The sequence below is a fragment of the Rattus rattus genome, chromosome 14 (genome assembly GCF_011064425.1).
Source record: "Rattus rattus isolate New Zealand chromosome 14, Rrattus_CSIRO_v1, whole genome shotgun sequence".
In the NCBI taxonomy this organism is placed as follows: Eukaryota; Metazoa; Chordata; class Mammalia; order Rodentia; family Muridae; genus Rattus; species Rattus rattus.
In genome coordinates, this window is record NC_046167.1 from 31478003 (window position 1) to 31766360 (window position 288358).

Sequence of the window (288358 nt, forward strand, 5' to 3'; positions counted from 1 at the left end):
GTTTACCTGCCAGTTCTAAACTATCCTTAGGAGGAAGAGATCACATATCTTTAGAATAGAGGAGCAGGTTAGTCTGGATACAGTCAGAGAGAGACAAGAGAAATGCAATGTGACATTGCAGAGCAATGCTGGTCGACTAGGCCTGTGACAAGGTCACTCTGAGGACATCCTTACATCATACTTACTCCTTTGGACACGAAGCTCCAAGATAAGTCCACTGGAGCTGGAATCTCCACTGATTCTAAGCTACTTCTGGAGCTTGTCCCAGGAGCCCATTGAACCAAACAGAAGGGAAAGCACAAGATTATTGGCTTTCTTCTATCAATATGCAACCCTTCTTACCATGCATGTTCTTACTCAAGGGCCACAGTGGATCTACCACACTGTTTGCTTCCCACCAGGAGCAACTACTACAGTCACAACAGAAGGCCTTTGCTCTCTTTTTCTAGCTGCTCGGTCTGTCTGCTTCTCTTTAGTTTTCTTCAGGAATCTGCCTCTAGAGTCTGCTGGTGGTGGTGGTGGTGGTGGTGGTGGTGGTGGTGGTGGTGGTGGTGGTGGTGGTGGTGGTGGTGGTGGTGTGTGTGTGTGTGTGTGATTATAACTTCCCTCATTACCATTGCACTATTGGTAAAGAGAATTAAACCCTCCATTCAAGAGACAGGAAAGAAAATACCAGCCATCTGATCCTGAATGCTGAAGCACAAAGCCAGCTTTTCCTTTTGTTTTGTGTCTATTCAAACTGATACAATTATTTTAAAAATACTATGGGTTACACACAAGCCACCCATAATCACTCCATTATATAGAAATCCATTTCTCTTGATTTATGCTACATTTATCCTTCTAGTTCAAACTGGTATGATTCTTTTGTTTAGTCCTATTTTGATTTGTTTGTTTTTGTATCATCATCATCATCGTTTTGTTTGTTTGATTGCTCACTTGTGGTCTAATGAGAGAAAGTAAGCCTGTGGGTTAGGATGGATAAAGAGATGCAGAGGGTCTGGGAGGAACTGGGAAAACCAATACACACACACACACACACACACACACACACACACACACACATATATATATATATACATATACATATATATATATATATATATATATATATATATATATATATATATATATAACCCTAAACCTAAAGACAGATAAATCAAAATTAAAAACCTTGTGGGTTATATGTGAAACCATGGATGGATGGTCAATTCCATTAGATTAGAATCTTATTTCTTTCTTGGTCAGACAACTGATGAGGGTTGTATTCAGTGTTCTAATATTCTTTTGTTTTTCTTCAACTGGGTCTTATGTTGGCCCCCAATCTGGACTGGGACTCACTAATAGCCCAGGCTAACCTCAAATACACAGCAACCTTTCCGCCTCAGCTTCCAGAATCCCAGTATGAGAATCCATACTCAGCTAAACTTTCTTTTTAATTACATTTGATTTATTATGTGTTTACATATGTGTGTGTTTACAGATGTGGAGGGAGGGAATGGTATCCTCACACACTTGTCCATTGGCTCCTCATGTGTGCACAGCTGCTTTGCAGGTTGGGACTGTTTTCCTAGAAGTTTCACCTGCATATTTCAGTAGCTACTCAACTTCAAAACGAGGTCCCTGCAGCTGCCTCGGTGGGGGTGGAAGCATGAGAGGCAAGATTTGCTTGTCCTTGGTCACCTGGGCTGAGGCAATGGGGGTTGCATGAGATCAACTTGGCCTACTGTGGCGGTGAACTTAAAGTGCCCTCCAGCATAGGGCTTGATGGAGGTAAAACGTTTATTATGGCCTTTGGGAAGAAAGCTTCCGCAGGAGCCGAGGACAGACTCGGGATAGCACATGCCCAGTTCTCAGACTGAGACAAACAAACTGGGACCTGTGTCTCCTTGTGTCCTGGAGAATAGGCTCGAGGAAGACTACCATGGTGACTTGAGCCCATCCCTGACCTTGACTCATATGACCTCTGTGTGGGTGGTCCTTTGATGGCCCCAACAGTCAGGGCAGCACATCATAGCCAGACACACAAATGGCCTTAGCTTATCTGGGTGCACACTAGAATAACCCGGGGAAGGCCCGGAACCTCAGCCTTTAGGGCAGGCTGTCCCTCCTAGGGACACATCACCATGGAGCTCGCCTATGTCACATCTTCTCTCGAGGCTTCAGGGATAATATACTACTTGCTACTGATTCACTCTTAATGGCAGCTATTGGACAGACTAGGAAGGACACGTTAGCACCAGGAGTGTGGGGCCTGTTTTAGCTATTACCTGGCCAAGTGACATGGCACAGTATGTCACTATTGAGGCCCTTGCTTCTAAATCAGCAAAATGAGGTTTGGATGGCCATCTAGTCCCACCGAGAACTGACACAATAGCCCTGGCTTCAGCGCCCCCTGCTGGTGGGCACATGAACTGCCCGATCATCTTCCAAACAATGGCTGGTTACTGAAGCAGTTATTACCTAGCAGAAATGAGAGCAGAAGAACACTAACTGGATGTCGCAGAGAGGTGGACCTACTGCTCCTAAAACGGACTGCAGCCAGCCCACAGCACTAGTGAACAAGCTCATCCACACACAGAGCTCCATCTCTTCAGATCTCTGAGGGACACGACAAAGGGTTCAGGCAGGGCTTAGGAACCACAAACTGGAAGGTGGGATTTAGCACACACCTCTGAACATCCATCTCTAATAGCAAACTGGCCGTAGATCTGAACCTGGGACGTGCTAACACTCAGCACCTCGGTCACAGCGGGCTGTGAGGCAGGCAGTGCCCGCTGTGGGGGAGGGTCCGCTCAGGCTCTGGGCTTATTCGTCTTCCCTGAGAAGGGTCTTCATGGCAGTTGTTGTCACCACTTCCAGCTCGGCTCTCACACGGGATGGTGTTTATTGGTACAAACAATGCTCCAGCTGCTGTGCAGAACATCTGGGTAACAGCTGCTCGGCCCCAGCTGAGACTTTGTAATCGTTTGGAGATGATTCGTGAGCACAGCACATACAGTACATGTTCCACTGCTCAAGAGAGTTCGGGATAACGACATTTCAGGCTGTTTGAGGCAGTTGTGGGTGTGGGTCCAGGAGGGAAGTATGTCTTGCTCACGGGATATGTACAGATCAATTGGAAGCATTTGAAAATGTCACGGTGATTCCTGCAGAGGTCCCCCCTCCCACTGCTTCCACAAAACCGCCTAAGCATCAGTCGTTCTAGAAGAGTGTCTCCCTGTGGCACCTAATGTCAGGCATTGGGAGAGCCTCTTCCTTATCTCCACCACCCACTCTGAAATGCTACTCTCTTGAGGCTGGAAGCGGTGGCAGAGTGGCAGGGACAGCAAGGAGAAGGAGAGATTACTACATGATACTATGTTCTCCTCAGGGAACAGATACTCTGTATATCTTCCTGCTTTCCCCAGTAGACACAGAACAAACAATATGGAGGAACTCCAAAAGACAAAGGACTTGCTCAAGGCCACAGAAAAAACCAGTTGTTTAAATCCAGTTGTGTTGCTATCACCAAATACCGCAGATGAAGCAATTTATAAACAACAGAGAAGTTCACTGCTCTTGGTTCTAGAGGGAAGGAGGCCTGAAATTAAGGACCAGTGGCTGGCAAGGGCTCATTTTGTATCTCAACAACTGCCTGTTTCCTGTTCTTTTTCCTAAGTTGGTTCTTTCTCCCCCTCCTTTATCCCCCCACCCCATGCCTATTGTCTTCACAGCTCACCTTTTTCTTCTGTTTTGTGACCCATTTAATTTAACCAGAGCCATCTCTGCGTCCACTGGATTGGGACCACTCACAGGAAGCTGGTAGAGTGGCCAGCTGGTTGGCAACTGAAGGCAATCACTCCAGGTTCCCCTGAATCTACCAGTAGCAAACAGTAGCAGTTCATCAGTGAAGGGTGAGTCCTGTGAACCCCTCTTCCAGCCATGCCTGGCTGTTGGGGGCATTCCTTGCAGTCCCAGTGAAGACCTTTGCAGCTACCGTGAGCTCGTGTTTGCAATGGAGGAGATAGCATTTTGCAGCTGGGATTACAGTTGTGCATCATCATATCCATATGGGACCTCCAATTGCTACTTGGGAAAGAAATTCTAATCCATTAGCAGGCTAGCACATCACACTAGTTGTTATGGTTAAAGCTCTGAATGGCTTAGAGAAGCAACCTCTGGGCTTGACCCCTTCACTCTCCACAGTAGTTTTACTGTTGGTCTTGCTTTAGGCACCGGAGAGCAGACTTGAGTCGTGTAAACAGTCTTCACTTAGTGCTTTATGATTTATGTGCTGATAAGTGGCCAGCGCATGCCCAGAACACCCAGTTCCTGGTGCTGGAGCTGTTGCAGGTCCTGTGCTCATGGCTGCAGCTCATGTGCACTGGGCCTACTGTGGCAGGCCTGATGGACAGCGTCTCTTAGGTCCCCACCACTTGAAGATATGAATTCAGCCAAGGAACACAGAGTTTAGGCAGGTTTAGTCAGCAAAGCAGAAGCTTAGTTCGTAAAGCTAAGCGGAGTGCTCCAACAAGAGATGGGCACAGTTCTACATTGTGGATTTTAAAGAAGATTCTACAAATGTTCATGAGGTGGGTAGCATATTCATGGAGTAAAATTACCTATTTTCTGTCCCAAATCATGGTGGACCAGATCTTCCCTCTGGGGCATTTTCCTTTCAGGAGCTCCACAAAAGGGTAGGGGTTTCAAAACTAATGATCGGGCCGAGTCTTGGAGGACACAGAGTCTACTTACCGTGCGTGCGGGCGAATGTGTCTAGCTGCAACGAGGCATCCACACAACCATCTGGAGACAGAACTGTGAAGGTGCACCTGCAGTTACCTTGGTTACTCATCCCGGTAGACCCCTCCCTGGAACAGGCGCGGCTTCACTGAAAGCCAGTTCCCCTCACACTTTACTCTCGGATTAGCTGCATCGGGTGCAAGACTGTGTGAGAGGGCAAGACGCCTGACGAGGCTCCTCAGAGGGGTCTCATGAGCCTCAGGCAGAACCTGTCAAGACCAGGCCTGCCCTTGCCCTCAAACCCTGTCCTTTGTCTTCCTGGTCAGCTTGCTTCTCGTACCTAATATAAGTGTGCCTCTTCTATCCCTTCCTTGGTGTCTCCACCTCGCCATTTTGATATTAACATTCCTTTTTAACTCACTCTTTTTTTTTTTTTTTATCGTAACAGTACTACGTGCCAAGTTTTGTGTTAGGGACAAGGTGGCAACCAAGATAGAAACTGTCCAGAATCTTTAAAAAGTGTCATAGAGTTCATATTTATGTAACCAGAAGAGGAGCCCGGGGAGGGCCATGTGAGTGCAAACTGAAGTGAGACGCCCCGAAAGAGAGGGGCGAGGGGCAGGAACTGGAAGGCCTAGCTTTGTGGACGTCTGAACGGAGACTTGAATTACAAGAAGCAGGAGACTTCGGAAGTTGAAGAGACATGTTCTAGAGAGACATTGGGAGAAGCTTAGCTTAGGGTCCAGGGGTTGGCGCACCGTGGCTGGGTGAGCCAGGGTGTGCCACCTAGAGTAAGGACAGGCTCCTGGTGAGGGTGGCGGCCATAGGTGTATTGCTCAACTCTCCTTCCTGAAGAGAACATAACAAGAACCAGGAGTCTCCAGCCCCCGTGCCAACAAGAACCACTCATAATGTGCGACTCTCCGCTACACTGTGCCTCCACTGGCCTGTGCAGGGTTGATAGAGCTGGGGCTCCAACATGGGACTCCCTCTAGCCTGGCCATCCTTGGCTACACTGTTGAGCAAGGCTCTCCGTTACCATCTAGCCTCTGCCTTCCCTTCAGAAGGGTCGTCTGCTTCTTCCGGTCTGCATGCTTTCTCCCTGTCACCGTCTGCCTCCGCTCTCCCTCACTGACCCCAGCACCCTACCCTCACCAGTCTCTCATTTCCTAAGACCCTGGCTCCTAAGAGCAGGCTTGAAGCTGACGGACAGCAATTCTAACATTGAGCTGTAGGGAGGAGAGTTGTGGAGAAGGTGGTGGTGGCTGGAACCTACACCACGAAGAGCAGCATGTGAACTTGGTGCGGTTCCTGGGCTCAGCATTGATAAAGCGTTTTAGAAGGATTTAGTGTGAGGATGATAATGGAGACCAAAACTGACATCCAACTTTAGCTAAACCTCTAACGTGCGTGGGAAGAAGGAAGATACAGGGAGGAACACATCTTGGGACAGATCCTGCTTGTCCAAGTTCTGCTCTAAAGACCCTTGGGATGCGCAGATGGAAATAAATGGACCTTCTGACCCATTGAGTTCCCTTGCATGCTGCTGTCACAGTAATAAGGCTGTCACGCCATGACCCAGCAGGGGAAAGCTCACCTTTCTCTGGGGTCCCAGACTCTGGCTAACTCCAGTGTTAGTAATCTGTGGGCTGCTGCTGCTGCCCCAGGACAGGCTGTCCTTTAACTGGGTATTTTCTATTCTACTCTAACCTCTTTCCACCCCAAACAGCTTCTTGCACATCTTCAGACTCTCCAGTACCCATCACCCAGACGTTGACACAGAAGTGTCCAGGCAGTAGCAGAGTGCCCAGTAGCTGAGACCAGTTCTCCCTTGATCGCAGCCCTGAGCCCTCAGCCCCTCCAGCTGAGTACAGTGAGCATTTCTGTGCAGCTCCCTACTGCCTCATTCTGCTTGGCTTTCCTCTCTGTTTTCAGGAAAGAATGCAGCATTATGGGAGACTGCTAATGAGCCTCTGCCTGGTGCAAATTCAGGGCATGAGTGGACTTGCAATGGCAGTGACCCTCAGGTCCTTCCACTTCCAATCCAAAGAGGAAAAGGAACCCTCCAAGCACCACGACCCTCCCGGGGTGGGGGGAACAACAATAACAGCAGCAACAACAACAGCAGCAGCAACAACTTTTCTCTTCCATGAACAAGGCACACTGGCCCCAGAAGCCTCTGGATGCTGGAACATTTTGGCGCCATCCTCCCCGGAAGAAAGCTCCCTTGTTCCCGGTGCACAAAGGATGACTCAGGGCAGGCGACGGGACTTGAATGCTAATGGCCCAAGGAGGTTTGCAGGCTCTGACTCTGCGCTGCGGGGAGGCGAACCTGCTGCCTGGGCTCCTCTCCTGGGGCTGGCCTTATCATGCACACCAAAGTGCCTGGGACCCGGCTGCACCTCTTTCTAGGCACCGGATCCCTCAGAAGAGACTGCCTGTTGAGAGGGGCCCCACCAGTTAGTGCTGGAACCTGGAACCAGGGAGAGCATCTGCTGCAAGCAGCCCAAACCGCTAAACATCCGTGCAAACTTGGACCAACAGGTCCTACAGGAATGTACTAACCATCTGCTTTTCCTTAGCTGTTTTTTTTTGAGCAAATTATGTTTATTATGCTAATTTATTTTACTGTCAACAACACGGAAAGAAACTGTTGCCTCTAAACAACATCATTATATATCTCATTCTGGCTTGTTTCCAATGAGGCTTTTCCCCTGCTGTGAATGCAACAGGAGTGAATACATATCAAAAGGTAGATTTATGCACAGTTGTGCCCAGGATATAATACCCTAGGTTCAGGAACTCCGGATTGACTACTCTCCCAGAAAGCACAAGGAGAGGCCACAATGGGTGAGGTCCCAGGCAGCTGCCAGCTCAGGCCCTTAAGGGATATCCTGGTTAGGGACATTTACTGATGTCTGTACATTCCAAGGGAGAGGCTCCCAGGCATTTGCTTTTCTTCATCAATCTTTTCCTCCCCCAGAAAACTTCCCATTCTCCAGATGGTTCCCGAAGAGGACTGAGGCTCCTCTACCCATGATTCATTGGGAACTGCTTTACTCAAAACCAAGGCACTATATAGGAAGAACACAACGTGATTAGGTTCATGATGTCCTTATCTCACTCCATAGGGACAATAAAGTTCATATTTCCAGAAGGGTGGGCAGACGAGGAGAGTTCCTGGCTGAGGCTATGACAGCAAGACCACATCCTTCAAAACACTCCGCCTCATTGCAGAGGGCACAAAGGGAGCCAGCACTCCACACAAACTCTCATCCCCTGGCTGCAAGCTGAGGAAGTGCCAAGTAGCCCTTAGGTAGCAGACCCAAATAGTTCATCAGTTAGATAATAAGGGACATGCGGCTTCCTGGGAGGAACACCGGGTCATGAGAGGCCAGGAACAGTGAATGCAGGCCACCTGCAGGAAGGAATAGGATTCTTCACTCGGCTTCCTGTGACGACAGGAGCAGCTGTAGACATGTGTGTATTGGAGGGGACCGTTGCCTGCCTACCCTCAGGAAGCCCAGGAAAGCCTCAGGTGGCTGGTCCACGGCACAGATGACTGACCTGCCAGAAGGAGAGATTCAGTAGGCAAGAGCGTGTTGGGCGCCCTTGCTAATATTTGGTTTCAAAGAACAGGTCAAGTTACAATATTTAAATTTGGAGGCTGAGAGGGCTGTAGGCAGAAGACTTTGTCCTCCATGGTCAGCAGACCTGCTAGAGAGCCCATCAACGACTAAGCTTATGTTCACACAGATGATTGTTGGCGGTTATGGACTGGGAAAGAGGGAAAAAAAAAATGGAGTCACCTGTCTGAGCTACAGGGAAATGGGTCTCAGATGCCAGGGACACGTGACCATCAAGAGCCATGCAGGTCCCGGAGAAGCAATTAAAACTTGGTATTTTCTCCAACCCTGAAATGTTCACAGGGCTCCGTCCTCGCAGGTCCTCCCCCTGACCCCACCCCCCACCACGCAGGGCCGTCTTTCTTAGTCCCAGGGAGGGAGTGAGCAGCACACTGTCCTTCAAAGACTAAAACTATCTGTCTTGTGCCCCTCCATCTCTGTTCTTTCCCCTCTCTGGAATCCTGCTCATGCCAGGAAAAGATGATTACCCAGTTCGCCATGAACTAGGTGCCTGAACTATTTAATTGGGAGTCAAGCCTTAACTAAAAGGAATGGGTATGTAATTGTGGAGAGTTTTAGGGGAGGAAATGAAGAGCCACAGTTCCCTGTGTTTTCAGATCATTCCAGGAAGAAAGAAGATGAGCGCATTCCAGCTCTCGGCAGGAACTCCAGTGCTATGGTGAATTCAGACATGGACACCCTTAAAGTTTGAAGCCATCTTCTCCAGGACCCCAGAAAAAGGCAATGAGGAGGTGGGATACTGGCCACAAGGTGGCGCTGTTACACAGGGAGCACTGGTTATCCTCAGACCTGTGGGTGGAGGGTGAGAGGCTAGAACAGACCCCCCCCCGGGGGGGGCGTGCAGGCGTGGGGGCGGGCGGGGCGTGGGAGCAGGGTAGGGGCGTTCCAGTCCGTGGCAGCCCGAAGGCAGATCGAAAACCATATCCTAATTCCTTCCATGTCGTTCTCAATCTTTGTTAGAGCCTGGTGGTTCTCTGAGGATGGCTGGGGTGATGTCTCGGGGCTAGGCTGAGAACACATTTGTGAAGTGTAGCTGGATGAAGACTTTTTGCTATTGTCAGGGTGTGGAAGACGATTTTAGGGTTCGATGCTGGCAGTGTCCGAGGTGTAAACTAAACTCCAAGGCTGCCTGGTTCAGTCTGCCTCTTTCCCATGCAAGCCTCGGAAACGGTTCCCACCCTCAAAGGGATTCAGCAGGCGCAGCTGTGCTCCTGGGCCGCCCCCGCCCTTCTAGGTTGGCTTCTTTGCCGGAGAAAAACTAAAGTATCTATTGGCACTGGGCTTGCTTCACATGGAGAGATTACCACGTGTCAGAAATAAACTACGTTCCCCTTGTAATCACAGCCCACTTTGGAGGACTCGGGATCAAAAAAGAAAGCTATTTCAAAGCAAATGTCACAAGCTGGTCTTTTCCTTTTGTCTCTTGGTGGGGGGGGGAGAGGGGGACGGAGGAGGGAAGAATTTTTAAAAACAAACAAACAAAAAAGTGAGTCAGTATCTTCTCACAACTGCAGCTGATTTCCTGTGTAAACGAAGACCATGTGATGTTCCATAAACGCTTCCAGCTCCAAATTACAGGAAATGAAAACCATCGTGGAAGAGGGAAGGGTCCAGGACCCATTTCCAGTTCAATAGCATCGTAGCAACATTTAGGTGGGAGGCACGGCCGCCTGCCCCGCACGTACCTGTAGGTAATTAGGCCCTGCTCCTGGACAGCCCGGTGGCCGCGAGTAGTGGCCCCAGCCACTGTTCCCTGGGCGTGCAGAGCCTGGGCGGTGGCGCGATCACACCCACCGCGCACAGTCTACAACAGCCTTTCAATTAGGGGGAGAACTGAGAAAAGTCCTCTTTTCTTTCTGCACGCCTCGCCGAGGTCAGGTTATGACCTCTCAACCGTATTAAATTGGCAGAGGCATCCATATTCATGAGGGCTAATTAACTCTGAAAGGCGCGGCTGGAGAGGACCCCAGCTCCGGCCCGCTGTGCCTTCCCGGGCGGCCTCCGCCTCTGCAGCTGCTTCTGGGGCGCGGTCCCGCGACTGTCCCTGTGCGCAGGGACCAGCAGGGCGAGAAGAATTAGCCGCGTTATTTGTCGCCAGCCTAGCAACACGTGCTTATTTAGCCTGATCGCCGCGCCTGGCTCCTGCGCTTGGCTGACTGAGCGAAAGAGCCTTGGGGTTTTGCTCAGCTTTGCAGCTGGGAGATGGCGATCAGGGTTCTAGACCCCAGCCCCTCAGGCTGTAGGATGCTGGGGAAGTTGCCCCACCTCTCTGCCTTCAGAGCCTTAGCTCTGATGCAATGGGAGCTGTTGTCCCTTGCAGACACTGCAGGGACACCTCCAGACCCCATCTTCTCCCAAGCTTGGAATGTTTTTTAGGTTTCTAATTCCCAACAGCCCACAGCTGCGGAAGTTCCCAGGATTGCTGAAGTATAAATTCATGTTTCCTACTTCTTGTAGCCAGTTAAGGCCCTTATGCCCTAGACTTTACCAAGCGAACTGGACAAAATATGTTTTACGGATGTAGGGTCTGCTCAGTACAAAAAACCGGGCTGCTGCCTTTCTCCCTTCTTGTAACCTGCACAGCTGTTGCATTCTTTTGTCACAGGCTGGCTTCTCCCTAGGCCTGCTTCCCAACAGGCGTGAGATACACTATGACCATGTGCTACAAGACCCGCCTAAACAGAAACCAGAGGTCTGGTCACATGGTGCACAATGGCTGTCCTGAGCCTGCTCCTGTGTGCCCGGGAGCACCTACCTGCCAATCAAACAGCCGCTTCCAATCCATGACTCTGAGCTGCCTTCACCGTGGCAAGAAGCTCCTGACACAGGGTTCAGGGTTCTGAGGGTCCGGGTAGGGAGATAGGCCTGACCTCTGTCAGGTTACAGCAGGGAACTCAGAGGGAAAACAGAGGTGGGGTGACCAGAGGACCAAGCAGCAGCAGCAGAGAGCTAACCATCCCTCAGAGAGCTAACTGTCCCTCAGAGAGCTAACCGTCCCGTCTGGCTGGCCTATATGGGCCTCTGTCGTGCTCTTATCCCGCCATTTGGAAGGAACAAAATGTTAAGGCCTGTGCCTCCAACCTTGAGGGAACCATGGCCTGTGTCGTACCAGTGAATGACAAATCGTGCAGAATAGAACACCGGTTTTAGAGTCCTCAAAAGTACAGTCACTGACTATAGATCAGAAGGGACAATCATCATGCACTAGTCAGCATGTACCAAGGCAGTCACAAGGGCCGACCGTGCCTCCTGTCCCGGGGCTACCTCCTGTCAGGAATCTGGTTGTCTTCCACTGTGTCCCCATACCCTGCTGGAACACAGAACACGGAAGACTATTCCAGAGTTAAAGGAGCAGACATGAAAGTCTGTCTGTCACCTCTAGATACCCTCTTAGAACTCAGTCACATGGCCACACCTTTTACACCAGTAAAAGGCCTTGCTGTGGTGTGCCCAGGCAGAAAAGAAAACACAGGTGTAGCTGTATGATTTGTCAAGACAAAGCCGGGGGAGTCACAGGAAGGGGGGCTGACGTTGGGGCTCAGTTTCCAGGAGTGTTCCTTAAACCCTACCTGAAAACCTGATGTACACGCTGGAGCAGGCTCTGCCACCGGTAGGCACTAGGTGCTCCAACCCCATCCCATGGTCAAATGCCAACAGAGCTGGACTTAATGAAACCTCCCAATCTTAACCTTGCAGTGTCTGTGGAGCAGAAGCTCATTGATTCTGAATGTCAGTGACCCTGGAGTCACTACAAACAGGAATATTAACATACAAGAAGGACTTCCTACACACACACACACACACACACACACACACACACACACACACACACACAAACATAAAATCTGGCTGTCTCCTGCTACCAACCCAAGTTTTGAGTTCTGCCCTGGGACAAATCTGTCCTTCAAGAAAATGACAATGTTTATATTCAACCAACCTGCTCTCAATCTTGTCTTCTCCAGTTCTTTCTAACTATGTATGACCATCAGAAAGAAGGGTGTATACTACATTAGTCAGCTTTCTGTTCCTAGAACAAAATGACCCAAGATAATCACCTGGAAAATGGAACCAAGATTTGATTAGTTCACTTTCTGAGGCTCTAGTCCACGATCAGTTGGCCTTGTTCTTATTGGCACGCAGCTTGTCACAGAAGACAGTGCGGTGGGTCGTGGTGGCTAGAAAGCAAAAATAATACAGGAAGGGAATAAGGGTCTTTTTAAAATAATTTTATTTTTCTTGGATAGTTTATATACTTACAGTTCAAATGTTATCCCCTTTCCCCCGGTCTTATCCCCCCCCCCCAAGAATAAGGTCTTAATACTGCTTAATGTGTCACAGGCACATCCCGAGTGGCCTCCTCCCTTCTACTACGTCCCAACTCTCAATGCTTCCTTCTACACCTCCTCGGAGCCTCAAGGAGGGCGCCAAGGCTTAAGATTCATAGAACAGCATATCCCGAATACCGCAGGACGGTACGTTTCACTTCCCCTTACAAATACCTGGATGGGCCTAGCAGCGTTATAGCAGGACAGATGGTGAAACTGAGGTACTGAGGAAATGGAGAATAGAAGAAACCCAGAGTCCAGATTGGCTCCAGCATCTTCTGATGTGTGGGTGTGGCTTCCATGAGGGTCCCCTCGCCAGGCCCATCTGAGGCCTGTCCTTGTGTGCAAGTTCACAGATCTCAAGTACAGTAAGGCCCAGCAAAGTCTCATTGGCAAAGTGGGATGCCCAGAGGGGACAAAGAAGCCAGTCTCCCATAATGAGCTTCCAAGATGTTACCCAGGACCTGGGAGTGCAGGTGGGTGTGGGAAGGACTCATTTATTCTCAGATTTTCTGTTAAGTAAAACATGGATTCCCCCCCCCCCTGAAACTACCACCTGTCACCTCAGCTGCACTCACTCTAACGGGTCCTTAGAGGAAGGAAGGAAGGAGCCATTTCGAGATTGCTCCTGATTGTGGAGCGATGGTCTGGAAGCCGTGGCTATAACAGACAGGCGTCATGGCCAAGTTCAAATGCAGGTATTTCTCAGGATGCTTCAAGCAGCCAGACCTTTGATTCCCATTACAGTTCGTTCCAGAAGGATCCCTTGCTGTTGCCATCGATCTTACTCACTTTCCACAATTATAAAAGAAATGGGTAGTTATTTTTAAATATCTGGAAAATATATTCATACACGGAGAAAAACGTAAAAGCGGCCATGAGTAAGCCTGCTAGCAATTTAGTGCCTCTCATCTGGGCTTTTCCACATGTGCTAGAAGACTACAGCCATCGTGCCGGGCCTGTGGTTCTGCAGACTTCTGGAAGAGTGTGTCATGAGTGTTTCACCATATGGGTTCTTGGGCAGTCCAGTCGAAGACTGGACCCTGGGGCTGGAGAGGTGCTCAAAGGTTAAGGGCGCTTACAGTTCAGAGACATGGGTTTTGTTCCCAGCACCCACACTGGGTAGCTCGTAATCACCTGTAACTCCAATTCCTGAGGCTCTGACGCCCTCTTGTGACTCCATCGTCACCTGCATGCATGTGGTACACAGAAACACATCCATAGACAGACTCCTTTCCTGTGCTTGTTCCTCAGCCAGGAAACCTAGTGTATGCCAGGCACGGTCATGGTTTTGAGGACATGACAGCAGACAAGGAAGCCAGCCTTCGCGGAGAAAGTGGTCTGGTTCTGACAGAGGTGGAACCACAGGACTGGCCTGTTAGCTGGGTGGTTAGAGACGAGCCAAGGAAAGCTTCAAGGCTGGGTGGCCAGGCAGACAGCCTGCAGCCAAGGTCCTGGGTGGAATGTGAAGCCTTCCCCCCTGTTTCCTCCTCTTGTGCTAATCACAACGCTGCTGTGACTGTCATGGGCACAGACCCAGGAGTGCCTTCCCCACAGGGGAAGGAATTGTTGGGTTATGGGAAGATCAAAGGGTATTTAACACAAATGCTTCAGGGTTCCCTTCCAAAAAGTGCCCACCTGCAGTGTATGAGCTGGCTCCTTCTGTGACACTTCAGGGACAGGAGTGAAGTAATGACCACCAGAAGAGCACTCACTGAACTCTCACAGCCGCCTCTCTGTGACAGGCACTGTCCTCCCCTCTCAGGACACAGCCCCGTCAGTCTCTTGCCCACACCAGCACATGCGCTCTGAACCCCTCTGCTCTGTTGCTCACTTGTATTTAGGCGACCATTTTAGTTCCACTAAACTCCAGTGTATACTGAATGTACTTTTATGTACATGCATTCATGTGTCCATGTGAACATGAATGGGGATGATGGAACATATCCCAGATGCCATCATGAATGCCATCTACCTTTCTTCAGACAAGGGCTTTTATTGGCCTGGAGCTCACCAATTTGCCAGTGAGCCCCAGGGATGCTCCTGTCTCTGCCTCCCCACCACTGGGATTGCCAGCATGCGCCCAGGCCCAACAGTTTTCTATGACACAGGGATTAAATGCAGGTTCTCGTGCTTGTAAGGCAAGCACTTTACTGTAGGATGATGTCATGATGCAGCAAGTTGGGTCCAGGATAAGGCGAAGCCTATCATTGGATGAGAAGGAAGGGTAGGCGGGGAAACATCTAGGAAGGAGAGAGGAGCAAGATGATCCGGATCCAGGTGGCCTAGGTCAATTTTTTCTTGTCTAGGTGGGCGGTTTATATCTTTATTAATTGGTAGTGAATTTATTGTGTGGATGTATTGTGGATTAAGAATTTAACTATAAATCTGATCATTGAGTTACAGTTTGTTGAGTCTTGATTTTACTGGGTAGTTGGGAGTTTATACTTTAACTAAGGGGTGGTTGCTGGGAGTGGGCAGAGTTGGTGGCAGAGAGCCGTGATAGGCCAGACACTGCTGGACTTCTAGAACCGTGATTTTGCTGGGTACCTGGAACCAGAGAGTTCGAGGCTAGCAGAGAGTGGCCAGGAGAGAGTCTCGTCTGAGATAAGTTTGTGCTAGTTCTGGCCCGTTGGAGTCAGAGCTAGTGACCGCCAGGGTAAGCTGGAACTCATTCCGCCACTTTTTTATTTGTATTGCAACTCTTTACCAACTGAGCTGTCCCTCCAGGCCGAATGTGAACACATTTTTAAAAGTCATTTTTCTCTTGTGTTTTGGGGAATGTATACTGTGTGCATGTGATGATCTGTGTGTGGTGCTTGGTAAGATGTGTATATGAAGGTGTGTGCTGGGATTTTGTGTATATATTCCAGTTGCTCCAGTACTCCCATGGGCAGTAGCAATTCTACTCCCCCCTGGGGTCTGTTTCCTTGGAGCAAGTTCCTCTGGTTCACGGGAAGCTCTTTAGGGCACAAGGGAACAACTGTGCTCCCACATGGCTAGGGGACTTGCCAGAGACAGGTTTCCTTTATCCCTGACCACTGAGTTATACTCCTAATGGCCCTGGAGGGTTCTTGTCTCTTGCAATTCTCTGTCCACTGATGTCTCCAAGGAATATTTGCAGCTACATTTTCCCATGAACACTCTGTGTGAGCACCAGCAAGGGTAAAGAAGGCCAAAGAACACTGAGCAGGAGTTACACAGCTCAAAGCACGTGTCTCCAGGAAGACTGTCCAGCCCCAGAGATGCGGCCTGCCCTCCTCCTAAGGCTGAAGGAAGAGTCCACAAGCAACTTGGGCACCTAAATTGTCCTCTCTTGGACAGAGACCCCTGGGAGGTTTGTTGGCCCAGGCTCCAGGAAGTGACCTTAGATGACCTTCTGTACGCAATGAGGCACTGCCTGTCCTGTGTAGAGGAGACTTCAAGAAGGGTTTTTTTACCTGTAGCTCAGCTGCACAGGGCAGGCTGGAGGAGGAGTTCAGGGCTGGACAAGAAGTACTGTTATAAACTCAGTGTATCTTTTACTTTATTTACATAACCAGATGTATAAAAGTACTAGGGAAGACAGAAGCCAAAGGTTACAGAAACAGATCACCACCACTGGGAACAAGGAGATTTTATTGTCTTGCTTGTCAATACACGAGTTAAAAAGTCTGGAGACGCAGTGCAGGACAAGTGGAGTGTCTCCTGCTAGGGACAGCAGAAAGGGTTGACAGACTCCGTGTGTGAGCCTAACACTGGGGGCAGAGAGAGCGTTCTCGATTCTTCCACAAGGGCAATCTATGCAGTTTGGAAGCTCACCTGCACCATGGGATCTCCCATGGTCAGTCCCGTCTCCCTGGGACCAAAATTGCCTCACCATCTATCTGAATCCCTGTCTTCTAAGTGTAGTTGCTGTATTCACTGAACCCAGTAGCATTCACCCTGATGTGGAAGTGTGTACACAGCTCAGACACAACCTAGCATCACCTTCATCGCTGTTCAAAACCAGTGGCCAGGGGCTGGGGATTTGGCTCAGTGGTAGAGCGCTTGCCTAGGAAGCGCAAGGCCCTGGGTTCGGTCCCCAGCTCTGGAAAAAAACAAAAAAACAAAAAAAAAACCAGTGGCCTCCTACCTCCCCACTCCTAGCAAAGACAACCCTATGCCTCTTGGTTGTTCCATAGTGTGGCCCTTTTCAGTCCTTGGTCCATCCTCTTCCAGACAAGATGGCGCCGCCCTTGGGCAGGTAGTCCTGAGTTGTATAAGACAGGCTGAGAAAGTCATGAAAAGCAAGCTCATAGGCAGTGTTTCTCAATGGTTTTTGCTTTAGTTCCTGCCTCTATGTTCCTGCTTTGAGTGCATGCTTTGGTCTTCTTCAGTGATAACCTATAAGCTGAAATAAACCCTTTTCTCCCCAAGGTACAATATAAGGAAAGTAAGACATTGCTGTAATCTTGGTGTAGACCAGCTCTTAACTGTTTGATGGATGGGTTATGCATGAATTTTCCATGCTTGACATTTAAAAGAGGCATAGGTCTGGAGAGGTAGTTCAGTCAGAAAAGTGTTTACTATGTATCTTAATTTGGGTTTCTATTGTTGTGAAGAGAGATCATGACAACTCTTATGAGGGAAAACATTTCATTGGTGCTGGCTTACAGTTTCAGAAGCTTAATCCATTATCATCATGGTGGAACGTATGACTGCACACAGGCAGGCATGGTGCTGGAGAGGGAGCCGAGGGGCTACATCTCGACGCGAAGGCAGTAGGAAGATGGAGCCACACACCAGACTTGAGCTTCTGAGACCTAAAAGCCCACCCACAGTCACACTTCCTCCAACACAGCCATGCTTACTCCAGCAGAGCCACATCTCCCAGCTGCACCACTCCCTATGGGCCTGCAGGGACCATTTTCTTCAAACCACCATACTTTGCAGGCATGAGGGGCTGAGTTCTGTCCCCAGCACCTGTGTAAAAACTGGGTGGCTATGTTTTTAATCCCAGCACTGGGGAGGTAGAGGCAGACAGCCAAACCTATCTAATCAGCGAGCCCAAGATTACAATACAAGACCTTGTTTCAAAAAGACAGGTCTTTGGTTGCTAAGAAATATTACATAACATTGACCTCTACCCCCTAACACACACACACACACACACACATACACACATGCATGCACACACACAAGCACCACATACATACTCATATATAATACATACTCATACGCACTCACACACACACCACATACCATACACATATACCACACATACCATATACACACATACACTCACACACTCCAAACACACACATACACTATACACACACCACAAACATACACACACACATATGAACACACACATCACATACCACACACACACACAAACACTATACACACACCACAAGCATATACACAAATATACACACACACAAATATGCACACACATACCACATATCACACACACACATATGCTATACACATACACCACACACATACACTCACTCACACACACACAGCATATACATACTCTCTCACACACCACACATAACACACACACACACACCACATACACACAAGTTCAGCTTTTTTACATGCCAGTTTGTTTGGCTGATGGTTTTTAGAGAATGAATTTCACTTAATGTAGCTATTTTTTAAGTTTTCTTTTTATTGTTAGGAGGATGTGTGTGGAGTTCTTTGCACAATGTTCATACAGGTGCCTACAGAGGCCAGCGGGGAACATCAGGTCCCTTGGAACCAAATCCAGGTCCTCTGCAAAAGCAGTAAGTGCTCTCATCTGCTGAGCCATCTTCCTCTCCAGCCTCCATTTAATGTTAGTCTGAACCAAAAGTAATTTTAAAAAGCAGAAGTTATAAAAGAGAAATACCAAAGTAGCCCCAAGTCAAACACAATCTTTTTTTTTTTTTTTTTTGTGATGGTTGGCTTTCCTAGCCATTTGTGTGTATGTCACTTCTCATGCCCTTGGCTACACATATCCCCAACTGTCTCAGCTCTGGTGCAGTGGCTAGTTCTTTTACAACTTGTAACTTTGTACAGCTTATAACTGTGAAAGTTTATTTTCTGTGGGTCTATTTGCAATAAGTGTGGACAGAAATGAATGAATAAGGACCTTTTTCCTCTCTCTCTTGGCAGATAGCTCGAGACCCATGCCAAAAATTCTCCCAGAAGGGAGTGCCAGTTGCTTTTAGTGTCAAATAGTGATTGGTGACCCTGTAGGGATCAGGATGAGGTACTCGTAGAAGGCGAAACAGTGGGTCATGTGGCAGTTGTAGTTCATGGTGTGTTATTACCAGGTAGTCTTAGGACAGCCAGTTATGAACTCAAGACATACTGTAGAAGTCTAAAGGTCTCTGTGGAACATCTGAGGAGACCTTCCAACCTGCAGTTCAAAGAGCAGAATGTGTTGAGAGTTGGACCCATGATCTAATTGTGAGATTGACCAAACCGCATAAGTCACTGAATGTACAGCTTGAACACAGGCATCCCTCACCAAATTCAGAGTACTGATAATGAAATCCTAGGATCTTACAGTCTGGAATTAGGACTGTGCCTCAAAGACTTAAACCTCAATTGCCCACCCTGACTTTTTTTAAGCTTCCATTTACTAGAGTGGAACATCCTCTTGATGCCTTGAGACCTTGCAAAGATCTTTCCCCATGGCAAGTGAGTGGCAAAAGGACACTTTCATCTCCTTTTTAAAAATTACCTCAACCCCTCTTTTTTCTATCTGGATGCTACTTATGGATAGATCTGAGCCTCACACAAACAGGAAAGCAGTCTGGGAATAATGAGAAAATTATTTATAGCAAAGAAATTTTGAAAATTCTTACAGGAGCTAGAAAAATGGGACTAAGGGAGCTTGTAATGAAGCTGGATTGAGTGGGTAGAGCAATGCCTTAGCAGAGGCAAATTTATTCAATTAAAGGCATCGTTTATGTCTGACACTCAGTTCCTGGTAATGTGTGGAGCCAGTCCTCACAGGGCTTGGACAGGGTCTGAAGCTGCAGTAGCAGACTTCCGTAATTGAGGCAGAGAGGCTAAAATAGACTTTTAATGGAACAGAGAAAGAAGCTGGAAGGGTCAGAAGTGTGAGACTATTAGAATGGGTGTGTTAGGCAGTCTTAGTGAACTGCTCACTTGACTGTGTGCTCTGGGAAGGCCAAGTATGCACTCAATACATGTAAGCAATGAGGAGCACGTTGGTGGCAGGCGAAAGTGGCTGGGCCCAAGCATTTGCAAGTTCTGATAGCTCTTTTGAGGGCTCTGAATCCACGTGGGCCCGGGATTCCTGTCGCTTATAGGCCTGCTAGGATTCTAAGTGAGGAGCAGTGTGAACGTAGACCAGTGGTGCTCAATGAGGCCACAGTGGCAAGCAGGTAAATCTTGTTCTGAGAGTCAACTATGAGGAAAGCTGAGCAGGGAAGACATGGGATGTGTGATCAGAAACTACGGTGGAATTTTACAGTCCTTCACAAAGTCTCTGCTCTGAGTTGGTTCACAAACCAGGATGGCTATTCTTAGGTGTCAACTTGACTGACCTGAAATGAACTAAAACCCCAGCTGCTGAGTACACCTGTGAGGGGTTTTTCTTGATTGGATCTTCTGAGGTGGGAAGACCCACTTCAAATCTGGGACATACCTTCTGGTGTCAGCCTGAGACAGGGAAGAAGAAAGCTTGTTCTTTGCCTGCATGCCTGCATGCCCTCATTCTCACTAGCAAAGCTTGTTCTCTGCCTGCATGCCTGCATGCCCTCATTCTCACTAGCAAGTCCATTTCTTCATTGGCATCAGAGCTTACTTCTCCAGGACTCTGACATACACTGACGACCAGCTGAGTCATCCAGCCTCATGGCTGGATTCCTTGACTTTCTGTCAGGAGACTACAGTTGTTAGAATAGTTGGACCACAGCCTATAAGCCACTCTAATAAATCACATATATTCATTATATATTATTATCTGGTCATATAATTAATTATAAATCCAGTATACACACATATATTCATTCTATAAATTAAGCTTCTCTAGAGTACCTTGGCTAATAAAAGACTCAAGTATCAATCATTGAAGACAGAACAAATATTGTTGCTCTAAGTTATTGTGCCATTACCACAGTGTGTTCTATTGGTGATACCCTACTCATGCCACAGAGTGTAACATGCACTGGGTGGAGGGACTGAGTCCTTTCCATGACCACTGGGTATAAGAACTAGGTTGATACTGTACAAAGCCATTCTGTTCTTCAGCTGAGAGGCTGAGTTAGTTCCCAGATCATACTGACTTGTCATGTGTACCATATACTTGATCCTCTTTCCTAGGTCTGCAGGTGTAATTGGGATAGCTACTCTTGGCAGGTATCTCATATTAAGGGGAAGACAGTGTGGACCACTCTCATCCTAAAATCAAAAGATCTCAGGAGGAATTTCAATGGCTGCAATCAGTAGTGAAGACTTACAGACAACCAAGATGTAGAAAGCATGGGGATATGTTAATGTCATTATATTAATATGCAGTGTATTATTTACAATACATGATATATTATTGTGATATATGATATATGGTATATGATCTATAGTATATGATATATAACATATGCTTAAATGCATTAGTAAATGTAGTGAAATAAACACACACACACAATTTTTAAATGCACAGATAATGGTTCCCATCATTTTCTATTGCAGTTCATCTCTTTGAACCGAGTGAAAAATGGATGGACCATTTTGGATGTCAGGTAGCTGTTAAAAGTGCTGTCCAAGGAGCCAGAGTATTACAGTGAGCAAGTATGTGGTAGAGAGAGGGGAGAAGCAGAGGGGTTTATGCACAGAGAGGCAGAACTGGAGATGCAATGATAGTGAGGAACAGCCTGGCATGGGTAACCTCTGCTGCCACCTGAGGTCATGGAGATGTCCAGGTGGGCCTTGTCCTTCACCCGGACAGCTTGGGAGAGCCAGCTCTGAGGGCATGAGAGCAGGAAAGCTGGCCTCATCCCTCTCCTGGGCACTGCTCTGGTAGCTTAGGCACAGAAGAGTTGGCAGGCTGACCAACTCAGCTACCACCATGCCCAGATCCAGTGCTTTTAGTTAGTCCACCCCAACATCCACCCCATCTGTGAGGTGCTAGAGCATGCGGTCCTATAGAACCAAAGCTACAGAATCTCCATGAAACAGGGCAACAACAGGATATCAGAGAAGAGTCCTGGTGAGGACACAGTACTGAGTGTAGAAGAAGCCAAAGGTCTAGAACCACACCAATAACTCTTGCAATGAACATTGCAAGTAAAGATGTATGGACAAAAGGATACATACTGTGTGACACATTGTGACATATTACAGCTTCCATAGTGAGATTTCTTTTTAAAATGTAATTGATTAATTAATTAAGTTTATTTTTGGAAGGGTGGAAGGAGGATATGGAGTGACTAGGCGATGATTAGGATTTTGGTGCATCAATAAAAAAGGTTTTAAGAAGTGCTGTCTAAGTTGAAGTTACATGTTCACTGTGGTTGTGACCTCGAACCCTTGGTGTGTATCTCTCTCATCAGAGAAGTTCTGACCCTTTTCATCTTTGCCAGTTAGGAAGATGAAAACCAAAGAAAGAGAGACAGACAGAAAGAAAGAAAGAAAGAAAGAAAGAAAGAAAGAAAGAAAGAAAGAAAGAAAGAAAGAAAGGAGAAAAAAAGAGAGAGAGAAACAAACAAACAATGAAACAAAGCAAGCTATATGGTTATGTGACAGATAGATTAAAACCAGAATTGTGTTAACTCCAGCGGCTGATACATATAATGTCTTGACAGTCCATGAGACAGATCCTGCTGATCCACAATGGGGCCATCTTGTTATTAGTAACTGGACTCAGTGACCAGCATGTGACAGTTCTAAGTTTTTGCTGGGATGTTTCCTATGAGGGACATGTTGCAATACATTGACATCAGGAAGGAACACTGTTCTGACAACCAGTGGTAAGTTGCTTTAAATGTTGGCAGAGGTAGCCTCTGCTCTTGGGTGTCCCAGTCCTCCAGTCACTGAGTGTATTGGAAGGCTGCTGTGTCTCGGCAACAGGTCAACATTGTATTTCAAGTGTCCTTTGACACTTGAGTACTTGGACCTAGCTGAGTGGATGATACTGAAGATTCTGGGGTAAAAAGGGGGCTGTTTACAGCATCAGGAAACTTCTAGTAGGAAAGGGCAAGTTATCTCTCATTCCCATCTGTCTCTGTTCCCTTCATTCCAGAACCCACATCTCACCTACACATCCTCGCCAGAGCTAATAACCCCACCTTCCTGCCCTTACCAGACCCCACCATCTCAGCTCTACCTCCAATTATGGATATTGAGCTTGCTTTCTCCTGTTCTCTCTCCCTCTCCCTCCCTCACTCCCTCTCCCCCCTTCTCCTGTCTAACTATATGGTCTGGCATAGATACCACTGTGTAGCCTACAGTGGTCTTATACTCATGATTCTCCTGCCTCAGTTTCTCAGGGGCTGGGATTACTGCTTGATACTCAGCATTTGTCTGTCTTCTAAGTAGAGCCATCAATGGACTATAAACTTAGTCCTTGTTCACAGGACAAGCCCCAAATCTCTGTAGAAGCCAGTTGACTTGGTGTCCCTTATGTAGTTCTGGAGACTGTTAGGTCTCCAAATGGCGGTGACAGCATTCTAAATGACAAGCTGGGCTCAGGTGAACTACTAAGCAAGGATTGCTACTGAGTCGACATCCCTCAGATACCGGGTAAAGTGGGTTCTACTCATCCCATGAGAGCCACAGTGAGCTAGGCATTTTCATTCCCAGCATTATAACAGCATGCAGATGATTCAGGAAACTCCCCCTTCTAGCCAGAAGAGAAGAAATGTAGACCCTAGAATCTCACTGAAGTCACTCTGTGTTGATGGGAGCAGGAGTGGGGGTGCAATTCAGAATGCTCTGCATAGTTGATCATATTGAGCAGTCATCCCCATCCTGGGACAGAAAAGGAAACATCTATGGCTTGTCTGTTGGTTCTCTGTATAGCCTCAGGGTCTCAGGGTTTTTTGGGGTTGGAAGCAGAAAGTCAAAACAGGGCTGAGTATTCTAAATGACAAACTGGGCTCAGGTGAACTACTGAGTAAGGATTGCTACTGAGTCAACATTCCTCAGATACTGGGTAAAGTGGGTTCTATTCATCCCATGAGAGCCACAGTGAGCTAGGGACCATAGATAACAACAGTACAAGTGTCATGTCCCTAGAAATTGGGACCACAAAGTGGCTAATTATCTGTTCTTCAGAAATAAACAGAAGCAGGTTACCTGCTGACTTCTCCACAGGTTGAACATGCTTTAATAAGAACTACTCCTCCTCTTCCTCCTCCTCCTCCTCCTCCTCCTCCTCCTCCTCCTTCTCCTCCCCCTCCCCCTTCACCTTCTTCTTTCTCATTTTGCCCCTTATGGATTTGGAAGCCCAGCAAGAGGCAGGCAGTGGTTTGGATGTCATGGCTGGAGAACCACTGTCCCAAATGCAGTCCTTGGCTCCTTCCTGTTCCTCATCCCATGCTGCTGCTGCCACTACCACTGTTGCTGCAGACATGGGGGAGGAGATGAATAGTTTTAACGTAGAGACTAAGCTTGTAAAAGCTGTAGGGAGAAAGATAGGCTCTTGGCAGCAAGGGACCTAAGATACCACAGTGAAGGAAGTGAAGGAATTCCTTCTAGCAAGGCATAAAGACCCCATGAACATGCCAGCACCAGGGTGACCACTTATCAAAGTCACTCAGATGACACCCTGACTATATTTCTCAGTCCCTTTGGAGACGGGGAAGGGAGCCAGGCATAAGGGCCACTTTGGGGCAAGTACCACTGGGGAAAGTTGACTAAAGAACTTGAAATAATTCCATGAAAGTACATTTCCCGCCCCTGGATCTGAGGATAATTTAGAGGCCACGGTCAATGTGCCCTTGTTTTAAATGTCTAATCTGCTCTCTTGTTCTCTTGCTCTCTCCTCTTGCTCCTGCTCCCCTTCTCTCCCCATGGCTGGCCTCTACTCCTCCCCTTTCCCTCCTCCCCCCTCACTGCCTTTCTTTCATCCCCCCTTCCCATGCCCTGAATAAACTTTATTCTATACTAAAAAAATAAAATAAATAGGATGTCTAATTCACAACTCACTCATTGTAACTACTCGTCCAAAAAGAGGGTTTTATTTGAAGCCTAAATATAGAAGATTCTTCATTGAATGTTTGATTATGCCCAGAAGTGGCGTGTCTCAGAGTTCTGAGCCCTCAGGAGCAGTATACTTCCTTCCCACTCCATGGTGTGCCCAGCCATTGTGCAGGCACATGAAACTGCATCGCCCATTCTACAGTGGGTCTTATGGCAGGCTGCAACCATTTCGATTTAAATAACTATCTTTTTCTCTGGAATGTGAAAAAATCAGACAGGGAAACCTTCAACAAGGCTCATTCTGATTTCTCAATTGTAGACTTAAACTATCTCAGGGGAAATTTTTTCTTGACACTGAACGTTTACGTATCACATTTTAATTTTGTTGCGTATGTTCGGGGGTGTAAGCATGAGGATAACATGGGGGAGCACGTTCTCTCCATACATGTGGGTTCTAGGGATGCCCTTGAGTCATCAGGCACCTTTACCTGCTGAGTCATCTCACTGGCTCTATATTATTTTTCTAAGTAAGCGAAGAGAGCGTGGCATTTGAGACAGGCTGGGCTGTGGAGGTGAGAGCACAGTAGGCTTTCTGGCTTCTCCCTGAGGTGTGCAGCAGCTGCTAGAGCAGGCTTTGAATGCAGAGGCCAGGACTGCTCTATCACAATGAACTCCTGCTGTCAGAGGCTCCCTTAGATCAAGTGAGCAATAGCCCTCCTCCTCCTTCACGCACCTGCCTGTGCCAAGCCAGGGTGCCCTCTGCCTACTCCCCTTGGTCTGTTGGGAGCCCTACAACCTCTTGGGAACCACATAGCCTTTAAGCATGCTGCGGCAATGACTGTCCCCTTTCCAGGCATTTCTAAGCCAAGTGATCTGCTGATTCTCTAGTTTGGGCCTAGAAAACTTCTGGTTAAAAGAAAATCACACCTGAGATCCAAGCGAAATGAACCCCACACGAGGCTGACTTCCATGACCCTGTGTTGTGGGGCACGTGATTACACTCTCCTCGCTCACCCACCATTTATCTGGCACCTGTGTGGTGTCTGGCCCTCCCCTCTGTCCTTTTTCTTTTCCTCTGTAGTATAACACTATTCCTGAGGAGATGTAAAGAAACACCTATTCACCCTAGACAGGAAAGGCTCAATAAACCAAGTAGTGTTACCACTGAGGCCCACCCAGTGAGATTATTTGGTGTCACTTACAGGCGTGTGATGTGAGTGGAAGGTTACTTGCAAAACCAGAGATGGCTCCACGACATTTGAAGCCAGCTCAGCATGAGCTCAGGGACGCTGCAGCTCTGTAGTCCTTCATAAGACAGCGAGTCTCCAGCAGCCTCAGCTGTTCCTATTTCTTTGGGACCATTCGCCTTTATTTCTTGAATTCTCCAACAATGATTGCTTGCTTGTGTGTGATTTATTTATTTACTTATTTACATATTTACTTATTTACCTATTTATTTATGAAATGTTGGACATGCAAAGCAAGTGCTGTGTGGTTGAGCCACTGCCTCAGGCCTGATAAGTTTTAAATTTTTAAATGACTTTGAAGGGTTAATACAGAGATCTCACTGTGGCTCTTTCACATATATGTAGCACTGTGCTTTGCTCCACCTTATTCTCCTACACATTCCCTTTAAATCCTGACAAAGCAAGCTTCTGTGGGAAGCTCGGGGGTAAAGCACACGCTTTGAGTTCAGTGTGGGCGAGGTCCTGGGTTTGATCTCCAGCACTAACTAAGTAAATAAATCTAGGGAAATCTTTCTTTAAAAGAAAATATGCTAAGGCAAACACAGAAAGGACCAGGGTGGAGAATGAGCTGGAGCCTACGTGTTCCAATGTCCTCCAGTGTGGACTGCAGACGTATTCTCTAAGTCAGAGTCTGGATGCACTGACCAGGAAGCACACAGGGAACTACGGTCAGCAGCAGCAGAGAATGGCCTGCTCTTAGAACCCAGATGGAGTGTTTCTAAAGTGACATCATCTGAATATTGACTATTCATTGAGCTGCTTAGAGTCTGTCTATGAAGGAAAGGAAATAGACCAGCATACTCCAAAGACGTCAAATCACATGCTCAAGATCAGAGGTCAAGTTGAGGTCATTAAGATGGGCCTAATCCAAATGACTGGCTGGATGTGACAGGTACACTTTAAGAAGGGGCTTTTGTGACTCAGGTGAGCATGCCTTGTGAACAAGAAGGCAGAGAGAGAGGGTGTTAACTATGAGTTCAAAATGGCCACAGCCACTGGAAGCTGGGAAAAAATAGAGCATAGCCAGTGCTCTATCGAGACCCCAAATAGGCCCTGGCCCTCAGGAATTCAGTGCTATGAAACAGTGAATGGCTGCTGGCTGAGCCTGGGTTTGTGTGCACCAGCCAGGGCACAGAGCTGGAAGCAGGCAAGCCAGCTCTAGGCCAAGCATCCCCGGTTAGAGCATCCAGCGACATCCAGGAAGAGCCTAGGGAGAATGAATGTATAGGCTTCCGGAGGAAATCTTCATTAGCTTCATGTTCGGAGAACTGTGTTCCCTGTTGAGCTGTGATAGGTGTGTAGGCTTCAGAAAGGGGCTTGTATTTCCAGGTCACACAGGGGGTAGAGGTGGGTTCTGAGAGTCTTCTGAATGAGCATGTACCTGGTGAAGGCTGAACCTAGGCTGTGAGCTATGGGATTAAAGAACCTATGTTGGTCAGGAGTGGTGGTACAGCCTGTAATTCCAGCATCCAGGAGACCAAGACAGGAAGACTGACTTTAAGCCCAGCCCTTATAACATCATGAGATTTTACCTAAAAAAGTCAAATGACCCATTGCCCCTGAGTGCCCTACATGGACGGTTTTTATTGGAGAATAGGTGGCAAGTTTGGGGCCAGCACCTTTACCCCAAGCACTTGGCCTGTTTCCTGCATTCCTCCTGCAGGCCCAGAGGTCTGAGGCTGGAACGTTGGGTCCTGAACTTTTAACTCACTCCAGATGGTGTACTGAGTCCTCTTAGAATTTAGGACAAAACAAAGAGAAAGAAGATGGTGTGGGACTTGGTAAAGCTCCCGTCTCTGTGTGAGACAAGACATAGTCCCCAGAGACTATGCAGCAGGCAAAAGCAATAAAGGGGACTTTGGCTTCCCACAGAGAGAAAGAAAAGTCCAAGGGGATGAAGGGGTGCGCACCATCAATAGAAAACTCTCCCACTCAAGGCCAAGCTGTGGCAGGCTGTTCAGTGTTCATGACTGCCTTCTAAGCAACTGCGGACTTAGGAAGTCAGACTTGTTTATTTGATTCAGTGAGGACTTAAGGCCACTGGGATGCTAATGCTTTAAGGAAAAACCCAGGCAAGAAACAAGGACTCTGAACTAACTTCCTTCCTTCCTTCCTTCCTTCCTTCCTTCCTTCCTTCCTTCCTTCCTTCCTTCCTTCCTCTTTTTCCTAGTATAAAGATTTATTGAGGGGGAAGGGAGTGGGTACCTGGAAAGGGGTAGAGGCAGAGAAAGGAGGGAGAAGGATGAGAGGAAGAAAGGAAGAGAGACTGGCCTCGTGGGAACAGAGGAGGGTAAAAGAAGAAAGAAAGCCATTTCTTTCTTTAAAAAACTGTATTTATATTTTATATAAATACTCTATCTGCATGTATGCCTGCAGGCCAGAAAAGGGCCTCAGATTTTGTTACAGATCGTTGTAAATTACCTTGTGGAATTGAACTCAGGACCTCTGGGAGAGCAGCCAGCGTTCTTAACCACTAAGCTACCTCTCCAGCACTTAGAGTCCATTTCTTTAAGGTAAAGTTCAGGAGATGGGGTATGTGTAGGGCTAGAGCTCTGCTGGCTGTCCCAGTGTGATCTGGTTCCTACCCGCTGGTCATCTCTCATGGGGAGGATGCCTCCAACAGATGGGACCCCCTCCCTCCACCCAAACTTGGGGTCACTGGAGAACTGCCCTGGCGAGATTCTCAGCTGCTTCAGAAGTCAGTCCCTGATCTTTTGAGAGGGAGGATTTCTACCACTGAGCAGCTTGAAAAGCAAACAAAAGAATGTCCCAGAAGTCCCTGCCTGCAGCTGTTTGGAAAAAAAAAGTCCTTAAAGCCCTAAATACATTTTGTACACACGTTGTAGTTTTATAGTCACTTTAATCTTTCTCTGTCCACCAAAGATTCAGGCATTAGCTGGGCCAACACCCTGTTGTACTTCTAAGCAAGACACTTGTAAACCTGGCTCTGGACCTCGTCCATCGCAACTCTGTGACACCTCCAAGGCCACAGGGTAACATGATAGATTGAAATGGATCCAAGGAAGCTGTGCTTTGTGTCAAAGGGTTGCTTTGTTGGCGTTCTGTGACTCGAAGTCAGGCCAGCTGGAGCTGGGCATTCCCCAAGTCTCCACACTCCAGTTTATACAATTGGTTCCAAAAGTCCTGGAGACTACATCCTGCCTGCTCTCTACCTGCAGGGCCTGCCTAGTCCCAGACTTGGGCAGGTTGCTGAGAACAGAGTGACTAGAAGCTGGGAGAGAACCAAGAGGAGCCTCTTGCAGTGCCTCGAAGCTCGGCAGGATTCTCCAGTCAATCAGACAATTCTGGGATTCACTGTCCTCCTGACTAAGAACTCTGCATGCGGTCATCCCCTAAGTGTCCTCTGTTCCTAATGAACTGTTTCTAGTTCTGTCGTGAGCAGTTTATTCCTGGTCCAATTTTTTGTTTTAGTGAAAAAAAAAAAACAACCCAGAAATCTCTGTAGGTGCCCTCCAGACTCTGACCATCAGGGCTAGAAACCAATGTTCAGGGGTGGAGAGCCATTACAGCTGCAAGGGGGTAGAGCTGCAAACCAGGATGTGCTAGAATGTGAGCGTGGAAACCGTACTACTGTGACTTCGGAAAAGAGGCGGAGCCAAGATTCCAGGACAGACTGGGTCTCTAGCTTTGTAAATCCCTTGGGGATCCTGAGTCCCTGGTGAGAAGGTATCTTATCCCCAGTTCGCTTCCAGTCCATGGGTGACATCAGGGCTCCACGTCATGCTCGTGTGTCCCTAACATTCCTTCCTCATTGGCTTACCATCTTGTGACCAGCAGAGTGGAGGCTGCACAAGTAAATTGTGTCAGATGAGACGGTATTGTGACAGAGCGAGGCCGTGAGGGGCCACAGGAGTTGCAACAGCTCACTTTTGTCAGGCTTGCATTTATCTTTTCAGTGCTAATGATGGACCTGAGGCCCTCCTGCATGCAAAGCTCATACTGGTGTTGCAGCTCCATCACTGCTTTTGAAATGTAAAGCTTTATTGAAACACACACACACACACACACACACACACACACACAAAAGTACATAATGTTGTGTGTGCCTTTGACAAACTGGGACCTATGTACGTACACCTGGAAACATCCCCGTAGTCAAGGCAATAAACACCCACCATGTCCCATAGACTCCTGTGCCTTTCTTTGTCTCCCTTAAATTCTCTGGTGTATTCTTCAAGTGCACACGATATTTAACTACATATACGGTCAATGAAATCATTTCTACTACCATGCCTGTGGCCTGAGCAGTCACTTCACATGGCTCCAGTATGTGCACATGTGTTAAGTTTCTAATAACAACTCAGTATAATTAACTCTAGCCCTATGACCTGTGTGCTTTCCTGAGTTTTTGTATATTGTTCAGGATTTTAAAGGACTTTGCAAGAACACTTAGCATGAGATTTAACATGACAAGTCATATCTACGACCCATGGAGTACAGGAACTGAGCTGTATCACAGAGCACTAGAACTTACTCCTCGGCAGCTTTGTGGTACATGCACATGTGTGTATGTATGTATGCGTATGCATGTGGGTGCATGTGTGCATATGAACGTGGAGGCCAGCAGTTGACATCAGGTGTCTTCTTTGATTGTACCAAGGCAGGGGCTCTCACTTGAACCCATAGGTCACTAAGTCAGATAATCTAGCTATCCAGTTTGCCTCACGATCTCCTGTCTGCCTCCCAGTGTGTTGGGATTTCTGCAAGCTAACACACATATTGAGCATTTACATGGGTGCTGGGATCCAAACTTGGGTTCTCAGGCTCATGCAGCCCCAATCTTGCCCTTTCTATGATCTGATAAATGGGTGATTTTTTTCCCCACTTAGCTCACATTTCCTTAGCTCCCAGTTCATCTAAGTAAAATTCAAGTCAATTTAAAGATAGAAGATTACACATCTAACACAATGCTGGCAATCATGTCTCTGAACAAGCATTAAGACTATGTGTTGTCAGGAGGAATGGTGCAAGGACAATGGCAGTGAGTGAAGTCTGGCCAGTGCCCCAAGGAGGAGGACGATGGGGCTGGAGTTACAGGACTGTGGACTCCCTGACTGGCCCCCAGAGCTTGTCATGAGAACTACAAAAATCACCAGGTAGAGTGGCCAGCTGTCTTTAACCCTCATTCAAAGTCAATAATGTGATTCATACCAGTTCTTGGCTTGTGGGCATCTGGTATCGATCACGAGACAATGTCAGCAACAGAAGATAACATAATGCTCACCCTGATCCCTTGATGTTAGAGTGGCAACTTGGTAGTTGAGCCACTCCCAACCGTAGCCGCTGGGCTGTATGTGGATGTCCTGACAAATGAGAAATTAGAATCAATCGCTGCTGTCAGTATATAGACACAAGCCACGGTCCAGACTCAGGTGCCTTGCATGTGCACAGCAGCAGAAGAGTTGAGAAGAGACAATGAGATGACAAAAGCATGTAGGCTTGAGGTGAGAGAGGTAGGGCAGTCTTCTGGGGGCAGTCTTCTCCTCTGGAGAAAATGGGACATGCCCAGGAGGCTTGCAGTGATGTGCAGTCAGACTGAGGATAAACGCAGCCTAAGGGCCAGGACAAGCTGGGAGCCCTTCAAGATTTCCACTTCCTCAGCCAGGACAATCAGAGCAGCATGCCTGTGGCAAAGTTGATCTGCTCCATTGGACAGGAAGCCTGCAGGAAGCATCAGGTGGCTTGTGGGACTCACTCAGATTAGGTCCTCTGTGTGGCAAGAGTTACCTCCAGTCAGCACAGCTGTGCCCTGGCTCGACTGTGTCCTACTAGTCTCATTTCACATCTGCAGGGGTTCTGCTCTCTTCTCTTCTTCTTCTTAGCCTGGGCTTTGAGAACAAGTTTCTCAGGAAATTGAGGAATGTGAACCGTGGCCAGCATTCAGTGCCTGTGCGGTGTTTTCCAAGCTTGCTGCCAGGGAATGCTGACCAGTCCCCAGGCCCCTGCTATCCCTCAGTAGTATTACTACCAAGTGAGAGAGACAGAACCCAGCAAGAGGACTCTGACTAAGTCAGATGAGCTACACGGTCAGAACTTACTTCTGAGAGCTCTCCTTGCATGGAGATAATTGTGTATGAACTATGCTGTGTGGAATAAAGCTGAAATGTGGGACAGGAACCCTGGCAGGATATGGAGTGCCTCCTGACTTAGTCTGACTTGGTCCCCACAACACTTGTTAAGTGAACAGATTACAGTGCCCCAAGGAGCTGATATCACAGAAAAGCTTTGGCTTCTTGAATAGGCCTGCGTTTGACTTCTAACTACTTACACATCAGGGGAAGCAATGCCCATCACATGATGCCCCTCCCTCGGGAGGTTCTCAACAAATCCAATGTTGCCTGCCTTTCACTGCACACATCTCTGTAACATCAGTAGCCTGCTGCCATCAAAACACCAAGTGTGGGACAAACAGCTGACTTTGAAAGATGCCGTGTGGACACAGGGAAAGCAAAAGGGTTATGTTCTGTCTAATGGTTTCACAACAGGAACATCCTAGAGTTATTTCATCAACCTGGATGTCCCAGGTCCCCCATTTCACTTGACCTCTCCATGCAAGGAAGAGATGAGGCAAATGCCTGCTGTGTGATGTTTCCTGGGGAAGTGTGAACAAACACAGCTATGGTTTTTGTCTGTTCACCCCAGACAGGTCAGTAATGAAACCAACCACATAGTAGCACCTGAGACCAGCTTGCTGTACTGGGGGAAAGCTTTCCTAACAGAAGCATGGGTGTCTCAGAGACTACTACCTCATTGAAAAGCTCACCCTATGAGCGACAAATCACAAAAGGCATTCCTAGTATTCCCCCTTCGTGTTGCAGAAAGTTCCACTAAAAAAAAATCTCTTCCATCCTAGTGACTGTCTAGACAACTTTGGGGAGGGTCCTGGTGAGTCCTGCAATTTTCTGTAAGTTTCATGAGCTTCCTAAGCCTTGAAAGTTTCCTTAACTTTTGAAACTGTCTCCTTCTTCCAGAAAGGAGTACATTGACTTGGAAACAGTTCCAAAACACTAGGTACATGAGACCTCTACCAGTGCAGCCTGACGTACCAGCAATTGTGTTAGAACTGAGCACTCTCAGATGATGGGAAACCAGGCACAGTGGAGCATACCCATCATGCTAGCACCTGCAGGACTGAGTTCATGGCCAGTGTGGGCTACATAGCAAAACCCTGTTCCAAACCATCACCACCAAGATGATAAAAGATGTATCATATACACACATTTACTACTATTAAAGACTAGATAGAAAAAAAGAAAAAAATGGCTAGATAGACTTTATACATTTATTATACTAGCATAATAGGATAGGCAAGGGTCTGCTGCATCAGCATTTGTAGGCTACATTTCTGGGCTTATGGCACATGGCATATGGAAGGCCACTTACCATTACATGGTAGTACTGATGCGGATAGATCAAAAGCATGCTCACTTTATTGTCATACGGTTAGTAGATAAATGTCATTATACCCATTTTACAGATAAGGAAACAGGCTAAAAGGCTGACCTCAAGCTAATCTCAGAACAATGCTCATTTCATGGCCTCAGGCCTTTCCTTCCCTTTGCTTACCTATCAACTACATCTAATCTTGCCCTGAAGGCAGTGCACTCCATGGAGCCTGGAAGCTTCTGTTGCTTCTGGGTTCCTTCCTTCATCTGCTAGCCTCTGGACTCATGGCCCACAGGACAAACAGCCATAGTCTTTTGCTCTCATTCTTTTCCTGACTCTCGCTCATGCTGTGAAGTGTGTCTACTGTGTCAAGGTGCAGATGTCTTGTCCTGAGTGCAAAGTTGCTCACAGAGATGCACTGGGAAGACAACACTCTACAAAGTATCTAGGAGGCTGGGGTACAGTGGCGGTTCAGCTCCCTAGAGGGTTCTTGGGTTTTGTTGTTTTGTTTTTACATTTCTTACTACATTTTATTTACTTATTGTGTGTTTTTGTGTGTCTGCGTGCAGGACTCAATTCTTCCACCAGGTGGGTCCCATGGAGCAAATTCAGGTTGTCACACTTAGTGGCAAGCACCTTTACCCTCTGAACCATCTCACTGGTCCCATTTCCTCATTTAGCAAGGCAAATCTTAATGATTGATATCCTCCTTTTTACATATGCTGGCATCAAGATCAAAGAACCAGAAGCCCAGTGATGTTCACAGAGGTGAGGAGGTATGCTGCCCTGCAAACACCTAGTATTCTGTAGAGAACTGTGATGAGACCAGTCAGTTTCAACAAGAACTTCTCTGATCCAAAAGGACATTCAGCTCACACCCCAGTGGAGCTGTGGTGAAAGGACTGTGAGGAACACTAAGCATGTGAACCCTGAGGAGGTGTATGTGAGGCCTTTCAGCTGCCTATGAGATAGCTAAGCCAGGCACCACAGGCTTTGGCTTGGTCCAGCAACCCCCACCCCAAACACCCCCAAACTGTGCTGAGGTACAAGCAAGGAATCCATACCCTTTCATGTATCCTTACATCTATTGCAACAGAGTTAACCTTGAGTAAAGACAGTTCTAAAAGGGCTTCACATGTTTCCAGAATGGGGCCACCACAGATGGCCCCATAGTCAAGGAGCTAGATCTGGGGTAATTGAGAAAACAGCAGCTACGGCTTGGAGGCAGGCTTGGGTGTCAGCTACTTGGCAGCAGTAAGGAGGAGGGTCTGTGGTGAACCACAAGCTAGCCCTGGGAAGGTGAAAACAAATACAGTTGAATTGATGGCTAACATAGTCAACCAAGGTTGGGTCCCTGTATCCCTGCCAACGTCAAGTGCTAACTGGCCAAGGTCAAGAGTTGATAATCCAAGACAAAGCCATAAAGGAGTGAATAGGGGTAGCTATAACAGGTGACCTCTTTCCTAACTGAGGGAGCATGCACTGGGTATGAGGCTTGTCATTAGCTTGGTCTATACTACATGCAGAGACAGCCAATTTTAATAAAAATTATCTCAGTCTTTGAGTAATTTCTGCCATAAGTTGTTTAAAACAAAACCAAAACCCAACAGCACCCCGATATGATGGCACCCATTCAGATTCCCTCCAGCACAGGAGTCTCAGTCATGCCTGCTCTTTTCTTTTTTAAAAATTTATTTATTTTATGTATATGAGTACATTGTTGCTGTCTTCAGACACACCAGAAGAAGGAATCGGATCCCATTACAGATGGTTCTGAGACACCATGTGGTTGCGGGGAATTGAACTCAGGTCCTCTGGAAGAACATCTCTCCAGTCCCTGCCTGCTCTTTGCTTAATGCCTGCTTTTGCTTTGCCTACTCTGGTATCCACATCCTTCACTATCACTGATGTAAGACAATGAACTTGAGAGCCAATGTCTCAGGTTGACTTTTGGTGACCACTGATTATCCAATACCTTTGGGTCAAGCCACGTGGGCTAAGAGAGACCTTGTCACTTTCAAGGATGTACCACCTTGACATCTGTGTGCCAGGCACTCACCCATCACCGACCTACTTCCCTAAGCTCACCTTCCTCCTCCTCACCTGCTCCATTCAGTTTTGATTTGCACTCTGCCTCCAACTCAAGTCCTGGCTGTGGTCAGGAGTCAGTGAGTTAGTCTCGAGCTGTGAGCTTCCCTGAGGGACTAGAGTCTCTGCTGACCTAGTTCCCACGATCTGCTTTTCAACCTTTCCTATCGTCCTCTCTGCTTTATAAGAGTAAATGGATGGTCTGAGATCAAACAGTTCATGCTGCCAAAAATCCAGGAAGGCTGCAGAAGGTCAGAGCACCATTGAGAAAAAGCTTCCCACTCTATGCCATGCCCTTGTTGAACTGAAGGATGCTATGCTGTGCTGTGCACTGTCACCAGGGCAGGAGGATTCCTGTGTGTTCTCACTGTCTGGTTCTAGTGCCAGAGTTAGGCGTTGACACACATGTCACTCTGATGTAAGTCCAGACTAGGCCTTGGGCAGACGTCTACTCCCACCATGAGTAACCCCGGGGTTTTCTGTGAACATCCCACTTTGCACAACAGAAATGGGGTAAATGCCATGTGGACCTTGGCTGTGGTCTACAAGCTGAGTAGAAGAGCTCAGCAGAAACAGTTTGTTGACCCTGGGTCTAGATAATGCCCCAGTTAATGAAGATGCTGTATTAGTTCTTTATTTCCCAAAAGGGTTGGATGGGGTTATTGGATTCCCCTGCTGCTGGGACTGGAACTTGGGGCCTTCCATTTCATGCCCCCCTAAACTGAACTGAATCACTTATGCTGGGACAGTAAGGAAGCCTACAGCCTCTCCATGATGTATGCCTGACAAGCACAGGTTTTCTTGTGTCCCATCCACAGGATGGAGCCCCTGAGGAGACAGGACTACTTCTGACTGAAATGTACCACCTACCAGAGACCCACAAGATCCTCAGCACTTTTCCTAACTTGGCGTTGAGTGGGTTTCTACTCATTGTCACCCATCGCCATTACCTTGGGACACAGGGGGAAACAGGTTTAGCTGGCCCATTTGAGGTAACTCAGTGGGGAGCAAGAAGTATTGAGGAACAAGCCCTGCGTTGCAATGTGTCTGCTTCAACCACATGGCACCCCTGCTACCTTCCTCCTTCCTAGCACCCCTTGTTCCTGCTGCTATTGGTTCTGTTAGAGCCAGGCAGGAACTGGATATTACAGGAGAGCCCACGCCCAGGGTATCACTGGCCACCTGGCTCTGCTCACACTCGTGGGTGAGCCAAGAGAGGAAAGCAGACTCAGGAGCAAGCTCAGGCTCCCAGACCTGCCTCTTTGATGCTGACCAGCTTACAGATCCTTGGGGGTGGGCCGCAAGTGCAAGCTGGACTCAGAGGGCCAGCCCCTCCACAGCCCAGGGCTGCAGCACACTGAGGAGTTGGCCCTGGGCCACAGTGCTCAGAAAGACTGCCTGGCTTGCCCAAAGATGCCCTGGGCAGGCCTTGGAGCTATGAGAAAGGGTTTGACAGGATTTCCCTTGAAGAAAGGATAGTTTTTCCTTCTGTTCTGAGAAAACCGCAGCCCTAAATAAAATGTAGAGATTTACTTGTGGCAAGAAATTTCTGTCCCCCAAAGAGAAATTCCTTCATGTACTCTGCTGACTCAAGAGAACTAACAACCATATTTGGACAGCTGCCCTCGGGTTGACCTCTCTGCTACATCATGGAAAGTCGTCAAAGGAACTCTACTCAGAATAATTATATTTACATAGCCCCTGCTCCATCCTGTTCCTCCTCCTCTCCCCTCTCCCTCTCCCCCTTTCAACCTCTCCCCCTCCCTTCTCCCTTTTCCTTCTTCCCCTTTCCCCCCTTTGCCTTTCCAACCTCCTTCCCTCCCTCCTCCCCCTCGCTTCATCCCCTCCTCCTCCCTCTGAGGAGAAAAGGGCACTTGCTTCTGGAATTCATCAACATTAGCTGTTTACTTCCATTTGAAGCCAGAAACACATTTTTCTTCTTCTGTGTTTTAGTTTGGGTGGTGAGGGGCTTACAAGATGACAATCACAACATTGTCACCACCATTTGCCTCAGATGTTGAATGAGAGATCATCACACACCAGGGCAGAAAGAGTAGCGAGGCATTGGATGGGAAGGACCTGAGTCCAGTGTTTTTGAAGAAGGAATTCTGTGACCAAACATATTAGGGGATTGCTGTGCTCAAAAGGTCTGCTTATTCTGCAAGATCTTTTTCTCCTCCTCCTACTTTTCCTCATCTTCCTCTCCCTCCTCTTTGTCTTCCTCCTCTTCCTCCTCCTCATCTTCCTCCTCTTCCTCCTCCTCTTCCTCTTCTTTACTGTTACTATTATTATCTTCGGTGCTGAGGAGGGGATTGGGGTCTTGTATGTGTCAGAGAAGCGCTTTACCCCTGAACTATATTCCCAGACCCCTAGAATATTTTGAGTTTGCTATTTAGGGGCTCTACCTCCCCACAAGACAATGAGAGTTGACAATGTTTCCCAGACTTCCCAAGGTCACACAGAACTTGTAGGACTTTTCAAAGAATGCTTTAACTTCATGGTACCCAATTTCTGGAACCTTGACGAGCTGACCATGCCATAGTCTGGGAGAAACCAGTTGAGCCAATTAAACTTGGGAAAATAGCATTCCTTAGATATGGGCTGGTTCTCTAAAATGCCATCTCCCAGATCTCTAGAACGAAAATTCCAGAAAGCTGTTGGCTTAGACTCTGTATCAGGTCTGGTCTGTAAAGCCACCCTTACGGCCAGGTACTGAGGAATCTTCCTCACTGCCCTGTGCACATGGGGCTGGGGTTCTGTCCCTGGGGCTCATGGAGAGCTGTTTATGAGTGTGAGGGGCTGAGCAGGAGGATGCGCTCCCTTGGAGGAAGTGATGAGCTCTCAGACCAGGGAGGGGCAGTGCCAGTCTTGTGTTTCTGGGAGAAGGAGGTTTGCAGGAAAGGCCCCAGTAGAAGCTGTCTCCGGGCCAAGGCCTAGCCGGCCTTTCCAGTCAAGCTTCTCGAGCATCAGTCTACTGAGTTCCCAAACGAGGTGCTCTCAGAACCGTTGGCGTTGGGCAGGCAAAGCCACCGGCATGGGGTAAATATTACTTTGTGGGGAGCTGCTCCTTGAGGTGGCTTGCTTTTTTGTTTTTATTTTGTTTATTTTTAAAGAAGACTGTGACCTGAAATCTCCCATCCGGCTTCCAGGATGTCTTGGGTCTGGTGGAGGCCAATGTGGGGAGAGGAAGTTGTTACCTGACAGATCTAGCTTCCTACCATCCTCAGGTTAGGGCCAAGTTGGTGGGTAAGTCTGTCTGTAGATGCAGGAGGGTGGAGGCAGACTCCAAAACTGCTGACTTCCTGATCTGCTGCCTCTGGGCACAGGAGGGAGCAAGGCATGTGTGCTTGGCTGTCCTCATGCAGTGACAGACCCAAGGACAAGTAAGAAGGTCTGGGTGTGAGGGCAAAAGACTAGAGTGTGTGCGGACACCTGCTTTCCCATCTTCTTCCTGTCCCTTTGCATTTCAAGAATTGGACTTAATTCAATAGATGGGATTATCTGAATTCTCACAGCTCTCAATGACAGTTTTAAACCAAATGCAGGTGACAGCTTCTTTAGCTCAAAATAGGACCCTGTTTTACCCTGCAGGTGAATGCAACATGGAAATCTGCATAGGAAAGTAGCCAGGCTTAAATAATACATCACTTTCTATTTCCTGGCAGTGGCTCCCAGCCTGGTGCAAGCAAGAGGTCTCTCCATTTATCACTCTTCTCTAAGGAATAATAATGGCCCCTGGAAGTTAGTGAGGTCTTGTGATATGTCAGGCACTGTTATAAGGACTCAGGGCTTATTAACTCACTGAGCCCTGGGACTAAAATCTGCTTTTTATGCTCATTTTATAGATAAAGAGAGTGAGGCACAGATACGTTAGATGATGCTCAAAGTCAGAGTCATTAAGTTTCAGAGATGGGATTTAGCTATTGGTCTCCCTTCCCAGGGTTAAGGTACAGGGCCTCTAGCTACTCTGATCCTATGTTCAGAATCAAAACATTAGGCGTGTGGATTCCCATACGCCTCCTCTAGAATGAGGTGAGAATCTAAGGGCTCCTCCTAGGTGGGGAGGAACTGGAAGGGAGTGGGCGTGGGGGATAAGACGTCCATCCTCCAGATCTTTGTTCCTGGGATTAGAGCCGAGAAAGAGGATCAGATGGGGGTGCTCCGGGAAGGCGCTGTGGGCCGGTGGGAAGCTGCTGAGACTCAGCGGTATCCGGTCACCCTCAGGGCTGCTGCTGGGCCCTTCTCACACTCATCTGCTCTGCCTGTTACCATAAGGCTCAGTCCCAAAGGTCTCCATCTGCCCTGCTACTGATGCTTATGCTGATTCCACACAGACTGGGGCCGGGCAGGCAGGCCCATTGCAGGGTGCCTGTACCTTTGCTGGGATGGGGCCTCCTGAGGAGTTCTGCAGGTGGGGGGTTGCTTCCTCACCTCCAAATTTCACCAGATTTCACTCTAATTACTGTCTTAGTTTGGGTTTTACTGCTGTGAACAGACACCATGAGCAATGCAGGTCTTAAAAAGGACAATGTTTAATTGGGGCTGGCTTACAGGTTCAGAGGTTCAGTCCATTATCATCAAGGAAGGAAATGCAGCATCCAGGCTGGCATTATTGGAGGAGGCCAAGAGGAGGTGAGAATTCTATGTCTTCATCCAAAGAAAGCCAGGAGCAGACTGTTTCCCACATGGCCATGAGGAGGGTTTCAAAGGCCCACCCTCACAATGACACACTTCCTCCACAAGGCCACACCTACTCTAACAAGGCCACAAGTCTTAACAGCGCCACTCCCTGGGTCAAGCATATTCAAACCACCACACTCCATCCCCTCCCTGGCCTCCATAGGCTTGTTCAAACATATGAGTCTATGGGAGCCATGCCAGGCCAGAGCACAATGCAAACTACATTTAGTTCAACTTCAAAAGTCCCCATAGTCTATAAACAGTCTCAAAAGTCCAAAGTTCAGTCTTTTCTAAGATTCATGCAATCACTTAACTTAATCCCCTATAAAACGAAATTAAAGAAAAGAGCAGATCACATACCTCCGACATAACAGGAAATACTTTACCATTCTAGAACTTCACGATGAGGAAATAGTGGACCAAAGTAAGACCAAAACCCAGCTGGGTAGAGTCCAAACTCAGCATCTCCATGTCTGACGTCAAAGTCCGACTCCTTTAACTCTCTTTGGCTGCTGTCACTCATGTAAGCAGCTTTCCTCGGCAGGTATCCCAAAGCCCAAGGCAGCTTCTACTTCACAGCTTCTTGTTCCAATGTCTGGGCTCCACATGTGATCTTCTGGGGTCCTCCAAAGCTTGGGTCACTTCTCTGGCTCTGCCCTCTGTGGCACTCTAGGCTCTGGCTGCCTCCACTCCAGTGCCCTTACTGTTCTTTGTGATCATCCTAAGGTACTGACATCTTCAGTCGCTGGAGTCTTTCACTACAGCTAGGCTTCACTAATAGCTCTCACAGGCTCCCTTGGTGCCAAGCCTCAACTCCTTTGCATGACCCCCTCAGTCCTGGGCCATCAACTCCAACCGAGGCTGCACCTTCACCAATGGCTAAGCACATTCAAACCACCATCTTCTATTCTGAGGCCTTCAATGTCCGCCGTGTAGATGACACCTCTACCCATGGCACTGTCTCTCCTTCCCACTAATACTTCTTTCTAAAACTCTCCCACTAAGGACCTTCATGGATCTCCACCCCACAGTCCCCCTGGGGTCCTACCCTCTTTAGGTAGGTGCCCCTGTATGGAGTCATCACTGAGTACTGCTGCATGAAGCAGGAAACGATGTCAGCTGTGGAAGTCTGAGCTGAGACACGTGGACTTTTGTCACCTCTCATTGGGGTCTTTGCAAACCCTGGGAAGCCAGGAGCACCTAGGAACGGGGAGCTTTCCCGTAGGAGTTCAGGGAAGGGAGAAACTGGGTATTCGCCATCCTCAGATGGGTAGATGAGAAAATAGGGCACACATGCTTCATCATCTTTGGGGCCTCCCAGCTGCACTGTACACCCCCAGGGCAGAGCCTGGCCCGGCCATCATTCTCTGTCAATACCCAACTCACAAGGTGGCTTGTGACAAGCACTTATTCTGTGCCTGATTGGCTGATGGTGGCAATAGCCCTGGGCAGACTTCTGATATTAGAACTCAGATGCAGGGTACTTGGGTGAAAGCTTAGGTCTCCTGAATCTCGGCTTCCTTGCCATCTGCCAACTCCATTGGAGGGAAGGAAGCTGCCACAGGGCTATTCTGCCTCATTGTTCTGCTGCTTTGAGTACTGTCTGTTCCTGGAAGAAACTTCTCTCCAGGACTGGGTGGGGAGGTGGCTTAGCAGATAAAGGTGGTCTCTGTGGGACTCGCATGGTATAAGGATTGAATGGACTCAATCCTAGGAAACTCCAGAAAGCCAGCTCTCCTGAGCCTGCTGCAGGGGTGAATCCCCAATGCTCCCCTTCTCTGTGCTCACCCACAGGGAACCTGAGTCCTGTCTCTTACAGGACTCTTAGTCTGGCTCTGGTCTCCTTTTCCCTGCTAGCCTGCAGCTGGTTGGCTCTCTCTCTCTCTCTCTCTCTCTCTCTCTCTCTCTCTCTCTGTCTCTCTCGCTCTCTCTCTCTTTCTCTCCCTCTCTCTCTCTCTCTCTCTCTCTTTCCCTCTCTCTCCCCCCTCTCTCTCTCTTTCCCTCTCTCTCTCTCTTCCCCCCACCCCCCCGTGTGTGTGTGTGTGTGTGTGTGTGTGTGTGTGTGTGTGTGTGTGTGTGTGTGTTGGGGACTTCAGTGATGAGCCCTTAAGCTTGGCTTGGATAAAATCATATCTGCCACCCAGGGCTCTGCTCAGCACTGGACCCCTTCCTGGCTCATTGGATTCCCTCTCCTCCAGCTCCCAGCCCTGGCACAAGATGGTGTCCATCTTGGAATCCCAGAGACTCCCAGTGGATCCCAGCTCTGCCCGGCCTGACAGCCAACTAGCTTGTGGATCTCTAGAAAATGGCCTTGCTGTCAAGAGGCTGGAAGGAACTGATCTTCGTTGGTATTTAAAACGACAGGTTCTGGCTCTGTGAACTCAGGAAAAATTAATTCCTCATTCTTGAGGAAAGAAAACAAAACAAAACAAAAAACTAGCTCTAAAATAGCTGGTTAGTGGGCAACTGATGCTTTCACAGCAGAACCTGATCCAGTTTCCACATTCCCTCTTCCAGGGCTGCATATATCCTGTATTTGATAATATGCTTGTTATGAACACAGCACACTGCCATTTCAGAGCATGTAATCGTGTAGTCAGGAGGCTGCTAAATCTGCTGGCCAGTTGTGGCCTGGTTGGATCATTCACACAGCTTCTAATTTTCCTCCTTAAATTGAACAGGAAGAGTTCTGTGGAGCAGTGGGATTCATACTTCCCAGCAACTGAGGGTCCTGAGGAGCACCGAGTCTTCTATAACCCACTCCTAACCAACTGGCTCTATTTTTACATACCATGGCCTCCCCACACTGTGTCCACAGACGCGATGGATCAAGGCCACTAGACAGCAGTTTTTCTCCATGTTGGGCACCCCCACAAACGTCATGCTCATGTGATGTGGACATGTGCTCACCTCTTTCTGAGATTAGTCTGGTGGCCCCCCACCTTCTCGTCTATAAAAACAAATTGAAAGCTAGCAGGAGAAACTCAACCCCTGAGTCATGTAGAGAGAATTCTGCTTTAAAGCCTGCTTGGGCTCTCTCCACATTCTGCTGTGCCTAAAATGAGATGGGTTTAGTAATGGTCTGTTCTTGCCAATTTAGCCCATGTTTCTCGGGCCTCAGCCAGGCCTTCGCCTCCTGGTCAGGAGAGAACCACACCCAACTGCAAGCAGTTTGGGGTCAGCCTTTTGATTCAGGGATCTGCCTCTCTAAATATATTGCAGGGTAATATTTTCAAAACCAGCTCCAACAGGCTATAAATGCCCAACTGAATAGCACATGTGACTAACAATGCATACCCCCCTACCCACCTCCCACACGCAGCTGTTAAAGCATTAGTCAAGTCCTGGGACCTTTCAGAGGGAATGCTCATACTGGTTAGTCTTGTCTTTGAAACTTCCGTGGTTTAGAAGCAAAAAGCCTGGATCTAATTTACTGTGGCCCCTGTAGGAAGTTCTGCTCGTATTTTGTTGGCACCTGTCTCTCTGAAGGGATCTCTCACCCAGTTTCTCCCGGAGAACAGGGACAGTGATGCCCATGGTAAGCAGCAAGAGTGAACCAAGAGTCTCCTTCAGTCCGTGGTAGAAGATCAAGCAGGCAGAGACCCCTCTGAGTGTTTCTAGTTCGGGTTCACTCAGGAGCAGGACGACAATGTAGTATTTTTTGGGAGAAGCCATTCCTCAGTGTGTCTACCCCAAGGTAAGGTAAGGTAGGTGAACTGGACTCCAGCTGATGTGAGGATCTTACACTGCAGAACTCAACTTCCTGGTACTGTAACAATGTAGGAGAGAAAAATCAACTTATAAAGGTTTATTTAGACTCACAGCTGTGGAGCTATCGAAAGTCCATGCTTGAGAAGATTCATGGTCTTTGGGGCCAGTGGTGAGCAGCATATCATGGTGGCAAGTGGGGACCACAGCAAGCCATCCCTTCATGGCTAAAATGAAGCTAACAAGATGAAGCTGAAATCCCACAATGCCCTTTGAGAGCACACTAGTGCACCAGTGACCTAGGACTTTCCCACTACCAAGAGCCTCACATGCTAGGCAGGTCCAGCAGCCCAGAATTTCCTTCCCTCCCTCCTTCCTTTTTCCCCTTCTCCTTCTTTCCTTCCTCTTTTCCTTCTTCCTCTCTTCTTTTTTGACAAGGTCTCACTATGTATCCCTGAAGTCTCTCTGTAGAGTAGCAGGACTTCAAGCTTACAGATGTCTACCTGCCTAGTCCTTTTGAGTGCTGATACTAAATGCCCTTCTATCATCCATCACTGTCCGAGTTTGACCCTGCTGTGCTTGGCTTGCTCTGATCTTTTAGCACTTCCCAGAGGAGTAACGGAATCTACCTGAGGTAGGTCAGGTGCTGGGTAGGAGGCCCCTACCACTTACTGGCATTCTCAGAAGCAGCATTGGGTGGAAAGTGGGAACAGGGAGCAGCTCTGAGCCCAGGGAGCCATTCAATGCTTCAAGTCAGGCAGTATCTGCAGCTGCTGTGATACTCTGTGTCTCTGCCAAGACTACCCTCTTGCACTCTGACAGTGAACTATCCACCAAGAGTAGAGAGGATGCCTGCTGGCTGTGAAGGTCACTGGCCAGAGTTGGTGATTCCCTTCACAGCCACAGAAAAGCACTGACAGGCCACTTTCAACCACCTAGCCAAACCCAGATTGTTGCTGGGGGTTTTGGTGGAGAAATGATCCATTCCAAGTGCCTCAGCTTCAGATTAATATGACTTGCTTAGGTGAGAACTGCCCTTCAGGCCCAGTGAGGAAGAACGGGCTGAGACTAGCAACAGCAGGGATACATTACGAAGGCCTTGGTGCTGTTCTGCAAGTTTCTCAGCCAATCTGTCATGGAGGCAGGGCGAGCCTGCCTAAATTCCCACATGTCACTTGGATGCTGTCATAGAGCTGCCATGATCCTCACTGATGACATCACTTGTTGGAGTTTGAAAACAACCAAGTGCTTTATATGTGCTGTGAGAGGTCTCCGTGGGTGAAACGCTTGCTATGTAAGCATGAGGACCTGAATTTGGATCCCAGTACACACTTGACTGCTGGGCATGATGGCATGTGACTATAACCCTGGTATTTGAGGCATTGGACACAAGGCAAATCATGTGGGTTTGCTATCCAGTTAACCTATCCTCAATAGCAAGATACAGATTGAGAGGCCCTGCCTCAAAAAATACTGTGGACAACCATGGAGAACGACATCTTCGTGTCGACTTCTGGCTTCCACCGGCATGTACACAGATGGACACACACAGACCACTTCCACATACACACATAAATAAACGTGCTCTTGACAGTCGGTGTCCTCCAAGTAGAGCCATGGAGGACACTAGCTGACTGTCCTCCTTCGCAGGACCCAAGCTCAGTTCTCCATAGCTGGAGACAGGAATGTACATCCATTCTTTCCAAGAAGCTTCAGGTACCCATGGGAGAACACAGGGTTAAGGTGAAGAACATCCTGTACAAGGGGCCATGAACCCTGCTCCCTTGGAAGGCAGATGGCACCCAGGAACATAAGCAGTGGCTCTGTCAGAGCCCTTCATGAGGGTGAGGGTGGGTGAGTGCTGACACATACTGACACAAGCCTTGGGTAATGGCTGCATCTCTCTCCAATGGCAACAGAGAAAGCAGTACTAACAATAATAAAATAAATCAAGCCACTGAACATCTTTCAGTGCAGAGTGCTGCTAGCTAGGAGTCATCCTTTGAATGTAAGCAATTAAAAAAACTCTGGAGCTTGTCTCATTTAAGAACTCTAGAGAAATCCAGAAAGCCAAAGAGATAGATATCTGGTCAAGATAGTCCGTGCTGAATGGTCCAGAAGGAAGAGAGAAGTTTATGCTGGAATCAAAACTTAAAACTTCATGAAGGCGAGCCCTCGCTGTGGTGTATCTGTGAAATGACCCAGTGTTGCATTTCCATCAACTTTTGCCTTCAGTATTAGTAACAGTACCATTCCTATCCGAAATGTCTTTTATAATTGTGTAATTACACACCTCATTTATCCAATTGTTAAGGCAAGAGACTGATTAAATATTAACCAGTGCTTGGTTCTTTCAGTGTCATTAGTTGGAACACAACCCTGTAATCTCAGGTAACACATGATGGTAATTATCTTTTGCATTCGCTCTCAGCTGTAAAAATGGAGCAGTCAATCTAGATAAGGGCCGGCTGGAAAATGCATTGCCTCTAAATCCCATTTTATCTCCTAGTCTGGAGCAAGGTATATTTCAGGCAAGCTCAGGGGTTTTAAGAGTAAACCTGCCATTGGTTGCTGGGTGATGGGTGGGGGGAGGCAGGGCTGGCATACCAAACAGCTTATTTCCCAAATACACAGTCCTCTCTGGCCATAAATCCCACTGGGCTTCGCAAGTTGTAATGGGAAAATTCCTCGGAGCATCAAGATGGAGAACTGGGCTGGGTCAAGCATCACTCACTGTGGAAGCTGGCGCTGCGGCACCACAGCTGGCACAGTTGTTTCTGTGATTCTTCCTGGACAAAGGAGGGGCAGGACCCAGGCTCTGGGGCCCATCTGTACCGGTTCCTCAGGGGGTACATGGACCCTCTCCTGACTTATGCTTCTTTTTAAATACTTGTTCCCCTTCCTTTCATGCATGCAGCCCTCTTTACCCTTCCACCATTGTTGGAGACACATTACCACTGTGTGGCTTAAAGAGAGATTTAGGTGTTAGGTCGGGCTGGGCTCTCCAGCAGTAGGTGAGTAGAGATGTTTAAGATGCTGCAGTCTGGAGATGCTAAGCCAGAGCAAGGCTAAGAGGGACCCAGGGTCCTGTATGACCTGGTAGTGTCTCTAAAGGCCTTCCTGCCCAGAACTCCTGTCTTCTTGCTAGAATGTGTGACTAGTCATCAGATCTCCGATTATGTGGGGGCCACATGGTCAATAGATACTCTAGTAAGTTATTGTATCCAAGCTGAGGCAGGATGGGATAGCATGTCCCATCAAACCTCCAAGCTGGCTAGTATCTGGCAGAACTCTGGGCCCCACAGAAGTGCTCTCCTTCTGGTGCAAACACACTACTGGCAAACATCTGGAAGACGGTCACCCTGAGATGGAATCACCCCTTTGTAGGTACAAGGATGCAGAACTGCCCTCTTCCTGGCTAAATGATGAGATGGATTCCTGAGGAAAACACCTAGCTAGTACTCAGAGAATGTAACAATACTATTTGTTGAACTTCAAGGGAACATCTACAAAGATTTGGGCTCAAAGATTGACTCATTTGTGGCTGAACCATAGGAGGTAGAAAGAGGAGTAGAGGTCATGGAATAAACTCCTAGCCTGGATGGGGCCTGGGTATCTGAGAACAGTGAGGGCGGACAGCAGGCCCCTTAAGACCAGGGCTTCAGACACCACAAGCCTGGTGTTTGATTGCTGTGTAGATTGGAGTTGATGAAAGACCCTGGCTTCTGTATTACATGGCAAAGATCTATTTCAGGGTGAGGAAGAAAACGAAACCAAAAGTCTCTGCAGTAAAGACCACATCTGCGTAGCAAATCTGGGGTTTGATTCATTGTTCAGCAGGGGAGAACCATTTAAATTCTCACAAACAAACAGACTGGCACCAAGCCTCCCGGGACACACAGGCAGTGTCTTTTGACAACTCATTTGCTAGGTCCTAATTATACTGTAGGCTTGGACTGTCATGCTGGGTGTTTGTTTATTTAATTGCAAAGTCAGGGGGGAAAGTGGAGCGCAGGATTACCCATCATCCCCCTCTGGAGGCTAGAGATGCAGGTCCTCCAGTGGTTTGTGTGCAGCATCTGGGGAACTGTTAAACCGCCTTTCAGAATAAGGAGCTCCACGGCTGCCTGCTATTTGCTCATTTCTGGCTTGGTAACTTGCTAAGGACTTGTTTCTGTATTTATTTAGCTCAAAGGCAAATTCTCTCGGGCGGTTTCTCCCCTTCTGCTATTTAAGAGGTTTTATTTCCTAGTACTTGTGCTTAGCCAATTACCTTTTCTTCATCATCACATTGAGAAACCTGTGCCAGGAAATAGGGTTTTTCTAAGCACTGCACCCCTACCGGGTGCACCTTGGTGTGTGCCTAGGTTGATCTATCAATCCTGTTCCTCTCATGTTGCAGTGTCTATAGAATGCCCTCTACATCCGACAGTAGGCCCTACATGCTCAGGAGTGCTGAGCCCCAGAATCTTGACAAGCTTGCTCGAGCCTCCCCTGTAAGTGGGCCTGGTCTCACTGCAGTGGGGTAGTAGTTTAATTGGCTCTGACTTCAGCATTCCACCCTTCATTTTCCCCGGAGGTGTGCGGCCCAGGAAACAAATAGCAGAAATTAATCAAGTTCCCTGATCATTTGTAACGGGGAAGGGAAGGGAGCATTCAGACATTTAATTACAATATTTTGTAATTGTTAAGCCACCAGTGACATACCGAATGCTCTTGGTGAGCAGACACAGATGTGTTTTGTGAAGAGGATGACGTGCCCAGCAAAAAAAGGCAGTGACTGCAGCCACCTCCTCTTTTTCTTCCTGGAAAGGTACCAATTCAAACAGATAATGTAACTAGATTGCTTTAATTACATTGTTCACATTGCATCAAAAAAAATATTCTGAGATAAACGTGAACCCAAGTCAGCTGGTAATAACAGGGACATTTCAAGTTCTTAGATGACAGATGAAATGCGTTCAACATATTCTTGCTTTGTGGACAGCAAGGATGTTTAAGATGACAACTGAATTCAATTAGTAGGCCTTGTTCGAATTGGCTCAGCGAAGAGCAAGACAAGGAAAGCCAGGTCACTTACCTACTGCAGAGCTCAGGAAAGCAGGCGCTATAGTGCCATGGGGGAGCGCTGTGCGGTCATCCTGATGCTGGTGCTTTTGCATTGGCTACGTCTGGCAAGCAGATCCTCGGAGAAAAGTCAGCTGCTAATGTTTTCAGGCCTTCTCCTTCCATAAGCACTTAATTCATCAGGAAGGTATGAGAGTGGAGAAAATAGTCAAGTGTTGAAAGATGGCCCGCTAACTGCACTGCTTTCAAGTGCAAGGAAACTCCAAGTTCAGTTCCAAGTGTTGGGGGTTGGGGGGTGCGAGTTTTGTAAGTGGCTCCCAGTCTGGAGAATGAATGCCTGTAAGACATGACGCTTGTGGGGGCTAACCTGTGGAGCAGGGATGGCTACATTGGAGAGGAATATTCATTTGTTTTGCCTCTTGAGGGCTTTTGTTGATGTGTTCAGGGTAAGCTCCTCCACTCTCAGCTGTGACTTTCACAGCTCCGGAAGTGTGTCCATAGTGAGGTTCACACAGTTAATTGCTTTGACATTTGGGGACAGCTGACCTGAGCAGCCGTCTCCTGAACCGAGCTCATACCAGCTCTCCCTTTGTTCAGTTAGCTGTTGCTTCTGTTTTCTGAAGTGAGTCCGAGGGTAAGATGCCCGCATGCTTCAATGTTAGGACTGTGGTGGGGTCCCTCCACCCTGGAGGGCACATTCTGAGATACCTGAGCATACTTCAGGTATTGTTACAGCAGAAATAAGGTGTTTCTATATGTGTGGATCTGAGACCCAGCCACTACTTAAGTTTCTAGTCTCTTGGGTTCCTGGGCAAAGAATTCACTACTAAGTGAGTGTGCATAGAAAGGGTAAAGAGGCAGTAACGGTGTAAGAACTTGAGGGATCCAGGCCTGGGGCTACTTGAAAGCTATGTCATGTTTGGAGAAGGCTTATGATAGGTGGGTCTGGCTCTCCGAGGAACACTTCATCTTTCATGAGGCTAGGAGAGTGGGGTCTCTAGAGGAGGCAGCAGAGAGGGATAGACTGGGGGCAGAAAGGAAAGAATCACTGAAATGCACCCTCCGTCTGAGCAATAGCTATTTTCACTCACGTTTCCTAATGCTCTGCGATGTGGATAGGGTGGTGTGGCCTGGGAGAGCTGTCATACAAGAATGGTTGGTCTGCAGGAGAAATAAGATGGGCTGTGTGGCACAGGGGCAAACAGAGCGTGAGCTCCAGACTCAGGGCGCTGTTCGATTACTGTCTATCTTTTTGTTGGCTTATTTTGTCTTCTGTCTACTTAAGACATCCCCCCAAGATGCCGATGAACTTGGGCAGACATGGCAATGGCTTAAGGGATTGCTGTGGGCTGTGCTGGCACCAACTGGAGATGGTCCTTAGGAAATGGGCAAGTGCAGACAATGATGGGATGTCATCCAGACTGCAGAGTTCTGAGTTGTAAAAGGCCCAAATGAAACCTCACAGTATGCTGCCAGAGTGCTGAGAGCACTGGGTGGGGAGGAAGGCTTGCAACTCACCCCTCACCACCCACCCCTCTGCATACAGCAAGCAGCCACCTTTCCAGGAGACTGGGTAAACATCCTCACCTCTGCAATGGTTCTTTTATTGCTTCTCTGTGAGCTCTGCCACCAGCTATGGTCCCATGGGTTTTTGAGGTTAGTAAATAAAAGGCATTAATGTGGGAGTGCATGGAGGGTCTTGCTAGACACATTGGAAGCTCCTCGCAACCCTAGAAGACCTCTGTTCTTTCTGTGAGTTTCCTGCGATTGCAATGGCCACAGCATAACATAGCCTCCTTCTCTCACAGGATAGATGAAGGAATGACTCTTGGGATGCAGTGCCACAGTTTCCTACCTTCTGCCTCAACTCTCACAAATGGCCCCATCCAGTTCTAGGATTCCTTTTCTGCAACTGTCAACAGAAAGCTACCAGTGTCTCTTGTAGCAATGGACTTTATGGTGTGGAAATTTCCACAATTGTCACTGAATAAAGTCCCCAGTAAATCTACAGAGCCCAGAAAAGCATCTGAGCTTTGCTGATACTTATGTACCTGTCCCCTACAAGGCTCCTGCAGTTATTCTTTTTGTTTGTGGGCGCAGACATGCAGGGCCAGAGGTTGTTATCCAATTTCTCCTCAATCATGCTCCACTTTCTTTCTTTTTGGCAGGGCATCTCACTGAGCCTGGGGCTGGCTAACATACCCCAAGTTGTCCCTGTCCCTGCTCCCACAGATTTCCAGATGCAGTCGCTGTGGGTGCTGGGGATTGAACTCATTACCACCACCACCACAGTCACTTCTCATTTAAGAGGATATGTTTGAGGCACACAGAGAGAAAGCAAGGTAAAAACACCCAACACTTCCTTCTCCCTCATGTCATCTTCTCATTGCAAGAGCCAAACTCTTCTCCTCCATCTGTGAACAAATGGAAGAGCAGTCTGGCAGCTGCCACCTTTAGGTGACCACACTGAGCTTAAGTGCAGGCCTCTTCTGGCCATGCTAATTGCTGTGTCAGCATGGCTCGCTCATCCAGTGCCCAGACAGGGGCATACTGTGGGAGGGGTTCTCCACACGAGCCAGAGTCCCTAGGAGCTGTGTGCTCATGGTAGGGGAAGGTCTTAGGAGACCTCTGGGGTTGGGCACTGTACAGTTTTTGGGACCTGAGGATAGCCTTAAGCACCTATAAAAGGGAAATCATAGCTATTCTCTTTAGGCTGACCTGCTAACCCTGAGAGGTGCAGAAAAGTGCCCGCAGGAGCATGTGAATTAAGCAGGTGGTACACTGGCATGACTAGGCCAAGCAACAGCTAAGTAAAAAGAAAGCTTCCTGCCCCAGGGGCTCCAAAGACACAGTATTATTTTGTCACCACAGAGACTGGTCTAAGTCTGGAATCTTCTCTTGGTGAGAAAACATGAAGATAGAGAGCACTTTGAAGTACAAGAGACCTCTTCTTCAAACACATTCTGTTCTGCCTTCGAGGCACTGCAGGCCTGGTGGCAGAACACTCAGCCCAAGGCAAAACTGGAGGAGGGAGGCAGGCCTACCTATAATAGTCAGATGCTGGAAAGAAGCCAGATAACCCTCAACAGAGGAATGAATACAGGAAATGTGGTACATCTACACAATGGAGTACTACTCAGCTATCAAAAACAATGACTTCATGAAATTCATAGGCAAATGGATTGAACTAGAAAATATCATCCTGAGTGAGGTAACCCAATCACAAAACACACACACACACACACACACACACACACACACACACACACACACACGGTATGCACTCACTGAGAAGTGGATATTAGCCCAAAAGCTTGGATTACCCAAGATACAATCCACAGACCACATGAAGCTCAAGAAGAAGGATGTGGATTCTTCAGTCCTTCTTAGAAGTGGGAACAAAAATATTTATAGGAGGAGATATGGAGACAAAGTTTGGAGCAGAGACGGAAGGAATGGCCATCCAGAGACTGCCTCACCTGGGGATCCAGCCCATATACACACAGCCACCAAACCCAGACACTATTGTTGCTGTCAAGAAGTGTATGCAGACAGGAGCCTGATACAGCTGTCTCCTGGGAGGCTCTACCAGAGCCTGACAAATACAGAGGCAGATGCTCACAGTCAACCACTGAACTGAGAACGGGGTCCTCAATGGAGGAGTTAGAGAAAAGACTGAAGGAGATGAGGGGTTTGCAACCCTATAAGAACAATACCAACCAACCAGAGCTCCCAGGGACTTAACCACCATTCACAGACTATACATGGCCAGACCCATGGATCCAGCTGCATATGTAGCAGAGGATGGCCTTGTTGGGCACCAATGGAAGGAGAAGCCTTTGATCCTGCCAAGGCTTGATGCCCCCGTGTAAGTGAATGCCAGGGCGGGGAGGCAGGAAGAGGTGGGTGAGTGAGGACCCTCATAGAAGCAGGGGGAGGAAGGATGGAGAGGGGGCTATGGATAGGAAACCAGGAAATTGGGATAACATTTGAAATGTAAATGAGAATATTCAATTAAAAATAAAAGACTTGAGGAGTGGGGGTGGCTTCTTTTGTAAAGGAGAGAAGAGAGACTGTGGACCCAACTGCCCGAGTCCTTATATTCTTTGGACTTGGTTTCTGCTATTCGACTTAGGATGAGAGATGATTTCAAGCCCTAACAGAGTTAGCAACTGTTATCAGTTGGGACAGTCTTCAGGTGATGGCTTCATAGATGCACAACACAGCAGAGTAGAGCTGCCCAGGCATTGTGAACCAGGGGTGCTAAAGGCTTGCTAGTCACAGGCACCTCCAATTCTGTTGAGCCGAAGATGCAAGTCTGTGGGGAGACAAAAGTTACTCATGTGGCCCCAGCAGCAGGAACCTGAGGATCAAAGAGCCTAGAAAGGCCATGCTGCCTAGGAAAAGGGCAGAAGGCAAAGTGCCTATGGCAGCTACTAAGACTGTAGTTGCTCACAGGGAATCCTAACATTCATCTGGAGCACCCTAGCCATCTAGACAAGTGAAGCACAAGTGTCAGCAGCGTGCACTACTTTTATGAAGCAAAAATTGTGTGGGCTAGGTTAACAAATCTGGCTTTCTGTGGTTGTTCTCTATGGGGCAGTTACACAGTGACCTCAGGTGGGAAGATGCAGCTGACTGGCAAGTGGATTCCTCCCTTCTTAACACTGCTGAGGTCTGCCTCAGTGGTGACTGTACCGTTAGCCCCCAGTCAAGGGAAGTGATTGTGTCTTTATTTCCCAGCAGGCTTTAGTTTGTGTATGGGCAGTGTCTGTGCATGTACATGCAGTGGCTGGAGACTAACACTGGGTGTCCTGCTCAGTCTCATCCACCTTACTGAGAAAGGGCTTCTCGATGATCTTGGAACTCACCAATGAAGCTGGTCTAGATAGCCAGTGAGGTCCAAGGATCTGTTCTACTGCTTCAGTGCTGGGGTTAAAGACATATGTCACTGTGCCTCATTTTTTTTTTAAATGTTGAAGGTCCAAACTCAGGTCACCATGTTTCCATAGGAAGCACTTTGCTCACTAAGCCATCTTCCCAGCACTTAAAGCTAGTTTTTTCAATTAAAAAAAAAGTAGCAAAAACATTTCCACAAAGTAAGAGAACATGAATCCATCCCCCCTTCCTCTCCAGGAACCCCTTTTCTGAATCACCCTCCTCTGTGCAAATTAGGCACATATGTATTTCTTCCTTCATTTAAGAATGCAAATCTGGACATGGAGAAATCCAGCCGGTACTGACACGGAAGCTTCCCTCTAGCACGCTTCCACAATACTGGAAGGTGCCAACTGCCAGCGGCAGCTGCCGAAGAAAAGCCCATAGCCCTACCCAGCAGTGAACATTTTGCGTGACAATAATGACTTGTGTGGAGAGGTAGGCCCATGGGTACAAGAGAACAAAATGCTTTCTGATTGGACTTAAGACCCATTTGACACCTGGAAACACATGCCTGGTGCTGTAAATCTGGCCAAGAACCCATGTTTGGAGAGCTCATGGGCCCAAAAAGGAAACCTACTGCTACTGTTTATTAAATGAGCTTAGTGTCAAACTGCCCTCTAAGTTCTTATCTCTCTGCTCACAGATAAGCACGGCTCTCAGATGTCATCAGAGCTTCTTTGTGCAGTTGACCCAGAACTTCACAAGTGGTCAAAGTGCAGACATTAAGCGAGCATGGGGTGCTCAGCTACATACGGGACATCTAATGGCATTTCCCTCTCCACCAAGCTCAGGAATCATCTTGGAAGAGGGGCAGGCAGATGGGAAAGGCCAGAAGCTGGGGAAGAATAGACCAAACACTAGGGCATGACCGGACCACTGCACTCACGAGCTCAGCAGCTGTGGCTGCCTGCACACAATCAAGCCAGGCAACATTCCAACATGGAGCCGGTAAAGGCTCACCAGTGGCTGCCCCTAGATGAGGGGCTATGGGCAGTTGATGGCTCATATGGGAAAGAAATGATTTCTTTAAGGGTGTGGTGGCCCCTAGAAGACTGACCATACTCCAGTGGAGGACCACACAGCCATGTACATATGTGCAGCACAAATGGGGCTTTGTAGGCTATGAGAAACAAAGAGGGGGCATGAGGTTGGAGGGGATAGGGCATAATTCAAGAGAAGTTTACAGGAGGGAGCTGACTGGTTAAAACATGTGTTATGCATGTATGATATTTTCAGATATTAAAATATTACATTAAAAAACAAATGAGAACACCACACACACTGATTCTTTTCCATATTACATATTTTAACATATGACGTGCTACTCAATCCTTTACTCCAAAGGATAGTGTGATAGCTATTCTTGCTTTCAGTTTCACTTAATCTGGAATTAGCTAATACCCAAGTATTAGTATGGGCACACCTGCGAGGGATCTTTTTCTTAAGACATTTAAGTGGAAGGATCCATTTCTAACCTGGGTCTTTGAGGCAGGAAGATCCACCTTTAATGTAGGCTGTCTGCTGCAGCCTATATAAAGGGAAGGAAGAAGGAAGCTTGCTCTCTTTGCCTGCTTACTCTTGCTCTCATTGGCAAGAGCAACCCTAGCATTAGAGCCTCCCTCATGATTCCACTGTATACCTAAGACAAGCTGAGACGTCCAGACTCATGAACCAAACTACTATTGGATTCTTGGACCTTCTTATTGGTAGACAGCCAATGTTGAACTAGTTCAACCACAGCCTATACGCCAGTGGTACTCAACCTTCTTAATGCTGCAACCCTTTAATACAGTTCCTCATGTTGTGATGACTACCAACCATACAATTATTTCATTGTTATTTCATAACTGTAACTTTGCTGTTATGAACCATACTGTAAATATCTGATGTGGTCACAACCCACAGATTAAGAACAACTGCTTTAAGCCATTCTAATAAATCCATTTTGTGTATGTGTGTGTGTGTGTATACATACACACATGTATAATATATGTATATAACTTGTAGAAAGTATTTATATATATACACATATATGAACATATGTAATCATAAGTGCATATTTATACAAATGTATATATACACTCATGCTATAAAATCTGTCCCTCTAGAGACCCCTGACTAATCTACATAGTATTCCATTATAAGTAATACTGTAACACTTTTTAGCCCATTCTGATGAGTTGCACCTAGTCTTTCACTTACAAACAAAAGTCCAGGGACATGCTGTTTGCTTGTGTCCTCATGAAATGACTCTTAGAAGTGGGATCCTTGGATCAAAAGGCCTGTGCCTTTTAAGTTTTATGCTGTCCAATTTCTATTTATGGCAGATCAACATATCAATGCCATTTTCCTGTCTAGACACTGGGTCTGGCCTCCTAGTGCCAGACTGGACCCACTGTTGTCAACAAGCTCCTTGGTCACATAGTGATATTACATTGTTGCCCTGCTCTTTCTTCAAACACTGTTTGGACTGGAGTGTGTGTGTGTGTGTGTGTGTGTGTGTGTGTGTGTGTGTGTGTGTGTGTGTGTGTGTGTGTGTTATTATACTTGCCTTGCATGTGCTGGGGCTTCGGCTTGATGCCTAGTACTGTGACTAAAGACCAAACACCTGTGAAAGACAAATTTTACAGCATTAGAGGTAACTTTTTGGGTACAGCATTGTCAAAGCTTGGCTCCATGCATATCATGACAGATGTCACGAAGGTGCTTCATTGCAGACAGGATGGTAGCGAGGCACACTTCATTACATTTACTACACAGGCAGAGCCTAGTGTGGCTGGCAGCACCTGTATTTGGGTCATATCTGTGTATTGGGTCATCTCTGTGCAAACCCGACACTGACACTTGGGTGGCAATGGATTAGATTGCCCTCAATGCAGTGTCTCTGTTGAGGCTTGCAGACCCCTGAGTTCTTTTCCTTGCCAGCCTTTTGGTGTGGAGTCAATTCATGCTTAATGAAAAAAGTATTTAACAAATTTTTAATACTGAATAGGTATTTGGTGTCTCAAAAATAATATGACCTATTTATTATGTTAACAGCTAACAGAAATTGGGGGGCATTTGGAACTGGATCCTGCTTAACTTCACATGAAACCTAGAACAAGGGGTTGTGATACCACTTTTAGCTGCTACCTTTGTTTTTTTCCACAGTGTTTTCTAAGGTTAAACAGTATGCTGAGGCATTTCCACAAGTCAGAGTCTGGTCACTGTGATGTGCTCCCCAAACAGTGCCTGCACTCTGACCCCGAGTTCATAATACACCTGAGAAAGAGGGTTCATGGTTTCACCACAGACTCACCATGGTCCAGGGTAAGCATGGCACGTCTCCCCCTGAAGTCACACTCCTGGAGATAGTTCAGGCACATAAGACAGCACTGCAGCCTGGATCAGCTGCTGCCTGTCCAGCAGGACTTGAAGCTGAAACCCTAAGCTGCTAAATCCAGCGAATCTTGATCAGGGTTTGTTCTCAGGAGCCCAGTAAAAAAAGAAGACTCTATAAAACACGCACAGAACAAAGCATGTCGGCAGCTCGAATGGAGCAGCCCCATCCAGACTGGAGACTCCTAGTAAATAAACCAAGTGTAACATTTATTGCCGACAATCATGTCCCTGGCTCACAGAAAAAGAGCCACACAGCTGGGAGAGGAGCAGTTTGCAGCCAGGGAAGGCCATGGCACATGCCTGGGCCCAATTATTTACTGTTTGCAGATGAAGAGACATCTTTGCCTGTGAGGAACAGTTCAGCAGAGGAGGGGAACCAGGAAGAGGTCCAGAGAGCCAGCGAGTGCAACAAAAGGGACGTGAATAAACAGGACACATAATAAAACGGATCAAATCAAAAGATGCTCTAACTCTCAGAAATAATTTACCGCCAAAAGAAAAGGGGGAAATCTGGCTTTGGGACAGTTTTCTGAGAAGCAAAGGCATTAACAAAATTAAAGTGCTGGAATGAAGACCCAATTTGCCTCAATGCTGTCCTAGCTACAGGCTTGGCACTTTATTTAAAAAAAAAAAAAAAAAAAAAAGCAGAGCGACAAATTTGCATTTAGCTGATGCAGACATCTCCTCCCCTAGCAATAATCTGTGTGCTACCTCCTGCATAGCAGGAGCTCTGGTGGGACTCCAGGCTGACACAGAATCATCCCAGTCCTCGAAAGGACACTGGTCTTGAACCAGCGTCTGGGTGGTATGTGCATATGACAGCAGCTTCAGTGGAGGAAGGCCGAGGGGCAGTTACAGGGGAAAGGGGCAGATCTGAAGAGTGCCTGGGTCCACAGATGCACTTCCTAGACAGACTGGATTCCTCTGCTTCTCTGCACTTCCTCATCTTCCACCTGTTTCTCAGGGCTTTCTGGGATGTCTGCGTGACGTTCATATGCTATACCGTAATCTTCAGGTGTCATGTGACCAGGGACTCTTGCTAGCCGCTTCTTGAGGGAGATCACCACTGTTACTCTACAGAGTGGCTAGAGCCCAAAAAAAGACTTCTTCCCAGGTCACAGGGACTAAGTGGCAAAATACTCTATTCCACCCCATATGGACAGGGGAGGACAGGCTGGAACTGTGCCAATATCCAAGGGCATCTCTTCCAAATAAACCATGTCGGTTTCTCTCTCTCCAGTGTGGGGCTTCTTCTCCTTGTTCTAGACAAAGCACTGGTTAAAGAGCCCTTTCACATGGCTCCTTCAAGTTTTCCCTCTTCAAAGGCTTAAACCCAGGAGCCTGCACTCTACCAGTAAAGCTATGTCCCCAGGCCAGAGTCTTCTTTGAGAAACTCTGTGGGTGACCCCAGTCCCTCTATGCCATGAATCAGTGCCTAAAGATTTGCTTCTAAATTTAGTCAACAGCTTCAGCTGCCGCCCCGAAACACAAACAGAAGGAAATGTGGAGCTAAGCCTACCTTCTCTCTGTTCTCCTCTCTTCACCTCTGTTCCCTCCCCCCCCCCTTGCCACCTGTCCCCATACGCTGTCCTATCTCTACACCACAGGCTTGTGGCTGAGTAGGAGCTGTACGGACAGAGTGCCAGCAACCTGAGCTCTGCCTGAATGCAGAATGGCCATTTTGCCCTTGGCCACCAGGCTAGCTTTTCTGAAATCCTGCTTTGTACCTCAGAACTGGATAGTTTATGAATCATTTCAGGGTTTGAGTTCAAACAGTATTCTAGATAGATTACAAGTTCTATAATCTTTAAAATAAATATTCTTAAAAACTAGCAAATTCACTGTGTGCTTGAGGCACACACACTGTGTCATCTAGCGGAGGGTCTGAACGCATCAAACACTTCTGTGACCTCTCTGAAGCTGAGCTGAGGGCAATCAATGGATAAACCATGGCAGGATGCTTGTGGGAATGCAAGCCAAACCTCTCACAGTTTTGCAAACACTGTTAGCACAGAGAGTCTCTTGCCTACACTGCTGCAGCATGAGGCACCTAGGAACAGCTGGAGGTTTAAAGGGGATGCAAGACCCAGTAGTTTATCCATCCCACTCCTTCTCCATCCCTGAGAACTTTCTCGAGCCTGTGCCTAGCAAACAGCATAGGACTGGACATGTGCATGGAACACTCATCTGAAGGTTTAAGGTGCTGAGATTCTACTGCTCAGAAAATGACTCGACAGATAGAACAGCCAGCCACTTCCAGTGTCAACTTTGGTGAGTCAAGGCGATTCCCTAGGACTTTCAGTAAGAGGGTCTTACTTTACTATTCTTGACTTTCAAAGAGACTCTGGGCTTTAAAGACACAGTGTATCTAAAACAGCTAAGGAGTCCTCTGAAGCTCCGGGAGGGAGAGCAGGTGGCACCACCGCATCTGAACTCTGAACCCCACTCTCAGTTCGCTCTCTGAGTTGTAAATTTTCCAGTCACAAAGACTTCCTGAAAATAACTTTCTACCAAGCAGGTAGACTTTTTATTAGCTGAACTATCTATTTTTCTATTATTTTGAGAAGGAACGCTAGAAAACTTGATGGCTACCCTTCAAAGCACTGCACATTTAAGAAAACAACAAAAAGTAAAAAAACAAAAGTTTCCTGAAAACAGATTTTATGGTAGAGAGTACATTTTTAAAAGACTGTTCTAGAGCATATGCAAATAAACCAGAGACTAACAAATATCAACAACGATCTTGTAACTTTATACTACAGTTGGGACTACATCCCACAGCTGTAGAATTAACTGCTAATAAATATAATTAAACAGCATCAAAATAAGAGGACACGTGGACATATATCTACCCCGCCCCCACCACACACTCATACTCAAAAGCTTGCAACTGAGAACAACAATCTTCTCTACATTTCAATTTCCTAATTTTGATCTTTTTATTTATTATGAAATAAAGTTTACGATATTAGAGAATGCATAGAATTTTAAAGTGAGACTACATAGGTAAGAAAAATGCATCCAGGGCACATATTTTATTTCTTAAGAAAATCAAACTACATACAACTCTGTACACTGGCACTGGCCCTGAAGTACTGGATCCTGACAATAAATACTAACATCACAGACAGTGAGATGGGGGTGCAGCATCTCTCCGGCTGGACGGCCTCAGTCACAGCCTTGCTCCGCTGGGGAGCTCAGGAGCTCCCTGGTTGGAGAACGTACCCAGGAGAGCCCAGAGTCTGGTGGGGTCCTCACAGTTGTGCTGGCGTACCCAGTGAAGAAGCAGGTCCTCCTTCCTCCCCAGCATCTGAGCACACAGCAGGCAGCTGAAGCCAGCGTGGGACCAGAGAAGCCTGGCTGGATGCTGCGGGCCAGTCGTTCCCCACTGGCCACCTTCAGTTCCGACCAGGGCTTCCTCTCTGTTCTGATGAGGGACTGTCTGTCTTTTTCCTCTAGGGAATGCTGGGGAGTCCTCCGCAGAGGCACAGGGCTTCACCTGCTTCGTTCTCTCTGTGTACTGCTTCTGGTGGGGAGCATCAGTTCTGCTGCCTGGTTGGCCCACCTCTTGCAGCCGTCCTTGAATTTCCTCCCCATGAACATGAAGCAAATGAAACTTTATTTCAGCAAAAGACTGAGCAGTGATCTGACAACGGCCACATCTGATTTGCAATTTGACTTCATCTGCCTGGTTTAGAAGGAAATCTTCTTCCAAACTTGACTTGGTTTCCCTGGAAAGGGGGGAAACAGTCTAGGTAAGATATCCTAGGGAAACGCAACTGGATCTCCTGCTGCCAGATCTTGGCATCCAGGGATATGAAACGGCCTGCTAGGAAAGCAGGGACTGGACGGGGCTCTTCAGAGAGCACGGCACACATGGCCACTTGCAGAGCCATGCATCTTTGAGAACACCAGGGACCATTTCAGAGAAGTCTTGCATCTTGCCCTAGTGAACCAGCTCCCTGGATACCACAGATATACACAACAGGAAGGTTTAGGTGACATGATGAGAGTTGCCAAGGTCCCTGCGGCACTGCTGGAGATGACTATCCCACTCATCCACTCCACCCCCACCATTAGGGAAGAAGTCCTGCCTTCAAGATGGTCTAAGTACATGAAAGCAAGTGTGAGGGAGGCTGCATGGCGGGCACATTAGGGAAAGCATGTTAGTGGGGTATGGGAACGAACTACCAGGGAAGAGGACAACTGAAAGACAAGGAAAAGCTGGGCAGGCATCTTGTTTTTATCCATCATGATACAGAACAGAAAATATTTAGAGCAACTGGAACAATAAAAACAAGGGGCAAAGAACCTAAGGGCCTGGGCAGGGTTTCCCTCTCACTCCTCAGTCACAGCAGCTGTGCGTGCATGGACCACACCGTGGGCACTTCCCTGCTCATTACTGCTCAAGTGCCTGACTTGTCAGCTTCCAGATTACAGAGCTTGTTTTTAAATAATGTCAAGGAGCAGTGTTTACAAAATAGAAATACATAGGAAAAAGTTAATTTGGCCTGTCAGGCAACAAAAGGCACATGTGGAGGGTGAGTGGGAGCACCTCAGGGTCTGGTGAAGAGGGCAGCTTCACATGGCATTATGAGGTAGATAATGCTGTTTAGATACAAATGATAATTTGGAGGAACTATTTTTATAGAGACTACTAAAAGCCATATATAATAATCTATTTAATTTTTAGACACAAAAATAATTTGTCACCTAACGGTCCCCAACATAATTCAAACTGGCATTCATGCCTTGACTTATACAAGTCTGAGTAGTTAAACAATGTGACTGAGCAGAAATCAACAAGAAACGGGGTCACTCTTCACAGAACAGAGGGGTGGGAGAGGTGACTTATTTTACCTATAACATCTTTTGTTGTTGCTGTTATTTTGAAACAGGGTCTCACGCAGCCTTGGTTGACTTTCTCTTTCTGCCAAGTTCTAGGACTCTATAGTTGTGTACCACTACTCCTGATGAGTTTTCTGAATCTTAATCTTCTCAAATTACAACACACCTTCCTGTCGGCTTCCCTTCCGTGAGCTTACCTCTCCAGTGAGCTGTCAGGTCCTTGCACGCTGGGATCCCTGTCCTTGCTTTTTGGTGTGTCTTCTGACTGCAGTTCACTGGGGGTGGGCTCTGTGCTGATCACAATCCTGTGTACCTCCTTCAGATGGCCAAAATAGACTCGGACATGACCAAATACTTTTGCACAGAATTCACAGCACACCAGTTTCTTGGGGCGATTGTCACCATGGTGGAGTTTCATATGTGCACTCAGGCTGCCGGGACGCACATAGGTCTTGCGACAGATCCCACAACTATAAGGCCGTCTGTTGGTGTGTGTATTCATGTGGTCTAGAAGGTGGTGTTTGAATTGGAAGTGGTAGTTGCAGACAGGACACATGTGCCAGGGCTTCTTAATGCCAGAGAATCCATTTCTGAGTGCAGAGCTGGGCTTAGGGGCAAGGTTGTCACTCTGCTTGGAGCTAAGACATTTTGGTGGCAGGGCATTATTCAGAACATCTTGGCCTAGACCACTGGGAGCCTGGGACAGCATAGCTGCAGGGGATGCCAGGGGCGCCAAAGCAGACAGGACGATGACAGGCTTGGGCATGATGCTGCGATACTTTCTTGAAGCAGCCCTGGGCTTCTGGTCTCTGGGTTCTGGGGGATTGTTTCTTGCCCTTTCTATGCTATCTCCACACATACCAATAATGCATCTCCTTCTTTTGCCCTGCAATGCTAAAATGTCATCTGGCACTTTCCATTTTCTCCCTCTTCTCTTTACTCCACTGCTGGGTTTTGCCTTGCGGTTGAGATCTAATTTGGTGACAGGGCAGAAGGCACTTTCGCAAGCACTCTGCTTAGACCCGTGCAGAGCAGGTGTCTTGTTGGCTATCTCAGTGGCTGCATCAAACCCTTCCGTGATGGACAGTCTCTCCTCACAGTTTGCTCTGCATCCAGATGAAGACGATTCTGCACTATCAGCATCTGGTTCCACTTTGACCACCTCTGTGGTTTTCACTCTTGAGGAGGGCAGGATAGGCAGTTTATCCTTGGTTACTACAGAGACTGACTGAACTGTACTGCTGAAGACAGAGTGTGCAGGAGCTACCTGTTCTTGGAGCTCTTCACTAGCAACAGCAGGTTTAGTGGGCGTTTCCTTCCTGGCACAACCTGCCTTCTGCATACTTGCTCGGAGGCTCTGTGGGGAAGAGTCTTCTGTACTATATGCTGGGATGGCAGGAGGCTCCAGATCTCCACAGCTGTCGGTCTCTAGAGGACTCAAATCTCCTTGGTCAATAGCACTGGTCACTGTAGCTGTGTTGATGTTGGTGGGGGAAGGGTTTAAAGTGGGCATTCGCTTCCATGGGCTGGGTTTGTGAAGCAGCTCAGGATGGGCTTGTGGGGAAGGGCTCAAATGACATAGCTGGGTTGGGCCAGGAGGGTCCCTGGAGCCACCCTTGGGAGAGCTCAGGTCATGTTTCTTTCTTAATCCTTTGCTACTCAGTGGTTGGTATCGAGGAATAGGCAGTTTAAGGTTTTCATGTATGGACATTCTGGGCTTCTGAACCGGCTGGGCTGAGGCAACATTTGGCAAAGCAACAAGAGAAAACGTCCCGTCCTGGCCGGCCACCTGCATCAGAGCATAGTTCTGGGTGTGCATGCCCAGAGGTTTGGACATTAGAGCCAGACTCCCTTGGTCAGAAAGCGAGGGAGGGCAGGGTAGCACTCTGGATGTTAGGACTTTAGGCACAATTTTTGGTGCAATGGTCCTAAACTGACTCTTACTCTGAGAGGTTTTCCCACTCTGTGTTGTTCCAGAAGGGATGTTTGATTCACCTGTAATGATAAGACACAGATTACTACAATGTATTTGTTCTGGACTGATACTCCAAATCACATCTGATCTGGGCTAGAGACCTAGCCCCACAGTTAAGAGGATACACTGCTCTTGCAAAGGGCCTGGGTTCATTTCCTTGTACTCATGTTGGGTGACTCACAGGTGCCTAACTTCAGCTGCAGGAGAGCCAATGTTCTCTTCTGTTCTGTGCAGGTACCTGCACTCATGGACATACACCCACACCAGTGAGCTTGTGAGCATGCAAACACAACACAACACACACACACACACACACACACACACACATAGAATTTTTTTTAAAAAAATCTAATTTATCTGTTCACAACAGATTCCTTGGCCTCCAGCCATCTTTCTAAGCAACCACCTATGATTATGTTCTCCAAGGCTTGAAAGTTACCTCCCTGCCTTGCTTTCCCATGGAGTTATTCTCTACTGTTGCAACACAATTCTTGTGTTAGAATGTCAGCCATTAAACAGAGCTTCTAGAGAGCTGGCACTGTCCTTCTGGTCCTTGTGCTCTGTAAGCCCTTTATCTAGCCTCTGTCTTCAACTGTGACCCATTGTGACAACCCCAGAGCAACCCCACTCCTTCCTACTCTCCGGAGCTGCAATGCACTTCCTCTGGTACACCCCACTGTGTCTTTGATTTGTCCGATGACTTGCCGGCATGCCTGAGCCTGATGAAGTGGAGGCATACTAAGTTCACCTATCACTCTCTACACCTGTGCTCTAACACGGATACTTCTGCACCCACCTGCTTTTCACTTGGGTTTAGTTTACGCTGCACCATTTGATGCTGGCAGTGAAGTTTGCTTTGCAAAGTGATGGGTTCCAGACTGAAGGTGGCTTTGGTGCTGTGCTGTTCTTGTGTGACTTGTGAATTTTCTTTTCACACCTTTCAAAGTGTTTATGTATGCTTTTGCAATTAAATCATAAGTATTAAAAAAAGCTGACGTGACACTTAAAAAAAAGTTAAACATAACCAAAGAGACACAGGATGATAAAAGTACAGAGCTGAAGGGGTGGGAGTTGGGAACCATGAATCACACAGAAAGCACCGTCTAGGATAGTAATCAGGACAATTTTAACTGACAGGATAATGTTCCATTCACCCCAGATTTACTGGCCTGACCACAGAGCAATTATTACAACCTTAAGAGAACAATTAAGGGAACATTTTGGCTCCCCTGTCTACGAACTGAATCATCCATTTTATTCCCCATGGCCTCAAGGTCATGAGGCCTGGCTGTGGAGAAGTTTCTTATTTTTAAGTGCTTCATATTAATCAAACTTTGTTTAAGCTCAAATGTACCAGTGCACACAGCACAGTACAGTTTAGGAACTGGATACTGCAAGCCCATAATCCCCTTTCTGAAAATTGTTGGGATGCATGAGTGTTAGAATTTGCACTTTCAGATTTTAGAAAAGTGGTAAGATAGAAACATGCATACACACACAGACACATGCACACATGCTACAGAACTCTGCAAGGCATCCATAATTAAACCCACTGCTATGCCTGCAGCAAAGTACATTAGTATCATACTACAGCAGGCAAATCAAAGATCTGAATGGTTTTATTTCAGTTCAGGCTTTTGTCTCTGAATGATTTAGGTACCCTATTTTTGATTTTAGATTTTTGGAGCACTGTGTAAAGGATTTCTAGAAACATTTGTTTGAGGAATACTACCAGGGAGAGGAATGTGGGGAGCTAAAAAATCCACTGAATTAGAGAGTAACAGTTTTAAAATCAACCCCTATTGACTGCCCAGTTAGTGAGCCAACAATATAAAAGAAAGCTGCTTGTTAACATTATGATAATAAGTGACATTGTAGGAATAATTTGAAAATTATGAAAACTACTTTAGAAAGTTCTTTAATATTTGTTTAAGAAAAAAGATGTTAGGACACACCTACATGCTACCTGCATGACAGTAAGCTGCACACAATAGCTGCAAGGAGTGAGGAGGACAGGGGTAGGTAGAGGATGTGGGGAAACATTTCCCATCCTTTGAAACATCCTTTGAAATTATAAGGAGAATAGTAAGTTATGCTGCTGGGTTTAAACTGCAGTAGTCAGGGCAGCAAAGAGGACAGTGTAAGAAACAAATACACACAGAGGGAAAGATATGAGGGGAGAAAGGGATGAGAAGACACAGACGCACAAAAACTGACTCCCAGAGGCAGGACACAAAGATGTCAACCTGAAGAATAGCACGCAACAGCCAGTGTCAAGGTTTCCTGATGGCCTCCAGAGACTACACTTGAGAAAAAAATTCTTCCTTTTATGACTAGATATTAGAAAGCAAGCTTCTGAGAGGCTGGGTTTTCAGAAGAGAACCTTGATACACGTTACATTGCCATACCACACAGGAGGGAACTGAGCGTGATACACATAACCTGATCCACTGCTCTCTGTGTATCTCTCCAACATGGCAGAGAGGAATTATACAGGAAAAGCAATGATGTCAGAGAGAAAGGAGGCTGTGATGGCTGTGGTGCTGTCTAGGGATGAGCTCCTGGGAAGAGGTTTAACTAAGGAGGCAGATGCACGGGGATGGGCTGGGGTGCTAGTTGAATGGAAAGGGTGGAGTAGTAAGCAGGTTGGCCATCAGCACTGCTTGTGAGCTCCATCCTAAATGGCTGCAGTGTGAGCAGCCTCTCATACCCCACCACACTTGCCACAAACCCCCTTCTTCCCTGCCCTGCCTCAGGTGGCTTTTGCCAGGTATTCTGTCACAGCAGGAAAAAGAGCAACCAACCAGAGGCCGAGTGTAGTCGTGAGCGAAGGGCATTTCTGGAGGCACCCAGCTCTGGCAAGGCCAGATGCTGACCACCCAAGGGAACAGTGTGGGCAGTCTGCAAGGACAGGCCGAGGTGACAGGTAAGTGGTAGCCAGTGGAGGCAGATGCTGGGGATGGAAAGCCCATCAGCTGGCTCATGATCCTTGGTAACAACTACTCACATCTGTGGGGTGAGGAACAAGCTTTGCCAGGAACACTGAAGGTCAGATGCTGCGTGCATCTATCAGGAGGTGCACGAAAAGGTGAGGTTTCCTATAAGGTTTGGTATGGTGCTCCACTGCCCAGAACCACTAAAGGTAGGAAATAAACTGGTAATAAATTGGAAAAGTGAGGCAAAGAGTATACAACCCCAAAAATGGGAGGAAGAGGAGACATCAAACCCAGGAACTACTTTGATTCCCAACAAACCCAGCACTTTGTAGTTGTAAAAGGAAATGGCAAACTGATACTCTCAAGACATGAGTTTTTAGGGGACAAGCTGTCCGACTTGGTGATAGCTGCCTTTACCCACTGAACCGCACTGGCCCCACATTGGTATACAAATTGGTTTATAAAAGTGGGATCTTTTGGGCTACTTGTGATGGTGTGATTTTGCATAAATGACACATAGAATGGCTCATGGCATTTATTTATTTATTTATTTGTTTGTTTGTTTGTTTATATAAGAACTGGTGACCAGAGAGGTAATCTAGTAACCTGGCAGGCAATACATCACTCACTGTCTCCTGAAGATATATATGGGGAAGTACAGCTCATCTTCCCTCAAGGGCAAGCAGGAGCCCAAGTTTTGCTCCACACATTTGCAGTAAAAGCCAGTTATTCTAGAATAACTACAATTTAAAAAATTGTGTTTCGAATAGTAGTCGTCCTTAGTGGAGATGAAGCACCATTACTTGTCTTTAAACTCTGAGTGCAGGGAAAGCATGGCTGTGGTGAGTCTTTCTTGGCAACACAACAGCAGTTCCCCGCACTACCCTAACGGGCTCTTCACAGATGGCAAGGGCTAGCCCTTCACCTGCACCTAAGCTCCAGATCTTAGAGAGCTATGCACTGAAGAACAAGCAGGGACTTCCACTGGCATTTATAATCTGGAAACACTGCAAAATTAGCCATAACAAAGTTACAAGAGACTCATAGGACCCTCAGGTACTAAACATGGACTTTTATTAATTAAGAGCATAAAAGGCTCACTCAGTAAAATTAATTCCGTATCATTATTCAATGAAGAATACTTAATATTAAAATTTTAAGTGTGGGCTGTTTTAGTATTTTAAGGATATTAAAGTAGCCATATTGAAAAGTGATAACTATAGTTGGTGAGAATTGATCAAACTGTGGAATAAAGGGAAACAGGGAGGTGCTGAGTACTTCCTGTGGCCTGAAATCTACAGCAGGTATTTTAATTGAACGTGCATTTAACTCCAAGAAAGTATCATTGTTCTCCTTTTACAGAGTAGGAAAATTGAGGACAAGGAGACAGCAAACAGAGTCAATATAGCCAATGGATTATGTATATGGCAGAGACTGAAACTTCGGCTTGTTCAAATTGTTTTTCAAAATGGTCTTTGCTTAAAACAAATATGTTAAAACTAGGAAGAAATCTAGGATTAAAGAAATAATTCAAGAACTCAAGAAGTTAGACCCCCAGAGAATCAAATAACCCTATTAAAAGTGGGGTACAGAGTTAAACAAAGAAGTCTCAGCTGAGGAATATCAAATGGTCAAGAAGCACCTAAAGGAATGTTCAACATCCTTCGTCATCAGGGAAATGCAAATCAAAACAACCCTGAGATTCCACCTCACACCAGTCAGAATGGCTAAGATCGAAAGCTCAGGTGACCACAGATGCTGGAGAGGATGAGGAGAAACAGGAACACTCCTCCATGGTTGGTGGGATTGCAAGTTGGTATAATCACTCTGGAAATCAGTCTGGAGGTTCCTCAGAAAGTTGGACATAAATAATATCTGAGGATCCAGCTATACCTCTCCTGGGCATATACACAAAAGATGCCCCAACATATAACAAAGACACGTGCTCCACTATGTTCATAGCAGCCTTATTTATAATAGCCAGGAGCTGGAAAGAACCCAGATGCCCTTCAACAGAGGAATGGATACAGAAAATGTGGTACATCTACACAATGGAGTACTACTCAGCTATCAAAAACAATGACTTCATGAAATTCATAGGCAAATGAATGGAACTAGAAAATATCATACTGAGTGAAGTAACCCAGTCACAAAACAACATAAATGGTAGATACTCACTGATAAGTGGATATAAGCCCCAAAGCTCAGAATATCTAAGATACAATTCACAGACCACATGAAGCTCAAGAAGAAGGAAGACTAAAGTGTGGATGCTTCAGGCCTTCTTAGAAGGGGAAACAAAACTATTCACAGCAAGAAATATAGAGGTAAAGTGTGGAGCAGAGACTGAAAGGCCATCCAGAGACTGCCCCACCTGGGGGATCCATTCCATATACAGCCACCAAACCCAGACAATATTGCTGATGCCAAGAAGTGCAAGCTGACAGGAGTCTGATATAGCTGTCTCCTGAGAGGCTCTGCCAGAGCCTGACAAATATAGAGGCAGATGCTCACAGCCAACCTTTGGACTGAGCTCAGTGACCCCGATGGAGGAGTTAGAGAAAGGACTGAAGAAGCTGAAGGGGTTTGCAACCCTATAGGAAGAACAACAATATCAACCAACCAGAACCCCCAGAGTTCCCAGGGACTAAACCACCAACCAAAGAGTACACAGGGATGGATCTATGGCCCCAGTTGCATATGTAGCAGAGGATGGCCTTGTTCAGCATCAATGGGAGGAGAGCCCTTGGTCCCGTCAAGGCTCAATGCCCCAGTGTAGGGGAATGTCAGGGTGGGGAGATGGAAGGGAGTGGGTGGGTGAGTGGGTAGAGGAGTATCCTTATAGAATCAGGGGAAGGGAGATGGGATAGTGGGTTTCTGGAGGGGAGATCTGGAAAGGGAATAACATTTGAAATGTAATTAAGAAATATCTAATAAAAGAAAAAAAATTAAAAAAGAAATAATTTAAAAGCCAAATGACCACAACTCATTTTGTTGAAAAACTGTAACAGACAAACCAGCAATGCTCAACAGCAACAGCTTTGAAGGACACAGGAGGACACTGAGTCCCTACACTGTCACACTGTGCTGACCAACATCATTACCTGAACCCACTCTTCAGGAAATGTACGTAAACAAGAAAGCACACTTGCAGCTGAAATCTGAGTCCCAGCACACCTGCCCTGCCCTACTGAACTGAGCTTTTAGCTAACAGCCCTCCTCTCTCATGTCAACACCCACAACCAGCAGGCTTTTCCACTTGGCAAGGGCGGAACAGGCAGACATAACTGCCTCCCTCAGTGAGAAAGAGAAGTCTCAGTGTTTTGAGCAGCCATGCTTCTTTATCACTGCTGCTTTTGAAACACCATCTCAACTTGACTAAGTAGTATTTTACGTGCCAGGTACTTGGCAAAACACATGCTTTGTCTCATTTGATCCTCAAAGTGAGGTGACTGAGAAAGTACTGTCATAAGTTTTTATAGATGAAGAGTTCCAAGCTCTAAATAATGACAGTGACAGTAGCATTCAAATTCTGGCTTCTGGGTGCTTTTCCATTTTCCAGGGGTAGCTATGGCCAGCTTCACAATCTCTGGTAGAACAATGGAGGGGCTCAGGTGAGGGGTCAGGTTTTGTTAGATTTGATGTCACCTACCTCTGTGATGCTCTTGAGTTTTGGCAAGTCACTCTGTGTGTAAATGTTGTCATCTATACAATGGGCACAGCAATATATACTACAAAGGTGGTGTCATGGGAAAATAAGAGAACTCTATCCTGGAGGGTGGTTCTCACCACTTGCCTGTTCAGCAGATCCTCTTTCTCCTGACAGTAAATAATCATGAAGCTTCTGATATTTATTTTCAGTAGGAAGAAAACAAAAGACACAGAACTAAAAATTTCATGGTATGGATGGAATAAGTCTAAAATTTTCTTAAGTGTTTCTTTTATGAGAGGCAATTGAGGAAAGGGAGGAGAAATGAGTCGTGTTAGAATCGCTTGAACCCTGCCTCTCCTTGTGTCCTTGCCCAGTATCTGATCCATCCTGTCAGACTTTATCCCCATCTCAGTTGTCAGCTGACTGAGTGTTAATTGGATTAACAATTCAGTGTAAATGGGGTTAACATGTGCTTTGTAAGGAGCTGTGCTGTTGGGAGACCTCTCCTTACTTTCATTTATACACAGCAAGGAAGAAAGCTATTGCCTTGCAAGGTGGGCCCATTCTTCCAGGGAGGAAGGCTGCTGGTGGGGTTTAGGATGCTCACTGGCCACATCCCTACAGGACAGTAAAGGTGAAAACTGTGGCCAGGGTAGGGGTAAGAGCTTTTAGAGTGCTTGTTTGTAGATTTAGTAGTTTACTAATTAGATCATTAAGAAATGAGTTCAATGGGACAGGAAAGATGGTCCAGTGGGGTAGGTAGAGGTACTTGTGGAATAAGCCTGACCTGAGTTCAATCTATGGAATCAATATTCTTTGTGAAAGAATTGAAAAGCTAATTACCTTAAATATCAGTGGTAATAAAAGAAAATATTTACACAATGTGGCTCCTGAGACTTAAGTAACTATTCTTTGTGGGAGCTAAAGCTTGTGCTCCAAATAAAAAGTAAGTTTAGAAGGCTTTTTAAGTTAAAGTACCTCTTAGAAAATATCAATTTCACAAGTTTTAAGTTTCTCCAAGTCAAAACTCTTTTATAGTTCTTATTTTTGGAAGATCTTTTTATTTAAGAGCTTCAGGTAAGAAACACTGACAACCATAGAAAGAACACATTTTGTTTTTTAACTTATCCTTGGCAGAAATAATATGTAGCAACACAAAAGCTTACTACTGCTATGCAACAGTCAAGCCAAGTGTTTCTCCACACCTACAAAGGAATGGAGAATGCAGGGATTTATCAAAGTGCTAATAACTTGCCACACACACTATACAAACAGAGACTCAGTGTTTCCAGAACTGCTAACATTGTGTCACATATGAAATTCAAACCCTGACAACTGTAGCCTCAACACTGTAGGGGCAGCAGACCTCCTCCTGGCATCTTTGCACTGTGACAAGTTCCTGTGTATACTGTCTTCCTAGGGCATTCTGACGCTAAAACAATGAGAACGATCTCCTGAAAAAGTTTAGTGCCAGCACAAATATCTGGGCATCAAGTCTCCCATCAGCCAATGAAAGTGCCATTTTTGTTAAAGTCCATGTTCTGTTTGTTTTCTTGCATTTAAGATAGGGTTCTGTGTAGCTTGAGCTGACCCCAGAAGCTCTTCCAGGAAACCACCCCAACTGGGTTCCACCTGTACTCTCCCAACAAGGGTTAGGATTACATCTGTTCTATCCTGCATTTCAATAGTAGTTATTATAGGTGAGTGTCTGTGATGAGGCAGAAGATGATATGTGATGAGGAAGATGTAAGGCTAAAGTTCAGCATCAGGCAGTATATTTAGCAGGATCCATGAAGAAGGCTGGGTGTTTCTTACTGTTCATCAAAACATCATCATATAATTTAAATGGTTAAGATAACAACCTTTTAACAATGATACTGTTAAAAATCCCGAACAGCTCCTAAATAGAGGGCATGAATGAGATGGAGTTCACCGAGGCTGAGAGCAACATGAATGACTTGGTGTCTGAGTACCAGCCATATCAAGATGCTACAGCTGAGGAGGAGGCTGAGGAGGAGGTGGCTTAGAGCTGTCTTAGTCACTAAAGCATAAGAGCAGTGTGAACATTTACAGTCTACATGTCCGCTGTGCATTTCCTGTCCTGTGTCCTGACAGATACCACCATTAAAGCAATTCACAGTGGAAAAAGATAAAAACAAAATCCTAGTACCACAAAAATGCTATTTTTGTTTGATAATTTCAAAATTGAGTTTATATAGAAGGGGCATTTTGGAGGACTTACACAAACTGCATATCCAAAGTAAGGACTAGAAGTGTGCAGCTTAGCAATAGAAGCCCCCTAACATGCCGCAGAGCCTGGACTCAATCCCCAGTGTGGATCAAGGAGAGAGGGAGTGAAGAGCAAAGGAGAGGGCTGTGCCTCTAGTGTGGCCTCACAGACACTGTCTTAGCCTGACTTATCTTTGACTCACAGTGATTTATGACATTTTTTGTTGCATTTTCCCCACACCTCAGCTTTTATGCCAACAGCCTATGATTTATAAGTACAAATGCACGGGGCTGGGCAGCTGTGGATCTGTTGCAGGAAAAGCAATCCTTGTGACTACCTCACTGTTTCCTAACACTGGTTGTCAAGTCTTGCCTGCAGCCCTTTCGTCAAGGCACATGCTTTTTTAGCATGGGTGCCTATAATCTAAAACTGTGAGGGCAATGAAGAAGACAATGAAATGCTGGCACTAACCAGCACAGACAGAACAGGATGTGCAGTATCCTTCAGTGGGAGTGACTAGGATGGCTTTGTTAACAAACATGTATAGGCCCTGAGCTACAACTAATCACATTCTACTTGCATCCATGGCCACACAATCCTGAGCATGCCTGAGATCAGATTCTGCAAGAGCTATTATAGGAACAAATTCACCCAGATTTGAAAACTCTGGGCACTTTCCTTGGAAAACTCCCTTTCCTTTGAATTTTATCATTTTTTCCTTCATCAGTGTCTTTATTCTCCTTTGGTGACAACTACTAAGTTTGGCGGAAGTGAGCATGTCTTATCAACTGGCTGGGAACAGGTGAGACCTTGTTTCTACAGGAGATAAATGATTATGAGGTTTATCTGTATTTTTCTTGCCTTGTGGGCTTGTCTGTGTATGCATATATGTGCATAGGTAGACACTCTGGTTCCCTATTTGGCTTCATGGCTTGGCATCCATGGATACTATCAGATTATCATAGGTTAGCCTCATCTCTATCTTCTTTTGTTACCTGCTCCAAGTAACCCACCTTATATTCTCCTCTCATACTGCCGAATTGGACCTGGAGAAATCTACCTATCATGAACAGTGGCCAATGTCAAAAGCTCACCACAGTCTAATCCATGGTTTGTTGTCTCTGGGCTTTGCTTTGTCACAGGGGCTCATTCAAGATTCTCCAAGTAGCATTTCCCATGCCTCCTTTACACTAGGTGGGTGGGGCTGGGGGTGGGGATGGGTGGTGTCTCTTGCCAATGGTTGACAACCACCTCATGAGAAGGGCTGCTCTGTGGGAGACCACTGGCCATCCTTTTTGTTGCTATGTTTCCTTTCTGCTATTAATAATGCTCCACAAGCAGCACTCCTCCCAGGATGGGGAGGAAGATGATGCACCAACAACTTCCCTGTCTCCTTAGAGCGAGAAGACTGCTAACCTCTCTCTGTACTCCTCCCTCGCTCTGCAGTTAGTACCATAGAGATCTCCCAGCCCGCAGGAGACCTGCCTGGACCCTTCTAGGTCACTGCTGGCTGTCCTCCCTTTCTGCTTTAATTGACCATCATGGCCTTTACTCTATATTAGTACACTATCTGTCTCTTCCCACAAAAAGGAGGTTCCATAAGGCAGGAGTTGTTTCTTCCACTGCCAGGATTCAGCACCCAGATTACTCTCTGGTTGTTACATAATACAGTATTTACTGACTAAAGAAAGAACTAGGAATTCAAAACCATATTGTCTTGCTTTCTTTCTCTTATTTTTTTCCTGACCATAACATATAAAAAGCACAAGAGTAGTGAGTACCCAGACTCTGCCTTTTGCTGCAGCTAAAGCCCTGCCTCCTTCCTTCATGAGAATGTGTTTGTGCATGTGCATTTCTGGTATCCAGTTAAGGAAGGAACATCCTTCCTACTCTTCCTTCTACTTCCTTGGCCCTTAAATTTCACTAAGTCAGGGATAAGATGGAAAGCTTAACTTAACTTCACTTTCCACTCTATTTTTAAATTAACAGTCAATCTATGGCTGTGGAGATTGAACATTTCTTACAAGGCCACAAAGCTGAAAAGAGCTGGATTTGAATCCAGATCCATGAGGCACCAAAGCATTTCCCTTGCTCTAAACACAATGAACTCACTAAGTTGTTTTGAAGTTCATTCTTTTACATATGTTGGTCTCTTCTAGTGGATCCATCAGGTTTCCAGGAGGAGAGTAACTGTTAGTGATTGCTGGTCTTCTAGTTCCAACAGCAGCTCATAGCTTAGGCTATAAAAGCAGGTAGCGAAGCTTGCGTACAGCAATCTGCAATGTAATAGCATTTAAAGGGCAGGCTTGGTACCAAGGAGAATGCTTTACTGTGCTTTTACTTCTGGTGTACATACCAGGCTTGCAGCAAACTACTTCTTGTTCTAACTGTAATTGTGTGTGTGTGTGTGTGTGTGTGTGTGTGTGTGTGTGTGTGTGTGTGTGCATTCCTTGGCTTGTGTTAGGAGCCAGGGATTGATTCATTGAAGCAGGGTCTCTCTCTCAGTTTCTGACACCGTGCTGAGTGCTCCAGGTTAGCTGGCTTGAAAGCTTCTGGCTGGTTCTCCTGTTTTCACTTCCTGTCTTGAGATAGGAATGCTGGGATTAGAGGTGCATGTCACTGCATCCAGCTTTTTACCTGCTGCTGGAGACTGAATTCAGGCTGTTGGGCCTTCAGGTTTCTAATCATTAACATGGGAAGTACAAATAGATACAGCTCCATAAGTAACCGCTCTGAGAGCTCTTCAGGGACTGTTAAGAGTGCCCAGGGCCCCTGAAGCTTGAGAAACGCTGCAGCAGGTGAGATGCAGACTCTTCCGAGGTTCTAGTCACCTGCGTAGGGGGGTGGGCAGCGAGGCATGGAAGTCTTCTGCTGTTTCAGTTAAGTTTTCAATCCTATCACCCTTGTTTCCTTAGGAATAAGGCAGAGTAATAGGAAACGTTCTGACACTAACATAAATTCATCTGGATAAAATATTAAAAATCCATAATTGGCAATTGCTTAAACAAAATGCAAGGCAAAAATCTTAAGTAAAATGTGATTCTTCAGAAACTTAGGTTACCTAATATGAATGGACTATCTCGTAACTTATTTTCAATTTTATGTATCTATATTTTTCCTAAGTTAAAAAAAATCACAAGATTTTGTTGATATATATACTCTTTCAAAAATAAACATTGTTTTTAAAACATCAAAACCAGAAATGTGTTAAAATTATTTTATCAAAACCCTAACAATCATAAATTGCTCGACTGCTTTCTGTCTTTGTAGCATCCAGGATCAAGCTCAGAACTTTAAGCACACTAGTAAAGAATTCTGCCACCAAGCTAGACCTCAAGCTGAGTATGTTTTCTAACATAAGCTGGATGCTGGAATTCTGTAAATATCTTTAGGATTTTGATGTCAATTAATCTGAAGACAAGAACAGTATGTCAACACTATTAAAAGCATTGCCAGATTTTTGAGTCTCTAGTCCTATCAGCATTACTCGTTTATAACAAAAATGTCTATCTTATATCCTTGGCTTGCATAACAACCTAAAAACCCCTGTCATACTATTTGGCTTTTATCCCTGATCAACTCATCACACCAACCATCTGCATAAATAAAGATGCAAGCATCTGCTAGATGGCAAGTGGTCTCAAGGGCAGATGTGTGTTCATCCTTGTGTTCATGTCACCAAGGCTGGATACATTATTAGAACAGATGTACACAATCTCAAAGTGCTGTGTCCCACAGTGAAATGTCTCCAACTGCTTTCTATCAGAATACATAACTGCTATTTACACCTGCATTTATGGTAATGATAGAACGCAGCAGGGTTCTGACAAGTGAGATGTGATGCTATGAAATATATTTACATGGTTAATTGGAATTCCTGGAGACTATGCTGCCAAGCAGCCACACTGACAGTAACACATGCCCAACTACACTGTCTGCTTACCATCCTGATTTTTTTATATTAGGTGTGTCAAAGTACTCATAATCTGAATTTACTCATAGGAATATTTTAACATAAATACAAAGAAGCTTCCAGCTATGGTCTACTCCATTGTTTTAGGCCACCCAGGTAATTTCCACTTGGCTGTATAAGGATATAAAACTAAGTGTGTGTGTTTCTCATTTGTCCTTCTGTCAACAGAATAATGTACTGATAATGTACAGCAATGTTTTTCAGAAGTTACGGCACTGGAAAGCCTTGATTTCCAACATTAAACAGTTAACTAAAACCAGCTTGAGAATGTCATTTGTATTTGGTCGGCAGCATAAAGTGGCACAAGGTCCAGGAGAAACACTTAGGCCATTCATTAGGATCAAATGCTTCCATATGAAGTTCACATCTTTAGAGCAATATTGGAAATGCATGAGAATGATTCCCTCCCCCACCACCCAAGGAGGTCAGGCCAAAAAGCAGTGTTAACTGCCACATTGGAGGCGTAGAATACAGTTGTTCTCCTTGCTCCTATTAGTGATGCAAGGGCTGTAGAGCCTGAGCATTTACAATAGCTTTTTTTTTTTTTTAAAGCTTTCACTAAGCTACAGTGTTTCATATGCACTATCTACTTTACCAACTTGAAGTTTAAAATGTCCCAACCTTCAGTCACTCTAACTTGTATTTGTACACAGCAGATATGTGTGTGCATGTGTGCAGACAGAGGAACCTTTCTTTTTTTTTTTTTTTGGGGGGGGGGTTCTTTTTTTTCGGAGCTGGGGAATCGAACCCAGGGCCTTGCGCTTCCTAGGCAAGCGCTCTACCACTGAGCTAAATCCCCAACCCCCAGAGGAACCTTTCTAAATATCATTTTTCCTATCCATCCTTTTTGATAGAGTCTCTCACTGGTTGGGAGCTGGATAACTAGGATACACTGGCTGCAGGTGAGTGTGAGATCCATGGATCTGCCCATCTCCAGTGCTGGGATCACCCCCACTTCTTGTCTTCACTTTATATGGATCCCAAAGGTACAACTCAGGTCCTCAAGCATTTTACCCACTGAGCCATCTCTTCTTGACTAAATAAGTTTTATTTTGTAAATTATCTTAAGATTTCTATTGTGTTCTTAAGGAACATTTATAAAGAGTTAATTTTTATTAAAGATTCTGTAGTCACCAATTTGTCCATATGGTAAAATTTATTTGGAACCCCCAACCCAATGCTCATTTCATTCTCCTCACTCACACCCATGTGAGGAGCAAAGAGAAATCTGAGCCACATGATTTGTGCTGTTCACAGCTGAGGTCAGGCAAGGAGATGCTCAGCCTCCCTGTTTCAACCTTCACACGATAAGTAAGAGGTCTTTCCATGGTCTACTTAGCACTGGGCCTTTTGTATTTTGTGTTTTCTCTTGGTAAGTCACTATGTAGAATGGCTCTCGGCATAGTGTTGAAGCATTGGCTCCAGGCTCTTTGACACAAGAAAGCTGTAATGTGTCGTTTGAAGAAAGTGTGAATGACTGATAAACCTTTGCTCAGAATACAGGATGCTGCTGGGTCTGTGAGTTTGGTGTTAATGAATCAACTGTATTACACGGAGTATCTATAAACTGAAATATGTGAAGCAAGTTTATTGATTGGTTGCTGTGACCAAGGCCCACAGACCGATAATTGTGTATCTCCGGAGTGTTGGCTGGTGCAGTGTTCTGGAGACGTCAGGAAGTACTAGACTGTAAATCCCAGCCAGTTGCCCAGTATCTGCCCTCACGTCCCAGGCCACAGCCCTGCTCATCCTGCCCCTACACAGGACTGCTTTGAGCAAGGCCCCAGAGCACACAGGAGCTGGCCAAGTGCAACGCTTCCTTCTTTCACTGGAATGAAGATACATCTCTTTATTTACCCAGAAAGAGATGGGGCGGTGGGAGAAAAGAGGGAGGAGGAAAGAACTCCTCAAGGGAAGGCTAAGTAAACATTTTTGTAGCATGTTAAAAATGTACAGCAGATAGTGAGGCACTCGCTGACTTAGTAAGCAGAGCTCAGGAAGCAGAACTCATGCTGGCCAGTAGCTGGGGCTCCTGACAAGGGCAGGTGCTGGCTGAGCCCACGCTCTTGCTCTTTACTCATGGCTTAGCTCACTGTCTCTTTGAAGGCAGTAAATATTTGTTAAGAGTATTTGCTTCTATTGACCTTGGAACTTTATCCAGTTTGGTGTTTCCTTAAAAGCAAAGATTGAAACATTTTCACAAAATCTGCTATGATTTAGAAGCATGTTTGGGGGCCTGAGCATCCACAATATAATTCAGTAGACATCTGAGAGCTTACTTCATGCCAGTGAATTTTTAACTCTGCTGAGGGGGAGACTTTTATAAACAGTCCAAGATAAGTAAGATCTTTTATCTTCAAATTTAAAAAAAGGCAAATATTAACTAATTGTTTCAAGTACTTTTTGAAATCTAAAATGTCATATTCACTAACACAGATAGTTTATGTCTATAAGAGGTACACAAAACACTCATGAGGACATCTGTCTGACACTACCAAAGCCTTCTATTACTTTACTTATCTGTTTAACAATGCACTACTCTCTATTTTGTACTTACTTTGTAGCCCAGGCTGCCCTGTAATCCACTAGCCAGCTAACTGACCCTAAAGTCATGGCAGTTCTCCTGTTTCATCTTCCCGAGGGCTGACTTGCCTATTATTATTATTTTTTTCTTTTTTGTTTTTTTCGGAGCTGGGGACCGAACCCAGGGCCTTGTGCTTGCTAGGCAAGCGCTCTACCACTGAGCTAAATCTCCAACCCGCCTATTATTTTTTTTAAAATGTTATTACCGTGTATGTGTGTTGTGATGTTGGGTCTCTTTCTTAATCATGTTCCAACTTACTTTCTTTTAAATCTTATTGATTTTTATGTGTATGGATGTGCCTGTGTACCGCATGCATGGCTGCCCTTGGGAGGATGGAAGAGTGCTGGGGTTCCTGGAATTGGGGCTATACATAGTAGTGAGCCATCGTGTGGGTGCAAAAAACTCAACTATGTGCTCTGAAAGAGCAGCAAGTGCTCATAACCTCTGAGCCACCTCTCCGGCCCTTAGCCAGTTTCTTTGACATGGGTCCTGGAGATTGAACTCAGGTCAAAATGCATGTGCAGTAAGTACTTTGCTACAGTTTCTTATGCTTTTAAAAGTATATTACTGAACCAGAAAGGCCTTTAAAAGTACATTACTGAATCAGCCTCTAAAACAGAATTCACATTGGAGTCACAAGGAAGACAGTAATAGTAGTGGCTCTGAGTCAGACAGTCTACAAATGGTAACTGGATAACATGTGTTTAGCTAAATGCAGTGGTCCTGAAGGAGACCATTCAGATGCACACTATCTGCCTCAGGGTGTCTGCTCTTTTTATTTCCACTTCCTAGTCTCATTAAGTAGAAACAGCACTCATAAGGTGAAAACTCTGTTTAGGTTAATCAACTGTTAAGGCTGAGTTCAGAAAGGCAGCATGAGAATGTATAGCAAACTCTTTCTATCTGCAGCTGACCTGCCTAGAAATCAGCAAAGCAAAATCATGAGCTTGACAAACAACTGACTTCTTAGAGATTCCCATAAAACAGAGCCTCCAATGGGTTTAAAGGAGGACAGAACTTCAAATTCCCCCTTGCCTTATCCAAAGTGTACATTTTAATGCCCAGCAGACATGAACAGAGTGAACTCTTCTCAGCACACAGAGACTACCAGTCAGAAAACTACTTTACAATGTGCATGTGCATCTTGGTTAAACAAAACTAAATAAATGCACTTGTGTTTTCTCTTTTAGTTTCTCTCCTCATTTCCCTCCTGTCCCCTCTCCCTATACTGCCCAAGCACCTTCTGTCTGTCTCTGTAACAATCAGAGCATGGGTTACAGTTCCTGATGAGAACCACCTAGGCCATCATTGAACCAATTTCAAACACACAACCCCCTTAGGTGATAGTATGCTAACAGAACACTTTCCTTCAGTGCCAAAATTCTGCTAATGGTATCCTATGTGAATTATGTATTGAAATGTAGGTGGAATTTTAAAAAATTCCATATTTATAATCAGCCATCATTAGTTGGCTAACTCTATCAATCAGTATTTACTTAATAATGGAGTATGTCCAGAAAACTCATGTCATACGCTCTGTTTTCAGAGACAGGAATATAAGCAGAATCATAACAAATGAATCTAGTATTTTTCTTTGCTAATATAGTAGTATTAATCAGGAGACATTTGAATGAATAAATTAAGTTAATAGAAAACTGGTTACTCATATAAAATTGATTTTTCTTTACTTGAGTAATTTCCCATAGTAAAATTTCTGTTTATGTTGATTTAAAATGACCTTAGGAATTCAAATATGTAATTTAGTATTGATCAGAAAAGAAAAAGGGGCTGATCAAACAATTATTAGCAAACTACTTTGTAAGTTTATATGGTAACGATGGAGATCAATAGTGTGACCTTGAGGTTGTGACAGATCTGGGTTTAAACCAATGGCTTATTGATTGGCAAAAAATTTCATTTTCTTGAGCCTTTAAAATAAAAATTACATTCAACTTACTGTGAGATAAATAAACAAAGGACAGAAAGCTGTAGTATAGTAGAGTGACCATCACACCACACTGGACTAATTGTCTCTGTAACTCCTAGTTCTCCATCAATTCCAGGATTGGGTCTTCAGCAAAGACCAAGGAGGAAGTTCCTAGGGATGCTAAGTTTCTAGGAGTCTCAAGGGACTTCATCTAGAGGCCAAGTCAAAGCTGGAAACTAAACTTTCCTAGGAGCATAGCATAGAAACAAAACTCCGAGGCAAGGCAAAGCAGGTAAGAAATGAGAGGACGGTATATTTCTCTATAAGCTACAAGGCACACAATTCATTGATTAGAGACACATCACAATGACTTGTAACATCTTAAAGCTAAAAAAGAATGTTTGATAATCCCGGACTTCCGAATTAGAAACTGAGGTTTAGGGGAAAAAGTAACTTATCTAAGGTTTCACAGCTTCAGTGTGGAGGTAATTAGGATAGGAGTGCACTTTCGTGACAGCTAATACATTTGTTTTTGTTTGTTTTTCGTCTGTACTTCTGCCTCTTGTTTGTACAGATAAAGAAGTGGTCCTAGTAAGGACACTGAATAGCTACTGCTACTGGCCACTTCAAAGGATATCCACCAGAGAACTCAGAAAATTCATGGTCTTCATTGCTCCCCTCTCTCATTCCTAACTTAAGTGTTCAGAGCTTAAATTCTGTGTCTCAAGGGAAGAGATTTCCTGGTGGGCCAATGTGCGGATGACGTCTACGACATGTAATCTGTTGAATCTTCTTGACAATGGGCCCCCAGGACCATGCTTGGCTTTCCAGGGGGCCTAGACATCCCAAGCAGGAAGCAACTTCTTGTATATCTAACTGATAGGGCAGGCCCTGTTTTAATAACAACCATGAAGAGTGATGGTTGTAAGTGCCTACTCTGTTCAGTAACATGCTAGATGAAGTATGTAAACTATCTCTAGTAACCTCCATATATCCTATACAGTGGGATTACTATCTTTATTATACAGAGTTCCAGAGAAGGGTATATATCACACAATGTACCTATGACTATAAAATTAAGAGACAGAACTGAGTTACAAACCCAGCTTCCATGCTTTGTAAGACTTAAGACACTATCTTTTTAGGGGTAGAGATTGGTGTCTGTCACATTTATTTTAAGGATCTTTATAGAAAATTCTCTTATTAAAATTATGATCTATACTAAGATTATCTAGTTTTACAATATGAAAGATAACATCTTTTCTTATACTCATGTCAGAATTTATTTTCTGTATAGACTAAGCAAGGGAAAAGGAAGATATGTATTCCTCCTACATGTCAGTTTATTCTTTATAAACGGACAATGTAATAATTACTCTTTATTATGGAGTTTATTTTTACCTATACTCTGTTTCTCTAAACACTCTAGAAACTTTTCCTAAAAAATTAAATCTAGATATGGTATCAACATTTGATCTACTAAGGAAACTGAGGTGGGTCAAACATGAGTTAAGTCCAGAAGAGACAACATGCTCTCCAAAAAAAATTTATAGACCTTTCCTACATGTCATCATCTACAGGACCTTCTTTCACAATATCTAACCTCTCTCTACCCAGTCAGGTCTTCTACATCCTTCTCCAGGGTAGATCCTGGTGAGCCTCCTTGACCCTGCCAAGCCAATACAGCCATCCCAACCTGCCATATCTAGCCTGTGTCCCACTTTGTCTGGGTACCACCACCTGCATTGCAACCAACCTTCAAGTTTTCTCCCTAACCAGTAACAACCCACAGGTTCCTCCCGTATCATGTCTATCTTCCTTACTCAGCGGACTGAGTACAGGGTATAGACTGGCGGGTCTATTTGACCTTTCCCTCCACAGCCTATCAGATACAGTCTGGATCACACATCTAGTGCTTAGGCCTAGTCTGCCCACCCCACCCTACAACAATCTCTAGGCTTTTGTCAGGACCTACTCTGCCTACCATTCAACTCACAGGCACCTTGCATGCCACAGCCAACATTTTCACCCTGCAAGATCGACCCCTACACTATACACTTGAACCAGTGTATACTATCCCAGAAGTCCCCTCTGTCCATTTGACTTCATTTGCCCCAAGTGATTTCCAACCTCTGGGCCGAACTTACCTGCACATCTCCTCTTCAGCTCCAATCTGCTTTGTCCATAGCAGACTTAGACCAAAAGAAATCAACATGGCCAGATCTCATGGCAAAAATATAAACAATATGAAATATCAAGCCAATATCTTCTCTCTAAAACCTACCAGCCCTGTAGAAATGTTTACCAAGGAGAAATACCTAGATGAGCACCAGGAAGTCAAATTTAAAATAATGACCATAAACTTGATGAAGGAATTTAAGATATTTAAGACACAAAAGAAAACCTCAATGAAATTATAGATGAAGAACTTAGGGTGAAATAATGCCTGAGTAATGGCCAAAACCCCACAAATGTAAGACTATCAAAATTACAAAGGCAATGAAAGACTTGAAAACAGAATTTGATAAGAAGATAGAACCACTGAAGGAGAACTCAAACTGAAATAAAGATCGAATTGAAAAACCCAATTAGCAACTATAAAACTTAAAGGAAAGTCTTACAAATAGAATAAATCAAGCAGAAGATTGATAGGGTTCAATAATAAAGTAGAGGGTCTAGACCACTTAAGACAGGACTATGAAAAATACTTCCCCCTCAAAGATGAACAGACAGATAATGTGGGAAAGGAGGATGAAAAAGTCTTTAAATTATAGGCATAGATGCTGGAGGAGACTCCCGAGTCAATGGTATAGACCAGATTTTCAACAGGATCACAGAAAAAAACTTACCTAAAATAAGGAAAGACATATCCATATGAAGCACAGAAAACCAAATGGACAAGAAAAGAAAGTCCTCATGGCATCCTAGCTAAATCACCAAGTATACATTAAAAAAAAAGTATATTGAAAGTTATAAGGAAAAACAAAAGCAAAAACCCATGTCACACATAAACAAAAACCCATAATGATTTATTAATGGAATCTTTGACAGCCAGAAGGGCCTGGAGCAATGTATTCTACGTCCTAAAAGACCAGGACTACCAGTCGAGACTAATATACCCAGCAAAACTATCTGCCATAATTGAAGAAGAAAGAAAAACATTATATAATATAAAAAGTCTAAAATTTCTATTCAATAAACTAAAACTAAATACAGAAAAGAATATTTTGAACTAAAGAGAATATCAAGAGACTATGGAAAGAAATAAGAATTCATAATTAGTAGAACACAAAATACCACTGAATAGAAACAACACTACCAAAAATCAACAACATGATTAACAGACATATTTCAACAACTTTAAATATCAATGACATGAATTCTCCAATCAAAAGACACAGGCTGATTGAAGGGGTAGAGAAACAAAATCCATCTATCTGTTGTCTAAAAGAAACACATCTTAGCTTTAAAAACAGGCATAGCTTTAGAGTAATAAATGGACTCAAAGAAATATAATTTGCATCATTATCCAAATTTCTTACAAAACAGTCTTCAAATTAAAACTTATCCAAACAGATAAGGAGGGATAATCAAAAGAACAATTAACCAACAAGAATTATCCTAAACATGTATACACCAAACTTTGGTGCACCCGATTTCATAAAAAGTGTTACTGTTGGATGTAAAGTCAAAGATTAACATTAGTTCAATAATACTGGGTGATTTCAATACCTCACTTTTTCCAATAGATAGGTCACTTGGAGAAAATATAGAGAAATATCAGAATTACTTGACATCATAAATCAAATGGATCTAACAGATATCTACAGATGATTTTACTAAACTCCAAAAAATCCACAATTTACTCAGCAGCATAAAATCTCTATAATAGATCACATCCTGGGGCACCACCACCACCACCACCACCACCACCACCACCACCACCACCACCACCAAAACAAAAAAACCCAACCAACCAAACAAAAACCCAAAAATTTACATAATCAAAAAGACTGAAATAACTTACTCTATCTGAATAAAATGTAATAAAATTTAAACTTGGGGGGGAGGAGGAGTTAGGGTGGAGGTATCCTGGCAGTCCTAAGCTAAGCAATACCACAACGTTACACTGCACAAGAAGTCTCACACAAGAGATTTATTGGGACGGATATAAGAAAGTGTGTCTCTCTTAAGGGGCTGCCTCTGCTTGGTAGAAAAACAGCAAAGAACTGAGCTGGAGGTAGGCTTTATATAGGGTTTCTTGGGTCAAAGCATTCCTGGGTGGCTTGGAGTTGGTGGGACTGTGTAGTATGATCTTGGGGTAAGCTCAGGGATTGGTGGAATTTTGTGACCCTATCTTGGGCTTTTTATTCTGTGGGATAGAGCTTGGCCACCTGCATCTTGAGGGGCTGGAGCTGGATGTTAAGGCCATTGGCCTGTTCTGTGGGCATAGCCTCGTGGCTTGAGGTTCTCAGAGGTGGGGCCTAGTCACTCAGTGCCTCGAGGGGCTTACAAATTTGATACTAAACACATCTCTAATAAATACACAAACTCATAGAGATTAAACAGTCCATTACTAAATTGATGAATGGGTCAAAATATCAATAATGATATAAAAACATTTCCTGGAACTAAAAGAAAATAAAAATACAGCACAACAAAATCATTGAAAGCAGTCTCAGGAGAAAATTTGTAGCTCTAAATGCCTACATTAAAAAAAATCAAAAAGGATATAAGTAAATGGCTTGATGATGCAACTCAAAAAATTGTTAAAAAGGAACAGACGAAGTCCATATCAAATGGGAAGCATGACATAATAAAAATGAGAGCAGAAATTAATAAAATAGAAACAAAGAAGGTAATACAAAGAGTCAATGAATCCTGTCAGGTCTGGTTCTTTGTAGAGATAAACAAAATTAGCAGACTCTTGGCCCAACTAACCAAAAGAAAGAAACAGAATCAGAGATGAACAAGGAAGTACACCAGACACCAAAGAAACTCAGAATATTATAAGGGAATACTTTAAAAACCTGTCTCCATTAAGCTGAAATATCTAAAAGAAATGGATGAGTTTCTAGATTTAACAGAACCACCAAAGAAGTCAAGAAGCTAAACACATTGCTAACAAAGGAGAAGACTGAAACAGTAATAAAAGCCTGCCAGCTGTGTAAATCCAAGGACTAAATGGAGTCACAGCAGAATCTACCACATTTTCAAGGAATACCCGCAGTCAGTCCTTCTCAAACTATTAAAAAATAAGTTAAAATAAACAAGAAAAACAAACAAACAAACAACAACAACAAAACCAGCAACATGAGCATTCCCCAACTCCTTATATATAGCTGGTATCACTTTAATACTAAAACTAGGTAAAGACACAACAAAAGATGAAAACCACAATGGCAGTGGTGAACACAGTTTAAAAAATGTTCAAAAAATACTAACAGAATACAGACATCTATCAAAAAGATTATATACCACAACTAAGCTGGCTTTATCCATAAAGATGCAGGGATGTTTCCACATATACAAGTCTATAAACGTAATAAACTAAATAATATGCTTGAAGACAAAAATCACATTTTAATCTTAATCAGAAAAGTAATAAAAATGTCTGAAAAAGTCATAAGGAATTATACTATTAAACATTTACTTAAAAGCCATGTAATACACATAATTCTTTGTATAAATATACATATGCAGTTTTAATGAGCTTTATTCTTCCAGGCTGATATGCTCCCTCCAGAATCCAAAGGTCACCTAACAAAACCTCTAAAACCATACATGGGATGCACCTTTTTTTTTTTTTGAGTGTTGGCTGGGTTGTTCAAAAGACTCCTCAAACACACATCCTATTGCTATTAACCTTGATTGCCACACCCAGAGGTGGAAGGTAATTCTTAATTGCCAAAGACAACAAGCACTTCTGAAACGAGCCCAGAGGCCTGGAGCTGGGACTGCCCCGAATGTCGGTCTCCCCTAGGACTAGCTTTCATGGACTCAGAAAGCTTCCAAAGGAGGGAAGCAATCAACCTAAGTGTCCTCCACAGCTATGACAATTATGAACCGCCCAGTGTCCTACATGTCACAATAACCTTACGGGTGCAGTAGGGCACACATGCCTAGACAGTAATCCACAGCTCTAAAATTAAAAAAGGTCTGCTCCATAAGAGGGAAACTGGCAAAGTATTGAGTGCTGGTTAAGTCACAGATACCAGAGAGAACCTACAACTAGTACTTTAGTAACCCAGTACAATTCCTAGCACAATCTAAACACTTGTCTTAACACCCACAGATTAGTGAAGTTTACATTCCTCATCAAGGACACTTCAGACAGAAAAACCCACTGCAGAGAACTACCACCAATCCAAGTGCAAGTTGTGGCGACCTGTTCCAATGGATACATCGACGAACAGCCCTGCACCTAAGGCTCAGGGAACATCATAGGATTGTAGACCGTCGATTACGAAGGGGACAGAAGGGTTCTAAGAGCTAGAGGCTCAGGGAGTTTATTGTGAGACTGTCTCCTGGTAATGTCAGAAGCTCACTTAACAAATGTCTCACCACCATGACTGCCTAAACAGGAGCTGAACAAGGACAACAACCACAGAAATGCCAAAATGAATGAGGGAAAGACCACGAGCTATCAACTAAAAAATGCTGAGCTTGGGAGAAATGGTTTTCCCCAAGGAAGTGGGTCAATTATCCAATATCAAACGGTCAGTCCTCAATTCACACATACAAGTAATACCATAGAGACTGAGCAGATTATATTTAGGAATATATACATATATGCATGTAATGACAATTAATGAAAAAAGAAGCCAAGAAGTTGAAAGAGACCTAGGAGGGGTTTATCAGAGAGTTTGAAGGGAAGAAAGGGAAAGGAAAATGGTATAATTATTATATAATATCAAAAATAAAAGAAATAATTAAAATATACTTTTATAGGTTTATGAAGGGAAATTAATATTTTTTACAAATTTCATTTTGAATGATATAAGAAAACAGGTAAAAAAATATAAGCAAACATTACCTCTTAACATAAGTATATCTGTGTGTGTGTGTGAATATAAATATTTATGAGGCACAAATGCAATACTTATTAAGATACCTGAGTCATTATGCCAGTGAAGCCACATCCATAATCCCAGTGACATCTATTACCTCCAGCTAACTGGCAGTGCTGAGCTGGCCTCTCAGTTCTGCATGCAATGAGTTGGCCTGCTCTTGGGGCCTTTCTGCCTAGGAAAGGAGACAGATCCTTATAATGTTCTTCCAATCTGGGAATCCATAATCACTAGATTAATTAACTAAAGGAAATCAACTGTTAGATGTAATTGAAGGTTTTGCATTTAATTCTAGGAACTATGACACCTTATGACCGGAGGGTGGAGGCATTAAATTTATCAACTAAAATCATTATACTACAATGTATACAGTGCCGTCTTCTGCAACATGCATTGTCTTACCTTGATCTTTTGGTGGTACTGATGAGGAATTCCGCATTATGATGTATATGACCTGAAGAGTAGCTTTCCTAAAATATTCAAGCAGAAAGAATTATTAGGAAGTAGTTGAGATATTTTGTTAATACACAGAAAAGTATGAATTATATAAGCCTTTGAAAACTGTTTCCCTCCTTATAACTAAGTAAGTGGCAAACATACTGGAGTGGACTTGAGGAATGCTAGGACACTTTTTGAGTGCCTACCTACAGCCCTGCTCTCAGTCATATAGAAAGAAGTAGCAAAGTGAAGAGTGTCTGAAAATATCTGCCTGGTAACTAACTATATTTCATGTATCTTGTTTAAAAAACCAAAATAAATTACAAATACTAATAATTAAAATACTAAAACAAACACTAAAATTTAAGTAGTAAGCTATAAGAATAACAAAACTCTAACAAAGTCACTTAACAGAATATAGTCTTATTAATGTAAACTGTGAGTATGAAGCCTGTGAAGGAGCATCAGAAATGCTGAATACAATCATACTGAAAGACAGATGCCAATACTGTAGTCATAAAGGAAAGCACATGGTGGCAAATTCACAAATGTGTGTACACTGTGCTTGGTCATGGAACTTCAAGTCTTCTCTTTCAGGTCACCAAGTTTCCCAGTTGTCTACACATTAACCAGTAACATCTGGTCCTCAGTATTCATGGAGCTTGGTACTGAGAACCCCTCAGAGATCAGAAGTCAAGGACATCTGGTATGCTATTTGCATGTAATTCATTAGTCTCCTGTATACGTCACATCATTTCTAGACTACTCCAGTTCTTGGATACACTGTAACTGTTATAAAACAGACAGTCATATGCGGGTGTATGCGACCCAAGGCCTGCAGGCTACATGCTACCAAGAAAACCATGGACGTGGTTAAGCACATCTGTAGGTGAAAGAGTCCTATCAAATTAATTTATTTGAGCCCAGTATGGCCTGGAACTCACAATAATACTTCTTCTTCAGGCCCCCAAGTTTGAGCAACATGCTCAGCTATAGATGTGGCTTAAAAAATATTTTTGAAGCAAGCCATGGCAGTACATGCATGTAAATCCTAGGACTTAGAGATGCAAGCAGGGAGATGAAGAATTTAAAGCTAGCAGCCTGGGTTACATGACAGCTTGTCTAAAAAACAAAACAATAAAACACATCATCACCATCACTAGTATTTTCAGAAAGGTTTTGGTACATAGTCATGGATGGTCTGGAACTTACTATATAGACCAGGCTGGCCTTGAACTTGCAGAAATATGTCTTTGTCTTCCAAGTGCTGGAATTAAAAGCATGTACTATCACATGGGCCAAAAACTTATTTTGAGGATGTTAAATGTAGATATGGAAAAGGTAACTGTGTGTAAAAAAATGACAAGATCTTTGAAAAAATATTAACTAATTTTTAGTAAGCTTTTTAAGTATAGAAGTCTTTCTAAGTAATAACAACAAAAAGAGTTAAGGTCAAGATTGATGAAACTTTCCACATTTTAAAAAATGGAAACTGGGGTTAAAAAAAAGGTACAATATTCAATTTTTAAACAAATACAGAGTAGCAAAGGCCAAAACTGTCCTTCTACATAAACAACAAAAAGTAAAGATAAAATAGGTAACAGAACCTTTCAAAGACAACAGAAGGCAGTTCACAAAATAGATCGCAACAAGGCTGGAGAGATGGCTTAGAGGGTTGTCTAGTCTCCCAAGGATTTGGGTTAGATCCCATTGCCCATGTGCCAGCTCACAACTGTCTGTAACTCCAGCTCCAGAGGACTTGATGCTCCTTTCCTGGCCTCTACTGGCCCCAGAACTGTAAGTGGTAAGCAGATGTACCATAGGCAAAATAAAATTTTAAAACAATATCAAAAGAAAAACAAACAAACAAACCCCACAACAATGGATCCCAAACAGATAGGAAACCACAACAGGGAGCTGGATAACTCTATGTAGGAAGCAGGGGCCTGACTCTCTCGGTAAAATGGAGGAAGAGTCTCTCTATTGTGTTTCTCTTTCCTTACAATTCTTCAGCATGCAAAGTAGCTATAAAATATGATCCATAATAAAGGAAATAAGAAAAAGTCACCCAGATGTTAGAAATAATAGATAAGAGTATGAGGTATTTATTTTACATGCTAGTGGATTGCTTATAATGTTGGAAGAATATACTAGCAAATTAAGGGAGATCAATAGATACAATCAAAAGATGAAACCCATAAGGGGGAGTTAAATAAAAGCAAAATACAGAAAATATAAAGCATCATGAACTGAGCTGTAGGACAAATAAAAAGCTCACATCACTAGCCAGAGAGGAGAAAGACAGGAGGATAGGAAAGTTTCCTTAAGAAACATTAGCCAGAACACTGACAAAACAGTAAACATGCAGAGCCAAGCACTTAAAAACCTGCAACATACAAGAAGGATGAAGATCACAGGAAAGACCATCACAACCAACCCACTCAAAACAAGGGGAAAGGAGGAGAACAGAAAGGCCCCTGGAGAGTAGTGTGATTCCTTACAGAGGACAGTGTGTTAAGAATGGCAAGAGAGCTCTTATTAGAAACAATGCAAGTAAGGAAACAGCATGCGTGAAGAAGGGAGAGAGACAACCTGCAGTCTAGAATCCTATGTCCCTCAAAGAAATGCCAGGCCCAGACAGCTTCTCTAAAGGCTCTTGAGTCATTAAGGAAGAAATTACTCCAACCATATACAAATTCTCGAAAACTTAAAAGGTAGATTTGAGCAATGGCTCAGTTGGTAGTTTGCTGTGCAAGCATGAAGACCTGAGGTTAGAACTCCAGCACCATGTAAAACTTGGCATGATTGTACATGCCTGTGGTCCTAGCACTGGTAGCAGCCTGGCGCTTGATGGCTAGCTTGAATAGCAGAATACATGGAGCTCGAGGTCAAGTGAGAGACTCTGTCTCAAAAAATATCATAGAAAAGCAATGGGAAAGCATATGATGTCAACCTCTGGCCTCCACAAGCACACACAAAACTGTACTTGTACGCACAAACAACACACATACATATACACAAGGAAAACTGAAAAGTCGTTTCTTACTATTTAAGAACAAAGCAGTATCTAGACACCAAAGATAGATAAAGACTTTATGAGAAAAGAAACTAAATTATTATTCCTCCATGAGCACACATTCAGAAGTAACAAAAAAGGTTTTAGCTAATCAAATCTAACAATATGACATCACACTGTAAGCAGTCAGGGTAGCCTCAGCAATACACACTTGGTTCAACATTCAAAATCGATGTTATTTATACATTCATGAATTAAAGATAACTATGCAATAATCTTAATAGATACAGAAAATAATATGATATGAAGTAAATCTATGTCTGGTAAGAACTTTAAGAAATAATAAAAAAAAGAAAATGAAAAAAGAAAACGAACAGAAAGGACAGTCATCTTGGTAAAGAACACCTATGAGAATCTTAATGGTAATGACATGTTAAATCACGGAAAGCTGACTGCTTTCACAACTGGGAAAAGGACAGCCATCCTTGCCACTACTGTGCAGAACTGCTGGGGACAGTAAACTCAGCCATGATAGGCCAGTGCAAAACAACCACGAAGACTTTGAACCAGCTCACAAAGTTTAGTATGCACCATAAACCCAAGTCTAAAACTTAAAAAACAATAAAATTCTTGAATGAAACATTGTGATCTTTATTACTCATTCATTTACTTATTCATTCATTATTTTCCCAACTCTAACTCTACAGCCCTAACCTTAGGAAACACTTTTTTGAAAACTGACGGGGTTTCTTGGCAGTCCTCAGCTCTGTCTTAGGTCATGAAAATACAAAGAAAGCTGTTTTGATCACTAGAATTTGCAGTGTATTTTGAAGTCACATTTTGTACAAATCTTTGTTCTTTTCACTTAAGAGATATTTAGGGTCTTCAGAGTAAATTCAAATATACTCCTTGTATGATGGCACCTAGAGTGGAAAACTTGAGAGCTGAAGTTGGGTGCTATGTAAAGTGAAGCTGGATTTCACTCAATTTAATTGAAAAATAAATACATTGTGTAATCAGTAAACTAACAATAGAGAAAATACTGGATAATCATATCATCCTGTAACATCTAACAATTTAGATAGGATAAGAGTTCATTATATAAAAATATCAGAGGCAAAGGAAGTATTAAACAAGAACATAATACCTGACTGTAGTTTTTAAGTCTTAGATAAAGTGAAGTCCTATGCACTCAGAGCACCATAGCAAGGCACTGCCCTCCAGGCTTCCTTCAAGGTATAAAATGATCTATGAAAATAATAATCTTGCTTTTAAAAAAACTTGAAAAACTTAAAAATATATCTATGTAGAAAATTCTATCAGAAACAAGTCAGTAAAACCACCAGCTACAGCAAAATTTATCATGAGCTTAATAAATCACACATATAACTGATTTTGATTTTAGTCACTATATAGTATTTAAAAATAGTCAATAAATAAGTTGATAAGTTTACCTGACATAAAATTGAGTAAATTGGTGACTTGAGAAAGTAACAACTTGACCCCTTATTGACAGAGCCCATGGTAGGCATTGCTGGAATTTGGTACACTGTCTTGCCAAGTTTCCTAAAAGTTAATTTAGATAAAGAATCTCAGAGAGACGAGACCATCTCTGTGCTCTGGTCAGAGCTGTTAGCCCGTGCAGAGAGCATGTGTGGCATGTTCTCCTGTGTTTGTACGGGTACTGACCACAAGATTCAGTGTAGGTGTCCATCTAGATTAGCATTTCCAGAAAAGTATTTCCTGGGGACTAAACATGCCCTACATCCCCAGATAGACATGCTGTCATCAGAATAAATGTTATAATAAATTAGACCAGTACATCTTGAAATGTGAAAATATTAAATTTGAAATATAGAAACAGGAAAAGTTTGAAAGGGAGGGGGTCCTGATGCTGGGGACTGAAATGAGGGCTCTGTGCCTGTTGGGTATGTTGTGCTCTGCCTTTGAGCTACTCTCTAGCTTGTTGTTTGAGATAGGAGCTTGTTCTATAGTCTAAGCTGGTCTCAAACTTGTGATCCTTCTCCTTGACTGTGTCACTGATGGGGTTTCAACCATGTACCACTGTGCCCAGGCACTTCCTTACACAGTGACATATGCCACAGACCTACGCTGACCTGCTGATCTTCGTTATTTCACATCTGCTGATTCTAAATACAACCCAGTGACAGTCAGACAAGACTCTGGATTTGACACTGCAGTAGGTAGTGACTCCACAGGTGACTGGTCCACCCAGTCAACCTTCTTCACTGACTCGCTTTTGAGTCTGGTGACAGGATTCCACTTACTGGGCACTGCCAGCTGTGCGTTATCAAAATAAATGTAATATAGTGGGTGTTCAATTTCTGTGCACACAAATGGTTTTCCATATTTTAGGTAAAGGAGTACCTAGGAATAAAACATTCTCTAACTTTAGAAGCGACTGTGTAGTCAAAGTGGGGGTGCTCTATTTCACTGCTTTAAAAGCAGAATATACTTAAAAGGCAAACCTCAGGGTTCCAGTTGTACGAGCTGTCTATGTTCACACAGTGAGCACACAGCCAAGTCTCTGTGCTCCTTAGATGGCCGTGTTCTTGCCTCGACAGACTAGCATGTTTTGAGGTCATTTCTGCCATAAAAATGTTTTCCTTTTGATTAAAACTTTTAAGTCAAATCTACATTAAACATCTCTATTTTGTTTTAGATAGAGACACCAGGTTTTCTTCCTCAAAGACAAGCACTTTCAATTCTTAGAGGTTAAAACTTATGTGGCCATCACTCAGGTATCCATACATCCCCGTGTGTCTGTCTTTCTAAGAATGACAAGTCACTATCTCTCAATGAAAATGATGAGTAATAAATTTCTAGGTACAGACTTCCAGACTGAAACTGAAAAGCTTTACTCCAGTCTCCTCTGGTTGGTAATGTCAGTGGAAGATATAGAAGATTTCAATGCTTTGCATACAATTTATTTATTTCTCTACAGAAATCACATTGAGATTTTTTTTTTTTTATTGAGACAAGATTCTCATGATTGTAGCTTTGGCCAGGCTAGAACTCACTATGTAGACCAGGCTGACCTGAAACTCACGGAGATCTGCCTGCCTCTGCTTTTTCAAGTGCTGCAATTAAAGGTGTGCCATGCCTGACCAATGTTAAAACGATTTACACTGAAGTATCTCAACTTGTTTTCACCCATTTGTTCAATGTTTGATGGGCCCTGGCAACCTGAAACCTTGGGTATTTCAGTTCTTGAATATTTCATTGCACACACACACACACACACACACACACACACACACACACACACACACACACACACACACTTTGCCAATCATGATGGCACACTCTTACAATCCCAGTATTTAGGAGGATTATAAATTTGAAATTATAGCCTGGACTATGTATCAAGATTCTGTTTTAAACAAATAGTCTTCATTCTTGACACTTTAAAGTATCAGTCTTGTAAGGAAACTCTAAGGACTTGATTCAGTCTCCAGCCCCACATACAGAGCTGGCTGAAGCAAATCTGAACAGCTGAAGAGGACAGCGGTTTTTTGACTTCTGGCCTCCATGTGCATGCGCATGAAGAGGGAAGAGAAGGAATGTCAGAATGGGAAAGGGTGCTGAAAAACAGTATCTTCTGGACATAACAGGGCTGTTGTACTCATGCACTAAGAGAAACTGTGGTTGCCTGCACAATGCCTGAACAAGAGGAGGCCTGTCAAAACTGCAATAAGAGTGGAGCAGGGACTCACATCCCTAGGGAGCTAAGCCCTCCCTAGCCCTCTAAAGGGACTACTGTCAGTTAACAGCTCCTAGGGGTATATGCGATTTTCTTCATGCTGCAGCTCTCGGTAAGTTTTTTATGTTCCAGTAAATAATCTCCAATCCATGCTCATGCAAACAACCCTAAGTAAACTTAGTGGTTCATAAACACATAAAAGAAAGGACTGAGACTTGTTATGAAGAAGGGTTTCAGCAGGTGAGGAGAAAGGGAGAGTAGTTATGGGGTTGAAAATGAACAAAGAACATTATATACAGTATGGAATTGTTAGACACAACATTTTTATCTTCCTATTTCTCTGGATTTTAGCTGGATGTGTGAACTGTTTTTTTCTTGATACACAAACCCTGACAAAAAATGAAAAGGCAGAGTTCAGAGCCTGAGGCTTAGAAGAATGCCTGTAGAACAGCAGTTGTAGCACAGTGTGATGCTCACAGTCCTGAGAGGAGTGGGTAGTAAGTGTTCATGAGGCCTGCCCTAATAGTACCAGAACGTTCTTGCTAAGAATATAAAAAGACGAAGTGATTTCATAAATAAAAGAAATTAGATTAAAACAATGAATGAAAAAATCTTATATATTTTATTTGAAGAAAGTATTCTTTAAGCTTTTTTGTGTAGTTCTAGAGTAATTTTTTAACTATAAAAATCATGTTTCCTTGAGCAATAAGAATGTTGTATTGAGTGAGGTGTAGGGTAGCTGAAGATCAGGTGAACCCAATTAACCCAATTTTATCTTGCACATCCTAAGTGGTTTATTTTAGCTGTACAATGCTCCCTAAGTCCTTTAGGGCCCTGCAAGGAACACCCATAAACAGGCTCTGAAGGCCATGACATTAATTTTGCTGTCATTTTTATGCCTTAGGTATACATCCAAGGGTACAAAAATTCTTGTCCTTTGGGAAAGTAGGCAAATCTGAAACTAATTATCATAATACTATTAAATTAAACACTATGACCTTAGTGAAATTTATTTTGGTACAATTTTGCTAATGAACACATCTTCTCAAATGAGATTAGCTCATTCATGCCTAGAGCAAAATGGTTTGACAGAGGCCTAGTAGAAAAAAAAAACAACCCACAAGATTTGGAATTTCATCTTCATAAGGCTCAACTGGAAAGTCTGATGTAATGAACTTGGTACCTCTGGACTTGTTTTGCAAAAAATGTTATATCTGTTACAAAGTTTTATTTAAGAGGCAATCCTTTAAATACCATTGGATAGAATACGGAATCAAGAATCTTATCTTCCATAATTACTGCTTCCCAGCTTATAGTCATCATTACTACATATTTAAACTTAATAGAAAGTTAAGAGAGAAAAGAAGCACACTAGTATTCTAATAGCTTCTTTCTGTGATTGCGTTTTTATTATCCTTTTCATGTGTGTGTGGGTGAGTGGGCATGAACATGATGTAGCGGGTGTGTGGAGGTCGATCAGAGAGCAACTTTGGGCGCCAGTCCTCGCCTTTACTTTGCTTGAGATAGGATCTCTTCTCTGCCACTGTGTTTGACAGGCTAGTTGGCTTACAATCCTCTGGGTATTCTCCTACCTCCACATCTCATAATGCCGGAATTATTTACTCATGTTACTGGGTCTACCTTTATATGAGTTCTAGGGATCCGAACTAAGGTCCTCATACTTACATGTCAAGTGATTTTGCCAAGGAACTATCTCCCAAGCTCCTATACCCAAGCTTCTAAGAATCAAGCTGCTTTATGTATTGTCAAGACAAGATGGACCAGTGGCAACATGTCAGCTCAATGATCAGGCTCCTAGCACCTAACCAATACTGGGACTGAGCTTCGGGTGGGAGAAGAAGCCACCTTGTCTGGCAGGAGGACATGTTTTATGTATGAATTCTCCAGTGCTGAAATTGTGTAGCTAGCTAGACCACAATGGGCTTATAAATGCTCAAGGACAGAGATTAGAGCCAAGGCCAGTGAAAGATGACTCTGATGGGCAGTGGAGGAAAATTAGGCAAGATTACCAATCTCGTGCTACAACAATGAGCAGGAAAAGATGATGATGTTGCATTCATAGAAAAGAAAATGCAGGCAGAAAAAAGAACATTGGCAACATTATTTGAATGGAAATATGCAACCTTGGGATATGGGAGGTGAGCGGACCTTCAGGTATCAGAGACTACGGAGGCGAGAGGATCTCAGGACTCAAAGAGAAGGACCTTTCATAAATTGCCCAACAGTGGGGAGAGGGAACTTGTAGAGTCCACCTCCAGCAGAAAGATAGGGCATCAAGTAGAAGGTTGGGGTTTCTAACCCACAGTCAAAAACTCTGACCCATAATTGTTCCTGTCTAAAAGAACTGCAGGGACAAAAATGGAGAAGAGACTGAGGGAAAGGCGGTCCAGTGACAGCCCAAATTGGGATCCAGCTCAAGGGGAGGCTCCAAGGCCTGACTCTATTACCAATGCTGGTGGCATGCTTATAGACAGGAGCCTAGCATGGCTGTCCTCTGACAGGCCCAACAAGCAAATAACTGAGGCAGAGGCAGATACTTAACCCAACCAATGGGCAGAAGCTGGGGACCCTTGTGGTTGAACTGGGGAAAAGCTGGAAGAAGTTGAGAAGGAAGGTGACCCCAAAGGAAGACCAGAAGTCTCAACTAACCTGGACCTCTGAGATCTTTCACTGAGCCACCAACCAGGCAGCATATACCAGCTGGTCGGAGGCCCCTGAGACATATACAGCAGAAAACTGCCTGCTTTGGCCTCAGTGAGAGAAGACACCCTGAATCCTTGAGTTACTTGAGGTCCCAAGGAGTGGGGAGGCCTGGCTGGGTGCGGTGGGTGTGTGGGAGTTGGGTGTCTCCTCTTAGAGACAGGGGAGGAAGAGTGGGATGAGGAACTGTTAGAGGGCAGAACGGGAGGGAGATAATGACTGGACTGTAAAAAAAAGATTAAACATAATAAAAAAGAAAACTGTCATGTGAAGAAATACATTTCTTAAATTCTATTAAAACACCAAGACACAGGCACACTTCCCGGAACTAACAGAAATGCGCCTAGACACACTGCTCACTGACGATGGTCTTAGGAACCACTAATCAGCAACCAGTGTCCATGGCCTGCCGCTGCTCAGATGCAATCCTACGTTGAGATAGCAGTAAGTACTTTAAAACACCTTTTATTTATCTCTAATTGAAAGTTAACTTCAGTGTAAGATTTTAAATGTCTTTGTTGGAAATTTTAACTTAATATGGACACAAGGTCAGCAAGGGTCCATGTCCTTATAAGGATTTCCAAATCGTTTACTGTGGATACGAAAAGATATTAATCCAAAGAACACCCTCTGGAGAGCCTTTCTCAGTTTCTATTTTCATGACTTTGCCACATTTCCCCCATCTATTCCATCGATCCCTATTTCAAAATATATATTGTACTTCAAGCTGAAACATTTTACAAACTTTCAATCTAGTGACTAAAACATTTTAAAATTAATATGTAAGTGTTTCATTATATTTTGTTCTTAGTATCTTTGAAAAATAGTGAGGATAAAATGATCAAAACAAAGTCTAACAGATACGACAACACACACTTAGGTAATGAAAATAAAAATAGATAATACATAAAGGTATATAAAATTATGTGTCTCAGGTAAGGTCACCTACACTGACTCCTGGGAGCCTCCTCCATCGTAGGTTTCTGGGAGTTCCTACATATTCCACCCCCACCCCGGACCCCTGCAGCTACAGATTTCCATTCATTCTCCTGGCCCTCTCTCCTGTCTCTCCCCACACCTGATCCTGAGACTCCTCATCCCCTTCTCCCACCTGGTTCTCTCCTTCCCTCTGCCTCCTATGACTATTTTATTCCTGTTTCTAAGTGAGATTCAAGCTTCCTCGATTAGGCCTTCCTTCTTATTTAGCTTCTTTGGGTCTATGGTGTATATCTGGTCATCCTGTACTTTATGGCCAATATCCACCTATCAGTGAGTGCATACCATGCATGTCCTTTTGGGTCTGGGTTACCTCACTTGGGATAATATTTTCTAGTTCCATCCATTTCCCTGCAAAAGTCATGATGTTGATGTTAGTGACCTTATCCTAGATACTCAACAATGGGGATATGTAATCTGAAGAGGCCACCTCCTGTAGCCAGGATAAGGATGCCAACCCACCTGCAAAAATTTCAACCCCAAATCTGTCCTGTCTAAAAGAAATATGGGGACAAAGATGAAGCTGAGACTGAAGAAATAGCCAACCAATAACTGGCTCAACCTGAGACCCATCCCATGGGCAAGCACCAATACCTGACACTATTAATGACACTGTTATGTTTGCAGACAGGAGCCTAGCATCACTGTCCTCTGAGAGGTTTCACCCAGGAGCTGACTGAAACAGATGCAGATATCCACAGCCAAACATTGGATGGACATAGGGAACTCTTAAACATTTTATGCTGTAAGAAAGTACCAGTAAATTAACAAATTATTTAGAATAAAGAAATAAAGTAAGAATAAAAATTTAGAAGTAAATCGAGAATCTCCTTAGAGCAGAGCTAACTACAGGAGACATTCAGGCTAGGTCCTCTTATGCTCCGCTCCCTTGCTGACTAGAAATACCTTCAAGTTAGCTGTGTAAATTCCATTCAGGTGGCTGCCCTCGATAGGTAGGCTATCCTCACTTCTCCTAAACTGCTTCCAAATGCAGATACGCACACAGAACTGTGTTATATGTCTGCAGTGTCCACTTAGATGCCATGTAGGATGGGTTTGTAGCTTAGGGGCAGTAGACTGCCATATACCATGTGTGTTCAGATTTGTGCAAGAAATGAGGGTTACCTGCTTTTTACTAAAAGCAGTCAGTAACTACTGTAAGAGAAAACCAGGAACTACTTTAAGACGCTTTTCTGTTAATGGGAAAACACTTATTTTGACTTTCTTTTTTTTCACATGGAGGTTTATTGGAATGGCGGAGACAGGGGTGGGGAGGTGGATAAGAGGAAGAAGAGAGAGAGAGAAACAAGAGTTTGATTTTCAAGTAAGATAAACAGAGTATTTCAAAAACAAAATTTCTTTGCACTTCCTAATTCTAATTTTACAGTGGTATTATATTCAATAAATAGTTTTGTAGAAAAATCAACCATGTATTTAAATTATAGTTTAATTAAAATGACATTATATGTAAGTTCATCAACTTTTTGTCTACTTTTTCCAACTGAAAATAAGCTGTTTATTAACAGGTTAATTAAAATGTCAGTAGAGTCCCACAGCTCTCTGTACACAAATCCCACGGGGGAGAGATAGATGCTCAGAAGTGTGGACAATCCTGAGAGCTCAGGGAAGACCACCACTACTGCCCACATTCTTGGCCCAAGAGGAACCTGCCTGGAGCCCTCTGGACACAGAAACCTAGGAGCAATAAAGGACAGAATCCTTCCATTCTCTGACTGCACCCGGAGCTGAAAGCCAGTCTTGAGGAACTCTGACACATCTGAGAGCAGAGGTAAGACCACCACTTCTGCTCTGAGGGACCTGCCTGGAACACTCAGGGCACAGGAACCCAGGAGCAATCTGGGACAGGGTCCTTCAGGTTTCTGCCTGAGCCCAGAGTTGACCCTGTGATGCAGCTCTCTGTACCTACATTCCACTGGGAGAAAACCTGTATCCAGGACTGCTGACACACAGGCTTACAGGAGGAGGGTCAAACCACTGTCAGAGACTACAAGACCAGCTAACACCAGAGACAACCAGATGATGAAAGGCAAGCGCTGGAACCTAAGCAACAGAAACCAAGACCACTTGGCATCATCAGAGACCAGTTATACCACCAAAGCAAATACTGGATATCCCAACACACCAGAAAAGCAAGATCTGGATTTAAAATAACATCTCATGATGATGTTAGAGGACTTTACAAAGGACATAAATAATTCCTTTAAAGAAATACAGGACGGCACAGGTAAACAAGTATAAGTCCTTAAAGAGGAAACATAAAAATCCCTCAAAGAATTACAGGAAAGCTAAATAGGTGAAGAGTTGAACAAAACCATCCACAATTTAAAAATGGAAATATGAACAAGAAAGAAATCACAAAGAGAGATAGAAATCGTGGAGATAGAAAACCTAGGAAAGAGATCAGGAGTCATAGATGCAAGCATCACCAACAGAATACAAGAGATAGAGGGGAGAATCTCAGGGGAAGAAGACACCATAGAAAACATTGACACAACTATCAAAGAAAATGTAAAACGCAAAAAGCTCCTAACCCAAAATATCCAGGAAATCCAGGACACAATGAAAAGATCAAACCTAAGGATAATAGGTATAGAAGAGAGGGAAGATTCCCAGCATAAAGGGCCAGTGAATATCTTCAACAAAATTATAGACGAAAACTTCCCTTACCTAAAGAAAGAGATGGGGCTGGAGATATGGCTCAGTGGATAAGAGCACCGACTGCTCTTCCAGAGGTTCTGAGTTCAAATCCCAGCAACCACATGGTGGCTTACAACCATCTAATGCCCTCTTCTAGTGTGTCTGAAGATAGTTACAGTGTACTTATATATAATAAATTAATAAATCATAAAAAGTAAAGAAATAGATGCCCATAAACATACAAGAAGCCTACAGAACTCCAAATAGATTAAAACAGAAAAGAAATTCCTCCTGTCATATAATAGTCAAAAGACCAAATGCACAAAACAAAGAAAGAATATTAAAAGCAGAAAGGGAAAATGATAAGTAATATAAAAAGGTAGACCTATCAGAATTACATCAGACTTCTCACCAGAGACTATGAAAGCCAGAAAATCCTGGGCAGATATCATATAGACCCTAAGAAAATACAAATGCCAGCCCAGGCTACTATATCTGGCAAAACTCTCAATTAACATAGATGGAGAAACCATGATATTCCATGACAAAGCCAAATTTACACAATATCTTTTGATAAATTGACCTTTACAAAGGATATTAGATGGAAAACTCCAATACAAGAAGGGAAACTACACCATAGAAAAAGCAAGAAAGTAATCTTCTTGCAACAAACCCAAAACACAAACACAATTCCACCTCTAACAACAAAAATAACAGGAATCAAAAATCACTATTCTTTAATATCTCTTAACATCAATGGACTCAATTCCTCAATAAAAAGACATAGACTAACAGACTGGATACATAAAGAGGATCCAGCATTTTGCTGCTACAGGAAACACACCTCAGTGTGAAAGACAGACACTACCTCAGAGTAAAAGGCTGGAAAACAATTTTCCAAGCAAATGGTCCCAAGAAATAAGGTGCAGTAGTCATCCTTTTATACAATAAAATAGACTTTCAAACAAAACTTATCAAGTGGGATGAGGAAGGACATTTCATATTCCTCAAAGGGAAAAATCCACCAAGAGAAAGTCTCAATTCTGAACATCTATGCTCCAAATGCAATGGCAACTACATTCATAAAAGAAAACTTACTAAAGCTCAAAACACACATTGCATCTCACACAATAATAGTGGAAAACATCAACACCCCACTGTCCTCAATGGACCGATCATGGAAACAGAAACTAAACAAAGACACAGAAAAACTAACAGAAGTTATGGACCAAATGGATTTAACATATCTATAGAACATATCTAATTCATCTTAAAACAAAAGAATATACCTTATTCTCAGGATCTCATGTACCTTCTCTAAAATTGACCATAAAGTTGGTCACAAAAAGGCCTCAAAAGATACAAGAAGATTGAAATAATCCCTTGCATCTTATCAGATCACCATGGACTAAGGCTAGTCTTCAATAACAACAAAAATGACAGAAAGCCCATATACACATGTTGAACAATGCTCTACTCAATGATAACTTGGTCAAGGAAGAAATAAAGAAAGAAATTAAAGACTTTTAAGAATTTAATGAAAATGAAGGCACAACATACCCAAACTTATGGGACACAATGAAAGCAGTGCTGAGAGGAAAATTCATAAAAGAAACTGGAGAGAGCATACACTAGCAGCTTGATACAATACCTAAAAGCTCTAGAACAAAAAGAAGCAAATGAACCCAGGAGGAGTAGATGTCAGGAAATAAACTCTGGACTGAAATCAATCATGTAGAAACAAAAAGAACTATACAAAGAATCAACAAAGCCAGGAGCTGATTGTTTGAGAAACTACAAAAGATAGATAAACCCTTAGCCAGACTAACCAGAGGGCAGAGAGAGAATATCCAAATTACCAAAATCAGAAATGAAAAGGAAGACAAAACAAAAGAACCTGAATAAATTAAAAAAATAATGAGATCCTACTACAAAAGCCTATATTCAACAAACCTGGAAAATCTGGATGAAATGGACAATTTTCTAGACAGATACCAGGAACCAAAATTAAATCAGGATCAGATAAACCATCTAAACAGTCCCATTACTCCTGAAGAAATAGAAGCAGTTATTAAAAGACTCCCAACCAAGAAAAGCCCAGGACCAGATTGGTTTAGTGGAGAATTCTATTAGACCTTCATAGAACACCTAATACCAATACTGTCCCAACTATTCCACAAAATAGAAATAGAAGGAACACTACCCAATTTGTTTTTCAAAGCCACAATTACATTTATACTTAAAACACCAAGACCCAATAAAGAAAGAGAACTTCAGACCAATTTTACTTATGAATATTGACACGAAAATACTCAATAAAATTCTTGCAAACTAAATCCAAGAACACATCAAAACAATCATCCATCATGATCATATAGGCTTCATTCCAGGGATGCAGGAATGGTTCAATATACGGAAATCCATCAATGTAATGCACTATGTAAACAAACTCAAAGAAAATCACATGATCATCTCATTAGATACTGAGAAAGCATTTGACATGATACAACACCCCTTCATGAGAAAAGTCTTGGAAAGATCTGGAATTCAAGGCCCATACTTAAACATAGTAAAAACAATATACAGCAAACCAGTAGCCAACATCAAACTAATAGGGGAGAAACTTGAAGCAATCCCACTAAAATCAGGGACTAGACAAGGCTATTTCCCTCCTTACTCAATACAGACTTTGAAGTCCTAGTTAGAGCAATCAGATAACAAAAGGAGGTCAAAGGGATACAAATTGGAAAAGAAGAACTCAAAATATCACTACTTTCAGATGATAGGATAGTATATTTAAGTGATCCCAAAACTTCCACCAGAGAACTCCTACAGCTGATAAACAAATTCAGCAAAGTGACTGTATATAAAATTAACTCAAACAAATCAGTAGCCTTCTTCAACTCAAAGGATAAACAGGCTGAGAAAGAAATTAGGGAAATGACACCCTATAATATAAAATACCTTGGGGTGACTCTAACCAAGCAAGTGAAAGATCTGTATGACAAGAACTTCAAGTCTGTGAAGAAAGAAATTGAAGATCTAAGAAGATGGAAAGATCTCCCATGCTCATGGATTGGCAGGATTAATATAGTAAAAATGGCCATCTTGACAAAAGCAACCTATAGATTCAATGCAATCCCCATCAAAATTCCAACTCAATTCTTCATAGAGTTAGAAAGACCAATTTGCAAATTCAATTGGAATAACAAAAAAAAAAAAAAAAAACCCAGGAGAGCCAAACTATCCTCAAAAAAAAAAAAAAAAAAAAAAAAAAAAAAAAAGTACTTCTGGGAGAGTCACCATCCCTGACCTCAAGGTGTATTACAGAGCAATAGTGATAAAAACTGTATGGTATTGGTACAGAGACAGGCAGTATATCAATGTAATAGACATGCAGGCCCAGAAATGTACCCACATACCTGTGGTCACCTGATCTTTGACAAAGGAGCTAAAGCCATCCAATGGAAAAAAGATAGCATTTTCAACAAATGGTGCTGGTTCAAATGGAGGTCAGCATGTAGAAGAACTCACGTCAATCCATGCTTATCACCCTGTACAAAGCTAAAGTCCAAGTGGATCAAGGACCTCCACATCAAACCAGATACACTCAAACTAATAGAAGAAAAAGTGGGGAAGCATCTCGAACACATGGGCACTGGGGAAAATTTCCTAAACAGAACACCAATGGTTTATGCTCTAAGATGAAGAATGGACAAATGGGACTTCATAAAATTGCAAAGCTTCTGTTAGGCAAAGGACACTTCCAGTAGGACAAAACGGCAATCAACAGATTGGAAAAAGATCTTTACCAATCTTAGAGGGCTAATATCCAATATATACAAAGAACTCAAGAAGTTAGACTCTAGAGAATCAGACAACCCTATTAAAAATGGGGTCCAGAGCTAAACAATGAATGCTCAACTGAGGGATATCAAATGGCTGAGAAGCACCTAAAGAAATGTCCAATATCCTTAGTAATAAGGGAAATGCAAATCAAAACAACTCTGAGATTCTACCTTACACCAGTCAGAATGGTTAAGATCAAAAACTCAGGTGACAACAGATGCTGGCGAGGATGTGGAGAAAGAACAACACTCCTCCACTGTTGGTGGATTTGCAATCTGGTACAACCACTCTGGAAATCAGTCTGGTGGTTCCTCAGAAAATTGGACATTGTACTATCTGAGGACCCAGCTATACCTCTCCTGGGAATATACACCCAAAAGATGCTCCAACATATAACAAAGACACATGCTCCACTATGTTCATAGCAGCCATATTTATAATAGCCAGAAACTGGAAAGAACCCAGATGCCTTTTCACAGAGGAATGGATACAGAAAATGTGGTACATCTACACAATGGAGTACTAGTCAGCTTTTAAAAACAATGACTTCATGAAATCCATAGGCAAATGGATGGAACTAGAAAATATCATCCTGAGTGAGGTAACCCAATCACAAAAACAAACAAAAAACCCAAAAAATCCCCACCCACAGTATGCACTCACTGATGAGTGGATATTAGTGCAACAGCTCAGATTACCCAAGAAGCAATCCACAGACCACATGAAGCTCAAGAAGAAGGAAGAACAAAGTGTGGATGCTTCAGTCCTTCTCAGAAGTGGGAACAAAAATATTCATAGGAGGAAATATGGAGACAAAATTTGGAGCAGAGACTGAAGAAATGACCATTCAGAGCCTGCCTTACCTGGGGATTCAGCCCATATACAGACAGTCACCAAATCCAGACAATATTACAGATGCCAAGAAGTGCATGCTGACAGGAGCCTGATATAGCTGTCTCCTGAGAGGCTCAGCCAGAGCCTGACAATTACAGAGGCTCATGCTAGCGGCAAACCACTGAACTGAGAACGAGTTCAGTATTGGAGGAGTTAGAGAAAGGATCGAAGAAGTCAAAGGGGTTGGGACCCCATAAGAACAATACCGAGGTTGAATATTGAGTGTCCTGGGAGGTCAGATTGCTGTCAGACATGGCTGCTGGACATGGTCACGAACATGGACATGGTCATGGTAAAATGGAACTTCCAGATTACAGACAGTGGAAAATTGAAGGGACGCCATTAGAAGCGATGCAGAAGAAGTTTGCTGCACAAGGGCTGAGGGATCCATGGGCTCACAATGAGGCTTGGAGATATATGGGCGGCTTTGCAAGCAATGTTATCTTCACGAGCATAATAGTAAAAGGATTCAAATGGGGGTTTGCTGTGTTTGTGGTAGCTTTAGGGGCTGAATATTTCCTGACTTCCCAGAATGAGGGTAAGAAGCATCACTGAAGAGAGCACCTTGTGATATCTTTCATGAAAATAAGATTCTTTCACCGTAGCATCCTTGCCTGTATGTCTGTCCTTGAAAGAATATTAGTATGGTTTAATAAAGCAAGAAAAACTGAAAAAAAAAAAAAGAACAATACCAACCAACCAGAACTCCCAGAGACTAAACCATTACCTAAAGAGTACACATGGATAGACAGACCCATGGCTCCAGCTGCATATGCAGCAGAGGATGGCCTTGTTGGGCACCAAAGGGAGGAGAAGCCCTTGTTTCTGCCATGGATAGAACCCCCCTAGTGTAGGGCACTGGTAGGGCAAGGACGTGGGAATGGATTGGATGGGGCAAAGGGGATAACATTTGAAATGTAAATTAAAAAGCCAATAAAAATGTGGAAAAAAATGTCAATAGGAAGATCAAAAAGAAAAAGAAAAGAAAAAAAAACAAACAAACAAACAAAAAAAAAACAGGTGAGTCTGGCCTCACCCAGAGCAGCTGCAGTCCTGAGACGCTGTGGTTCCCTTGTACAATTCAGGTGTCTTCCCCCAATACAGACCATCCTTACAGTGATGTAATTTAATGTCTGTCTTCCCCAACAGACTTAAGACTCTACAAGGGCAGAGTTCACATCTGTCTTGATACCATTACTCCAAGGACCTTGGTGAATCAACTTTGCAATACATTTGACAAATTATCCTTAAAGCATATAAACCTAAGCAAAAGGAAATACAATATCTTCCAGATATTCTAGAACAAAATATTTCCATTTATAAAGGTTACATAATGAATGCAATACACAAAAGTCCGTATAGTTAAGACATAGGATCAGTACAGAAACAACAATTATTTGCCCAAATGACTGAGTAGTGTATTAAAATTAAAGCATATTCTTTCTAAGCACAATGTCCAAAGCCTCCACCTCTGGCTTCCTAAAAATAAACTCGAGTCTCAAAGGCAAAGCCTTTATCAAAATAATAAGTACCTCTTGAACTAGGATTATAGTACAGTATACTCTCACCGCACGTTACTACTGAAAAAATTGACAGATTGCTCCAAACCCATCGTAAATTAAAAAAACCACTTTATTGAATTTCCTTAGCACACACAGAGATACAGATATACACAGACACTTTTTATTAATTGATTTATTTTATATATGTGAGTACACTGTAGCTGTCTTCATGACACCAGAAGAGGGCATCGGATCTCATTGCAGATGGTTGTGAGCCACCATGTGGTTGCTGGGATTTGAACTCAGGACCTCTGGAAGAGCAGTCAGTGCTCTTAACCGACACAGACACTTTTATACTCCACCATCAGCTTTTGCTCTTGATAATTAATGAGAGAAAGCCAAATTTCATTCACTAATGAAAATATAATTTTCATTATATTTTGTACAACTGAATTCAGTTATCTATGAACGTGTACTCTGGCTTTAAGACAATCTTAAGTGAGACAAAAAGTTATACTTTTTCTAAATCATATCAAAATAAAAGGTTCCTGGGGCTAGAGAGATGGCTCAGTGTTTAAGGGCACTGGCTGCTCTGGTAGAGGACCACGTCTGATTCCTAGCACCCACATTTGTCAGCTCACAACTGCCTATATAACTCCAACACATGGGCATCCAATGCCTCTGACTTCCCATGGCACAGGCATTCATGCGTAGATACCCACGCATAGAAACATACAGGAAAGGACAGAACAGAAAAATATTTTTTCGAAATAGGGTTTCTCTGCATAGCTCCAAAGACCAGGCTGGTTTCCAACTCAGAGATCTGCCTGCCTTTGATTTACGAGTCCTAGGACTAAAGGCGTGGGCCTCTACCACCTGACTAGAACAGACGTTTTATGGTCACATATGTTGACCATTTTATGATGCAAGTCATATGCTCTGTATGCACTTTTTTTTTTTTTTATCAAAGTAGGTCAGTTAAAAGTCATGAATTAGTCAGCACTATCAAGGCTCAGGGAGGAAGTATTTTCAGTTTTGTGGCTCTGAGGGCTACTGTCCCTCACAATTCCTGCGACTCAAACAACATAAAGGAGATATACAAAATTTCCCCAATTTTTTCTGAGCACTAAAACTAAATAATCTCATTTTCGTTTGTACCAGGATAGTTCAGGTTTAAGTTTCCACCTACCCCAATAATTAAGAAATGTAAAATTCTGAGTTTCAGGTCAGCCTAGACTAAACACAGCATTCTAAGTTAGCCAGGGAGACATAGTGAAAAGCTATCTGAAGAGAGAAAGAAAAAAAAAAAAGGGGGGGAGAGAGAGAGAGAAACAGAACCCCCCCCCAAAACAAAAACAAAAACCAAACCTCATATTCTTAGTTTGCAAGTCTCACAAAAGAGGCCCAAGGTGGCCTGTGAATTATAGTGCAATATTCTATGTCAATGGCTTAGTACATACTACTGATTCATACAACTTAGTACAGCAGTTCTCAATTTGTGCAACCCTTTCAGATATCCTTCACTTAAGATACTTACATTACAATTCATATCAGTAATAAAATTACAGTTATGAAGAAACAATGAAGTAATTTTATGATTGGCAGTCACAATATGGAACTGCACTAAAGGGTCATAGCATTAGGAAGGTTGAGAACCATTGACTTAGTAGCTATGTAACTTTCTGTTTAATGCTATCTTAACCCCAAGTCCACAAAAGAGGAAGTCTGCTAGTGTCACTAGGAGGGAATTAGGAATCATGTACAAGCAGTAGTAAGCTATACGAGTAATGTAATAACTGGAGGACAAAATAACAGGAATATTTGAGCTTAAATGTAACAAGCAGTAACTCAGCATGTGTTAACTTCCATTACAGCCATGGGATGGTTATTTTTATGATCCCTATTTTACATAGAAGGAAATCTAAGTTCACACAGTGAGTAAATATGTTCCTGAGGCTCATGGACAGGTACCATGTTTTGTCCTGACAGGTATGTTGTTTTCATCATCTGTTCTTTTCTTATAAAGTTTCTCTTTTATGTGACAATTTTCAGAAATTAAAATACACCACAGACTAAGCATATGTATAAAACAATGCAACATACTTCATGTTTAATAATAAACAGCTGAGTTTTACTGAAACGTTCTGGACGGTAACAAACTGGAAGGTTCAGAGAAAGACACTTGGTAGTCTCCGAAAGACTGGGCAGAGGTGCTATTCCTTCCTGTGTGCTAATCGCTGGAGTAGTGTTGGAGAGAATGTCCCAGCAGAAGGGTAGCAAAGAGACAGGCCATTTCTGCTGTCTCTAATGACTTCTGAGCTCTCTTACTTAAATCTCTGTCCAGCTTTGTTGTGTGCAGAGAGCATTTACGTGTCTACAGTGTTTGCCCCTTACTGGTATGCTAGCAGTTAGGCTGCTCACAGCCACAATCTCGTGAACCTGACTGTGTTGACTTGCATGATGTTCTTTCTCATTTCTACCACTTGTTGGCTCTGAGGACTGCTGTTCCAAATCCAACATTGTGCAGAATAATGGATTCTTTAGTGGGCATTTGAAAAACTTTGGGGTTATTAAAATTACTTAAATACTTAAAAGTTATTTCAGCATAGTATTAAATTGCTAAAGTGGCTTTTAGAAGTTATAATGAAAACTGCACCTTCCAAATAACTTCAGAATAAAAACAGTGAAGAACTTGACATTGAGGACCTTGGCTGGCCACGGAAGTAAGAAATGGCTAAAAGTGAACTTACTCCAAAGAGCTGTCAGTGGAAGGCAGTTAATGTGCCAGACAATTACTTCAGAGCTGCCTTCATTGCTTACAGAAACATGAGGAAACCTGTGACAGATGATCTCCACAGCACTGGGTGACAGACAAGACACTGTGGTTCTTACCAGGACAGGACTCGGAGCAAACTTAATCTGGTCAATATTATAAAATATATTTGCCAAATTTCCTTAAATTTGTACTTTCCCAAAATTCCTTGCTCTCAGTAAACTGCATAATTCTCTATGTGTGACTAGCACAGTAAGAAAATGATACTTCTCAGCAGAAGGCAAGCAGCTATGTTTCTTGAGGTGGTTTGAACAATGAATATTACAAGGAAACTTTTCTGGCTTTAAATTGTACTCCAACATTTTCATTTTCAAAAGCCCACATCTCAGAGCTGTGCCTCACTCTCCCTCACCTTCCCTGCCTTGATGCTCATCAAACTGTATTGGTTCTGTCTCCTGAAAGCCCTTTTGATGTCCATGTTTCCTCTTCTCCACTGCAAACCTCCTGGCACAAGTTGCATCATCTGACTAGAAAACTGGACACTCAACTTTCTCTGGGTTTTCCTGGTCTAATCCTGAATCACTTTGGCCTAGACTCCTTCCACAGGCTGCACCCCAGGCACACCAGCCTTCCTGAGTTTCCTGAGCATGACAGCGTTGTCTCAGTAGAGTTTTTACATATGTTGAACTTGCTCCCTGTAATGACAAAATGCCCAAGGCAGCCGCGTTAATGGGGGATTTGCTTTACTCATGGTCTCTAAGGTTTCAGATGATGTTTAGCAGGTCACTATGGGCCTGTGGTGAAGGAGTACATTTCATAACAGAAAGAAGAGAAGAGAAGGCTGCTCTCCTAATGGTAGCTGGGAAGCAAAATGAGAGGCAGACAAAAAGGGTGGGAGCCCCAATATTCTTCACAACAAACTAACTTCCTTCCACTAGGCTCCAAAAGGTTCTCCTACCACTCACTAGTGCTACAGACTGGCCAACAACCTCAATACATGAGCCTTTAGGAAGCACTTAAGATTCAAACCTTAAAAAAGGTCTCAAGGCAAAATCATCTCCTCAGATCTGTCCAGACCCAGATTGGCTCAGATATCTCTTTTCATACATCCAGTGAATCTTGTATCCTTCTCTCACATTACTGTGATTTTACTTACATACTGCCTAGTAACCAACAGTGAAGCTTTAGGAGAACGGGGCTCACAAGCCTTTGTGTTGAGCACCTATCATAACAACAGAAAAACCAAGAGGAGCTGGGTCAATAATTGTTTGTGATACAACTGACACCTCAAAGTCTTCTTTTCAAGTGTTCTATCTACAGCTAAAATAGCTGTACTGATCGCAGCTACAGGCTGGGTTATAGGGTATCAATCTATAGGGTTATAGGGTATAAATCGTCCTTTAAACTGTTCAACGTACAATCAGAATGGGCATACTCCACACAGCCAGTGGCCAGGCCACAGGGCATGTCATGCTCAACCTTCTGAAGAACTGCCAGGCTTTTCTGTTGACACTTCCCATAACCCTCACCAGCAGTATATGAAGTATCCAGGTGCTAAACATTCCCACAAATACCTGCTTCTATTTTCCTTTCTATCACATGGTATATCACTGTGACTATTACGAATGACTAGTGACATCAAGTGTCTTTTCATGTTCTCACTGGCAACTTGTGAATCTAAAAAAATAGAATGTACATTTATGTGTATTTAATTGGGTTGTCTTTTTTTTACTGGTGAGTTGTAAAAGTTCTTTGACAAGTCTGATATGAGCGTTTTATCAGAGATAAGATTTGCAACTATCTCTTCCATACCCTGGCTTGTCATTTTAGCCTTGTAGGTCTTTAATTTTGGTGAAAGCCAACTTACCAACATTTGTTTGTTGCTCGTGCTTTGAGTGTCAATCTGATAAATTACTTTGCATAATTCAAAGTTATAAAGACATTAACCCCTGGTTTCCTCAGAGTTTTTCATACTGTTTCTCTCTTATCTTCATGCCTTTAGGGAGCTTCTACATTACATCAGGGGTCCCTTTTGCTTTGTTTGTTGTTCTAGGAACACTGGTTGGAAGCTCCCCTACCCTTAATGATTTGTCTGGACACCATTACTGGAACATAGCTCAGCAGAATGTCAGGATGCATTCTATTCTATCCATCTGTCTATCCTTATTGCAGTACAGTGCTGCCTTCTTTATTACAACTTGTAATTTAAGTCATGACAATAAGAAAGATGAACCAATACTCCCCCACGAGACAGCTTTGCTGACTCTAAGTCCCAAAGATCAGATTGTTAATACATGCGGTATGGAGAAGTTCTGACCGCATAGCTTAATGTGAATATGTAGTTTAGTATGTGCAGGACTGTCACGCTAATAGTGTTAAGTCTCCCATCCTAAGACCTTGGAAGGCCATTCCTGATTTAAGTCTTTAACTCTCAAATTATTTAGCATTTGGTGTTACAAGTGTTGAACCTTTGTTAAACGTATTCTTGTTTTGATGCTACTATAAATGTTGCTTTACTAATGCTATTTTCAGATTACTCACAGCTAATATATAAAAATGCAGTTGGTATTTATAATGATTTTGTGTCTTTTAAGCATTGAAATTTTTATTTAGTATAACCATTTTTTTTCTTAACATGTTTCTGAAGACATCTTACAAACAAAATCTTGTGATATACAAATTGAAACTTCTTTCCTTGTCTATTTGTCTTGGTTAGAACCTTCAGAGCAACACTGAATAGAGGCAGAAACAGAACAGAGACTAGTCCTCTTCCTAATTTTGTCAGGAAAGTACCTTAGTCTTCCACCACAAAGTATACTTGCTGACAGGTTTTCAGAGATACTCTTCATTAGGGTAAGAAGTTCTGTCGGACTCTTTGTTCTTTCCTACCACAAGAGGAACTTAGATGTTATTAAATGCATTCTCACAGTGTCTATTAAGATGACATATGGCTTTTTAAAACATATATGTTGATGAACTATGCTCCTTGGATTTTTAAATATTGAATCACCCTTGCATTCCTTAGATTAACCCGCCTGGTACTGATTTACAATTCTTTTAGCTACTTCATTTAATATACCAGTATTTTGTTGAATACTTTTGCATATATATCCAGGGAGGTATTTGTTTAGTTTTCTTGCTAAAGTGATACTGAGCCTCAAGGAATAATCTGGGAAGCATGTCCTTCCCTTCCACTTATTTTAGAAATCATGAACCACTGTGAATTCTTTTTTAAATTGTTAATAGAACACACTAGTGCAGCCATCTGATTCTGAGAGAGGGAGGGGAGAGCGGGGAATAGTGTAAGGGGAAAATCAACTGCTTTACATGTTAAAAGTTCAAATTTTCTAGTTCTTCTTGATTAAGTGTTGGCATATTTCATCTTTTAGGAATTACTTTATCTAAGTGAGCAGCCCTTGTTAGTATTTCTCAATAAGTCTTTAAATTACCACGAGGAGTTAGGTCCAATTTTACTGTAGACATTAGTAGTTAGACTGTTCACATTTATCTCTGTGGTCTAGCTAAAGGTTCATTAGTTTTTGTCTATTGTTCTTTAATGAACCAACTTTTCCATTCATTAATTTTGTTCAATACTTTTCATTATCTACTTTATTGTTGTTGTTATTTATTATTATTACTTGAGACAAGGTCTCACTATTGATGATGACGACAGGGTCAAGGATGAGGACGATGACAACAAAGACTACTACAGCTCCTGACAAAGTCAGGAGGTATTCGGGAGAGGAGTTTGTGAGGGTGGGACTTTGAGGAGAGGAGGGAGTGAGGGGGTGGCTGTGATGAAGGTGTAAAGTGAATACATAAACAATATGATGAAAAAAAGGAGAATATTTTCATTACTTTCAATTAGGGACACACAGCAAAACCAGCAGTTCAACCTTGACATCTATTTTTGTCATGTATATACATGTGAGTATATATGAATGTATGCCACATATATGTGGATGCCCATGGAGACCAGAGGTGACATCACATATCCCAAAACTGCAGTTACAGGTGCTTATCAGCTATCTCACATGGATACTGAGAACTAAACTCAAGTCCTGTGGAGGAAGGACAAGCATTGTTAACCTCTTAGGCTTCTCTCCAGCCTCAGGGATCTCTGTCTCTCTGTGTCTCTGTCTCTGTTTCTGAACAGCAGCTGGTGACATATGTTGACTATGAGATAATCTAGAAACAAAACTTGGACCTTTCTTTGATCTATAACTTCATATAGTTCAAGGGTTAGTCTTTAAATTATATCAATGTACATGTTGTTGGAGAAATTTTACTACTTTTTTAAAGATAGGACAAATAAATTTATTTTATAGTTTGTGCCCCTCAGAGATATTAAAAATAAATGTGTTAAAACCAAACTAGATTTTATTACATGTGCATCTTACTATTAGGGGTGGCATAAGTGTTTATTCTAAATACACCAGAGCCAGTTGGGCTCCTTTCCCAGAGTCAACACTAGACTAAGAAGAGCTGAGGCATGTGTGGGTCATCTCTAGAACCAACTATTGGGTCATCTACCAAGTATAAGGAAGGCACTCTCCCAGTACACTGTCTGACCACCAGGCAACATAGCTAGTAGTAATAGAAAGAAATCTGGGCATTAAACAAATATGTAGAAACTAAATGACACTCCCAAATAATTGGGAGGTCAAAGAAGAAAAGGTCACAGGTAAATCAGGAAATATTATAAAGTTAAATTAACTTAAAACCTGATATCCCAAAACTTCTTACAGGATACAGTAAGGAAAGGGCAATTCGTTACCAGAAATGGGACAGAGATGAGATGTGTAGCTCCACTCTTGTCACCATAATACCTGACAGTATTATCCACAGCCTGAGGCAGGGCCTGAGTACTTCCTGACCTGTCCTGATACACAGAACACTGCTGCTGCTCCTCCTCCTCCCGAGGACGAGGCCCTAAGCTCAGGCTCTTGTTTCCTCAGCAATAAGGAAACAGCATTCTCCTGCATGTCTTCGTCTTAAGCAGATGCTCCTGCACTAACTTCTAACAAACCCAAGTCTCTTCTGTAATAACAACAGTACTATCATATGGCTTTGTAACTCCCCACAGCTGTAGCCCACCGGCCTGTTTAAATATTAAATTTTTGCACATAAACTTCTGTGTAGCACTGCCTAAGTGCTCTTACTCAGTTCTTGTCTCCTATTCATCCCCTGTCTTGACATCCTGCCCATTCTCCACAATGGTGTCTGCCAACATCGTCCACAGGGCCTGCTTGGTGTCTATCTTAGTTGACCTCTTAGCCCCAAATGACGAGTGCTCTCAACCTTCTAGTGCTGCCTGCTTCTCAGTGTATGTGATGGACAGTGATGGTTTTTCTCTAAGTAAACATTGGACCTCATCATATGCCTTCTCCCTAGTGAGTTTTACCCAGTTATAATTTTATTTATCACACTGACAGCTTAAAAGCCAGCCATTGGTATTCTTAATCTCCAGTTCAGACACCTATTTTCTGAGCTCCTACCTCTAAGCCTATAGGCTCCTGTCTGTCTGGGTGCTGAGCATGGGCCTTGCAGACAGGAATCTTTGACTCAAAACCTATCTTTCCCATTCACTGTCTGACATCAGGGAACTTTCTTAACACTCATGTCTCTCTCCCTTCTTAAACCATACAGTACCAACTGGCCCCACCCAATTCCTGTGGCTTACCTTGTTCTCCTCATCCCTGCATCTTCCCTCACCCCTGGAGTTCAAACTGCTCATTTCCTAGTCGGCTCTTACAGTCTCAGATTCCTGCTTACCTCCCCTCCCTAGGGAAGCAGAGAAAGGGAAAGGGCATTTAGAGAAAGAAGGGGAGAAGTATTGTAGTCAGACAGAATTAAAGAAAATACTCAACCATCCAGATGAGAAACCAAGCAGGGGCACACAGAGAGGAGGTTCCCATGGGGAACACGGAGCTGTAGGAAGAGCTAGATGAGTGATCATAAGCTGCACCAGGGGAAAATGTAAATAATAAGTTTTCGGCAATCAGAAGGAAACTGCCTGGTGCTTCCACCCCTGCAGGGTTTTATCCGGATGAAAAAGGGTGCACAAAGATGTTCCCCTTCCCACTGCAAACAGTCTCAGCACTGACTCACCTGTTCTTAGAATGCTCAGACACAGACAAACCTAACTGAAGTGACTAACATGTCAGAACTACTCTGTACTATTGATTAACAAGTCAGATTCAACAATGTAGCCTTTGCTACTTTTAAAGTGGCATTTTATAATATTTTGTTGTATATTATACACAAACAAAATATCAAAATATATTTTCACAGACTATTAGTAATGAAAAGGAATGAACTATCGATACATACAACAACTCGGAAGACTTTCAAGTGCATTATACTAAATAAAAACATACTCACTTAATAGTCTACTTACACATGCTGAAATAAGAATACTATGAACATAGAGAAGATACCAGTAATTGGCAGGGCTTACGGATAGAAGTAGATAGGTGAGAGGCTAGGCAAACATGGCTATAAAAGGGCAACTTGAAGAATCTCTGTGATGGAAACCATCTTTGAATGTAGTTACAAAAAGCTATACCGCATATAAAAATTGCATGCATGAGCATATGTGCACGTGCACACACACAGAGTTTAAAAATAAAGAAATTTGATAAAAATGAATACTGTTTCAGAGTTAATACTCTAGAGCAATGGCCCTGATGCTGTGACCCTTTAATACAGTTAACTCATATTGCAGTGACTCCTAACCCTAAAAGTACTTTGTTGCTACTTTATAGCTGTAATTTTGCTATTTTTGTGAATTGTAATGTCAAGGTCTAATATGCAAAATATCTGCTGCATGACTCCTGTGAAAGAGTCATTCAACCTCTCTCCAAAAGGGGTCATGTCCCACATGTTGAGAAGCTCTAGAGGTTACCACTAAGGGGAAACTAAGGAGGGTGTTTGTCAGGTATATTACTTATTGAAAGTTCATGTGTATCTATAATTATCTCAAATACAAATCTATGAGTGAAAAACAGTTTTATGGGTAGGGACAGAAAAGTTGTTTGGCATGTATGAGGCCATGGATTTCATAGCAGGAATTTCAAAATAAGAAATAAATGAGAGACGAACCAACAGACAGATACAATCCTTTAAACTTTGACATCTAAAAGCATCTCCCCACTGGTAGCTGTTTTACTTGTCAATTTGACATAGTTCAGAATAATTTGGGAAGAGAGTCTCAGTGAGGGGTGACTAGATCCAGTTGATCTATAACCATGTGTGTGGGGTATTATCTTGATTATGTTAGATGAGGTGGGGTGGGTGGGAAGACCCACGATGAATGTGGATAGTACCATTTCCTGGGCTGGGTCCTGGACTCAGTGAAGAAGAGAAGGAACTGATCACTTTTAAGCATGCGCACAGGCATTCTCTCTCTGCTCCTGACTGGATTGACCAGCTGCTTCTTGCTGCTTTGACTTCCATACAATAAACCTGGAACTGTAGCTAAAATAAACCCTCTCCTTTGTTTTTTCCCTTTCTTTTTTATCACACAACAGAAACAAAACTAATACAAGCACATTCTCAAAAGTGTTATTCTCCTCACTCCTGGCCACAGACTTGACTCTTTCTACAAGTGGTCTCCAGTTTCTCCACATCCCATGTTGGTATCAGCTCATGAAGAAAGGATACACGGGGTAGACATATCTATCTTGAGGTTGTCCTGAACACAATAAAGAAGTTCTAGTATTTTAGAGAGGACATCTTGAAATGAACTTGAAGGTCTGAGATCATAATGACTCAGACAACTACTTATGACCTAAGAAAAACTGACTTCTTTGGTACTTTGAAGTGTTTAAAAAAAAAGCCTCAGAATTAAATTACAAAGTTTGCACACTTGTTTATGCAGCTGGTCTTTTAAAACCTTGTGGTGCTTTAAGCCTACAATTCTAATGGGCTCACTGGTGACATTCCAATCCTTTGAAAAATAAATGAAATGTCATAAATCATTTGACAGTTCTTAAGCTTAGATTTTTATCATCACTCTAACTCCAAAAATAAAAAGCAATCTGTAAGGGTAGGATCTTATTAGTGCCCTACAAAGCTCAAGCAGAAGATAAATCATAGTATTACATGTCATTTAGAACCCCACCTTTAATACTTGGGATTACATTGCCATAATATGCCTGTGGTCACTCCCATGAGAATTCATACAAGTAGAACAACTTTTCTTCAAATACTGCAGAAGTCTGGTCCTTCCTGTGATAAATGGGGCAGTAAGGCTTGGTGACTGCACTTGTGTATACTCAAATACTTCATATCCACACCTATATGGGCATCCTACTAGGTTTCTGGAAGGCTAGACTTACTCCTAACCTCCATCCAGTACAATGCTGGATTACTTATAACAAGTAAAATACTGACATAAGTCCTTTGAATTAAAAAAAAAAGTGTTTTGAATGTCTGTCTGTCTACATACATCCATACATGTGTGTGTGTGTGTGTGTGTGTGTGTGTGTGTGTGTGTGTGTGTGTGTGTATGTATGTGTGTGTGTTCCCAAGACTGTAGGATACTCTTCTTTCATACTTCCATATAACTTTTAGAACTGATTCACCACCACCCCCCCAAAAAAAGCAAAAACAACTGGGAGAAGATGATGGTGATTAGGCAGAATTAAGGGATGAAGTTGGGGGGAAAAGTCATGAAACCAAGTCTTACATTCCGTGACAAAAAGGTCTCTTCATTTATTTGGATGTTCTGACTTCTTAGTTTTGATTTGCTGTTTTAACAATACAGATTTTTGTATGTTTTTTATTAAACATATTCCTAAATACTTTATTTTATTAAAAATAAGAAAAACATGTATTACTAAGCATCATACTTTAAAAGTATGTCTCTCAGACTGCTGTATCATAGTCTTTCTGGAAATGTCTAACAAATCAAACTCAGAAGCTATTTTAATAGCACATTTCAAAAAACGGAACACTGACTCTAAACTTGGCAGTAAAAGGAATGAACAGATATATCTAACAAGCCCACGCTGTTAATGGAATAAGGTAGCTTGTGTGAACTGCTCTCAGTTTCTTTCTACACTACAGAATAGATACTGTTCAGAAAGGGTACCTGAGAGCTGCAGTGTCGCACATCCTTGAGGTAAGGGAGTCACACTGCCCAGCCGCTCTGCAGCCAGCTCTTCTAGTTAAGTCTCTGCCCAGTCATGACAGGGAATTTCAGACAGAAGATCAAAGCAGGAAGTAGTCACTGCTGACTAAGAAGCAGTCAGGATGCCCCACTTTTGGCCTGTATTGAGAGTCAGAGCTTTCTGATTTAGCTTTCCTGATCTCCCATCTTCTACTTAGGGCTATCAGTCCCTTCTTCCCCTTCCTTTGCTTCCCTTCTCCTTTCTTTTAATATTCCCACCCCACCCTGTCTTTACCCCATTCTTTTTAACTTATCAAGACAGGCCTTGCTTTGTGTAGCCCAGGGTAGCCTCAAACAATCCTGCTCAGCTCCCCTTGTCTGACCTTTGACTGACTTCTGTTGGCTTCTCTTCTGGCTTTTCCTCTGCAAAGTCTTCTGTGCAGGCTTTGCTTTGACCTTATTTCAAATTCTTCTTGCTCAGATCTGTTCTCTTCTTGAAGCCTTTCTGTTTTATCAAGGTTTATTTTACCACTGCCCTCTTCCTTCATGTCCTTTACAAAGGATTTCTACAGTAGAGGCCAGAGTTACAACTGTTTCCCTCCATCACTAAGCATCAATTCCCTATTCATGTGGATATCTTTCAATTTTTTAGTTGGTGTGTGTATGTGCATGCCCGTACATACATATGCACAAGTCAGAAAAGGGAACTGGAGTTACAGATGCCTGTGAGTTGCATGACAGGAGTGCTAGCAACCAAACCTAGGTATTCAGCAAGAGCAGCAAGCACTCAAGTGCTGATTCATTTTCTTTTTTATGCTTTGTGATTTTGATCACCTTTTTCCTATCAAGATATTATGTCAATTATTTTATAATGTATTCAATCTATGGTCCAACTTATACATACCATGCCACTTTTTAAAGAAATCAGCATCCAGGCTGGAGAGATGACAGGTGCTCTACTACAGGACCTGGGGTCAGGTCCCAGCACCCACATAGTAATTCACAACTGAATTCCAGTCCCAGGGGTGTGATGCCTTCTTTTGTCCTCCATAGATATTGCATAGGCTACACACACACACACACACACACACACACACACACACACACACACACACACACACACACACAGGCAAAATGTCCATACACATAAAATAAATAAAAAATTCTGTGTGATAAAAACAGAGCATTACAACCACTTTCGACCTCTTTTGTGCTCACAAACATGACAGGAAATGCATGTGACAGGAAATTTTCAGTGCTTCAGCAGAGTCCAGTGCTGACAGAGCTCAGACTTTATTTCTGCTACTGGCCAACTTCAACTATCTCTCTCCTTTTTCCATCTTTCTACCTTAAAGGACAGATGTAGAAATTTCAAGTTCCTATTTCTCCCACTGAGTCTCTCATAAGAGATGAGCTTCTTCATATATAATTTTTGGTTGGTTGGTTGTACATTTTTTGAAGATATTTATCCAAATCATTTCAGCAAGATCTAGAGACACAAAAGTCAGACAGAGGAAATTAGTCCAATTCATACTTACTTAGCTCAATCAAGGACACAGAGGAAAGTGAACACCTTTGAAGTCTTCTGTTTAATTCTCCATCTGTCTTGTTCTGGGTGTCTACAGGCTTTCTTGGATCACTTTTCCTTTCTATATCATAAGGCACTCTCCTCTCAGGCATTTAATATTTAATACAGCTCCTTTTACTCAGAGTCCAGCTGCTCTGTGCATGAGCTGGCCTTGGAGTTAAGAAGGCAAAGGTGTATTTCATGCCTGTGGTGCCCAGTACTTTTGAATATCATGATGTGCTATCCCATTCTTCTGAGCAACACAAAGGAGTTTAGAATTTTTCAAACTCAAGAATATAATAAGATATTTAACAAATTTAATTTAGTCTACACAGAAAAACACAGAGTTGATTTTTATTAGGCAAAATGATGGTAACAACCTTTATGGTTTTAAAGCCTCTGCCTAAGACTCTGTCAACTTCATTAGGATTGGTGTGAAAAACATTTCACCTTCATGTTCAGATAAAGCCTATGTACAAACAACTAATATTTATGGGTTTGCTCCTCAAGTATCTTGTTTAGATCCCGGCTCTCAGTGATGAGACTGCTGAGAAGTTCTGACCTTTCTACTTTGTGGAGAAGGGCCATGGTCTCAGAAACAGGTCAGTTCTGTCCTAAGAAGCATTGATCAAGAAAGTCACTGTCATCCACTAATAGTCCAGGTAAAGGATAAAAACCTTCAGCACTAAGACCACGTGTCTTGGCTACATCAAATCTTTATCCTGAAATCTATGTTTAAAAAAGTCTGTTTTTCTAGTGTTGGCTCAGTGAAGGCTTAAGAATTCCATTAAACTTAAGAAAACTTGCTGACTTACACTCAAGAGACTACATTGATGGTCACAGTGAACTTTTCTTTACAATCTTATAATTATGCTTCATTTCTCTGCATTAAATTAACTAAATATGTGGCTGACATACCTCTCTTGTTTTTTGATATCTCAAAGCACCTGCCTAGTTTCCCTAAGGTCCAGCAACTTTGCTGGGTTCTTTTAATATTTAGATTCACTCTGTCTTTTTATCTCAAAAAAATATGTAAGGGTTGGCTTAATTTCACCAGTTTGGGAGTTTTGTTGTATCATTAATTCCATATATATGACAGACCTGTTCTATTTACTTCTTGAGATGTACAAACTTCCAGGGTGATATAAAAAGGGGAGGGGGTTGAAATAATGCTACCTAAGAATGTACCTTTTATCAAGAACTATAGCAAGGCGCTGGTCTTTACCAGTTAAGAAATAAGAGTATTTGGGCACATGGAATTTATTCTATCATGAAACAAAGCAGTAAGTGGGAAATCTCACTTACACAGCTACCTCTTCCACAGTGTATTACTTACTGTTAAACAGCATCTACATGAGACAGCTTCCTAAATACGGAGGAAGAAAGACTGCAGGAACAGTACCTTATGGTATCTAGGCAACACATGGTGTAGCTCAGTGCTCTATTTATTTCTATTAGAATTAGAATTCAGGCATGTGATGGTTGTCATGGTAGCATACATCAACACATTTGAGTTATAAAATCAAGTGAACTTTTACTGAAGGATGTTTGGTTTGTACAATAAATTTACAAATGAAGACTAGCCTTGCTAATTAGATTAAATAGGAGATATTTTCTGTAAATTGATGATCTACGTTTATAGGTGCAAGGATGTGAGGCATACACAATTAAAAATCCTCTAAAAACTATTAGGAAATGTATGTTAAAAATCAATAATATTCCTTACCACCTCTTCTATGCTTAATATTGGATTATATATAGGATGCCTCTTATATTGGAAGTAGTAAGATGAGCTGTCATTTGATGTATCTTAGCTAAGCCTTTTTGAAGCTTCCCCAGGCTGGCAAATACCTTGGCAAACTGAGTGACTTCTGTTCCTTCCACAGGGCAACTGAGCTGTTAGTAAGGAATCCTTTTACTCGTTGAGAAAGTCTCTCACAAGGCAGGCGGACCTTGAATTTGCTCTGTAACTGAGAATGTCCTTGAACCCCCTATCCTTCTACCTACACCTCCCAGCTGCTGGGGTCACAGGGCTGGGCCAGCTAGCCTGGTTTATGTAGTATGAAGACTGAACCCAAGGCTTTGTGCGTGCTGAGCATGAACTCTGTCCACTGAGTCACATCTCACCCCCCCCCCTTTAATCCACTTACTTGAGGGTCTCCTTTACATTCAAGGAAAGTTTGTACCTTTTCAAAGAAAAGTTCTATGTTTTATTTAAGTCAATTATATTGTGTTGCTATGTAAATTGTATCTTTTAAAATTATACCTTTTAGACACTTTCCTTGCCCCCAAACTGTGGTTTTGCCTTCTATGGTTTTAGTTATCCAAAGTCAACCACGAAATGAAAATATTAAGTGGCATTTTCCAAAAATAAGAACACTTTAAGTTTTCAATTGTATACTCTGGTACTATACATCGGGATGGATTTTTCTCTGCACAGCATACGCACACTGCAAATCCTGCCTGCCTGCTGGCCAGACACACCCTTTTTAACAGGCCCACTGTTTAGGATCACAGATGCAAGTAACCCTGTTTTATACAATCCTGACCCCCAAAACTTAGGAATATAGTAATGCTGGGATTTGAATATGCAGAAGCTGTAGAATGCTCCTTTTGAGTAAAAAAGTGGAGCTTCCTCACTTAAAAACAACAACGAGGGGGACAACAACAACTGTATGTTAAAAATGCAGATATATAAAGCAAGGACAGATTTTCAAAAGAAAATCCTGCCTGCCAGCTTTGCTGATGCACCTAAGAACTGCAAACTGCAAAAGGTGAGCTACAGTGCATGAGTGCTCAGCTAAAAGACAGCAGCTGTGTGGAAGAAGACAAACAAGAGGTGTTCCTGGGGCGATGCTCCAGAAGGACTGAGCCTCAGGAAGAGTCAAGCACTGAGATGCGCATTTGAGGCAGTTAAGCGGCTGATTCTGAGGGAATAGGACAGGAGGCAAAGCAAGTGCTTAGCTGGGACAAATGCAGGCTCCTCACGAAAGAAGCACATAAGAAGGCACTCGTAAAGACTGCATGGGCACAGAGCACAAGACATGGAGGAACAGATCAGCCCTGGAACCATGTGGTAGTGTTGTGGTGCAGAGCAAGACCAGGCACTGTGTGCAGAACAAAGAACCAAGACTTGCAAAAGCAAAACTAAAAATGATATTCTGAGACAAGGAGGAACCATATTCACATCACTTTTGTTATTAATTGTATCATTAACAATTTGTTTTACTATACCTAACTTATAATTAAACTTTTTCATTGGCACATAAAGTAAAAACATGGTTATCCCTAGAGTTCAGTACTATCTGCTGCTTCAGACTGACATCTACTGGAAGATGAAACATACTCCCCACCAATAGAATCCACTGTCATCCTTTCACTGCCAGAAACCTGGTAGAGGCCACCTTAACCTAATTTAACTCCATCAGCAATAAGTCACGTTGTTATACTATACCTCTGATCTGATATGATATAATCCTGAGACAACATCAGACAAATTCCAGCTGAGGCCCACTCTACAGAACACATGACCAACTACTCTAGAAAAATCTCAAGTCTCCAAAGACAAGGAAAAAAAAGAAAGAAAGAAAGAAAGAAAGAAAGAAAGAAAGAAAGAAAGAAAGAAAGAAAGGAAGAAAGAAACTGCACACAACAGAACAGACTGAAGAGATGAACACTGGCCACAGTGTGAGCCTCTGAAACGGGTCTGGACTAGAAGGACGCTGTAGAAAGATGGAAGCAATCAGAGGCAGTCTCAGGAACAGCTGCAGTCCACTCATGCTGTAGTTTTGGTAAAGGGCATGGCTTTGTGGGTACAGAGAACCACCATTCCATGCTCCATCTACCTGTTGCCACTGGTCTGCAGAAATGCAGCTGGTGCCCTTCTACTGGCTAGCTTCTTATCAAAAATCCTGTGAAACTTGCCAGTTCATGTTAATAATGTACCTGTGGAATTCTGAAAAGATTTTTATTTTATCTTAGACAATTTATATCATATCTCATAATGGCATTTTATTTTCTTCTCATTTCTTGTGATGGCTATTCTTGGCTGTCAACCTGACTATAGCCAGAATGAACTACAATCCACAGAACTACAATAACATCTGTGATCCAGATTTTGAAACTGGAAAACACAGGCCTTTAATCCAGATCTTGAGGCACACGTACAGTACGGGCCATACTGCTGGAGGCCTATATAAGGACAATGTACCTGCCAGTACATTTGCTGATGCCTACCCCTTCAGGATTCCAGAATATACAGAAGACCAGCTTAAACACCCAACCGCATGGGACTGAGCGTCTCCTAGATTCTTAAACTTCCACTCAGAGCTGGCCACCGTTCCGTCAGTTGTACTGCAGCCTGCAAGTCATTCCAATACATTCCATGTATGTGTGTGTAAATTAGATATATTCCACAAGTTCTGTGCTAGAAAACCCTGACTAATACATTTGTACATCTTTTCTTTTAGTCCCTTCCCCTCACCATGACTTGACTTTCTGGACAGATCCTTTGGTATAAGACTAAATAAAAATGGTAATATCAGACATATTTTTCTTTATTTATGCTCACAACTTATTTTAATTTCATCAGGATTATGGGTAAATAAGGCCTTTTGGGTCTATTTCTACCATAGAAATAGCAATAACATTTTGTTTGAGTTTTAAATACTGAAATGTTAATCTAGGAAGCATAGGTGAATAGATAATACAAAGGGACAGTATTAATATGAAGATGAAGAGTACGATATGGTATTCTACTAAAGTAGAATAAAAACTGTATTAACCTGCTCATGCCTTCTTCCCCTGCCATAGTGTTGTAGTTGTCACTAGAAATTAGCTATCCAACCAGACACTAAATTACAAGCACTCTCTTCAGTACCAGATGCAGTCCAGTGAATGGTTCTCCCAAAAAAATATTTCAGTGAAGTGTCTGGATATCAATCTCAAAGTGGAGGCTTTCTGGGCACAGAGGAGGCCTTTCATGATTTTTCTTGGGTGCTGGAAAGCCCAAAGGCCCACTGTTGAAGGTCACCATTACCCAGGGATGGCTCCAATACACTTTTACTAGCAGTGAATGATGTAGTAACCCTGAATTGGGTTTAGGCTCTTGCACATTTTGGAGGCTATTTATCACAGCAACTAATGACACCAACCCCTCCCCCCCCCAAAACCAACACAGTATCTTTCAAGAGCTGCTGATGTGGATAAATGGATGGCAACTGCTCAAATAGCCAGAGATGTGTAGGGTGAAGATGACAGAAAGGTGGCTGTGCCACGTATGTCACAGAGCATGTTTTCTAACACTACCTGCCAAGGTAATTCATGGTGACACAGTGAAAAAGTGTTGCCAAAATCCTTTGAAAGCAGAGCTCAGCCCAATAAAGCACACAGCCCCTAATGTCCACATAAGCATGGTCTTAGGAAACACTAGGCAGGAAGAACTTTCCAGAAGGCAGAACTGAATCACAGAGAACAGCAAATAACGGAGTTCCTCTTAGAGGGCAGAACTGGAGTCTGACCAAGGATGTTTCTTCATGCTTCTTGACATTTATGCTCTGTGTGTTATTTGGTTCTAATCCCAAAAGCACTTCAGCTTCAAGAGATTAAACACAAGCTTGATTTGACAACTGGCCCTGACACAGTCAACTGTGGCCCCTGCATATAAAATGATTCTGGATAAAATAAACCTGAAGTGATCCTTGTATCAATCACTGAACTGACCGCCAGGAGGCCCTGCTTCTTTTTGGCCCTCACCACTGGCTGTAAGAACAGATAATTGAGACGTCTTAGGCTTCAGCTCCTTCATTTATAAAATGAGTAAGATTTTTTTTTTGTAGTTCTAAATTCTAATTTAAATCATTGATATCACAAATTCAAAAGAAAATTACAATATAACAAAATTACAATATAAAATGTCAGAACCTGGGAACCCACATTAGAGGTTGGTCTGGGTTCTCAACAAATCCAGCTCAGCACAATTAAAAAAAATTTTTTGACAAGCAAACATCCTGGCAGTCTGTCATCACTTTTCTGTATTGTTTGTGTCTCACCATAGTAGAGTAAGAAATTAACTCTTTCCCACCAGTGAAAGACATCTGCACTCTATTTCATGACGCTGAGACACGATTCCTAAGAGGGAACCAGCTACAGCACACTTCAAGATTTCCAGACTCCTGCAGCATTAACAGACCAGTTATACCAAAAAGTCCTAAAACATAGAATTTTAAATCTGAAAGAATCACATTAATGTAGTTTATTAGTTACAAAGTCAAAAACCACATTAATTGAATCCTAATAGTATTAAGTAACTGAAATTTGAGAAAAAAAAACTATTATTTTCAACCTTCTTTAATCTTTAGAAGAAAGACACTTTTGGGAGTCTTATCACCAGTAAAATTTAAGAAAAAAGCTAATGTTTTATAAAGACATGTTGTTAAAATAATTATCCAGCTTTTTACACATTTTACGGGTCAAAACATTTTTAGTTTCATTTTATTTGCTATGGTGCTGAGGGTGGAACACAGGGACTTGTAGACCTCATTTAAGAGATGAGAACTGGGATGGGGATTTAGCTCAGTGGTAGAGCGCTTGCCTAGCAAGCGCAAGGCCCTGGGTTCGGTCCCCAGCTCCGGAAAAAAAAAAAGAGATGAGAACCCTCAGGGCTTCACGCAGAAGGAATGGAAACAGGCAACCTCAGGAAGTAGGAGGTGGGGGACCCTCAAGAATACACCAGAGACCAGGGAGGTGAGACTCTCAGGACTCAAAGGGAGGGACCTTCAATGAAAGGCCGACAGTGGGGAGGGGGAACCTGTAGAGACCATCTCTAGTAGACAGACAGGGCATCAAGTAGAGGGATGGGCTGCCATCCCACAGTCAAAACTCTGACCCAGTATAGATCCATTCTAAAAGAATTTCAGGGACAAAAAAGAAGAAAAGACTGAGGGAAAGGAGGTCCAGTGACAGGCCCAAACTAGGATCCATCTCAAGGGGAGGCTCCAAGGTCTGACACTATAACTGATGCTATTGTGTGCTTAGACAGCAGCCTAGCATGGATGTCCTCTGAGAGGCCAAACAAGCAGCTGACCTAGATAGGTACAGATACCTACACCCAACCAATGCACAGAAGCCGGGGACCCCTGTGGTTGAATTAGGGAAAGGCTAGAAGAAGCTGAGGAGGAGGGCAACCCCATAGGAAGACCAGCAGTCTCAACCTGGGCCCCAAGATCTTTCAGACCACTGGTGAGCCACCACCCAGGCAGCATTCAGTAGATGGCCTCAGACACAGCAGAGGACTGCCTGGTCTGGTCTCAGTGAGAGAAGATGCACCTAACCCTAAAGAGACCTGGAGGCCTGGCAGGGTGGGGGTGGGGTGGACATCCTCTTGGATGTCTTGGAGACTGAGGAGGAATGGGATGAGGAACTGTCGGAGGGCAGACTGGGAGTGGGATAATGACTAGACTGTTAAGAAAAAAAGAAGATTAAGGATAATTTAAAAAAGAGAGAGATAAGAACCCAGAGTTTTCTACTCCAAATCCCTGTCATGAAAACAGGTAAATCATTTGTAAAGCCTGTTATCTCTTTTGGATATTTCCAACTAGTAAGTGATGTTAAATATCTCTTATTCTTATTCAGAATCCATTGGGTGTAACACTGTGTGTGTGTGTGTGTATGTGTGTGTGTGTGTGTGTGTGTGTGTGTGTAACACATTTCACAGAGAGAATCACTTGGTCCTACCACACATTTCTACTATCTCCACACCTGTCTAGTTTTCTGTAGTTCAGGTTTTCTAGGGAAGAAAGTCCCTTCCATGCTATAAGAGTCAGCATGGTTCATAGTCACTAGGAAGGAATGCCCTAGTAAAGCACTGAATGAACATGATCCAAGCTGTCCTACTAGTGTATGTCCTTCCGAGGTAACACTGAGTGTTTGAAGAGTCACATACTGGGGACACAGGACAGCAGGAACTATGGTCCAGCAAGCTATCTTTCAGTTTATGTTGCTAAATTGGAAGGAAGACAATCTTAAGTAGGTAGTGGCAATCTTATTGACTAATATGCCTGTCTGAAAAGTCATAAGCAACCAACAGAGCTAAAAGAGTCCAGATGAGATCATTTGAATTCCTGGCATCAACCACATCTGAAGCCAGATATACCTGTGAAAACCAAAGTTATATGAACAACTGAGTTCCCCTTTATTTTCAAAGGCAGCTTAAACCAGCCCAGTACCCACATAGAGACCGACTCTTAATCAGATACAGGTTTTGTGTAAGTATCCGGCATGACCTTGGCATGCCTCAGGATCACTACCACTCCATTCCTAGCACCGACTGCCCTTACAGTTTCATGGGTGCCCCAAATTTCTCACCTCTTTCATGTGTACTTTAAAGGAGCACAAATGGATTAGAATAGATGTAACTATCTTTCAGCGTGTTCTATCCTGTAAACCATTAAAGTTTCCCAGAAACCTGAAAATATTTTTGAAAGCATTTACAAAATTATTGTGAAAACATTTACAAAAAGGTGACTTGGTTCTAAACCTTCTAATTACAGGCACAATATTTCAGAGACATCACACTGCTACTTAGAACCTTACTATCCTCATCGGCAATGAGCAGGTACCAGAGTCGAGACCTAGTTAGTGTGGCATGGGTGCTAATGGCTGCTTCTGACAAATGGCAAGACATACTCAGTGCACTGTCAGGATACACTCTGACCAAGGAGGTGGATAAAGCACAGCAATATACTCTGGTTCACTAATGCTGGGAACAGGCAATATTAACCAACACTAGTTTTGCAAAGTTTGTAGCACTAGTAAAAACAAAATTCCACAAAATCTATATAAATCCAGCCCCACCCCCGTGTCTCTCATGGGCAGACTGTGCATGTTCATGTGTGTGTGTGTGTGCGCGTACATGTGTGTTTGTCCAATGGGATGCCACAGGTCAACGTCAGATGTTGTTCCTTAGGAGCTGTCTATCTTGGTTTTTGTTGTTGTTTTTTTTTTTTTTTTTTTTTTTTCGGAGCTGAGGACCGAACCCAGGGCCTCTAGCAAGCCCTCTACCCCTGAGCTAAATCCTCAACCCCTGTTGTTGTTGTTTTTGCTGTTATTGCTTTTGAGGTCAGATCTCTCGATGCTCAATGTCAATTAGCACAGGGAGTTTTCCTGTCTTCCTGTCCTCAGGTCCTCATGTTTGTATAGCAAGCACCATGCTGACTGAGCTATCCTCTCAGACTCTCAAATCATCCTAATGTATGCTTTCATTTGGGTTCTTTCTTCCATTTTTGTTTGATTTTGGTCATTTATTTTTCTGTTTGAAAAGAATCCCTCAAACCACTACTGCTTTTTCTATGTACTTATAAAATCATAGTGACTCTTATTAGCTTATTACACTCACAATCACCCACGTTGGTCAATTCAAATACAATACAGTACAGATTTTATAGAATGACAGATAGGATTTGAAGAAGTTTGATGGAACTTGCTCAAGATTGTTAGTACCAGAAGTAAAGCCTGTGCTCACTCTTGATTCTAAGTTAGTCTCTTATATTATATTGCCTTCTAAGTAAAATCATAAGGTCTTAAGACTAGGCTATTCAGACAGACTAACCTGCAACCAAAACTAGTTTCTGCCTTGACTTTGAGTTTTAGAAATCTCATTTCCTTGTTTGTGAAATTGAGTTCTATGACAAAACCTATATGAAGACTGCACAGAGTGGGCCCTGGATAAACACTCTGCTGCTTCTCCTCCCTCTCTATCAGATCCCAGTAAGTCAACTGTCAAGTGCAAACTTAGAAGTAACTGAAAAGTATGTCAATATTGATGAAACATAAACTCTGTTAGCAGTCAAAAAGCTCACAGTAGAAACTGTTGCCATGAGTGTAGCATCACAGAATACCAAGAACAGAGTCTTTAAAAAGTTATGATGTTAAGTTCCATCCACCCCCGACTTGGCATGTGTGGTATGTATTTATGTGTTGACTGCACTTGCGGAGGCAGGGGTTGACACTGGGTGTCTTCCTTGATCACTTTCCACCTGTTCACTGAGGTAGGATCTGGCTGTTTGAACCTACATTCTCTGTTTGGGAGGACCTGACCTAGCTAGCCAGCTTGCTCTGGGAATCCCCTTTCTCTGCCTCCCACACACTGGAATTACAGGCAGTCCTCATTTACTTGGTTGTTGGAGATTCAAACTCAGGGTCCTTATTACAAAGAAGTACTTACCCTCTGAATTCTCATTACTACCCATGTCGAACCTTTATAAAGAAGGGGGAATCCCATCAAAACCCCATGTTTTGTACTTACTCTCAGCTGCTCATGATCTCCAAGGTAAACAATAAAAAACAAAGAGCTCAGGAATGTTCTATCATAGGACAGTTTGGGAACCACTAAATGTGGGTGCACTAAAGCAGCTATGAGGCCACAGCAAGAGTCAATACCAGATTTGCCAAGGACCCAAGAGACCTGAATTTCTGGCTCCTGTAAGAATCTACTTTTCTGCTCACTCATACCCTTGCACAAGGATGGACCCAAGGTGTTTGTGACTGACACAAGCAAGTGATTGGCTAATGTGAAAGCAAGGGCTGTACTAAGCACAGACATGTGCTGGTAGGGAAGTACATGTATGAGGAGGATAGGCGTAAGGTTAGGAAGCAAATACAAATCTGCCACCAGAAAAGTAACTGATTGCCAATTTAACTCACTAAAAACATTAAAATGCATAGCATGACTTAGAACACTGCTTCAAATTTCAAGTTAATGCTGGAGAACAGTATGCCAACAACTACTTGCACATGTAACTCTTGACTCCTGAGGTGATCCTGCAGGACTAAGGCTGAGTTACTGCATATGTGGAAGGTTATTAAATGCTCTACAATGATTATGTTAAAGGTCATATTCCTCATATACATAACCTCACTTACTATTATGAGTTAGACATGCACATGAGCAGACAAAGGTCTCCTTCCATTAAATGCAAACTGGCTGAAATTACTTCTGAGGTTGCCAGGCTGTAAGAGAAAAGAGATAAAATCAATGAGGGTGAGGCTGTGTGAAACAAAGTGTACTGGGATCAAGGGTGTTATCACCAACTCCCATATATCCAAATTTACTTTCCACTGTGACCCCTCTCCTTTTCTCAACCACCACAAAGTCTAAGTCAAGCTTTTTCTTACTTCTCTTCCATTCATAAGTTCTTGAATAATCAACTGATTTTGGCAAACTTCACCTCCATCTTGTTATCCACTACAGAAACCTCCGTGGGCTAACTCCTCACTGCCAGAGGGACAGAGAACCAGCTGCTTGGTAGGGCACTAGTGAATCTCCTAAATTGTCAATACTTCAAATCTAGGAGTTTTCTACCTTAGCTGAATATCAAAACCAGTAGGGAGCTTTAAAAGGTAAATAGGTTGATAGCCCATGCCCCAGAGACTCTATTTAACAGTCCTGAGGTAAGAGTCTGAGACTTGGAGCTTTAAGAAATCTGGATGACACTCACCAACTCCCAAGACTGAAGTACTTATTTTCCCACCTATTATTCTCCCCAACATAAGCTAACTCTTCTGTCCCAGACAGTTGGGGCACTTCACTTGTCTCTCTCTATTCAGGCCAACTATCCCCTTAGATTATCATTTCTTCTCTAACTCTCCTTACAACTCCCCCATTCCTCCAAAACGCAGCGGACCCCACCACTGTCTTTAGAGACATGGGACTCACAATGGGATTGCCATTCTGAGCATCCTACCTCCTCTATATTGTTATCTCATTTCCTCGATAAAGATTTTTATGGCAATGACATGTTTCACTGAGGGTGTTTCTTTAACAACTTGAGCCCCAGATTTCAGGCCCCAGGGAAAGACAAACTTTCTCTAGCATCTTTTGTTCACACTCCCTAGCCTCTAGCTTTGACAACAGTATTAAACATAAATCAGGTACTCATGTGTGTAACACTTAATGATCACTGAATAAATTAAATTCTCTTAAATTTATGAAGTGATTTTTCTTACAGTCTGACAACCTAAGCTGTCAACTTCAAGATTGTTTATGCACACAGTGACATGTTTTTCACTAGAAACATCGTTATATCAATGTAGAAATGATAATCACTTGTTCACAAAGAGTGACGTGATGTCAAATATAAGGGTGATAGCTATTAATGTGTTTTCCCTATAGATAGAATGATTTCCATGTTTATGCATTTTCCATGCATATGTATTATGCCATGTAGATGAGCAGACATGGATAGTGAAACAGCTCTTCATTTCTCTACACCTGCTTAAAATGGCTCTCTCACAGAAAGGGACAGCTGAGCCCATCCTAATCACTGTGGGGAGGACCAGAAAGCCAGAGGGCTTCTCCCTCAGTTTAGGGTGGTTCTCTACCTTCCTAATGCTGTGACCCTTTATATGGGTTGTGGTGATTCCCAACCATAAAGTTATTTCATTGCTACTTCATAACTATAATTTTGCTACTGTTATGAATCATAATGTAAATATTTGCTATATAGGATTATGATATGCAACCTCGGTAAAAGGGTTGTTCAACACCCCCCTCAAAGGAGTATCGGCCCACAGGATGAGAGCACTGGTTTAGTGTCAGGAGCCTACAGGCCAGTGTCTATGACACAGTCTCCAAGCTGCACTAGAGGTAGAGTAGCCAGCATGACTACCAGAGCTCCAACTCAGCCCAGGAAGTTCTTGACCCATGTCTAGAGCCTTTGAGACACAGAGTACAGCTTCTCCACACAACAGCACAGCACATGGCAGCTGCCTGGAGTTAGAGCAGCACTGCTGATAGGTCCTGTGAGTCAAACAGTCCTAGGAGTGCTGCTGTCCAAGAGACTAAAAACTATTTCTAACTTCTGTCTGTCTGTCTGTCTGTCTGTCTGTCTGTCTGTCTGTCTGTCTCTCTCTGTCTCTCTCTCTGTCTTGTGTGTGTGTAAAATTTCCTCTGCATTCCAAACAACAAATTAGACATGAACTTCTGGGTTCATAAATAAAGAGTATTTCTGAGGTTGGGGCTGACTGTACCTGCTCAGTATTTTCTTAGGCTAAGGGATAGCAGCCAGGAGAGCATAACAAAAATAACTAGCTGCCATGAACATGGGTCAGAAGTATCCATGAGAATGAGCACCAGAGGGCAAGATGGGAAAAAACCCAAGGACATTCTTAGTTTGCTATGTGAGTATTACTAGACACTATTAAAGGCTATGCTAAATGTTGTGGAAGACAAATATTAGGCGAGATCTTTGAGTTGTAACCTTATAACGTAGGATGGGGGACTGTAAATATATATAACACAAAAGAGGCATGGTAAAAGACAGGAATGGAAACAAACATTAGATACAGGCAGCAGAGAGAGCAAGAAGAAAGATCCAGTACTTCCAACCGGAACTGAAAGTTCATGGTTGTACATGATATGGTAGTTTAAACAAGAATGTCCCACTCCACAAGGCTCACGTATTTGAACACTCAGTCTCCAGTTGGTGACACTGATGGGGAAGTCTAGGAGTTTGGCCTTGCTGGAGGAAGTATGTCACTGGCGGGAGGGTGGGGTGGGGTGTGAATGGGGTGCTTGGGCGGGGAGTGCTGAGGTACAAAGCTTCACACCATTCTCAGTATGTTCTCTCTCTCTCTCTCTCTCTCTCTCTCTCTCTCTCTCTCTCTCTCTCTCTCTTTCTCTCTCTCCCCTGCTCACCTCCTCCACTTCCCCCCTCTCCCTCTCTCCTCTCTCTCCGTCTCTTTCATCCTCTCTCTCTGATTCATGCTTGTCCTTTAAGATGTGAACTCCCAGCTTCCTGCTCCCGCCTCCATGCTTGCCTATTGCTTCCACCTTGCTGTCATGGACTCTAACCCTCTGGAACCATAAGCCAAAGTAAACTCTTTCTTGCATAAGTTGTCTTCATTATGCTGTTTTACCCACAGCAGAAAATTGATACACACGACACTTAGGAGAGAGGAAGGAACAAGCTTGGTTTAGCAGAAACCACCACAGAAATCAGAAGAACACAGGTACCATTTCCCAAGAAGGATTTTACATACAAGAGAACAAGGTACTTTGAGAAACTTGAGAATCATAAAATGGCAAAGGTATCAGTCACCTTTATTCTTTGCTTAAGTCAGTCTTGAGCTGGGGCTAAGACTTACTTGAAGTAACTTGATTTAGCAAATGTCTTCTAAGTTCTGAAACTTCCATACTGAATGATACATGACATCCATCTTGATCTAAAAGCAAATGTAACGCAAGTGTTAGAACAGAAAGAATGGATAGGTAGCTTACAGAAACTAATTATATGACTGCACCTGAAAAGCAATAAAAATGATATGAAGCACTATAAAACTGCCACCCTTTATACCAGGCATCCAAAGGACATAAAATAAAACCCTAAGCCAATGTTCAGGGGCTTTTAAAGGTGAGATATATAATATTCCTCTTCATTTATTTCAGTTCAGAATAATAAAACTTTGAGGAAAATGTTACTTGAACATTTTAAAGAGTATTTAAAATGTACACAAGATCTGAACTCTAGTCACTACCCTGGTGAGCAAGGGAATACCACACTGACTATTAATTCCTGTTTTCAAGAAACACATAAACCTCCAGATGAAACGAGCAAGAAAAACAATCCCATTCAGGTGGGTCCAATAAATGCTACAAATAATACAAGACTCTCTGGGACTATAGAGTTAACTACAGGAAAAAGTGTGAGGAGGCTCTTCCTCGGGGAAGACGATAGAGATGGGCGTTGGGAGGCTGACAGGAGGCTGAGATCGTATTAAAGGTTTAAATACTAGATGGTTAAGGAGTTAGATACTAGACTCAGCATATGAGGCCTCAATTTTACCTACAGTAAGCCACAGACGTTTACCTACAGTAAGCCACAGACGTTTTCAGCAGGAATCATTCAAGTTTCTATTTTAAAAGCACAGGTATTGGGCTGGAGAAAATGGCTCAGAAGGTAAGAAAATGCACTGCATATGCACGTTTGGATCCCATTAGTCATGTAAGAAGCTGGACAAGTGCATATATGTGTGCCTATAACCTGGGCTTGTTGGCTGCTACAGGAGCTCCAGATTCAATAACCTGAAACCCTGTTTCAAAGGAACAAGGAGGAGAGTGACAGCATAGAACACTGGATGTCTTCTCCTGTCTTCACACATGTGCACACAGGCACTCACATGCAACACCCAATTTACGTGCATACATAAACACACATTCTCTAAATGAATTTGATTATTTATAATCGGTAATACAGATGAGATGCTACGCGGGGACTCCATAGGCAGGGAATCTCTTCTGATACTGCAGTAGTTAAGGTGAGAGGAAATTGCCACAATTGCAATAGAAGTGACCGTCAAAAAAAATCACTTACGATGTCCTTCAGAGTGGGAACTAGATTAGTGACCCCATCAATCACCCCAGACAAACAACTGGAACCACCACCAACTTTGTCACACAGTGACAAACACAGGTAATCTGGGCTTTAAAAGACTTTCTTTCTAATCTGAGGCATTAACTATAACCTTAAAGAAGCTGTTCTAGTACACCAGAGCCCAATCTGTGACCAAAGACACCCACAATCATCCATTTGAAAGGTCAACTTCAGAATGGCCTCTGTGACTGCCCTCACTGCTCTGAGTCAGTGTTTGTTCATCTTATAAATAGTTTATTTATCTGAGGATGGGATTCCACAAGGAAAGAAAAGGCAAAAGAATGGGGTGCCCTGCCCTGTCTCCTCCTCATGGAAGAAAGCAGTCTGAGATGAACTCAATGGGCACTTGTAATCTTAGAGAAAAATTTCAGGAAGGCAGTGAATAAAAATAAGAACATCCATGAAGAGATTGGAAGAAAGAAGTATAATTACTAAACCAGATCAATGTGATTTATAATTACTACTTAAAATTTGTTCTTAGGACAGATACAAATTTAAAGCTTATTAAGCTATATTTTAAAATTATTTTTTGGTTATATAATATCAAGTAATCAGTCCTGAAAACATACTGAGCAGGTTATATTTAGAAATATATATTATGTATGCACATGCATATACTATATGCAGGTAACAACAATTAATTTAAAAGAGGCTATACCTTTGAAAACAGCAAGGAGGGGTAGATAGGAGGGTTTGGAGAAAGAAAAGGAAAGAGAGAAATGATGTAATTATATTATAACCTCAAAGAACAAAATAACTTAAAAAGAAAAAAGACATAATTCTTTTAAGAGTTAATACCAGTTCTAGCAGCCGCTCAGGGCTCAGCAAATGCTCCTCTCAGCCTAAAGCAGAGAAGCTAACCTTTGCAATGAACAGCAGTGAATGTAATAGGTGAATGTGGAGATGGTGTAGAGATGTACGAGTGTGCTGAGAAAGTGACAGTTGGCATTTAGCCCAAAACATGATAACAAGACTCAGGAATCCCTAGGAAAAGGGACAGAAAGAATGTAAGAACTGAACCATAGGGAGAAGGGCTGTGGGGTAGCAGTTGTCTTCAGTTGTCTATGAATTCATGGCCTACCATGTTCCAATGGACAGCTCAGCTCCACCCATTATGATGGCTATTCTTGGTTATCAACTTGACTGAACCTGGAATTTATTAATCCCCAAATGGTTGGGGATACCTAGGAAGGAATTTGTCTTAATTAAATAATTTAAAATAGGAAGACCCACTTCTAACTTGGATCTCTGAGGTGGGAAGATCCATCCACCTTTAATCTGGGCCACACACTTTCTGCTAGCAGCCTATATAAAGAACATGATAGAAGGAAGCTTGCTCTCTCTGTCTTCTTGCTCTTGCTAGCAAGCTCATCCCTTCCCTGGTGTTAGAATCTATTTCTTCGGAATTCTGGCATATACTGAAGGCCAGCTGAGACATCCAGATTCTTGGACTAAACGGCTACTGGATTTTTGACCCTTCCATTGGTAGATAGCTATTGTTGGACTGGCATGCACACACTCTGTACATTCTACAAATTCTGCTCAATTAAAAAACTGTGACTAATACTAACCCATAACACAACTGATCCCAGTTAAACTCAGTGAGCAACCAAACACAACAATATGAATGGCAGAAAGGGACTCAAAGAGAGAGGTGAAGGAATTAAGGGAATTTAGAGAGACTGGAAGATGACAGTAATCATAATATACTATATGCATATATGAATTTTGTCAAAGAACAAAGTTAGTAAGTTATATAAGAACAAAAATTCCCCAAATGATCCGACAGTGACCAACATTAACATATTCCCTTAGGAATGGCTGTAGACTTATTTTATGTATTTATATTTCAAATGTTATCCCCTTTCCCCCAACTCCCAGACCCCATACCACCTCCCTCTGCTTCTATGAGAATGCTCCCCTGCCCACCCACTCCCTCCCACCTCCCCACCCTGGCATTCCCCTTTACTGAGGATTCGAGCTTTCACAGGACCAAGGGCCTCTCCTCCCATTGATACCCAACAGTAGAGATGGTCATCCTCTACTACATATGCGGATGGAGAACTGGGTCAATCCATGTGCACTCTTTGAGCTCTGGGGGATCTGGTTGGTTGATATTGTTGTTCTTCCTATGGGGTTGCAAACCCCCTCAGCTACCTCAGTCCTTTCTCTACCTCCTCCACTGGGGACCCCATTCTCAGCCCAATGGTTGCTGTGAGCATCCATCTCTGTATCTGTCAGGCTCTAGTAGAGCCTCTCAGGAGACAGCTATATCAGACTCCTGTCAGCATGCATCTCTTGGCATCCCCAATAGTGACTGAGTTTGGTGATTGCATGTGGGATGGATCCCTATGTGTGGCAGTCTCTAGATGACCTATTCTTCAAGTCTCTGCTCCACACTTTGTCTCTGTATTTCCTACTATGAGTATTTTGTTTCCCCTTTCTAAGAAGGACTGAAGCATCCACACTTTGGTCTTTCTTTTGCTCGAGCTGCATGTGGTCCATAAATTCCATGTGGTATTTCAAGCTTTTGGACTAATATACACTTATCAGTGACTGCATACCATGTATGCTTTTTCTGTGATTGGGTTACCTCACTCAGAATATTTTTCTAGTTCCATCCATTTGCCTAAGAATTTCATGAAGTCCTACAGGAGATTTTAATAAGAGTTTTTAAAGAATTAAGAAAAAAATTAGAAGGGTAGAGTAAGTGTGTCCAAGCTCAAATACAGGATATACTGGGCTATAACAAATACAAAAGTACACTGTGATTACTCTCAAATTCCCTAAAATTAGCTAACAAACCCTTTAATTGTGAGATACCAAGTAAGATCTTGAAAGACTCCAGATCTTTACAAAACAGTGTGCGAAGATACATGGTTCACATCTCACTGGCAGCAGCACATGCAGTTGGACAATGGGGATATCCAGATGCAAACACAGGCTGTATGACCTCACTCATGGCAGCTGACCTAGAAACCAAAGCTGCAGGTTGTCCAAGTGTTTCCTCAGTGCTGAGAGCCCAGTGTGGTTTCTGTGCTGCTTTTCCTGTGACCAAGTAACAAAAACATCCATCTGCAAAGTCTGATGCTAAAATTAAATACACTTGGTATCAGGGGTCTCAAGATAAAATAAAAAAACTAAATTTGTTTTTCAAAAACCAAAACATAGGGCTAAATATTTTGAGACTAATATAATAATTACTTAATTATAAGAACCTTTCAAAAGTGAGTAAAATTCCTAGGAAATTATATTTATAATGACTTCAGCTACACATATATGCAAAAATAATGAATTTGGAAATACTTCTTTTTCTGTTCAAATTCAAACCAAGACTTCATTCAGCTGTGTGCAGTTGACCTTACCAGTGAGATCAGATGTGTCTTTCTGTACTCATAAATGTTAACTTTTTAATATTCTTTCCTCATTTTCTGCTGGCTAAAATGTTTAACTGGGAAGGAGACAGTCAACTGAACCAGTCCTATGGGTAGCTAAAGGCGCTGTTGTTAAGTCCTAGGCAGAGACCTCTCAGCATTCTACTGTAAGGGAACAAAGAGCATGACTGAGAGGAGAGAAGTCTCTACTGGACAGCAGAGCAGGGAACAGGGTGTGTGTAACTACCCCCTGCATATAAATGGCCTTCCAGTTTTAAATCCAGACCACAACTGTTTGTTTCATGTCGTACTCCCACTTCCTCTACAAATCTTTCACCACTCTCTAATCTCAGCTCAAATGACTTCCCCTCGCTTTGCACATAATCAGACCTAATTTACTTTGGGTTAGTTACCTTTGGACTGGATCAGTTACTGAAAGGTCTAAAGAAACTTGGGAACCAACATGGGGAGGCACAATGCTCACATTAGCATTCAGCCAATACCTGGTGATTTTCTGGTATTGCTACTCAATGTTTTTCCTAGAAACAATCCTTGGAAGAAATTTATGCTTTCTATTATGAAAATGGTGAGTTTGCTCATAACCTGGGCAATGTTCATAGGTTGTATGTGAAAGAACTTATTTTTTGTGACAGAGCAGTATCTTGACTAGGCCAGTGAGATGCAGACCACCCAACAATTTGGTGTGCAGAATGTTGGGATGGAATTAACTTTTCCTGGCAAAAGGATTTTGAGCAGTATCTACCAGTTGAGGCTGACAGAAACGGTGAGGGCAACAGATTTAGAATTATACATAAGCATGGACTTATGGATCAAGAATCTACAAACAGCAATTTACAGTACCATTCAAAAAAGTTTTTACCGTATCTATTGTGTCACAGGCTTCATACTACACCAAAGAACTAAAGACACAGGAGAAACGTCCAGCATCGTTGCTGACTCCCCAGAGATGCCGACAGTAAATCTGAGACCTCAGCCAGCCTTCTCCACACAAAGCTGCACGACTGTAAGTAAAGTGCACTGCAGACAGTCCATCACATGGAAGCAGCTGACTCTGCCAGGTGACAACAAACTGACACCATCCTACGTCCTCAAGTCCTCAGGCTCCAGGGTGCTGAAACAGAATGAGGACATGCTACAAGCAGTGGGAGCCATAAGACAGGAAGACAAGCGAGCTATGTCCTAGGCACAGAATGGCCGGTCACAGGTGCTTGCTGTGCTGTGAACACACTTAGACTCTGTGGCACTACACTTCTTTTGAAGTAAAAGATAGAAAACATGTTGCCAACCATAAAAACACATGTATTTAAAATAAAGATTCGAAATGGGCTGCTGTATACTTTTAAAACTAGAGAAAGAGTAGGGAATACAGAATTCTTCTCAGCTGTCAAAAACTTAGAGGAGTGTTGCCACTTCGCATCTGATGCAACTTGAGAGAATTGAATGAATTGCCTAAAAGTGTGGCCGGAAGGTCAGAACATGTTCCTTCAGAATTGAAACCCATTTCTCTAGATTGGTTTTAAGAGGAAGAATATCAAATCTAAAAGACAACATGTTTGCATTCATTCAGACATAAAATCACTACATCAGGATCGACAGAACATAATCCCTACAGAGTTAATATGACAGCAAACACAGTTGTTAGAAACTAGTTTTAAAACTAGTATGTTACTATTCTGTTGTTTAAATCAAAGGGTTCCTTCTGGGACTGCAAAGCAGGGAGCATGGCCTATCTCACAGAGAAAGCGATTACTACTCTTGAAACAGGAGGTTGTTCGCCTACACAATCACCTGGGACAGACTTGGCCAGTGCAGGCAGGCCAGAAGGTTAAAGGAGCCTGGGAACATTTAACATCCTGAAGGAATTACAGCTCAGGAAGATCAGAGGGAGCTGCACAGGAAATGTGAACAGTAACCCTTTCATATCTTGAGCCTCTTCCTACTGCCTGTGATAAACGGAGTCCTACTCCCTGAACATGCACAAGCCAGGAGCACGAGCAGACAGGATAGAGGAGGAGGCATTTTACCCATACACGTCAGAGCAGAGCATAAATCTGCAATGACTTCACGAAATGGTGCTGCTCTAGAAATCAGACATTGGCTTTTCATTCTAACTGCCACATATGTGCTGTAGCACTGCTTTTATCCAACAGAAATGAGAAGAGTGGATGGGAAGGGAGGAGGGAGAGCTGGCAGGCTCCTCACAAGTGGGGAAACATGGAACCTAAAACCTGACCAACAAAACAGGTTTCCACCCTGGCTGAGAGTTAAACATCTTGTTCCCAGTAAGTCTTTGGGGAAAGCATTCTTTCCATATTAATAATATGCTACAAATCAGACTTTTTCATTTGTTCTCTCTTTTTTTTTGGATTTTTTATTTACATTTTAAATTTTATCCCATTTCCTGTTCCCTTCCCCCTGCTTCTATGAGTTTGTTACCTCACTGACCCACCCACTGCCTCCCACCTCCCCGCCCTGACAATCCCCTACACTGGAGCTTCCAGTCTCAACAAAACCAAGGGCCTCTCTTCCCATTGATGCCCTACAAGGCCATCCTCTGCTGCATTAGTGGAAGGAGCCAAAGGTCCATTCCTGTGTTCTCTTGGGATGGTGATTTAATCCCTGGGAACTCTGGGGGGTCTGGTTGGTTGATATTGTTGTTCGTCCTATGGGGTTGCAAACCCCTTCAGCTCCTTCAGTCCTTTCTCTAACTCCAGTGGACATCCCTTCTTAGTTAAATGGTTGGCTGCGAGCATCTACCTCTGTATTTCTAATGCTCTGACAGTGCCTCTCAGGGGACAGCCCTATCAGGTTCCTATCACCATGCACTTCTTGATATCTGCAATATTGTCAGGGCTGAGTGGATGTATATGGGATGGATCCCCAGGTGGTGCAATCTCTGGATGGCCTTTTCTTAAGTCTCTGATATTTACTCCCTCAAGTGTTTTTGTTCTCCCTTCTAAGAAGATCTGAAGAGTCCACACTTTGGTCGTCCTTCTTCTTGAGCTTCATGTGGTCTGTGAATTGTAACTTGGGTATGCCCAGCTTTTGGGCTAAAATCCACTTATCAGTGAGTACATACCATCTGGGTTGCTTTGTGATTGGGTTACTTCACTCAGGATGATATTCTCTAGTTCCATCCATTTGCCTATGAATTTCATTAAGTCATTGTTTTTGATAGCTGAGTAATATTCCATTGTGTAGATTTACCACATTTTCTGTATCCATTCCAATATTGAAGGGCATCTGGGTTCTTTCCAGCTTCTGGCTATTATAAATAAGGCTGCTGTGAACATAGTGGAGCATGTGTCTTTGTTGTATATTGCACATCTTTTGGGTATATGCCCAGCAGTGGTATAGCTGGGTCTTCAGATAGTACAATGTCCAATTTTCTGAGGAACCTCCAGACTGATTTCCAAAGTGGTTGTATCAGCTTGCAATCCCACCAACAATGGAGGAGTGTTCCTCTTTCTCCACATCCTCACCAGCATCTGCTGTCACCTGAGTTTTTGATCTTAGCCATTCTGACTGGAGTGAGGGAATCTCAGAGTTGTTTTGATTTGCACTTCCCTAATGACTAAGGATGTTGAACATTTCTTTTAGGTGCTTCTCAGCCATTTCAAATATTCCTTAGCTGAGAATTCTTTGTTTAGCTCTGTAGACTATTTTTAAAAGGGTTATTTGATTCTCTGGAGTCTATCTTCTTCAGTTCTTTGTATATATTGAACATTTGCCCTCTATCAGATGTAAGATTGGTAAAGATCTTTTCCCAATCTGTTGATTCCCATTATGTCCTAATGACAGTGTCCTTTGCCTTACAGAAGCGTTGCAATTTTATGAAGTCTCATTTGTCCATTCTTGACCTTAGAGCATAAGTCGTTGGTGTTCTGTTCAAGAAATTTTCTCCAGTGCCCATGTGTTCGAGGCTCTTCCCCACTTTCTCTTCTACTAGTTTCAGTGTATCTGGTTTTATGTGGAGGTCCAAGATCCACTTGGACTTGAGCTTTGTACTAGGCAATAAGAATGATCAATTTGTATTCTTCTATAGGCAAAGCAAAGCACCAAGGAGCATTGCAACAACTAGCCAGAATAGTGAGAGTAAAATCAAAAGTTTTTCCATGGCAATGTACCTTCTGCAAGGTCCACAGAGGTTTTCCTTATTTCCATATTTTTTCGCACAATGAGATTCAAAGTGGCAAGTGAGATGGAGATGCAGGCTTCTTGGGTGCTTTTAACAACTGCTCATTTCTTTAGTATGGGCTCTCAGACATGTGATGCCCAGAGCATCACAAAGGGGCTTGTCATTTCCCAGGGTGCTGATCCTTAGAATGTGGGCCCTGAGCTGTACACATGCAATCTGAGAAAGCTCTGTCTGTTCTCCAGATGTTCTCACCACCGCTTCTGCCCATGTGCTCATCTATTATCACAAAACCCTCCTGCCATTCTTGACTATTAACTAGAGATTTTAGAACAAGTTAATAACTATAACCAAAAGAAGGCAGAAACAAGACAATTGGACTTTTCCAGTGTTCTATCACAACAGATTTTCTAACATTCTTCAATAGATAGTACTTTTTTAAATCTTGAAGAGTAACATCAAGAGGCTGTTCAGTAGAACTTACACACTTTCTCCTACTGTTGAATGTGAATGGTCCTAACCATCAGCCAGAAGAAACTCTCATATAAAATGACATTCATTAAAAGACACAACTATGCCTCTTTTTCTTTTCTGAAGATAATAGAACCATACAGTAACTTTTTTGCATATCAAAACATGAAAGCATGCAGGTCCAGTTTTCTTATGGGGCTCTCAGCAGCAGAGGCACTTCAGAAGGCCTTGTCAGGTTAGGGCAATGGCAAGCAAGAATGGTACCAGCTACTGGCACTGTTGCACAGCACTTAGTAATGATCCATGTAATCTCAACCTGGTCACTCATGAGGTGAATATTACTATCACACGGTTAACACAGTTTAACAAGACAATTTTAAAGTCTGTTGTTGGTTAAACAGCAGAGAGGGGTTAGACATTTCTGACAACTAGCCCACTCACTAAAAGTCCTTATCATGGATTGTTGAAATAACGTCAACCAAACCACCACAAACCAGTTACATACAAGCACCTTTCCTGCTTAGCCTTCCTAATATCATTCCTTCCCACCAGTTCCTGTAACAGTTCTGAGTTCCCACTGCTGGCCCTCCTCACACCAGTGTAACTAAGGCCCACAACGAAAGGCACCTTTGAAAAACAAATTTCCTTCAAACTGGCCTTACATTTCCTACAACTGTATAATCACAGGCAGAGACTTCTAAGCTGTCATCTGCTGAGGAAACGTCCAGGGCTGTACTTCTCCCTAGACAGAGCAAGGCATGCTGCCCCTCATCCCTGAGTCCCATCCTCCCGGTCTCCAGCCTCTGGCCAGCGTACACTGGGCTCCATGGACCTGACAAAGGCCATAGGACACAAGGAACAACAGGAAGCTCTCTTCCTACCAACTTCATGGTCTTACATAGCCAGGCTGGCCTTGCATTCAGTATACAGTATACAGTATACAGTATACAGTATACAGTATACAGTATACAGTATACAGGCAAGGATGATCCTCCTGCCTCCATACCCAGTGTGTGGGAATTATAGAGGTAGCAGTTGTATTCCACCATGCTCAGTTTGTGACATGCTGGGGACTAAACCCAGGGCTTCGTAGATGCTAGCCAAGTTACTTTATACCCTCCAATGTCTCCTCAGTCTTCCAAGACACCTTTGCTTTGCTCTTCAGTTTTCTCTAATTAGCAGGAACTATTATGAAACCCTGTGGGAGATTTTTGTAGAAAGTGGTTGCTAGTAACTGAACTAGAACAGGACTGACCTTGAGGCTCTGAGTCTTCTGTGTTCAAGGACTGGGTCTAATCCACTAGAAGTCCCCTATCACCACTTCATTGTAGGCATTTAATAGATGCTTCTTAAATAAGTCTGAGCTTTTCTTCTACAAAAACGCCATAACACACTATGTCCTATGCGATGAATGGAATGTGTTCCCTTAAAAGGAACACAGTGAAATCTTAACTTCTAATATGACTCACACAAGGGGAGGCAGTTAAGCCAGAAGAGTGGGCTTTGTGAATGGAGTCAATACATTTATAAAGGTGACTTTAGAGAGTATCCTCACCTTTTATCATGTAAGGAACACAACAAAGAAACACAACAAAAAACACAACAGAGAAACATGTAGCAGAGGATGACCTTGTCTGTCATCAGTAGGAGGGGAGGCCCTTGGTCCTGTGAAGGTTTGATGCCCCAGAGTAGCGAGATGCTGGAGCAGCAGGGCAGGAGAGGGTGGGTGGGTAGGAGAGCACCCTCATAAAGGCAAAGAGGAGGGAGGAGAGGGTAGATGGGAGATGGGGGGCGGGGTTGTGGAGTGGTAACCAGGAAATGGGATGTCATTTGAGATGTAAACGAATGGAATGAGTAATAAAAACGAAAAAAATTTAAAAAAGGCAGTCTTTTAAACAACAACAACAACAAGAACAACAAGAACAACAACAACAACAACAACAAAACTCTAAATGTTTCAGACTAAAGGTGCAAAGCTTCAGGCATTACTATGGCAATATAAAAAGTGGAATTTTACCATATCTCAAGGTTTTTAATGCAGATTATGAGACTAAACTCTATAAAAAATGCTAACTATCCTGCCCTAATACATAGGGACCACACAAGAGATGCCAAATGCTACTAGTGATATCAAGAGTAGGAAAATCAAAATGGAATAAATGGTCATATTAAAATAAAGCATTAATTGATGTGGTCTGGTTTCCTATAACCATTTATGTAAAACTAAAATTGTTTTTCCACAGATGTGTGGTGGTGGTGGTGGTGGTGGTGGTGGTGGTGGTGTGTGTGTGTGTGTGTGTGTGTGTGTGTGTGTTTATGCACGCATGCACACGTGCCTGGGCCTGTTCGCACATATGCATGTATACAAATATTTATATGGTTTGGAAAAATAAACAGCAAAATGATATCTGGGAAGATGGAAGGGTCGTGGTCAAAGAAAACTTTGGTTTATCCTAGAATGTTTTGTTGATTTCATTATTAGTCTCAGTTTTACCTTTTAAAAAAGTCTATTTGTGGTTGATGGATCTCAGTTTCTAAAACTCCACTGTCTTTTTGAGTAGTGCCACTCACAGTTATACACAATGCTCTCAGGAATGTTTTTAATGGCCTCCCAAATGCTGTATTAACAATATCCACCTATACCAAAAGGTCCATCCCTACAATTTTATGAAGTTTTAAATCCACTGAACACATTTGATCAAGGAAGAGGGAGGGTTTCAAAGCCCAGGAAAACATGATTCAAAATAGTTCTATATAAAAAGATTACCTTTTCCCTTTCAATTGTGTATATGTTTACATTTAATAAGCTATACACAGAAAGTTAAATCTTTGATTCTTTATAAAAAGGCCAAAGGATATCCACTTAAAACCATCCTAACAACTTTAATATCTTGAAGGTTGCTGTGATGAAAACCCTCTTCTAGGCTCTTCCTAACTTCTCAGTCTGACTATATCATAATGGTATCGGTGCAGCTTTTTAAAATTCTAACTCTCCTCCTAGTTCCAGGCCATAACTGACTTTTTCATCCCATTCCTTTTTCCTTCAGATGATCTGGATTTGGGCTCACAGAGTGGGGACAAAGGAGGTCACCACAGCACATTCCCCAAGAGCAGCCAGTAGTGAGTCTCCTACAGCTCAGGCATAAGGTATAAGCCACAAGCTCTGCCAGATGGGCCTAGCCTGAACCAATCAATTCACATATCTAATGTATAATTAAGAGCTTCTCATATAAAAAAGACACTAGGATTTCATCAGAAAATGGCTAGAAAATGCAGCCTTTGCCTTGTATAGGGAGACATTGGACTGGATAGGAAATTCACACACAAAAGAATTCTGGGCATGGGAAGTTAGGTTCAATAATCTTTTTAGATGCATTTAAAATACAAGAAGAGCCTTTCTGTGGAATAGTGAAAAATCAAGTTGCTCAAAAGGCATCATCCTTTAATTTCAAAAATAAATTCTGGATGTAATCTGTGGGCAGCTCAGGGCAGCTCGGTCATCGTGAACATCACCTACACCTTCAGTTTTCAGAAAATGAACAGTACAAGCATCAATAATCCCTTCTCCCAAACGTTAAACTATAAACCTGATGATTAGCAAGTAGCTCCCTCACAAAAGCATCAAATACTGGTTCCTCCAGCCGCTGACTTCTTTCACTCTATGAGGCTCAGTCCCAATGTCTTACAGAATCAGGACATATAGGTACATGAGGCTGATGGGTTCTAAGAACACAGCAAAGCTACCTGTATCATTCACTCGTCTTACTCGCCCTGCTCTACCTATTGGCTCACCTCTGCCTGGAGAGCACCCTATAGTCCCATCAGATAGCACAGTGCCTAACCCAGAGCTAACTCACAAACCTGACTGATACATACCAGACACTTGCTATTTACCCATATGATTCACTCAAGTTCCCTAGATAAAGACATTCTTAGTATAGCCCTTCAAATGCAAATAGACATTAAAGCATACCATATATATCTGTTAATCTAAGTTCAGACCTAATGTTTTTGTATTTATTCCTGACATACTTTGTTTATTAAGACAAGACAGCTCCTGAAACCTTCGCACAGCTACTCTAGAAAGACAGGGAGATAAAATGATTCCATCGTGTTTGTTCTCAATGTGATGACTAAAGAGGGAGTATACCCAACACCATCTGCATAGCCTTTTTTCTGTGCTGCCCTGGACAGGCTTTCTTGATAGCTCTTCCTTCATGACACAGCCAGAACAAAGACTTTCTTCAAAAAGAATCATCCTGTGTCTGCTGTGGTTGGGGTTTTCATTCACCCAGCACTAAGTCAGCCCCTTAACTACTGTGATATTTTTATCACTTGGAAGTTCTGCCAAGCTTGAACTTGACTTTTGAAGAAATCAATGCAGACAGCATCCTCTCACTGACTCTATGAAACAATCTCAGGACAAGATGCTTTCCCAGCACTCAGGAGCTTATCGAGAAGGAAACTGTCCAGTAGGACCTGCAGTCTGTCTAATTATTACCACCAGGGGTCCATCTCTCAATGTCCTCCATCCTAATCTACATCCCATCCCAGTGGAAAAGACAAATGCCTGGAATCCACATAAGCATCCTTTCTCATGTGCTCAGGGAAAGAGAACCTGTTAACATTCCTCTGAGTCATTCTCATCTCAGATCATTTGAAGGTATTATGATGGGGAAGATCAGTTGCAGGAGGCGTACTTAACTGGTATAAGGTCAGAGCATAACTAGAAGACTCACATGGTCCGTCCTGTAATGTCCTTCTACAAAACAGCAAATGAGTTCTTCCTCTTGACTTCACAGATTCTTAGGCAACTTCTTCCCTTACTAGATCTAGTTGGAGACCTGGGGGGCGGGGGGAGAATAAATGATTTGCTAGGGAGAAAAGTGAACAAAGCTTTCTGGTTTCCACCTGTGCCTGGAGCTAACCCTCGGTACCCAGATCCCGCTGAGAGAAAGCTGGTCTCCAGGAGTGTTGACACACCTGAGAGCACGGGTAAGGCCACCATTTCTGCTCAGAGGGATGAGCCTGGAGCCCTCAGGACTCAGGAAACTAGGAGCAGTTTGGGACAGGAACCTTCTAATTTCTGCCTGCATCTGGAACTGACCATGTGCCACAGCTCTCTGTACACAGATCCCACTGGGAGAAAGCCAGTCACCAGGAGGGCTGACACACAGGCTTATAGGAGGGTCAAGCCACTGTCAGAGACAGCAAGAACACCAGCTAACACCAGAGATAAGCAGATGGCAAGAGGCAAGGGCAAGAACCTAAGCAATAGAAACTAAGGGCACTCATCAGATCCCAGTTCCCAACCACATCAACCCCAGGATACCCTAACACAACAGAAAAGCAATATTTTGATTTAAAATCACAAATAAGAGGAAAACACACAGCTCTGAGTACTTCTGAAAAGAAACTGGATAGAGCATACACTAGCAGCTTGATAGCACATCTAAAAGCTCTAGAACAAACAAATGCACTCAAAAGGAGTAGAAAGGAGGAAATAATCAAACTCAGGGATGAAATCAACCAAGTAGAAACAAAAAGAACTATACAAAGACTCAACAAAAAGAGGAGTTGGTTCTTTGAGAAAATCAACAAGATAGATAAAGACTTTGCCAGAATAACCAGAGGGCACAGAAAGAGTATCCAAATTAACAAAATCAGAAATGAAAGGGAAACAGAATAACAGAAACTGAGGATATTAAAAAAAAATGAGACCCTACTACAAAAGCCTATATTCAACAAAACTGGAAAATCTGGATGAAATGGACAATTTCATAGACAGATACCAGGTACCAAAGTTAAATCAGGATCAGATAGACCATCTAAACAGTCCCATAACTCCTAAATAAATAGAAGCAGTCATTAAAAGTCTCCCAAGCAAAAAAAGCCCAGGACCAGATAGGTTTAGTGGTGAATTCTATCAGACCTTCACAGAAGACCTAATATCAGTACTGTCCAAACTATTCCACAAAATAGAGACAGAAAGAACACTATACAATTTGTTCTATGAAGCCATAATTATACTTATACCTAAGCACCAAGACATAACAAAGAAATAGAACTTCAGACCCATTTCCCTTATGAATATTGATATCAAATACTCAATAAGATTCTTGCAAACTAAATTCAAGAACACATCAATCCATCACAATTAGGTAGGCTTCATCCCAGGAATGCAGGGATGGTTCAATATATGGAAATCCATTAACATAATCCACAGTATAAAGAAACTCAAAGAAAAAACACCACATGATCATCTCATTAGATGCTAAGAAAGCATTAGACATAATTCAACACCCATTCATGATAAAAGTCTTGGAAAGATCAGGAATTCAAGACCCATACTTAAACATAGTAAAAGCAATATACAGCAAACTAGTAGCCAGCATCAAGCTAAATGGAGAGATACTTGAAGCAATCCCACTAAAACCAGGGATTACACAAGGCTGCCCACTCTCTCCCTACCTATTCAATATAGTACTTGAAGTCCTAGCTAGAGTAATCAGACAACAAAAGGAGATCAAGGGGGATATAAACTGGAAAGTAAGAAGTCAAAATATCACTATTTGCAGATAATATAATAGAATACGTAAGTGACCCCAAAAATTCCACCAGAGAACTCCTAAACTTGATAAACAACTTCAGCAAAGTGGCTGTATATAAAATTAACTCAAACAAATCAGTAGCCTTCCTCTACCAAGGATAAACAGGCTGAGAAAGAAATTAGGGAAATGACACCCTTCATAATAGTCACGAATAATATAAAATACCTTGGGGTGACTCTAACCAAGCAAGTAAAAGATCTGTATGATAAGAACTTCAAGCCTCTGAAGAAAGAAATTGAAAATGATCTCAGAAAATGGAAAGATCTCCCAAGCTCATAGATTGGCAGGATTAATAGAGTAAAAATGGCCATCTTGCCGGAAGCAATCTACAGATTCAATGCAATCCCCTTCAAAAATCCCAATTAAATTCTTCATAGAGTTAAAAAAGAGCAATTTGCAACTTCGTTTGGAATAACTTAAAAACCCCAGGATAGCCAAAACTATCCTCAACAATAAAAGTATTTTTGGAGAAATCACCATCTCTAACCTCCAGCTGTATTACAGAGTAATTGTGATAAAAACAACTGTATGGTGTTGGTAGAGAGACAGGCAGGTAGATCGGTGGAATAGAATTGAAGACCCAGAAATGAATCCACACACCTACAGTCACTTGATGTTTGAAAATTGAGCCAAAACCATCCATTGGAACAAAGACAGCATTTTCAACAAATGGTGCTGGTTGATCTTGCATTCAACATGTAGAAGCATACAAATCTATCCATTCTTACTGCCTGTACAAAGTTCAAGTACAAGTGGATTAAGGACCTCCAGTGGATAAAACCAGATACACTGAAACTAGTAGAAGAGAAAGTGGGGAAGAGCCTCGAACACATTGGCACTGGAGAAAATTTCCTGAACAGAACACCAATGGCTTATATTCTAAGATCAAGAATGGATAAATGGGACTTTATAAAATTGCAACGCTTCTGTAAGGCAAAGGACACTGTCATTAGGACATAATAGGAATCAACAGATTGGGAAAAGATCTTTACCAATCCTACATGTGATAGAGGGCAAATGTTCAATATATACAAAGAACTCAAGAAGATAGACTCCAGAGAATCAAATAACCCTTTTTAAAAATAGTCTATAGAGCTAAATAAAGAATTCTCAATTGAGGAATATCAAATGGCTGAGAAGCATCTAAAGAAATGTTCAACATCCTTACTCATCAGGGAAATACAAATCAAAACAACTCTGAGATTCCACCTCACCCCAGTCAGAATGGCTAAGATCAAAAACACAGGTGAGAACAGAGGCTGGCGAGAATGTGGAGAAAGAGGAACACTCCTCCATTGTTGGTGGGATTGCAAGCTGGTACAACCACTCTGGAAATCAGTCTGGAGGTTCCTCAGAAAATTGGACATTGTACTACATGAGGACCCAGCTATACCACTGCTGGACATATATCCAAAAGATCCTCCAACAACATATAACATCCTCCACTATCTTCATACCAGCCTTATTTATAATAGCCAGAAGCTGGAAAGAACCCAGTTGTCCCTCAAAAGAGGAAATACAGAAAATGTGGTACATCTACACAATGGATTACTACTCAGCTATTAAAAACAATGACTTCATGAAATTCATAGGCAAATGGGTGGAACTAGAAAATATCATCCTGAGTGAGGTAACCAAATTACAAAAAAAAGCATACATGGTATGCATTCACTGCTAAGTGGACATTGGCTCAAAAGCTCAGAATACCCAAGATACAATCCACAGACCACATGAAGCTCAAAAAGAAGGACAACCAAAGTGCAGATGTTTCAGTCCTCCTTGGAAGGAGGAACAAAAATATTCATAGGGAGAAATATGGAGACAAAGTTTGGAGAAGAAACTGAAGAAAAGACCATCTAGAGACTGTCCCACTTGGGGTTCTAGCCCATATATATATACAGCCACAAAACCCAGATAATATTGCTGATGCCAAGAAGTGTGTGCTGACAGGAGCTTTATATAGTTGTCTCCTGAGAGACTCTGCCAGAGCATGACAAATACAGAGGCAAATACTTGCAGCCAACCATTGAACTGAGAACAGGATCCCCATTGGAGGAGTTAAAAAAAAAGGATTGAAGGAGTTGAAGGGATTTGCAACCCCAGAAGAACAACAGTACTCACCAACCAGAGCTCCCAGGGACTAAACCACCATCCAAAGAATACACATGGACAGATCCATAGCTCCAGCTGCATATGTAGCCGAGGATGGCCTTGTTGAGCACCAATGGAAGAAGCCCTTGTTCCTGCCAAGTCTCGATGCTGCAGTGTAGGGGAATGTCACGGCGGGAAGGAGGGAAGGGGTGGGTGGGTGGGGGAACACCCTCATAGAAGAAGGGGGAGTGGGAATGTGATGGGGGTTTATGGATGGGAAACTGGGAAAGAGGATAACATTTGAAATGTAAATTAAAAAAAATCCAAAAAAAAAAGTGAACAAAGCCAAGTCGGTCTCTTCCATAGCCATGGCTTTCCAAATGCCACACCAAACTGGGTCTCTTGCCACTTGCCTTATCCTGACCAGGCATCCTGGTGAGGCTGTTCCCATATTTCCTTCCATCTTACATTTTGGTTTTCCGGTCACAGAATTATCTCCTACAAAAGATGAATAATTCAAGCCTCCTATCTGGAAATGATTTAGTGGTGTTACCATTAGTAGCTGCGGACACACTTCATCTTTTGCCACCCACTCCAAGACAAGGGCCTCTCCTCCTCTAAATGGTTTCCCAAATGTTCTGAAAAAATCCAAGAAAGCCTGTTTAAGCACCTTGTGACACACAGAGAAAGCAATGTTGTCCACTTGCCAAGGTCACATGACTAGGTAGATACATGACTAGGATCAGAGTACATCCAAGATTCAAAGCAGTAAGGACTGTTCCACTGAGCAAACACCAGTGAAAATCCCAGTGCTGAGCACAGTGCTGTCTTCTAGAGTCACAGGCAGAAACCCCCAGAGAACAAGCCCACAGGCTGACCTGGTAACTGTTACTGCTTCACATACAATTAACACCCCCATTACTCCAACAAACCCAAACACATCCACACTTAACACTTTGCTCTAGAAGATCGCAACTGCAAAATTTAAATTTCAGTTATTTTCCTACTTACTTTCCTAGTCTGATTAGGAAAGAAATGGTCTGAAGGTGGGCAACAAAAAGGAAAGCAGTGATCTTTTGAAGGGGCAGATCAAGAAAATACTGAGGACAAATGAAGTGGAAACATACATTTTTAGAAAACTTTCTTAAAGCTCATTTTGACATCTATCTGAAAAGAAATCAACTTATTTAAGGCTGTGGCAACATTAGGATTTCATAATCTTTATGCCCACAGAAAAAGTAATGAAAATAGATTAAAAATTACAACTTAGTAACACTCTAAGATTAAAGCCTCAGATCATATCAAAGAAGATGGAGAAGGAAGTAGCGCACTCGAGCACTTGGCAGAACTAACAGGTAATAAGTACCTGGTCCTCCTTTCACTCATTCTTATTTTGAGTGCTAGGCATAGATAGGGCCCAAGGCCTCAGACATGCTAAGGACAATCCCAATCTCACATGATTCCTGACTTAAATTTAAAACTTTAAACTGCATTAAGCAGTTTAAAATAAAACTTTATTTAAAAAAATCCTCAAAGACAATGGAAACAGAGTTTTAGGAAGTTGTTTTCCTTTGTGTTTGGTGGGTTCTGTTGTCTGAGTGAACTGTGCAGACAAAAACCCACAGTAAAGTAAGAGGTTGTGTGAACCCTTGGAATTGGAGTGAGAACTCCCTAACGTGACTGCTGGGAACCAACCCAAAGTCCTCCGCAAGAACAGCAAGTCTCCCCAGCCCTGGAAACCTGGACGGAAGTATTCTTGCTGGCATACTGACACTTTCCTGTACTGATCACCCCAGAAAGACTGAGTGAGTCCACCCTTGCTTATACAAGACCCTGTCTGTGTTCAGTATTACATGCAGCAGGCCACGAACCAAAAAAGACATGAGAATAGGAGAGCAATTTGTTGGGGAGTAGAGGTTTGATGGGAAGGGGGGTTGGAATTAAAAATAATGAGGAAGAGTGTTAAAGAGAAAAAATAAAAACAAGAGTTCGTCCGACACTTTGTTTCTTATTTGTGTAATTAGCAACTTTCAACTTTAGTCCCTACTGAACCAGCAACTGGCTTATATAATTAAGAGAGAATATCAGCCAGTGTTTTTAAGAACACTGAAAACAGGTAACAGGTAAATTTTCTGTAGAGCTGCTGGAACTGAAAAATGTTAATAATTTTAATAGCTATATGCTACATCTACTAGAATATGCAAGCTCACTATTAAAAATGGAAAATTTTCAGATAATTAAAGTAAAATAATATTCTCCAAACCCATCACTCAACGGATAACATCGACCAGGATCTGAGTGGTCAGTATAAACACCAATGGTACAAGTTAGAGGTGTACTGGCTATAGTGAGAGTACTGAGTGAAATAAGAATGAACTTGGCTGCTTAACTAGAAATATCTGCTAGAGAAGAGCAGTCATCAAGGCAGAGAGACTGACAGTGAGGGTTCTGGCTCTGAAGCATACCTGGTGAGTGGCTACGGGTGCATTCTGGAAAGGTGAGGGTTAGGAACTGTTTAACACAGCCATAGCATCATGACTCCTAAGGAATGCCCAAGTATGCATGGCTATATCTGACCTGTCAAATGTGCACTCATGCCATTCCATGTATCCTAATTTCTGCACCCAAGTCCAAGCTGACTAGGAGCTTCCTGAGGTCTCACAATGACAGAGGCACATGGTAAGCGTGTCTGCAGAGCCATTTTAGAAGTTCATGGCATATGATCAGTGAGCAAGTATCTGGCAATCAGTGGAGCCAAGAACAAATAACATGTTGAGATATCATAGGAGGAGCCCAATCAAGTCTGGAACAAGAAACAATAGAACTTACCCAGGCTGGGCACCCCAAGAAAATCTGCTCTAGGTCCCTCAATGTGAGCAACCACTCGCTTAAGAAAGGGTGAGGTTATTTGAAGTTTGCCATGTGTCAGCATATGCCAGAAGCTACATCAGCACAGATAAAATTGTGGCTAATACACAGAGGGCCCTTGTTTTTACTGCCTGAAGTCTCAAGGACAGTCTTGAGGATAGCCTGACACCTGTCGCTCTTCCAGCATGATCTGTGAAGGGGGCGTCAATCTATCTCAGAGCTGTGGTGACATAAAATAAAATAATAGACATAGCAGCCTGGTAACAGGAAATACAGTAGCTATTCTCATTTATACTTCGATGGCTACAAAATGGCAATCATCTGAATGGAGGTGAGCAAGACCCCAAAGCACCATTTTAATGTTCTTTGGTTGGCTTGGTTTTGTGAACTATTATATAATCAATGAAATTTAGAGTTGGCCTGGACAAAACAAACAAGCAAGCCCTCCATTTTTTCCTGAACTTTCACAAGAAGACTAAATCATGTTTTACAGTCAAGAAATAAAGTTGTAAATTCTATTAACATAAGATGAGTAATAACAGTTATGACTATCAAAATATAGTCTATCTGTATCAGATATAGACTATCAAGCAAAAAAAAGAAAACTGCCAAAACCTGAAAATTACTCTGGGCCTTTTATCTTAAATAATTATATCCTTTAAGTATAATATATTTCCATTTCACTTTATGAAATTTAGCTAAATCATTACAGCTGGCAACAAAACCAGGAAACCATTTACATGACCAGCATGGCTATTTTATGCTGAGTAATGACAATAGCTTTGGCAAATTACAGAGTGCTATTCTTACAGTTACATGATACAATTTTGGAAACTGAGGATTTCCACTACTTGGCAGCAATCAATTCTAAGTATTTTAGTTACACTTCGGAACTATTTGGAGCCATTTTCAAGGCCTGCTTGCATTGAAAGGAAATGTAAGGGAAAGCCGAAAACAATACCAAACAAAACAAAACACTCACAAGGATCTCCCCTTTAAGGCATCAAAAAGGAAATGTTCATGGACATCACTATAATGTGCAAAAGACAAAACTACTTCCTATAGCTGGAAAATGCCCTAGGACCACATACTTCCTGGTTTATTTATTTCATGAAGTCTAAAGTTTTAAAGTGATTGATAAATTTTCTTCAAACCATTACAAACAAAAGGGACTTGTAAACCGTTTCTAAAAACCAATAAACTTTGACATTGTTGCTTTAAATAAACTTACTTGCAAAATTTACAGTTAGTTTCTGTACACATTTTACACATTTTTCCTAAAGATAATCAAGATACACTTCTGAAAAGCAGAATTAAAGCTGATATGTTACTATGTACTAAACTACAAGCTCAGTTCCTACCTGTTCTCCCACCAGCATCCATTTCTGTGACAGCCTCAGGTGCCCTGTCACATTCAGTGATTGTTTTCAAATGCTCTAAGTTTTGCTATATGCCTCACTTCTGTCTAGTAACAATATATTGGTTATAGTTATTATATAAAATTAAACCTAAATTTTCCTGGAGAATACAATTACTGAGTAATAGGGAAAATTACAAAAAAAATTCATGTGTTTCTACTAATGTTTTTTTCTGAGATTTCTCTTTTCAGCAAATCACTGGAGGAAAGTATGTCACACTGCATATTTTGTCAAGAATAGCAAATCATATTAGTATATAATGTATAATGCCAAATTACTTAATGTCCCAGGAATATCTAGCTCTTTAAGAACATGTAGTCACCTACCTATTTTCTGAGGGTCTTATTCTCATTAGATATATAGTAAATCTTTAAATTAATTCTGTAGTAGGATATAAAGTTAAATTATGCTCATCTGGTAATCTACTTTTATCAAGTAGATATAAAACTACTTTTGTTTTTTACTTTCACTTTTAATTACTGTATGATATTTATAATAAAAACAGCTAATTTAAGAGAAATGATTGGCTGCTTATTACTAATTCAATCTTTACCTTGAAAGGAATAGAATATAAAAAAATGTTCCAGAAAAAAAATGTCACAATGAATAAAACTGGCAAAGCAGAAGGCTTCACATTCCTTTCCATGTGTGTAACACTGAGAACTACTAACAGTCATAAACACACAATCACACTGAGGGCAGAGCCTTTCCGTGGGAAACAGTAATTTGGTGCTCAGTGTTGGTACTATCTGATTTTACCATGACAGGGTTCTGCTAAGTGTCCCAGATTAGTCTCAAACTTTCAATCCTCCTGCCTTGGTCTCCCAATGCTGGTAATTCATGTTTCGGAAAGTTTCTGAAAATATGCATGCCCGATAGTAATTGAATGCGGTAGTTTACCTGAGATGGTCTAACTTATGTTCATCTGCTGAGTGTCCCACCTAGTGTAGCACGTACACTAAACTTTTGATTTTGCAATGAGTTTTTTATATACTTGCACTAAAATTAGCCAGGACTTATTTACACACTTTCAGGATCTGCCATGACTCCATAGCATGTGTGAGACTCAGTCCTCAACATGCAGTTACATCTGAAAACACATTAGCCCCAATCTCTACAACTGACACCTCCTTCTCAGACAGTACTCAACGCTCTTGCATACAGTATTAAGTGACTGAATGCCCAATGCTGCTGTCCTGCTTTATGCTAGTTTGAAAAAAACCATCATGTCACAGAAGCAGAGAATGTGTTTTACACAATACTCAATAAAGTGTAACTTAATCTAGATCAGGTAAGTTCTAAAAGAATCTCTCGAGTTTAATTTAAACCATCTTATTCACACAGTCCAAGTGCAGTGATGCTGCTTGGTTGGCTCTTCGAAGTCCAAGAAACTCACAGTTCCATGATGGTAGCTTTCAATCAGTGTCAAGAGATGTGTCAACAGAAAACTCAGTTAATTCCTATAATGGTTTGACTGTTTAATTCATGAAATCAAAGTAAAGCTTCCAGAAGTTCACGCTGTAAGCATGAAATACTCATTTCCTGTGTTTGCTTACTAACATGCAGTTAAAAACAGTTTCAACAACAAAGATAAAAACTACACTCAGTTTGTACTAGTCACAAGTCAAGCTTTAGAAAGCTATCATGTACTGTGAATTAATGATTCACTAGTGATTTTAGAGCAGCAGTTCTCTGCATGCGTCATGGCTCCTTTGGGGGTCACATATCAAATATTCGCACTACATTATGAATCGTAACAGTGGCAAAAATATACCAATATAGAAATATAGTAATGAAACCAATTTATAGTTGGGGGTTACCACAACACAAGAAACTCTATTAAAAGGCTACACTCTTAGGAAGGTTGAGAACCACTGGCCTAGAAGGTACATTAGGAGGCTTTGTCACCTTTCAACAGCTGATCAAACAAATTACTGCTGTCCTTAAATTTTTATTTCTATATGCCTTATTTAATATAATCAACAAAACTATAACATAAGACTGAATGAAGCCTGCCTAGAAGATGTGCTTTCTCGGTTAGGGCATACCATAGCCTTCTTCCACTTAGGAACACTATACAACACTATTCTATATCCAAAAGTCACTTTAACAGAGAAACCACTAACACACTTCAAATACAGAAACACAGCACTGAGTAAAGCACAAATCAGCACTAGTTTACAGTACCAGAGGAGGTGTGTGCTCTACATAGCAAGCCATACAAAACCCAAACTGTGCTTTTAAAAGGATTTCAGAGTTATAAATGAGTTTTAATAATATAAAAGTTCATAAAGTAAAATCTGTTAATAATAAAATCAGCTGCCTTCAACTTTGTGGTAATAGCAGAACAAACACTGGTGGAGCACAGCATCACAATAAAAACAATGTTCTGATTAAATTAAACTATTACAGAGCAGGAACAAATGCAGACTTTGTTATGGTTCACAAATAGCTCACAATTTGTAATATAAGTTGTAATACACCACCACCAGTCAAAATGGAGGCAAACGTATGTTACAACAGCTTTCTCAGAAGTGTGTGAACCCAATCAAAGCTTATATACAGGCGTCAATGCTGAAGTAGTCCGTTTGCTATAAGGTTTCATCCCAGCAGCGCTTGTTTTTGTTTCACTACAACTGAGTGTGGAAGGTATGTATGCAAGCATGTGAATGTTTCCTCCTGACAAGCTTTTTGTTTTTTCCACTGACCCTAAATTCGGTTAGAATGGCTCCATTTTGGTTAGAATGGCTGTTAGGTGAGCTCTCAGGATCCTTTGTCTCCTTCCTGTAACATGAGGCCATGTTCTACAGGTACATGAGGCCACGTCTAGATTTCTATGAGACTATTAGGGATTTGAACTCAGGTCCTTGTTGTATAGCAAATGCTCTTATCTATTGGGATTTCCCCAGCCTTGAGTCTTTAAGAGCCACTTTACAAAATCATTAAGAGCAATGACAATTTCCAATAAGCACACAATCTAAATCTTGGTTTCATTAAGTCAGCTGTAAACATGGGTTAATGTTTAATCTCCCTCCAAGTCTTCAGCCGAAGTGCTAACTCCCACTCTAAGGGCCTCCCACTGTAAGTCCTCTGGGAGGAAAATGGAATTAGGTTACACACATAAGTGAGTCTATATTCACATTAATTTTCTCTCCCTGTCCCTTTCTTTCTCCCTCTCCATAAGATCAAGACCAAGTGTCTGCATCCAGAAAGGAATCCCCACACCATCCATCAGTCAGCACCTTGACCCCACACCTGCATAGAGTGACACACATTGTCTGTGGGTTTTGCTAGACAAAATTCCGGTTTTTAGAGAGTACATTTTTTTATTTAAATAACTTGTTACTATGTAGTAGGATAAAATGAACATAAGAGTATCCACAAAACAGTAGCATGGAAATTTAGTAACATTTTTAAGACTTCTAAAAGAGATACAACTTCTGTTTTAAGTTTTGCTTTGTAAAAAAAAAAAGTGTTGAATAAAAATATTCTCACAGAATAAAAATAATAATATCCATGAAGATATAGGCCTGAAATATTTACATGTTTAAATGTTTTAAAAATCTAAATTTATTATAATGTCAGTTGTTAGAACCAACTTTTAATTTACCAGGTAGCTTAGTACACACAAATATAAAATCATATTTTTTTTTTTGGTTCTTTTTTTCGGAGCTGGGGATCGAACCCAGGGCCTTGTGCTTCCTAGGCAGGCGCTCTACCACTGAACTAAATCCCCAACCCCTAAAATCATATTTTAAATATTTAAATTCTGATTTACAGAAAAAGATAACTTTAAAATCAACAATTTCAAATTTAATAACCATAAAATAAAATTTGGAAGCACTCAATTTTATGAAATAATAAAAAAATAATACAACCATATTTTGCATGCATTATTTCAATATATAAATACTAATATTTAAACTAATGATTTGGCCATGGTGATACATACTTATAATCCCAGCACTTGTGAGGCTGAGGTAAAAAGGTAAAATTTGAAGCCAGCCTAAGCTGCATACTGAGACTCTGTCTCAAAGAGAAATAGAAACTGAACGATACATGCCAACTTTTACTGATAAATTCACTTATTAATTTTTACTGTTAGGAAATTTCAACAAAATAGCTTTTATTTGGCTTTTATCAGTATTTATAGTACATTTATCAGTACTATTAGAATAAATTTCTTTTTAAATTAAGATTTTTTTTAAAACTTTATTATAAAAGAAAATCTTGGAAATAGCAAAAAACATCACACACCAAAATTAACCTGATTCAAAGATCATGTAACTTAATGAACTAACATACACTTAGAATTGGCATTCAAAGTGGAAATAAAATATTATACAGGGTTATTAATATTTTTGACCAAAAAACAATTTTTAGTGAAGTAATAAAAATGTATAATATAGATTTCTTTCACTTATAATATAATACTAAAAATTACAATTAAATTTTATTTATTTTTTATATATACTCTCAATTTGAACAAAAAATTAAGATGTTAACCTGTATATGATAGTTCATTTATCTGCGATTTAATGCTCAGATGCTGCAGAAGTGGACAAGGTTAATATTTACCATTCAATAACTTTAAATCACATAGATTACCCTCCACAGTATGGTGGACCTTATCCAGCCAGGGGAAGGCCTTACTAGAAAAGACTGGTGTTTTTTTTTGAAGAAACTCTTTCTCAACACTGTAGCATATAAACCATGCCTCTGGATTTCTGAGTTTGCCAGCTCATCCTAAAAATCATATGAGCTACCCCAACTCCTGCATATTTTTACCTATCAATCTGTTTATCTCTTTGCTAGTTCTCCCAATTCACATACAAGGGAACCAGTTCATCATCAATATAACAAAGGGAGAAAAAGGTCAAGAATTTGTCCTACTTCTGTAAACTGTATCACTGGGTAACCAGACAGTAGACACGGGAAAATGTCTATATTCCAACTGATAAATGAGAAAGTGAAAGAATTAAAGAATCAAATGAATGAATGAATACGGTAAGCACAGATGTCAGCTAAGATCATAAAATGCCAGACCAGAAACCTCCATGCCATTTAGCTTCCTGTCAGGCATTCTCAGGCTTCCCTGCCTCAGACTGCATATATCAGAATTTAGTCATGGGTTTCTGTAACGTGCAATGTAACAAGTCCACCAAGTGATTCAGATCTGCCATGCTTCACAAATTTCTGCACAGTATAGGTAATAGCAGAGCCTCAGTGTGCTTCTGGGGACAGCTGCCAATTTGACCTACAAAGTTAAAGAAAATATAACGGTGTGTACCACAAATATGGAAACGTTGAAGCTGAGAATAGATTAAGGTTTGCCAAAGTCAAACTTTCCAGTTTCTTCAAACCACACAGACACTACAGAGAGAGATAGGACAGTAATCTAACAAACTGACTAAATGAGACAAAATTTATCAATTCCTTTTAAATGTGCAAAAATAGAAGTCTAGACTCTGTAACGAGAAGTGCACAGAATCTCCAATAAACAATTTAACTAGGAAAATGCATTCAAAGCAATCAAAGTCTTGAACATTTTTATACATACAACAAATATATAAATATTCATTCAAGAAAATACACAAAGTCTCAGCAAGAGCTAGTGAGTGACATCTGAACCACAACCTGCTCCCTCCTGACTTCTCCCTTACTTCCAGATGTGACCTATGAAATAACTCCAGAAACTCCATGCAGGCTCAGTCCTTGTCCCCTCAGCACTGCATGCAGCTGCCTCCTGGGAAGTCAGAGCGCTGGTGCTCTCTCCCCAGTCCTTTACTGCCAACTCCAGTCTGAACAGGCTCTGCTGAAACAGGCTCTTCTCCAGTAGTGAAGCTCCAGTAGTGAAGCTGCATACCAGGTGCAGAGAGGACCCAGGAATTTAGCACTCCTGGCCCATCCTGATTCCACGCCCAGATAGGCAAGGCAAGAATGTTCTTGCTCTCAACAGTCCTGAGAAAGCAGAGCTGTCACTTTGGGAGAAGCGAAGCAGTACCTTTGCCCCAGTTCTTACACAATGGTACAAGCAAGGTTCTCACCAGGAAGAGAAGCAAACTGGAGCAAACAGGCCTCCAGGACAAAGAGCTTAAAGGCAGAAGGAAAACCACCACACAGAAATTCAAATCGCAAAAAAAGAAATGCCATGAAAAGTAACTGTGTGCAAGATTAAAAATTATTTTCAAATTACATGCTTCTTCCCTTTTTTCTCTCAAAGTATAATTCAATAAAACAGGAAGTTTGCAGCTGTGTTGCTGAGCTACCAACCTTTGATACTGTGTATTTCCTGTTAAGAGTGGACAATGGTGCCAACTCGCATACATCCATGAAGTGCAGAAAGACTAATACAACTATCTACATTTACATATTCTCCTTTCTTCCAGTTCCTTCTAAGGGTGGATTATATAAAATATAAGTTATGATGATGTACTTTTGAGTTTCTCACATATAGAGATTTAATATACAAGAGTAGCACAAATACAGAAGGTAAAATGGAGTTACAAAGGCAGGGAGGACATTCTATTTTGCTTAAGTTTGGTAGAAATCAAACAAAGACTTTTCAAGGCACAGAGAAAGTCGGCAAGTCCTCTGTGTCTACTGTGTCTTCATTTTCAACCAACTTAGAGTTGAAAATATTTGGGAAAGAGCTGAGCTGTGCTAAACACGTGCGGACTGTTTTTTCCTTATCATTCCCTAAACAATCCAACAGAACAGACTGTCTATTCATGCAGCACTTACATGTATGAAGCCTACAAATGATAAGTACACAGAATGGTAGACATACGTGATGTGTATATGTTGCTGTTTTCTACAACAAACTGGAGCATCTATGGGTTTTGGTATATCCAGAGGGTCCCAGAATAAATCCCCAACTAAGCAATGACAGGAGAAACAACAAAGCAAACAAAAAAAAAATCAACAAACAAAACAAAAAAAAAAGCATCCAAAAATTTAAAATATTATTGATTAAATAAAATATCACAGGAATCAAAGTGCTACACTAAAAGATACTAATTTCAAGAGAAAATGGTAACATTAAAAAAAAAAAAAAGAAAAGAAATGAGCCCTCAAGAACACAAATGGTAAAACTATGGCCAATAACTCCCATGAACCTTCAGTGTACAGGAAATACTCTGTGCCATATCCAAAACAACCCTTACTAACTTAAAGAGAGTAAAATCATGCAGTATATGAACCTAGTGAACTGCAAATGAAAATTACTATAAGAAATAATTTGCAGGAATAAATATGCAAATATTTTACCAATAAGAAAAAAAATAAAACAACAGACTTCTAAATAACCAATGGGTTAAAGAGAAATCATAAAGAGAATCAGAAAATGCCTTAAGAATAAAACCTAATGTGCAACATTTCAAAACAGACACATCTGAAATACTGCTAAAGAGAAATACAAAGACAACAACTGCAGCTATAATAAAAACCCAATTTTTTAAAAAAGGAAGCTTCCAAGTCAATAACCTCATCTTATACTTGAGAAAAGTTTAGAAAGAGTAAATTATCCCTAAATAAACAGGAAAAGGAAATAGGACAGGGTAAGTAAGGTATAAGCAAATTAAATAGAAACTACAAAGAGGAAAATCAACAAAGGAAAAAACTGTCAAAAGGATTAGCATTCTGGTGATTGGTGATCACAGATTATAACAGGCAGGAAGACTTATGAAAAAATAAATGACAAAGATCAGCTGGACAGAGACCTCAGCTATAAAAGTATGCACAGCTAACAGGGGACCTTAGTTTGGTTCCCAGCATCCACATCAGGCAGCTTCTAACTCCAGCTCTAGGAGAATTTACAAGTCTAGGCACCTATATTCACATGCACATACCCACCCACCACATACACAAAATTAAACCTAAAATCTTTTTTAAAAAAGAAAAGACAAAAGAACAAACAGACAAAGAGAATAGGATCTTCAAGAGGCCAAAAGAAATTAAGAACTCAAGGAGGAAATTTGTTGTCCTTGAAAAATACCAGAACAACAGGCTCCTAAATCCTGATCCCCTGGGTCAGGTGAGAAAGCATGAATCTTTACTAATCTAAGTCAAACACAGAACTTTATACTCCTTGCCTCTTAAAAAAGGACATGAGAATCAATTCTGGTCAGTGAAGAAGTCAAGCCTTCTAGGAGGCCTTTGAAAGTTCCCTCCCCACTTAAAAGAAAACAAAAGAGACACTTTCTTGTCTTATACTCTTTTTTTTTTTTGCCAATTTAAATAGTTTTATTATTCCATGTTACTTGTTTTGGGTCCCTGTGGAAAAATGCTATACCCTCTACTTTGACTTACTCCACCTCTTCAATGGTGGGGCCTGAAGAAGCACCACCAGATGGAGGCGCTCCTCCACCAGGGAAGCCACCAGGCATTCCTCCAGGCATGCCACCAGCACTCTGGTACAGCTTGGTCATGATAGGGTTGCAGACTTTCTCCAGCTCTTTCTGCTGATGCTCAAATTCCTCCTTCTCTGCAGTCTGGTTCTTATCCAGCCAGCTGATGATTTCATTGCACTTGTCAAGAATCTTCTGTTTGTCTTCATCATTGATTTTGCCTTGAAGTTTCTCATCCTCAACAGTTACTTTCATGTTGAAAGCGTAAGACTCCAGCAAGTTCTTAGAGGAAACCTTATCTCTCTGCTTCTCATCCTCAGCTTTGTACTTCTCAGCTTTTTTAACCATGCACTCAATATCCTCCTTACTCAAGCGGCCCTTGTCATTGGTGATAGTGATCCTGTTCTCCTTTCCTGTGCTCTTATCTACAGCAGAAACATTGAGGATGCCATTGGCATCAATGTCAAAAGTAACCTCAATCTGAGGAACCCCACGGGGTGCTAGAGGTATGCCTGAGCTCAAACGTCCCAAGCAGGTTGTTGTCCTTGGTCATGGCCCTTTCACCTTCATACACCTGGGTGAGTACACCTGGCTGGTTGTCAGAATGGTAGGTGAATGTCTGTGTCTGCTTGATGGGAATGGTGGTATTGCGCTTGATGAGGACAGTCATGACTCCACCAGCAGTTTCAATCCCAAGGGAAAGAGTAGTGACATCCAAGAGCAACAAATCCTGAACATTCTCAGATTTGTCTCCAGATAGAATGGCTGCCTGGACAATGCACCATAGGCAACAGCTTCATCTGGGTTAATACTCTTATTCAGTTCTTTTCCATTGAAGAAGTCTTGCAGAAGTTTCTGGATCTTGGGAATTCTGGTAGAACCACCCACCAGGACAATATCATGGATCTGTGACTTGTCTAGTTTGGCATCTCGAAGGGCCTTCTCTACAGGGTCCAGTGTGCCATGGAACAGGTCAGCATTCAACTCCTCAAATCGAGCACAGGTAATGGAGGTGTAGAAGTCAATTCCCTCATAGAGAGAATCAATCTCAATACTGGCTTGGGTGCTGGAGGAGAGGGTGCGCTTGGCCCGCTCACAGGCAGTGCGGAGACGCCTGACAGTTCTCTTGTTCTCACTGATGTCCTTCTGGTGCTTTCGCTTAAACTCACCAATGAAATGGTTGACCATTCGGTTGTCAAAGTCTTCTCTACCCAAGCGTGTATCTCCAGCTGTTGATTTGACTTCAAAAGTTCCATCCTCGATAGTGAGGATTGACACATCAAAAGTGCCACCTCCCAAGTCAGAAATCAGCACATTCCTTTCAGCTCCGACCTTCTCTAAGCCATAGGCAGCAGCAGCAGTTGGCTCATTGATAATTCTGAGTACATTGAGGCCAGCAAGAGTTCCAGCATCTTTTTTTTTTTTTTGGATTTAAATTCTTTTATTTATCTCCATCTTTATTAAATTGGGTATTTCTTATTTACATTTCAAATGTTATTCCCTTTCCCGGTTTCCAGGCCAACATCCCTCTAACCTCTCCCCCTCCCCTTTTCCCTCGGTGTTCCCCTCCCCATCCTCCCCCCATTGCCACCCTCCTCACAAGAATCCCACTCACTGGGGGTCCAGCCTTGGCAGGACCAAGGGCTTCCCCTTCCACTGTGCTTCTTGAGTTCTTTGTATATTTTGGATATAAGCACTGTATAAGTTGTAGGATTGGTAAAATCTTTTCCTAATCTGTTGGTTGCCGTTTTGTCCTAACAACAGTGTCCTTTGCCTTACAGAAGCTTTGCAGTTTTATGAGATCCCCTTTGTCCATTCTTGCTCTTAGAGCATGAGCCATTGGTATTTTGTTCAGGAAATTTTCTCCAGTGCCCATGTGTTTGAGATTCTTCCCCACTTTTTCTCCTATTAATTTGAGTGTATCTGGTTTGATGTGGAGGTCCTTGATCCACTTGGACTTAAGCTTTGTACAGGGTGATAAGCATGGATCGATCTGCATTCTTCTACATGTTGACCTCCAGTTGAACCAGCACCATTTGCTGAAAATGCTATCTTTTTTCCATTGGATGGATTTGGCTCCTTTGTCAAAAATCAAGTGACCATAGGTCTGTGGGTTCATTTCTGGGTCTTCAATTCTGTTCCATTGGTCTATCTGTCTGTCTCTGTACCAATACCATGCAGTTTTTATCACTATTGCTCTGTAATACTGCTTGAGTTCAGGGATAGTGATACCCCCTGAAGTCCTTTTATTGTTGAGGATAGTTTTAGCTATCCTGGGTTTTTTGTTATTCCAGATGAATTTGCAAATTGTTCTGTCTAACTCTCTGAAGAATTGGATTGGTATTTGATGGGGATTGCATTGAATCTGTAGATAGCTTTTGGTAAAATGGCCATTTTTACTATATTAATCCTGCCAATCCATGAGCATGGGAGATCTTTCCATCTTCTGAGGTCTTCTTCAATTTCTTTCTTCAGAGGCTTGAAGTTCTTATCATACAGATCTTTTACTTGTTTGGTTAAAGTCACACCGAGGTACTTTATATCATTTGGGTCTATTATGAAGGGTGTCATTTCCCTAATTTCTTTCTCGGCTTGTTTCTCTTTTGTGTAGAGGAAGGCTACTGATTTATTTGAGATAATTTTATACCCAGCCACTTTGCTGAAGTTGTTTATCAGCTTTAGTAGTTCTCTGGTGGAACTTTTGGGATCACTTAAATATACTATCATATCATCTGCAAATACTGATATTTTGACTTCTTCTTTTCCAATCTGTATCCCTTTGACCTCCTTTTGTTGTCTAATTGCTCTGGCTAGAAATTCAAGAACTATATTGAATAAGTAGGGAGAGAGTGGGCAGCTTTGTCTAGTCCCTGATTTTAGTGGGATTGCTTCAAGTTTCTCTCCGTTTAGTTTAATGTTAGCAACTGGTTTGCTGTATATGGCTTTTACTATGTTTAGGTATGGGCCTTGAATTCCTATTCTTTCCAGGACTTTTATCATGAAGGGATGTTGAATTTTGTCAAATGCTTTCTCAGCATCTAAAGAAATGATCATGTGGTTTTTATCTTTCAGTTTGTTTATATAATGGATTAAGTTGATGGTTTGCCGTATATTAAACCATCCGTGCATGCCTGGGATGAAGCCTACTTGATCATGGTGGATGATTGTTTTGATGTGCTCTTGGATTCGGTTTGCCAGAATTTTATTGAGTATTTTTGCGTTGATATTCATAAGGGAAATTGGTCTGAAGTTCTCTTTCTTTGTTGGGTCTTTGTGTGGTTTAGGTATAAGAGTAACTGTGGCTTCATAGAAGGAATTTGGTAGTGCTCCATCTGTTTCAATTTTGTGGAATAGTTTGGATAATATTGGTATGAGGTCTTCTATGAAGGTCTGATAGAATTCTGCACTAAACCCGTCTGGACCTGGGCTCTCATTTGGACCTTTAATGACGGCTTCTATTTCGATAGGAGTTATGGGGTTGTTTAACTGGTTTATCTGTTCCTGATTTAACTTTGGTACCTGGTATCTGTCTAGGAAATTGTCCATTTCCTGAAGATTTTCAAGTTTTCTTGAATATAGGCTTTTGTAGTAGGATCTGATGATTTTTTTTAATTTCCTCTGATTCTATAGTTATGCCTCCCTTTTCATTTCTGATTTTGTTAGTTTGAACACACTCTCTGTGTCTGCTCCTTAGTCTGGCTAAGGGTTTATCTATCCTGTTGATTTTCTCAAAGAACCAACTTTTGGTTCTGTTGATTCTTTCTATGGTCCTTTTTGTTTTTACTTGGTTGATTTCAGCTCTGAGTTTGATTATTTCCTGCCTTCTACTCCTCCTGAGTGTATTTGTTTCTTTTTGTTCTAGATCTTTTAGGTGTGCTGTCAAGCTGCTGACATATGCTCTTTCCTGTTTCTTTCTGCAGGCACTCAGAGCTATGAGTTTTCCTCTTAGCACAGCTTTCATTGTATCCCATAAGTTTGGGTATGTTGTATCTTCATTTTCATTAAATTCTAAGAAGTCTTTAATTTCTTCCTTGACCAGGTTATCGTTGAGTAGAGCATTGTTCAACTTCCACGTATATGTGGGCGTTCTTCCCTTATTGTTATTGAAGACCAGCTTTAGGCCGTGGTGGTCTGATAGCACGCATGGGATTATTTCTATCTTTCTGTACCTGTTGAGGCCCGTTTTTTGACCAATTATATGGTCAATTTTGGAGAAAGTACCATGAGGAGCTGAGAAAAAGGTATATCCTTTTGCTTTAGGATAGAATGTTCTATAAATATCTGTTAAGTTCATTTGGCTCATGACTTCTCTTAGTCTGTCTACGTCTCTATTTAATTTCTGTTTCCATGATCTGTCCATTGATGAGAGTGGGGTGTTGAAATCTCCTACTATTATTGTGTGAGGTGCAATGTGTGTTTTGAGCTTTAGTAAGATTTCTTTTACGTATGTAGGTGCCCTTTTATTTGGGGCATAGATATATAGGATTGAGAGTTCATCTTGGTTGCTTTTTCCTTTGCTGAATATGAAGTGTCCTTCCTTATCTTTTTTGATGACTTTTAGTTGAAAATTGATTTTATTTGATATTAGAATGGCTACTCCAGCTTGCTTCTTCTGACCATTTGCTTGGAAAGTTGTTTTCCAGCCTTTCACTCTGAGGTAGTGTCTGTCTTTGTCTCTGAGGTGTATTTCCTGTAGGCAGCAGAATGCAGGGTCCTCATTGCGTATCCAGTTTGTTAATCTGTGTCTTTTTTATTGGGGAATTCAGTCCATTGATGTTGAGAGATATTAAGGAATAGTGATTGTTGCTTCATGTTACATTCATATTTGGATGTGAGATTATGTGTGTGTGCTTTTCTTCTCTTTGTCTTGTTGCAAGACGATTAGTTCTTGCTTTTTCTAAGGTGTAGCTTGCCTCCTTATGTTGGACTTTTCCATTTATTATCCTTTGTAGTGGTGGATTTGTAGAAAGATATTGTGTAAATTTCGTTTTGTCATGGAATATCTTGGTTTCTCCATCTATGTTAATTGAGAGTTTTGCTGGATACAGTAACCTGGGCTGGCCTTTGTGTTCTTTTAGGGTCTGTATGACATCTGTCCAGGATCTTCTGGCTTTCATAGTCTCTGGTGTGAATTCTGGTGTAATTCTGAGAAGTCTGCCTTTATATGTTACTTGACCTTTTCCCCTTACTGCTTTTAATATTCTTTCTTTGTTTTGTGCGTTTGGTGTTTTGACTATTATGTGACGGGAAGAGTTTCTTTTCTGGTCCAATCTATTTGGAGTTCTGTAGGCTTCTTGTATGCTTATGGGTATCTCTTTCTTTAGGTTAGGGAAGTTTTCTTCTATGATTTTGTTGAAGATATTTACTGGTCCTTTGAGCTGGGAGTCTTCACTCTCTTCTATACCTATTATCCTTAGGTTTGATCTCCTCATTGAGTCCTGGATTTCCTATATGTTTTGGACCAGTAGCTTTTTCCACTTTACATTATCTTTGACAGTTGAGTCGATGATTTCTATGGAATCTTCTGTTCCTGAGATTCTCTCTTCTATCTCTTGTATTCTGTTGGTGAAGCTTCTATCTACAGCTCCTTGCCTCTTCTTTTGGTTTTCTATATCCAGGGTTGTTTCCATGTGTTCTTTCTTGATTGCTTCTATTTCCATTTTTAATTCCTTCAACTGTTTGATTGTGTTTTCCTAGAATTCTTTCAGGGATTTTTGTGATTCCTCTCTGTAGGCTTCTACTTGTTTATTTATGTTTTCCTGTGTTTCTCTAAGGGAGTTCTTCACGTCTTTCTTGAAGTCCTCCAGCATCATGATCAAATATGATTTTGAAACTAGATCTTGCTTTTCTGGTGTGTTTGGATATTCCGTGTTTGCTTTGGTGGGAGAATTGGGCTCCGATGATGCCATGTAGTCTTGGTTTCTGTTGCTTGGATTCCTGCGTTTGCCTCTCGCCATCAGATTATCTCTAGTGTTACTTTGTTCTTCTATTTCTGACAGTGGCTAGACTGTCCTATAAGCCTGTGTGTCAGGGGTGCTGTAGACCTGTTTTCCTGTTTTCTTTCAGCCAGTTATGGGAACAGAGTGTTCTGCTTTCGGGCGTGTAGTTTTCCCTATCTACAGGTCTTCAGCTGTTCCTGTGGGCCTGTGTCCTGAGTTCACTAGGCAGGTCGCTTGGGGTAGGAAGGTTTGTCTTACCTGTTGTCCCGAGGCTCAAGTTTGCTTGTGGGGTGTTGCTTATGAGCTCTCCGCGGGGGTAGCAACCAGGGAGATCTGCGTTGCCCTTTCCGGGAGCTTCCGTGCACCAGAGTTCCAGATGGCGTTTGGTGTTTTCCTCTGGAATCAGTAAAGTGGACAGAGTGCAGTCTCTTCTGGTTTCCCAGGCATGTCTGCCTCTCTGAAGGTTTAGCTCTCCCTCCCACGGGATTTGGGTGCAGAGAACTGTTTATCAGGTCGGTCCCTTCAGGTTCCGGTGGTGTCTCAGAGGCAGCGGATTTCCTGCTCCTGTGCCCTTATCCAAGGGAACCTCCAGCATCTTTTGTTGCCTGCTGCTGAGAGTCGCTGAAGTGAGCTGGCACTGTGACCACGGACGGCATTGTTAACAGTCTTTCCAAGGTAAGCTTCTGCAATTTCCTTCATCTTTGTCAGATCCGTTGAGGATACTTCCTCAGGGTAGAGACTTTTTGTCTCCCCTTTGTATTCGACTTGGACCTTGGGCCTGCCTGCATCATTCACCACCATGAAGGGCCAGTGCTTCATGTCAGACTGAACAACAGCATCATCGAACCTATGTCTGATCAGACGTTTGGCATCAAAAACTGTGTTGGTGGGGTTCATTGCAACCTGATTCTTGGCCACATCCCCAATTAATCGTTCTGTGTTGGTGAAAGTAACGTAGTTTGGCGTGGTGCAGTTACCCTGGCCATTGGCAATTATTTCCACCTTTCCATGCTGGAAGACACCCACACAGAAGTAGGTGGTGCCAAGATCAATGCCAACTGCAGGTACCTTAGACATGTTTGCGTGTAGGCCCGGCTATGCTGAAGATGAGACCCCGAGAGCTGGCTCCACATTCAATGAGAGCTCTTGTTTTATATTCTTGGGGGCTTTTATACAAAGATAAAATACGTACAACTAAAACTGTAGATCAAGATGTCTAAGGACTAAAGGCCACTCCCCCAAGGTTGTGGAAAAGAGAACTGGCATAATCATAGGTATATGAAGCAAATATAAACCAGATACTACAGTTAGACTATCAAACATACTCGCTCTAATTTCATTTCTGTTGCTGTGATTACACCTTGGTAAAGGTAAATTAGGGGAAGGATTTATCAGATTTAAAATTTCACCTTAAAGTCCATTATTTAGGGGACATCAAGGCCAGAATTCAAGAAACTGATCACATCACACCCACAGTAAAGAGTAAAAAGAATAAATATACTCTTGCTTGCTTGCTACTTATGCTCAGCTAGCCTTCCTTACTCTTAAACAGTTCAGAACTCAGCTTAGGGCATGGTGCTGCCTAGAGTCACCTGAGTGTATTAACAAAACACACACACACACACACACACACACAAACACACACACACACACACACACACACACACACACACACACTATACCTACAGACAAATCTGATCTAAATAATTGCTCATAGGTTGTGGGAAGATTAACCATTACAATGTACCAACTGTCAGCTTGACACACGAATACATCACTTTTAAACCATAACCTTTCATTCCTGGTCCCCAGGGTCTCATGTTTATCCCGTAATGGAAAATACAGTACATGTTAAAAGTCCACAAAGTCATTAAAAATCCTAACACTTTAGAAGTCTCTTGACAGTGAGCTCCTGTAAAATAAAATCACATATATAGATAGTCTTATTCCAAAAAGGAAAAAAAATCATTGAGAGGGTTACATGCAGACCAGGCTAGCCTCAAAAATCAGTTTGTAGCTGAAGGTAATCTTGTCCATCTGATTCTCTTGCTTCTCTCCTCCGAATGCTGAGATTGTAAGCCATACCACCATGCCCCATCTACGCCATGCTGGGGATCATTTAGCCATGCTACACAAACCCTCTACCAACTGAGCTACATCACAGCTACTGAACTCAGGTACTCTGTTTTAAAGCTCATAGTCTAAACTTTTACTGTTTACTTTCTATATTCCAATGACTTTAACAGTGAAGACATACCAATATTTTACCTCTTAGAACAATTTCCATGTTGTTCAGACTTGTCTAGTTTACTGACAGGATCTTTAACTTTGAAGAGCATTTTGAAAGCCATATAATTTATTAAAATACTTCTGTGTTTTCTAAATCTGCTTAAGGAAAATAACATACTTAGCTCATATCAAATCAGAAAAGTCAACACTATAGCCACATAAGCAACCAGAAAAAGCACAAGTTTAACATAAATAACAGAATCCCTAGAATGAGTGTGTACCCAAGCAGCTTCAGCACAGTTGAAAGCTGGTTAACTTGTAGCACAGCTTTGGAAGTCTGAAGCATGTATCCTATAGAAATATTAACCATGAATCACCCAACAGGAGCCAGTCTATCAACATCCTGTGATACTATAAGCCTAAGACTATCATTTTTGCTGCACCAAGACAGGATACTATTGTTTCCTCTGGAAAATGCAATCTCTCTCAACTACCACTAGCACCAAGTCCCAGGGGCATGGCAACTGGTCATGGACTTTGTTCATTTCTCTAAAAGCATCCCATCTCTTGCTTCCTAGCTCTCTGGGTCAACCACACTGAACTTCTCCCTGTAGGGTCTTCACACTAAGATACTCACATAAGAACACTTTCCTTCCCATTATTGTGAGAGATCTCCACACTGAGCTACCCACTCCTGTGGCAAGTGTTCTCTTACCACAGTATACTTCATGTGTCATACTTCATGTTGACCATTCCTGTCAATGTCAACCTTAAGTTCCAGTAGCTGAAGAAGGATTCATTTAACCCAAAACTTGTAATACTGTTTATCATTTTGAAGATGCTCAATATATTTGTTTATATGGAGGAATTTTCTTGAGAAAAACTATTTTAATGCTCTTAAATTTAGTCTGTTGAATTTATTTATTTATTTATTTATTTTTACACTCGAGATTTTATTCCCCTCCCAGTCCACCCTCCTACTGTTCCACATCCCATACCTCCTCCCCCTCCCCACCCTCCACCCCTGTCTCTATGAAGATGTCCCTACCCTACCCACCCCACCAAACCTCTAAACTTCCTGGGGTCTCCAGTCTCTTGAGGGTTAGGTACATCTTCTCTGACTGAACCCAGACCCAGGAATCCTCTGCTGTATGTGTGTTGGGGCCCTCATCTCAGCTGGTGTATGCGGCCTGGTTGGTGATCCAGTGTCTGAGAGATCTCGGGGGTCCAGGTTTAATTGAGACTGTTGGTCCTCCTACATGGTTGCCCTCCTCCTCAGCTTCCTTCAGCTTTTCCCTAATTCAACAGAGGGGTCAGCAGCATCTGTTCATTGGTTGGGTGCACATATCTGACTCTTTCAGCTGCTTGTTGGATCTTTTGGAGAGCAGTCATGATAGGTCCTTTTCTGTGAGTGACTATAGCCTCAATAATGGTGTCAGGTCTTGGGGCCTCCCCTTGAGCTGGATCCCACTTTGGGCCTGTCACTGGACCTTCTTTTCCACAGGCTCTTCTCCATTTCCATCCCTGCATTTCTTTCAGACAGGAAGAATTATGGGTCAGAGTTTTACTGTGGGATAGCAACCCCATCCTTCACTTGATGCCCTGTTTTTTGCTGGAGGTGGGCTCAACAAGTTCCCTCTCCCCAGTGTAGGGCATTTCATCTAGGGTCCCCCCTCTTTGAGTCCTGAGTTTTTAGCCTGACCTATGTATGGTAACTACTAAGAAAGGAAGTGATTTTCCAAAGACTTCTCTACTCTTTGAATTTATCCCTAGAAATTATTCTTGGGGAGAAAATTTAGAATTCATTTCCCATTGCCAGTTCACAGTCACTTAAATAAGTTTTCAAATCCCAGCAAACCAAAGTATACTTTCTAAATACTAAAGTGATCCCATTCTTCCAGGTAATACCATTAAATCCCATTACATTTGCTACAAACAGCAAAATACCAATCCCCTATGTGAACTCTAGGTATGATTTTTCTTTCCTCTTGAGCTTAATATCCACATTTCCAATTGTCAACAGTTTTATCTAGTGTCAATATTCACCCATGTTAAACCAAGTGTCAGGATGCCCATCATTTTCAACATTAAGTGATATTCCATTGCATTGATACAACGTTCTGTTCATCCATAAATCACTTATTGATAGACAAATGTGGGTGGACTGAACTGATAACTACTACTACTAACAGCATGGTGACTTTTCACATGTAAGTTTTATGTGGCTGTGTGATTTTATTTATCATAGGTAGCTACCTGGGAACAGAATTGCAAGGGAACTACTTCTACTCCAATGCATCAGACAACCTGAGAACAAACTGGAACCCATGTTTAAAAACACTCTTACTGCAAGGGAAGTGGAGACCAGAATCCCCTGGAAGCTAGTGGGCCAACTAGCTTGCAGTATGTAGCCCAGTGACAGAAACCAGAAGACAGAGACCCTGCCTCAAAATAGGTAGAAGGTGAGACCTGACTCCTGAAAGTTGTCCTCTGACCTAGACATACAAACCCACATAAAAAGAAAATATTTTACATTTTTCTATTAAGTCAGAAAAGACTAATGATTCAGAACCTAGGTCCTGGTCAGACTTTACTTATGCTATATAAACATGTTTTAATAGCTCCATTAAATTTTAAAAATAAAACAGAAAACTACAACTCTAAGAAGTTAAAGTATTTCATACTAATAATACTTTCTAAACTATACATGGTTCCTTTTATTGTAAAATATACAAAATACTCACTTAGGACAAATAAAGACTATACTGAGGATAGATGGAGCCCATGTTCTGAATTTATTAGTATATTAATTTTTATTATATGAATTTAGTAAAATAAATAAATAAATAAATAAATAAATAAATAAATAGGTAAAAGGGTAGTGAGTTAAGGTCCCCATGGGAAGATACATCACTTCACACGCTGAGTGCCCTCTGTACAGCAATATAGAACAAGTATGCATTGTCATTTGTGGTAAACTGCATGCTTTAGGATTAAGAAGATATAAACTAGACTGGGAGGGCATGGCCTGAAGTAACTCAGGGATGTGCAGCTGCAGGAAGGGCAGTCTCTCAGTTCAATGCAGGGCTCTTTCACACTGTGAGCTTAGAGCCTGGGGGTCTTTGGGAGTAGCCCTCTGAGTAGCTTCAAGGTTCCAAGAGCAACTCCAAGTCTAAGCTACAAAAGAAGTTTGCTGAATTGCAAAACATAAAAGGTCAGAAAACAGATCAGTGTGTGTGTGTGTGTGTGTGTGTGTGTGTGTGTGTGTGTGTGTATATATATATATATATATATATATATATATATATATTATATCAAAAACACAAGGTAAAGAAAAAAATAGGAGAATGAATAATGAAGCTGGGAAGGGGCAGAGTAAAAACAGGAAAGGGTGTGGTGTAAACCAATGGGTCAGGCCTCTAGCTACAAAGAAGAATTCCTATTGTAGAGTAGGTGTGTTTGCTTAAAGGAGCAGCAAGCAGCAGGCTTCTTCACCCAGAAGCATGAGACAGAACTCTTGAAGGCTACCATCTCTTGTCTTTCTAATTCTTTCAGTTTTCTTTAATTCCCACTGCCATTCTCCAAAACTCAGCGCCTTCAGAAAAGTATGACAGATCGTGACACAATTCTACTTCAAACCTTCTAATGTTTTCTCCAAGGCACAGTAAAGTCCAGAATTCTTTCAGCAGTTCTAACGATTGTCATTCTCCTCTTTGTTCACACTTCTCAATGCCAGGGATGCTCCAGGTCTTCCCAGGAATCAGTGTTGTTCCTGACCTTGGGATACCCACGTGGATGTCTGTGTATGGTTATGTCTGGATACTGTCCTGTGTCTGCTCAGGTAATCCCCTTCTAAGAGCCTTTTTTTGATCACATTATTCAAAAACAGCATCTGTATCACTCTTTCCCTTCCCATCTTCATTTTTTTTGGAGATAATATTTACCATTTCAAACTATGTATATGCATATAAGCATATGTATATATTTGTCATGTGCACATATATACACATGCATACACACACACACACACACACACACACACACACACACACACACCTTCACTTTACCATAGAACTAATATCTATCAAGATAGGCACTAATTCCATCTCTTCTTTGACTTAAGTAGCAACAGTATCTAGAACAGTGTCTGAAAGAAAAATGCTTAATAAATATTTAATAGATGAATGAACAACCAACTTAAGCTTCCATTTTTTCCCTCTACTTCCCTGTCTATTCTTTTTATTAACCATGTTCTCAGCTTCATTCTTTTTTTCAACAAAACCTAAGAACAGACCATCTAGCTTTGCCTACGCCCTGACCTTAAATTCTCAATTTTGTGTTGTTGTCTATCTCTACAAGATACCTATGCATCTACCCAATCTGGAAATCAATGTTATAGAACGCCCCAAGCAGAAGGAGTGTGGACCCTACAAATGCATGGCACCACGCCTGGGCAAGCCCTTCTTACTGCTCGCTATCCACTATCGATTAGATTCTTTCTTGGGTGCCAATCAGCTCCTCTCTTACTTCCCACAGAATCATGTCCAAACTTCTACCAATTTTGCAAGCTTCCTACTCACCCCTTACTAAACAAATTACATCACTTCTATAGAAACAAAGGAAAGGTTATTAGGTCAGACTCCCTCAGTTTCCTCCTTCCTCAACCAACAACCATTTCAGAATCCTCACCTCCTTCTTGGCAGCACTCAGGAAGCAATGGCAGCACTGTCACTGACCTTTGCCTCCTGCCTTTTTAGCGATCTGACATCATTTATCCACTCACCCTTCTACAACTTCTTTCTCTCTTCTAATGACCCAATAACCATGTATCCCTAAAGTGCTTGATGCACAAACACAAGGACCTAAGTCAAATCAACAGAACCTACTCCACACACCAAAAAAAGCCAGAAATGGTGGGGCTTGCCTATATTCCCAGAGAAGGGAGACAGAGATAGGTGGATCCTTAAGATTCCTTGGCCTTGTAGAATCAGCAGACTCCAAGCCAACTATAGATTAAAAACCCTATCTGAAAAAACAAAACAAACAAACAAACAAACAAACAAAAAACCCAAGTGGGAGCCAGCAAGATGATTCCTCAGGCAGAGGCACTTCCCTTCAAGCTTATCAAACTTTGTTTGATGCCTTAGGGTTCATATAGTAGAAGGAGAGAACCATTTGCAAGCTGTCCTGTTTCTGTATTTTTAAGTAGGAAAAGAGGAAAGAAGGAATCTGGAAGAGAAAGAAGGGGGAAAAAAAATAAAAACCATCCAAGGTGAACGGTGTCTTAGGAACAATATTTGAGGTTGTTCTTTGGCCTGTCAGTCTTTATAGACACTCAATTACATACATATATAAAAGTTTGTTGATAGAAAAAAAATGCAGCCTTCCCAGGATTTTTAAAAATAACATATTACTTAAATATTCCACAAAGCAGCCTGACTCTCAAATATTCAGGAGGATGAAAACAAAAACAAAAACAAAAAATAGAAACAACTGATATTTGTTATACACGGTTTTTAAGAATCAAAAGAAAAGCAAGATCACAAATATGTTCTATCAATATGCTAACATAAATGTGAATAAAAAGTACATATTCAAGAAAGGAAGATTGTTCACTAGCTACAAATAGGTAATCACAAAACTGGTTTTCAATCTGTCACAATCAATCAACTTTTAAAGTCTATTCAACATTTCTTAACAATTCAGTTGAGAATTTCAGCCAGTCAGCAACTGTCTTACTTTTGAAACCTCAAAGCCAGCCAATCTCCAAATTCCAAGTTTAAAGTCAGCCAATCCTTCAACTATGTCACCTTGGAAAACTAGCCAGTTTTAAAATGTCATGTTTCCTGTAAAAGCCTGGAGGACTGTTGTGTCTCTTGCTTAAAGAACATGCAATCCCATCTTTGCTTTAGCTCCATTTGTAGGGATCTCTTCATGCCAAAATTCAGCTAATATTGTGGCTATGTGAATATTAATCTTTTTCTTCTTGTGGGTAAGAAAAATATTTGTTAAAACAATCCAGTTTCATAAAAGGTAAAATTCTTCAAGAACTTTTAAGTATAATTATAGCCATCCTTTCCTGCAACTCTTCCCCATCCTTAAGACTTCAGTCTCATACCATCAACCCCAGTCAGTGGACGTATTATATAAAATATTAAAACATCTGACTGCTAAAACATATACTAAGAATTAATTGCTATCAAATAATCTCCAAACAAAATAACTGCTTAAATAGTTAAATAACTATCTCTTTTCAGCTAATAAAAATGATGGCCCAGCTTTGTTTTTATAAAATATAAAAATCAAAAATCTTATATTGTATTTATTTGGGCAAACTGATAAACTCTTGCTTATAATTTAAGAAATAAACAATATCACCACTTCTTATCACATTACAAAAGTGAAATACCTATTAGAGTAGATTAAGACTGTTTAAGAAGGAAAATACGTTAACCTCCAGAATATCATTCTGTCTGTAGATTAGCTCAGCATAGAAAAAAAAAAAAAACCTAAAAGGAAATACTCTCAAATTTGACATGAAAAAAGGCTAAACTTTCTATCTCTTTTTCTTTTGTATTAGAAGCCACATTGACAAAAATGCTAGAGACTCTGATTAAAAAGGGCCACAAATGGGTGTGCTCTCCCAAACCGAACTCAATCAGAACAGCAAAGGGACTGCTTCTACAGACTTCCTTATGGAGCTGCAGGCAAATACCAATCAGAGCTGTATTTTTGTGGACTGCTTCTGGACCTACATCTTCTCACAAACAAAATTCTAAATAGCAAATCTTGTTACTGTATAATTTAGCAAAATCAAGAAATCCTCATTCAACTCAAATTTGGGCAGGCTCACACACACTAATATTACCAAGTGACTCAAGAAGGGACATAAGTTTATGTCCCAAGAGACCAATGTAGTCAGAGAACAGATTTGGTGGATTTAAACAAAAGTCAAGTTCCTATAATAAGGAAATATTTGGGAAGGTAGTGTAACTCAATGGAAACAATAAAGGTACACATTGTGAGTTGGGTGACCAGTTCCTCCTGTATATGACAGAAATAATAGCTACACTTCACAGGATTCTTAGGAAAATAAACTGAATAACAGTAATAGGTAACTTTAAGTAATCCTAGATATTAAGACTTAACTCCAGGTTCACTTTGCTTCTACCACTAACTTGTCCTGCACCTATTTTTTTTAACCTGTCAAATTATAAAGATAATATATGCCCTCCACATATGCTGCCAAAAATCACATATGAAAAGTGATACAGAAAATATTTTTGAAAATTAACAATTGTGTAACCAAGTAGCTAATCCAGTGTGTATAAAAACATGAAAGAAAGTTGAGGTTGAAGAAATGGCTCAGTGGTTAAAAGCACTTGCTGCTCTTGAAGAGGACCAGGGTTTGTTTCCTAGCACCCATGTAGTATTCACAAGCATCTGCAACTCCAGTTCCAAAGGTATCCAATGCCCTTCTCTAGATTTCATGCACACTATGTGCACATGCGTAACATGCAGATAAAACACTCACACACATAAAATATTTTTTAATCTTCATTGTTAAAGCATTCATTGAAAAAGAAGAGAAAAAATGAATGAATGAATGAATGAATGAATGAATGAATGAATGAAAATCAAGTACCATAGTTTAGAGCTTAAATGTCTTCCAAAGGCTCACGTGCAAAAGGTTTGGTGTCCTGTCTACAGTGCTGGAACTTTTAGGGGGTGGAGTTACTCAGACCTCCTGCACTATAAGTTCCTCCCCACACTGAACTGTGCAACCATGGGTCTAAAGCAATGAGATAAAGGAGTACGTGTATCCATCTTAAGGGGCTAGTTAACGGAGAAAGACTATCATGTGGAACTTTGGCACAGCACACTTTGAACGGTGGAAACCTGCCTAAGTATTTCACACATGGCCCCTTCACTGCTCTCTGCTATGCAAGCAACATTTCAAACCAGTTCCTTTTTTTTTTTCCTAGTGAGTCCTGTCAACACTGAGGTAACAGAACTGGAAAAAGTCACCACTCCACAGAGATAGTCAAATATCAGAATTTATTTCATTTGGTAAAAATTTTATCAATGCCAAATAAAACTAATACAGATTTAGTAAAATATGCAAGACTTTGGGTAGTTCTTTTGTTCAAAAGGACTCTTGGGGAGTTTCCAATCCATCATGCAATTGCATAGGCCTTCTCTTGCTCCTTTGCCTTTTTCACACCCCATCTCTCAAGTGTGGGACACAGAAAAGGGGCGCAGGAAGCCAAAATGAGCTCATCAGCAATGTATTTATGCATTTCTTCTACTCTGATTCTAACCCCACAGGTTTTTCCTCATGCTATGCTCCTCCAGGAAGAGAATCATGTTTATTCATCTCCAAGTTCCCCAAACTTAATCAACACATATACTTCATGTAAAGTCACTCTTACCAGTTGCGAATGAGTCAATGAAAGGAGACTAGAGCTAGAGATGTGAACAAGGCAGTAAACCTCACCTGCACTAAACCCACAATCCTGTGGGGATGAGAGACAGAGGAATGGATGATAGCTGCAAACATCCAGTCAGACAGGGAAGAGGCAGCTCCCACAGTTTTAGTTCCTTCTCTTGCCTCTTGTTATCAACCAAGGATTAGAAAAGAACTGTCTTTTCAAAAACATGTATTTCCATCCCTGACCACAGTCATTTCATATCTACTCAACATGTCCACAATGGGCTAGATTACAGATATAAACCTGCATGGACTCTCAAGTTAGAGCACTTGGGTGTGAATCCCACTTCCAACACTCATAACCTCATGGCGACCGACAGAGACTTGAGATAAGCAGTCAGAAGCCTGCCCTACTAGATGACTATGCATCCATTTTCTCATCTGAGAAATGTAAACAGTAAGTTCTTAGGACATAAAACTCTTTTAGGGATTAAGTGAATATATGTAAAAATACTTAAAACCTTGCCTGGAATATAGTTCATATATTCATTATGCTAATTACTATTATTACTATCACTCATATTACTACATCTAATGAGCATCTAGAACCTAAGAACTAGACTTTTATTTATCTTCCCAACCTCTCATCTCAGAACACAGCACCACTATTCTAGTTCTTCCACCCCAACCCTGAGAGCCTTTCCTTCTCCTTTCCTTAGCATCCCTGGGGCATCAGTAAGTCCTGTCAGTAGTCTGTGAGTTTCACCTCTTAATGTCACCTCCCCAACTGCCTCCACCAGCCTCAGGTACCACACCATATCCCTTCTCAGTACAGCACAGCAACACCTCCCTTCCAACCCCCATTTTCAGGACACCTCCACCACTCTATGACTCTACAGTTAATTCTCCATGGAGTAGAGTAGAAAACAGATGCCAGGCCTATGACACAAACTGTCTTGGGGCTTTCCATTAACTTCAGAGAAATACGTCTACTTTGCCACAGACTCCAAGACCTCCCAGAGCCTATCGGATGTTCAAGGTTACAGACCAACACTTTCTTTCTCCATCCTTACCATGCTCTGAGACAGAATAGTCATTTGGAACACAGCCTCTTAAATCAGATGACCTAAATTCAAATGGTAAAAAATGACAACAGTGCCAAATAAACCTAATGCAAATTTAAAAATATGCAAGACTCTGAGTCTCTCAAGCTTTTAGCTTGAGTACACATCTAACATGTGTGCCAGTTTCCTAATCTACAAAAACAAAGGTATTTTTCTTAGCTAAAAAGATGGTTGTAAAATATTCAGTGATTAGAACTGTACCTTGTATAAGGTAAGCTTCATAGGCCAGATGGTTATACTGTCTCCATCCACCACACCCAAAGAGAGATTGAAGCCAGGGTGGGAGCTCTACCACTAGCTATATATTCCCCAGTCCTACTTCTACCCAGGTGGGCCCTAGACTCCATCTGAAATCACAGCAGTTCTTGAACTGTGTTTCTCCTGCCTTGGTCTCCCAGGGAGCTTGAATGCCACCACTTACACTCCTCATGTGCTCCTATCCCACCCTAGAACAAGCCAACATCCCCTCCCCACACACAAACAACTTTGTGTGCCCACTGTTTGTGTCTACTTCTCCACTGTCCTGAGACAGAGTTCTTTCCAGGTCTGACTCATGGATAGGGTCTGATGCAAACAACAATGCCAAACTTAGAAAGCTGCTCTCAAAGTCTCATCTGATCCTTGTAAATGTTAACAAAAGCTATACTATCATCTCCCGGGTTAGAGACAGACTTTTAAAAACAGTTCTAAGACTTAGGCAACTTGTCTTTGGAAAACTACTAACAGGAGAACAAAACTTAGAAGTCCTGCTTTTATTCAAAGGGTCGGTCCTCTGTAAGAATATTAACACTCTCCACTGAAGTCACAAAAATGTGGCTTCTTAATTAATCTACTATATAAGTCCATCCTAGGGTGTGTATATGCCCTTCAACGTTCCTGAGAAGTACTGTCCCAGAGTTGGAGAAGTGTTACAATGTTATAACTAACTCATTCATCTGAAGGCAAGATTTTTAAACCATACAGGCAGACAAGCTGACTCTACGCATTTGTGTTGAGTATATTAGTTCTGGGTTACTAAAAACACTTTTCTGTAATTGCCAGACCAGGGGAACAAGTATTGCCAAGATCTCTGTGATAGTGATACCAGTTATTTATTGATTCCTGATCAACTGATACTGTAGCTGAGATACCTTCAGGTTCAAAAGTCATGATCCAATGGGTTGGGGTAGGTGTGTGTGGGAGGTAAAGCCATGAGAAAGATCCTTACATACAAGTGGATTATCACACTCCTCAGAATAATAAATGTTGTCTTAACTGTTGTGTAGGATAACATAGCTTAGTTTAGCTTACAGGGTTTCAAGACATTGCCGTCCTTTGGAAAGGAAAATAAAGAAGGCTTGAGGCAAGGCAACACAGGATGTAATTTGTCATCAGCGACCTGGGCATTTGCAGGATCCCAAGGAAAGGTGAACACTGGGTAGCTAGTCTTTGAAGGGGTTCTCCATCCCAGACTGACCAAGCATGTCCTACTGGAAGATGAGAATGGACTCTGGAAATCCCATCTCTTTTATCAAAGAATTTTAAGGAGGGCCTCGCCAGTTCCCGGTTCCCAGGCCTTAGTCGCCCGCTCTTGGCTGTCACAGGCCGGTGGGAAAAGAGCCGGCCAGGCTCTGTAACTGCCTCGCCTCCATAAGCTGGTGCTGCCGGGAGGGCGCGCTCCCACTTGGGGCGGCCACCAGCCCGGCGTCACGCTCGGCAGCTCCCGTGTGTCCCGAGGCTTCCCGGTGCCCGCGATCAACACCGAGACCGCGACAGCGAGCAGCCGCAGGCCCCGCGAGCCCCGCAAGCCAGGCAGCCGCAGGATCCTCGCCAAACTTACAGTTTTCCTACTGCGTACGCGTCACGGCGGGGTGACGTCACGGGCCGGCTTCAACGAGGTCAGCCTGCGGGCGCCGCGCTCCAGCCTAGGCCCCGCCTCCAGCGCGCGGCGGGAGACGCCCCGTCCCGCCCTGCCTCGACCGGCGCGCAAGCGCACACGGCCAACTGCCTTGTGCCTGTGAGCATCGCAGGTTGGCGCACTTAGTCTGCCACTCTTCACCATCTTCACAGAGCCCCAGAGGCGAGAAGGTAGGAGGGTCGATTGACAGAAAGGGAGAGACCACGGGAACAAATCAAGTTCTTGCCCGGGCTTAGGGCCGGCGAAAGGGTTCTTACGTAGTTTTTCCTCAGATACTGCCTTCTGTCCCCTCACCTGTTCACTAAAACTGCTACACGTTTGGTAACAGACACTGTTCTCCGCCGGGGTCATAGGGGCACCTTTCCCATGGTCCTTTGCGCTGTCTCACTTCTGCCCCGACCCAGCCACTCCCGCCCGCCCGCGCCCGGATGGACACGCCCACTAAGAGTGGACCACACCCCTCCAGACCAACCACTGAAAGCCCCGCCTCTGCCAGGCCGGCCGACGTCCGGCTAGGCCACGCCCCCGAGACCCGCCCTTCCGGCTCCGACATTTCGCGGTCTCCTGCTGCAGAGCGGCCCCGCCCTCGGTGAGGTTCTTGCTGCCTATTGCTGAAGGGAGCATCTTCTACTCTTCTACTGCCTTTCCCTTTTTGGCCCCAGGAAACCTTTTACAAGTCACCTGTTAAGTTTAACAAGTGACCTGTGAAACTTTCCAGGAAAGTTAGCTGTTTTAAGTCCAGCTCTGGATAAAAGACCACTGCAAAGAAAGTGAAGGCAGAGTGGACCACAGAATCTGAAGACTTGAAATCTGCTTCCTAGGAGCCCCACATTACTCCTTTAGACTGAAAACCTTATTTTTTTTTAAAAAAAAAAGCATTTCAAACTGTGTTGGAACTAGTCTTAGAAGAGGATATACTGAGTATAATTTGTATATTCATAATTCAGTATAATTCAGGATATAATTTATAGGCAAAAGGCCAGGTCAGGGATTTCGCCTGAGAGTTCCTATATCTAAATCTAAACAACGATTTGTTTACACTTTACCTTGGGAGTAATGGCAGGAAAATGGTAGCTTTTAACCAGAGACGAGAGCTGGTTGAAAATAAACTTCACTAAAACAGGAGGAGAGTTGAGTTCCATGCCAGCCTAAGCAACAGAGTTCCAGGACAGTCTGGACCAAAGAGCTCCTGCCTCAAAAAAAGTGAAGTACAACAATAATGTATTCCAGGAAAATATACATAATTCATTTTGAAAGAACTTAATCTGTGCACTTAAATACCATGTACTCTTTTGATTCTTATCAAATGACATAAGATAAATTTGTAGTCTGTACATAATTTCAACAAGACTTTTATTTTGTGCAACAATATAGAAAAAATATCATTTTAAAACTTACACATATCTTTACATTGTATTTATTTTTCATCAAGAACAATCTTAATATACTGTGTTTTCATTATTCACGTATTTATAAGTCTTCAATATCATTTCTCAAAACATGAATTTTCTAAAGTAATCTTCTAATTATTACCTGAGATTCTCCCACAGGCAAATGTCATATGTAATTTTTTTCAGAGTGGAAATATTATATAGCAAATGTGTTAAATGTTTTCAGTATAGGTTTTAGTGTAGCGCATGGTGAATAGACCGACACCCCCAAGACTCAGGGTGGAGTGCATTAGCGTTCTGAGTGTTGAATCTGGACAGTGCAGGCATCTATATCTAAAGGCAGCTCTGTGCGCAGCTCCTCTCTCTACAGGAAATACTTCCATGCTAGCTTCTTCTTGCTCACTTACACCAAATTCAAGTTCATTACGGAAGTTCCACCAAATGTGACTAAGCTTCTATGCAAGTATATTCTGTAATGCTGTCTTTCACAGGTGAATGTATCTCCCGTCAGAGATATTTAACATAGTTAGTGTGTACTTCAAGTTCCCTTCTCTGTCTTTTGTTTAACACATTTATTTCTTTCTTGCATGAAAGTGCAGGTCTCTAAAAATATGTGTGTGGGACTGTGGAGATAGCTCAGTGGGTAAAAAGCTTGCTTACTGCATAAGTATAGGGACCTGAGTTCAAATCTTGAGAATCTACATAAAACTGGATTTAGTAACCCCAATCTGTAGTTGGAGTGCTCCTATAGTGAGATGGGAGGGGGAGACAGGAGAATCTCTGGCAACTTCTGGGCCAGCTCATCTACAGCATATTAATAACTAACAGAAACCTTGTCTCAAACAAGAAGAAGTCTAGGACCCAAAGAGAGGCTCTTCTCAGACCTCCACATGTATATCTTGGTATGCATATAGGCCAGCGAACAAATGCTCACACACACACACACACACACACACACACACACACACATCATAACACACACAAACTTGTGGCATTAAGGGGAAAACACTGAACAGTCAAATGATCCAGTAATATTTTTGAGATTCTTTCATTTTGATATCGCTGCCCCTGGCAATCTACCTTCCAGAATCTACATAATACTTGCTTCATTTCTACTAAGCAAGCTAAGTAAAGCCTCACCTCACCCTTGCAAACAATGGCTGATGTTTCCTGGGAGTCTTATGCCAAGGACCACCCTTGAAACTGAGTGTATACTATAATTATTCCCATCTTATCCACTGGGCAAGCAGGACTTCAGGAGACAAAGTCAGATGCAGGTTACAGATAATAATAATGGAAGGCTTGAAACCTTAATTTCTAACTCACACTCATAATAATCATTGATCTGTATGATTTCATGTGAAAAATAATAATTTAAGAAACAACCAAAAAAAAGGAAAGTCAAAGATACATTATGTCAAATTTAACTCAAGACAGTGATCACTACTCACTACTCTAGGTTGAATATCCTAGGCCACAGCTCTTGCAGAAGACCCCTACTCTACTGGAGTCCAAGCCAATACTAGGAACCCCAGAGACCAAGCCAATTCCTGGAAGCCCAGAGGCCACACAAGTCACCAAAACTCCAGCAGACACACCCTATGGGCTGGTCAATAGAATCACAGGCCACTCAGGCCAGAAGACCAGAGGTGAAACAGAAACCAAGGGGACAAACATCCAAAAAAATATCCATCTGACAAAGGTAATCTCAAAAATTGGCATCTAACCCCAAAAGCAGATGCCCAGAGGCCAGGTAAGAACATCAAAATGGCCAGATCAGCAACAGTGGCACCACCAGAATCCAGATGTCTTACTACAGCGAGCCCTGGATATTCCAACATAGCTGAATCACAAGAAAAGAAAGAACCTGAACTCCAATCCTGTGAAAAGGATAGAGGCTCTTAAACAAGAAATTAATAAATCCCTTGAAGAATACAGAAAAACACAAAGAGGTGAAGGATATGAGTCAAACTGTTCAAGACCTGAGAATGGAAATAGAAGCAATAAAGAAAACACAAACCTAGAGAATCCTGGAGATGGAAAACCTAGGTAAGAGAACAGGAACTACAGAAAAAGCATACCTACAGAATACAAGAGGTGGAAGAAAGAATCTCAGGCATAGAAAATATGATAAAAGAATTTGATACTTCAGTCAAAGAAGATGTCAAATTTAAAAGTTACTGACACAAAACATAGAGGAAATATGGGAAGCTATGGAGAGACAAAAATCTAAGAATGATAGAAATAGAAGAAGGAGAAGAATCCTAGTTCAAAAACTGACAAAATATATGTAACAAATTATAGAAGAAAAATTCCCCAAACTAAGAAAGAAGTGTATACATACGTTCCACTAAAATCAGGGACAAGGCTCTCCAACTCTCTCTGTATCTATTCAATATAGTACTTGAAGTTTTAGCTAGAGCGGTAAGACAACAAAAGGAGATCAAGGAGATATAAGTTAGAAAAAAGTCAAAGTATTGCTGTGTACAGATGATAACGATAGTACACATAAGTGATCTCAAAAATTCTACCAGGGAACTTCTACAGCTATAAATACCTTCAACAACATGACTAGATACTAGATTAATTTTTAAAAACCAGTATCCCTCCTATATACAAGCAATAAATGACTGAGAAAGAAATCAGGGAAGCAATGCCCTTCACAATAGTCACGAATCACATAAAATATCTGGAGGTGACTAACTAAGGAAGTTAACAATAGGACAAAATGGTAACCTACAGACTGGGAAAAGATCTTCACCAACCCCACATCTGACAGAGGGCTAACTTCCAAAATATATAAAGATTTCAAGAAATTAGGCATTAACAATCCAAATAATTTGATTAAAATTTGGGAACAGATGAAAACAGAATTCTCAATAAAGGAATCTCGAACGGCCAGGAAGCACATAAAGAAATGTTCGATGTCCTTAGTAAACAGGGAAATGCAAATCAAAACGACCCTGAGACTCCATCTTATACCTGTCAGAATGGTGAAGATCAAGAAAAGTGACAGCTTGTGTCATTTAGGATGTGGAGCAATAAGAACACTTCTCCGTTACTGATGGAAATGCAAATATATAACACTACTTTGTAATCAAAATGGTAGTTTCCCAGAAAATTGGGAAACAATCTGCATCAAGACCCAGGAGTTATCAAAATAGCACCACTTCTGGGCATATAACCAAAGGATGTGCCATCATATCACAAACACAATTGCTCAACTATGTTCATAGGAGCTTTACTTTTAATAACCAAAAGCTGGCAACAACCTAGAAGATGTCCCTCAACCAAAGAATGGATAAAAAATCTGGTACATTTATACACTGGAGTATTACTCAGCTGTTAAAGAAATAACATCATGAAATGTGCAGGCAAATAGATGCAACTAGAAAATATCATCCCCAGTGAAATAAGCCAGACACAGAAAGATACACACATCATGCATACTCACTTGTCAGTAGATATTAGCTGTATTCTATAGGATATTCATGCTATAATCCACAGACCCAAAGAAGCTGAGTAACAAGGAGGACTTTTTGGCTGATGTGTGAATCTCCCTAGGAGGAGAAATAAAATAGACCCTGTGGATGAGTAGGGGGTGAAGAAGTGGGGAGGGGGTACTAAGAAAGTGTAGAAGGGAGGGACAGAAAAAGGAGGGATCATCAGGTGGGGGAGGATAGAAAGAAAGACAACTGGAATTGGGGGCATATCCAGAACAAGCTAGTAACTATGTAATAGCTACTCCCAGGGTAACCCTAGCTAAAACTCCTAGCAGTGGGGGATATGGAGCCTAACTGGCCATCTCCTGTAACCAGGCAAGCATTCCAGTAGAGGGATTGGAACACCAATCCAGCCATAAAACTTCAACCCACAATTTTTCCTGCCTATAAAATGTGCTCTGTGGCATAAAAATGGTAGAAATGGCCAACCAATGACTGGTCCAGCTTGAGACCCATGCTATGAGAGGGAGCCCACCCCTGACACTGGCTGGAGGGCCAGGACCCAGAGACTGGATAGCCCAGAGACCTAGGACAGAGCCAAACACAATTGGCAAAAAAAGTAAAAAGAAAAAAGTATCAGTGAAATGATTCCTAATGACACTCTGCTGTACTTGTAGCTTGGCATCTAGTCCAATGTCATCACAGAGGCTTCACCCAGCAGCTGATGGGAACACATGCAGAGACCTACAGCAGAGCTTGTGGAAATCTGCTGAGGAGAAGAATGATTGTAGGAGCCAGAGGGGGTCAAGAACACCACAAGAAAACCCACAGAAAAAACTAAGCAGGTTCATAGGTGCTCACAGAGACTGAACTGACAACCAGGGAGCCTGCATGGGTCTGATATGAACCCTCTGCATATATGTTATAGCTGTGTAGCTTCATCTTCTTGTGGGACTCCTAGCAGTGGGATCAGGGGCTATCTCTGACTGTTTGGCCTGCTCTTTTGACCATTTTCCTCCTATCGGGTTGACTCATTCAGCCTTAGTAAGAGAGGAGGTACCTAGTCTTACTACAACTTGATATGCCAAGTTTGGTTGATATCCATGGCAGGCCTTGTCTTTTCTGAAGAAAATCTGAGGAAGAGTGGATATGGGGCCAGAGGTTCGAGGGTCTAGGAAGGGAAGAGGGAGGGGAAACTGTAATCAGGATATAAAAAATAAAATAAATGAATAAATCAATAAAACACTGACTACTGTGTATCACTAATGTCACAATTTCCCATTCTGTTTCTAGCAGATGATTCTGTTTTTAAGGTGCTCACTGCTGCCCAGTAAGTTAAATTTGTGCCTCAATGCATTTCCACCTTAAGAAGTAAAAAAACATAAAATGCCTGATTTATCACATGTAATAATAATCTTGGTCAGGTGTGGTGATACCTGTCTTTAGTCCTTGTACTCTAGAGACAGTGGCAGACACATCTCTGTGACTTCAAGACCAACCGGCCTGTGTAGTGAATTATAGGCCAGACAGAGAGTGTATGTCAGAAAAAGAAGAATGGGAAGTGTGGGGTGAAGAGAAAGAGGCTCTTCCTGAAAACACAAGGTTTTGGTCACTATTTGCTTTATCTCCCCTCCCTGATATGCTAACCAAATACTCTGCCTCTGGGTTATATATGTGGAGGAGGGGGCCCCACAAACAAACCCTCTTTTTGATAGGAACCTAAGTTGCCTAGACTGGTGTTGAACTTCCTCTAATCTATAGGCAGTTCCATACTTGAACTTGCAATACCTACCCCTCCACCTCAGTATCCTGTGTATCAGGGATTATAGATCTGGCACCAGACCATTTAATGCTTGAATAATATGTGTGTTGCATACTTAGAGCACAGCAGGCACAGCTAAGGATCTGATGCTAATGCAAACCAGCACTTTCTGTGCTCTCTCAAGAGTCTACAGTCACTGGGGATGATTGACTACATGGACTAAAAAAGTGCGCGCGCCCGTGTATGTGTGTGTGTGTTGCATATGGCCCAGTACTCAGGCAGTTGATGCAAGAGGATACAAATTTGAGGCCAGTCTCAAAATAAATCCAAAGACTGGGTAAGTTTCTTACTCAAGATACTTGCTGTTCTTATAAAGAGTAATAGGGCACTAAATCAACAAAAGGTATACTGAGAAGGAAAGCCCTTTAGGAAGAGAAACCTATGAGTAACAATGTAACATACTACTGAACTGCTTGGCCGTGTCTTCTGTGGATGGGGTCTCCTTACAGGCACAGTAACCTCGCTAAACTTCAGAGTCAGATTTATCTGGGAGGAGGGAACCTCAATTAAGAATGCCTGTGGGAGGGAGAGGTGTGGGGTGTGATGATCTCTTTCCCCACCCCTCACCATCTGCAGTAGTTGGGACATCTGGCCCCTGAGATCCTGAGAGCTGAAGAGCTGGTCCTACCCCTCACCGGCTATAGCATTCAGAAGAGTGGATTCTATACTTTGTCTGGGCAACACAGTGGAGCTGGCCCTGATGTTAAAGACATGGATGAGTCAACCCCTAGGGTGTGAGCCAAATGAACAGGTTCAGACCCTCGACAGCTATAGCACTTGGGAGACTGTGTCCTTGTCTCAACTGGGCAGCACAATGGAGCAGACTGGAGGTACGGGTGAGGATGAGCTAACCCCAGGGCATGAAAGCAGATCTGACCTGCCTTCTGCCAGTGGCTGCACTGGGTGAGACAGTGCTGGAGGGCTGGACTGTTGATGTGGATGTAGAGGAGCTGGCAGGCTGATAAGCTGGACTGTTGATGTAGATGTAGAGGAGCTGGCAGGCTGACCAGCTCAGCTACCACCCAGGCCCAGATCCAGGGCTCTGAGTGAGTCCATCCCAACATCTGCATCGTCTGTAAACTGTTGGGGCTGATCCAAAACTACAGGCTCTCCATGACATAGGACACCAGCAGGATAATTGGGAGGAGTCCTGGTGAAGGTCCAATATTAATGGTGTCACAGAAGGCAGAGATCTCAAACCAATGACTCATTGCAATGAATATTTGCACGTGAAGATGAGTGGCAGAGGTGTAAACACACTGCAACATAGCACAGCTTCAGTGATAAGATGTTTTCTATGCTTTGTTTTGCTCACAGCTTTTTGGGTTGTTTGCCTTTCATTTTCATGTGGTGGGATGGCAAGGGTGGAAGGTGGATATGAGGGGACAGGGAGCTGAGTGGGACTGGGGTGTATGATATCAAACTCACAAAGAATCAATAAAAAGTTGGGGGTGAGGGGAAGAATGCCTGTGTCAGACTGGCCAGAAGGCAAGCCTATGGTGAATTTCCTTGATGATTAATGTGAGAGGTAAAGTGCACTGTGGACAGTGCCACCACTGGGCTGGTGGTTCCCAGTGCTATAAGAAAGCAGGCTGAGATGGGAAGCAGCGTAACAAGGAGAATCCTTCCATGGCCTTTTGCCCTGATTTCCCTTCGTGACACACCTTAACCTGGAAGATGAGACTACTGCTTCTTCCCCAAATTGTTTTTGGTCATGATGTCTATTACAGCAACAGAAAAATTACCACACTCACTAGTTATTATTCTTGATAAGTATCTTAGTTGGGTGTTAGTCCTCTAGGAACTCTGGGGAGTCAGGTGAGGCCACTTGGAACCCTATTTGCATGCCATCTCCTGAAAGAGCTAAACAGACACCCAGGGATCATAACAGTGATTAATTCTCTTAAACAAAGGGTTTAGGACAAAAGATGCCCTGATAGCCAAAGGAGGGGAAGGGAACAAATGGAGAAAGGAGAAGACAAGGAACCTGCCCTTGTTCCCAGTAGCCCTTCTCTTGATGGAGTCCAGAGCCAGCTGCGTGGTTTTGTGTTAACAACTGAAAGAAGCAAGCCGCTTCTGTGGTGTGTGCTGTATCCAGAGGCCAAGAACACAAAGGAGAAGGTGTACTTGAAATTCTGTGAGGAAAATGAACTTTGCCTACTCCAGTCTGTTGTCCTCTACAACCAGAGTATTAGGTGGACTATTCTGGTATTGGGTCTTTATGTAACCAGAGTATTAGGAGGACTATTCTGTATTGGGTCTTTATATATTCTATTTTCAGGACTATTTCTTCCCTCTCCAACTGGCCTAGTAGAATGTACCAGGTGAAGTAGTCTGGCTCCCAATTCTTTCTTTATATATTTAATTTTTTTCTTACTATTTTTTATGGATGAGTATTTGCCTGCATGCCTGTGCCCACAGAAGCCAGAAGAGAGTGTCAGATTCCCTGGAACTGAGTTACAGACTGGTGTGAGTCACCATGCCATTCTGGTGCTGAAAACTAAATCTGGTCCTTGGGAAGAGCAGTCACCTCTCTTAACTGCGGAGCCATCTCTCTAACCCCTGGCTTTCACTCCTAAGCAAATCACTGTATCTCCCTGCTTCCTCATTGACTTGATCATTTCTTCCTTCTGTTCCATAGCATCAATTCTCCTGAACTATATTTATGTTTATCCAATTTTTACTTTATTTTGCTCACTTATTTATTTCAAGATGGTGTCTTTCTGTGTTGCCCAAGCTGGTCTCAAACTACTGTGCTCAAGTGATCTCCTGCCTCAGTCGTCCAAGTGTTAAATCTAATAGGAATGCCAGCACTTATAGGTTTTTAACACCCTTTAAAAAAATCAAATACATCTAGAATCAGATACATTTTAGAATTGAAAGAGAATCAAAGGTTAGTTTTTAGAGGCATGAAAGACAGTAAATGTGCCTTATTGATGACACCTTAGATTAAATAATGGGCAATATATTGCATCACAGTGACTTGTTACTTGTCTTCATCCCTCACTAAGCTATGGCTGTAGTTTACTCAGTACTTCCTTCTGCCAAATTTCTGGTGCATACAGTGCATTTTACAAATGTATTTCATGAACTTGAAACAGGAATGATGTTCGCCAGATACAATGACAAGTGATGGTGTGAGGATCCAAAGTCATCAGAGCTTCTTATTGTCCCCGAGGCCCTGGTGGCCTGGGAAAATAAAGTCATCTCTCTTCAAATATAACCCTAGCTAAGTCCTTTCTGGCCCTAAAGGTCTATAGTCATTCCCACTGACAAGTAAGCCAGCCTCCTCTTTATATTTGGCAAGTTTTAGCATATGTAAGTCAACCTTTATATTGGATTCTGAAAATTTTTAATTAAAAATTATGTATTTATTTTTTGTGAATTTCACAACATGTATCCCAATCCCATCCATCTCTCCATCCCTCCATATCTGTCCCTGTAACCCTCCCCGCAAAAGAAAACAAACAAAAATCTCCCGTGGAAGCTGTGGTGTGTCACATAGGTGTGTCACACCCTTTTAGCCATACAGCTTTACTTGCAAATGTTTATTGCACGGAGCCATTGGTCTGACTCAAGGCCTCTGGCTCCTGCCACACCATCAATACTGGCTCCTCATCAGGATTTCTCACAGACACCCCGTTGTTACCCTGTACCATGGAGATGTGCTTTGGATCTGCAGGACCAGACCTATCATGTGCTTCACCAGTTCATGAATGGGGTGGATGTCAGAATGGGCCAACTCAGAATCCTGGATCTGGACTCCAGGTAGAAGCAGACTTGGTCTCTGCATTGCCCAGGCGAGGGGCAGGGCCAGCTCTCCTGCTCTCCTTGGTCATGCCATCAGGGCCACGTCTACTGTGCTGCCAGAAGATGTGCAAGGCCTGCTCTCTGCTCTCCTGAGTGCTGACACCAGTGAGGGGCAGGGTCATCTCTTCTGCTCTAGCACATTGCTCACCTGCCTGTCACAGGTAGAGGCGGTGATGGTGGGCATCTCTCCAGTGCCACACCATCACTATATGGCAAACAAGGAATGGAGCCAGCGCTCCCACGCTGTCCAAGCCAGGAGCCATCTCAGCACAGTGTTTGGATATCAACATGGCCTCAGGCAGCAGCCCAGACCAGGGTAACAAGGGCCTCAGACATCAACACAGGTCTGGTGGCAACCAGATCATAGACCCAGACATGGCCCCAGTGGCAGCTTGGGTTTTGATGTTACCATGGCCTCAAGTAGCAGCAAATGCCACCCAGGTCACTATGTCTTCCAAAGATAGCACAGCCCTCAGATATCCACATGGTCCAGGGGGCAGCTCAGGCTACCAAAATCCTCATGATCTTTGATGGTAACTTAGGCCACAGACATTAGCACAAACCCTAGCTGCTGCAGGACCACAGAAAGATCCAGACATAGCCCTCAGCAGCAGCCAATTCCCAGACATCACCAAGGCCCCAGATGGTTGTGTAAGCTCCCACTCATATCACCTGTTCCTCACCTCCATCTTATCTCCAGTTCCATCTCTTTCCACAGTGCACAAACAATCCTGAGAAATAAAAGAACTTCAAGAGGTATCACTAACCTGTAGTTGTGCTACTGAGCTATAATATGCATATTGTATAATATATAATGTGCATATAATGACTGCATGGTAATAGCACAAAACAAGACATGCAGTTCTTAAACTGTTTTTTTTTTTTAAGTGCTAACCTGGACACGTGTGTGTGTGTGTGTGTGTGTGTGTGTTTTCATACAAAGTGTAAAATTGTCCTTTTAAGATCTGTGAAGGAGGGTTGGGGATTTAGCTCAGTGGCAGAGCGCTTGCCTAGGAAGCGCAAGGCCCTGGGTTCGGTCCCCAGCTCCGAGAAAAAAAAAAAAAAGAACCAAGATCTGTGAAGGCCCCTTCTGCCTGATCTTTCTGCTGGAACAGATTGCTAGCTACTCTGTTCCCCCAAGGGTCTATATCCTGAGGCATATGGAGAATCCCCTGCATTCAGAGCATTTGACTGCTAGCTAGTGTGCTCCCCAGAAGAAGCTATATCAGAGGTATACCAGAGGATCCATTACACTCAACATTTGGTACGAACCCCACCAAAGTCCCACAGGTCCCTCTGTGGGCAAATGGACTCTGGGACCTACCATTCCACTAAACGCCCCCACCCACCAAATACCATTCTCCTTCTACCTGGTCCTTCCCGCTGGGACAGACTGCTAGGTAGTCTGCTTCCCAAAAGACACTATATCCCGAAGCATACCAGAGAAACCTCTGCACTCAGAACATTTTTCTTACTTTCTTTTTAATTGGATATTTTTTATTTACATTTCAAATGTTATTCACTTTCCTAGTTTCCCATGCATAGACCCCTATCCCATTCTCCCTCCCCCATCTTTTATGAGGGTGTTCACCCAGCCAGCCCTTCCCACCTCCCCACCCTAACATTCTCCTACAATGGGGCGTCGAGCCTTAACAGGACCAAGGGCTTCTCCTCCCATTGGTGCCCAACAAGGCCATCTTCTGCCATTTATGCAGCTGGAGCCGTGGGTCTGTCCATATGTACTCTTTGGATGGTAGTTTAGTCCCCGGGAGCTCTGGTTGGTTGGTATTGCTGTTCTTATGGGGTTGTAAACCCCTTCAGCTTCTTCAATCCTTTCTCTAACTCCTCCAATGGGGACCCCATTCTCAGTTCAATGGTTGACTGCTAGCATTAGCCTCTGTATCTGTCATGCTCTGGCAGAGCCTCACAAGAGACAGCTATATCAGGCTCCTGTCAGCATGCACTTCTTGGCATCAGCAATAGTGACTGGGTTTGGTGGCTGCCTGTATAAGGGCTGTATCCCCAGGTTGGGCAGTCTATGGATGGTCTTTCCTTCAGTCTCTGCTCCAAACTTTGTCTCTGTCTTTCCTCCAGAGAGTATTTTGTTCCCCCTTCTAAAGACTGAAGCATGCACATTTTGGTCTTCCTTTTTTTCTTGAACTCCACATGACCTGTAAATAGTTTCTTGGATATTCTGAACTTTTGGGCTAATATCCACTTACCACTGAGGGCATACCGTGTGTGTGTGTGTGTGTGTGTGTGTGTGTGTGTGTGTGTGTGTGTGTGTGTGAGAGAGAGAGAGAGAGAGAGAGAGAGAGAGAGAGAGAGAGAGAGAGAAAGAGAGATTAGGTTAACTCACTCACGATGATATTTTCTAGTTCCATCCATTTGCCTAAGAATTTCATGAAGTTATTGTTTTTAGTAGCTGAGAAGTACTCCATTGTGTAGATGTACCACATTTTCTGTATCCATTCCTCTGTTGAGTGACATCAGGGTACTTTCCACATTTTCTGTATCCATTCCTCTGTTGAGGGACATCTGGGTACTTTCCAGCTTCTGGCTATTATAAATAAGGCTGCTATGAACATAGTGGAGCATGTGTCTTTGTGGTATTTTGAAACATCTTTTGGGTCCTCAGGTAGTTCCATGTCCAATTTTCTGAGGAATCTCCAGACTGATTTCCAGAGTGATTGTAAAAGCCTGCAATCCCACCAATGATGGAGGATTGTCCTCTTTCTTCACATCCTTGCCAGCATCTGCTGTCACCTGAGTTTTTTATCTTAGCCATTCTCACTGATGTGAGGTGAAATCTTAGTGTTGTTTTGATTTGCATTTCCCTGATGACTAAGGATGTTGAACATTTCTTTAGGTATTTCTCAGCCATTCGGCATTCCTCAGCTGAGAATTCTTTGTTTAGCTCTGTACCCCATTTTAATAGGGTTATTTGATTCTCTGAAGTCTAATTTCTTGAGTTCTTTATATATACTGGATAATAACCCTCTATCAGATGTAGGATTGTTAAAGATCTTTTCCCAATCTGTTGGTTGCCCTTTTGTCCTATTGACAGTATACTTACTTTGCCTTACAGAAGCTTGGCAATTTTATAAAGGCCCATTTGATCTTAAACTCAGGTGACAGCAGATGCTGGCAAGGATTTGGAGAAAGAGGAACACTCCTCCATTGTTGGTGGGATTGCAGATTGGTACAACCACTCTCGAAATAAGTGTGCAGGTTCCTTAGAAAATTGGACATTGCACTAACTGAAGACCTAGTTATATCTCTCCTGGGCATATACCCAAATGATGCTCCAACATACAACAAATATCTACTATGTTCATAGCAGCCTTATTTATAATAGCCAGAAGCTGGAAAGAACCCAGATGCCCTTCGACAGAGGAATGAATACAGAAAATGTGGTACATCTACACAATGGCGTACTACTCAGCTATCAAAAACAATGACTTCATGAAATTCATAGGCAAATGGATGGAACTAGAAAATATCATCCTGAGTGAGGTAACCCAATCACCCAATCCCAAAAGACACACATGGTATGCACTCATTGATAAGTGGATATTGGCCTAAAAGCACTTGCTGCTCTTCAGAGGATCCACATTTAGTTACCAAGATACAAACTGCAAGGCTTAAGGCCTGGTTTATTCAATTTTAGAGAATCCAATACCCTCTTAACAGCCTCAGTGGGCACCTGAACTCAAATGGCATACATGCAAGACACATAGATAGGCAATACAAACAAAAACAACAAATTTAAGTAACATTATGACATACAAACACAATGAAGAACCATTAAACCCCCTAAAATCAGCATCTCAAATGCTTCATTTGTTCATTCTTGATCTTAGAGCATAAGGCATTGGTATTTTGTTCAGGAAAATTTCCCCAGTGCCTATGTGTTTGAGGCTCTTCTCCATTTTCGCTTTGATTAGTTTGAGTGTATCTGGTTTTATGTGGAAGTCCTTGATCCACTTGGAATTGAGCTTTGTACAGGGCAATAAGAATGGATAGATTTGTATGCTTCTACATGTTGACAGCAAGGTCAACCAGCACACTTTATTGAAAATGCTATTGTTTTTTCCATTGTATGGTTTTGGCACCTTTGTCAAAGATCAAATGGCCATAGGTGTGTAGGTTCATGTCTGGGTCTTCAATTCTATTCCATTGATCTACCTTCCTGTCTCTCTACCAATACCATACAGTTAGGGTTTTTTGTTTGTTTGTTTGTTTGTTTGTTTGTTTTAATCACAATTGCTCTGTAACACAGCTGGAGGTTAGGGATGGTGATTCCTCCAGCCATACTTTTATTGTTGAGGATAGTTTGACTATCCTGGGTTTTTTACTATTCCAAATGAAAATGCAGATTGCTCTTTCTAACTCTGTGAAGAATTGAATTGGGATTTTGACGGGGATTGTTTTCAGCAAAATGGCCATTTTTACTATATTAATCCTGACAATCCATGAGCATGGGAGATCTTTCCATTTTCTGAGATCTTCTTCAATTTCTTTTTTCAGAGACTTGAAGTTCTTGTCATACAGATCTTTCACTTGCTTGGTTAGAGTCACACCAAGGTATTTTATATTATTTGTGACTGTTGTGAAGGGTGTCATTTTCCTAATTTCTCTCTCAGCCTGTTTATCCTTGGAGTAGAGGATGACTACTGATTTGTTTGAGTTAATTCTGTATCCAGGTTTGGGAGTTCTCTGGTCGAATTTTTTGGGGTCACTTAAGTATACTATCATATCATCTGCAAATAATGATATTTTGACTTCTTCCTTTCCAATTTGTATCCCTTTAACCTCCTTCTGTTGTCTGATTGCTCTGGCTAGGAATTTGAGTAGTATATGCAATAGGTAGGTAGAGAGAGGGCAGCTTTGTCTAGTCCCTGATATTAGAGGGATTGCTTCAAGTATCTCTCCATTTAGTTTGATGTTGGCTGCTGGTTTGTCATACATTGCTTCTATTGTGTTTTTAGTATGGGCCTTGAATTCCTGGTCTTTCCAAGGCTTATGCCATGAAGGGGTGTTGAATTTTGTCAAATGCTATCTCAGCATCTAATGAGATGATCATGTGGTTTTTTACTTTGAGTTTGTTTATATAGTAGATTACATTGATAGATTTCTGTATATTGAACCATCCCTGCATCCCTCATATGAAGCCTAGTTGATCATGATAGATGATAATTTTGATGTGTTCTTGGATTCAGTTTGCGAGAATTTTATTTTTGCATCGAAATTCATGAGGGAAATTGGTCTGAAGTTCTCTTTCTCTATTGGGTCTTTGTGTGGTTTAGGTGTAAGCAATATTGTGGCTTTATAGAAGGAATTGAGTAGTGTTCCTTCTGTTTCTATTTTGTGGAATAGTTTGGCAGTATTGGTATTAGGTCTTCCACAAAGATCTGATAGAATTCTATACTAAACTTATTTGGTCCTGGGCTTTTTTCAGTTGGGAGATTTTGATGACTTTCTGTTTCTTTAGGAGTTATGGGACTATTTAAATGGTTTATATCCTGATTTAACTTTGGCATCTGGTATCTGTCTAGAAAATTGTCCATTTCATCCAGACTTTCCAGTTTTGTTGAGTGCAGGCTTTTGTAGTAGGATCTGATGATTTTTTAATTTCCTCAGTTTCTGTTGTTATGTCTCTATTTTCATTTCTGATTTTGTTAATTTGGATACACTCTGTGCCCTCTGGTTAGTCTGGCTAAGGGTTTATCTATCTTGTTGATTTTCTCAAAGAACCAGCTCCTGGTTTTGTTGATTCTTTGTATAGTTCTTTTGTTTCTACTTGGTTGATTTCAGCCCTGAGTTTGATTATTTCTTTCTATCTAATCCTCTTGGGTGTATTTGCTTCTGTTTGTTGTAGAGCTTTTAAGTATGCAGTCAAGCTGTTAGTGTATGCTCTCTCCAGTATCTTTTTGGAGTCACTCATAGCTATGAATTTTCCTCTTAGCATTGCTTTCATTGTGTCCCATAATTTTGGGTATAGTGTCTCTTCATTTTCATTAAATTATATTAAAAGTCTTTAATTTCTTTATTTCTTCCTTGATCAAGTTACCATTGAGTAAAATGTTGTTCAACTCCCATGTGTATGTGGGCTTTCTGTCTTTTGTTGTTGTTGTTTTGTTTTGTTTTGTTTTGTTTTTTTGGTTTTTGTTTTTGTTTTTTGTTTTTGTTGTTATCAAAGTCCAGTCTTAGTCCATGGTGATCTAATAGGATTCATAGGGTTATTTCAATCCACTTGTATCTGTTGAGGCCTGTTGTGACTGATTATATGGTCAATTTTGGAGAAGCTACCATGAGGTGCTGAGAAGAAGGTATATTCTTTTGTTTTAGGATGAAATATTTTATAAATATCTGTTAAATGAATTTGATTCATAACCTCTGGCTAGTTTTTCTATGTCTCTGTTTAGTTTCTGTTTCCATGATCTGTCTATTGATGAGGGTGGGGTGTTGAAGTCTCCCACTATTATTGTGTGAGGTGCAATGTGTGTTTTGAGCTTTAGTGAAGTTTCTTTTATGAATGTAGGTGCTTTTGCACTTGCAGCATAGATATTCAGGATTGAGAGTTCCTCTTGGTGGATTTTTTCCTTTAATGACTATCTTCTTCCTTTTCTTTTTTGAAAACTTTTGTTTGAAAGTTGATTTTATTCAATATTAGAAATGGCTACTCCAGCTTGTTTCTTGGGACTATTTGCTTGGATAATTGTTTTCCAGACTTTTATTCTGAGGTAGTGTCTGTTTTTGTCACGGGGGTATATTTCCTGTATGCAGCAAAATACTGGGTCCTCTTTCTCTATCCTGTCTGTTTGTCTATATCTTTTTATTGGGGAATTGAGTCCACTGATATAGAGAGATATTAGGGACCAGTGATTGTTGTTTCCTGTTATTTTTGTTGTTAGAGGTGGAATTATCTTCTTTTGGCAGTTGAAATTAGATTACTTTCTTGCTTTTTCTAGGGTGTAGTTTCCCTCCTTGTGTTGGATTTTCCATCTATTATCCTTTGTAGGGCTGGGTTTATGGAAAGGTATTGTGTAAATTTGATATTGTCTTGGAATATCTTGGTTTCTCGTATATGTTAATTGAGATTTTTGCTGGATATAGTATCCTGGGCTGGCATTTGTGTTCTCTTGGGGTCTGTATGACCTCTGCCCAGGAACATCTGGCTTTCGTAGTTTCTGGTGAGGAGTCTGGTGTAATTCTGATAGGTCTGCCTTTATATGTTACTTGACTTTTCCCCCTAACTGCTTTTAATATTCTTTCTTTGTTTTGTACATTATGTGTTTTGACTGTTATGTGATGAGAGAAATTTCTTTTCTGGTCGAATCTATTTGGGGTTCTGTAGGCTTCTTGTATCTTTATGTGTATCTCTTCTTTAGCTTAGGGAAATTTCCTTCTACAGTTTTGTTGAAGATATTTACTGGCCCTTTATTTGGGAATCTTTGCTGTATTCTATACCTATTATCCTTAGGTTTGATCTTCTCATTGTGTCCTGGATTTCCTGGATGTTTTAGGTTAGGAGCTTTTTGCATTTTACATTTTCTTTAACAGTTCGGTCAATGTTTTCTATTGTGTCTTCTGCCCCTATTTCTTGTATTCTGTTGGTGATGCTTGCATCTATGACACCTGATCTCTTCCCTAGGTTTTCTATCTCCAGGGTTGTCTTTCTTTGTGCTTTCTTTATTATTTCTATTTCCATTTTTAAATCCTGGACAGTTTTATTTAATTCCTTCACCTATTTGGTTGTTCTTTTCTTGTATTTCTTTAAGGGAGTTAGTTATGTCCTTCTTAAAGTGCTCTGACATCATCATGAAATGTGATTTTTAAATCAAAATCTTGCTTTTTTGGTGTGTTGGGGTATCCAGGGCTTGCTATGGTGAGGGAACTGTGTTCTGATGATGCCAAGTGGCCTTGGTTTCTATTGCTTTGGTTCTTGCCTTTACCGCTCACTATCTGCTTATCTCAGGTGTTAGCTGGTCTTGCTGTCTCTGACAGTGGCTTGACTCTCCTGCAAGCCTGCAGCACCCCTGGAGACCAACTTTCTCCCAGGGGGATCTAGGTATGGAGAGCTGTGGCCCATGGTCAGCTCCTGGTGCAGGCTGAAACTAGATCGATCCTGTCCCAGACTGGTCCTCACTTCCTGTGTCCAGAGGACTCCAGGCAGGTTTCTCTTGAGCCAGGAATGTGAGTAGAAGTGGTGGTCTACCCTTTGCTCTCAGGATTGTCTACACTTCTAAGAATCTAGCTCTCTTCCCACGGGATTTGGATACAGAGAGCTGTGGCACAGGGTGAGCTCCATGTGAAGGCAGAAACTGGTAGCCACTCGCAACATTTGACATATCCTGAATCATACCAGAAGAATCACTGCCCTCAAAATGTTTGATAGGATATCTTGAGGCATTCCAGGAGATCTGCTGCACACAGGGCATCTGACACCACAATCAGAAACACCCCTGGAGATCCACTGCACCCAGGACGCCACAGCTTGAAGGCATCTCAGGATTTCCTCTGTACACAGGGCAACAGGGAAATTGACAGCACAGTAAAAGACCTCCCAGGGGCTCTGAGGCATGCAGAGCAACTGATTAAAAAGAAAGGGAAGTGGATGCACACAGGGAAACAGTAACCACAGTCCACTGACACCTCCCCACACCAACCCTGGAGAACACCTTCACACAGGACAACTTTTTGACTGTTCCTCTGGAGACCCAACAGTCTGAAGACCTCCCAGGAGATCTATTGCAGCCGGAGCAACAAATCAGCAGCTTCTCCACCTGTCTGAAGACCCTCCAGTTGGAAGTCCTGACAGGAAGTCTGCTATAGCCAGGGCCACAGGCCTACCACGAGACCTGTTTCAACCTAGGGACAAAAGAGGCAGATTCCAGAGTCACCCAGACCAGCAAACACTAGGGATAACCAGATGGCAAGAGGCAAGTGCAAGACCATAAGCAACAGAAACCAATATACGTGGGCATCATCAGAACCCAGTTCTCCTACCATAGAAAGCCCTGAATACACCTGAAAATCAGGAAGCTGACCTAAAATCATATCTCATGAAGATAATAGACTTTTTAAAGGAGGATATAAATAGCTCACCGAAAGAAATACAGAAAAACACAGGTAACCAGGCAGAAGCCCTTAAAGAGGAAACAAATAAATACCTTAAAGAAATACAGGAAAACACAACAAAACAGGTGAAGGAATTGAAAAAAATCCAGGATTTAAAAATGGACACAGAAACAATAAAGAAAGCACAAGGACAACCCTGGAGATAAAGGGATCAGGAGTCATAGATGCATGCATCACCAACAGAATGCAAGAGATAGAAGACTGAGAATCTCAGGTGTAGAAGATACTTTAGAAGAGATTAACTCAATGGTCAAAGAAAATTCAAAACATAAAAGACTCCTAACCTAAAACATCCAGGAAATTCAGGACACAGTGAAAAGATCAAATCTAAGAATAATTGGTATAGAGAACAAAGATTCTCAGCTCAAAGGACCTGAAAACATCTTCAACGAAATCATAGAAGAAAACTTCCCCAACCTAAAGAAAGAGATGGCCAAAAATGTATAAGAAGCCTACAGAAAACCAAACAAATTGGACCAGAAAAGAAAATCCTCTCATGTAATAAAGCACTAAACGCACAAAACAAAGAAAGAATATTAAAGGCTGCAAGGAAAAAGGGCCAAGTAACATACAAAGGCAGAGCTATCAGAATTACACCAGGCTTCTCAACAGAGACTATGGAAGCCAGAAGAGCTGGTCAGAGGTCATGCAGACTCTGAGAGAACACAAATTTCAGCCCAGGCTATTATATCCAGCAAAACTCTCAATCAACATAAATGAAGAAACCAAAATATTCCAAGACAAAACCAAATTGAAACAGTATTTATCTACCAATCTAGCCCTACAGAGAATCCTAGAAGGAAAATTCCAACACAAGGAAAATACCTACACCAAAGAAAACACAAGATATTAAGCATCTCATCTCACAACAAAGCCAATAGGAGAGAAGCACAAGGACATAAAGCCACCTACAAAAATAAATATAACAGGATCCAACAGTCATCTGTCTTTAATACCTCTTAATATTAATGGACTCAAATCACCTATAAAAAGACATAGGCTAACAGATTGGATATGTAAATAAGATCCAGCATTTACTACGTACAACAAACACACTGCAATAAAAAATACAGATGCTATCTCAGAGTAAAAGGATAGAAAAAGGTCTACAAAGCAAATGGTCCCAAGAAGCAAACCAGAGTAGCCATCCTAATATCCAATAAAATAAACTTTCAACCAAAAGTTATCAAGTGGGATGAGGAATGACACTTCATATTCATCAAAGGGAAAATCCACCAAGAGAAAGTATCAATTCTGAACATCTGTGTCCCATGCAAGGGCACCCACATTCATAAAAGAAACTTTACTAAAGCTCAAAATACACATTGAACCCTACGAAATATTAGTAGGAGACTTTTAACACCCTACTCTCACGAATGGACAAGTTATTGAAACAGAAACTAAACAGAGACACAGTGAAACTAATAGAGGTTATGAACCAAATGGATTTAACATATCTACAGAACATTTTACCCTAAAAGAAAAGAATATACCTTCTTTTAAGCACCTCATGGTACCTTCTCCAAAATTGACCATATAATTGATCACAAAACAACCCTCAACAGGCACAAGAAGATTGAAATAATCCCATGCATCCTATCAGACCACCATGGCCTAAAGCTGGTCTTCAATAACAGCAAAAGCAGCAGAAATCCCACATAGATGTGGAAACTGAACATCTCTCTACTCAATGATAATTTGGTCAGAGATTAAATTAATAAAAAAATTAAAGACTTCTTGGAATTTAACAAAAACATTGACACATCATACCAAACTTATGGGACACAATGAAAGCAATGCTAAGAGAAAAATTCATAGCACTAGGTACACTGGTAGAGAAACTGGAGAGATCTTACACTAGCAATTTAGCAGCACAGCTGAGAGCTCTAGAAGAAAAAGAATCAAACTCACCCAAGAGGAGTACGCAGCAGGACATAGTCAAACTCAGAATGAAATCAACCAAATAGAAACAAAGAGAGTAATACAAAGAAACAGGAAAACCAAATGCTGGTTCTTTGACAGAATCAACAAAATAGATAAACCCCTAGCCAAACTAACTGAAGGGCCCAGAGGCAATATCCAAATTAAAAAACTTATAAGTGAAAAGGGAGATATAATAACAGAAATGGAAGAAATTAAAAAAAATCAGACCTACTAAAAAAGTCTATACTCAACAAAACTGAAAAAATCTAGATGAAATGGATGGTTTTCTAGAACAATACCACATACAAAAGTTAAATCAAGAGCAGGTAAACTTTCTAAACAGGCCCATATCTCATAAGGAAATAGTCATTAAAAACCCTTCCAAGCAAAACAAGCCCAGGGCCAGATGGATTTAGTTTAGAATTCTACCAGACTTTCAAAGAAGACCAAATACCAATATTCCTCAAACTATTTCGTAAAATAGAAACAGAAGAAACACTACCTAATTCATTCTATGAAGCCACAATTACTCTGATACCTAAACCACACAAGGACCTTACCAAAAAAGTGAACTTCAGACCAATCTCACTTGTGAGTATCAATGTAAAAATACTCAATAAAATTCTTGCAAATCGCATCCAAGAACACTTGTCAAAATGAACACCATCAGGATCAAGTAGGCTTCATCCCAGGGATGCAAGGTTTGTTCAATATATGAAAATCCATTAACATAATCCACCATATAAAACAAATTCAAAGAAAAAGAATCACATGATCATCTCCTTAGATGCAGTAAAAGCATTTGACAAAATACAAAGAGATCAGGAACTCAAGGCCCATACATAAACATAATAAAAGCAATTTACTGCAAACCAACAGCCAATATCAAATTAGATGGAGACATACTTGAAGCAATCCCACTAAAATCAGGAAAAAGACTTGAAGTGCTAGCTTGAACAATAAGACAATAAATAGAGATCAAGGGGTTACAAATTGGTAAGGAAGAACTAAAGGTATCATTATTTGCAGATGATATGATATTATACATAAGTCACCCAAAAAATTCTACCAGAGAACTTCTACAGCTGATAAACAACTTTAAGCAAAGTGGCCAGATATAAAGTTAACTCAAATAAATCAGTAGCCTTCCTTTATACAAATGATAAACAGTTTGAAAAAGATATTAGGGAAAGAACTCCCTTCACAATAGCCACAGATAATATAAAATATCTTGGGGGTAACTCTAACCAAAATGTGAAAGATCTGTATGGTAAGAACTTCAATTCTCTCAAGAAAGATATTGAGGAAGATCTCAGAAAATGGAGAGATCCCCTATGCTTATGGATTGGCAGAATTAACATAGTAAAAATGGTCATCCTTACTGAAGGCAATCTACAGATTCAATGCAATCTTCAACACAGTTCTTCAAAGACATGGAAAGAGCAATTTTCAAATTCATCTGGAAAGGGGGAAAAACCCAGAATAGTGAAAACAATTCATAACTATAAAAGAATGACTGGGGGAATCACCATCCCTGACCTCAAGCTCTACTGCAGAGCAATGGTGATAACAACTATTGGTACAGAGACGGACAGGTTGACCAATGGAATAGAATTGAAGACCCAGAAATAAAATCACACATTTACACACATTTGTTCTTTGACAGAGAAACCAAAACTATATAATGGAAAAAAGAAAGCTGGCTTTGTGTATGTAGAAAAATTAAAATAGACCCATATTTGTCACCATGCACAAAGCTCAAGTTCAAGCAGATCAAGGACCTCAACATAAAACCAGATACACTGAATCTAATAGAAGAAGACAGTGGGAAAGATCCTTGATCTTATTGGCACAGGGGGAAATTTCCAATGGCTCAGGCACTAATATCAGGAATTGATAAACAGTACCTCATGAAACTGGAAAGCTTATGTCAAAGGACATAGTCAATAAGACAAACCAGCAATCTACAGATTGTGAAAAGAATCTTCACTAACCCCACATCTAATACAGGGTAATATCCAAAATACATAAAGAACTCAAGAAGCTAATGGCCAAAAAATCAAACAACCCAATCAAAAATTGGGATATAAAACTAAACTGAGAATTCACAACAGAGGAATATTGAATGGCTGAGAAGCACCTACAGAAATGTTCAAGACTCAAACTGCAGGAAACTGCGGTCCAGACACCTCCCGGATCTGAAGAGACCTGGTCAACAGCTCCCTACACCCAAATCCCATGGGAGGGAGAGCTAAACCTTCAAAGGGGCAGACACACCTCGGAAACCAGAAGAGACTACACTCTGCCCACATTTCTGACACTAGAGGAAAACACCTAACGCCATCTGAGACCCCTGTGCACAGGGGCCCAAGAAAAGGCAGAGCAGGCACTTCTGGTTGCCGCCCTCATGAAGAGCTGAAACGCAGCCCCCCGGGAGCAACTTCAGGCCAGGGACCAGAGGAAAGACCAACTTTTCTGCTCCAAGTGACCTACCTGGTGGACTCAGGACACACACCCACAGGAACAGCTGAAGACCAGTAGACAGGAAAGACTACACACCTGACAGCAAAACACTCTGTTCCCATAACTGGCTGAAAGAAAACAGGAAAACAGGTCTACAACACTCCTGACACACAGGCCTATAGGACAGTCTAGCCACTGTCAGAAAGAGCAGAACAAGGTAAAACCAGAGACAACCTGACGGTGAGAGGCAAGCACAGGAACCCAAGCAACAGAAACCAAGAATACATGGCATCATCGGAGCCCAATTCTCCCACCAAAGCAAACACTGAATATCCAAACACACCAGAAAAGCAAGATCTACATTTAAAATCATATTTGATCATGATGTGTGAGGACTTCAAGAAGACATGAAGAACTCCCTTAGAGAAATGCAGGAAAACATAAACAAGTAGAAGCCTAAAGAGAGGAATCACAAAAATCCCTGAAAGAATTCCAGGAAAACACAATCAAACAATTGAAGGAATTAAACATGGAAATATAAGCAATAAAGGACACAGGGAAACAACCCTGGATATAGAAAACAAAAGGAAGAGACAAGGAGCCGCAGGTACAAGCATCACCAACAGAATACAAGAGATAGAAGAGAGAATCTCAGGAGTAGAAGACTCCATAGAAATCATCGACACAACTGTCAAAGATAATGTAAAACGGAAAAAGCTACTGGTCCAAAACATACAGGAAATCCAGGACTCAATGAGAAGATGAAACCTAAGGATAATAGGTATAGAAGAGAGTGAAGACTCCCAGCTCAAAGGACCAGTAAATATCTTCAACAAAATCATAGAAGAAAACTTCCCTAACCTAAAGAAAGAGATGCCCATAAACATACAAGAAGCCTACAGAACTCCAAATAGATTGGACCAGAAAAGAAACTCCTCTCGTCACATAATAGTGAAAACACCAAATGTACAAAACAAAGAAAGAATATTAAAAGCAGTAAGGGAAAAGGGTCAAGTAACATACAAAGGCGGACTTATCAGAATTACACCAGAATTCACACCAGAGACTATGAAAGCCAGAAGATCCTGGACAGATGTCATACAGACCCTAAGAGAACACAAAGGCCAGCCCAGGTTACTGTATCCAGCAAAACTCTCAATTAACATAGATGGAGAAACCAAGATATTCCATGACAAAACGAAATTTACACAATATCTTTCTACAAATCCAGCGATACAATGGATAATAAATGGTAAAGCCCAACATAAGGAGGCAAGCTACACCCTAGAAAAAGCAAGAAACTAATCGTCTTGGCAACAAAACAAAGAGAAGAAAAGCACACAAGCATAATCTCACATCCAAATATGAATATAACAGGAAGCAATAATCACTATTCCTTAATATCTCTCAACATCAATGGTCTCAACTCCCCAATAAAAAGACATAGATTAACAAACTGGATACACAATGAGGACCCTGCATTCTGCTGCCTATAGGAAACACACCTCAGAGACAAAGACAGACACTACCTCAGAGTGAAAGGCTGGAAAAAAACTTTCCAAGCAAATGGTTTGAAGAAGCAAGCTGGAGTAACCATTCTAATATCGAATAAAATCGACTTTCAACCAAAAGTCATCAAAAAAGATAAGGAAGGACACTTCATATTCATCAAAGGAAAAATCCACCAAGATGAACTCTCAATCCTAAATATCTATGCCCCAAATACAAGGAAGGGCACCTAGAAACATAAAAGAAACCTTACTAAAGCTCAAAACACACATTGCACCTCACACAATAATAGTAGGATATTTCAAAACCCCACTCTCATCAATGGACAGATCATGGAAACAGAAATTAAACAGAGACATAGACTAAGAGAAGTCATGAACCAAATGGACTTAACATATTTATAGAACATTCTATCCTAAAACAAAAGGATATACCTTTTTCTCACCACCTCATGGTACTTTCTCCAAAATTGACCATATAATTGATCATAAAACAGGCCTCAACAGATACAGAAAGATAGAAATAATCCAATGCATCCTATCAGACCACCACGGGCTAAAGCTGGTCTTCAATAACAATGAGGGAAGAATGCCCACATATACATGGAAGCTGAAAAATGCTCTACTCAATGATAACCTGGTCAAGGAAGAAATGAAGAAATTAAAGACTTCTTAGAATTTAATGAAAATGAAGGTACAACATACCCAAACTTATGGGCTACAATGAAAGCTGTGCTAAGAGGAAAACTCATAGCTCTGAGTGCCTGCAGACAGAAACAGGAAAGAGCATATGTCAGCAGCTTGACAGCACACCTAAAAGATCTAGAACAAAAAGAAGCAAATACACCCAGGAGGAGTAGACGGCAGGAAATAATCAAACTCAGAGCTGAAATCAACCAAGTAGAAACAAAAAGGACCATACAAAGAATCAACAGAACCAAAAGTTGGTTCTTTGAGGAAATCAACAAAATAGATTAAACCCTTAGCCAGACTATTGAGAGGACACAGAGTGTGTCCAAATTAACAAAATCAGAAATGAAAAGGGAGACATAACTACAGAATCAGAGGAAATTCAAAAAATCATCAGATCTTACTGTAAAAGCCTATATTCAACAAAACTTGAAAATCTTCAGGAAATGGACAATTTCCTAGACACATAACAGGTACCGAAGTTAAATTAGGAACACATAAACCATTTAAACAACCCCATAACTCCTAAAGAAATAGAAGCAGTCATTGAAGGTCTCCCAACCAAAAAGAGCCCAGGTCCATATGGGTTTAATGCAGAATTCTGTCAGACCTCCATAGAAGACCTCATACCAATACTCTCCAAGCTATTCCACAAAATTGAAACAGATGGAGCACTACCTAATTCCCTCTATGAAGCCACAATTACTCTTATACCTAAACCACACAAAGACCCAACAAAGAAAGGGAACTTCAGACCAATTTCCCTTATGAATATCGACGCAAAAATACTCAATAAAATTCTGGAAAACCGAATCCAAGAGCACATCAAAACAATCATCCACCATGTTCAAGTAGGCTTCATCCCAGGCATGCAGGGACGGTTTAATATATGGAAAACCATCAACGTGATCCATTATATAAACAAACTGAAAGAACAAAACCACATGATCATTTCATTAGATGCTGAGGAAGCATTTGACAAAATTCAACACCCCTTCATGATAAAAGTCCTGGAAAGAATAGGAATTCAAGGCCCATACCTAAACATAGTAAAAGCCATATACAGCAAACCAGTTGCTAACATTAAACTAAATGGAGAGAAACTTGAAGCAATCCCACTAAAATCAGGGACTAGACAAGGCTGCCCACTCTCTTCCTACTTATTCAATATAGTTCTTGAAATTCTAGCCAGAGCAATCAGACAACCAAAAGGAGATCAAGGGGATACAGATTGGAAAAGAAGTCAAAATATCACTATTTGCAGATGATATGATAGTATATTTAAGTGATCCCAAAAGTTTCACCAGAGAACTACTAAAGCTGATAAACAACTTCAGCAAAGTGGCTGGGTATAAAATTAACTCAAATAAATCAGTAGCCTTCCTCTACACAAAAGAGAAACAAGCCGAGAAAGAAATTAGGGAAATGACACCCTTCATAATAGTCCCAAATAATAGAAAGTACCTCGGTGTGACTTTAACCAAGCAAGTAAAAGATCTGTACAATAAGAACTTCAAGCCTCTGAAGAAAGAAATTGAAGAAGATCTCAGAAGATGGAAAGATCTCCCATGCTTATGGATTGGCAGGATTAATATAGTAAAAATGACCATTTTACCAAAAGCGATCTACAGATTCAATGCAATCCCCATCAAATACCAATCCAATTCTTCAGAGAGTTAGACCGAACAATTTGCAAATTCATCTGGAATAACAAAAAATCCAGGATAGCTAAAATTATCCTCAACAATAAAAGGACTTCTGGAGGAATCACTATCCCTTAACTCAAGCAGTATTACAGAGCAATAGTGATAAAAACTGCATGTTATTGGTACAGAGACAGACAGATAGACCAATGGGACAGAATTGAAGACCCAGAAATGAACCCACACACCTATGGGCACTTGAGTTTTGACAAAGGAGCCAAAACCATCCAATGGAAAAAAGATAGCATTTTCAGCAAATGGTGCTGGTTCAACTGGAGGTCAGCATGTAGAAGAATGCAGATCGATCCATGCTTATCACCCTGTACAAAGCTTAAGTCCAAGTGGATCAAACCAGATACACTCAAACTAATAGAAGAAAAAGTGGGGAAGCATCTCGAACACATGGGCACTGGAGAAAATTTCCTGAACAAAACACCAATGGCTTATGCTCTAAGAGCAAGAATCAACAAATGTGATCTCATAAAACTGCAAAGCTTCTGTAAGGCAAAGGACACTGTTGTTAGGACAAAATGGCAACCAACAGATTGGGAAAAGATCTTTACCAATCCTACAACAGATAGAGGGCTTATATCTAAAATATACAAAGAACTCAAGAAGTTAGACTGCAGGGAGACAAATAACCCTATTAAAATGGGGTTCAGAAAGTTAGACTGCAGGGAGACAAATAACCCTATTAAAATGGGGTTCAGAGCTAAACAAAGAATTCACAGCTGAGGAATGCTGAATGGCTGAGAAACACCTAAAGAAATGTTCAACATCTTTAGTCATCAGGGAAATGCAAATCAAAACAACCCTGAGATTCCACCTCACATCAGTGAGAATGGCTAAGATCAAAAACTCATGTGACAGCAGATGCTGGCGAGGATGTGGAGAAAGAGGAACACTCCTCCATTGTTGGTGGGATTGCAGACTGGTACAACCATTCTGGAAATCAGTCTGGAGGTTCCTCAGAAAATTGCACATTGAACTACCTGAGGACCCAGCTATACCTCTCCTGGGCATATACCCAAAAGATGCCCCAACACATAACAAAGACACATGCTCCACTATGTTCATCGCAGCCTTATTTATAATAGCCAGAAGCTGGAAAGAACCCAGATGCCCTTCAACAGAGGAATGGATACAGAAAATGTGGTATATCTACACAATGGAATATTACTCAGCTCTCAAAAACAATGACTTTATGAGATTCATAGGCAAATGGATGGAACTGGAAAATATCATCCTGAGTGAGCTAACCCAATCACAGAAAACACTCATTGATAAGTGGATATTAACCCAAATGCTTGAATTACCCTAGATGCACAGAACACAGGAAACTCAAGAAGGACGACCAAAATGCGAATGCTTCACTCCTTCTTTAACAGGGGAACAAGAATACCCTTCGCAGGCAATAGGGAGGCAAAGTTTAGAACAGAGGCAGAAGGAACACCCATTCAGAGCCTGCACCACATGTGGCCCATACATATACAGTCACCCAATTAGATAAGATGGATGAAGCAAAGATGTGCAGGCCGACAGGAACCGGATGTAGATCTCTCCTGAGAGACACAGCCAGAATACAGCAAATACATAGGCGAATGCCAGCAGCAAACCACTGAACTGAGACTGGGACCCCCCGTTGATGGAATCCGAGAAAGGACTGGAAGAGCTTGAAGGGGCTCCAGACCCCATATGAACCACAATGCCAAGCAACCAGAGCTTCCAGGGACTAAGCCACTACCCAAAGACTATACATGAACTGACCCTGGGCTCCAACCTCATAGGTAGCAATGAATATCCTAGTAAGAGCACCAGTGTAAGGGGAAGCCCTTGGTCCTGCCAAGACTGAACCCCCAGTGAACGTGATTGGGGGGGAGGGTGGTAATGGGGGGAGGATGGGAAGGGGAACATCCATATAGAAGGGGAGAGGGATGTTGGCGCAGAAACCGGCAAAGGGAATAACAATCAAAATGTAAATAAGAAATACTCAAGTTAATAAAGATGGAAAAAAAAAATTCCACTGGCCAAAAAAAAAAAAAAAAAAAAAAAAAAAGTATCTAACAGAGAGGACTGCACATGTAGAAAAAAAATAAGATAGAATGTAATTGAGGGGGGTACCTTATGTAGACCCATCACCTCCACAGGCATGTACATTTACACACACACACACACACACACACACACACACACACACACACATGCACACAGACACACGATTGTGCATACACACATTAGATACTATACAATTCACACATAATTTTATGATCGAATTTCAATATATTGCCACTTATTCATCATACAGTTGTGATATAGACTGTAGAATAGCCCCATCATTAAAAAGGCTCCCTGATACTTCTGTTGTGAAATTCTTCCCCATTCCAAGTCCTGATTCTCCTGTTTTTTTATTGAAGTGGAGTCACGTAGTTGTCATCTTCTGTGTTTGGGATTTAACACAATGTATTTTTGGAGACATGTCAGGTGTTCAAAACTTTCTTATTGCTGAGTATCTCACAATAATATGACTACATCAAAATGTTTTTATTTGAATATTTTCTGATAGAAATTTGACTGTCAAATCAACTATACAGGCAGTAGAGTTTCCAGGTTTTGTCTGTTATAAATTAAGCTATAAAGTTTGGAGTCCACTTCTATATTTTGTTCAATAGTATACTTAGTAAAATTTAGCAAATAATATAGTAAATTTAGTAAATGCCTTGTACTGGGGCTCGATTTCATAGTACATCTTTAACTTTATACAACTTGCAAAATGACTTTTGCCAAGTCACTGTAGAGTTTGTGTTCTTACGGGTGATATATGAGAGTTCTTGCCCTATGTAATCTCATCGACACTAAGGCCGGCCTTGTCAGTCTCTCAGCTCTTATATTGCTAATTCTAGGCTTCTACCAAACAGTTTAGACTAACCTAAGGGTTCAGAGTTTCATGACACAGGACTGCAGAGTGAGAGGGACAGAGAGAACACAGAAGCCTGTGAGAACAGAAAGCAGAGGAAGTAGAATCAAGCTCTAAATCCTCAATCCCATGCCAGGGTCAGACTTTCTCTAGCTGAGCTCCACCTCCTATAGGTTCCATTTTTTCCTGACAATACCACCAACCAGAGACAGAGTGTTAAAACACATGAACCTATGGGGACACTTCTCACCAAAGCAACCACACATATTCCAATCTGCATCAAATTGCCCTTTCCCCCACCGCTGGATGGCCACTTGTCCAGCTTTCTTCAGACATCTTTCCTCTGATGGATGACCACACACTGTGTTGTCATCCTGGATATCATCCATTTTCACAAAATCCCATGTGATCTCTCCTCTCTGCAGATGATCCTTACAATGCTCAAATTTAGACAAAAAAAATAACAACCAAAAAAAAAAAGAAAAGAAAAAACCACATTAAATTAGAAAGGGACCAATTTCCTGCAGCAGATTCCTCAATGGCTGATCAGTTGCTAGTTAAGATGGGAATGGTCATTTGGCTGCTAGAACTATTAGGTGTTGATAACTCACAGTTGGGTCCCTCTGTAGGCATCACCCTCAATGTATGAAACCACTTTGCCTAGGATAACACTCTTTAGTAATTGCAGACATCCAGAAACCTCTTTCAGTGTTGAGGTAAGGTGTGGCAACTGACCCCAGGGGGTTACATCTCTGGACAGTGGGTGCAGCATGGACAGCCCATGGGAGTGAGTTGTGCTTCTGATGGGAGCTCGCTGCACCTGCCTGTTCCTCCTGACTTCCCTGCCACATGAAGCTAATTCCCTCTCTAATCTGCTGCATGCAAATCTCCAAGTTCTAGGACTTTACCTGCTCTAATCTTACCTGCTCTCCGTGCAAAGCTGATTATGTCATTCCTCTGTTCAACATCCCTTGCCAACAGACAGCTTTAACTCCTATGCTTGGCACAGAAAGGTTGGCTATGTTCCATGTCTTTCTCCTTTGTCACCATCGGCTGCCCTTCAGCAAGTCACAGATGTACAGTTGCACATCTCCCAGTTTCCCTCACATGACCTTGCCTCCACTCATTCTCCTGTTTAACAGCCATGAACAGTTATTTCCTCTGGAAAGGTTTCTTTTGCTGTTTGCTTGTTTGCTTTCCTCTCCCTGTGGCATGGCAGTGCTGTGGCTGACCTCAAGTCTCCCACATGCTACCTGAGCATGCTCCACAGTTACAACCCCAGGTTTCTTTTTATCACAGGGCCTTCCTATTGTGGCTCTCAGGCAAGGCTTGAACTTGGCGATCCTTCAGTCTCTGTCACCTGAATATTGGAATCACAGGTGTGTGTTACTACGCTAAGCTAGGACTATATGACTATTTAAGAAGCATCGAAACTTCGAAGCCTTTTCCCATCTGCCCTCCTGCTAGTCAGGATGCCCAGGCAGGGATGCCCAACACCTAGTAGATCCCATTCCAATTTAGAAAAATGGATGAGCCAATGAGTTAATGAAAGAATGAAGGAATGAACTTGAAAATGAACTGGCCATTATTATAAGGAATAAACATTTATAAATTCATACTAGATATAGTTCATGGTGTCATATCTAAAATACTATGTATTGTTGATAGTCAACATTTTTGCTTTGAATTATGAACTTTCAGATTGACCAGTAACAAATCCAAGTACATTTTTATGGCAAAATAAAATCCAAGCCGTAGATCTTTAAAATTGGTTCTGCTTATAAAAAATGAAAAGAGGAAAGGGGAGTGCTGGGGTGGGGAGGCACTAATAACTTCGGGGACAGAGTGGAACACGATGAAGAAGGACCCGATTAAGTAGAATTGCCTAGAGTCTTCTTCTTCTTCTTCCCAAGAGACTTGTTGTTATCTCACTTTTTCACACTGTAAAATGTCAAATTAAACTGCAAAGTTAATTCTCATGACTGAGGATGGGATTCTAAAGGTATTAATTAAGGATTATGGGGCATTTAATTTTATTCCTTGCAGATAAAACTTTTTAATAATTAAATAATTATTTTTACTTCTGCTTATTTATATAATTATAGAATGTTACGATTCAACATGAGGCCTTTAAACTCTGTCTTTGGAGCCTTGGGAGGCTATTTTAATATGAGATTTGTACTTATTGGAATATTCAAGTTGGTGATTTATAACACTAGGGTTCCTTTGAATAATTTTTCTCTTCAAAGACTAAACACTTCACAGGATGAGAGCCGATCTTCTGGAAAATCTCTCTGGGGATGATGTGGGGCTCACCCTAGGAAAACGTGAAATATCCACTGCTTTCTCTTTCAGTGACTTACCTTAGCAGGACAATAACTAATAGCATTGTCAAAAACAGATGAATTTATTTTTCTAGGAACTGAGTGGATTTTCTACAAGAAAGTTTAAGGGAAAGAAGAATAAAACCATCTTTTTCTGGTAATACGGTGATATGAAAGTAAGATTTTTTTAAAGCATTGTCTGTTTGAAAATTCAAAGGTCATGTAAAATACCTATCTTCATATACCTCAGACACTGAAATATTCATAGGCAAAGTTGGAATCATTCTCATCCTGACAAATAAGACATGAGGACATTATAGACTTTAACTGCAAAAATAAGAACTGGTAAAATTTAATACAATTTGAAAGTCTGTGCTTTTTTTTTCTGAACTTGCTGTGTTTAGGGATTTCCTTTGGACCACTCAGCTAGTCTATCAGTAAACAAGTTACTCTAACTCAGAAGTAGTATTTAAATTACACACACACACACACACACACACACACACACACACACACACAGAGAGAGAGAGAGAGAGAGAGAGAGAGACAGACAGACAGACAGACAGAGACAGACAGACAGAGACAGAGACAGAGACAGACAGAGACAGCAATGGAAGTCAAGGTGCTTGAAATGGCACCAAAATTCAGTGGTTTTTTTTTTTTTTTTGGTTCTTTTTTTTTCGGAGCTGGGGACCGAACCCAGGGCCTTGCGCTTCCTAGGCAAGCGCTCTACCACTGAGCTAAATCCCCAACCCAATTCAGTGGTTTTTAAATTCAATCATGCATTATTGTCAAGATAAAGTTTTAACTTTTTATATAAATAGAGAAAATATTTGCACTGAAGCACACTTGGCCTCCCTGTCACCCTGATGGCAGATCGTTATCGCCAATTGTGTAATACAAGCACCCAGAGAGCCTAGGATTCTGTCTGTGAGGATTCGCAGGCTACCAGGGTAGCAGCTGTTTTACGTTTAAGAGGACAGGGGTTAGTTAGCACCATTTTGTAAGAAATAAATGAGCCTTTGGTGCACTGCAATTTCTGGTAACCTCTGAACATGACGAGCAATCTTCAGCAAGAAATCAAGATAAGAACACCTGCAATGACTTATTTTCAAAACAGAAAAGTTGTGGCTGCGGGACGCAGGCAGTGGCTGACATTTCTCCAGCTCTCCGGTTTTGTCTTCTCCTGCCCTCTTTTCTATCAGTACTCTTCCTGAAGCTCAGTAATCCTTACAAACTGTGAGAAAGTGCTCAAAACAGCAGAGCAGGATCTGCCGGAATATCACAACCCAAGTGTCAAGTTCCACTTTAACCCTGGGAACTGCTGGAAGTAATTTTCCAATATTTTCTTGACAGGATTTTTTCCTTTGATCTATGCTTTTAATTCCAGTGAAAATTGCACCATTTTAAAAAACAGCCAAACAAAAATCAAAATAACAAAAAGTTGAGGTGTTGTTTTGTTTGAAGAAAGCTGTGCAGCAAGCAGCACAGCCCTGAAACCACAGGATGAGGGGTGACACCACATGGGTGCAGGTAGTGCTTCTGTCCCTTCACAGGCATCTCAGAACCGGTAAAGGAGCGTTGAACAAACCCCTTCAATAAGCCAACTGTGTAGGATCTTAAGCTCATAACTTCCTGATATCTGCTTATCATGGATGAGTAGTCTTATCTATGACTTGGGGTCTTGCTGTGTAGCCCAAGCTGGCCTCAAACTTGTGTGCATTCTACCTTAGCCCCTCAGGTGTTGGATTACGAGGGTAGACCACCGCATTTGGTTCAAGGAACTAACTTCTGCAAGTTGTCTTTGCAGTTCTGGGAAATAGATTGGTATGCCCATCACCCACAGACTATATAATACACGTACATACATATATACACGCATATCCCCCTCCCCGTCTCCTTGTCTCCTCTCCCCTCTCCTCTTCTTTTACAATCAGCAGCCAGCCTGTGACCTCCCCGTAACACCTGCACACAGATGAACTAGAGAACTAAATGTCTGTGCAAAAATATGTGACTCTCAGAGCTTCAGCTAGACACCACAGCACAGTGTCAAATAAAGAGTGACTTCGTTAGTGGAATATTTACTCTCACTCAAAATTAGTGTTGGAGATTTTAGCCACTTAAAAAAGGCCATAAATCAATATAAATCCTGGAAAACAATACACAGTTCACACTTTTTGCAGAAGATAAAGAACCCCCACCCCCAAAATATATTAGAACACTTACTTTTGTTCTGTTGTTTTTATTTGTTTGTTTCATTTAGTTTGTTTTGTTTTTAACTAAGGGAATTGGGGAAGGTGTCAAAATGTAAGCTAAATATATAAATGACAGTGGATTTTTTTAAATTCATGATTGCAACTTTGATGTATAACTAAAATCCTCTAGTTTTACAGTGGCTCACCAGAGCAAACGCTCATTCTTACTAACAGGGCGTGAGAGCTGGCGCTCCACAGGTCACCCACTCTTCTGTAGGTCTTGTCAGGTGTGCTAAACATTTAAGAGCCTAATCCTTCCCCGCCTGAAATGGACTCAGGTTAGCAATTTTGATGGACGAGGTTATCTTCACCTCTGGGCCAAAGAACAGGCTTGCTTGCAATTTGCTGTGAAATATAGGTATTCCAAGCCCACCGTACTGCTGCTGTCCACAGTTTGTCCAGGTTACATATGGGCCCAGTCAGATCGTCACTGTGGAGATGGAGAACCAGGGAATCAGCTCAAACATGCTGACAATGACATCTGGCTATGGCTTTTGCTGACTATAGAGGTTTGTCTCCAACCAATGTGTAGTACCTGTGAATCCAGCAACTTACATGGTAGCTTGAATGTAAGCTAAGCTATGAAGGTTTTCATGGTTCTTCATGTTGGGAGCCAGGGCTCAGCCCCAGTCTGCTTTGCAGCTCCTGTTATTCTAGAAACTAGGCTGAGGGAGGGATCCTCACCTGAACACTTTGATGTCAGAGACTCGGTGTAACCAACAACTGAATCTGAAATTTCTGCTTTGTGTTATTTTGTGTCCTCTCAGTCATGTGACCAGCCTAAATGGAGAAAGGAAGCTCACCCCAACCCCACCAATGGGCAAAGGGACATCTTGTTCTTACATCAGTCATGGGCAGAGCAGATGGCAGTCCCTTGTTCATCCTAGCTTGATGCCTGGCATGGTGGCCAAAGCTGTTTTATGCCGAGGACTCATAAAAATCCAAGTCAAGTCAAATCCAGGCATCACAGCTGGGGAGGAGGAAGACAGATAGAGAACTGCCGACTGCTATGTCACCCACAAACCTGCCTTCCAAAGCAAGGCACAGGCTGGGCCGTGGAAACCTGCTTGAAGTCACAGCACCCAAAGCAGATGAAGGATGTCACCCACAGACCCACCAGCCACGTGGCCAGCCTGGGAAGGAGCTGCCACAGCGTGAGAGAATGAGATGCTCATATGGGAGAGAAAGAGAAGCAGGACAGCTTGAGCCTTAGGAAGAGAGATGGGACTGGAGACTCGAGGATGGACAGGAGGAGCCTGCTGTGAGTGGCCAAACCCACCCTTGGGGCTGTGGTGAGGTCCCAGCCTGACTGCCACTGAAGGCCATATCTGGGTCCGTAGTTACATAGCAGCAGGGGTAACTCATATTACCACGATAGAATATGGGGTGTCCCTGATCAGGACAGCTGTTGGGGACCATGTGGATGTTCAAGGGCTGTGTAGAGCTGGCCCCTTCCCTCACTAGCTGCAGCTCTGGGGAGCTGGTCACATTTCTTACCCATGGCAGCACTTGGGAGAGTAGACCCTGCCACTCACCTCTACAGCACAGCAGAGCTGACCCTGGTTGTAGAGACTTAGGTGAGCCAGGCTGGGAGAGCTGGCCCTGTCACTCATTTGCCCATCTGCTGTGAGGTGTCATGGGTGCAGGAGTGATGCCTTACCCACTACACTCCTGCCAACTGTGGCAGTTGGGAGATGAGGTAGAAACTTAAGGGTTCTTTGGAAAGTTGGTTGGATGGTGTTTTGCTGGGGTAAACACATAAAGGAACATTCAACTGAAACAGACAAGAGAAAGGCTGTTCTGCTAAAGCAAGCATGTGAAAGGACACATCATGAAGGATTCTTCGCTAAGGATTCTTCTACCACGACACACATGTATTGGTCCACCTGACATCGTGTAGGGAGAAATGCACCAAAAAACATCTGGTGGTGCACTGCAGTTTCTTACCACTTCCACGGACTCAGGCTGATTGGCAGAGCGATGTCAACTGAGACAGATGCATGTGTTGAGGCAAGACATGTGGAGGATATGTGATATTTGGAGAGAGTATAAAAAGGACTCAACTGACGGTGAGAGAGACAGGGCTTGGCTTGCGTATAGAGCTAGCTGTGCAATGCTTGTGGGTCTTGAGTCTTTGCTAATCTTCACTTCTCTGAGAGAGGCAGAGCTGAGAACTTTTCCTGGTGTCCCTCTTGGCCCTTCCTTCTGACCTGTGCCAAGGCTGAAGCCTGGGTGTCTCTGTTAGTGTCACCACTGCTGATTCGTGTTTGCTATCCTAACTCTACTGAATGGGACTGCTGGTGTATCCATAAAGTGTGAGTAGATCGAGCTGCCACTGCTAACATGTAAACAGCACAGATGAGCGTTATTCAAAAAAAAAAAAAAACTTTCTAAACAGGCCCAGTTCCCCTGTATCCTTTCTTTCCTACTACCTCTGGTGGGTAGTGGGCTAAAGGGAGATTAAACCATTTAAGAACTATCATGAAAAATAGGCATTTAAAACAAATTAAAGTTACAGGGAGAGTTGGCCTTGGAGTCACTGCAGTACTTGGAGATTTGGGCCCCTTACCTCAGTTGGGCAGCACAGTAGGGCTTGCCCTGAAGGAAGGGCGGGGGTGAATCAGCTACAAGAGTAAGAGTGTGGGAAAGCTGGCCCTGCCATGAGGTGACATGGCTTCAAGGGTGATACCTTTTTCCCTTTCTCCATCAACACCTGTGGTAGTTGGGAGAGCTGACCCCAAGGGCATGAGAGTGGAAGAGCTAGCCCTGGCCCCTCATTGGCTGTGCACTCAGGAAAGCAGACCCTGTACCTCACCTGGGCAACACAGTAGAGGTGGCCTTCATGGCAAAGGCACTGGTGAGCCAGCCCTAGGCTACACAAACAGTAGAGTTGGCCTAGACCCTCACAGGCTACAGCACTTGGGAAAGTGGGCTCCATGCTTTGACTGGGCAGCACAGTGGATCTGGCTCTGGAGGCATGGGTGCAGGTGAGTTAGCCCCGAGGGCATGTGAGCAGGAGAGCGGGCCCTGCCTCCTGCAGCTGGCAGCATTGCCTGAGCTAAACAGTGCTGGAGAGCTCGCCCAGGTGGTGTGGAGAAGGGAGAGCTGGGATTTCTGACCCGCTCAGCTACCGGCCATGCCCAGATCCAGGGCTCTGAGTCGGCCCACCCTAAAATCTGCATCATCTGCAAATGGACTCATGAAAGATCCAATCCTGCTGAGCCGAGCTCCAGGATCCTCATGGCACAAAGCAACAATAGAATAACTGGGAGGAACCCTGATGAGGATCCAACATTGATGGTGTCACATTGCAATGGACACTCGCAAATGAAGATGTGTGGACAGAGGGATGTACTGTGGGACACTGTGACACGCCACACCTTCTATGAGGAGATGCTTTACTACACGTGTGTGTGTGTGTGTGTGTGTGTGTGTGTGTGTGTGTGTGTGTGTGTGTGTGGTGTCTTACACTATTTGGACGGGGTAGACATGAAGGAACAAGATGAGTAGGACTGGGACGCATGACGCGAAACTCACAAAGAATCAATAAAAACTTTAAAAAAAAAACCTGCAAAATGTTATACCTACTGTGTGATTTGACCTCCAATGTTTCTTGTGTTAGAAACTTGGTTCCCAGGGAGATGAGATGGCCAATAAGAGGGAAGACCTTGTCAGAGGCCTATAGATCACTAGGACTCGGCACTGGCAAGGAGGAAGGTAGTTTTGTGTGGTCATTTGGTAGTTCTTGAGTTGTAAAAGCCCAAGTCTGACCCCACCAACCTGCCCTGGCTTGCTGCATGAGATGTGACATTCCCCCCTGCCCATTGCTGTTCACCATTATGTGACAGCAAGGAGAACTGGCCAATACCAGCATCAGGCCCTTGCAGCTCCAAAACCAAGAGCTACAGAAACATCTTTTCTTCATACATAGGCTATCTCAAGGATTTTGTTACAGTAATAAAAACCTGATAGTACAGATCACATTGAATAAGCATAAATTTATAATATTGCCAAGAAAAATAGATAAATAATAACCAGTAATAAACTACCATAGCCACGTTTACTATTTAAATATAAATGGAGACAAAATTCCTCTCCACAATAGCAAAAACAAGTGCAAAACTATCAAAAAATGGGTACACCTAAAATTATGTAATACCCTTATAAAAAACTCTTTTTTGAAGCACACAATACCTAAGTATATTAAAACTTTATGCCATATCGATGGACAAAAATACAGTATTATAAAACTTCTTCCTCAGTTGGGTATGGGTACACTTGCCCATAGTTCCATTTTTTAGTAGACTGACAGAGAAGGATTGCAAGTTTGAGGGCAGCCTGAGCTACATGGAAAGTTTGAGGTAATCCTAGGCTACACAGTGAAACCCTGTCTCAATGAGAAAATATCTTGACCAATTTTAATATGTTCTAATAAAAGTTGAATCATAATCTATGTGTTATTTCACATGAACATGAATTATACATCTGAATGGATTCGGAAATGAAGCCAAAATTGCATGAAAATATACACTATTTTACAAAATTCTTTGTGTGTACACAATATAAATGTATCTGTGCATTGGCACATGAAGAATAACTTGATTTATATCCAAAGAGATAAGTTTGTTGGACATGCTGACTGGAGGAGTCATTCTTTTGTCTTTATGCATGCTGCTGTTTGACAGTGGAGTTCAGGCCAACAGTGACCTAACAGAGTCATAAAAGTATTTCAAATCTTGTGTAAGTGTTTAGTTAAAAGCTGGCATGTTTTAAACCTGTACATATAAGCTGAGCAGATATCCTGCTCACTGGGCTCTACAAAGTGAGAAACTAAGGAATCATGGACCAACTGACATAATCAGCGTTGTTTCATTCCTCCTCAAAACCAGCATGGCAGTTTTTATATAGTTACTGTTGTGGTTTGAGAAGAAATGTCCTTCAAAGACTTGGTGCCCAGCCTGTAGTACTGTTGAGAGGCAAAGGGTAGTAGATAGAACCTTTAAGAGATAGAGTCCAATTAGAAGAAGTCAGATCCTGGTGGGCAGGTTCTGGAAGGAGCTACTGAACTCTAGCCATCCCTTCTCTGTTAGCCTCACCAATGCTGTAAGATCCACCGCTTCCCCTGCCACACTCTCCCACCACAATGTAGTGCACACAAGCTCAAAGGCAATGGAGACAAGTGGTCATAGAAAGAGTGAGCCCAAACCATCCCCCTCTCCTTATGAGCTATCTCAGTGATGGAACCCTGACACAGCAGCTGGAAGATGGTAGTGGAAACCCAAGTCTCTTTATATCTACGTATGAAGATGAAGTCTGGGTATATTGCAAGCAACATAGGCTCACCTTCCTCAGAGCAGGCTGTCTTAGTAATAAATAAATGAATCCAGCTCACACATTATTTTTATGTAGTTAGATACTACAATCATCATCAATACGAAGTAATTCTCTGAAAAAGCATACAAAAAATATTGAAACTATTTAATAAGAAACTTTAGGGTTGGAGAGATAGCTCAGTGGTTGGTTTAGATCCCTGACTACACTTCCATAGGAACCGGATTCGATTCCCAGCACATACTTGGCAGCTCACATTATCTCTAACTCCAGTTCTAGGGAATCCAGCACTCCTTTCTGGCCTCCATAGGCACCAGGCATGCATGTGATGCACAGATATACATGCAGGCAAAATACTCATACAGATAAAATTATAGTAAAAAACAATGTAAAGGAGAAACTTTAATGGATGAAAAGGTCTGTATAGAGCCTTTGTGTTTATTCATTTTGGTGGGGCAAGGATTGAACACAGTAGGCGAGTACATTACCCTGAGCTGTACTCTTTAACCCATGGTTTTGTAATCACTGGAGAACAAATCTTTACAACCCCGGGGAACTTCTGAGGAAACTGTACCCTCTGCTTGCTGCCAAAGATTTATCTGAGGGGCAACTCAGAAGCGAATCCAGACCTGTTTCCTCTTGGATCCTATGGTCAGCCATGAGATGTCTCATTTGATGTTATCACACTAAGTTTTTCCAGAGATCAAAGTGTTCTACTTTAGAACTACTGCTTCCATGCAGTGTGACTGCCCCTAAGACCTTATTGCTGTCCCTGTGTTTGTGCATGACTTGTGGTTAAAGGTGAAGTGAAAGAAACAGCTGTTTTCTCAAGCCTTCAAGGCTACGACCAAAACTAATATCTTTGAAGCCCTTTCAAAATTCTTCTGAACAAATGAGGGAAAATCAATAAGAATGTGCATTTAATCGTGTTCCAGCAACATGAAATTCACAGCAAGGAATTTGGCAGGACAAACAAGATCAGTTATTTTCTGCTAAGTATCCAAAACCTTGTCCACCTCTCTGTGAGAACTACTCACAGCCTCCTGAAGGTGCTTTGTGGGAAGTCCAGTAGAAGCCTTGCCATACCCCAAGAGGATATGTGCTCTGGTAAATAGTATTTGGGGATTTCTACCTCACCTGAGGTCATTTAATTCCCAAATAAAAGACATAAAACCATTATATTTATACACCATAAAGCACTAGAGCTGGGCAGATATCAACCCTCTGTGCTATTTTGTCTACTTCTCTGTCAATAACCCCGAGATACCACTTGCCATGTTCCACCTGGGCCACTGCTACTCCAACAGACCAGACCTCGTTGTCATGCATTCATAATCCACCTACTCCTGTTGTGGATCCCTCTCCCTCCCTCTCCCTCTCCCTCCCTCTCCCTCTCCCTCTCCCTCTCCCTCTCCCTCTCCCTCCCCTCTCCCTCTCCCTCCCCCCTCTCCCCTCTCCCTCCTCCCTCTCCTCTCCCTCTCTCCCTCTCCCCTCTCCCTCTCCCTCCCTCTCCCTCTCCCTCTCCTCCCCCCTCTCCTTCCCCTCTCCCTCTCCTCCCCTCCCTCTCCTTCTCGTGGTCCTTGACTGAGCCCCCAAGTCTGGGATCCTTCACTCTGCTGACTCTCTTCTGCCCAGCCCAGGCTGTAGGTATCTTTATTAATTAATCAGGGATAACTGGGAGGCAATGTTTATACGATTGCCGTGTCTTGGGATACAGCGTTTTAGCATTTGAGCACATAGCAGCACCAGACCAACCCACTATAGATGTGAGTGTAAACAACAAAAATCTTTTATTCTACCTGAATAGTAGAATCTGTTCACGATCACATCAAAAGAAGGGATGTTAGGGGCTGTGTTTATAGCTCAGTGGTAGGACACTTACCTAGCACACATGAGGCCCTTGGTTCAATCCCAGTACCAGGAAAAAAAATAAACTAACAAAACCAAACAGGCAAAAGGAAAGAATATTTGACTAAAGAATCTGGAGACTTCAATTTCAGAATACCAAGGAAACCAGAAATTATCTCAGATTTTCAAGATAAATGTTTTCCGTCAGTGCCTGCTATGCTTGGCTGATAATAGTTGAAATCTTAAAAGATGAATAGTATACTATGTATATTTCAGGTGGTTGTAACTAAAATCTAGCTACAAGGAAGATATACTAGTACTAAACTGGATCCTTCTCTTTCTGACTTAGTTTCTGAAACTGTTTTCAGGGGGAAAATGTAAAAATATCATAGTCTGCTTACAAAATAGATTTCAGTAGTTGATTCACTGTTGTAGACAATTCTGTTAGGGAGTTTGAAAAGAGATTTTTTTGCTCATATTTTATACTTGTAGAACAGCTGCCAGGAAGAGATTTGGGGGAATCAGATTTGATTAAGTTGCAACTTCCACAAAACAACTCTGAAACGTTTTGGGTAAAATAGTTCATCAAAGGTAAATGAGTAAGTCTTGTCCAATCTTTCCTGATGCTTACTGGCTCCATTAGCAAACTGTTCCCCTTACTTTTATATTTCTGGATAAGAAAGAAAAGATGCAATATGGAATGGATACTCTAGAAAAGCAAGCAAATGTCCTATCTTGTATTATTACTCCACAGTTTCTGCTTGCCTCTGACTCCCAAAGAGAGCCCCGTTACAGGCTGAGCATGTGCATAATAACACCTTACAAAATGTTCAGATGATGAGTGACACTTGGGATTTTCATTGCTCTGACAGATATTGATGCTTTAAAAGAGAAAAGACTTATTTGGTTCATGGTTTTGAAGGCCATTTGGTTCCTTGATGTTAAGCCATGATGAGGCAGAATGTTGTAGTGGGATGTGTATGGTGGTACAAAGTAGCGTACCTCATGGGGGACCGGAAGAAGAAAGACAGACAGCAAGATACATGGTCTCAGGGACCAACGAATCCAAATCCCCTAAAAATCCATTCGGGGGAGGGAGAGCTGGACCTTCAGAGAGGCAGACACGCCTGGGAAGCCAGAGGAGACTACTCTCTGCCCACATTTCTGACTCTAGAGGAAAATGCCTAGTGCCATCTGGGCCCCCTGTGCACAAAGTCCTGAGAGAGGGCGGGGCAGACAAGGCTGCACACTCTCTCCCTACTTATTCAATATAGTTCTCAAAGTCCTAGCCAGAGCAATCAGACAACAAAAGGAGATCAAAGGGATACAGATTGGAAAAGAAGAAGTCAAAATATCACTATTTGCAGATGATATGAGTATATTTAAGTGATCCCAAAAGTTCCACCAGAGAACTACTAAACCTGATAAACAACTTCAGCAAAGTGGCTGGGTATAAAATTATCTCAAATAAATCAGTAGCCTTCCTCTACACAAAAGAGAAACAAGCTGAGAAAGAAATTAGGGAAACGACACCCTTCATAATAGACCCAAATAATATAAAGTACCTCGGTGTGACTTTAACCAAGCAAGTAAAAGATCTGTACAATAAGAACTTCAAGACACTGAAGAAAGAAATTGAAGAAGACCTCAGAAGACGGAAAGATCTCCCATGCTCATGGATTGGCAGGATTAATATAGTAAAAATGGCCATTTTACCAAAAGCGATCTACAGATTCAATGCAATCCCCATCAAAATACCAATCCAATTTTTCAGAGAGTTAGAACAATTTGCAAATTCATCTGGAATAACAAAAAACCCAGGATAGTTAAAACTATCCTCAACAATAAAAGGACTTCAGGGGAATCACTATCCCTGAACTCAAGCAGTATTACAGAGCAATAGTGATAAAAAAAAAAACAAAAACAAAAACAAAAAAAAACTGTATGGTATTGGTACAGAGACAGGCAGATAGACCAGTTAGAATAGAATTGAAGACCCAGAAATGAACCCACACACCTATGGTCACTTGATTTTTGACAAAGGAGCCAAAACCATCCAATGGAAAAAAGATAGCATTTTCAGCAAATGGTGCTGGTTCAACTGGAGGTCAGCATGTAGAAGAATGCAGATCGATCCATGCTTATCATCCTGTACAAAGCTTAAGTCCAAGTGGATCAAGGACCTCCACATCAAACCAGATACACTCAAACTAATAAAAGAAAAAGTGGGGAAGAATCTCAAACACATGGGCACTGGAATAAACTTCCTGAACAAAACACCAATGGCTTATGCTCTAAGTTCAAGAATCAACAAATGGGATCTCATAAAACTGCAAAGCTTCTGTAAGGCAAAGGACACTGTTGTTAGGACAAAATGGAAACCAACAGATTGGGAAAAGATCTTTACCAATCCAACTGATAGAGGGCTCATATCCAAAATATACAAAGAACTCAAGAAGTTGGACTGCAGGGAGACAAATAACCCTATTAAAAATGGGGTTCAGAGCTAAACAAAGAATTCACAGCTGAGGAACGCCGAATGGCTGAGAAACACCTAAAGAAATGTTCAACATCTTTAGTCATAAGGGAAATGCAAATCAAAACAACCCTGAGATTTCACCTCACACCAGTAAGAATGGCTAAGATCAAAAACTCAGATGACAACAAATGCTGGCAAGGTTGTGGAGAAAGAGGAACACTCCTCCATTGTTGGTGGGATTGCAGACTGGTACAACCATTCTGGAAATCAGTCTGGAGGTTCCTCAGAAAATTGGACATTGAACTGCCTGAGGATCCAGCTATACCTCTCTCTTGGGCATATACCCAAAAGATGCCCCAACATATAAAAAAAAGACGCGTGCTCCACTATGTTCATCGCAGCCTTATTTATAATAGCCAGAAGCTGGAAAGAACCCAGATGCCCTTCAACAGAGGAATGGATACAGAAAATGTGGTACATCTACACAATGGAATATTACTCAGCTATCAAAAACAATGACTTTATGAAATTCATAGGCAAATGGAGGCAACTGGAAAATATCATCCTGAATGAGCTAACCCAATCACAGAAAAACACACATGGTATGCACTCATTGATAAGTGGCTATTAGCCCAAATGTTTGAATTACCCTAGATGCACAGAACACTTGAAACTCAAGAAGGATGACCAAAATGCGAATGCTTCATTCCTTCTTTAAAAGGGGAACAAGAATACCCTTGGTAGGGAATAGGGAGGCAAAGTTTAGAACAGAGGCTGAAGGAACGCTCATTCAGAGCCTGCCCCACATGTGGCCCTATATATACAGCCACCAAACTAGATAAGATGGATGAAGCAAAGAAGTGCAGGCCGACATGAACCGGATGTAGATCTCTCCTGAGAGACACAGCCAGAATACAGCAAATACATAGGTGAATGCCAGCAGCAAACCACGGAACTGAGAATGGACCCCCATTGAAAGATTCAGAGAAAGGACTGAAAGAGCTTGAGACCCGATATGAACAGCAATGCCAAGCAACCAGAGCTTCCAGGGACTAAGCCACTACCCAAAGACTATACATGGACGGACCCTGGGCTCCAGCCTCATAGGTAGCAATGAAAAGCCTAGTAAGAGCACCAGTGGAAGGGGAAGCCCTTGGTCCTGCCAACACTGAACCCCCAGTGAATGTGATTGTTGGGGGGAGGGCGGTAATGGAGGTAGGATTGGGAGGGGAACACCCATATAGAAGGGGAGGAGGAGGGGTTAGGGGAATGTTGGCCTGGAAGCCGGGAAAGGGAATAACAATTGGAATGTAAGTAAGAAATACCCAATTTAATAAAGATGGAGGGAAAAAAAATCCATTCAGCTTGAACTCGCCAATTGACTAAACAACTGGTGGAATCAGTGCCCTTACAGTCATTTCTCAGTGACTTAATCCAGCAGCTCGAGACCAAACCTTTAATGTATGGGCCTTGTGGAACAGAGGCCCTTTATATATAACCATAACACATATCTCAGGGTAATAGTCGGGCCTTACTTCTAAAATACAATTGTTTGTATTAACTTCAGCTGTGATATTTAACTAGAATTGAAGGAATCAAGGTTTTAAAGGATGGAGGCTCTTAGAATGCTGCTTCTCTTACTTTTAATTACTATTTAGCAAGCATATTTTCCTATGCCAGCACTGACCTGATTGCTATCCATGAATAAGCTGTGCGAGCAATGCTCCCATGCCTCTCAGATACCACTTTCTTCCCGAAAATATTGTCCTTAACTTATTAGATGAGCTAATTTCCCCCCTATCTTTCCTATCTCAAACCAAGCAGCCATATCTTCCAGAAAACCTACTTATAATGGGATAGCCTCTCTAGGAACCCATGGCTCCTTACTCAACCTTAACCCAGCATTTCTCACAAACCATGCTGGCCGTGACCACTCTATAAAGAAAACCACTCAGAGCACCCTGGCAGTCTCTCAGCATTTGTCAGGCATCTGACTTTTATATATGAACACATGCATGTCACAGAAAAGTTAATTTTACCTTGGTAGCGGTGACTGTACAGCCAAGAAGAGCAGGGGTGACACTGGAACAATACTGGGCTGAAGAGGCTGTTCTCTGGAGAGGAGTGGATTGAAGAAAGCATGGAGGAGGAGAGTCCCAGACACGGGAAGAGAAGCCTAGGAAGGAAGAGCATCAAGAAACAAAGAGGTAAAGGTGTCTGGGGTTAATGGCAACAGAGCGTCAGGGGCTTCAACAAATTAAAGTTTCACAGTCCCCTTCCTCTGCATCTACAGCATTTTTAATGTCCCCATACTAACTAGAGCCCAATGAGACCTCACTGTAGTTTTAATTTCTATTTTTCTAATGGTCAATGCTATTGAGATTTTTTCTTGTATTTTCAGGTCTTTATATTTCTTCTTTTAATAAGTGTCTACTCAAGTCCTTTATACGTCTTTAAATTGGATTACCTAATTTTTTTGTTTTTTCACTTTAAAGTGTTTTTATGTTCTTTTTATATTCCATGGAGGTGTCCCATTGAATCCTTTGTATTCTAGATATCAACTCTGTCAAATGAATAGTTGACAAATCTCTTACTGCATTCTGAAGATTTGATCACAGTATACAGTCAGAGAAAATGAAATCAGAACACCAAAGAGACAGCCTAAATCCTTGTTTATTATTGTACTATTCACAATAGCTGGGATATGGAATTGCCTTAGGTGATCTTAAGAGACGAATGCGTAAAAAGCTGTTGCCTGTAAGCACAGTATTGCACTATTTGGCCATAAAGAAACTGAACTCTCTGGAGTCAGACATGGCTCAGCGGTTAAGAGCACGTGCTGCTCTCCCAGAGGACTCAAGAGTTCCCAGCACCCACATGGCAGCTCACAACAATCTGTGACTCAAGCTTCGGGGATCCAATGCCTTCTTTCATTCTCCAAGGAAATTCACTGCATTTATATGCATGCACACTCACACGCACACTCACAAGCACACACAGTCTTTTTTAAAGATGGGCTGCAAATAAAACAAAATTCAAGTCCTGTCATTTTCAGCAAAATGGTTGGAACTGGAGGACATTGTTTTTAGTAGACTAAGCCAGACCAAGACCAAAAACAAAATGATAGCATCCTCTTTCATATGTCAAAACGAACTATGTAAACAAATATAGAAGGTTGACTTAAAAGGTGATTAGGAATAAAGTAACAGATGTAGTATAAGGATAGAGGAAATAAAAGTGGATGGATTTGCTATTTGCATCATGTATGCATGTGTGCAAGTACAACATTGAATCTATTAATATGTCCAGTTAATATGTAATAAAAAGTGCAATGAAGAATAATTTAGATATTTCAGTTTTAGATATTGGCAAGTAATTAAAAGCCTTAACAGAGGTTAGATATATACACTATACTTTTTTATCTCTCTAAACTTTCAAAGTCAAGATCTCTGACAAACAAGCTATGATTATAGGTTGTGGGGGAAATCCATGGTGACATCTGTTGTGCCAGTCCTGAATGTTCTTCTTCAGAACATCAGTGCTGCCATATTTGATTTGTGAGGAACCTTGAAGAGTCTCACACTCCCAAGTGGAACAAAAAGATCTGGAAAAACTACTCCAAACCATTGGCTTTTGCTTATTTATTATTTAGAATTTTCTCAGTCTGTGTCTGTATTAAACCCCTCCTGTCTCCATTTCTCAAGCCACCCTGGATAGTTACCTTTAAAAAAAAAGCATCGAAGACGGGTATAAGGGAGGAATAAGCAAAGACACAACAAGGACCTTCAAGTGCTTGGTGGGTGAGAAAGAGAAGAAGGAAGCGAGATAAAGAGAGCAAGGAAACTTTGCCAGGAAGCAGGGGAGTGTGGCCAACAGGTCGTTTGTCCTTGTTATTCTTAGTCTGTTTATTCAGGACATTTGTTTTTATTAATAAGAGGACATGAAGAGTAAGTTTAATGCCTGTTTTTTGCCTTGTGTGTGTGTGTGTGTGTGTGTGTGTGTGTGTGTGTGTGTGTGTGTGTGTGTGTGTGAAGAGTTAACATTCCTTGACAAATAATCCAGATTGGAAAGAGACCCACATCTGCTTTATGTTAGCCTTTCTGCACAGGAAAACAGTCCTGACTCTGCCCAGTTTTCAAACTTGGAATTGTCTTGCATGGAACTAAAAAACCCTCACACACATTGAGATCAATCTTTTGGTGTTGAAACTTCTGAAAACCTGGCAGATCGGAAACCCAATGGAAATGAGAGAGCTGTGTGACTCGGAGACAAGCACAAGGACATACTTGGCTGGTGTAGGGATTCATGGTACTCAGAGAAGTGCTGCAGTGGCTTGAGGTCACACTAACGATGGCTTCTGGGGCTGCTTGTGTTGCTGTATGTTCCCATCGCTGCTGGAAGCTGTGCAGCTGGACTGACCCCTAAAGAAAACCTGGGAATGTATAGCAACATGGAACCCTCTGGCCCGGTACTTTCTGGAGTCTAATTTGAAAATTATAAAACAAGAGAAAAGACAAGTCTTTCGTTCAATATATTCTCTTAGGCTGGACTTCTGTAAAGCAACCAGAGTTCGGTGGTATTTTATTGTGATGTGGAGGGCTGGTGCTTATACGAAAAATTCCCCCAAGGATTGGGGATATAGCATGAAAAGAGCTGGATGTGTTTTCAGCTTCAACCATGAAATAGTCTAGTCTAGTCTCACCACAGTGACCTCTGCTACAGCCTTGTCCCAGCTTGAAGCAAGCGACTTCTCGTCTGGTGCTGTTCACTGGCTAAAGGTCACTACCGATTTGAGGGCACACTTTCACCGGCTTCTCCAAACAAGACAGAAAAGGGTTCGTTCTACATCAGATGGAGGCCCTGACCCAGGAAGGGGACCTGGGTGTTGGCCTTTTATCCAGGAGTTTAATTAAAACTCATACAGAATCCAATTCAACTTATGCATGAGTGAAGCGTCTATCTAGGGCAGACTTCCTACCCTGGAGGGTTACATTTGGTCCGTTTTCCTTCCATAACCAGATGTCTCTTTTTTCTGAAAACAGTTCTTCCAGAAGAAGCTACTGACTTGTTTCTCCAATAAGCTCCACCCTTACCCTCCTCATTGTGGCCAGGGTGAAGAGCTGAGGAAATTGTCGAACACAAAACAGGAGCTGCTGTCAGGGTAGAACTCAGAATCTGCCTTCACTAGTTCAGAAGTTGGGGAAATGCATCTGTTTTCCTGAATTGCTCTGCCCTGGTGTATCACAATTACAGAATGGGTGAGTCAGCAGCAGGCCCTTTCTCCTTCCGGCACATTTGTCCTGATCTGGTTGAGGATTGGGAGCCATGACTTAATTTAAACAGTGTGCTCCTCAGTTCAAGCCTTTGACTGGCACAGGTGCTGGTGAGTCAGGCTGTTCTCTTGCATTTGATCCCAGCTTTCCTTTCCATTTTTAATTGTTTGATCTTCCCTGGGGAATGTTAAAAGAGAAGTTGGGAGAAATCTCAAAGCTGTCAAAAATTGCCAGTCTTCTGCCATGTTCGTTCCATTAGAACTTTAAAATAGAAATCAAAGAAAAGTGCTTACACATTTGAGGACTTCGAGAAGTCCCTTAGACTTGGTCTTCAGTTAAAAGGGTTCTGGTGTAAATTAGATGATCCTCTTTCTAAATGCAATTCAGAAACAAATGATAAATATTCAACTGTAAAACAAATAGAAGTTACTGAGGTTTTTCTAATAGAATCTTCAAATATATTCCAGAGTCAAAGGATGTAATAGGACTTTGGAGCCTAGACAAAAATAATTGTAGAATTTGGGAGGGGCTCACCAGGCCAAGTGTCCATTTTTAGTTTGAGCTGCTGTGCCATTTAACATTCACAATTTGGGACAAAGTTCTTAGTCCCTCTGAGGCCCAGATTCTTACTATAAAGTGGAGATGTTCCTTCCGCTGTAAGAGAACATGGTATCGAGAGAGCACAATGGCTGTCCACGCACTGAGTCACATGTTTGGCCTTCAGTCCCTCCTCCACTACAAACCAACAGTTCGACCTTCAGCCGATCAGCATCCTGGTACCTCAGTTTCCTTTGCTGAAAACTGAATGAAGGACGGGGATATGACTTATTGGGTAAAATATTTGCCAAACAAGTGTGAAAACCAGAGTTCAGATCCCTAGGACACATGTAAGTGCAGGTCAGCTGTGGGGGCTGCCTGTGATCTCAGTGCTGGAGAGGCAGAGCTAGACTGTCCCGGAAGGGCCAGGCTGGATACCTAGACTAGCCAGAGAGGCAAGCTTTGAGTTCAAGTGAGAGACCCTGCCTCACTTAACAGAATGGAGAGGATCAGGGAAGACACCAAGGTCTGCCCCTGGCCTACGTGTGCACACACATGCACCCACACACATATGGGCACACAAGCACACAGGCATACTACAAACACAGTCATACACTAAGAAGAGTTATAAAAAAAATCGAGCTGGCAAGATGGCTCAGTGTGCTAAGTGCCTGTGGCAGAAGCCCAGTGCCTCCCCTGGTAAAGGAGAACAGCCCGAAGCATTGTCCCCTGACCTCCACTCGTGTGGCCACACACAGTGGTAGTTAATAACCGTGCTTTTTAAAATGAACACAGCAAGATTACCAACCTTCCAGGAGAAGATTTGAGAGCTAAGGAGCGAATACGGCTGAAACACTTGGACAATTATTTGGCACATAGCATTTTTACAACATTAGCTAATCAGATTTTACTCTTATTTGTCATATATATCATAAAATACATTCAGAATTTATCTGTGAAATGAGTGTGTGGAGAGAGAACATGGTGAGCGTATAATAGCTGCTGTAACAAGGATTTGTTCAATCTGTATTAAATAATAATATTCTAATATTCTAAAATTTCAAAATGATGTCCGTATTTCATAATAATCTTCTACACAAATGCCAACTGTTGTTTTGTTGTTATGTTGTTGTTTTATTTTGTTTCTTATATGTCACCATTTGAGCAGAATAAACTCTAAGGTAAGGTAGATTTTATGTGTGAATTCTCAGAACAAGTGAGCATCTAAGTCAGTTTTCAAAAGTCATGGTATAATATTCTATCATCAATTCCTTATCAAGGAATATAACTTTTTCTTTCTTGGCGTGATGTGTCACACTGAGAACAGTGAAAATGAAGCAGTCACAGGGGCACAGAGAGAGCTAGGGGCTGAACAGACAAGCCATAAGAACAAAATGGCAGAGTATCAATATCACTATCATTTATGTCTGTTGAATGCCTGTATGTTTAATGCAAGGGATCGGGAGGGAGATAACCTTCAGAGGTAGACCCTGAAGAAGCTAGGTTATTGGGTGGTATCCTGAAGTGGATTATGAGAACCTGATTGTTTATTCTCTTTCTGGCTACAGGATCTACCACATCTCCCACCACTGTGATAATCTCTTTGCCTTGCCACAGGCCCGGTGGGGCTGGCTGACCACTTGATGGACTGAAATAGCCAAGACTGGGAACCAAAACAGCCTGATGTCTTCATAAGCTGAGAGCCTCAGGCATAAGTTACAGTGATGAAAAGCCCAGTAACAAAAATGTATAACTGAGCATCTGAAGTCTATATGGGGTCATCAATTTTTCTTATAAAAGATGTAACTCTGGTTCAATGCTGCCCATAGTGCAAGGTTATCAGAGCCCTGATCTCCAAACAAATGAGTGCCTAGGTTTCCTTTGCAGCATTAAGACTAAACAATAAGAGACAATGTAGGTGCAGTACAATATATCTTCAAATCTTAAAAATGATCATTCAACTATCTCTGCTTAAAGACTTCTTTAAAAAAAGAAAGCCAAGTGTTTCAATGCTTACACTGAGAAGCTCTGTAAATGAGCAAAAATAAGGCTGCAGCAGGCCATTCACAACTATAAAGCTTATGCAACGAGAGCCGTGGAAAAACAAGCTTGGTTCCTGGAACAATAACCCCAAGAGTCCTGTTTAGCTGTTGAGCTGGCCAAGTGCTCTGGACAGCAGAGCTGGCGGGAGGACTTGGGCAGTGATGAAGGTAGGGGACAGTGGTGCCGGTAAGAGCTCTGGCCACTATGTGAAAGCCACCAAGGCTAGCGTCTGCTTCCCTAAGATGCTTACCCTGCAGACAGAAAAGTTTTCTTCTGTAAAACATGCTGTTCACAGTGGCAAAGACAGTCTTCAAATTGTCTTCCCTAGTTACTGACAGTCAAATTCTGATCCTGTGACCTAGAAAAAAGTCAAATTTATGATATTACTAATGATACTCTCATCAATCATCTATGTATGACTTGATTTACATTTTAGTTTATCTGAAGGGATCAAAGTGGGTTGAAATCCTTTGCTTTTGACTGCATGGGGTGAGTTAAGATTTGAATTAAACTTAGATCTTTAGGGAACTAAGAAGTGAACAAGGAAACCAGGCTGATGGAAACAAAGCAATAGGATGAGTTATCAGGGTAGAGCCTAAAATGTCCGTATGTGGGAAGCACTGGTTTTTAGTATATATGGATTAGCCCACTTAATCCTGAAAATGATCATTTTAGGTTGTTTTGTAGTACCCCGTGTTTAAGTGAAGAAACATAAGCACCGAAACTGCTGCTGGCAGGGGTCATATGAGGAGGTCACAGATCCTAATGCTTTCAAATGCTGCCTCTGAGGCTGCCCTGGCTCCTGGAAGATACAATCTAGGCCCAAGGTGAGCCCTTGCATCAGATAAACAGCCTCCTCAAGCACAGGCAGGGATATGAACTCAGAGGTGCTGGCTGTGACGGCATTCGAAGCCAAAGTAGGGGGAAGCAAAGCAATCTGAGCAGCATGGAGCTTCCTGAGGATGTTCTGTCTTGGGTCATTGTCAGCCATTTCTCTCCTGCCCCAGCCCCCAGCCCTCATATCCTTCCCTAGCAGCCCTTGTCCTTGCAAGGGAGAACAAGCCACCTTCTGCTTGTTTAAAACAAAAGGCTGACTCTGGAAGGGACAGTCTATTTCTGCTGGAAGCTTTCTTGGGGTACTTGGGGATCTATCATTAATATCTTTCCAGTTTCCTTCTCTCCTGAGGAGGATGGATGAAATAAAACCAATATCAAAATAAAATAGGAGGAAGAAGGTCTTTGGGGGTGAGGAAGAGAACCCCAGGATGAGCCCTGGGATTTGAGAAGGTGGACCTGGGAGGGGCTTCCCAGAATTCAGGACATCCAGAAAGCACCAGCCACAATTATGTGGCCAAATGCCTGATGGAACAAAATAGCCCAGGAGACTTAATATCCCCTGGTCTCCATTTGCTCGATCTACAGTCAGCCTGCTTCCAGCTGTTTCCATCTTCAAAAGGATTAAAGGATTGTGGCTTGCTTCAGGAGTCGGTGAGTGGGAGGGTATTTATGGCCAATCCCAAGGCTTAGGAGCCAGAGAACTAAGGAAACCTTGATCCCACAAAACAGGTGGAGACACTGAAAATCAAAGCAACAGGGCAAACCCAAGAATTTTTGAAAGAAGAATGAACTGATGTAAAGAAAAGAAGCCCTCCCCCAGTTGAGGATCCGGGGAGGCCATCTGGAGCCTGAACCTTTCGATCCTGCCACACCCCAAGAAAATTTCAGCACCCATCTACTACAGACAAAGAGTGACTTGCACTATCTGAGAGGTGTGGCTCCCCACCTCTAGGGGGGTCTTTGACTAAGGACAAGTAGGTTTGGATTCCTGTTTTAGAACTAGAAGACATTTGTCAGAAGAAATAACGATTGTGCATGCATTCATTCTATATGGAGAAGCATCTAGGGTACCAACCTTAGTGCCAAGTGATGAAATGTTAAAGCCATGGCAAAGACAGGGATCTGTCTTGTGTGTGTGTGTTGGGGGGGACTGTTTATTCTTGAGCTGTGAGGGATGGTGACAACGGGGATCCATAGCTGGAGCTCAAAGTCCATTTCACTAAGTTTGAAGATGGGGTAGGCAAAGTCCAGCTGAGAGACAGGCATTTGAATAATGGGGTCTGGTATTGGGGTGTGTTTAGGATAGTTACTGCCATGTTATCACGATTGCCTCTGGTACAAACGAGCAGCTTAGAGTTCTCAGTTCCTCCCAGACCCACTAACTCAGGGCTTCTGAAAATGTGGCCCAGGAGTCTGTATTTTGGCAAGCACCACAGAATATTTCTTTTCTTCTTCATATTAATTGTGGAGACCCACCACAGGTTTAGATTTTATTATTTATTGTCTAAGAATTCGGGTGCTCAGGTGATAAATGAAAACAATGATCCCATATATTCAGCAATCATTGAGTCTGGAGGAGGATTGGCATTTATAGCAGGGTAAACATTAATACAAATACAAGGTTCCTATCACACATAGCTACATAATAACTGGGACATAAACGTGGGCCAGCTCATCTAAAACACTGCATTCACATATTTCAAACAAATGTAGACGCTGACATTTCTGTAGCCATGGACAGAGAGATGGGTACCAAGAAGTTATTGTAAGGGCACAGCTAAAGAACACCAGCTCCTCCCAGCTCTAGGATTGGGGGGAGCAGTGCTATTTCCTCCAGCTGAGCTGCTGGAGAAAAACGACATCACGGCCATCACGGCTAGTGTCTTCCTTTCCCTAATAGCAGGTGGAGCCGGCTCTGGTCTTAGCTTTCCTGCTCTGTGTGGGTGTTCTCTTTAAAGCCCTGGCTTCCTGATTTCCTTCCAGAGTTCCAGAATGCTAGTCATGGAATTTGCCAGGTCCTTACTTCCCTCTTTCAATGACCTGCCTAGAGTGGGAGATACAAATGGGTCAGCCATAATTAGCAGCATAGATGTTCAAAGAGACTCTATGCTAGGCACGAACGGCCAGTGGTGGTCAGTGCTTTGCTCTAAGAATAAAGATGGCTTACCTGCAGTCATGGGAGCTATACTGGGTATCTGCACTGTGAATATTTCATTGCTCAGACATGCTTTTCTTCTAGTACATCAGCTGCCTGTGAGGGAAAAAAGTGATCCAGTGACTTAGGTAAAACACTCACATGGTACCACTAGACCTGGCAACAGCTTTTTAGCAACCGCTCCCCCATCACCATGCATCGTCTTGTAGGAACCACTCCATTTTATTGTTCTTTGAACAATAGTCACTTAGGGTCAGTTAGCAGGATCTTTTTTGTCTTTTTCTCTGTTTTTTTATGTATTTATTTCTATTATTTTAAGTATGTGTGCTCACGTGCATGCATGTTTGAGTATAGGTGCCCTTGGAGACCAGACACATTAGATACCCTGGAGCTGGAGTTACAACAGTCATGAGATGCTGGACATGAGCGCTGGAAACCAAACTTGGGTCCTGTGCAAGAGCAGAACGTGCCCTTAACTCCAGCCTCTCACCACGTCTTGCTTTGTGTTTTGAAGAACACTAGGGTCTCCTTGTGCAATCTAGGTGGCTTTGAACTTACAGTCCTGCTTGAATTCCAGGCATGCACCCCACACCTGGCTCGCTTAGGTGGGGAGGTTTTAAGCAGCTATGAGAACCACATGGCCTCTCTTGTTCTAGTGATTTTCCAGGGTCACCGATTGTCAGACACCACCTCTCTTATTCTCAGTATTTTATAGCTAAATTCTTACCCATATGCCTAAAGGGCCCAAATTAAATCCCAATATTGCTTGCAGAAACAATGAAAGGCTTAGGTAATGTAACTGTACAAACGAGGTAACATTGCTGGGGACAGGCAGCTGGACTCAGGCCAGTCTAGTCTGTGTCCACTAGCTCAGATAATTGGCAGGGGCTGGAATCATTATAGGGGGACCACACTTGGTCTCCTCCCTTAGAACTGTATTCCCAGACAAGTTCAAGTGTATGGCAAACCCAATGGACAACCAAACTTTTACACTTAAATAAATAAAGAAGTTCCCCTATGAGAGTCCATGGGGAGAAATAACCAAGGTCTGGTTACCTCTCTGCCCAGCTGCCATGCAGCACAAGGAACCACAAGAGCTCTTTGCAGAGGCTGCATCTTCTTGGAGTTACCTTCACTTCAGCATGGCTGATTGCACATGAAGATGACTGGTTTGTCAGCTGACACTTGACACTGACACGAGAGTTCCTCTTCATCCTGAAAACTTCCAAGACAGAAAGTGAGTTTACTCAGCTCCTACAGATATAGCCTCAATTGCTCTGTAGAGGAAAGATACGCCTCTGAAGAGCCCATGGTTTTTAAGCCAAGTATGAGCAATTTGGCAAGTTTATCAGAGCAGCCTTCTAGATCGTTCTTCTGCAAGTTCTTCCTGGAATGGCAAGTGATTGATTCTAATGGCCTTATCTAAGAAGTCCAGTGGTCCCACTCCACTCTTCAGTGTTTCTCATTTTGGAGCAGGCAGGTGAGCCTGTCAGGAGCACACACTGTGGTTTGCAAGAAGACTGTGACATTTTTAGTGGAAACTCAGTCATCAGTTCCCTCCTCAGTGAGCAAGAAAGGAGAAAGGTGTTAGTGGCGGACAACCAAATGTAATAGCCTCGGCTATGTGAAACTCGGCTGTATGTCTTGGAATTTTTGAATCTGAAGTTGTCTATGCCAAGATACACTTGGGTAACACAACCTGAGAAAACAAAGTTTTAAATAAAGCATTCTGGCATCTCTTTCTAATGACACATACAGCTCTGTAATATACCAAGCTATGTCTTTCCTTCCAACTTGACAGTGCAGCACCATATATGTCTGGCTCCAACCCAGGGGAAAAGTATGACTTGGCCTCCTCCAGATCCTCTGTGGCAGCTGATCCAAGGGGCCTAGGAAGACGTAGACAATTAATATATCACACTCTTCCACTACGAGGTTAACATTCTATTGGTTTTGAAATGTGAGCATATGATTTGGGCTGAATATGGGCAATGCCATTGTCTAACCACTTTGGAACCAGGTAAAGTATAGTTAAATTGTCTTTCGTGCTTTGAGAAATTGTCCAAGAAAGCCATATCATCTTCCTGTGGGCTGATCTCACTGAGAGTTAACTCCATTTCAGCTAGAAGAGCCAAACCCAATATTAATATGATTTTTCTATGGTTTAGATATTCAAATTAAATATCTGGATTTATTTTTGTGAGAAACAAGCTGAATGTTTATTTCAATCATAGCAACAATCATATCTTTGGCTTGTGCTAAGGACTGTTGGTCTCCAGGGCTCAGCTAGAAATTCACAATGTGGGAATTTACAGAGTTTTCATAAAAGCAATTGGAATGACAGTGTTTTCATGAGCTCCCAGGGTGAACGTCTATTAACAAAAGATGCTTTGCTTCCCTCACACCTGCTCAGTGCTCCACAGGGGCCCGAGCAATGCACGTTCCAATAGAGCGGCGCCAACAAAATCAAATAAAAATGAGGTTCCCAGGATGAGAATGGAGACTCGGAGTATTACTGCAGTCAGTGCACTGGAGGAGGAGTGGAGCTTTTAGAGCTGGCCTTTAAAGCAGAAAATTTCAAAACATAGATTTGCAGCTATAAATCATATAATTTTGACTGTTGAACCTATTATACAATGCGCATCTGTGTGCATGTGTGCAGGGTGGGAGGCTTGTGAATCTGGGTGTATGTGTGTATGTGTGTATGTGTGGAGGGTGGGAGGGTTGTGAATCTGTGTGCATGTGTGTATGTGTGTATGTATGGAGGGTGGGAGGCTTGTGAATCTGTGTGCATGTGTGTATGTGTGTATGTATGGAGGGTGGGAGGCTTGTGAATCTGTGTGCATGTGTGTATGTGTGTATGTGTGGAGGGTGGGAGGGTTGTGAATCTGTGTGCATGTGTGTATGTGTGTATGTATGGAGGGTGGGAGGCTTGTGAATCTGTGTGCATGTGTGTATGTGTGTATGTATGGAGGGTGGGAGGCTTGTGAATCTGTGTGCATGTGTGTATGTGTGTTCATGTTTGTATGTGTGGTGCAGGGTATGTGTGTATGTATGGAGGGTGGGAGGGTTGTGAATCTGTGTGGATGTGTGCACTTGTGAATTTATGGAGGGTGGGAGGCTTGTGAATCTGTGTGCATGTGTGTATGTGTGTATGTATGGAGGGTGGGAGGCTTGTGAATCTGGGTGTATGTGTGTATGTATGGAGGGTGGGAGGGTTGTGAATCTGTGTGCATGTGTGTATGTGTGTATGTATGGAGGGTGGGAGGGTTGTGAATCTGTGTGCATGTGTGTATGTGTGTATGTATGGAGGGTGGGAGGCTTGTGAATCTGTGTGCATGTGTGCATGTGTGTATGTGTGGAGGGTGGGAGGCTTGTGAATCTGTGTGCATGTGTGTATGTGTGTATGTATGGAGGGTGGGAGGCTTGTGAATCTGTGTGCATGTGTGTATGTGTGTATGTATGGAGGGTGGGAGGCTTGTGAATCTGTGTGCATGTGTGTATGTGTGTATGTATGGAGGGTGGGAGGGTTGTGAATCTGGGTGCATGATGTAGGTTGGGAGGGTGTGTGAGTACATGTGTGTGTGTGTATGTATGGAGGGTGGGAGGCTTGTGAATCTGTGTGCATGTGTGTATGTGTGTATGTATGGAGGGTGGGAGGCTTGTGAATCTGTGTGCATGTGTGTATGTGTGTGTGTATGTGTCTGTGTGCATGTGTGCATGTGTGTGTATGTGTGTGTGTATGTGAATCTGTGTGCATGTGTGTATGTGTGTATGTGTGGAGGGTGGGAGGGTTGTGAATCTGTGTGCATGTGTGTATGTGTGTATGTATGGAGGGTGGGAGGCTTGTGAATCTGTGTGCATGTGTGTATGTGTGTATGTATGGAGGGTGGGAGGCTTGTGAATCTGTGTGCATGTGTGTATGTGTGTATGTGTGGAGGGTGGGAGGCTTGTGAATCTGTGTGCATGTGTGCATGTGTGTATGTGTGGAGGGTGGGAGGCTTGTGAATCTGTGTGCATGTGTGCATGTGTGTATGTGTGGAGGGTGGGAGGCTTGTGAATCTGTGTGCATGTGTGTATGTGTGTATGTGTGGAGGGTGGGAGGCTTGTGAATCTGTGTGCATGTGTGTATGTGTGTATGTGTGGAGGGTGGGAGGCTTGTGAATCTGTGTGCATGTGTGTATGTGTGTATGTATGGAGGGTGGGAGGGTTGTGAATCTGTGTGCATGTGTGCATGTGTGTATGTGTGGAGGGTGGGAGGCTTGTGAATCTGTGTGCATGTGTGTATGTGTGTATGTATGGAGGGTGGGAGGCTTGTGAATCTGTGTGCATGTGTGTATGTGTGTATGTGTGGAGGGTGGGAGGGTTGTGAATCTGTGTGCATGTGTGTATGTGTGTATGTATGGAGGGTGGGAGGCTTGTGAATCTGTGTGTATGTGTGTATGTATGGAGGGTGGGAGGCTTGTGAATCTGTGTGCATGTGTGTATGTGTGTATGTGTGGAGGGTGGGAGGGTTGTGAATCTGTGTGCATGTGTGTATGTGTGTATGTGTGGAGGGTGGGAGGCTTGTGAATCTGTGTGCATGTGTGTATGTGTGTATGTATGGAGGGTGGGAGGCTTGTGAATCTGTGTGCATGTGTGCATGTGTGTATGTGTGGAGGGTGGGAGGCTTGTGAATCTGTGTGCATGTGTGTATGTGTGTATGTATGGAGGGTGGGAGGCTTGTGAATCTGGGTGTATGTGTGTATGTATGGAGGGTGGGAGGGTTGTGAATCGTGTGCATGTGTGTATGTGTGGATGTGTGGAGGGTGGGAGGGCTTGTGAGTCTGTGTGCATGTGTGTATGTGTGTATGTGTGGAGGGTGGGAGGCTTGTGAATCTGTGTGCATGTGTGCATGTGTGTATGTGTGGAGGGTGGGAGGCTTGTGAATCTGTGTGCATGTGTGTATGTGTGTATGTATGGAGGGTGGGAGGCTTGTGAATCTGTGTGCATGTGTGTATGTGTGTATGTATGGAGGGTGGGAGGCTTGTGAATCTGTGTGCATGTGTGTATGTGTGTATGTATGGAGGGTGGGAGGGTTGTGAATCTGGGTGTATGTGTGTATGTATGGAGGGTGGGAGGCTTGTGAATCTGTGTGCATGTGTGTATGTGTGTATGTATGGAGGGTGGGAGGCTTGTGAATCTGTGTGCATGTGTGTATGTGTGTATGTATGGAGGGTGGGAGGGTTGTGAATCTGTGTGCATGTGTGTATGTGTGTATGTGTGGAGGGTGGGAGGGTTGTGAATCTGTGTGCATGTGTGCATGTGTGTATGTGTGTATGTGTGAATCTGTGTGCATGTGTGTATGTGTGTATGTGTGGAGGGTGGGAGGGTTGTGAATCTGTGTGCATGTGTGTATGTGTGTATGTATGGAGGGTGGGAGGCTTGTGAATCTGTGTGCATGTGTGTATGTGTGTATGTATGGAGGGTGGGAGGCTTGTGAATCTGTGTGCATGTGCGTATGTGTGGATGTGTGGAGGGTTGGAGGGTTGTGAATGTGTGTGCATGTGCGTATGTGTGTATGTAAGGAGGGTGGGAGGCTTGTGAATCTGTGTGCATGTGTGCATGTGTGTATGTGGGAGGGTGGGAGGCTTGTGAATCTGTGTGCATGTGTGTATGTGTGTATGTGTGGAGGGTGGGAGGCTTGTGAATCTGTGTGCATGTGTGTATGTGTGTATGTGTGGAGGGTGGGAGGCTTGTGAATCTGTGTGCATGTGTGTATGTGTGTATGTGTGGAGGGTGGGAGGGTTGTGAATCTGTGTGCATGTGTGTATGTGTGTATGTATGGAGGGTGGGAGGCTTGTGAATCTGTGTGCATGTGTGTATGTGTGTATGTGTGTATGTATGGAGGGTGGGAGGCTTGTGAATCTGTGTGCATGTGTGTATGTGTGTATGTGTGGAGGGTGGGAGGGTTGTGAATCTGTGTGCATGTGTGTATGTGTGTATGTATGGAGGGTGGGAGGCTTGTGAATCTGGGTGTATGTGTGTATGTATGGAGGGTGGGAGGCTTGTGAATCTGTGTGCATGTGTGTATGTGTGTATGTGTGGAGGGTGGGAGGGTTGTGAATCTGTGTGCATGTGTGTATGTGTGTATGTATGGAGGGTGGGAGGCTTGTGAATCTGTGTGCATGTGTGTATGTGTGTATGTATGGAGGGTGGGAGGGTGAGTCTGGGTGTATGTGTGTATGTATGGAGGGTGGGAGGGTTGTGAATCTGTGTGCATGTGTGTATGTGTGTATGTATGGAGGGTGGGAGGCTTGTGAATCTGTGTGCATGTGTGTATGTGTGTATGTGTGGAGGGTGGGAGGTTTGTGAGTGTGCTGTGTGTATGTGTGTATGTATGGAGGGTGGGAGGCTTGTGAATCTGTGTGCATGTGTGTATGTGTGTATGTATGGAGGGTGGGAGGCTTGTGAATCTGTGTGCATGTGTGTGTGTGTATGGGAGGGTATGTGAATCTGTGTGCATGTGTGTATGTGTGTATGTATGGAGGGTGGGAGGCTTGTGAATCTGTGTGCATGTGTGCATGTGTGTATGTGTGGAGGGTGGGAGGCTTGTGAATCTGTGTGCATGTGTGTATGTGTGTATGTGTGGAGGGTTGGAGGGTTGTGGGTCTGTGTGCATGTGTGTATGTGTGTCTGTGTGGAGGGTTGGGGGCTGGTGAATCTGTGTGCATGTGTGTATGTGTGTCTGTGTGGATGGAGGGAGTGTTGAGAAGATGTGTGGATGTGTGTATGTGTGTATGTGTGGAGGGTGGGAGGGTTGTGAATCTGTGTGCATGTGTGTATGTGTGTATGTATGGAGGGTGGGAGGCTTGTGAATCTGTGTGCATGTGTGTATGTGTGTATGTGTGGAGGGTGGGAGGCTTGTGAATCTGTGTGCATGTGTGTATGTGTGTATGTATGGAGGGTGGGAGGGTTGTGAATCTGTGTGCATGTGTGTATGTGGGTATGTATGGAGGGTTGGAAGGGTTGTGAATCTGTGTGCATGTGTTCATGTGTGTATGTATGGAGGGTGGGAGGGTTGTGAATCTGTGTGCATGTGTACATATGTGGAGGGTAGGGAAGATTCAGAGGTAGAAGTTCAGAAGAGATTGAAAGGGAGAGAAAAAATCTAACACAATAGGAATTTTTCTCTTTGCACACTGTTGGAGAAAATTAAGAAGCTTTTGCAATACCTGCCTAAATAAATGTGTTTATACTTGATAGATTAATGTTTTACGAAAGGAAACAAGGTAACAATTAAATGCCCTAAATTGCTAGCACATTCATATTTAAGCACAATTCCAGTATTTTTTAAGGGTTTTGTCAGTATTTGGAGAGTCACAAACATCTCTAAAATACCACATTAATAGTTGGCCTCGGCCTCTTGCATGGTGTGAGTGTGGTCTGACTCAGGCTGAAACTTAATCCCTGCTATGAAACACTGAGAGGTGGAGTGGAGATAGAGCCATGCCTTCATGGACGGATTGATCTTCGGTTAGTGAGTTATCTCAGGGTGGGTTTTCTGAAAAGCCAGCTTGGCAAGATGGCTATACACCTCTCCCCATTCTACCATCGCCTCAGGGCTACAAGCAAGAAGCTTGTCACTGAGGTTCTTGACCTTGGACAAGGACCATGGGTCAAAACAAGTCTCTCTTCTTTCTAACTTATCTGCATCATTTTGTTATTGACAACAGAAAACGGACTATGTATGCATACCCAGACCAACCAAGTTTATCACAAATCAAACGCAAGTTCCTTTGCTCTTTCTCAAGGAGCTTACTTTTTATTTGGAATAGAAAAATGACAACTACATAAATGATGAAAATGTCATAAGGTAAATGTGTTCTTCTTATAATCTCTGTGGTGCAAGAGGAAGCCACATCTTGAATAAGATTCCCCTTCAGGATGAAACATGGGTCGAAACATGGGAGACGGGAGACCAGTGAGGACCAAGCCAATATCTCTACAAGGGAGAAGGATGTCCTGGATAGTAGAGCCAGTGAGGGAGGATCCCAGATCAGAAAAGGTCAACGAAGAAGCTATGAATGGGAAACATCTGGGTGAGGTGAGGCTGTGGGGGCTGAAGAGAAGCTCAAAGTAAGGAAACAGGCCCGGTGGAGTCTTCTGTTGGTTTTCATTCATCTCAACATCAATATCAAACACCTGCTATATGTTAGGCTCCCTGCCAGGTGCTGGAGCTGGGGGTGACTGTGCTCGTTCTTTTCATCTCTGAGATAAAATGTTTAACAAAAGCAACTTATTGGGGGAAGAATATATTTGGTTCTGAGGGCTTTCAGTTTCTCATAATGAGGAAGGCATAGTCACATAGCAGTTATCTGTGGTGACATGCACAGTGGCGGGAAAATACTGGATAAATACCTCATGTGGCAGTGTTCCAGGAAAAAAGCCAAACCAGAACTGTGACCAGGCTTCACATACAAAGGTCTGCCCTTAGTGACTCATTTCTACAGCCTGGATCAACTTTCTAATGACCCCACTGTCTTCAAACTCAGGGCCAAGCTTTCAAAACAATTGAGCCTGAAGGGATATTTTACATTCAAACCATAACAGTGACACTGACCATAAGGGATCCTCAGTGACGTATGCCACTTCTTCATGACACCTTTTGGAAAAAAATAGAGAAGTGTCTAAAATTCATGATGACCAGCAGAGGATGAGAACTCAGGAGGCTGCCAGCAATGGCTGCCACATGTGTTGCTCCCATTTCAGAAGGGCGGTTCATGAAGGAAAACCTCAGTCTATTGGCTCCTACATGTCATAATTGACTCCACGACCAGGAATTATAGGCATCTAAGAGTAGGAAGAACATGCCTAGCCACTTAGGAATGTGGAGGGAAAGGAGTTATTTGCTTTGGATTGGACTGGTCCCTTCTCAGTGTGCACATACTCAATCAGCTAGATCAGTCTGGAATAGTCTTTAGAGCTGGAGCTCCAGAGAAGAGGTTTTAGAGGCAATACTTCAACAAACTTGTGTTAGGATGGATGCTGAAGGATCCATCATTTCCTACTAATAATGAAGGTTCAAAAGTGTGCAAATGAATTCAACACAGTTTATAAAAAAGTGAATGTTTAAAAAATGTGGATGCTCTCCCCAGACGCCTAATGTTCCCATGGTCTATGGCCTATGTGATGTTTGATGCTGTTGTGTTTACAAATAAGATCAAGGGAAGTTCCCAGCTTAGTTTCTGAAACTCTGCTCTCAACCCTATTAAAGAAGAAATGAGTGCAGGAGAGGGATGGCAGGGTGGGGCAGCAGGCCATGCCTGGGTAATCTGTGTCTGAGCAGTACTCACAGAAAAGTAAAAAAGCATTTTTCTCATTGTCTATACTAATAAAATATAGAATATTTGCATCAACAGAAAAGGTGTTTTTGACCAAAACTTTTCGAGAATATGTTTCTTGATTTTTTCTCTTCAGAGCCAATGCTTTGGAACTTTATCAGAAGCACATGTCTGCACTTCTCATTTGGCAGGCAGAGTCCAAACGATGAACCGGAAGCCGTGGGAGCATTGAACTGTCACCACACCAAGATTACTTGGGCGCAGGCAATGGGTCACAGCCACACTAGCTACAAACTCAAGCCAGTGTGGTTTCTACAAACAAACCAACCCAGCAAAAGCCTAGGCAGGCTCTCCACATGTGTCGTGTTAGTAGCCCTCCATTTCCCAGTGACTGAGGTTTCTGGGAAAGCTCAGGACTCATAATTCTAGGGTTGTCTAAATTAGGTGTTCAAATATGGACAAACATGGACATTTGCTGGGGCGTCTGCTGTTTCTTGGCTTGCAGGTACTAAGCTTTGGTTAACTGATGAGCAAAATCTCATTTCCCTGTGTTTCTGGCTTCCTGCTGCTTAGTTCTTTCAACATTTGAAAACAGTCAGTAGTCACTTTGAAGTGGGATCTGCCCTTGTCCACTAAACTCACTCTCAGTTTGAAGAATCTCATACAACAGGCAAGCAAACATGAAAACAAATATTTACCCTGTACCCACAGATAGTGTAGCTCTCTTCCTTCATTAAAGAGGCTTCTCTTGGCAGCAGTGGAAACCATCACAGAAACCACAACTGGTCAAAATACAGGGAATCACTGAGAATGGGTGTCCAGCCCCGGTGGACACATCTGCAATACAATTTTCATGCTTAAGGGTCAAGGAACATTTTAGAAGAGGGAGGAGGAAGTTTGTAAGAGCCAGAGGACTAGGAAGTCTGTCAGACCTGTGGCTCCTGAGAAGACAGGAAACTGCAACAGTATGGCAGCCTAAGTAAGACCTGAACACAACCCCACCAAAGGACATGCTACTGTGGAAGGGGGAAATTGCAATGGGCCCCATCATAGACAAAGAACTACAGGGAACTAAAGATTGCTGAGAGAGGGACTTAGTCTTCCTAAGGGATGAAGCTTCTGGGCTATCTAATCCCAAGTGTCAGCCCTGAAAACATGGACATACAAACAACAATAAACGGACTAAATGTGGGGCAAAAGAGAGATGATGTAATTACATTTTAGTTTACAAATTTATTTTTAACACCTCTGCCAATGACAAGGGGTCGGAATGACATTTTTATTTTGAGGAGCAGCTCAATGAGGGTGACTTGGTTAGGGCTTCTGTTGCTGTGAGAAAACCCCATGAGCAAAAGCAGTGTGGGAAGGAATGGATTTATTTCGTCTTACAATTTTTTTCAAGTCCCACTCCATCACTAAGGGCAGTCAGGGCAGGAACTTTAGGCAGGAACCTGGAGGCAGGAGCTGCTGCAGAGGCTGTGGGGGGCTGCTGCTTACTGGCTAGTTCCGCGTGGCTTGCTCTGTCTGATTTCTTTAACACCCAAGACTGGAGTACTACTCAGCTATTAAAAACAATGGCTTCATGAAATTCATAGGCAAATGAATGGAACCAGAAAATATATCATCCTAAGTGAGGAGGTAACCCAGTCACAAAGAAATACACATGGTATGCACTCACTGATAAGTGGATATTAGCTCAAAATCTTGGATTATGCAAGATACAATCCACAGACCACATGAAGCTCAAGAAGGAAAACCAAAGTGCAGATGTTTCAGTCCTTCTTAGAAGGAGGAACAAAAATATTCATACAAGGAAATATGGAGACAAAGTTTGGAGCAGTGACTGAATGAATGGCCATTCAGAGACTGCCCCACCTGGGAATCCAGTCCATATACATACAGTCACCAAACCCAGACAATGTTGCTGATGCCAAGATGTGCAAGTTGACAGGAGTCTGGTATAGCTATCTCCTGAGAGGCTCTGCCAGAGCCTGACAAATACAGAGGTGGATTCTCACAGCCAACCACTGAACTAAGAACGGGGTCTGCAGTGGAGGAGTTAGGAGCTGAAGGGGTTTGCAACCCCATAGGACAAATAACATCAACCAACCAGGACTTCCAGGGACTGAACCACCATCTAAAGAGTACGCATGGACAGACCCATGGCTCCAGATGCATATGCAGCAGATATTGGTGCCTTGTTGGGCACTAATGGGAGGAGAAGCTCAATGCCCCAGTGTAGGGGACTGTCAGGGTGGGGAGGTGTGCACCCTCAGAGAAGCAGGGGAAGGGGAGATGGGATAGGGGGTTTATGAACAGGAAACAAGGAAAGGGAATAACATTTGAAATGTGAATTTAAAAAATACAATTAAAAAAAACAATGGCAAAATGTTGTAATCCTGGACTCGAGAAATAAATTTTTCAGTAGAGTGCAAAAACAAAACAACAACAACAACAACAACAAAACCACCCAAGACCACTTGCCCAGGGGTGGCCCCACCTACCGTGGGCTGGGCCCTTCCACAGCATTCACGTTGAGAAAAGGCCTCACAGGCTTGTCTACAGCCAGTCTTAGGGAAGACAGTTGGCAAAACAAAGCAAAATTAACCAGGACAGAAGACATCTGTTGAAAGCACAGAACTGGGGCCTAGATTACCAAGGCTCAACACCCAGCTCCAAAATTTACAGGCTATGACCTTGTACAGTGTCAACAACTCTAGTTCACCTTTCTCATCTGTGAAGAAGAAGAAGAAGAAGAAGAAGAAGAAGAAGAAGAAGAAGAAGAAGAAGAAGAAGAAGAAGAAGAAGAAGAAGAAGAAGAAGAAGAAGAAGAAGAAGAAGAAGAAGAAGAAGAAGAAGAAGAAGAAGAAGAAGAAGAAGAAGAAGAAGAAGAAGGAGAAGAAGGAGAAGAAGAAGGAGAAGAAGAAGGAGAAGAAGAAGGAGAAGAAGAAGAAGAAGAAAGACAATATTTGTTTCTCTCATCTGCACCTGAAGAGAGATTGCTGCGTATTCCAGGCCTTGGGAAGTAATTACCAGACAGGGCTGGACCACTGTGTTACCTAATGTGAATGCATTAAAATCACCACTATGCCCTTCCCTAATCAACCAATTGCCATGGTCTCCCTCTGAATGTCGGCTGACCCCAGGCACGCCATGCTGTACTTTGGATCAGTAATCTTTAATTATGTATGAGTGAGCTCTGGTTTCCAGTGTATACATACCAGGAGAAGGTCAAGTCATCTGTGCACAAGGCCTTTTGAGCTACACGATTTGTATTTACATCCACACTGATAACCAAACCTAAGTCCTAAAGTTATACAGTATTTTTATTCTTAAAGTGGCTCAAAATCTTACAGGATTCAGGATTCTGTGGGTCTCGGGTCTCTTTCTGGAGGTGGGGTGATCTTGAAGGGCACTCTGTATGGGATCTGGCATCAGGAAGATTCCAGGCCCAGTTCAGACTGCTGAGCCACAGAAGGAAGCCAGGGGTCACCCTGACAGAAACCGTATCTGCCTGCAGGGTCAGAGAGGCAGGAAGCAAGGCCAGGGCCATGGCCTCGGCAATCAGGAACAGGTGGGGAAAGGAAGTAACCGTCAAGATAGTCTGAGGTAAATTTTTCAGGATATAGCCTGGGTGCCCTCGTAACCTGCCAGGGACTTTCAGCAGAGGTGTGGGGCTGACCCCTCCAGCTCTCTCTCTCTCTCTCTCTCTCTCTCTCTTCACACACACACACACACACACACACACACACACACACACACACGACCTCCTAAGGTCTTCTAAGATGGGGCATTTATACCATCTAATTATCTGAGGGTGACACATTCCTTCAGGAATCTTTTGAAGTTCGAGACACAAGGGAATTCTGTAGTGTGAACTGCAGCACCTCTCTGGGCTCCATGCCTCCAACTAAAGATTGGGACAAAAGTCATTGAAAATGAAGTTCCATGAGTAAGTTACAAGAGTCCCATTGGTCAGCGCCACAGAGCCAAGTGACCACCTTGCTATACACATCACAAGGGCCCAGCTACATGAAGCTGAAGCTGCACATGGTGACTTCCGGCCTAGCTGGAGTCTTTGCTGTCCTCAGTTAGTCTCTGTGGGCAGCAGGGTCTCGCTGTCTAACCCACTCCCCCGCCTTATGAACAACAGTTACACTTGCCACAGGCAGGTCTGAATCTCAGTATGTGAGGATACCTTTGCGTGTAAGAGATGGATTGATTTCCTGAAGCTAGCCGGAGGACAGATGTTATTATTGTCCCCCCTCTGTGGATGAAGACACTGAAGCTGATAAAATTTATGTAGCTTGCCCCAGGCCACTTTACAAGGTCATGGTCCGTGCACTTGGGAATTAAGTTCTAGCCTGTCTGACTTCTCTCTCCTGCTGAGGTCCTAGTAAGGATCCATCACAGTCACTTAGGGGCTCAGTGGAGCCAGACGATGTCAAGTTCTAGGCCAGGTATGGTTGGTCCTCAGGCTGCACTGTTACCGTATGGCACCCCTGCAGTCCTGGGATGGAAGGAAAGGGACAGGATGCAGTCAGCACGTAGATGGAGGATGGAATGAGCAAGGATGGGATTATTCCCTCTGTGGGGCTTGAGTGAATGATCCAGAAAGGTCAGTGGACCTTGGCTTCTCCCTCCTCCAGAGGGATGTGTGGGCAAACTGGGCCTCCTGCCAAAGCCTGTTTTCAGAGCCTGAGCTCATATCTCATATCTGCCACGTTCTTATCAATCTGCCCTGTGGCCTGCAACCCTGGTGAGCCACCCAGACACACAGCCCTCCGCACTTCATCCTATCTTTCCACATGGCCTGGGCCCTTTCTTCCTCCACTTCCCTGGTTGGATTCACTTGACACTGTCAAAGCTGCCAGGCCGCAGCAGCCTGCAGATTCACTACTGCGCTGAATTCTCCTATCCTTAGCGGATTAAAGTCTTTGCACCCTACTCTACCATGGTCCCTGTTCTCTTCTCAGAGTGTAGTATTGGGTGGGGATGTGATGTCATCAGAAAGTGTCCTCCTTGTTAAGAGGCAAACCTCCACCTTCTCTCTCTCTTAGCCCTGCCACTCTCCGCTCATCTTCTCCCTACAGTAACCAGCTTAGGACAGTTGCTGCATTTCTAGATCTTTCTATGTGCTGTGGAGGTGTGTCAACTTCCTCCCAGTGCCATATTTTCCCCTCAAGCACATTTTTACGGCGCCATACTTGTTCCTCAGAATTGGCTCTGAGTGCTCATGCTTTGATTTACTTACTTTGAGGAGTAAGGTTGTCAGCCCTGCAACTCTACACTGTTGGCAGAAGTGTCTTTCACCTCTCGGTGCTCTGTGGCTGACTAACTTGTCAGTTCTGAATGGCCATAAAATATGGTTCACAGCCCAGGCCCTCACTCTCCTCACACTGGGCAAGGTCTGCCAGCCATGTGGAGGCTGTAGACAGAGGCTTCTGTCTTCCTTCCCCTCCCACCCTTTCCAAGACAAAAAGCAAAGCATGCCACAGTTCACCAACCCAAAAGGCCAAGGAAGGAGACAAAAACAACTTCACAGCCACTCTGAATCCCATGAAACAAGAACACAAGGACACGATCTCGTGTGAGTGTGTGTGTGTGTGTGTGTGTGTGTGTGTGTGTGTGTGTGTGTGTGTGTGTGCGCGTGTGTGTATGTTTGATAAATATGAGGTGTACTGAAATTAGAGGTCATAAATTTAGGAAAGAAGAGGGATGACTTAGATTTAATAGAACAAACTGCTACATGAAATCTGCTTTATTAAAGTTAATTAAAGGAAGTGGAGATGGTCATTTATTAGCACAATTTAACCTTCCAAGTACTAGCTTGTGTCTCCAGATGCATTTCTACATAGAGTTATGTGTGAAGCTATGGAGTATGTGCCTAGACTTAAATAAAATAAGTTCTCCTTTGTTTTCTTTATAGATCCTGACTCACTACTTAGTACAGCCTGCCCTTGAACTATTGATCCTCCTGCAGCGGTCTCCCAAGTCTGGCATTACAGATGTGCACCACTGTGTTTGGCTCTAAGTACAAACTATTTTAACATTAAAAAATACATTTATTTACTTATTGTATACACATTCTCAAGCTTGCCCTGTGGAGTGCATGCGAAGGTCAGAGAACAAATGTAGGAGTGTCCTTCCTTCCAGCATGTGGGTCCGTGAGGTCAAGTTTAGGTCATCTGGCTTGGTGGTCCTTTCCCCAGGAGCCGTCTCGATTGGTTAGCACAAAATCTTTTGTTTTAAATTATAAAAGCAGGGGTATCTTTATCTGGTTTGTGAATTTATTCATACAAAGAACACTATAAAGATGTAGAATCAGAAGATATTTCGTGTATGCTTATCTATTATAAGTAATGTCTTATAAAATAGTCCTATGTCAAAATAACTGATAAACTTTCCTTCTCTCCTGGACAGCAAACACAAAACATTAGTTTAAAAAAGTCACCATTCAAAGGCATTGCAGGTGGGTTGAGGGCTGGACCAGCTGGCCACCATTCTCAGTTACTTCGGAGTCTGAGGCAGGGGATTGAAGTTTTAGGACTTTCCTTTGGTACAAAGTCGGTTCAAGGTTAGTCTGGACAATTTAGCGAGTCCTTGTGTCAAAATTAAAAGGGAAACAAGAGATGTGAATGTGGTAGAGTAGGGTACATACCTGTGAGAGAGACAGGCACACAATACGGTACATGCCTGTAGAGAGACAGGTGCATGGTAGGGTACGTACCTAGCCTTTGAAATGCCCTACATCCAATGCCTGGTAACACACACACACACACACACACACACACACACACACACACACACACCCCAACAGAAACAAACTCACACATAAGAAGACACTGTATTCTTACACACTCAAGGACATCGAGAATCTCTTTATATAAACTTTTAATTTAAAGATCACTAAAATCTTTAAAACTTAAAATATAATAAAACTATAGCTTTTAATATTTAAAATAAAAATGTAAGAATATAAACCCAAAGGCAGAGATAGTTACTCATTCTATCTCAAGTACTTTTAGAAAAATTGACTCTGCTTTTAAACAGTCTTAAATGAATTTTGTATTTGTCAGGCTTTTTTTCCTTCGAAGTTACCAGCTAATGGTTTCCAGCCTATGCTAGTTATTCACACAGACTCAGAGAAACTGGAAATATAAGCTTAAGACCGAATAGGACTCCTTTAGAATAGTCTGCTCTTATTGAGGGCCAAATTCCTAGGGTACATGTGCTGTAGGGAAAATTAAAGAGGAGAAAATAGTTTCTTTAGCCAGGAATTGTGGTACACACCTGTGATGTCTGAATTCAGGAGGCTAAGACAAGAGGATCGCTAATTTGAAGCCAGCCTGGGCTACACAGTGAGCTCCTGCCTAAAAATAAAAGCTTTGTACCCTAGTTGCCTGAATCAAAAGGGTGACTTTTGAACACATCCCAGATTTGTAAATCAAATCTCTAACCACCAGTCTAAAACATTAGCCAAGTAAAGTCACAGGTCCTAATTGCTGTGCGGTTAGCACAGATGTGTGTGTGTGTGTGTGTGTGTGTGTGTGTGTGTGTGTGTGTGTGTGTGTGTGCGCGCGCGCGCACGCGCGAGCGCTTGCCAGGTCAGAATGGGAAGCCTTGATTGAGGATTCAAGGAACTGTCTTGAACCTTGCAAGCACAGAGGTCTGGGGACACAGTGGGTTTTAGGTTTTAGCCAATTCATTTTCATTTCCATGTGCTGTTGGCGACAGCACAAATTGAAACAATTGGTTTGAAGAGCAATTTGACAATCGGAGGTGTCACGGCACTTTTCATGCCCTCTAACACAGAGATTAACCTTCTGAGAATTTGCCCCGAGGGAACATACAGTAGGACAAATGTGGGACTTTTTCCAAGACACTTTTATTATCAAAAGCAAAACCTAGGGCATAAACGTGAATGTCTAACAATAGGAAATGGTTAAGAAAGTGGGATTTAGAATCACTGTACGAAATACACCCCATCACTTAAGATGTGGGCTTTGCAATGATACAGAAACAGACAAGATATAGATTGTTTTGAGTCATGTGCTTTCATATTATAAAACTGTTCTCTTCCCCCTGGGAACCTTGTTATACAGAGCTAGGGCTGGGACAGTTCCCATACGATGTCTTTGCTGTCTCGCTCCCTGTTAGAGTCCACCTGTAGGGAGCCCAGGGGAACTGAAGCCAAGGGAGGGAAAAGGGGCAGCTGCCTTGTGTGTGGGCTTCTGGCTTCTGGTTACAGACACACCCATAGTGCCTTCTCTCTAGAAGCATTTCTCTGTACCCGCCCCAGAGGTCTAAGTCTCCATTCCGCCTCTCCTTCCCTACCGAGCTTCCTGGTCCTGACCACCCCAACCCTCCTATGAATCCTTCAGTTCTGAGGGGTGCGGCCTAGTGACCACTTCCTTCCTGGTTTTATTTCAGCATCTTTTTTATATGTTTTAGTTCCCCAATATCTGCTTAACCAACTCTCGTAGTAAGCTTCAGCTGTCAACTTGACAGCTCAGGGTTATCTGAGGGAGTTTGGATTGAGGAGTTACCACGTTCGGTTGGTCCGTAGGACATTTTCCCAATCGCTGATTAATATAGAGGACCAGCCCACTGTTGGTGATGCTTTCCCCTGAGCCGGTGAAAAAACGTTGGCTGAGTCTCAGCCAGTACAGCAGCTCTCCTCAGGGGTTTCTGCTTCAACCACGAGTTTCTTCCTGGGCTTCCTCAACAATGGGTCAGAACCCGGAAGGACAAGCCAAACAAGCCCTTTCCTTTCTAAGTTGCATTTGGTCATGGTGTGCCTCACAGCAGTAGACAACACAAACTAGAACACCAATCCTAAAGCAAACAACGTCTACAGAATTAATGTTGTTTCTGTTTCCCTGGTGATGAAAGAGGGGGGGAGAAAGGAAGGAAGGACGGAAGGAAGGAAGGAAGGAAGGAAGGAAGGAAGGAAGGAAGGAAGGAAGGAAGGAACGGAAACTTAGGGAATAAAGGTAAATGTGTGCTTAATACAGTTCCGCATAACTTTGGACAAATGCATTGGCTTGTCTTACCAAATCCTGATGGCGCTTTTACTAGACACAGTCAGGCTTCAGAGGTCTGCCTTCTCCTCCATTTGTCCTTTTTCCTTTTCTAGTCTGGGAATGGAGCCGAGTGCCTGAGTTCAGACAGCCACAGCCCAGATCCAATTCTATTTTCTTTACTGCTTGATATTGTATTTATATTAATTCATAGCAAAATATAAGTTGTTTATGTATTCGGGTTTGTCTGGGTTTTTTATTATTTGTTTTGTTGTTGTGAGATGATGTCTCCTGTGTAAGATCACCTTACGCTGAATCCTTCTGCCTCCATCCCCCAAGTGCTGGGATAGAAGGCACTCAGCACTGTTCCTTTCTTAAAATGTAAGTTCACACATACAAAAAGAAAGAATGTTTGATTCCAAGTGAAAGAGTTTGCCCCTTGAAGAAAGTCTGGTGTCTAAGATCAGGTAAATTATGATCTTGGTGGCAGGCAGTGGTGGCAGGGGGTGGAACAACTCCACCTGGGTAACTCTTTCTTGAAAAAAAGCAGAACCAAGACCAGACAAACTCCACTGACATCACGATGTCATTGAAAGAAAAGGGAGACAGAAGTACTAGAACCTCAACCCAAAGGGTCTTCAGCACACTATGGTAGACTCCTGGGAAGAATCCCAGGCTCACAGGCCCCAGACTGTCCAAAGTTCACTTTGTTTTGGGATGGTTTATAAGTTACCATGTTTTTACTTTTTAAAACTCACTTATACAACGAGCATTTGCTACATGACTACTATGTTCTAGGGAAAGTCTTGGCATTGTAGATGGAAAGGTTATCTTCTAGTAGGTGAGACAGCTATATGACATTCAGGTGCTGTCAATATATGTCCTGCTGGGCAGGGCGATGGCTCAGTAGGTAAGGCCACCAAACCCGACAACTTGAGTTCTTGGGACCTGCATGATAAAAGGACAGAACCAACTCTGACCTCCACACATAGCCATGACAAGTGGGTAACCATACACACACACACACACACACACACACACACACACACACACACACACACAATAAATAAATAAAATTTAAAATGTGTCTTGGAAAACAGAGCATTTGAATATAGGCTTTTCCCTCCCTGGCTCTTGAGAAATGTCATTTTTTAAAAAATTTATTAATCATTTTATTTGTTTACATTTCAAATGTTATCCCCCTTCCTGGTCTCCTCTCCATGAACCCTCCACTCTATCCCCCTCCCTTTTGCTTCTAAGAGGCTGCTTTCTCACTCACCCACTCCTGCCTTACCCCTCTAGCATCCCCCCTCTCTGGGGCACCAAGCCTCCACAGGACCAAGCACCTCCCCTCCCACTGATGCCAGATAAGGCCATCCTCTGCTACATATGTAGCCGGAGCCGTGGACCCACATGTGTACACTCTTTGGTTGGTGGTTTAGTCCCTGGGAGCTCTGAGGGGTCCGGTTAGTTGACACTGTTGTTCTTCCTATGGCGTCACAATCCCCTTCAGCTCCTTCAGCCCTTCCCCTAACTCTTCCATTGCAGTCCCAAGCTCAGTCCAATGGTTGGCTGTGAGTAGCTGCATCCGTCTTAGTCAGGTGCTGGCAGAGCCTCTCAGAGGACATAGCCATACCAGTCTCTTGTCTGCAAGCACATCTTGGCATCAGTAATAGTGTCTGGGTTTGGGGTCTGCAGATGGAATGGATTGCACAGTGGGGCAGTCTGTGAATGGCCTTTCCTTCAGCCTCTGCTCCACTCTTGTCCCTTTGTTTCCTTTAGACAAGGACAATCCTAGGTTAAAAAATTTGAGATGGGTGGGTGGCCTCAACCTCAACTGGGGGCCCCATGCCTATCTACTGAAGATGGTCTTTTCAGATTCTCTCTCCCCCTGTTGGGTATTTAGCTAATGTCATACCCATTGAGTCCTGGGAACCTCTCTCATCCTGGTATCTGGGACTTTCTAGTGGTCCCCCATCCCCCATTACTATTTATTTCTATTAATTCTCCTGGCCCTCTGCACTTCTCTCCTATCTCTTCACATACCTGGTCCTGCCCCGCTTTCTTCCTCCTCCTCCCCTCTCCCACCCAGGTCCCTAGGCTTTTTGTTTTATTCAATGATATTCAGAATACACATGGGCCTCATACATCACTGCCCACTGCCAGCCAGAGAGGAGAGTGGAGTATAGGGAGTGGAGAGGGAGAAGGACACAGAGGGGACAGCCCAGGGCTGGGTGGGGCGAGGCGCCATCTGGCAGCCAAAACACAAAACCAGGTGGCATATGTTTTCCACACTTGTTCATCTCAGCAGGGGCCATCAATCATTCTAAATAAGATGTCTGCCCATTCTAATGTCACATGGATTCTGAACGATCCACACCTCAATTCTCTGAATTCCTCCTTAATGCCATAGTGACCAAACACACTTACCTTTTAGTAATAAACCAATTTAGTTGTTCAGTAATGGAAACCATTCAACTTTTGATCTGAACATTCTTGCTTTTTAAAGCATTTATTTTTCTGATTTGATTTTTCTGATTGATTAAATATATACAGAGTATCAGAGTAGGGAGAGTTTTTTTGTCCATAATGGGATTTTCTGTTCTCAGCTCTCTAGTAAAATAAATTCTAAATGTTCTTTGCTTTTCTCTGTTGTGTACATTCATCTTAGTTCATATTTTAAATCTTTATTAAAGTGCTGGTTGGAGGGAAATGACTAAGACATCTCTTGAAGATTAATCTAGCTACAGACTTCCATATATCTTTATCCTCTCTCCCCCTTGGTGATAAGAGGGCTGTATTCATAACATTACAAGCAATTTAGAAATAAATGAAGTAGAAAATGAAAGTGGAGGGTGTTGGAGGTGGAGTAAAAGAGTTCAACTGAGTACCAGAGTCAGTTGTGAACATTGACTAATTGTGCCTATGTGGATGCACAGAATCACATACTCTGATGGGGTGGGCCCCTAAGTAAGCCTTTGTCATACAACATCCTAAGGATGCTGGTGGACAATTAGGAAGAAAACAAAGACCTGAGCTGGAAAGGAGTAGAAGGGATTAAAGTCTAAAGGCTGGGGATAAATAATGATGCCACCATGCTTATTATTCAATAAAACAATCTCCAGTTAACTGATACCCAACTGTATTCCAAGATGTTTAAGATGCCTTATTAAAATATATGTAGTAGAATAAAAGTTTTAAAAATCCAGCATGTGGTAAGTTGAGACAAGAGAATTAAGTACAGAAAAATAAGATCAATGCATGAATAATGCATGAATTAGATTGGTCTACAATCAAATAGCACACAAAAATATGTGTTGGAATCACTTGAGAACAGGCCACAAGTTTGGTTGCTAATCGTGCCCACGTCTTTCTACATTCCAGTTGTATAAATACCTAACTTGGTGTGCCACTGTAAATCGTGACTCTCCTCGGAACTGTGACTATGAGAATTATTTTCCCTTCATAAAGTAAAATGGACTAATACAAATGATAAGTACTGGAGCCTTTTCAAAATGCAAAGGTCATTTTGCTGAGGAATTTCTCAATGTCAGTGATCAAGGGAAACTGAAGTAAAACTACTCTCACTGAATTCGGTCAGAGGAACTCAGAAGACAAATGGATGGATAATACCCTGGGAAATTTTTCAGGTCAATAGTCCTTAAGTTTTTTAATTGTGAGCTATTTTGGAAAACTTTCCAGTCATTTAAAATAAATATTTGAGGGCTGGAGAAATGGCTCAGTAGTTGGGAGTAGTGGTTGATAGGACCCAAATGTGATTCACGGTGCCACATGGTGGTTCACAGCCATCTGTAACTCCAGTCCCAAGAGAACGACACCTTCTCAAGCACCAAGCAAGCACACAGTACATAGACATACATGCAAGAAAATGCCCTTACACATAAAGTAAAAATCTGTCTCACTCTCCTCACCTCTATATTTGAAATCATCTGTCACGGGTTATGGTAGACACACTGATCAGCTCTTCCTCAAGACCAGCCACTTCAGGATCAACAGCCCATGTTTGCTCTAAGTTCTGACTCCAGAGCTACTGGAAGCCCAGAGGAAAACTGGCTACAGGGCAGGGGATGGTGCCAAGCTGTTCCTGTAGGGGTGGGGATTTCAAAGTTGGCTTTGGCTTGAGGACCTTCCTATGTTGGCCAACTCTGAACTGTCCTACAGTCTGCTCATCCTTGACCCCTTCCCCTTGGTCCGGTCCTTTTGCCCTTTCACTGGATTCAGACTTTCCTCTCATCTGGGTGATCTCCTTGCCTCTTCCTGCTACCTTCTCTTTGTTTTTCACGGGTTTCCTCCTGGGACGTCTCTTGCACATCCTGTTCCATGTTAGCACTTGCTTCTCCAAGTAGGAAAACTTACTTATGCACGCTGACAGTGGTCACCGTGGCAGTCAAGAATCCTGCTCAGGTGGATCGATGGACCACAGAGGAGGCATAAATGCTTAACTGAGGTGAGTCTCCAAAGTCACTAGGACCTCAAAGGAAGCAAAACAGGGTTATAGAAGGGAAAGGGGAGAAGGATGTGTGGTTATGGTCAGGGTGGCTTCATCCATTAACCTGACACCCAAATGTTATGCACACACTAGTCAGGAGGATGAGTGGGCTGCCAAGGGCTGCAAAGGTCTGAGAGGAAAATTCAGCTCCTTGCTTAATGTGATGGTGAAACACGATGCGTGAGTATACTTTCAGGGTCTTCCCAACCTATGGAGATGTCTCCATAGGGTGTGTACAAAGACAGAGAGAGACACAGACATACACGGATACACACAGATGCACATACACAGACACACACAGACACACATCCACAAGCACATATACAGGTTCACACACAGAGACACACATACACAGTCACACACACAGATACACAGACACAGAGAGACACATATACAGACACACACAGAGACACACATACACAGTCACACACAGAGACACACATACACAGTCACACACAGAGACACACATACACAGTCACACACAGAGACACAGACACAGATGTACATGGACACACACAAAGACATACACAGAAATAAACACAGAGGCATACACACACAGACATACACAGGCACATATACAGGTACACACACAGAGACACACATAAACAGACACACACACAGAGACACAGACACAGACTACACGGACACACACAGAGAGACACATATACACAGAAACACAGAGAGAGATATACACACACACAGAGAGAGACATACACAGGCACATATACAGATACACACAGAAATATATAAACAGAACACACAGACACAGAGACATACACAGACACAGGCACACAGAGAAGTACACACACACACACACACACACACACACACAGAGATACACATATACACAGACACAGGCAGACACGCACACACAATGAGAGTTTGTTTGGCCCAATTTTCCATAAATATTATCTTTTACATCTTTTATAAATGTTTGTTGCATTTGAAAACATGTACTTAATTACTGGAAAGAAGACTGCTAACTTTACAGAAAAATACAAAGAAAGCCAAACATCCCCAGCCTTAGTACCTTAGATGATTGTTGGATATAGGTCTTTCCAGTCATGTTTAAATGTTTCGCACTGGTATAAATATGTGTGACAATATACTTCTAACACACCCCTTAACATCTCCTGGATATGAGATGCTACACTAGCTTTAATGTTTTGCTTTCTTTTTAAGCATTTCACACCCTTGACATTGAACAGTATCTTAGCATCCGTGGGGTGGTGTGGCCATGCAGTGTCCACGGTTGTCACACACATAAGCATCAACACAGATAGAGGGGTGTTGACGGCCTAGGAAAATCTATTAGCAAGAGGTAAATTTTCTTTTAATTCTTAGCAATAAAATTATTAGAAAAGGGTCCTGGGGAGAGCTTACTAGAGTGAACTAAAGGTGGTTGATCAGTATTCTAAAAGTAGGAGTTCAGAATCAGCCAAGTCTAAGTAACTGCAAAGCCAGACGGGAGGTGGGGTCTCTCCATTTCATGTAGTCTTAGGAAAGACAATGCCTACTCTTGATGTCACAGAGGACAACTCTGCAGAAAAGATATGGACATTGATGGACTCACATGACATGTAAAAGCTCTACATGGCAAAGGAAACAGTTATCAGAAGAGTCAGCCTACAGAACGAGAGAAAAGCCTTACCAGCTATTCATCCCACGGAAGATTAACATCCAGGGTAAATACCAACCCCCACCCCAATAATCTAATTAGGAAATGAGCAAATAAACTGGAAAGATATAGAAGAAGGAATGTAAATGGCCAATAAGTACATGAAAAAAATGTTTAATATCTTTAGCCACCAAGGAACGACAAATCAAAATGGTACCAAGACTCTATCTCACCCTGGTCAGAATGGCATCATTGAGAAAATAAACGACAAATGTTGGAAAGAGGCAGAGGGCAGCCAGGGTCCCTGAAAGTGTTGGTGGGAGTATGCATTGCTGTAGCCTCTGTGGATGTCCTTCAGACTAAAGTTAGAATTACCACGCCATGCTACTATACTGCCCACGGTATATATCCCTGAAGAAAATGAAGTCACCCTTCAGTAGTTAGCTGTGTCTTCATAGTTACTGTGATGGAACACTGTTTGCCACAGCTAAGCCATGAAATCAGCCCAGATGCCCATCAGTGGAGGAATGGATAAAGAGATCTGTGTGATGGAGAGTTTTTCCATCCATTAAGAAGAACAAAAATTTGTCCACATCAGTTTTGGGCAAGTGAGTGGAACCGGAGAGCATCCTGTTTACCAAGGTAAGCCAGACTGACAAGCATCCCATTCTTCTCACATGCAGACTCTAGGAGGAGGAGGACATAAACACAGAAGAGGAACTAGTAGCGAATAGCAATAATCAGGAAGGATGGGAGAGGGACAGAAGAGAGGCTGAATTACTATTGTGGATGTGTGCTGTATAGGAGCATGACACACAATGGAAGCGATTACTCTGTAATAGTCATCAGTTGATAGAGCTGTGCACCGACCCTGCCTGCCACAGTGGGCTAGGCCTCAGCTGTTCTGCATGACCTCTTTATGCCACCCAAACCTGTACCCCATGGGAGACGCTTGCACATGACCAAGTTCAGCTGCCAGCTTAAGACGTAGCCTTGATCCCCGCAGATCACAGCTGTCGTGTCCTGACCCCAAGGAAATACTTTCAGAAGATCTCGTCTCACTGGCACTTGTCTCTTATTAATCATGGCTGATTTTTTCAGCCCCAACTGACCAGCATCCATTTTTCCACTAAAGCAAAGGTTTTTAGGCTCACGGACTCGTAATTAAATGTATATCACATGTCCTGTCTTGGTAGATTCCTTGCTTTCTTCTAAAACTTTACAGGCCAGACCTCCACTGTCTGCAGTGATCTCAATATTCCTATCTGCTAAGAACTCAGAGAGAGCCTAGCAAGCTCTGAGCACTCAGTGGTGTCCCCAGCAACAAGATCCAAACAATTCACTGACCATCCTCAAACCCAAATCGGTTAAGTTCATCAAGCAGCACCATATACACTCAGTACCAATTTCTGTCCCAGTTTGCTTTTTATTGCTGTGATAAATACCACAACCAAAAGCAACCTGGGATAGAAAGTTGCTTATTATATCTTAGGACTCCCAGGTTACAATCTGCCTCTGAAGGAAGACAGGGCAGGTACTCAAAGTAGGAACTGAAACAGAGATCATGAAGGGATGCTACTAACTGGTTTTCTCCCTCTGGCTTTCTCGGCTTTTTACTTTTCTTTTATACCCATGCCCACCTGCCTGGGACTAGCACAGTCCATAGTGGGCGGGGCCTTCCCACATTAACCCTCAATCAAGAGAATGTCCCACTGGCCAATCTTACACAGAAGTTCTTCAAATGAGATTCCTTCTTCCAGTGTGTCAGGTTGGCAACTGAAGCTAACTGTGATACCTCCTAGCCATTGAGCCCTCTCTGTACTGTGTTTGAATGAGAACTTTCCCTATAGTCGTATGTATTCAAATACATGGTTCCCAGCTGGTAGCACTCTTGGGGCAGGTTATGGAACCTTCAGAACCTTTAGATGGTGGAGCTTTTCTGGAGGACTAATGCCACTGGATGCAGAGGTGTTTAGCAGGGGGATGCAAGTTTTGAGAGTTTATGGTTTAGCTACACTTTTTTCTCTCTGTGTTTGCTGTAAACAGAAGAAAAACATGTTCTGTCAGCTCTCTGCTCCGGCCACCATCTGGCTTGCCTTCTGCTCCATTATGGACTCTTGCAATAGAACTTGTAAACCAAAATAAACTATTCTTAAGTTGCTATTGATCTCAGTATTATGTCATAGCAACCAAGAGTAGCTAATAAGCCAGCCAGCCAGCCATCCAGCCAGCCATCCATCCATCCATCCATCTCTTCACTTACCTGTCCACCCACTCCTTTGCCTGTCAAACCATCTATCCAGTTATCCACAAATCCATGTCTCTGCATATGCACACATAATTTTCACTGTAACATTATTTTACTCTGTGTAAGTTGATTGTGCTCAGTGGCAATATAAAATTAGCTGCTACCCTTCTGGAAGACTACTAAAAAGTTTAACTTTACTTCAAGGAAAGTTTTTAAACTCTATAGCATTACATTAAAAACTTCTAAATACAGAAAGAAGTACCATAATCAGCTTGATTGTTGTTTGAATCAAAATGTTTGACATTTGATCAGGTGGAACAGGTGGCAGGAATGGAGCTGACATCTGGAGCCATCTGTCTGAAGATGGGGATCTTCTCTGGGAATCACATTTACCCAGAGCTTCTGAACCAAATGCTCCAGACAAGCAGATGTCACCGGGGCTACTTAGAGAACAGCTTGAGACCCATAAGCCTGAGCACAGCTGACCTGGGTTTGTAAAGATAGGAGTCTGAGGGTCACAAGAGGCAGCAACAGGAGACTCCAAGGCTCCTTACATGCACCCTTTGCTTACCTTGGCCTCTGAACCCCTTGTCATTGTCCTTATAACATGGAACTCGCTTTCAGTGGACGACTCTCCCCTTCTCTTGGCTGACTTCTCTCAAGTTTCAGTTGTAGTCATTTCCTTTGTGAAACTCCCTCATGGTGGTGTTGCCATGTGTTGCCATGGTTAGTCCATCATTACTCAGCATAGATGAGTAACAGTGTGTCAAGGGTCAATACTATGTGGTTGTGCAGACCTCGCTTGGAAATGAGGCACCATTTATGCCCTAGTGAATGTATGTAAACAATGTGCCCTGAAGGTGGGCAGTGCACAGCCTGTGCTACTGTGCATATCTCCCCTGATACTTTACCTTATTTTGAGCATTTCTCATTAGGTTTTCTAGTCCACAGAGACAGAGACACCCCACTCCCATATTCCAAGAACCAAAAGAATGAGAAGGGGGGGAGGAGGCAGAGGGAAGATATGAATATACATGTGACAGAGTCTTACCACAGAGCCCAGGCTGGCCTGCTTCCATGTGTCGGAGGCCTGGGCTATCAAAATTCAGCAAGGTCCAGGAATATTTTGCTTAAGACACTCCCAATCCTAACATTATTGCTGGTGATTATGAAGCACTCACATTTGTGTGTGTTTTTTTTCTTTTCTCTCTTTTTTCCTTTTATTGGATTTTTTTATATACATTTCAAATGTTATCCCCTTTCCCTATTTGCCCTCCAGAAACCTACTACCTCACCTGCCTGCCCCCTGCTTCTCTGAGGGTGCTCCCCCACCCACACACCCACTCCCCCTGCCTCCGTGCCCTGACATTCCCCTACACTAGGGCATCAAGCCTTGACAGAACCAAGGGCCTCTCCTCCCACTGATGCCCTACAAGGCCATTCTCTGCTACATATGCTGCTGGACTGGTGGGCCTCTCCATGTATACTCTTTGGTTGGTGGTTTGGTCCCTGGGAGCTCTGGGGGGTCTGGATGGTTGATGTTGTTGTTCTCTTTATGGGGTTGCAAACCCTTTCAGTTCCTTCAGTCCTTTCTCTAACTCCTCCATTGGGGAACCAGTTCTCAGTCCAATGGTTGGCTGCAAGCATCCGCCTCTGTATTTGTCAGATTCTGGCAGAGCCTCTCAGGAGACAGCTATATCAGGCTCCTGTCAGCATGCACTTCTTGGCATCCTCTACAGTGTCTTGGTTTGGTGGCTGCATATGGGATGGATCCCCAGGCGGGGCAGTCCCTGAATGGCCTTTCCTTCAGTCTCTGGTCCACACATTGTCACTGTATTTCCTCCTGTGAGTATTTTTGTTCCCCCTTTTAAGAAGAACTGAAGCATCCGCATTTTGGTCTTCCCTCTACTTGAGCTTCATGTGGTCTGTGAATTGTATTCCAAACTTTTGGGGTAATATCCACTTATCAGTAAGTATACTCCATATGTATACTTTTGTGATTGGGTTACCTCACTCAGGATTATATTTTCTAGTTCCATCCATTCTCCTAAGAATTTTGTGAAGTCATTATTTTTAATAGCTAAGTAATACTCCATTGTGTAAATGTACCACATTTTCTGTACCCATTCCTCTGTTGAAGGACATCTGAATTCTTTCCAGTTTCTGGCTATTATAAATAATGTCACTCTGAACATAGTAGAGCATGTGTCCTTGTTCTATGTTGGAGCATCTTTTGGGTATATGCCCAGGAGTGGTATGGCTGGGTCCTCAGGTAGTACAATGTCCAATTTTATGAGGAACCAGCATATCCCACCAACAATGGAGGAGTGTTCCTCTTTCTCCACATCCTTGCCAGCATCTATTGTCACCTGCGTTTTTGATCTTAGCCATTCTGACTGATGTGAGGTGGAATCTCAGGGCTGTTTTGATTTGAATTTCCCTGATGACTATGGATGTTGAACATTTCTTTAGGTGCTTCTTGGCCATTCAATATTACTCAGCTGAGAATTCATTGTTTAGCTCTGTACCATATCTTTTAATTTTTTTCTTGGTTATTTTATGTATTTACACTTCAAATGTTATCCCTTTCCCCTACATCTCCCATACCCCCTCCCTCCTCCCCCTAATTCTATTAAAATGCTCCCACTCCCACCCACCCACTTCCATTTCAACACCCTGGCATTCCCCAATGTACCCCATTTTTTTCATAGGGTTATTTGATTCTCTGGAGTTTAACTTCTTGAGTTCTTTGTACATATTAGATATCAGCCCTCTATAAGATGTAGGATTGGTAAAGATCTTTTCCCAATCTGTTGGTTGCCATTTAGTTCTAAAGACAGTATCCTTTGCCTTACAGAAACTTTGCAATTTTATGAAGTCCCATTTGTCTGTCGATTCTTGATCTTAGATCATAAGCCATTGGTGTTCTGTTTAGGAAATTTTCCCCTGGGCCCATGTGTTCGAAACTCTTCCCCACATTCTATTAGTTTCAGTGTATCTGGTTTTATGTGGAGGTTCTTCGACCACTTGGATTTGAATTTTGTACAAGTAGATAAGAATGGGGTCGATTTGCATTCTTCTACATGCTGACCTCCAGTTGACTCAGCACCATTTGTTGAAAATGCTGTCTTTTTTCCATTGGATGGTTTTAGCTCCTTTGTCAAAGATCAAGTGACCATAGGTGTGTGGGTTCATTTCTGGGTCTTCAATTCTATTAAATTGATCTACTTACCTGTCTCTGTATCAATACCATGCAGTGTTTTTTTGTTTGTTTGTTTGTTTTGTTTTGTTTTTATCAAAATTGCTCTGTAATACACCTTGTGGTCAAGGATGGCGAGTTTCTTTTGTTGTTGAGCATAGTTTCCCTATCCTGGGATTTTTGTTATTCCAAATGAATTTGTAAATTGTTCTTTCTAACTCTATGAAGAACTAAGTTGGAATTTTGATGGGGATTGCATTGAATCTCTAGTTTGATTTCAGCAAGATGGTCATTTTTATATATTAATCCTGCCAATCTATGAGCATGGGAGATCCTTCCATCTTCTGAGATCTTCAATTTCTTACTTCAGAGATGTGAAGTTCTTGTCATGCAGATCTTTCACTTGCTTGGTTAGAGTCACCCCAAGGTATTTTATGTTATTTGTGACTATTGTGAAGGGTGTAGTTTTCCCTAATTTCTTTTTCAGCCTGTTTATCCTTTGAGTATAGGAAGGCTACTGATTTGTTTGAGTTAATTTTATACCCCGACACTTTGCTGAAGTTGTTTATCAACTGTAGGAGTTCTCTGGTGGAATTTTTGGGGTCACTTAACTTAACTATACTATCATATCATCTGCAAATAGTGATATTCTGACTTCTTCCTTTTCAATTTGTTTCCCTTTGTAGGATGATGTCATAGGTGAGGCAGGCACAAGATAGAAGGAGGCCTGTCATTGGAGGAGAAGGAAGGATGGGCAGGAGAGAAGTTTGAAGGAAGAGGAGGAGACTAGAACAGAGAGGAGTAGAGACAGGAGAGAGGGAGAGAGAGAAGCTGTGGCAGGATGATGGAGGTTGACATAAAGATTCTGCTCTGTGTATTTACAGGTTGTTATTAATGTTCTTAAGGGATGGATGGTACCGGGCTTTGTATGTTTAAGTGGGCAATTGTATCTTACCAATCGGGTCAAAGGTTATTGTGTTGTGTGTTATTTTATGTGACGGTTTGAGTGTAAGAAAGTGTGTGGCAACAAGAGACACTGGGCTGCCACGGAGTTGGGATGTATTTCCACCAAGATATCTATTAGATATCTTGGGGCACCGAGGTGCGGACCTAGCGGGGTAAAAGACAACTATACTTTTTTTATTTTTATATTTTTACAACATCCCTTTGACTGCCTTTTGTTGTCTAATTGCTCTGGACAGGACATTGAACACCATATTGAATAGGTAGGAAGAGAGTGGGCAGCCTTATCTAATTCCTAATCTTAGTGAAATTGCTTCAAGTTTCTCTCCATTTAGTTTGATGTAGGCTACTGGTTTGCTACATATTGCTTTTACTATGTTTAGGTATGAGACTTGAATACCTGATATTTCTAAGACTTGTTATACCATGAAGGGGTGTTAAATTTTGTCAAATTCTTTCTCCACATCTAGTGAAATAATCATGTGTTTTTCCCTTGAGTTTGTTTATATAGTGGATTACATTGATGTATTTCTGTATATTGAACCATCTCTACATTCCTGGGATGAAGCCTACTAGATCATGATGGATGATCATTTTGATGTGTTCTTGGATTCAGTTTGCAAGAATTGAGTATTTCTGCTTCAATATTCATAAGTGAAATCAGTTTCAAGTTCTTTTTCTTTCTTGGTTCTTTGTGTTGTTTAGGTATAAGTATAATTGTGGCTTCATAGGACAAATTGGGTAGTGTTCCTTCTGTTTCTATTTTCTTGAATAGTTGGAGAGTATTGGTATTAGGTCTTCTATCAAGGTCTCATAGAATTCAACTCTAAACCCATTTGGTCCTGGGCTTTTTTTGGTTGGGAGACTTTTAATTACTGCTTCTAATTCTTTAAGGGTTATGGGACTGTTCAAATGATTTATCTGATCCTGATTTAACTTTGGTACATGGTATCTTCTAGAAAATGGTTCATTTCATCCAGGTTTTCCAGTTTTGTTGAGTATAGGCTTTTGTAGTAGGACTTGTCCCACCCCCCTCCGTTTCTGTTGTTATATTTCCCTTTTCATTTCTGATTTTGTTAATTTGGATACTGTCTCTGTTAGTCTGGCTAAGGATTTATCTATCTTGTTGATTTTCTCAAAGAACCAGCTCCTGGTTTTTGTTGATTCTTTATATAGTCCTTTTTGTTTCTACTTGGTTGATTTTAGCCTTGAGTTTATTTCCTGCCCTCTACTCCTCTTTGGTGTATTTGCTTCTTTTGTTCTAGAGCTTTTTCATGTGCTGTCCAGCTGCTACTGTATGCTCTCTCCAGTTTCTTTTTGGAGGCACTCAGAGCTATGAGTTTTCCTCTTAGCACTGGTTTCGTTATGTCACATAAGTTTGGGTATGTTGTGCCTTTATTTTCATAAATTCTAAAAAGTCCTTAATTTCTTTTTTTACTTTTCCTTGAACAAGTTATTACTGCGTACTGCCTTGTTCAGCTTCCATGTCATGTGGGCTTTCTGTTGTCTTTGTTATTATTGAAGTCCAGCCTTAGTCCATGGTGATCTGATAGGATGCATGGAATTATTTCAATCTTCTTGAATTTGTTGAGGCCTGCTTTTTGACCGATTATATGGTCGATTTTGGAGAAGGTACTATGAGGTACTGAGAAGGTACTTGTTTTGTTTTGTTTTGTTTTAAGATGAAATGTTCTATAGATATCTGCAAAATCCATTTGGTTCATAACTTCTGTTAGTTTCACTGTGTCTCTGTTTAGTTTCTGTTTCCATGATCTGTCCATTGATGAGAGTGGGGTGTTGAAGTCTCCCACTATTATTGTGTGTGGTGCAATGTATGCTTTGAGTTTTAGTAAAGTTTCTTTTATGAATTTGGGTGCCCTTGCAAGTTCATCCTGGTAGATTTTTCCTTTGATGAGTATGAAGTGTCCTTCCTTATCTTTTTTGATAACTTTTGGTTGAAAGTCGATTTTATTCAATATTAGATTGACTACTCCAGCTTGTTTCTTGGGACTATTTGCTTGGAAAATTTTTTCCAGCCTTTTACTCTGAGGTACTGTCTTTCTTTGTCACTGAAGTGCATTTCCTATATGCAGCAAAATGCTGGGTCCTGTTTTCATATCCAGTTTGTCTATGTCTTTTTATTGGGGAGTTGAGTATATCCATCTATGTTAATTGAGAGTTTTGCTGGATACAGTAACCTGGGTTGGCATTTGTGTTCTCTTAGGATCTGTATGACATCTGCTCAGGGTCTTCTGGCTTTCATAGTCTCTGGTGAGAAATCTGGTGTAATTCTGATAGGTCTGCCTTTATATGTTACTTAATCTTTTCCCCTTACTGCTTTTATTCTTTATTTGTTTTGTGTATTTGTTGATTTGACTATTATGTGATGGGAGGAGTTTCTCTTCTGGTCCAATTTGTTTGGAGTTCTGTAGGCTTCTTGTACATTCATGGCCAGCTCCTTGTTTAGGTTGGGAAGTTTTCTTCTATAAATTTGTTGAAGATATTTACTGGCCCATAAAGTTGGGGATCTTTGCTCTCTTCTGTACCTATTATCCTAAGGTTTGATCTTCTCATTGTGTCCTAGATTTCCTGGATATTTTGGGTTAGGAGCTCTCTGTATTTTGCATTTTCTTTCTTTTTTTTTTCCTATGCTGTCTTCTACCCCTGAGATTCTCTCTTCTATCTCTTATATTCTGTTGGTGATGCTTGTACTTATGATACCTGATTTCTTTCTTAGGTCTTCTATCTCCATGGTTGTCTCCCTTTGTGATTTCTTTATTGTTTGTATTTCCATTTTTAGATCCTGAATGGTTTTGTTCAATTCCTTCACTTGTTTGTTCGTGTTTTCCTGTAGTTCTTTAAGGGATTTTTGTGTTTCCTTTTTAAAGGGCTTCTACCTATTTACCTGTGTTGTCCTGTATTTCTTTAAGGAAGTTATTTATGTCCTTCTTAAAGTCCTCTATCATCATTATGAGATGTGATTTTTAAATCAGGATCTTGCTTCCCTGGTGTGTTGGGGTATCCAGGACTTGCTGTGGTGGGACCACTGGGTTCTGAAGATGCCAAGTGACCTTGGTTTCTGTTGCTAAGGTTCTTGCCCTTGCCTCTCGCCATCTGCTTATCTCTGGTGTTAGCTGGTCTTGTTGTCTCTGACAGTGGCTTGACCCTCCTGTACGCCTCTGTGTCAGCACTCCTGGTAGACCAGCTCTCTACTGGTGGGATTTGGTTACCAAGAGATGTGGCACAGGGTCAGCTCAGGGTGCAGATGGAAACCTGAAGGATCCTGTCCCAGATTGTTCCTGGGCTCCTGTGTCTTGAGGGCTCTGGGTGGGTCCCTTGGAGCAGAAGTGGTGGTCTTACCTGTGCTCTCAGGTGTGTCAGCACTTCTGGGAGATCAGCTCTCTCCCCGTGGGATTTGGTCACAGAGAGCTGTGGCACAAGGTCATTTCCCGGTCGCACTCACATTTTGTCATTAAAATATCAATTCTGTCCTTGTTAATTCTGACAATGGTGAAATATGCCCTTCCTGTGTAGCTACATTCTTTCAAGGAGGTGTGTTTGTGTGTGTGTGTGTGTGTGTGTGTGTGTGTGTGTGTGTGTGTGTGTAGGACTTAATTTTTATCTTGCATTTTTTAATTTTGTTTTGCCTACTGTGTTAACATGGAAAATGGTTTAGGTTTTATTTCCTAATAAATTTGCCAGGCTACACACTAGCAGGATAAGGCACAGTTTTGCAGGGACATGAAGAAGGTCTTGCTTGAAGGGCTCAGCCACCCACAGATAAAGAATAAAAAGGGAAACTTCCTTGAGATAGCCCAAAAAGAATGGGTCTCCGAAGTTCCACCCCAAAACACGGGCTGATAACTGACAACCTTCTGTCCTTCTAATCTGCAAGGGTGCTTGGGAAATGAAATCCTTAACACCACATCCTGTGCAGTAAAGGTCAAAGGATGCAGTGTAAGCTAGGAGCACATCCAACCCAGGCTCTGAAAGTGCTGCAGGGCAGGTCCTAGCCGCTGCCCACTCACCTCAGCGAGCTGTCTGCAGAGGAGTGAGGGTGTTGGTCTGTTTCCTGGGGCTGAAGAAACTCCAGCTACCTTCCACATCCACTCTCACGAGGGTTCTACAGCACATATATTCAGAGTAATTTTCCACTAGGTGCTTACAACTAACTAAATGATGAACCAAGAAAGAAGCTGCTGGGCTCTCACGCAGTCCTAGGCAGGGCGCCAGGGCTCTGCTCTCCAGATAAGCAAAGACAAATGGCATATGGAAGCAGGAGAGATAACGTGTCCCTTCACAAGGACAGTGTAAGAATTTAGAACAGTCACGTCCTGCTTCCTGCCACAACTCAGGCACAGCGCTTTCACCAGCGAAATCAAAAGCAACAAACAAACAAAACCAAGCAAGAAATAGCAACAAATCCAACTGTTGTGTGGTGTGTATGAGCAAGGGAGGGGAAGCCTGCTCAAGAGGCCGCAGAGCCTGGCCTGGCTCATCTGTGAGCCCAGGGGATTGTGAATGCAAGGTCAGTTTGGGCTACATAGTGAGTACTTGTTTCAAAAGAAAAATGTAAAATTAAAAAGAGACTCTAGGCTGAGTTCACTCGGGTTTCGGAAGAGACAGGAAGACATATTTAGTCAGCAGCTGGAATTTGGTGCTCTGAATGTCCTGCCAGGTCCAAAAAAAAACAAAAAAAAAAAAAAACAGGTTTGTGAGCTCAGAGGGGACAGAAGTAGCAAATTCTTAGAGGATTTCATTCATGAGTGTTCATGTGCTTCACCGTAAACAAACACACAAAACCAAAACTGGAGTCCTTCCTGTTTAACCTGAGTCTTCAGGATTCAATCACCAGACAATGAAAGACAGCCATCTGTTTAAAAACAAGAGGAACAAACAGTTTGGCTAAGAAACACAAGGAGAGCTACCCCCAGGAAACCTCCCCCATAGCGCATACAAGAGCAGTGTGAGTAAATGTCATTATTTTACAGTATGCCACAATTGAGGAATGGTTTCTGCCTCTCTGACACAGTAGCTTTATGATTCCATCCCACCCACCTTCTGACTCACTCTTCTCCAGATGGGTGCCTGCCCCAGTGTGTCTTTTCATTCTATGGCTTTAACTGGAAGCAAAGAACTCCTCTGGGACTGGAGACACACTCTTTCTCCCTGCTGTATCTTAGAGTCGTGACAGGTACCACAACCATATGATATGCACGATACCGTTGGCTTCAAGCACTATGAAAGCTGCTTTAGTGAGAATGACTGGTTGGCCTGTGAGGAATGCTCATGGAATTCAGAAAACACTGGTAACCTGAAGCTCCTGACTGGCGTGGACTACAATAACAACGACAGACTCAAGGCCAGAATTTCAAATAACAGTACAACATGACTAACCCTTTCTTTTTTTTAGAATCACCAATATGCATCCAACATTTTGAATAATGCCCTGAAGTCTGTGATTTCTGAAATTATCAATTAAGTAAGCCATAGTTTTATGGTATCAGGCAGGGCCAGTAAGATGGCCTGGTAGCGAAAGGGAATGGCTGCCAAGCCTGGTAACCAGGGTTTGATCCCTGGGATGCATGTGGTAAGGAGAGAGTTAACTCCAGTGATTCGTCCCTTGACTCTCTCTGCCCACATAACATGGTACATGTGCAAACAGGTATGTCTGTGTGCACGCTTACACACACACACACACACACACACACTAATTAATTTTTAAATGCCATCGCAGGAATTCTTCCCACATTGAGCACTTTCTGCTTTTACTAAGACATGCGTCTTTTCATATTCTCCTTTCCTCCTCCTACCAAGGCCTTTGACCTTCCATGACAGAAGCCGCTAGTCCATCTCAGCACAGCGTCTCCCTGAGCACGACCAGCTTCCTCACAGCAACACTTCAGCATTCTGCTGTTACGATAAAACTTATTGGCCTTTCGGCTCTCGGAAAGGTCCCTTCACCCCTGTATTCCAAGGTCGACTAAGTTAGATGGCTGTACTGACGGCATCCCTTGTCCACTCTCGGCTACCTGTAACATGTGGTGACACTTCTTACCCCTCCTGCCCCTGAGCACTCAGAGAGGACGAAGCCAGCTCATGGAGGTGCTGATGTCGGTCAGTTATGGAGGAGTACCCTGAGGAAAGGGGGCTGGGAGAACCACAGCAAGTGGGCAGGACAGCGATGGAATGATTAGCCTGGCCACCTTGTCTACTTGAGCTTCTGGACACACAGCTCTTTCTCTAGCCTCAAGCGGCCTGCCTGAAGGGGTTGGATACAATCGTGCAATTTTACCTTTCAGTTCATTTCCAACTACCACTTCATTTTTCACCAGGCTTAAGTCCCAATCCCAATAGTAAATTTAGGGTTTGTTTCTCCATTGTTAAACTTTACCCCAGGTTTGATGGACTTGGCCTGCAGGCTTTAAACTCTAGTGTCTAGTGGGGTTGGGGAATCTCAGGTACAGAGCACCACACGCAGCTTCGCCTCACATCTCAGGTGTCTTACATTCCTGCACAAGTCAAGGTCAAGGTCAAGGTCAAGGTCAAGAGATGATGCTCTATAAGACTTCATTGGCAGAAACCTGCCTACTGCCTTTTCTTCTTTACACTGCCAGGAGAAGCAGGAGAGCTGACTTCCCAAGGCTCACCTCTCCCCACTCTGGTCAGTCGTGATGGGTTAGGATGGGTCACCAGAAGAGAGCAGTTGACTGCAGCTCTCAGCACCACAGTCTGCCATAGTCACAGTGTGAGGATGAGTGGAACACAGAGCAAGGTGTATTGTATTAAAAGATATAAGCCTGCATTTAAGTCAGGGCCTAGGATCTCATTCAGCTGAATTCTAATTTTAAAATCCGCATTGAATTTGTGCTTTCTTTTTGTTCCAGGTAATGGCTGCATTAGCAAGGCATAGACACTCTGATACAAATTCATTTCTCTTGGGTGAAAATACCTTATTATTCTTAACTGTTTCTTTCAAACTCACCCAGTCATTAGCATACATAATCTTAGCAGAGTACAGCTAATCAGCTCCATTCCACAGAGAGGGGTCTTTGCAGCTCCGTAAACCCCTCCTTGTAGCCCCCCCCCAACAACCTCTCATTTTAAGTCAAATGAATGTTTGTACACATGTGTTACTAAAGTACTGTCAGGCTGGCTCAGGTAGGAACATGGAAGCAATTGCTGCTGTCTAGAATGCTGCTCCTTTCGCTTCTCCTCAGTTTTCCAGTACATTCATATGTTAATATCTCCCAGCTGGTAAGGAACCCAGCTCCTGGAAGAGGGAAGCCTTGCCTGCTCCCCAGCTGCACGTCATTATGTTATTTCCAATTCACAGGAAATGAACAATCATTTAGCCTTGACAGGTACATCCAGAAACTCACTGTCTTCCTTTCAACCTCCCAAAAAGTCAGGGTCTGCAAAAGGTTAGCTTTAAAGCCTGCTCCCCCACACCCCCAAGTTATGAGGCTATCTTGTTCAAGCTTTTGAAAGCACTCTAGAAAAATGTTGCCAACAGGCTTGGAAGCCTGGGAGGGAAAGAAAACCAAGCAGCCACAATATGTTCTGCTTATGAAGATGGGGGCTCAGTGGTCCTTTGTGACTGGGGAAGGTCAGACTTACTTGGTAACAAAATGGGGTATAACTCAATGGTGGTCTTAGTGGCCTCTCCAACTTCACTCCAAAGCAAAGCTGTCAGCTCTGTGATCCTGACTGGGAGCCTCTAGGAGTGATGTAATGCATGCTAGGGAGGAGTCTATCTTTGTCATTCAAATTCTTCCCTTTATGCTGGTGATTTGTCCATTAGCTGCAAGTATCCATCTGCTCAAGTTGAAATTTACTCAACACAAAACAATTCTCTTCTTCTATTCGTTGTGTCATTAAGCTGGGATCATAGCTCTATGGCTCGCCACCACCTAGCCAGCCTCCATGTGACATGACAATGTAGCAACTGGACCTGGGGAGGCTGTGTGGCCTGCTTGAGGGGCATGTCCTCCCTGGGCTGTCCAGAGGGACAGCTTGTCTCCGGCTCCCAGGGAGGGAAAGCTGTTTAGTCTGTGGGACCGGGGATTTTCAAACGTTTACTCCAGCTTACCTCGCTTTGCCCCTCATCACGGTCCACTTGTGAGTGTCATTCTTTATCATGGAACCCAAGTCAAGCTCTGCCTTTCTGCCACCTCCTCCTCCTGTTCCAGAAGATCAGAGTCATAGCTTAAAAATGGAGCACACATGCTTCTCACAGGGCTGTTCAGGAGTCCAGGTGACAGGGACCGATGCTGGCCTTTGTCCTCATGTTTCAACACCCTTTCCAGGGGCTCTGTGATACATGCTGGCTCATAGCCACGTGAGTCACCTAGTCCAGTCCTCCTTGCCACCAGTCTCCCTTCCTGTTTCCACCGTCTTCATGGTCTTCCCTGGCAGTTTGTGAGAAGATCTGCTTTTCTTCCATCTAGATAGATTCAGCAATGCGTAACAAGTGCTTGGTGCACAGACCTGGAATCTTCCAGCAGCTGGCCAGGCTGTGCTGGGCAGTGTGACTCATGGTGACAGTATGCATTCCTGGGCAGCATTTATAGGTAACCAGTGGCTGAGCTGTTTGCAGGTGCCCCACACTTGCGTCTCCTCATCCAAACTCACCTCCACGCTGCACTGGCATCTTTTGAAGTCTACCTTCACAGGGCGAGCAGGAAGACTACGGCACTTTTATTACAGTTGGCTTCCTCTGCTGAATTAGCATTTAAATTTTCCCAGTAGAAATCCCCCAAATTGAAAATAGAGAGGTGTCAGCTAGCACCACTTTAGTTACGATTGTGTCAACATTTCCTATAAACCTTGTTTTTCTAGGGTTTATAACTAGACCATAAAATTTTGCTCAACTCTGAGACTTGGCGTAGAGAGCAAACCTGGGAGCAACTTCTGCAGAATTTGAGGAGGGAAAAAATAAGTTCAGCTGTTGTTAACACGTGCTTGTGCCCATAGCAATGAGCTTAAGATGCACTCTTTATATATAGAGAGAAGTGAGCTCCTCACGAGGTTATCTCAATAATATTCGCTAATTGCTCTAGGTAATTTTTAGAGAAAATGTTAATGACTGGGGTCTATAACTTGAACTCGCCAGCTGCGTCTCCAGGCACCAGTTTGTGCAGAGGAGTTAGCTGTGCACAGTAATGCAATTTGGCAAATTGCATACATCTTAGGGCACCAAACCAATAACGCCTCAGAGAAGCCTTGAGAAGAAGCTAATGGGACATTTCAAGACACGTATTCGCTGAGGATGGGCACCCCTAGCTCATCTTTTCTTTGCCGATAGCTCAGTTTTCTCTGATGGCCCTAAATAGTGATGTGATTCCTAGAGGGAAAGTCTCTTTGTGCCCCTAGACGTCCTTCCCCACGGAGGGGCTTGTTCTCTGTGTCCCCAGATGCTCATGCTCCCCTCAGTGGTAGGATATTGGAAGCAGCACCCATACCCACATTTGTTGACATTTTGGGTGCTGCATTGCCTTGAACTGGGCCATCATCTCTGGGGTGACGTCAGAGATGGTGACAGGAGAATCATAGAGCAAAATTAAATTTCCTCCAAAACTTGAGTCTAAATTCAAGGACTGAAAATGGAGTTCTGTCAACCCTTGGGCAGTCTATGACCTGTCTGAGGATGACAGTGACACTCAATAACTTTCTAGGGTTACTGACAGGATGGACCCGAGTCATTATTCACAGGAAAGCACTCTCAAAAGTGTAACCTACCATGTAACCCAAAGCATCTGCATCAGCACATGGTATCCATGGACACTTACCAGAATTGACAATGAAATAACCACATGCCCCCTTCACTGACTCATGGGGAAAGGCCCTGAGTCTCTCAGCATAATAGCCATAACCACACGACTCAACCTCAGCCTGTCCTTTGCAGTTTCTGGAAACTTTCTCTTCTTTCTCCTTGCATCCTGCTTATTAACATTGACCGCCTTTCCAAATGGAGATGACATCAGAATTGGGCTGCTCATTGCCATGGACTCTAAGCCAGACTGACTGCAAATGCCACTGTCATTCTTGGATGTCGCCTGCTTTTGACCACATTTATCCTGCAGCATGCCATCCTTGCTGAAGGCAAGAATATAGTGAGGTGGAAACTTAAGAGTTCTTTGGAAAGTCAGTTGTGTTGGATGGTGTTCTGCTGGGACAAACACGTGAAGGAGTATTTTCCTGAAGTGGACACAGGTGAAAGACTAAGGCAGACTCGTGAAGGAATGTCTCACTGATGCAAACACAGGAGAGAAGATGTTCTGCTAAAGCAAACACGTGAAAGGATATGTGAAGGATTCTTCGCTAACAACATGCATGTATTGGTCCACCTTACATTGTATAGTTGAGCCGCATTTGCCGGGACTCCACACTAGGGCTGATTGGATGCACATGTTGAGGCAAGACACGTGCTGAGGCAAGGTACATGGAGGACATGTGATGTTTAGAGGGTATATGTAGGACCCGACGGAGTGACAGAGAAAGAGCTTGGCTTGCTGGTACAGCTAGCTCGATTCCCCCAGAGAGGCACAGCTGAAAAGAACTTCTCCTGGTGTCCCTCCTGGTCCCTCCTGCTGACTCGAGCCAAGACTGAGGCCTGGCTGTCTCTGCTAGGTCCTGTCACTCTGTTGCTAACCTGACTCTACTGAACTGGACTGCTGTTGTATCCGAGAGGTGTTTGCAAGTGGATCGAGCGACTGCTGCCTGCTAACCTGGGAACTGAACTGCTGATTTCCAGACGACACTGGCAGGAGTTGCTCCAAAGAACCTTTCTCAATAGGTCCACTTCTCCCATATCCTTTCCTTCCTACAACCTCTGGTGGGTGGTAGGTTATAAGGAAAGTTAAAGCATTTAAGAACCATCATTAAAAATAGGATTTGAAAAAAAATTAAAGTTACAATATAGTCTTGGTGACTTAAGATTTCTTTCCATTTTTTGTTTGTGATGGGGTGTCCTGTATCCGAGGCTAGACTCGAATGCTTATCCCCCTGCTGCTACCTCTGAGTGCTGGAGTTATGGTGTGTGCCATCAGACCCAGAAGTCTTCATGTTCCTCATGGGATCATTTCCCACTCTGCCCCCCTTGAACAGAAATGATCTGTATCTGCTGGAGAGGACTGCCTGGTAGGAACACCTGTGAAATACCATTATCACATTCAGTCCTGGCCGTGGCTCTGTCAGGAGTGCGTGGCTTGTGCAAGGCCTGCACTGGCTTTCAGGTTCTGTTCTTGCCGTTTTGAACTACTGACTTGTGAACAAGGAGCCTCATATTTTCCCTCTGCCCTAGTTTACGTTGCTGGGTCTGGCCTGACCTTTCTCCGGCTATGAAGACTCAGCCTGAAATGATTTGCTGAGTTGCTACAGCCAGGCTGATGAGGGGTGCTGAGGTGGGAAGCCCTTGTCCTGAGTATCAGGGGGATTTAGTAGGGTCCTCACTGCCTACTCTGGTGACTGCCTGCCCCGGAGCTCTGTGTTAGCAAATCCCAGGTGGCAGAGGTGGCAGCCTTAGTGTGATTTCTGCCTGAGGTTTGTTAATGAGGAGTCTTCTCGGCTGGTGTGACTGCGACTCCCTGTCTGTAGGCCTCTTCCCTCTTCCAGAAGCCTGGATACTGAACACGCAGGGGACATTGGACACCGCAAAGCACTCACGCTCAGGAACTGAGGCCATCCCTCTGAGCCAGCCTACACTCTGAATCCCCTGTTTGCTCAGAACAGTGCCAGACACCCTGGGTACACTGAGAATACATCCGAGAGCAAGACAGGGATATCCCAGTTCCCAAGCGGACGGAGAAAATGAAGGCAGTAAAGCAAGTAAATACATGTATGTATTGTGTTAAGAAGCAGGGTCTGACTCAAGATCCCAAAGCGTTCAGGACCCGTGGATTTACCTGAGAAAGAAAATCTCGGTAGAAGGTTGAGTGTCAGACTTAGAGTGCAAAGCACAGGTGGCCTGGTGGAGGAGCAGCCAAGGGCCCGTGTGGCTGGAAAAAGGTGATAGAGAAGGCCAGGAAGAAGGGCTTTGAGAGACTCGGCTTCCTCTGAGTGATATGGAGCCATCAGTGTAGCTTGGAGAGGAAACCTGACTGGGTCTGTTTCCCAGGACCATCGTGAGTAAATGCTACAGAGAGCAAGGGCAGAAGGCAGGGGAGGGAGGCATTCAGACAAGTATTCGAAAGCTCAGAAGCAACCTGTTGATTCCTGACTTGGAGGTGACCTCTGACCTGCACTCCCTTCTTCCCAGCTGTTTCTCAGGCTCAGCAGAATCCGCAGCCAAACGCAGAGACCCTGGAGCAGGTCTCCGAGCCTGCCCTAGAGACTCTTGGAGAATAGTTCCCTAGGTGCTCACCTGGGGATGTTTACGCCTGCAGCTGGAGGCAGGGCTGGCTCACCACCCCTCACCTTCCACCCAGGCTTTTAATGATGCTTTCTCCGGGTGCTCGCTCTGCAGCTGCATCTGTGTTCTTTGGCTTACAGTGAGCTTATGTTCCAACTGGTCCCCGGAGCCATGAACTCAAGTTAGTAAAACACCTTTGCAGGCAGTAAAAGGTGTATCCCTCTGAGGTCAGAAAGCTCACTTGGCAAGAGAGTAAATGGATGTTGCCCAAAGAGCATAGAGAACTCAAGTGTGGGGCAGAATCCTAGGGTGAGGGGTACAACAGGCCTGGGGGTGCCTGCTGAACTGGGAGAAGGGTAGTCAGTAAAAGAAAGCCTGTTCTCTCCAAGCCCCCCCACCCCCCCCATTTCCGCCTACCTCATTTTTTTCCCCTTCCCGGCAGAAACTTACCATGTAGCTCAGGCTGGCCCAAACTTGATTGCCCTTGCAAATGGAAATACAACCTTACTTTCAAGTCCCTAACTGTCCAGAACCAATTAAGAGCACTGTGAATGTGCTTTCCCAAACTGAGGCAGCACCATTTGGGGGGTAATGTCTCCAGACTCTCCTTCCTCGCTGGGCAACACTCCTCGGAATACCAACACAAATCTTGTCAGGCTGTTCCAGTGACTGTCTAGTGATTTCCCCGGATGCTTGCAGAAGCTCCCAGGGCTTCAGAACCAATATTTACCTGCATTTTCCACTATCTGCAGGGACACTCAGAGCAGAGTAGGTCCTGGGCCCAACGTCAGAAAACCTACTGGGCTCTATGAGCTCAGGCAAGTCACTTAATCACCCATAGGGGACAGTTCCTTATCTGAAAAACACCTCCTACTTCACAGCATTTTGGTAAAATCACATGGGTAAGAAAATTCTGTATCAACTGTTCAGGGCGTGCAATATCACTCAGCTGCTCCAAGGCTTACCCAGCTGCTCCAAGGCTCACCCAACTGTGTATACAACTGGAACCTTGACTTCCTCAGCAACTCCCCCAGAAATTCCAAGAGCCAACATTTTGAGACATTTTAAGGACCTCCTAGCCATATCTCCAGGTTTTTATTGTTATTTATTTATTTATTTATTTATTTATTTATTTATTGTCTAAAAACACGAGGAAGTCAGGTTCCTGGGTCATACTGCTCAAGTTCATAACATTGAGAAGTGCTGGGTTACAGGTCACACAGCAGCAATGAACAGGAGGTAATGAATTCCACAGATTAGAATCAAGTAAGAAAGGGGAAGGGGAAACTCTAGTTAAGGCCCTAATAAACAGTGCTGTAAATTGACTGCTACATGGGGCTCCGGAAGAAGAGTGACTGGATCACTAGTCGGTGTATTTGAAAACCTGGCGAGGTGGCTCGATGAGGAAAGTGTTTGACATGTAAGCATGAGGACCCAAGTTCAAATCCCCAAATCCCCGGTAAAAGCAGACACAGAACCCATAATCCCAGAGCTATAGGCAGAATCCCCAGAAGCTGATTGGCCACATGGTATGTACAGTGGAAAGCATCAAAAGAGACCCTGTCTCAGATAAGAATTGACATGACAGCCATGGTTGTCCCATGACCTCCACATACACACTGGGACATACACATGCATGTGCGTGCACGCGCGCGCACACATACACGCACGCACGCACGCACGCACGCACCCACGCACCGTAAGAGGATAGATCTCCTTCTGGCCATAAGGAATGCTTGCAGAGGAGGGAGTTTGGAGGGCTGACACACTGTGGGATCTTGCGACAGCTCGTTCTCATCAGGAAACCTTTTACAGAAAACTCTCCCCAGGCAGAACTAAAGCGCAAAGAAAGCAGCAGCCGGGTGGGTGCCAGGAGCCTTACTTGCTGAGGGCACACGTTCTGGCACACTCTGAGATGGCCGAGTCTTACAAGCGGCTTCCATGCTCTCAGAATGGCAGGACGTGAGGAGCAGAGTGGTCTGCTGTGGAGAACATGGGGCCCCGGTGGTCCACAGCCAGCGTCCAGCTCAGGCTCCAGCACAGCCTGATAGCTCCCCGTGAACTGCTCCTGATTACTCACCTGGGACAAAGCATCGAGCAGTGAGTCAGGCTGAGACTGAAGCAGGACACTGTGTGCAAGAGCTTCCCAAACATACATGGCTAACACATCTTGACTTCTTAACTTAAGCCAAGTGCTGGGCAAGTCACTATTACATGAGTCATTTTATGAAATTTTCCAGCGACTCGGAGCCAGGCACTAATCATACCTTCGTCCATCGGGGCAGTCTGAATCCCGCCAGGGGAGACTGAAGAACTTGATACTCTGAACCCGTAGCCTACTCAAGTCCTGCTTGTCTTCTTGCTGTCAAAGCTCTGGGGGTAGGACCCCTACGATTTGCACAAGCCAGGCAAGAGCTTTCCCCTAGAGCCACACCCTAGTCTCTTGGTCTCATTTCTTCAAAGTACTTTTTTTTTTTATTACAAATGCCCAAGTATGAGAATACTTTCCCAGCAGCAGCGGAGCCTTAAAAGGATGTTTTACATCAGGAATTTAGCAGGGATTCCTCTCTTAGGTGTTTAACAGTGTGTGCTGGCTCCGCAGATAGGGGAGGCTCCCTTAGCCAAAACCGAGTTGATTACAAGATAAGGGGCTCACAGCTCCATATCGATCCTCAAAGACACAAAGCAGAAGTGCCTCTTGTCCTCTTCATTGCATAGAAGGGGAGACCAGGGCATAGATATACGTAATGTGCCTGAAGTCACACAACCAAGTGATCTGGGAGTCAGATCTTTGCTACAGCCACAACTTTTGTCTCCTTAATTAGAAAAAAAAAAGGGGTTGGGGATTTAGCTCAGTGGTAGAGCGCTTGCCTAGCAAGTACAAGGCCCTGGGTTTGGTCCCCACCCCCAAAACCAAAAAAAAAAAAAAAAAAATTTAAAAAAAAAAAAAAAAAAAAAGAGGGAACTGTACTCCCTCTGCCCCTCTAAATTGCCCAGGCTTCAGGGAGGCCTCAACACATGTGTTATATGTGTTATATGTGCACATCAAAGCTATGA

At 42.7% G+C, this 288358-nt stretch overlaps 2 protein-coding genes and 1 pseudogene across 5 annotated transcripts; 1 reads left to right on the top strand and 2 right to left on the bottom strand.

Moving 5' to 3' along the window:
• Window positions 1-59983: 59983 nt before the first annotated feature.
• Window positions 59984-186561, bottom strand: Znf438 (zinc finger protein 438). Of its 4 annotated transcripts, none has more exons than XM_032884612.1 (6): window positions 186095-186561; window positions 135930-136007; window positions 132708-132794; window positions 88937-89004; window positions 62385-64182; window positions 59984-61070 (listed from the first exon to the last, which is right to left on the bottom strand). In XM_032884612.1, the coding sequence occupies exons 4-6, from the start codon at window positions 88971-88973 to the stop codon at window positions 60512-60514; spliced, it is 2394 nt and encodes a 797-aa protein (XP_032740503.1). In that variant the 5' UTR covers window positions 88974-89004; window positions 132708-132794; window positions 135930-136007; window positions 186095-186561; the 3' UTR covers window positions 59984-60511. The 4 variants fall into 4 exon arrangements, with proteins under 4 accessions (XP_032740503.1, XP_032740504.1, XP_032740506.1 ...); XM_032884613.1 differs by having other exon boundaries at window positions 60512-61070; window positions 186467-186555; XM_032884615.1 differs by lacking the exons at window positions 132708-132794; window positions 135930-136007 and having other exon boundaries at window positions 60512-61070; window positions 186467-186527.
• LOC116883465 (NADH dehydrogenase [ubiquinone] 1 beta subcomplex subunit 3-like) lies at window positions 107044-107385 on the top strand. Its single transcript, XM_032884617.1, has one exon. It carries the CDS (start codon window positions 107083-107085, stop codon window positions 107383-107385), a length of 303 nt encoding a protein of 100 aa, XP_032740508.1. The 5' UTR covers window positions 107044-107082.
• On the bottom strand, window positions 166421-173568 carry LOC116883464 (annotated as a pseudogene).
• Window positions 186562-288358: the final 101797 nt, after the last annotated feature.

Bases quoted from the DNA above. Each gene is read 5' to 3' on its own strand.
- Znf438 (XM_032884612.1), bottom strand. From the start codon at position 88,973: ATGCGGAATTCCTCATCAGTACCACCAAAAGATCAAG. The intron at 64,183-88,936 runs GTAAGACAATGC...TTATCATTACAG, and splicing joins AGTACCACCAAAAGATCAAG to GTGAATCAAACATCCCTTCT. The intron at 61,071-62,384 runs GTAAGCTCACGG...CCCCCTTTCCAG, and splicing joins CCTGACAGCTCACTGGAGAG to GGAAACCAAGTCAAGTTTGG.
- LOC116883465 (XM_032884617.1), top strand. From the start codon at position 107,083: ATGGCTGCTGGACATGGTCACGAACATGGACATGGTCATGGTAAAATG.